Source organism: Schistocerca nitens, chromosome 5, assembly GCF_023898315.1.
Source record: "Schistocerca nitens isolate TAMUIC-IGC-003100 chromosome 5, iqSchNite1.1, whole genome shotgun sequence".
In the NCBI taxonomy this organism is placed as follows: Eukaryota; Metazoa; Arthropoda; class Insecta; order Orthoptera; family Acrididae; genus Schistocerca; species Schistocerca nitens.
This window is the reverse complement of record NC_064618.1, coordinates 190990356-191270657: the sequence shown is the minus strand read 5'-3', so window position 1 is coordinate 191270657 and position 280302 is coordinate 190990356. Positions and strand designations below refer to the sequence as shown.

General features: G+C 41.5%; 1 protein-coding gene across 1 annotated transcript; it reads right to left on the bottom strand.

Moving 5' to 3' along the window:
* Positions 1 to 46264: 46264 nt before the first annotated feature.
* Positions 46265 to 256075, bottom strand: LOC126259526 (basement membrane-specific heparan sulfate proteoglycan core protein-like). Its single transcript, XM_049956391.1, has 9 exons — positions 255957 to 256075; positions 255653 to 255774; positions 245763 to 245923; positions 234738 to 234873; positions 197347 to 197477; positions 160972 to 161131; positions 143465 to 143788; positions 115163 to 115440; positions 46265 to 46640 (listed from the first exon to the last, which is right to left on the bottom strand). Exons 2-9 carry the CDS (start codon positions 255756 to 255758, stop codon positions 46638 to 46640), a joined length of 1299 nt encoding a protein of 432 aa, XP_049812348.1. The 5' UTR covers positions 255759 to 255774; positions 255957 to 256075; the 3' UTR covers positions 46265 to 46637.
* Between the last annotated feature and the right edge of the window lie 24227 nt (positions 256076 to 280302).

The window sequence follows — 280302 nt, the reverse complement described above, 5'->3', positions numbered from 1 at the left end:
TTTCTAGGTCGGGCAACTATTTGAAAGAAAAGTGGATGGAGGAAAGAAACAAAGGTTTGTGCTCAAAATTACTGCTGTGCCTGTCAAAAGAAATTAATTACATTATAGCGTCAGTGGTCAGTTCATCAAAAATGATAATGGAAGTGAAAATTTGGACACAGATGCATATTCTATACACGTACTACAGAATCATTACCATCTAAAACAAATGCTTACTATAAACCAAATACAAGGACGAAGTGGTATCAAGAAATGCCTTAGGGTTCTACACAAATAAGGTAATGAATATTTGTGCTAAATGGTTAGAAAACTTCCATAAATCTGTTAAGCTGATCTAAAAAATTACTAATTATCATTAGCCTCTTAAACGAGAAAGAAAAGTTGTTAGGCTCGGATCACTATGTGACAACATCTGAAGCTGTCGCTGAGCTGTACTATGTTCGTTCCAGTGCAGGAAAGGTCGTCTTATACCTCCATCATAGTCAAATCCTCTTCCTTTATAATCCTCTTTCTTTCCTTTTTTATCTTTTAGACGTCCGTTGCCTAGTTTTCGTTGTTAGCAAGCAGGAGGTCGTTTTGTCTCATGACAATAGCCTATCACGTGACAATGGGATCCATTAAAGTGCTCACATGTGTCTATCTACCGCGCAGTGCCCAACCATAACTATTCCTGTCGAGATCATGTAGGGCGGCTTCCCGATGGAGTACAGAAACAAAGACACTTCAATATGCTTTTGGTGCTGAGTGCATCCGATAACCAAGCTGACGCTGATGTTTGTGCGTATGCTGGATGGTACCTCCAATGGCACCATCAGATAAGAATGTTTAGCGTCTGCTCGAGCAACGCCTACGCGGAAACCGTTAATTTTCGTCCATAAGCAATTAACAGAGGTTGTCCAGCGACCAGACGTACTCCATCATCAGAGGACGCAATTCTTGAAACAATTCATCAAAGATGGTAGTGAAACATCGGTGATATTGCAAGGCGTTTCTCGATATCTCAAAGGCTGTACGCTGAAGTTTTGCACGATGAAGAACTCCATCCATATCACTATACATTAATTCAGCATCAACGGCCAGAAGATCAAATTCGAGGAGTACATATTTGTAAATGGCTCTTGCACCAAGTGGACGATAACAAACATTTTGTAAATTACGTGATATGGACTGACAACTCTAGCACCCCCTACAACAGCCATACTGTAGGTCAGAATACAACCCACTTGTTACCTGTGAATGTGGCTTTATGTCACATTTTGACATAAACATAAGGGCTGGAATCGTGGGAGGAGTGCTTTTTGGCACTTACCTATTGCGAGCCAAGTTGAATTAACATATGTCTCTTTGCAGTACTTTCATTGATCCATTACCTATATGTTCCACTAGGTGTTTGGGGACAGATACGATTTTGGCATTGTGGTGCTACACAGTAGAGGAGTAATGTTCTTTCTTGTTCATTTTCTTTCTGCTTTATGCATTCAGAGGCAAGCATACCTTTAGGGGCAAATTATACTCCTTCCCTATCCCTAGGCCTATAGTTGCAGTAACTGATTTATGACTCTATGGAAATAATTCATCACTCTGATAAGCCCCTCACCTCTCTTCCTACCTCTCTTGAAAATCCCCAGTCCCCTTCCTTGGATATCTCCAACTCTTCCCACCTGAACTCCTCCCCTGTACACCGGTCCTTCCAACCGCTTCCTATCTGGAAATTGGCGGGAAATGCTGAGACTGTGTTGAGCTGTTGCTGTGGAAGAATTTCAGGACAAGAAATTCAAATCAATATCAACTACAGTGCAGATGATATGCAGTTTATACACTCCTGGAAATTGAAATAAGAACACCGTGAATTCATTGCCCCAGGAAGGGGAAACTTTATTGACACATTCCTGGGGTCAGATACATCACATGATCACACTGACAGAACCACAGGCACATAGACACAGGCAACAGAGCATGCACAATGTCGGCACTAGTACAGTGTATATCCACCTTTCGCAGCAATGCAGGCTGCTATTCTCCCATGGAGACGACCGTAGAGATGCTGGATGTAGTCCTGTGGAACGGCTTGCCATGCCATTTCCACCTGGCGCCTCAGTTGGACCAGCGTTCGTGCTGGACGTGCAGACCGCGTGAGAAGACGCTTCATCCAGTCCCAAACATGCTCAATGGGGGACAGATCCGGAGATCTTGCTGGCCAGGGTAGTTGACTTACACCTTATAGAGCACGTTGGGTGGCACGGGATACATGCGGACGTGCATTGTCCTGTTGGAACAGCAAGTTCCCTTGCCGGTCTAGGAATGGTAGAACGATGGGTTCGATGACGGTTTGGATGTACCGTGCACTATTCAGTGTCCCCTCGACGATCACCAGTGATGTACGGCCAGTGTAGGAGATCGCTCCCCACACCATGATGCCGGGTGTTGGCCCTGTGTGCCTCGGTCGTATGCAGTCCTGATTGTGGCGCTCACCTGCACGGCGCCAAACACGCATACGACCATCATTGGCACCAAGGCAGAAGCGACTCTCATCGCTGAAGACGACACGTCTCCATTCGTCCCTCCATTCACGCCTGTCGCGACACCACTGGAGGCGGGCTGCACGATGTTGGGGCGTGAGCGGAAGACGGCCTAACGGTGTGCGGGACCGTAGCCCAGCTTCATGGAGACGGTTGCGAATGGTCCTCGCCGATACCCCAGGAGCAACAGTGTCCCTAATTTGCTGGGAAATGGCGGTGAGGCCCCCTACGGCACTGCGTAGGATCCTACGGTCTTGGCGTGCATGCGTGCGTCGCTGCGGTCCGGTCCCAGGTCGACGGGCACGTGCACCTTCCGACGACCACTGGCGACAACATCGATGTACTGTGGAGACCTCACGCCCCACGTGTTGAGCAATTCGGCGGTACGTCCACCCGGCCTCCCGCATGCCCACTACACGCCCTCGCTCAAAGTCCGTCAACTGCACATACGGTTCACGTCCACGCTGTCGCGGCATGCTACCAGTGTTAAAGACTGCGATGGAGCTCCGTATGCCACGGCAAACTGGCTGACACTGACGGCGGCGGTGCACAAATGCTGCGCAGCTAGCGCCATTCGACGGCCAACACCGCGGTTCCTGCTGTGTCCGCTGTGCCGTGCGTGTGATCATTGCTTGTACAGCCCTCTCGCAGTGTCCGGAGCAAGTATGGTGGGTTTGACACACCGGTGTCAATGTGTTCTTTTTTCCATTTCCAGGAGTGTATATAAAATTCAGTATGCATATTCTTCATTTAATGAGTCTGTGAGAGGCAGTGCTCCTCCTCTCCACCAGTTGTGAGTTGGGAGGAAGAAGACTCGGCCTGTGCTCAGCTGCCGGAGTGGGAGAATGTATTGGATTGTCCTAAGACTGTCTACCCTCCTCTGCTTGTACGTTAGTGGGAGAAAGGCTAGAGACGAAGGTGCTACCTTTATTTTTTGCAGGAAATGTGCTCCATTGACGAGATGTTGGTAGTGGACAGAGAGGAGTTTAATATGTATAATTCTTGTAAGCAAACGTCTGAGGACTTCGTCTATAGCCTCTTACATAAGGAATGGAAGAGAGGGATAAAGACTGAGCATAGGGGCAATATTTCTCGGGAAATAATGGTGATGCAGAGGAATGGGTTGAGGATGCATTGCATGACTCATACAGACTACTGCATGTGATGGAGCTGTTTGTGTTTTTTGAAATGGCTGGTCAACCAAAGTGCAGGAGGCAACTACCATCTATATGCCGACGACATCCAACTGCACATAAGTGCAAGCCCCAAGAACATTGCTGACGCAGTAGCGAGTATGAACCTAGGTCTGAAACTAAACCCCAAGAAATCCCAGGTCATACTTATATCTCATCCAAAGTTAATCAGCCGGTACTTTCGCGTAACAGTCCCTCAAATACTCCTCAGTGGTACCCAATTACCATACCAAAAAACAGTAAAGGACCTTGGAATAATATTGGATGAACACCTAAACTGGGAAGAAGAAACAGTCACAGCTTACCGGAAATCGCTCTCCTCCCTACATGCAATTCAAAAATTTAGAAAAATATTTCCAACCCATGTTAAACAAAAATTAGTCCTAACACTCATCTTGCCTAATCTTTACTACTGTGATGTAGTTCAACACGGCACAAATAGTGAAAATTCGAGATGCCTCGAGCTAGTGATGAATGCTTGCGTTATATACGTATGCAATATTCTGTTGTATGATCATATCAGTCCTTCATGCTCCCAGCTAGCTTGGATACGCCCACATAAGGCACGCGATCTCCACACGATGTGCTTACTTCATCGATTTCTTAGCCACTGGTGCCCCCAATACTTATCTTCTCACATTAAACACCTATCATCATTCCACAACCGCAATACCAGACCGGATACGTCTAGCATCTTGGCTGTACCTTTTTCTCCGTGTCATTCTCCATCTCAGCCATACGACTATGGAACGCGCTCCCCTGTGATCTGCGTCTTATCCAGAACCACTCAACATTCAAGAGGGAATTCAAAACTTACATATTAGGGACGGTATAGCCACCATTGTTGTGCCCCTCTCATCTCTTTCTTTCTCCTCTCCATCATAGCTTCGAATTTTACCATTCTATTTCTCTTCCTCTAACCTATCTACCTCGTCTATATCTCTTTCACCCCATTCTATCGTCTTATGTCTCTGCTCGATGAGAATAACTCACAAGCTGCAAGAAGATAACGAGAAAATTCCCAACTAGCAAGAGGACTGACATTCATAAAAGAAAAATATGTTTACTTTCATATACATAGTCATTACTATTATTATTATTATTATTATTATTGATTGTTATAATTATTTCTTTGATTGTTATAATTATCACTGTACTACTGTTATAATCTCTATTTCTTTTTTCTTTAACATTAATACTGTATAACACGTTATATGTCCTTAACGTTCTGTAGAAACTGTAACTCGTTCAATTTGAGTATGCCTGGTTAGGTGTAAGAGAGGGCCTGAAGGCCCTAATCTTGCCAGGTAAAATAAATGCTTAAATAAATAAATAAACTTCGTCCTGTTCCACTATCTCAGACTAGCTGTCAGCTGTAGTGCCAGTGCTGCCAGTGTCGTCGTAACTGCCGTCTCCTTCACAGCTGCTGTGCAGCAAGCTACGTTAATTTAAATATTAGCTGTGTTTTTCTTACTTTTCACTTTTTTATCCGTGTGTTTTTGCATTTAGGAAGCTTTAATTTTCGAGGTACTAGTAACAGTGTTCCATAGATTTTGTGTTTGTGTTCAATTCATTCCAGAGACAGTTAGTGATTATTTTCATCGTTTCCAACAAGAAGTGTCTAGTAACCACAGTTTAGTCAGCTATCAGCCGCCTTTGCCGGCCGAAGTGGCCGTGCGGTTAAAGGCGCTGCAGTCTGGAACCGCAAGACCGCTACGGTCGCAGGTTCGAATCCTGCCTCGGGCATGGATGTTTGTGATGTCCTTAGGTTAGTTAGGTTTAACTAGCTCTAAGTTCTAGGGGACTAATGACCTCAGCAGTTGAGTCCCATAGTGCTCAGAGCCATTTGACCCATATCAGCCGCCTTTAGTGAATTCGCATTCTAGTTAAAAGTGAACGGACGCAGGAGGAGCTCGCCACTGTTCGCGAACAGCTGAACGTGCTGATGGCCACGGTCAGCCCTCTTCAGGCTGCTGCCTCGGAGTGTAGCGGCAGTGGGGAGTCTGGTGGGTCCCAAGGTGCATCCCAGGTGCTATATGCTTCACCCACGCTCCATGCTGTCTAGACTTCGCGGGTACTGGGCGCGGTTGGGCCACCCTCTCCCCAAGGGGAGTGGCGGGTTCAGCGGCGTTCGCGGCGCACAAGGCGGAGGGTCAATGTGGAGGCTGCCCGTGTGGCATCGACCACTCTGCCTGTGAGTGGACATGTGACTGCTCCTTCAGCAAGGTCCGAGCAGGCACACGGGGGGAGGGGTTTATTAGTTATTGGGAGCTCCAGTGTTAGGCGGGTGATGGAGCCTCTTAGGGAAATAGCGGAAAGGTCGGGGAAGAAGGCCAGTGTTCACTCTGTCTACTTGCCGGGAGGTCTCATCAGAGATGTGGAGGAGGCCCTGCCGGCAGCGATAGAGAGCACTGGGTGCACCCGACTGCAATTGTTGCTCATGTCGGCACCAATGAGTCCTGCCGTATGGGTTCAGAGGTCATCCTCAGTTCATACAGTCGGTTGGCGGAGTTGGTGAAGGCCGAATGCCTCGCTCGCGGGGTGAAATCTGAGCTAACTGTTTCTAGTGTCGTTCCCAGAACCGATCGCGGTCCTCTGTTTTGGAGCCGAGTGGAAGACTTAAACAAGAGGATCAGACGATTCTGTGGAGATCTGGGGTGCCAATTTTTCGACCTCAGGTATCGGGTGGAGAAATTTAGGGACTCTCTGAATAGGTCAGGCGTGCACTACACGCAGGAAGCGGCTACTAGGGTAGCGGAGTACGTGTGGAGTGCACATGTGGGTTTCTTAGGTTAGAGATTTCCATCCCTAGGCCCGACAAGACGCCTCCTGAGACGCGACAAGGTAGCAGTAGGCAAAACGCAACAGGGAATGACGATATTAATGTGGTAATAGTAAACTGCAAAAGCGTCTATAGAAAGGTCCCAGAACTGCTCTCATTAATAAATGGTCACAATGCCCAACTTGTACTAGGGACGGAAAGTTGGCTGAAACCAGATGTAAACAGTATTGAAATTCTAAACTCAGATTGGAATGTATACCGCAGACATTCAGGACAGTGAAGGGGGAGGCGTGTTTATAACGATAAAAAGTACAATAGCATCGAAGCAAATTGACGGAGATCCGAAATGTGAAATAATTTGGGTGAAGGTCACGGTTAAAGCAGGCTCAACAATGGTAACTGGATATCTCTGTAGGTACCCTGGCTGAGCAGCTGTTGTGGCAGAACACCGGAAGGAAAATCTGGAAAATATTTCGAGTAGATATCCCGACCATGTTATAGTTTTGGGCGGAGATTTTGATTTACCAGATATAGACTGGGATACTCAAACGTTTATAGCGAGTGGCAGGGAGAAAGAATACAGTGAAATTTTTTAAGTACATTACCTGAAAACTACCCTGAGCAGCTCACAGAGAGAACCCACTCGCAGCGATAACATATTGCCGTGCGGTTCTAGGCGATACAGTCTGGAGCCGAGCGACCCCTACGGTCGCAGGTTCGAATCCTGCCGCGGGCATGGATGTGTGTGGTGTCCTTAGGTTAGTTAGGTCTAATTAGTTCTAAGTTCTAGGCGACTGATGACCTCAGAAGTTAAGTCGCATAGTGCTCAGAACCATTTGAACCATTTGATAACATATTAGACCCTCTGGTGACAAACAGACCCGAACTATTTGAAACAGTTAACGCAGAACAGGGAATCAGCGATCATAAAGCGGCTACAGCATCGGTGATGTCAGCCGTAAATAGAAATATTAAAAAAGGTAGGAAGTTTTTTCTGTTTACAAAAGTGACAAAAAGCAGAGTTCTGAATACTTGACGGCTCAGCACAAAAGTTTTACCTCAAGTCCAGATAGTGTTGAGGATCAGCGGATAAAGTTCAAAACCATCGTACAATATGCGTTAGATGAATATGTGCCAAGTAAGGTCGTAAGAGATCGAAAAGAGCCACCGTGGTACAACAACCGAGTTATAAAACTGCTTCGGAAACAAAAGGAACTTCACAGCAAACTTAAACATAGCCAAAGCCTTGCAGACAAACAAAAATTACACGAAGAAAAATGTAGTGTGAGGAGGGCTATCCGAGACACAGTCAAGGAATTCGAATGTAAAGTTCGATGTACTGACGTGGCAGAAAATCCTAAGAAATTTTGGTCTTATGTCAAAGCCGTAGGTGGATCAAAACAAAATGTCCAGACACTCTGTGACCAAAATGGTACTGAACCAGAGGATGACAGACTAAAGGCCGAAATACTAAATGTCTTTTTCCAAAGCTGTTTCACAGAGGAATACTGCACTGTAGTTCCTTCTCTAGATTGCCACACAGATGACAAAATCGTAGATACCCAAATAGATGACAGAGGGATAGAAAAACAATTAAAATCGCTCAAAAGAGGAAAGGCCGCTGGACCTGAAGGAATACCAGTTCGATTTCACGCAGAGAACAAGAAGGAACCTGCCCCCCTACTTGCAGCGGTGTACCGTCGGTCTCTAGAAGAGCGTAGCGTTCCAAAGGATTGGAAAAGGACACAGGTCATCCCCGTTTTCAAGAAGAGACGTCGAATAGATGTGCAGAACTATATACCTATATCTCTAACGCCGATCAGTTGCAGAATTTTGGAACACCTATTGTGTTCAAGTATAATGACTTTTCTGGAGACTAGAAATCTACTCTGTAGGAATCAGCATGGGTTTCGAAAAAGACGGTCGTGTGAAACCCAGTTCGCGCTGTTCGTCCAAGAGACACAGAGCGCAACAGACATAGGTTTCCCGGTAGATGCCGTGTTTCTTGACTTCCACAAGGCGTATGATACAGTTCCCCACAGTCGTTTCATGAACAAAGTAAGAGTATATAGACTATCAGACCAACTGCGTGATAGGGTTGAAGAGTTCCTAGAACGTAGCATGTCATTCTCAATGGGGAGAAGTCTTCCGAAGTGAGAGTGATTTCAGGGGTGCTGCAGGGGAGTGTCGTAGCACGGTAGTAACAATATTTATAAATGACCTTGTGGATAACATCGGAAGTTCTCTGAGGCTTTTAGCGGATGATGTAGTATTTAGAGAGGTTGTAACAATGGAAAATTGTACTGAGATGCAGGAGGATCTACAACGAATTGATGCATGGTGCAGGGACTGGCAATTGAATCTCAGCTCAGAGAAGTGTAATGTTCTGCGAATACATAGGAAGAAAGATCGATTATCATTTAGCTACTACATAGCAAGCAGGTCAGCAGCAGGAAGCAGTTAATTCCATTAATTATCTGGCAGTAGGCATTAGGAGTGATTTAAAGTGGAATGACCATATAAAATTAATCTTCGGTAAAGCAGATGCCAGACTGAGATTCACTGGAAGAATCGTAAGGAAATGCAGTCCGAAAACAAAGGCTGTAGGTTACAGTATACTTGTTCGCCCACTGCTTGAATGCTGCTCACTGGTGTGGGATCCGTACCAGATCGGATTGATAGAAGAGATAGAGAAGATCCAACTGAGAGAAGAGCGCTTGGTTACAGGATCATTTAGTAATCGCGAAAGCGTTACGGAGATGATAGATAAACTCCAGTGGAAGACTCTACAAGAGAGATGCTCAGCAGGTCGGTACGAGCTTTTGTTGAAGTTTCGAGAACATACCTTCACTGAGGAGTCAAGCAGTATATTTCTCCCTCCTACGTATATCTCGCGAAGAGACCATGAGGATAAAATCAGAGAGATTAGAGCCCACACAGCGGCATACCGACAATCTTTCTTTCCACGAACGAGACTGGAACATAAGGGAGAACTGATAGAGGTACTCAAGGTATTCCCCGCCACACACCGTCAGGTGGCTTCCCGAGTATGGATGTAGATGTAGCTGCAGAGTTCCTCATCATGGTGTATGGGTCTCGAGTGAGGAAGCTTTAAATTGGTCTTTTTCAGTCAGAAACCAATAGGAAGCTGGCACTTTTCCCAGCAGAGCCTGAAAATTTGGTGGTAACCAATAGGAATGCAGAAATGCTATGCCTAGTTTTGTGATTGTGAAGTCAGGAATATCAGAAAGAGCCAATCTCGTTGCAACAGTCAGTGGAAAAACCAAGAAGCACCAACAGCAACCACGATCATCATCATTCTCGGCGTTGCTGAAGAAGTGTAAGAGCAAGTACACACCTTTCTTCAACGTCATGTCTTTGGGGATTCCTTTTGCTTCCCCTTCTTCGTTTTTCAGCGACCTCCCATGTGTTCAGTCCATCAGCAGTCACTGCTAGCTTGTGATGACCTGCATGACTCTGACCTGTTCGGGCTAGCAGTGGCAGCAGCAGCACTGGAGAATCCTATGGCCCACCTCAACAGCATGTTAGAGCCCTAGAACGAGTTGCTATTATTCATCCCACTGATCGATTTTTGTATTGAAGACAGCCAGCCAGTCCCCGGCTCCTAGAGGAATCGTGCTGGGAGTCCTACATGACAGGTTGCTGGTCAACTCTGGTCTCAAATATATGCACCATCCTAGAAATTTCTGGTGTTATCTCAAGGACAGGGTATTGATGTGTTGCAGGAGAAGCTACCGATACCTCTCAGTGCTCTAGTGACTTTCACTTTAACTTATACTTTAACAGATAGGTTTTCAAAGCACTTAAATACTGCTACAGAAGCATCAGTGGACAGTGATCACTGTGTTGTGTTAAAGATGCATCAAGAAGAGTTTAAGTGCAGATTATGAAGTTGGAATGGGATGAACTTTGTCGCACAGAACCCTATATAAATCAACAAACGACCTCTGAGTATTATCTATTTCCATCACCTACAGACATTTACTGTGCTGGCCTGTCACAATCTATAAAATCACTGTACAGTGGCGTGGGAGTCATGGTGAGATCTGGTGGGCGATCCATTTATCTGCAACACTCCATCGTTACAGACTTGTTCAGCCTATGGATGGTGCTATTCCTTCTGTTGGAAAGACTGAACAGATGATTGCATTGTGTTCAAACTATGTATAAAGACATTGTCAACTATCTCTGTATGTATAGTGTGCATGCAGACAATGTAGAACATTGTATCAATATAGTGCTGAAAGAAAAAATTAAAGGAACAATCATCAGTTTGCGAGAAATACACACAGAATTCCGTGCATACAGTTAAGCTTTAGTTACTAAATTCTGTGCTGGCGTGAAGATAAAGAAAGAATCAATAGTTTATTTTTTTTTAATTTAGTACACACCATGTATAGCTGTTGAATGATGGTATGTATATTACAGGTTCAAATTAGTTCAAATGGCTCTGAGCACTATGGGACTTAACATCTCAGGTCATCAGTCCCCTAGAACTTAGAACTACTTAAACCTAACTAATCTAAGGACATCACACACACCCATGCCCGAAGCAGGATTCGTAGCGGTCGCGCGGTTCCAGACTGAAGCGCCTAGAACAAATCGGCCACGACGGCCGGCTATATTACAGGAAATTGTTTTTTGTTTTGTTTATAACTCTCATAATAATGTTATTGTTACGAGAACTTTCACTCCAATGTCCAGAATACCAAAGCCACAATAAGCTGTCTGCTTCACCTCATTGCTATAGTCAACGTCTTGAGGCTGCATTAAACTGAATGATAGACCAAACATTCATGGACTTTACATCTCAGTTTCTGACATATATATTTGCTGTAGAAGACCACTGCACACCAAAACCTGATGCAGTCGGTATTATGGTGGAGCTGGTGAAGCATCCTCAACACAAAGACTTTGTTGTAAGTGACTGTTTCTCCAATGGTGCAGAAGATTCGAAGAAGAAAAAGAAGACTGGGCTACTTCTACCTGACAATCTGGGGTTTGATAGCTGTAGGTCCAGCCAGACAAATGTTAGCATGTCATAACTAACACACCCAGATGGAGTCCGCCTTCAACATGTTTGAGTGTTTTCAAAACCGGTGTTTCAGCTGCAAAAGATACTGCAAGGTGTTGATGGTGCAACATACATGACATCCAGTTGAAGCAGTGAAATTTCCCTGCAAGAAAAAGTAAGGTGAAACAACATGTTCATATTCGACGACGTCGCTGTGGAAAACCAAAATCAAATTCCACAGTATTTCTGTTTTGGCCATCACATGGGTCTTGATGTATTTTATTTGTGTCAGACATATTCCAGAATTTAAAAAAAGTAGGTGAGGGATAATACAAAACTCATTATAGTCTTCAAACAAGACAATTTGAATTTGAAACACCTTTACCAAGCTCATGTAGGAACTGTCATGTCATTCCACAGATATGTAAACATGTATGGAGATTGCTGGACTCAAACACAGAATGGGTTTCTTGTTTTTGGCAGAACAAGAAAACTAAATGACTTTACATATAGATGCAATTTTCATGAGTTTCTATATACATAGCAATGAAAGAGATGGGTATGTTAGTATACATTGAACCATGGACTCTCAACCTGAGACTATGGAGAATTCGTCTATACACAGATGGAAAATTTTATTCTCTCAGACATAAAGTTAAGGATCTAGAGACGTATATCCAGACCCTTCAGAGACTCGTCAACGATTAGATGTTAGGACTATTATGCTTGAACAGAATGTAAGTGACTTGACTGTAAAGGCTGGTAGAACTAGATTGAATGTATATCAGGTGCTCCTTGTGAAGGAGTCAGGATACAACAAGATGTCGACTACGCATAAGCCATCATGGCTTGCAGGGATGTTTGAGAGACGTTAGGACATTTGGAACAAGAACATACAGTGAGTCAAACTCTTAAACCATTTACTAAATCTCGTAATGAAATCTCAGCCAAAATTACACAACGATGACAGCATTGCTGATTTCATTAACCATCATGGTGGTGCTAGGATAGACAATTCATTAAATGTAAGGAGTGAAAAGCTTAAGAGAATTAACAGTACAGATAGACTATAGGAAATTTCAAAGAAAATCTGGTCTAATGAACCTCATTTTCGTAAATCTCACAAAAAGTGTAAATTTTTCACCCAAAGATCTGGAGATGTGGTCAAATACTGTAATTAGCCAGTATATATAAGAAAGTGGGGAACCAATGCAGGGTGAAACACAGAACCATTCTACATTCTAGATATAGCATTGTTGATGGTATTGACACATGGCATGAAAGAGTCAGCAATCGACAGTACTGTGATGATCGCAATCAGCTAAGAAATTGACAACTGCTCATGGCATTAGTTGCTGCTGCCAATAATGCTCATTCGAATGAGATTCTTACAATAATTTCTGAGCTTACAGAGAAAGATATAATCGAATAAGCATGGAGACAGTAGTTCGAGAACAGCACAAAGCAGCATGCAAAGCAACCCCTTTAGGCATATTATGATTAAGGGTTTGGATGACTTATGGCAGGTTGATCTTGTAAATATGTAGGAATATTCACTTGTGAATAATCGATTCAAATATATTTTAATGGTCACTGACGCATGATGTAAATTTGCCTGGAAATTACCTGTTAAAGAATACTGGAAGAGATATTGTAAAGATGCTTGAGCGTTTTTTGCAGACAGGGATGAATCGGTGTCCAGACAACATTCAAACAGATTCTGGTTGAGTGTTTCAGAATAGGTATTTCAGGGTTGTGAAGCACTGATATGGAAAACATCACTACTGAACATTCATTCACCTGAAAGCGAGTGTTGTGGAACTTCTGAAGAGAACAATAAAACCTCAAATGCAGGTAAGTTTTAATCTTCGAGATTCATGCAAAATTATACGATATAACTGAACCAAACAACGAACAATAAAAATAAGACCAATCGATGTTCATGATCATGGACTAATGAGATATGGTATACTATCATATTGAAATGCTGTATTCACATAAACAGAAATTTAATGTGGTTCATATCTCGATACGCAGGACAACAGTTAAGAAGTCATACTTCATAAACTGATCGAGAGTGATAATCACGGTTTCTAGAGTTTAGAGAACAAATACTGGAACTTACAGATTAAAGGACAACAGTGTCACTAAAAATTCGGGTTGTTTTTACACAGAGGAAATGAAGAAGAGCTCAGAACCACATACATCATAAGATGTCGAGGGAACAGAATACTAGTTAAATGGCTTGGTTTTTCTGCAGCTGAAAATGGACTGACGCTGACTATTTGCTACATAATGGGGTGTCCATAGTGCAGCCAGCATATTAACACAACATTTACAATTGGAGATATGTTATAGGAGGCAGTAGTACTCTAAAGAATCTTAAAATCTAACTGCATATTTTGGGGTATAATTACTGCAGACCTCATACAAAACTTCTAAAATGTTTGGCTTGTGGTGATAATGGAATTACTCTGCTTGACGAAACATGTTTGGAGGAAAACATAAAGATGTCTCAGGATGTCATGTTCAGATCGACTTTATGCTGATAAATCCAAGGCAACACGTGTGATAAAGGATACTGGCATAGGGCAGCTTATTGCAGTAGTTGTAGCTGATAAAACCATGCATAGTAAAATTTGGCTTGGGTGTGAATTTCAGGAAAGATATGAACGCCGCATGCCGTGCACTGAAGAAGGGAAAAGAATGGTGAAGAAGAAGAAATCGGGGTAGAGGTGTTAAAAAATTGTATCCCGCTAAAATCCCCTGAAGCACAAAGAACAGGTTAAAGCCCGTTGGGCTCTGTAAATACCCAATGCATCAGGCGAAACTATCCCTTTCCTCATTCCTGCTCTCGCAGGTTTCTCAGCGATGGATTCAGTGGCTGATGGCGCTACGGATATTACCAGAACAGTCAAGAGCGCACAGAACTCCCAGAACCAGCTAGAGGAGGCCAGGAGTCGTAAGCGAATGATGGAGGCAGCAGCCCCTGGAAAACGACTAGACCTGAAACCATACAAGAATGGACAAGGTCTCTTTATCAACAAAAAGAGGCCATTAGTTATCCTAATGAACAGACCGCTTAAAATTACAAATCTGATTAATTGTGTTAGAAAAAAAGTGAGCAGCATCCCAACATTCAGAAGTACGTTTACACGGGATGCATTACTGAACACAATGTGGAAATGCACAGAATGTGGAATTGTGAATTCAGATGATGCAGTTGTTAGAAAAAAAGTGATCAGCATCCCAACATTCAGAAGTACGTTTATACGGGATGCATTACTGAACACCATGTGGAAATGCACAGAATGTGGAATTGTGAATTCAGATGATGCAGGGGGACCAAGAACTTACTGGGTGACTTATGTTAATAAAAATGCAAATAAAGTCCACTGTTTTGACTCGTTTGTGAGCTTTGAAGCCACTGGTTGACTTTAACTAGAAAGGGTCAATAGGATGGCTACTGGGTTTCACAAATGCACAGGCTTTTATCGATCATAATAAAATTTACAGATCTGTCAAGTGAGTGGATATACTTCCTGTCAGTACAATGCATATCGAGTGTAACATTGCAACAACCTCTTATCTTAACAATAGATTCATTGATTCAATTTACGGATTCGTCCCATCAGCTTGCACAGGGTACAAGATCGTTGAGACCCCTACTGACGCTGTATAGCCCCAGACAAAATTCACACATTGGACTACCTTGAGCTGCGTATTGCGGACCAGGATAATAAATTTGTCGACTTTGTTGCTGTGTAAATCATTGTACAACTACATTTGAAGTGGAAGCAGCAGTGACCTCGAAGATGCAGAGATCTGGAAGTGGCGGTGACCTTCAACCAGCAGGGACCTGTTGAAGGCAGAAGCGACGACGTTGATCTTTAGCTCGCTGGATTGGAAATGGTGGTGATCTATAGCGAGCTGGACCTCCAGCAGCTTCACAGCGTCCATGTGTTGTCAAGGAAGACATGATTGGTGTAAGGTATACAACCATCGCATCAGCTCACAGCGTAAACAGTTCACAATAGAACAGGTGTAGTAAGTCTGAAACCTTGCAGTGACGTCGCTTGATATAACTAACCCAGTAGAATATGATTATCGTATTATACGTCAGCAATACATCTCACATAAGCCTTGTGCATCAACCACATTTAACGAGAATGATGATATAAGGCTTGCTACCCAACACCAAGGCGCCTTTACACTCCCATGCAAGAGTTTCCTATGTATCGATTAATCATTTACGAACAAGGATGGAACAGCTACAGTGGTATCGAACTTTATGCTTTAGCACTTCTGTTTCATGAACTTAATTGGGTCGAGATTAGCCTTGTTCGCAATGTAGCAAAACATTAAGTCTTAAAATGTATGTCTCTGCTCCTCGCTCGGATTTCAACGATTTAGAACATGCTGGATGGTTCATAGACGAGCAGTGGAAGAGTACAGGAGTTTTACTGCTTATGGGATGCTTTGAAGACATGCGAAGAATCATTATGAATGGCCAAAAAGTTATTCTAGTATGGAGTGTAACAGATAAAATTCACACATTTAAGGAGATCAAGAGGAGATCGAAAAAATAATATGAAAAATGCTGCATATAAATGTATTGGATAAGCAGCATTTGAATATTTTAAAAGTTCTGAATGCCAGTGTATTTCTAACGTTATTATTCCGTATGTGGGAGGTTTTAGAGAACCCAGACCTACCGCCTGCAAGGAGACAAATGTGCTCTATCAAATCCTCTGCTCGACTGGAGAAGCCCAGGTTCATCATATTTGCGTTTCAGATCAACAGGAGAGGTAATACAGCAAATGATTCCACCAAATTAGACAGTTGCAGGTTAACTAATTTCAGAGTCTATCTGAACTCTGAATTCTACGGACCTTCCCGTTGGTGCGGAGGCTTGTGTGCCTCATCGATACAGATAGCCGTACTGTATGTGAAACAACAACAGAGGGGTATCTGTTGAGAGGCCAGACAAAACTGTGATTCCTGAATAGGGGCAGCAGACCTATCAGTAGTTGCAGGGGCAACAGCTTGGATGACTGATTGATATGGCCTTGTAACATTAATCAAAACGGCCCTGCTGTGCTGGTACTGCAAACGTCTGAAAACAAGGGGAAACGACAGCCTAAATTTTTTCCGAGGGCATGCAGCTTTACTGTATGGTTAAATGATGATGGCGTCATCTTTGGGGAAAAAATCCGAAGGTAAAATAGTCCCCCATTTGGATCTCCGGAGGGGACTACTCAGGAGGACATCGTTATCAGGAGAAACAAAACTGGCCTTCAGCGGAATGGAGTGTGGAATATCAGGTCCTTTAATCGGGCAGGTAGGTTAGAAAATTATAAAAAAGGGGAAAAGATAGGTTAAGGTTAGATTTAGTGGGAATTAGTAAAGTTCGATGACAGAAGGAACAAGACTTCTGGTCAGGTGAATACATATTTATAAATACAAAATAAAATAGTGGTAATTTAGGAGTAGGTTCAATAACGAATAAAAATGAGGACGTACAGAACAGAACTGGTGAGAAGAGGATTTTGTGGGACAACTTGTGTAGAAGAAGGGATCGGTTGGTTGGACATGTTCTAAGGCACCAAGGGATCAGCAATTTAATATTGGAGGGCAATGTGGAGGGTAAAAACCGTAGAGGGAGACCAAGAAATGAATACACCAGACAGATTCAAAAGGATTTACGGTCCATTAGTTACATGGAAATGAAGAAGCTTGCACAGGATAGAGTAGCATGGAGAGCGGCATCAAACCAGTCTCTAGACTGAAGACCACAACAGGAACAACGATAATTTACAACTGTAGTAGAATGAAAATGTATACAGTCGAGAATTAGACATGTACGCAAGGTTTAATGCTTCTCACTATGAAGAGGAAGGATGTCTACAAAGCCCAAGTAAATTCAATACGTTGCCCCCAATCGTCTTAATAGACTGCTCAAAGAGATCAAGATAATTAAATCTGGATCTATAGATGTACGAACTGAATCAGGATCTCCGGAAAATTTGGTAGCAGACTGTACAAAATGCTCTAATTCTGCATGACCCTGTAATTAACTGTTGCCTGCTCACTGGTGTTGTGCGACGAGCTGTATAAATGAACAAGTGCAGCGCCATACCCAGAGAATTTCACAATGGTATCTCAGGGTGTGAAGATCAGTGCAGAAACTTGGGGTTTTATGATGTTGAGCATAGACAGTTCATATTTAAAGACGGTGCATTCATGGCAAACACAGAAGATGCTGGTACATTAGAGACAGTCCCAGAAGGCATCGATAAGTTCTTGCAAGGATATGAAGTGTACTAAAGATTAGGGGACTGTAAAGTGATTATCATATTCCTACCATGAAATTCACTGGGATGAACCTGTCATTCCCTATAAAAATACGGTAACGTTGCTTCGATTATGCGACCACACAGATACTGTCACGTAAGCCTAGGAGAAGATCACATGTGTGCATAGAATATTCAAGTTTTCTGCTACTCAAGGCCTGGAATTCTATTGGTGTCCAGCTCTCTATTGACTCAGGAAGAAAACGATGTGTGAAACTTATATTGTGTCTGCCTATGAAAATGTAAAATTACTTTGAAGCTGGATGAAAAATAAATCAATTTTTACCTTGCAATCTGCGTGTTTTCCTTTCACACTTCGTTAGTATGTAATTTAACCTAGATACCACATCTGTGGTTTTCCTCAAGCACGGGAAATATAATTTTAGACATATTTGCTATATGTCTCTGGTAGTGGACATGGTCACTTTCTACCTGCTCCCATAACAAAACATGTGCTGCATTTTAGGCATAATTCCATACAACAATTACATATGTTTTGTTATTACCATCTTAAACTTCACCCTCACCTTTGAAACTAATACCATATGTGTCTTGACATCCTTTACATATGCATCTCGGATAGGTTTTCTATAAATACCAACAACAAAGACATATGGTAACACATTATTCGTTTATTCAATTCTCACTTTTAAAATTGGGTTCTTGAGGAACGATTTGGTTCTTGAGGTACAACGTGGTTCATGAGATTAAATTTGGCTCTAATATTCAATACAAATACACTTTTCGTTACACAATAACGAAAAAATTCACTGGTTAATATATAAACAATTTTTAGATACATAAATCTACACTGAAAACTCACATGACAAGAGGGTCATGCTACTGTTCAATATATACACCCAGTCTCATTCTCTCCCTCTCATTAAGCCAAAGTCTCCCACATCCTCTCTCTCAAAAAGTGAACAATAGAAGTATGGGAGTGTTTCAGTGTCGTCTTCACAAATGACTCTGTTACCGTCACGAGGCGACAAGCTGACTTAGATTGTAACACAGTGTACACCTCGTGTCCTCTAGATCGAAAACTGGTTAGCCGCACCATATTCTGCGGCTGTTGCGGAGCACCGCGAACATCACTGAACCGGCACTGCAAACAGTCGTCGACCGACAGGGCTATCAATACTGCATGATGCAAAACCTCAGCCCGCCTCTGCGTAGCACCTCCCAACGTGCAATATGCAAAAGTTTTTGCGTGCGGACCTACAAACTCCATAATCGGTGATCCCTTTGCCTCGTCTTCCATGAGGCCGATAGCATTCTTGTTCTGTGGAACAATACCGTAAGGAGTATCGACTACATATCCAGATGAGTCGAATTCTTCAGTGTAGCATCTCATTGCTTCATATGGATTTCAGTTCTGCACCCAATACGTGAAGCTATCTGTATCCATACAAAGTAACTTCGGATCTGGGAAATGAGTTTTGCAAACTCGTCGGTAATCGGTATGTGTGGGGTTTGGATAGGTCTAGTAAGCACTTCCCCACATATATAGGTTTCGAAAATTGAATTACTTTGTTAACTTAAAATATCTATCTCAATGTAGCTTGTAGCGGAATCTCTCTGTTTCGTATTCAACTTAATATACTCCTTCAGCCAGGCGGATTACTTGAAGGAGATAGCTTGGGTGATTCTATCCAGCCTCAGCGCCAATCCGTGACACTGCTGGAGATCACGATGATAAATAATGTATCTCCGCTTATTCCCCAACGTTGTCTTTAGTTTTGGGATGGAGCATCTTCGCAGAACTAATCTCTCCAGACAGAGAAGCAAATTGGCGTGAGCCTCTTGCAAACTAATAGGTTACATGAGCTCTGCCTCCACCACATACACTACGTCAAAGTTAGCCGCCATACCCTCGATTTTTCCACATAGTCTCTTCCAGCCTTGTTTGGGTAACCACTGCAACTCGTCAATCGGCACTGACTGTTGCATAACATGCCAGTATATATATTGATTTCCAGGTACATAATGTTACTCGAATTAATGGATGCGTTGGACCTACTAATGCTAGGTGGGTTACTTCTCTTGGCGTGACTATGGACACATCGACAAGGTCCCCAACGGATTCATCACTCAAAGAAAAGACTCATGTCAGCATCGGTCAATAGTTTGATGTTGTGCCTCGTTTTCTTGAGCATAGCGTCCCAAAATAACCCAGGTACTGTGTAACAAAAGGTGGGATCCAGAGAATCTGTGGTCGTGCGTATACTCTGGCATTTTTCGAAAACATTGGCAAGCAAGTGCAATTCTGGGTCCACATAAAGCTGTGCTTACTCTCCTGAGGTTTAGATGTTTAATATCCATCAGATATTCGGAGCATGTTCATACTCTGCGTCCGTTGTGGCCTCGCCTGTAAGATTGGTAGCCAAGTTTCGTTGCGTTTTGCCATACTATTCAGATACTCGTACGAGAAAACCCCCTCCTAGTCTTCAGTCAAAACTTTTCTTTGTCGGGAAGTGCAGCTAAAGTGATGAGCATATCCTTCTGAAGTAGTTTCAGTAAGTTTCCGGAGTGGTGCCTGCTTAAAACGTAGCGGGTCAAGGAAACGGAGCGTAGCTCTTGGCCTCATACGTCTGACGAATGAGATATCTTTCTGATCACTCTCAAGCAGGACACTGGCCTAAACATTCTTCATATCGAAACTGGCCAAGTACTCAACAAGGAAGTGAATGTCATATCCACTTAAATTATAAAAGCAAAAGGGTATGTGCAGTGGTCATTGATACTTCATGTTGCATGTTTTGTGAGCTGAACCACGGAACTTCCCCATAAGATGACAGTGGTTCCTATGAGAAGTTTCCACTGTTTTGTCTAACGAATGCCGACAAATACGGCAATCAACCGCGTTACTGTAAAAATCTTCATTCTCCTTCGGTTTGGTCAGGGTAATGTAGTCGTTGTAAAGCTTAACAACCTCCCATGAAAGTTTTTCAAACTCAGTGAGACTCCAAACCGCATTATTACACCCCACAGGAGATTTTTGTCGGTTCACAGTCGGGTCATGTACATGTTTTTCTGTGAAAGTAGCATGTGAGGCTGTACTGTCAGCATCACAGCGGGTCACAAGAGTGAGGAGTCCTTATAAGTCGGCATACATCACAATCGGGGATCGCTTCTGACTGTGAGCATTCATAATCTTTATGTATTTACTTTTCTCAATAGGCACAATAACAGGTACTGGGTCCTTGGAAATGCAATTTACTTGATGCTTTAGGAGCAACTTTTCTGAGGAAAAGGTACTGACACATCTTAAGAAACTATGCATTACATTACGATTATTTTTTTAAGTTTTTTTTTTCAGTTGGGAGAAAATGAGTACATGTCCCTGATCCAGTAGTACTGATAACTGTCTTTATTTTTATTTTCCTCATCTGAGACTAAAAGCATTTTCACATGCATGTTACGATCACTGGAATATTTAGGAAATGAAAGGATCGACGACTAGATGTTTATCTCATCTGACTTGCGTGTCTCCAAACCATAGAGCTAAACATGACCCAATATGCCAATACTCTGCCCCTCAAATGTAGTTATGTCTTGGATCTTGATGGGGAGCACGATACCATTAAAGCTATAACACTTAAGAAAGTAAAGGTGCCTACCACATCGAGAGGTGGCACAGGATTCTGTTTAATATTTCTCTGGCATGCCAGAACTGGGCATGAAAAACAGGCCTTGTTGGTTGCCTTTTACATCCCTTCTTATCAGCTATATCCTTAGGAGACTTGACATAACTTGACCCTCCAAGTATCGGATCATAGACATATGTATGGAGGTCCAAGTATAGTGTTCGCCTGAGAGCTTAAGCTGACCCTCAAAATTCCATTTCGGAAACACAATCCAGTAAAGTACTCAAGGTTGACTCACGAAACCGCTCGATGATTGATGATCTTCAAGATTTGCTACCATTTTCCCCTCCAGAGATAGTGATAGATAGAGATAGTGATTAAGTGCCATTGCAATACAGTTCCCAGAAAAAAAAATAATGCTTCCATTACAATCAAACCATTCTAGTAGTATCAAAATATCCCAGAAAAAGATTTGGAAAAGATTTACGTGAATTTGGGGTAGGTAATAATCAAAATAGTCAACGATGGGAGCAATTTAGATCTGAACTGGATAAAGGGTCGGCTAAAAAGTGTCAAGTGTTTGAATTACACGCGAAAATCCATCCTGTAATCATATTTAGATTACTGCAGGGACATTAACAGCTGCATAATGTGAAAAAAGGTGTTTAAATATTATTGAGTGGGACATGCATAAGAGTGGTTACCAATAAACACTGAGAGCTTTAGGATCAAGCCCCAATATCAAGCCCCAATTCTATTAGGGAATGAGAACAACATGCTGTAATTAGGAGACCAGACGCATGAAATCAGAGGGAAAATAGGAATCTGAAGCGATATTTGGGCTACATTTGCATAAAGATTTCAGTAACGTTACAAGGCACATGTAGAGTGAGGGGCCATGATGACACTTGAAAACCGTGAGGAAATTGACAAAAAAGTTAAAAATGTGATGAAAAGGCTATAAAATATTTTAAAATGTTAATTGAAAGAGAAAAATTTTCAATCAAGAGATATAGCACAAATGTATGGTTTCGTTTTTCATAATCCCCTACCAGCAACGCCGGTTAACGCCGTAATAAATTTCACTATTATGATTCTGAATGGAATGTTGCCATTACTTTCCTTCATACATTTTTGATAAAATATCCAAGTATATTGTTAAGACGATATTGGTAATGCAAAATCTACATTACATTTCCACAACTAATAACATTCTAAATCTCTGTATTGGAAAAAGATCAGCGGAGTTTTTTTTTTAATAGTGGTTCTTAGAAATCTTAGCAATAAATGAAGCCATCAACCTAGATGCCCTTTTCACAGGAAATTTCTATACGGTTTCCACCTCGCTTTCTTTCACTCCTTCTTCTACATTCATGACTGTGCACCATTTCCTTCAATTTTGTTGCCTTTAAAAATTTTTTTTCGAGTGCTCTCCTCAGTGTAGCTTAAACTTGACAGAATTTCTTCTAATGCCTCCTTTGGTAGTTTGTGGGCTTTTCTTTTCTCTTTGACTCATCTTCATGTTCATCACCTTTTTACTATCTTCTTCAATAAGCCATTGGTTTCGCCCCTCTTTTTGCTTTCCTTCCTTACAAATAATATATTCTGCGTATGGTTCCTCTCCATACCTCATGAGCTACAGGTCAATTGGCACAGCTCAAAACATCGTTTAAACCTCTTTCTGACATCACTGCCTTATCATCGCCTCAAGTGTGCGTCGAAATGGAATATTTTGTCTGAAGTCCACATTTCTATGCGACAGTGTAAGAGAAGTCTTAAGAAGTTTTGAATTGGTTGGATAATTTTAATCCGTGGATGGTGAGTCTCTTTTTGAGGTGTGCTGACTGCAGTTTCTCCTCTTTATTCTCTCTTTGGGGTCTTTAAACATAAAACATGTCAGTGGTGCACTTAATAAGTAACTCTTCAAAAGGAGGCAGATTATTCAGTGTGATGAGTTCGTTGTGAAGAACTTCAGAAATGCACTCCATTATTCTCAAACCAGAAGCAATTTTGGTGTTCGGCTTTGAAAATGCTCTATGGAATAACTGAATAGTTCTGCAGAAGAAACCATGAAATAAAGTTCTGCTTTCACTGAATGCCTTCTGAAACATTCATGTTGAGTCGAGGAATCCTGCATACATGGTTCGCGGAACAAACAGTCAAACAACTCGTATTTATGAGTTTTATTATAACATGACAAGTATAAACACTTAACTTTTAATCAAATGTGTCGCAAGCAAGGGTGAAATACAAACTAATCTGTCTTCTTCAGAATAGACAAACATAAACTGTGCTACGTAGATATTTCTAATGATAGGGGCTACGATGCGTCGGCTAACAAAGTAGCTAATGTTGAAGCTATTATCTAAGTTGGCCGCCTCCAGTAGGGCGCGGCGCTTACGTCCTCTTCACGCAGAGGCCACTGCTGTTGCGTTGTCGTCCTGGAGGGATGCTGGTCAGCATGCCATTGGCTGACTTCTTCTCACAGCCGTCTCCTCTCTGTCGTTCCCGACGGACGTGCCTGCGCTGACTTCACGCCGTAACAATTCAAAATCGCATTGCCGGATTTGGAGCCAACCCTAGCGGAATTCTATTTCAGATGTGCATGCTTTAAAAAGTGATATTGAATACCATCCAACTATTCAAAATCCACTTGGCTGAAGTTCTTAAACAAGGACACCTTGTTCGTGTATACCCCAAAACCTGTGATATGGAATATTATAGTGCGACTTGATTCCTTCATATTCATCGTAGTAAGACATCAAAAAATTGTTAACACTGACCAGAAATTATACTCAAAAATACTTACAAAAGAAGATTGCACCGAAATGAAGTCACGAAGGAGGTATGCGACATTGTCAAAAAATATGTATAGTCAGCACAATGCTGAGTAAGTCGCTGACTAAAAGGTCATTGACTGCATGCCAACTGACTTCGTTATTCCAATATTATGCGTTCCGGACGGACCCATCATGAATTATCTACAGAAAACAAAATAAAAATACGTAGCTATATACAAAATAAAAATGCGCTACAAAACCAAGATAAACGAATACACACAAAAGTACATTATAAGTCATTAGAGGCCACATACATCGGAACATCATGTTACACATACATACAAAAGTTACATGTTGTAGTAGTAACGATCATCAACAGGATGATAAAAGCTTGTCAGAGTAATATCCAAGTGTTCCACAGCAGACAGCGTCGACGTGGCGAAAGTGTCGCTATATAGTTCTAAAGTATAAACTACATACAATTTACAAAAGAAATCTAATATATTAACAGATGATTAGTAGCAAAAATACATATGGTGCATCAATAAAAAAATAATACAGAGAACACGAAAAATACAATTCTTAACATACTCCGAATGGAAAGTACTATCAACACGTGTCAGTGCTGCTACATTAACCAACATGCAGAAAATAATGACACTACATAACGCAATAATTATGCAGTTATTACACACCAAAGTTATGAGCAGTACATCGTTTTAGGGCAATGCATAACGGTGATGACATGCATCTAAGCAAAATATACAAAATCGGAGAAAAAGAATTTAAATTAGAGCCTCATAACGGCAAAACAATTTGTTATTCATGAAAGTGAAACACATTAATGCCGACATATTGGAAAGTTATAATAAAACAAATATTTCTTATAAAAACCGTATACAAAGAAAAGCGTAAGCGCCGCAGCGCTACATGGCATTATAAAATGAGAACTAATCAGTGCATATACAACATACATAGCACACTGTCTAAATGACGGAGGTGGAAAACAGATCACTGAAAAAGAATAGTACATACGTTAGAAATATTCCAGTTAAGAAGAATACATCCGTCATCGAAGGAAACAGAACTTATGGAAGACACTATATTTTTCATTTTTTAAACATACAGTTAAAACATAAATTGAAAATATAAATGAAATAAGGTCATTAATTAATCACACTATAACACCCTGTTCGGTCATGGTAGAAACACACTAAAATTGTGAAGAAAGGGGTTGAGAGGTAGGTAGTTTCAGTCAACAGAATAACACCCTGAAGGATAAACTCTGATTCCTTATGTTCGTTGTAAATTTAATTCAATAGAAAACAAGAGGAGGGATGTAGTGGAGCAGATGGCGGGGGGGGGGGGGTAGGTGGAGGGGGAGAATAAGTAAAATGGAAATACACAGAGGTGACGAAACTCACAGGGCAGCTCCAAATATGGTATCGAACCTACTTTTGCCCAACCTGGTGCAGCAACCTGATGTGACATGGACGCCACAAGTCGTTGGAACATCTCTGGAGAAATTTTGAGCCATGCTGCTTTATAGCCGTCCACCATAGCGAAAGCGTTGCTGGTGCAGGATTTTGTGTACCAGCTGAACTCTCCATAAGAGTTCGATGGCATTCAGATCGGACGAACTCGGAGGCCAGACCATTCGCTCGAATTGTCCAGAATACACGTGAAACCATTTTCAACAACTGTCGGCTGTTGACAAGGCACTTTGTCATCCATAAAAATCCCATCGTTGTTTGGGATCTCGGAGTATTAAATCCCATAAAGATTTCGAAAAAGGAGTGTCTATGCGCCCAGCTCCACACACCATTCCGTGTTCAGTGTGTGTTGATCCCTGTGGTGCGGGGGTAATCACGCTGGGCACATTTTTACTGAATCAGCTAAGTACAAATTACATTTCCGCCAATGCATTGCCCTTTTATTCCTTATATACGCAATACTACCACCGTCTGTATATTGGCATACCGCTATGCCATGACATTAGACACCTCATACTATAGGGAAAAGAAGGTAGGTGCAATTTAAATACAAGGAAGAGAGAAAAACACTAAAATATACCTCCAATAATTCACTAAATCTGCCAAAGAACCCTTTGCGTTTCGAGATGATTTTCTCTTTCGAAACGCTGTGCTGATTGTCCATAGGATGCTCGTAAATTTCAAGCTCCTCGAGGACATGAAAGTCCAAGTCTTTCGATTCTAGATGTAGAACAGTCATTGCACTTTCTGTTGAATCTAGGGAATGCCTGCCGCTCGACAGATGACATCCCAGGGCAATCATACAATCGCAGCCAACCTCTTCTACAGATATGCCATCACATGATCTGCACGGAATTTTATAAATGCCTAATTTCAAGAATTTATCAGGATTTCGGTCTACCCAGATAAGTAAGGGAGGGTTAAACATCTTTTACGTTCGGTAGCCGACCTGTACTTTAACTTTTCTAAAAGTACTAGTGGTTTGTTCATAAAATTGAGCTGAGAACGAAATGGAAGCATATTACAAAATAGTTCATATGGCCCGGAGCACTATAGGACTTAACTTCAGAGGTCATCAGTCCCCTAGAACTTATAACTACTTAAACCTAACTAACCTAAAGACATCACACACATCCATGCCCGAGACAGGATTCGAACCTGCGACCGTATCTCCCTGTAGCTTTCCCCTGTTTTTCAAAGAATTTCGAACATCTTGGACCATTCTACATTGTCGAATGTTCTTTTCAGGTCGAGAAATGCTATGAACGTCTCTTGATTTTTCTTTAGCCTTGCTTCCGTCATCCATCGCAACGTCAGAATTCCCGCTCTGGTGCCCTTACCTTCGAAAAACCCAAACTAATTGTCATCTAAAAAATGCTCAATTTTCTTTCCCAATCTTCTGTATATTATTCTTGTAAGCAACTTGGATCCATGAACTGTTAAGGTGATTGTGCGATAATTCTCGCACTTGTCAGCTCTTGCCGTCTTCGGAATAGTGTGGATGATTTTTTTTCCAAAACTCAGACAGTATGTATAATTCTCACACTTGTCAGCTCTTGCAGTCTTCGCAATAGTGTGGATGATTTTTTTCCAAAAGTCAGGTAGTATGTCGCCAGACTCATACATCCTACACACCAGCGTTAACAGCCGTTTTGCTGACACTTCCCCCAATGATTTTAGGAATTCTAAAGGAGTGTTGTCGATTCCTTCTGCTTTATTTGATCTTAAGAACTCCAAAGCTGCCTTGAATTCTGATTATAACTCTGGATCCCCTATTTCCTCTAAGTCGGCTGTTGTTTCTTGTTCTATGGTTCAAATGGCTCTGAGCACTATGGGACTTAACATCTACGGTCATCAGTCCCCTAGAACTTAGAACTACTTAAATCTAACTAACCTAAGGACAGCACACAACACCCAGCCATCACGTCTTGTTCTATAATATCACATAAATCTTATCTACTTAGTGGCCTTCAAGGTATTCGCTCCACCTACCCACTCTCTCCTCTGCATTTGACAGTGGAACTCCCCTTGCTCTCTTAATGTTACCACCCTTGCTCTTAATTTCACCGAAGGTTATTTAGGCTTTCCTATATGCTGAGTAAGCATTTTCGACAAAAAATTATTTTTCGACTACTTCACGCTTCTCATGCGATAATTTCGGCTTGGCTTCTCTGGACTTCCTATTTATTTCATTTCTTAGGGATTTGCATTTCTGTATTCCTGAATTTCCCTGCACATTTTCGTACTTTCTTCTTTCATCAACCACCTAATGTATTTCTACTCTTATCCATGGTTTCTTCACAGTTACCTTCTTTGTACCTAAGTTTTCCTTTCAATTTTCAGTGATTGCCGTTTATAGAGATGTCCATTCCTCTTCAGTATCACTGCCTACTGAGCTACTCCTTACTGCTGTATCTACAGCCTTACAGAACTTCAAGCATATCCCGTCATCCCTTTGTACTTCCGTATCCCACTTCTTTACGTTAATATTCAGCCTACTCTCCATCACTACTATATTGTGATCTGAGTCTGTATCTGCTCCTGGGTACGCCTTACTATCCAATATCTGATTTCGGAATCTCTGTCCGACCATGATGTAACCTAACTGGAATCTTCCCACATCACCCGTCGTTTTCCAAGGATATATCCTCCTCTTGTGAATCTTGAACAGAATATTCGCTATTAATAGCTGAAACATATTACAGAACTCAATTAGTCTTCCTCCTCTCTCATTCTTTCTCCCAAGCCCATATTTTCCTGTAAGCATTTCTTCTACTCCCTCGCCTACAACTGCATCGCAGTGCCCCATGACTATTAGATTTTCATCTTTCATTATGTACTGTATTATCCTTTCAATAACCTTACATATTTTCTCTATCTCTTCGACGTCAGCTTGAGACGTCGGCATGTATAGCTGAACTGTTGTTGTCAGTGTCGTTTTGCTGTGGATTCTGATAAAAACAACTCTATCACTGAACTGTTCACAGTAACACACTCTCTGTCCTTCCTTCCTATTCATAAACAATCCTACGTCTGTTATACCATTTTCTGCTACTGTTGATGTTACCCTTTATTCATCTGAACAGAAAGCCTTGTCTTCTTTCCATTTCACTTCACTGACTCCTACTATATCTTCCCTTTTCAGTTTTTCTAGCTTCCCTACCACTTTCAATCTTCTGGCATTCCACACAAATCGTAGAACGATATCCTTTCGTTGGTCATTCAGTCTCTTACTCATTGTCACCTCCCCCTCGACAGTACCCTCCCAGACATACGAATCTTTTGCCGATGGAGAGATCATCATGACACTTCAAATTAAAGGCCACATATCCTATGGATACACTATGTGTGTCTTTAATGCAGTGGTTTCCATTAGCTTCTGCATGCTCATGCCGTTGATCATTGCTGATTTTCCTCCTTTAGGGACACTTTCCCACCCCAAGGACGAGAGAGTACCCTGAACCTTTATCCGCTCCTCTGCCCTCTTCGACAAGGACGTTGGCAGAATGATGGTGAGTTCACATGCCGAAGGTCTTGGGACGCCAATGCTGACTATTAATCAAAACTTAAGTGGTGGAAAATTTCGAACCTGGGACCAAGGACGATTACTGATCAATGACGCTATCTCTACAACACTGGCGCATCTTGAGAAACCATCGACATTATCATATATTAATACATTAAGGATCTGATATTTGTCGATCATTTTACAACTCTCTTGGTACCTCTAATTTCCATAATTCCTTTGATACGCGTTTTCTCTTCAATTCCAGATTGGTCGGAGTTGAAAACAATTTCCTTACTGAACGATGGCATAAGTTTGTTTATCTCATGTAAAAATTTTCTAGTCGATTCCCCAGTTTTGCTGTGCATCGTCAAGTTTACGCTTTGTCTGAAAATTCTTTATATTACCTCTCCTAATTCTGCAGCACTGTTTAAGGTTTTGCAACCATTGACAGCCTCCCTTGAAATCGCTGTGATCTATGTCGCACACAATTTGATATGCATGTCGTATCAGGTGATGTCATACACATCCTGTAAATTGTATCGAGCATTCTTAAAACGCGCAAACACCAGTTTTTGTAGTAAGCGAGCCTTGTCCTTCCTTGAATATCCGCTGTCTTACTTATGCATTACGCGGTTGTATTGCTCCGAACTTATTCTAAATCGTTCATAATTGTTGTTTTACTATGCTGCCGATGACCGTTAATGTACGTAATTATGTTTAGTACCCGCTCCTTGAATAGCGATTCTTTTTTACTACTTTTGCTGTAGACGAGATACGTATCTCAATGCCCGACAGAGATGAAGAACTCATGGATTGTTTCAGTATCGTTTTCAGTTGTTAAGCACATATCGTCATCATTACGTTCCTCATGTACATTGTCCGCACAGTCTACAGTTTCCGACACCATTCATTCCAATGAGTCACCTTGCAGATATGATAATATTTCGTCTGCCACTTCTTTCTCGCTGTACGACATTCCTTGGGTTCCTATCTGACGAAATGTCAACTACGGCAACTGTTGCAGATATAATGCAATTTTTGCTTTGTATAAGGTTGCCATTGCTCTGTCTTTTATCAACACCACTAGCATCGCAGCATCGTTGTGAGTTCCTCGTCAACTAAGCTGTTTAAATACGATCCGTAGTCACATGTTATTATGACTGATTTTGTAACTCATTTTTATTTTACATATAGCAATGTATTTTTATCTTGTTTCCTGCAGGCATCTGATGATGGCAATTACGAAACGCGTAACGTTCGATTAATAAAGTCAGCTTGCATACAGTTAATGACTATTTTCTGATCGACCTATTCAGCATTTTGTAGACTGTACATACTTTTCACTATTGTCTCATAACTCCTTCATGACTTCACATCGCACCTATTCAAATTTACGCCACACTGGGCCATTCATGTGGCCAAATGACTCTATATTTTCAAAATAAATGTAACAACCAATCAAAAGAACATCTTCTTCATCAGAAGTGTCTGAATAGTGGTATAATTCGTAAATTTTCTACGTTAAAGTTGAGTAATTCTTTACTGAGTGCACAACAAATCAAAGACAAGTGTGAACGTATGTACGTGAAAAGTGAAATAAAAATAGTATAAAGAACCAAGTACTTGGCGCGTAGTACAAATCCTGAAATTTCTAAACGAGTTTCTTTTACTTTTTCATAACTTTTTTTCCTTGTCTTGGGGAAGCTGTGTAACAGATGGAGTGCATCCCGTTAAAATGCATGCGCATGTCACACAGTGTGCACTAGTTAGCGTACGTAACGCCTGTTCTGCAGAGAGACGCTCCTTTGAGGCTACAATTGGTAATATGTCTGAATCAGCAAATTTTAGCTGGAGAAGAGAAACTTTTGAACAAAGGGTTAGATTTTAGTCTTTCTTTAAATATGCGTTCACAAATGTTTTGGAGGACATAGCTGAAGCGAAAGGCGTTGATGAAGTGTATATAGTTTCTAAGCTTTTGCAACCAAAAACTGCACTACTGACAATGCTCTTCACAAAACTTTAACATCAGGACACTTAACAAATTTTCATTTCATTTCAACAGTGAATTGGCTGGCCACCAAATTTCCAGAAAGCAATGTCGACGCCTCGATTGCTGATAAAGGAAATTTTGTAGTTCTTATTTCAGTTGCAAATTATGTTTCGAAAACTTTGGATTTTTTTTCAGACTAAGAACATCATTGAAGCTAATAAATGCAAACTTAGGTGGTATATTAACGACACGAAAAACTTCTTCAGATTTCTAATGTTCTTTTTGCCTGGGATTTCACAAAAAAGGCAGAGCCCAATGAATCCTAAAATACCCACCTCCCATTCGCAGATTAATTTAAATAAATAGAATTATCCTATTCGCTCGATTCTGAACGGTTGTCATGGATCTACTTATTTTTCGGTTGTTTATGCTACGCTAAACTGAATGCTGCATTTACTTTAACGAAACATTAGGCTATAAATAATTTCTATTAAATGGCAATGCTTCTCATGGAAAAGGTCAAGAGGCTACCATTACCTCTCCATGGCATCGCCAACCTTTATACAAATACCCGAAAGACAAGACGTTACAAATAATATGGACGGACCTCGCAGGACATATGAAACTGGATGACGGAGAAATTTTTGACTGCTTGGACTAAAACGCCTGCATTTGTCTTATAATTACATAACTTTTAATAACAAACCTTAAATTACAAGTCATGGTCTTGACTTGGGCTGCAGTTTATCAGGCATTTGAAGTAAAATCTTTATAAATGTCTCAGAGAAATTTTTTTTTATGAACAATAATTCTAATACTGATAATGGTTTTATTTATTGTAGATATGTTGATGATGTATATGCCTTAAATCGTGGTAACGAACATGGTGAAACGAATTTCGTAAGACATACAGTAAGAAGTACAGAAATATTCAGTTTACCATTGAGCTGGAACATAATGGATGTCTCAACTTTCTTGACATAACGATTAAAGGGTAAAGTGTAGATTTTGTTTTGGATATATTTTGTAAGCCAACCACAAGAGTTGTTGGTGCTGTACCTTGCCACCCCTATAAAACAAAAACGAGTATTTTTGTGTGCAATGTTTAATAGGCTAGGAAAGTTGAACCTTGATTGTGTACTATAGAGATAGTGAAACTGATCTTATTGTACAAATAGTCATTAACAATGGATATAAAGAAAAGTTTATTCGTAACGTAGCTCAGGCCGTTTTCAGTAAACAGACTGTCAGACTTATTTCAGTTAAAGATAACGTCATATATGTTTCCATTTCGTTCTCAGGTCAGTTTTGTGAACAAATCACTAGTGCTTTTAGAAAAGCCAAAGTAGAGAGCAGCTTCCGAACGACGAAGGCGCTTAACTGTTTCTTAGTTACTTAGGTAGATCGAAAGTTTGATAAATCCCTGGAATTAGGCGTTTACAAATTTACAAATTATGTGCAGATCATGTGACTATATATATATATATATATATATATATATATATATATATATAGGATACATCGGCCCCTTCTCATGGTTAGGTTTATGGAACACGGGTATCAGAACACTACTGCCTTAGGATGTCATCAGTCTAGCGTCAGGCGTTCCCTAGATTCAATTAAAAATGCAGTGACAGTCCTGTATCTGGAATAGAAAGGATTGGACTTTGATATCCTCGATGACCTTGAGGTTTACAAGCATCGCTGGACAATTCGCACAGTCTCCCGCATGAGCAAATCATCTCCAGTCGCAAACGATTCTCTCACATCCTTAGTGACTTATTGGACTCATTTATTTGGCCTTCCTTCCTTTCCCTTTATTTCTCTTTTACATCATCTCCCACTTAACCTGCCCATCCCCTCTCTCGTTTCCTATAGAACTATACGTATAATGACCGCAAGGCATTAATTGTTTGTTACCTTTCTGGGTGTTACCCTGTTAACTGACAGTCCCTCTCAAGACGCCTACCACCATTTCTTCACGTTAGCTACAGTATGAGCCCCCTAAGCCCACGTCTGTTTTCACGGCGCTGTCCTGTGATTTACATTTTCAACTTCTCGCGGCATAATGAATAGTCCACTAAATTTCGGGCTTGCAGCCGTGCAAATAAAATTTCCTCCACTGTTATTTCGGTCGCGTATCGTCCCGCCATCCTCTGGGTCAGTCACAAGACTGACGGCAAGATGCCAAGAGCGACCTTATATGCTCCACGGCAGCGGGACTGCGCTTGCGTGTCACAGATGCTTCAAGGAAGCTATAGAGATTAGATTAGTTAATAATTTAATAAATAGAGATAATGGTTTTAATTTGGACAAAGCATGGAATTCGGTTTTTGGGGTAATTAAACTGCAGAGAAGTCGTCATGGTGTCACCGCCGCCGATCATACATCGATAAGCGAATCGAATGTCTGTACGCCATCGCCACAGGCGTGTTTCTTTGCCGCCGACCAGCGTCTGTGACCCGGTTGCGCAGTACCGCCGCGGTGGAGCATTTAAGGCCGCCCTTGGCATCTTGTCATCGGCATTCTGACTCACACTGAGGATGGCCGGACGATACGCAGCCGAAATATCAGTGGAGGAAATTTTATTTTCGCTGCTGCACGCCCGAAAATTAATGGACTATCCTGTGATTGACCAATGTTATTTTGTCATTTGAATTTTGAATTTTATTTTCTCTGTATTTTTTCAAGGATTTAAAATAAAGTGTTTTGCATACGTTCTAGTTTGTCGATGGCAGACGTGTTTTTTATAACTGAAATATTGAGACTGCTGAAATTTTCCCGGCGTATTTCTAATTTCAGTTTTATTCGTTCAAAGATTTTTATATTTCATATATATGTACTGACAAATTCTTCTTTATAATTCTGAGTGCTTACACTTTACTGTGTACAACGTTTTCATAAAAATTATCTGTTTTATTATAATGCACTAATATGTCTCTACTACATGTGTATTACTTTCACGAAAACATAAATTACCATTAGGACCTTATTTTACATTCATGTTCTTACAGTGTTTTGTGTATTTTGCGTCTATACATGTCACGGTTTTACTCATGGTTAAGTAGCGCTGCAGAGCCCGTAATGTTCACGTATAATAAGTGCATAATTATTGCGTTACATACTGTCATTATTTTCTGCATGTTGATTGATGCAGCTGCACTGACATGTGTTGATAGTACTTTACATTCGGTATATGTTAAGAAATGTACTTTTCTTGTTACTACATACTATGGTTTTTCTTTGTACACTATATCAATTTTTTTCTGGCGATCATTGTTATTATATTCGATTCTTTTTATAAATTATATTTGGTTTACACTTTGGTACTAATAGCACCACTCTCACCGCATCAACTCCATCTCGTGTTAAAAGTTTGTATCTGACTACAGCAACCATCAACCTTTTGTTGATGATAGTTACCACCAGTAAATGTTAATTTGTATTTATGTGCAACATGATGTTTCAGAATATATATCTTCTAATTGTATGTAATATGTTTTTGTGTGTCCGATTACTTTGCTTTTGTAACTCATTTTTGTTATACATATAGCTATGTATTTTTTTCTTATTTCCTGCAGATATCTGATGATGGCAACATCCGAAACGTGCGGTACCGGAACAGTGAAAGCCGCCCTGCATCCATCGAATGACTTGTTCCTCAGTGACCTATACATCGTTTTTCGGACTACATATACCTTTATATGCCGTTCTGCATCCTATGAATGTTGCAAGTTCTGGTGTTTATAAGTTGTCTGCGTCGGGTCTCCTAGTCATCATTGTCTAAACGACTAAACACCGCAGTATGTCACCACATGTTACTCATAGCGTCCTAAGATAATCATTGTTGGCCGAAACCGGTTATGATTGTGTCAAAAAAATTAACGTGGAAAGAAGTAAGTAGAATTTCATGTATTATTGTGTTTGCTTCTCTTTTGGACATTTACTCGCAAAACCTTCACATGTCGCACACATGTTGTGTTATATTACTGTGACTGCATGCTTTTATATGTAAAATAGGATAGAACGTGCTCTTGCAAGTTTTGGTGAAGAGTTTGCAACATCCATCAATATCAGTGACAGTAAGAATCCTTTGGTCTCATAATGGGCTCCAAAGGTAAATTGTGTACTCGTACGGTGAATAATCCGAAGTCTGCATTAGAGATCGACTAATTATTTACGTCTCGGGAGGTTCTTTCAAAATTGACAAGACAGTTGAATTGGGACAAAACTTGAACGAATATATAGCGTGGTATTAAGTTCACATAAACTGTATCGGGAGCATAACATTAAATTGTAGCTTTAATTTCATATTCTCGGCTATCCATTGCACCTGTTTCTGCAGTCTTGGGGCAATCATGTCAATGGAGACCGAAGAGCAATGTACAGCATCCTACTGCTCCTTCCATGAATGAGTTTCACCATGACTAGAGTGGCTGAGGTTAAGCTGGCTGCCCCACGCACAAGCAGACGTAGCGCGACCTAGCGAGTGATAAGAATTGTGCACATCAGTCCACTGATGGAGCTCGAAGTGCTCTAGGATGTCTAGCCACAACTCACGACCTTTTGTCAAAGCTTCCAAGGACCAAAAGTTTCAAGTCAGCGTAAACTCCTCCGAAGATCAGCAAACATGCCATAGACTGTGACTGTTTGTCAGTAATGTCCGTGCCTGTACAAGCTCTAGTCCAGTGAACTAGGCTCGACTGCCTCTGGGTAGTTTGCAAAGTTGGAGAACGACAGAGTGTGTCATAACAAGCATATTTCACATAGCAACCCATGTCCGCATCTCTTAGTGTACGGCATAAGGCTTCGTTGAAAAGAATCGAAAGCTGCCAAGAGGGTGGGCACATAACATTTCGTCCGAGCTGTCATGGTAGTAGGCCTGCAGGGCAACGATTTCAATGTATTTGTAACATCAAGGTAAAAAAGACGTCGGGTTGAAGTTTTATGACCTTTTTTTGCAAACGCTGTAGTCGACACAGTTGTAGATGCTCCAGGCGGGACAATACTATGGATTCGCCGCCTCTTACTCGGAGGTGAACGCGTTGCTTTTGACTGTGCAATTCCCTGTTTGACAGGTGTTGCATAGAGGGCAGCACCTGTGCACACTGTGGAGCCTGGTTAGATCTGCATCAGTTTCTCATCGAACGGGGGTACTCCTGTGTTTGTTACTGTGTGGAGCTGACAGGAAATAGAGCACTATTCTTGGAAGGAGAGGGCAAACATGTACCTTGTTTAATGGGCCGTGGCTGTAAATGTTCATGCTACGTTCGGCGGCTTCCGAAACGTCGAGTTCCAGATCCAAGCACATTTACTGCCGTCTATAGGTCCCTACAAGAGACAGTTTCACCTAATTTTCGTTTTCCACTGGCCCTTTCTCGTAAATTCACATGTGCATTTAAGGCGTATTTCGAAACCCGGTGTATTTACTTTGTGTTCCAGGTGCGAAGGCGTGACGGACGCGGCCGTCAACGCACATGTCCGAAAGAACAGATACCATCGGTGACCACGCAGCTCGTTAGAGTGAAATTACAATAAAATGAACACCCTTAGCTGCTTAGAGGCGTTGACGTATGTCAACGGGGACAGATGAAAATGTGTGCGCCGACCGGGACTCGAACCCGGGATCTCCTCGTTACATGGCAGACGCTTTATCCATCTGAGCCACCGAGGACACAGAGGATAGCGCGACTACAGGGATTGATCTCTGGCACGCCTCCCGGGCATTGTAATTTCATGTACTCTGATCCTCGTCTATTCAAATAAAAACGATTTGTCTTTGCAGTTCTTCAGTCCATTTATACTTATTTGGAAAAAAGTCCATACTGTTCTCACTATTCTGATATCTTCGTTTCATCTCTTCTATTAAATCCTGCCTAGTCATCGAAAGGGGGTACCTAGGAAACCTGCTTTCTTGGATAGCTAGAACTAATCGTATTAATGAGTTTTATTACGAAAAGTAAATGACAGTACTTAACGTTGAGAACTACATACATGTGTCGCAAGCAAAGGGCCACATCCGAAATAAACAAGCTTATTCTGTATAACAATTCTAATGCAAGCGAAGTAATGAGCATTAACGCTTCTATTCAGGTCGCTAGTCTTGAAGCATCTCTTCGACTGGGCTGCGACGAGTAGGGCGCGGCGCCTATGTTCTCTTCGCATAGAGGCCTCTGCTATCGCGCTGTTGTCGTGAAAAGCAGTCAGTCAGCGTGCAATTGGCTGACGTCTTGTCACAGCTCTGTCTGCTGTATCGTTCCCGACTGGCGTGCCGCCGCTTCACTTTACGCCATAATAACTTCTTCCTTGATAAATCTTCTGCGTCCATAACCGTTACTTCAGTCTTCTTTCCTCAGTCTTCTTCTGATATTATGCTATCGTTTCACATCTTCAGGATATGATTAGTTTTTAACCTTAAATACTCATACTTAACTGAAAAAGTGACACCGTGATCAGTCACAGAAAAATTCTTCGTTACTATATCAAGATGATCTTCCAAGAACTGCTTCAATAGAATTGCTTATTTAAATCTTCCATCTTTGTGGTTCACTTCTCTGGCTAGTGTCCTAATTTAGCTCGAAAGAAACTTATTCTTCCAACAATTGACGAACTTGCCTCCATCATAACTTACCCCTCATTCCTCTTCCAAACCATCTGCTTGCCACACTTTACCTTCTACCCATTATCACTTGGTAAAATACAACTTATTTCTCCAGTAACAAATTTACATACCTCAGTCCATATTTCTGCTATTCTTTTTCAACTGTCAACTGTCTCCCTCCTTGATAAAATGTGAGAGATAATTTATAGCATTCCCTATTATCCTAACTGTACCACATTCGCCGTCGCACGTTGGGTGGAACATGTTCCAACAGCTCTTGGTGGGTTTCTTGCTAAAAGTTTAAGTTTCTGCTTGCACTCAGTCGCCGGGGGCAACATGTGTGAACCAACCAAATTAGCATCTATCAAGTCGGCCCAAATATCGACAGCGGGGTGACCTTGGTGACGACGAACAAAGCCGTCGTGCGGTTTTCTCGGTGCCCAAACGTGTTGATTGTGGCTGTTGAACATACCCTCTTGTGTAAGGGTTGTCTCATCCGTAAAAAAGTACACAGTTGGGAAAGTCCTGTTGAATGGCCTATCTTTGCAAAAACCACTATCAGATTTCAATTCGACGAGGGAAATCGTCTGGGTTAAGGTCGTGAACCTTCAGAAGGTGGCAGTGGGATCCGAAAGAACAGATACCATCTTAGTATATATCAGAGTAGATGTACTAGAGCGGATGAGACGGAGACAATTACTCCAACTTTTTTTGCTAGAGAAGATGAACCTGTAAACGTGCAGCTAGTGTCAAAAGTATTGTTGAGTGTGCCTAACAGAGAAAATGTTGAAATAAATAGGCCCCATGGACACTTAAATTGTTGTATGTGTGTGTTCATTATTGCAATTAATAAATGTGTGTATTTGTGAAATAATCGATTGAATCCCAACTAAACATTACACATAAAATTTTTGTAGCAGTTCTTACCGCTATACAGTTTTGGAAAGCCGCAGTGTGAGTCATTATAAATTTCAACTAGTTTTGTTTAGTTAATTACAGCATGACTCATTGACACACTGACGGACGACCATAACCATCGGCGGAGCTTGTGCCGAGAGAGCTTCTCACCGATCAGAGATAGCGGATGCATCGACGTCCCAAGGTACGAAACTCGGTTGTTTTAGCCAAAACAGACTGACTGCAGATTCACAATTATACTACTCTACGATTATAAATTTCAGCTCGGCAAAAACTGATCAAGGTTGTCAGGCTTAAACTCTCGAAATGTGTTTAACATTTCGAGAGGTTAAGCCTGACAACCTTGATCAGTTACAAGAAGAGAGTAGCGTTTTAGAGTTAGGGTAAAACATAACATAAATTCTTTATTATATTGCTGTATAAATACAAACAAGTAAGCTCTGTTTTCTTGAGGCGAAGTATTAAATCTATGAAAATTAAGTTCACTTCCGCGTAGTAACTTTGTTTTACAATAATTCAGTGGTCTCACTTCCCTTTTATACCGGTCACAGACAGCACTAGCACTAAGTGAGATAACTCGAAAATTCACATAGCAGTAGGGAAATTTTGAAACTTATATCACACACAGTTACCATTCAAATACAAATTCAAAACAGATCAAGCATTGATAACTTCGTGTTGGAAAATTTGCATTAGCAACACTGATATTTAGAGCGTCTGCTTGAACTGAAACGCAGTCCATTTCACTTCGTTTAGTACTTAATACTTCTTTTTTATAATTCTGTGTTTATATCCGTCTATATCGTATGAGCCTCTGAAAGTGTGAGAATATATTTTGGTTTTATTAATAAGCAAAGCGTGAGACATTGCGACGAATCAGCACGGAAATGGCACTTGTTTATTTCATAAAAATTACTTAGACCTTCAGAAATTGTGAAAACTGTAGTTCGACTTTCAGTTCAGGAGTTACAGTAATGCAGATAAGAAAACTGCTAGCAAACAGATCCAACATTTTAGTGTGATAAATTTCATCTCTGCTGACTGTGTATAGAACACTAAAAAATAAATGTCGTGTGACTAGGGCCTCCCGTCGGGTAGACCGCTCGCCGGGTGCAAGTCTTTCGATTTGACGCCACTTCGGCGACTTGCGCGTCGATGGGGATGAAATGACGATAATTAGGACAACACAACACCCAGTCCCTGAGCGGAGAAAAATCTCCGATCCAGCCGGGAATCGAACCCGGGCCCTTAGGATTGACAGTCTGTTGCACTCACCACTTTTTTTTCAACTTTTTTCCTTTTTTAATTTTTTTTGTGTTTTTTAAGAGTGTTCAGTTATGAGTAGGTGGAGACAAGGCGGGCAGGGGTCGGAACTCGAGGCCTGGCCGCGATGTCTCCCCCTCCCGTCCCTGAATCCCTCCCTCAAAGTAGCTTTTTGATTTATTTTTATTTTATTTTATTATTTTTATTATGTTTTTTTTTCACCAGGAACAGGGTAAATGAACAAAAGATCTTTATTGGTACAAACTTAAATACAACAGAAATGCCATCCTTCCGGCGAACATAACCCAAGACATTACTCGTACAAGGCGAGCAATTTTTTTTTATGAATAAGGTGTAAGAAAAAAAAGAATAATAATACTGATGTAAGCTAAGAGCTGTGAAGCAATACACAAGGGAGTGAGGGAAAAACCAGTGTTTTCTGGTATAGTGCATAAAAAAAGGAGGCGCGTGTCCATGCGCCTACTCCACTGTGGGTTACAATGTAGAAAGTAGCGCGGGGGTCTCAGATGTCAGCAGGGGGGGGGGGGGGGGATTGTTGTCGGCGTGTGGCACCATCCAACTGAGCGGGGGTGACGTAAAGATCGCATGTAGGTAATTGGCGAAGCAGGCGCGGTAGCGCGGTCGGTGTTCGACTTCACTGTGGGCGGTTTGTAAGTACTGCCAGAAATCAAGGCGTGATTTGTCGCCATCGTTATACATGTAGGTGATCGTCCATCCCTTGACCCATACAATCGCATGATTTTTGGTGGCGGGGAAATAAGTATTCTCGGGATGGATAAAAGTCCATGGGTCAATCGAGTCCGGCGGAACGCGGAGGTAACAGGCAACGAACTGTCGGGCAAGTTTCCAGACGTCACTGGTGGCAGCACAAGTCAGTTGATGGACATCGTCATCCACGAGGTGTCAAATGGAACAAAGTGGAGAGTCCTTTAGTCCGATGGCGTGAAGACGATGATTTGTGGCGAATTTTTCATTTGCGACTTGGTACCATGTGGCCCGGACGTTGGAGGGAAGAAAAGGCTGGTGGATGTGACGCCAAACCGTGGGCCACCGCGTGGACGGATGTCTCAGTTCGATATTGTTGCTGGGTATGGAACGAAGGAGTGGGGTGTAAAAATCTTTAGGTCGAGGAATACGCGTGGTCGGTAAGTGTGTGTGAGCATAACTGAAGTCGACGATGAAATCAGAAATGTGCGTCAGATGGTGCTTGATGTGTCCGACTGGTACTGGAGGTGTTATGGTCGCGGGCACAAGAATTTCCAGCAAACTGCGCGTAATGGAGGTGCCCCCGTGCCACTGCTTGTGCGTGGTGGACATGTACAAGGACGCCGCGCGGAGTCGCACATTGACAAGGCCGAGACCCCCCGCTCGCGGGGGAAGGGTGAGCGTGTCGTAGCGGACCTTAAAGAGCGTACCGGCCGTAAGAAAGTATCCGAAGGCAGCGTGGAGGCTGCGTCCAAAATAGTTGATGGCAGCGGGAGGACCTGTGCAATGTGGACCATTCTGGACGCCACATGTTGATTCAGGTATTGGACCCGTTGTAAGGAATCGAGTCGTCGTAGAAGATTTTGTCGCACCATCGTGCGGATAGTTTGGAGTGCACGCCGAAAATTGATGGCAGCGGAGCGGCGCACGGTGGAGGTGAAAATGATACCAAGGTATCGTAGTTTTGGTACACACCCGAGAGGTGCTAAGTCGTCGTGTGAGAAGTTGCGTCCAATGGGCATCGCCGCGGATTTAGCCACATTCATGTTACTGCCCGCTGCAGTGTCGTACGTTGATATCAAATCAAGTACCGTGTGTGTTTCACTCCGTGAGCGGATCAAGAGGAGGAGGTCGTCCGCATACGCACGACATCGAAAACTGTACTATCGCAGAGTGAGACCAGAAAGGTGGCTCGTCAGACTCCCGATGAGTGGCTCCAGGCTTATGGCATAGAGTAGGGTCGAAAGTGGGCAGCCTTGCCGTACGGAACGCCGGATCGCCACTGGTCCCGCCACACGGCCATTAACCTGAATCAGCGATTCGGCGGTGCCGTACAGGAGCCGGATCACGACGATAAAGGCTGGTGGAAAACCCATGCGGTTCTTCACTGAGAACAGAAAAAAATTGCCGCACTTTGTCGAATGCGCTGTCAAAATCAATGGCAACCACGGCGGCGCGGAATCTGCACGCCGCTGCCAGTGCAATTAAATCGCGACATTCTCCTGTGGCCGTTTGTATATTAACTGAGCCGCCTGGAGTTGTCTATTCCGGGGATAGAACGCTGGGCAGGACCTTGCGGCATCGCGTTGCCAGTAGGCGTGTAAAAATTTTACAGTCTGCGTTAAGCAGAGTCAGGGGACGGTAATGTGCAGTCGTCACACCTGGTGTCGGTTTGTGGATGGGTATAATAATTCCCGTGACGAAGGACGGCGGTACGGCGTTCCCCATCGTCAGCAGTTCATGAAACATCGTTGTCCACTGTGACGCCATTAGTGTGACGAAAGCGCGATAAAATTCTATCGGCAATCCGTCGACACCAGGTGACTTATTCAGAGCACCTTTTTTGATTGCATCGTGGAATTCGTCACGCGTAATGGGCTCCATCAGCTCGTCCGCTTCGCCGGGGGTGAGGGTGCGAGTTAAGTGTGGTAACACAGACTCCTCAGCGTGGTTGTTGGTAGTCTCCTCCTGGTACATTGTGCGGTAGTGGTCGACAAAGGCACTGACGATTTCGGCCTGGCAAGTGACGTGCTGGCCGCGACAGGTGGTGATCTCCGTGATGAGTTGTTGTCGTCGATGTTTCCTATCGGAGGCGATATGATGCATGGTCGGATGTTCTTGTTCCGCCGAATCTTGACGTCGAGTTCGCACCTTAGCCCCCTGCAGTCTACGGCGTGTCAAAGTTACAATTTGCGCCTTAACCCTGCTGCGTTCCCTCTGGGTGTCGGGGGTGGGCGGTTGGGCGTCCAGGTCGCGGAGAACGGCGTAGAAATAGTCGGTAGTGTGCCGGCGCCACATAGCAACTTCCTTTCCATACTGAATCAAAGTATGTCGAATGGCAGGTTTGGCACATTCCAGCCACCAGGTCAAGGTGGTGCAGTATTTTGGTAAGCGACGTTCACAGGTGGCCCATATCTCGGCAACACGTTGAAGACTTTCGGGAACATGAAGATGGGAGGTGTTTAACTTCCACGGTGCACGACTACGCCAGACCACTTGCTTGGGGAAGAGAATGTTGCAGATGTAGGCACAGTGGTCCGAAAAGGCCAGGGGGCAAATTTCTGCACCTTGGACTGCAGGTGTGAGTTCCCGAGAGACGTAAATTCTATCAAGGCGGCTCGCGGACTGACTTGTCTGGTAAGTATGTCCAGGCGCGTCGCCGTGCTGAACTTCCGAAGTGTCGCGGAGCAACAGATCACGGACGACAAGACGCAGTTCTTGACAGGTGTTGTAGTGGGGCACTTGATCTTTAGGGTGCAATACACAATTAAAATCACCTCCAAGCAAGTAATTGTCGCAGCGTCCAAGAAACAAAGGAGCGATTTCTTCTGAATAGAAGAGTGCCCTGTCGCGTCTGCGGGTGGATCCTGACGGAGCGTAAATGTTGACGATACGCGTCCCCATGACGGTGACGGCCATGCCTCTGGCAGATGGAAGGTATGTGATATCGGCCACTGGAATGCCTTCTCTGGCGTAGATGGCTACGCCGCGTCCCAGGTGGTCACTAGGAGAAGGATAAGTGTTATATCCCACGACGTCTGGAAGTGTGGCCAAGTGTACTTCTTGTAGTAGTGCGATATCGACGTCCGACACCCATATCATCTCTCGCAGCAGTTGAAGTTTCACTGGTGAGCTAATGGTGTTAGTGTTGATCGTCGCTATTCGGTAGGTTTGGAGCCGTACCCCGCCGTGGAGGGGAACTCCACCGGCGGAGGATGAAGAGGGGCGAGGCAACGGCGAGTCGTGCCGTACGCCACCTGACGGCGTTATCAGCGGCGTAACGTTGCTTCCGTCTGGGGTAACTCTGTCCCCAGCGTGTGGTCCGGGTCCTCATCGACGTCCTCACTCCACACCATTGAAGGCGCTGTCGTTGTGATGGTCGTACGTTCCACTTCGGTCGTAGGGGCGGAGGACGTCTCGGCGGCAGTCGCAAAGGTGGAGTCCATTGGTTCAGGAGCACCTGAGCGAGCCAGTAGAGTAAGCATAGACACAGCCACAGTCGGCGTCACGTTGTCGTCATTCGTATCGTCGTGTAGGTTCTCCGAAGCCTCGTCGGGTCGGACAGCCTCTGGAGCATCAGGGGGAGGTGATCCGTCTCGTTCCGAGACCGTACGGCGCCTCCTCTTGCGCCTCTTAGGTGAACGTTGTTTGCGGGTTCGTCGCTCCGTTTCGGAAGACGGAAGGGAGTCGCGTTGCTCTGAGAGGAAGGCCGTCGCGGGAACGTCAAATGAAGGGACGTCCATACGTTCAGGCGGGTGGGGGTCGGAAGTCGTCGCTGTTGGTAGTGGCGCCGGAGTAGCGTCAGGCTTTGAGCGCGACATGTCGGCCCCGGCGGTATCCGTAGCAGCTGAGCAGCTGGAAGGGTCACCGGGACGTGGTCAGATGGGCGGCGGCCGGTGGGAGGAGAAGAGAGCGCTGATGCGTAGGTGATCGGTAAAACCATCGTCGGAGCCGGAGGTGCCACGGTAGCGGCTGGCAATTGGGTGATTCGTCGCTGAAGACAGTCAGATCTGAGGTGACTTTCTTTGCCGCACCCGGAACAGGTCTTGGGTTGGCCGTCGTATATGACAACCGCGCGGCACCCGCTAATTTGCACGTGGCGATGGAGGTCGATGGTGATCTGCCGTACACCGTTAAGAACGGGGTACGTTTGGAATTGCGCCCAACGTTCGGCAGTGTGGCCAAGTACAATGCCATAGGGGCGGAAAGCCGCGATAACGTCTTCCGCCGGAAGCTCGAACGGGAGTTCGAAAACTCGTATGGTGCGCATTCCTAAGCCGGCATGGTCGACAGTGACCGATCCGACATTGCCGCCGGCGTGGCAAAAGCGTAATCCATGGTTGGTGACACGAAGTATTCTTTCACATACTGCGTCATTGACGACTTTGACGTACACAGTACTGCTTATTATGGACAAATGGATGCCCAAGATGTCGGAAGCGGGGATCATAGCAACGTCGCGTAGGAAGCGTTCCACTTCCAAGGCCTTTGGTCGTGCGTATTAGTTGCAGAAGTTGAATCGTAATGTTGATTTTCGAAAACGGTTGATCATGGTTCTAGTGCACGTAAGCGACACGCAAGTGACAGCCGCTGAAATGTAAACAACAGCGAGCGCGCGTGCTCCGCAGGCGGAAACAACAACACATCCGCACTGCACGGCGGCGAAAGCCGGACTGGCCACTCAGCTACCGGGGCGGACTATGGAACACTGACCTGGCTCATTTGCAACTCATTCTAATTGTTTGAAATTTGTTCTTAATTAACTACAATTTAGCATGGAACTCTGTTATTAGTCCAATAGACTAGAGCGTTTTTATTTGTGGAATCTTTTGGAGACGCAGCACCAAATGATCTAGACAAAGCTGAAATGGTTTAGCATCAGGCAGTCGCAAATCACGTATGACATTTCAAATCTTCTCTTCCTCTAGAGTGACAAAACTGACTTTACTGATATTATTTTTCGCTGTTTTGGGTTTTGTCTTATCTTCAGGTTTTTTTTATTCATTTAGTTTACATATTTGCTATCTGTATGAGTAAAGTAGTTGTCACATCATCCGAATGGACACTTACATGGTAAATGTATTGTGAACATGAGTGAAAAATCCTACAGTCGAGTCGTGTGATAAATTTATTTGTTGTTGGGTAAATAATTTTATTTACTCTGTATAGACTTATTTCTTACGCCTCAAAGTGTCTCTGTGTTAAACTTTGATTTGAAATTAACTGTTCTTGATGGCAATGTTCTAAATATGATCAACAATTTCGTCTGCCATAAGTTACGATTTACTTTTGTTAAACTACTGTGCATTACACATGTATTTTCATACGTTTTCTACACATTGATTACCTGTTTTGATTTCGCAACTGAACAATTTCACTTTGTTTACGCACCAATATTTGTAGAGTAACTATTAAAAATAGATATCAGCCATTATAAGGTATACTATAGCATTGCCCGTAAATATGCTGTATTCTGCCATGACTGTGTTCTTCGGTTCCATCAACTATTATCAACATTTACTTTTTCATACGTCTCTTTATTGAAGTTGTAATTATGTAATTAGCATCAAAATAATAGATATTTCCATTTCAAATTATTATGGTTTCAAATAGTATTTCTTTATGAAAAGCTGTGTGTATCTCTTACTCATTACATATATACTTATTATTATAATATAAGAACGCCTCAACCTGAATGAGGTCTTCGTATTATCCAGGAATCATGTATTGGATGCCACATTGATACTAGAACACCAGTAATGTTGTAAATTCACAATCGCGGCAACTAGGTAGGTGCAGGATACTACAGCAGTCGGATGTGTGCGCGACTCCGTGTCCTAAGACGTCCGCTTCCGCGCCTACATGATATTCTTACTTCCTCTTCTCTTGTCACTGGAAAAACAACAAAATGTAATGAGAAATTCCAGAAGGAGAGGTCAGTACTCATGTTATTTACCTGAATATATTTCCAGAGTTACAATAATTACATGTAGCCAGTTAGAAAATACATACACACACATAGACAGAGAGAGAGAAAGAGATATTTACACATAGCCATAGATGTTAACGTATTTAATTCCTGTTCAAAATGTTTACTCGTTGTTGACATATTTTGGGTATATACAATGTGGTGTGAAAAAATTTGAAAAGCTTGTAAAGGTAGTGCAGGGTCGGATATGCTGAGAAATTCTCGTTAAGATAAAAATTCAATGCGATGCACCGTTTTCGAGTTACTTAGCACTGAAGTTAGCTAATCAGTTCAAGCAGCGCACCAGAGACTGTATCGGCAAACATTTTCTTCTTTTGGTCTCCTAAAATCTAAGGAAACAGAGCCTCAAAGATTAGACATGGGTAGGCAGTAACTATCAAAGCGAGCCAAAGGTTGAGCAGCCTCGTGCGCTATCATCTACGCGATGAGACAAACTGACCCTAATTACATCTCGCCGAAGAACTGAATTTGCGCACGCAACGGCCCGAGTGTCAAACTTTGGTGCTGGATGTTTAAGTCTGAAACAGCTTGACGAATCGACGTTTATTCTGACCAGTATTTCACATCATAACCTACGCTGCAACACCCTAATAGGTTCTTTTAATATACACTCCTGGAAATGGAAAAAAGAACACATTGACACCGGTGTGTCAGACCCACCATACTTGCTCCGGACACTGCGAGAGGGCTGTACAAGCAATGATCACACGCACGGCACAGCGGATACACCAGGAACCGCGGTGTTGGCCGTCGAATGGCGCTAGCTGCGCAGCATTTGTGCACCGCCGCCGTCAGTGTCAGCCAGTTTGCCGTGGCATACGGAGCTCCATCGCAGTCTTTAACACTGGTAGCATGCCGCGACAGCGTGGACGTGAACCGCATGTGCAGTTGACGGACTTTGAGCGAGGGCGTATAGTGGGCATGCGGGAGGCCGGGTGGACGTACCGCCGAATTGCTCAACACGTGGGGCGTGAGGTCTCCACAGTACATCGATGTTGTCGCCAGTGGTCGGCGGAAGGTGCACGTGCCCGTCGACCTGGGACCGGACCGCAGCGACGCACGGATGGACGCCAAGACCGTAGGATCCTACGCAGTGCCGTAGGGGACCGCACCGCCACTTCCCAGCAAATTAGGGACACTGTTGCTCCTGGGGTATCGGCGAGGACCATTCGCAACCGTCTCCATGAAGCTGGGCTACGGTCCCGCACACCGTTAGGCCGTCTTCCGCTCACGCCCCAACATCGTGCAGCCCGCCTCCAGTGGTGTCGCGACAGGCGTGTATGGAGGGACGAATGGAGACGTGTCGTCTTCAGCGATGAGAGTCGCTTCTGCCTTGGTGCCAATGATGGTCGTATGCGTGTTTGGCGCCGTGCAGGTGAGCGCCACAATCAGGACTGCATACGACCGAGGCACACAGGGCCAACACCCGGCATCATGGTGTGGGGAGCGATCTCCTACACTGGCCGTACACCACTGGTGATCGTCGAGGGGACACTGAATAGTGCACGGTACATCCCAACCGTCATCGAACCCATCGTTCTACCATTCCTAGACCGGCAAGGGAACTTGCTGTTCCAACAGGACAATGCACGTCCGCATGTATCCCGTGCCACCCAACGTGCTCTAGAAAGTGTAAGTCAACTACCCTGGCCAGCAAGATCTCCGGATCTGTCGCCCATTGAGCATGTTTGGGACTGGATGAAGCGTCGTCTCACGCGGTCTGCACGTCCAGCACGAACGCTGGTCCAACTGAGGCGCCAGGTGGAAATGGCATGGCAAGCCGTTCCACACGACTACATCCAGCATCTCTACGATCGTCTCCATGGGAGAATAGCAGCCTGCATTGCTGCGAAAGGTGGATATACACTGTACTAGTGCCGACATTGTGCATGCTCTGTTGCCTGTGTCTATGTGCCTGTGGTTCTGTCAGTGTGATCATGTGATGTATATGACCCCAGGAATGTGTCAATAAAGTTTCCCCTTCCTGGGACAATGAATTCACGGTGTTCTTATTTCAATTTCCAGGAGTGTATATGGTCTTAAAAGAAGCCTTTACGTGTGTGTGTTGAAAGGTGGCTACACTGAGCCACAGCGCCAGAGATTGCGCCAAAGAGTATTATTCAGCCGCCTCCACTGGCAGTGCTTGTTGAGATGTGGTAGTGGAGAGTTCTTGTCGAGAAGTCGTGGTGGAGAGTGCTTATTGTGAAGTAGCAGTAGGCAGTGCTTGTTGAGATGTAGCAGTGGTGAGTCGTTGTTGAGAAGTTGCGGTAGTGAATGCTTGTTCAGAACTTGTAGTATTGTTTTGATGGGCTAGACACCAGATGTTGTTTGATTGGGGATGCTGTATTGATCAGAGTGTGCTTTTCGTCAATATATATGAAGGTAAAAAAATTCCTTTTTTTATTATTTCAATGTCTTAAACAATAATGCCTCTTGGACACAGGTTCAGTCAACAAAGCATCTGGCTCGTGTTCTTGTATTAGACTGTATTTCTGGTTTCTATGTGCAATTATAGTATTTCTGGTTTTTTAAATTACTTCATTATAAATGGTGTTTGAAATATCTGGTCTTATTGAGGAAGAACCGTGCAAGATGTGTACGTTGAATCACACTTCCACACACAGAGCAGCGACACTTGTGCCTTGTTGTTTCGTAGCTTTCATAGTTGCTGGGGACTTAATTAATTAATTGTGTTAACGGAAGTTTTCTTTTGTTCTTTTTTGTTACTCTATGCAGTCAGATTGCGTACTATACCTGACAGGGCCTACCGGTTACGAGACTGCGTAACCGAACAGACAGCTACTAAATCAGAAAATTTAAAAGTATTTGCATTCATTACATAATTAAGCCCCCATGCACGTGGCGACCGCTGCTTCGGATCGTCCCTTGGAATCTTCTGATAGTAAAAATAGCAGACAGTAGTAATGTTGTAGTAATTTGTAGTTTAGTAATTGTAGTCTATATTGCATGTGTAGATTTGGTAATGAACATTTGTGGTTGTCTTGTCTTTCTTCTGATGGTATTTTTGCAGAATTTAATTTTTGATGTCTTGTATACGGGTTTGACAATTTTGTGCAATTGTGAAGGTTTTAATAGTTCGTTAGGCGTGTTTGTCGGGAAACATTTCGTGTGAATGATATTGTTGGTGATGAAGTGTCATTGTGTGTAATTTTCATATAGTGACGAGTTTTGTATGTTTTGTAAATGATTACGCGATCGATGAAAACGGCAAAAATGATGGATAGTGAGAATGACGAAATTGTTAACATGGCGAACTCGCCAACACATGAGAACAGTATGATGAATAATGAAGTAGAAAATAATTTAATAAGCAGGGAAAATAGTCCAGAACCAGTTCAAAACTTTTCACAATCAAAAAATTTTCAGAATACGAGATTAACGACAGAAGATTCAGGAGTAGTATCGAACACAGATAGCTTTACTGCTATGACGAAGGAAGTTAGTTTTACGGGAAATGTTAGGGGCGAAAAGAATTGCGAACCAGTCAATATGGAGCAGTTGATGAGTGCAATATTAAATTTGGGATCTGAAATTAAAACAGAGGTAGGAACAATTAAAACTGATATGGGAACTGTTGTGTCTAGCTCATAAAGCATAGACACAATGAGGTAGCTAGGTGCACGCTAAACTAACGCAGACGGGCTTGAAGTTCTGGAACATGAGACTTATTAATGAAGAAGAAGAAAAGTACGTAGATGTTACTTAACTTTTATTCTCTTGTTGGAATACATCTCTCTTGAATTTTAGTAAGCTATAAGCACTGATACAATTGGCGCCTTGCTAGGTAGTAGCTATGGACTAAGCTGAAGGCTATTCTATCTGTCTCTCGGCAAATGAGAGGAAGACTTGGTACGTCTGGTCGCAAGCTATGTCGTCCGTACAACTGGGGCGAGGTCTAGTCCGTGTCTTGTGACCTGCCATGTGGTGGCGCTAGGATTGCGATTACACAGTGGCGACACGCGGGTCCGACATGTACTACAGGACCGCGGCCGATTTAAGTTACCACCTAGCAAGTGTGGTGTCTAGCGGTGACACCACAGGAACAATGGAAACACAGTTAAGATCTGAATTAAAAACAGTGGGATCACAAATAGGAACAATTAAAACAGAGATGGGAACTTTGTCAACACGTTTAGAAACTGATATGGGAACAATGGAAACACTGTTAGACTCACGAATAGGGACATGTTTCAAAAACATGAAAGATGAATTAAAGAAAGAAATTAGAGAAGAAGTACAACCGATTTTGAATGCTCACAATAATAGATTAATTTCAATAGAAATCAGGCAAAAGGAGCAGGATAGAGAACAGGCAGAAAGAGATCGCGTGATAGTACAAAAGTTTTCAAAGTTAAATTTACAACGTGCACATGATAAGGAAGAAATACTTGAAAGAATCGAGGAATCCGTACCAAATGACAGAATAAATAACCTAACACAACAGTATGAATAGTTAACTACCAAATGTGTCAATACTGAAACCCGAGTCGCGACACTTACAGAAGACGTAAATAAACAGAAAGAACTAATAGGTGACTTATCGGAAACAGTTGAGGAGATTGCAGATAAATTGACAAGTCTTAGTTTAAATGGGGACAGAGATTCAGATTATACAGCTCCATTGCCATTTGCAGAAACCGAAGAGTACCAGATCATAAATAAACATGTTGAAAATCAGGGAAAATTTAATGACCGCGTTAAAAGGGAATTCGAGGCATTACGAAAGCAAGTCAGACATATTGAAAGCGAAATCGTTGGAAAAGACAGTAGAAGAAATTTGGAATCACCGATAGCAGCGGGTTTTGCAGATGATCATGTATTTCATTTACGAGATGCAGCAAGAGAGCGCCAGGCGCGCGAACTTGACAATAATCAACATTAAGTCTGGGACAGACGCGGTAGGTATTTGTCGTCACGAGGAGAAAACTTTGACTATAAACACTTCTTAACTGTTCGGAAATTTAAGATCTTTCGCAATTCTAAGAACGACATACATCCATGTTCATGGTTAGGTCAATTTATGTACGCAAGTAGTAGGTGGGCACCTTGGGGACAGACAAATAATTATGGTCCTCACCATCAATAAAAAATATACTCTATAAATAGTGGTTCAAGTAACCATAAACATTCCAACAGCCATTAAGTAGCTACTTAATGGTGCTCACCAACCATAAAATATATACCATAAAACCAATGGTTAAATAATGGTTCGCAGTGACCATCATCAGCCTCATACTCGCATTAAGGTACCAATCAACCATAAATGACATCGAAAAATACAGGTACTAACTTAAGCTACTAAAGAACCATTAATTTCAAAATAAAAACAACTGAGAAATTCCTTTCTAAGGTACTAAAGAACCATAACTTGAGGAACAATTTAAAGGTTCTACCCCTCCACAAATTTTTTATTTAAACGTGAGACAAATTCCTTTTTAAGGTATTAAAGAACCATTAATTATGCGACCATTAAAAAGGTAAAAAAGAACCATAAATTTTTCCCAAAAATTTCAAGAAATTTCAAGAAATTTTATTTAATGGTCCTTTGAACCATTAAAATTTGAACCACTTTTGAAGTCACGTATAAGGTACTAAAGAACCATAACTTTCCACCCAATTCCTCTTTCCTTTAAAGCTTATCCCCAACCATAACTTTTCATCCAAAGTCTTTAATATTTAATGCACGCACCTACCATAAGTCAAAAATTTATAGAGTTTATAAAAATGAAAAATATAAATAAAATATAAGACAGTTAATAAATGGAATACAACAAACAAAATTGTATGCGCCGCAACGGCGCAACTGTTAAAGAACTAAGGGCTCTGGCTAAGGAGGTCAAAATCAGAGGCTACTCCAAGATGAAGAAGTCAAATCTTGTTGAAGCTGTGACCAACGCGGCGTCTAAGGCTATGAATAATGATTTATTTAATTACGCAAATGAAGAACTGTCAGCAATGACTGTTCGTCAACTGAAGCAGATTGCTAAGGAAAACGGTATTAAGGGTTACTCAATGGTTCATTCAAAGAACGGCTTGACGGGTTTGATACGAAGTGAGAAGGAACGACTGGATAAAATCAGACACTTCAACTTCGCTGATGAGCTGTTTGAAACTAAAGAACCCTCTCAACATCAACAACAACATCATCCACAACAACATCAACCACAAAAGTTAGGTCAAATTTATCCTTTTAAACAAAAGTTGTTCGATAAAATTGTAGAGAAAAAACCTGCTTTCAAGATCCGCGAAGGAGACCGTACCTATCTTAAGACGTTCAACATTTGGCAAACTAACTACACTATCTATATAAAAGATTTGAAAGGAACACCCCTTGAACAAATGAAAGCTGTTAGGGCAGCCGTCCATGCAACTATAAAGGCTATAAAAAAAATGAGTAATTACAGTCCTGGCGATCAGATGAAGATAGTTGCTGATAATGAAAATTTTCACCATACAATCTCGACTAAAAAACATCAGAAAGTCAACGCCTCATTTCTACTTAATCAAATCGAGAGAATTGTCACATCTAATGAAAATGTAGATATAAATTCAACCAGATTTGAATTTCAAGTTTATAAAATACCCAGAGGTGGGAAACCTGTTAAGGTTGTCAATCTCTCAAAAGACGTTAATACTAAAAGATGCATAAACAAAATAGATAACAAGGACAATATGTGTGGACCTAGAGCTATAATTACAGCATTGACATACGAAACAAACATCATTCTTAATAGGGAACTGACCAGTAACGAATTAATCTATATAAGGAAAGGTAGAAACTTGCAAGAAGAGCTGGCTAAAGAACTCTGTATCAGGCTGGGAAAGAATTGTGAAGATATGTTCACCTTAGAAGATATTCAAGATGCTGAAGAATTTCTGGACGTTCAGATTAAGGTTGTTTCTGCGGCACATTTCAACACGGTCATTCATTCCGGGAAGGAAAGGGACACTACGATATATCTGTACCACCACAACAATCACTATGACGCGATCAACAACATGAAAGCCTTTTTTGGAAGCTCGTACTACTGCCAGAAGTGTGACAAGCCTTATAATAACAAGGACCAGCACAAGTGCAAAAAGGACAAGAAAGAAGTGTGTAATTTGTGCAAAGGACCACAACACAAGAAAATTACAGGTAAAGAGCGTGTCAGAATATACTGTGATAAGTGTAACAGATACTGTTTTGGGCAACATTGTTTCAACAACCACAAAGAAGTTTGTAAGGTAGCCTACAAGTGCAAAACTTGCAACAAAATTTGTCAAAGGGAAAAGAAACACAACTGTGGTTATGTATGGTGTAAAAATTGCGATTGTCCGGTGAAGGTCACCGACCATAAGTGTTATATACATTCCAAGAACCAAAAGGGTGGTATCTGTGAAGAAGATTGCACTTGCAATGGAAAATCAGAGAAGAAACATGGTAACTGTAGTTACACTGAAAAATATTACTTTTTCGATTACGAAGCTGAGCAAGACACTGGCGTACACAACCCTAATTATATAGCTGTTCACAGCTTCGATGGAAATAGACGTGATTTCGACTCAAATGAAGAATTTTGTGAGTGGCTTATTAATGATGAACACAAAGGTTTCACATGTATTGCTCATAATTCTAAAGGTTACGACTCTTACTTTATTCTTCAATACTGTGTTAAAAATGGGATAAGACCAAAGACTATATACGCAGGATCTAAAATAATGCAGCTTACAATACCGAGTTTGAGACTCAGGATAATCGATAGCATTAATTTTGTTCAAGGCGCTCTAGCTTCATTCCCGAAAACGTTTGGCCTTAAAGAACTTAAAAAAGGATACTTTCCGCATTTTTTCAATTCAAAAGGGAATCAAAATTACGTTGGTGGTGTACCTCCCACCAAATTCTACGGCGTCAACACGATGAAAGAAAGCCAGCGTAAAGACTTTTTGAAATGGCACGCTGACAGGGTTAAAGAAAACTACACGTTTGACTTCAAGAAGGAACTAGCCGAGTATTGTCATTCAGATGTTGATATTCTAAGACGCGGATGCCTTGAATTTAGGAAAATATTCTTAGAAATCGCTAATATAGATCCTTTTCAATACATAACCATCGCTAGTGTTTGTATGGCTATCTACAGATCGAAATTCCTCCAACAAAATACTATTGCAGTTGTGAAAGAAGATAAGAAGGAAATGTTTAGTAAAGAATCTATAGCATGGTTGAACACATTCAAGAATGTACGACATGCATTAAACGGTGGTGAAGTGGTGGTATGCGGCGCTAAAGTTGACGGATACAACGCTGCAACTAAAACAGTTTACCAATACCACGGGTGTTTCTGGCACGGATGCCCCGAATGTTACAACTGTGACACTATAAACAGTGTAAACAATGAAACCATGGACGATTTGTTTACTAAAACTATGGACCGAACTAACACATTGAGAAATGCGGGTTACAATGTAGTTGAGGTGTGGTCTTGTGAGTGGAAGAAATCCAAAGCTTACAAACAAGCCTTAAATAAAACGATCAACGTCGTGGAACCCCTAAAGCCTAGAGATGCCTTTTTCGGTGGGCGAACAAATGCCGCAAAGCTGAAAGTGACTGCAAAGAAAATGCGGTATATAGACATATGCTCTTTGTATCCAACGGTCATGTTTTACGATATGTACCCTGTAGGTCACCCCACTAAAATATTCAAACCAGAAGAATACAACAAGGAATGGTTTGGTTTGGTCAAATGCAAGGTACTAGCTCCTAAAGGTCTTTACCATCCTGTACTTCCTATTAAGCAAGAAAAACTGGTATTCGCTTTGTGCGTGAGGTGTGCTGAGGAAAAGGTAGGGCACTGTAAACATACTGATGAAGAGAGAGCTTTCGCTGGCACGTGGACTACAGTGGAACTAAATAAGGCTATTGAAAAGGGCTACAAGATACTTGAAACTTACGAGGTATGGCACTTCCCTCAGACGAGCAACACCCTTTTCAGGGACTACATTAAAACTTTCATGAAAATAAAACTGGAAACAAGTCCTTGGGAGGATGATTACAAATCTAAAGAGGAATATGCCCAAGCCATTAAAGAGAAGCAAGGTATTGAGCTAGACATCGACAGAATTGAGCCCAATCCTGGAAAACGTGCTGTCGCCAAGATCTGCCTAAACTCTTTGTGGGGTAAATTCGGCCAAAGACAAAATTTGACGCAAAGTGAGTTCATCACTGATCCAGAAAGGTGGTATGAACTTTTACTAGATGATAAGATAGAGATATCTAATGTAATCTTCATCAATGAAGATATGCTTGAGGTTAGTTACTAGTATACTGATGAGTACGTAGAGGACTGTACTGCTACAAACATATTTATAGCAGCTTTCACTACATCCAATGCCAGGATAAGATTATACGAAATGCTTGATCGCCTTGGGGATAACGTTGTCTACTATGATACTGACAGTGTAGTCTACATAGATGATGGAACTAATACAGTTGCAACAGGGTGCATGCTAGGAGAGTGGACAGATGAACTTGGCAAAGATGATAACATTGTTGAATGGTTAAGTACAGGCCCAAAAAGCTATGCTTACTACTCTCAAAAAGGCAATCGGTGTACCAAGGTAAAAGGGTTCAGTCTCAACTACGAAAATAGTCTAAAAATTAACATGAAGACAATGGGTGAACTGATATATGGCACCAGTGATAAAATAACAACAAATAACAAAATGATAACCAGGGATAAGAAAACAAAAAACCTTGTAAATAAGGGTGTGGAAAAGGAGTTCAAAGTAACCTATGACAAACGAATGGTCTTGAAGGAGACAGATGGAACCATCGACACTCTACCCTGGGGATACTAAAGAATTTATAAAATTTATCAATAATAAATGAAATCAATCATCCTAACTTTAATATTTTGTGGATTTGTATCTGCTAATGAAAAAGTAATCAAATATTTACACGATTTTGGGTATCTTGAACCAGAATCAACAAATATTCCAGAACTCTCAGATATAAAGAATGCATTAATTCTATTACAAAAAAAGTTTAATTTGAAACCTACTGGTGAAATAAGTGATGAAACTTTACAACCGATAAACAAACCTAGATGTGGTGTTGAAGATCATGCACTATCTTTTACTTCCCATATTGATAAATGGAATAAGAAAAATATTAAATGGTATTACGCAGGTTCATCAAAAAGAATGAAAGAATTAACTGAAATAGCTTTTAATACTTGGAAAGAACATGCAGATTTAACTTTTGAAGAAGACCAATCGAACAGTGACATTATTATTTCAAATAAAAGACGATTACACAGGAAGGAAACTAGTGGTCAACACTTTTGCTCAAAACCGTTTGATGGCTCAGGAGGTGTGTTAGGTCATGCATTTTATCCAGACATTAATAACAATGCTGTAGAAATTCATATGGATCAAGATGAAGATTGGTATTTTGAGATTGATACAAACACTCCAAAAGAAAAGATAAACTTCTATGCAGTTTTAGTTCATGAAATTGGTCACACATTAGGCCTTGCACATTCAACTGCGAATACTTCAATTATGTATCCAATCTACAATAGTTCAAATATTGAATTAAGTAAAGATGATATTCTTGGAATACAAAGTTTGTACGGGAAAGATGGTGAAGGAAATGATGAAGATGAATCTAATGATGATGATGAAGTAGAAGAAGATTCAAATCCTCCAGAACTATGTAAACTGAATAAGAAAATAAAAAACTTTTTAATTGTTGATAAGGTTCTGTATATTTATTATGAAAAATGGGTTTGGGTAATGGATTTGGATAATTTAAATGTCCACACTAAACCACAACTCATAAGTGATTGGTTAACATTTCTTCCAAAAGGCTTTAAAAATATTACTGCAGCATATCAAAGACCATCTGGAGATGTTGTTTTATTCATTGATAACAAACTGTATGTAATGGAAATACCGTCCTTTAAGTTAAAATATGGTTATCCACAATCATTAACAAGCCTTTCATTAAGAAAGAATGTAGCGTTACACACAGCAATAAATTCCTATTCTGGTAAGAGTTTCATATTTTTTGACGATGTTTACTATATAGAAGTTGACGAATGTAAGGGAATAAGCAGAAGATATGGAAGAATAACAAGAGAATTTCCAGGAATACCTCCAAGCATTGATTCATCTTTTAGATATACAAATGGTTTGCTATATTTCTTCAAAGGGGACACATTCTACGAGTTCAGCGAATTTACTAATTCTGTAGTTAGAGCTGGGAAAATGGATCTTTCTGTGTTTGAAATAAATTGCCCTAAACAGTCATCTTCTATTGTGGAAATAATAAGTACTCTAAAAAATACAGTTACCCTGTTAGAACAAATGAATTCTTAATTTAAATTTTCCATATAATAAATGAACAGCCAACAACATCAACTTCTACTAAAACTCAATAGTTCCAATAAGCAAACATCGTTTTCTCGTTTGCGAGATCTCGAAATAGATTATGAATATCTTATTACAGATGTAGAGTTCAAGACAATGAAATATGGTAGCGGATACATTTTAGAACTCGATTCTCAATTTAAAGTTATTTTGCCTGAAAGGTACAACAAAATCCTAAGTTGGGAAGACTCTAGGTCTATTATAGGTTTGAAGTTGATTTATAGAGGTATGTCAGATGACCTAAAACCGAGACACATCATCGAATTTATATAATTTTTAATGCCCAAGGGGCATTAAAAATACTTCAATTAAAAGCTTTCATGTACTATTCCATGCTTTGCATCAAAGATCAAGTTCTTTTTGGTGTACATCACAATATAAGCTGTAGTGTTTTCAGGTATATTAGCATTAAAAGTTGCACAGAGCTTCATACTCGTTTTGTTTGTTGCTACAACATTTTTTCTTCTGCTCATATTAATAACATAAATTGGATACAAATTAATGAAACTATAAGGACTTATTTTCGAATCAGTTTTCAACTCTGTTATTCGCTTAAAATCTAAGAATGCATTGTATGCCTTTAAGTAAGTTGAAGGAGGAGTAATGTTCCACACCTCTTCAGGAAATATTTCGTTTCTACCATTTTTCAAACTAATGTTCTGAAGCTCTACGTGATCATACAATGATGAATCCAGTTTTTGGTTTCCTTTCCGGTTAGTCTGGAATACAACAAAAATGAAGTAAGGCATATCAAATTCTAGGGATGTGTAGTAATTAGTAATGTCAATCTCAAAGTTCCTCCTACCACTAATGCCTGCAATCTCCTGTGTTTGTAGTTCAAAGAATGATATGGGCATTTTAGGTTCTTTGAATATTTTATCTCTTAGTTCGAGCTCATAAGTTGGCTCATATTTTACTATTGGTACTCGAATCTCCACATTTCTTACTACTAGTTTACCCTCATTTGGTAGAGTATCTTTGATTTCGACTCCAGCAGTGTTGTGATCACTCCATCTATGAAGAAAATCTCCTGCAGTTGCACTCCAAGTAAAGGATACAGTAAGATCACCTTCCCACATAACCTCTTTGTAGTCTTTAAAGTAACCCCCAAACATTTTTAGTGGATACAAGACTTCATTTGATTTAGACCTTAGCTTACCATTGTTTATAAAATTTCCTTCATACATAACATCTTCCATAAGTGAAGAGGTCAGGTGATACAGAACCGTTGAAGAAATACCGGGATGTTCAATTCTAGAGATAATTGCTCCTTTCTTTTTGATGGTGATTGTAGAAAACAACTGTGATACAAAATTATCAATTAGCTTTTTGTTGGATTTTCCATCATATGTAGGATAATCTGTGCCATCTGCTTGAGTTACATCAAAAGTCATGTAAAGGAAAGCATTCTTACTATCAACCCAACCATCACCAACTTTGATATCTATTTCAACATCTTTGTTTGGTAAGTTTAGATTATATTTTGTCTTTTCGTTTACGGGAAAAGACTGGTACTGATAACTTTCTATTTTGTTCATTCCTTTATTTATTGCAAAATTTTCATTGCATTTCTAAAATTACTGTGACATCGGCTCCTCCAAAATCAATCAAGTTATTTTCTTCATCAGTTACAGTTATTACCAAGTGCTGAACTCTGTCACAAACAGGAACGAACGTGAGGTTCTTTGGTTCATGGATTATAGGTGCGCCAAACTCTACACCAATTTTAAAAGAAGCTATAATATTCGTTTCTCTGTGGTAGTGTTCCGAATCTTTTACAAACATTCCATCTGCCAAGTTGAAATGAACATTAATTGTTTCGAAAGGGATGATTTTAGGAATACCAGTAGCAATAGTCTTTGTATTTGGTTCAATGACTTGTTTATTAAACCCTAGCACACTTCCTATGCTATCTTCTCTGTCAAGATACAGCTTCACTTCACTTTCTATAACAACTCTGTTCAAAACCTTGTCTGCTTTAATACTTATGTGAGGGTTTTTGGTGTGAATATATTTCTCTAAATTATCTACACTATACTGCCCAGAAGGTATAACGATTGTTTCACCATCACTGTGCAACTTATTATTCTTTGTAGTAATATTTGGGGATAAAAATGTCGTGTAAAATCCTTTTAAAGCCACACCTTTAAAGTGGTCTCTAATCGGAACTGTTAGCCTCTTTTCTAGTTTGGAGGATCTACCACTCAACTTAAATAATCTGCTCATTTATTAACTCAGTTAATAAAGCTAAATAAAGAATAAAGAATGAAGAAAGAAGAAATGAAGACAGACTGGGAACCTAAAGTTAGAATACCAGAAAGGAAAAGAAACTTGAAGCATGGGAAACTTTTACCTAATTCGATACGTTGTGCAGTTATTGGGCCAAGCGGATGTGGTAAAACAACACTCATGATCGACAATTACCTTCTTGCACCAGGGTGGCTGAACTGGGATAAAGTTAACCATGTATACATATATTCTAAAAGTCTAGATCAGTCAAAGTATCAACAACTAATTAAAATGTGTGAGGCGCTAGAAGAAAAAACCGATGTAAAAATAGCATCTTTCGTTGAAGCTGCGCAAGATATCATACCTTTAGATGAATGTACAGAAAATTCAGTTGTGATATTTGATGACTTTATTTTGGAGAACCAAGATATAGTTAGAGAATATTTCACTAGAGGAAGACACAAAGGTATAGACTGCTTTTACTTAGCACAAACATACACCAAGATACCTAAGCAGCTGGTTCGCGATAACCTTAATTTTTTGAACGTATTTAGACAAGATAATACAAATCTAAATCATATATTTAACGAATTTGTTGGCGGTGATATGAGATACGAAGAATTTAAAAACATGTGTAGTAATTGCTGGAATGAAGACGATTTTGGTTTTGTAACGATAGACTTAACACGTAAATCTAGTGATGGCAAGTACAGAAATAAGATCAAAACATTCTTAAAGGTCTAACGCTTAACGTCCAACGCTTAACGTCCAACGCCTACCGTCTAACGCTTAACGTCCAACGCCTAACGTCCAACGCTTAACGTCCAACGCCTAACGTCCAACGCTTAACGTCCAACGCCTACCGTCTAACGCTTAACGTCCAACGCCTAACGTCCAACGTCTACTGTAAAATATCGCATATAATAAAGATGTTTGCAAAGTATAATCCCGATGCTATTAAGAGTGCACGGAAGAACAGAAAAAAGTTTGAAGAACTCAAGGAAGGTTTTAAGTCGTGGAAGAAGCAACCAATAACGGAGTATGAAAAGTATAAAAAAGAAGACCAACCTGTTATCGATGCAATTAAAGAAGTTAAAGGAGAATTGGAGGGTTTAGGCGATAATGTAATAAAAGCAATAGAATTAAATAGAGAAGTAGAAAAGCAGTTGGTTCCATATAAAAAAACAGATTTCGAAGACATGTTTCCAATTCCCTCAACGCCTGACGAAACATCATTTGAAAAGAGTATATTTAAAGACAGGTATTATGATACTGACAGTGATATCTCTCCAAATACGAAACAAAGATTAGAATCAACCTTAGCAGATATTGAAGCGAAAGAAAGAGAAAAGATGATCAGGAAGGGTGAATTAACTAGTACACCAAAGGCTGCTATAACCAATTATGCAACAACATATTTAGGCCCTGTAATATCCAAGTACTTAGGAGGTTTAGGTGACAAGGTATTTGGTTTAAGATTTGATAATGGTAAGCATTATATTGGTGATTCAGAAGTTAATTTTCAGAATGATGATATTATAATCAAGGATAAACGAATTAAAGCTACTGAAGGGTTAATGAATCTTCTAACACAGAAAGATGTAGGAGATACAATACCACTTGATGACCATGACAATTATGCAGATATATTAAAATTAACAAATGCTATATATCAGAACAACGATCCCACAAAGGGACCTAAATCAAGTGCGAGTGAAAAATATAATAGATTAATTAAGCCAATATATAATGCTATAAAGAAGTCAAGGGTAAGTCCCAAGAAGACGGGATATGGTTTTGTTAAGAAATACAGTGACAGACCGATTGAATACATCTGGATGGATGATGTCAGGGACTTAATTGATAGACTTATGGTTATTCACGGGGAAGAAAATGCTGGGAACACTAATTACCATAATGAAAAAGTTGCAATAACTAAAATGCTCAGTAATAAGTTTAATGACTTTATTATCGATAATCCAAAGGGGATACCTTACCTAATTAGATTTCTAAACAACCTCCCTCACACATTTTGGAAGTCTGAAAAACATGGGAAAGGTTTAGTGAATACTTTAATTAATAAGCTTCCGGTTGAATTGCACCTTCCTGGATACAACTACTGCGGCCCTGGCACCAAATTAGAAGAAAGATTAGCTAGAGGAGATGCAGGAATCAATCCTTTAGACGAAGCATGTAAACAACATGACATTGCTTACAGGGATCATAAGGATTTGGAGAATAGACACGTAGCTGATAAAGAACTGCAGAAAGCTGCAAAGGAAAGGATATTCAGCAAAGATGCTTCTCTAGGAGAGAGACTAGCTTCAACAGCGGTTGCAGGAATAATGTTTGGGAAAAGGAAACTGGGGATGGGTTTAGATGATAATGGATGGACATTGTGAAGATGTATAATTTTAATGCAATATTTGCATTAAAGTTTAATTTATTTGAGTTAATAAATGAAAGGATTTAGTATTGACTACAGTGTTCCCTCCAGCGGGAATCCGAGAGCAAAATCTATTAAAGTTAAGCTGTCGAACGATGATTTGAGAAGTCATGGGTTTCTTGATGCTTTCCTCACAGATACACAAGTGAAACAGAAAGAAAGTAAACTTAAGAAAGGAGGTAGCTTGTTGCTAACACTATCTATACCTGTCGTGAAAAAGATTCTTGAGTACCTTAACTCAAAGAGTTTAAAAAAGGGTTCTGGACTGAGTAAGCACGAAGGTGGATTCCTACCGCTGATACTAGCCGCATTGGGAGCGATTGGTTCTTTAGCTGGTGGTGCTGCAGCAATAACAAGTGCTGTTCACAAAAAGCAAAAAGAAGACGCTGAGTTGGCTGAACAGAAGAGGCATAACCTTGAAATGGAAAAGAAAGCTGGTTCTGGCATCTTTAAAAAAAAGTCGAAAAAATAGTGCAAAAATATAACCATCCATTGAGTAACTATGATATAGAGAGGTTAGCAAAAGAAATGAAACTAAAAACCTTTAGGGGTGTATTCATGGCTGACGAACTACCGTTAGAACCTAATAAAGTCGAATCAGGGGTAGTTAACTTGGATACATCTGATCACTTAGGCACTCACTGGATATGCTATTACAAAAATGGTGATGAAAAATTCGTTTTTGACTCGTTTGGTGGTAGTATTCCACAAACTTTAGTGCATTACCTGGGACCTGATAATTTGTTTTATAACACAGAAAGAATACAGTATTATGACGAGTACATTTGTGGTCACCTGTGTATACTGGTACTGAAGCTATTTACAGACGGGTGGAATTTTAGTAAAATTCTTGATAGAATAAATGGACGTTTTTGGGAACAAAACTACTGATGCAACGTTTCGCATGACGAAAGAAGAGTTAGATAAGCTCAAAAATATCGAAAAGAGCTTTACCAAATTTCAAAAATATTTCACAGATGTGTTGAAGAAATCGAAGCGTTATATTAATTTTCTAGGTAGAAGATTAGTTAATGTCGCTGATCCTGTTGATGATATGGATGTAGTTACCAAGAGGTATCTGCAAACAAAACTTGAAGAGAGTAGTGGATTGTACACTGGTCTTTTAACACAGTTCAGTAATTATTACAGCAAGAAGGAGATTGAAAAAGCCCTTTCAGATTACTTTACTAAAGCAGATTTGATGCCATATATTGAGAGTTCTCAGAGAAAAATGTGTGATAAACAAATAATTGAATTTACGTTTGTGACAGGTGATGAACAAAAAATGCACACCTTTGAGTACAAATTTCAGCTAAGAAGAGTCATTGCAATTGGCGAAAATGCCAATGAACGTCTGTCAACTAAGGACTTTGATATTGCAGTAAGTGTTTATGATAAAATGCATCTAATTAATGGCGGAAACCATTCAATAACAATAAATGAAGGAAATTTTCTCACTGTAAGACTCAAAGATACTGTTAAAACTGTACCTGTTAACGTGAAATTTCTAATTTATGGTGAACTGATACCAGTTGTCGAGGATATTGAGAATTAAGAGTTGGGGTCTTTAAAGAAAACATTTTTAATTATTTAAAATATGATTTTTAATTTTCAATTAAATAAATGAACGACTATCATATTTGGTGTTTAAAGTGTAAAAGGTTTACTAACACACTTCATCCTCAGAGAGTATCGACGAAAAACGGTCGTCACAGGATTGAAGGTATTTGTGGTGAATGTAACACTAAGAAAAGTAAGTTTGTAAAAAAAAAGACGTAGAAAATGTAGGGGGTAACGTTCCTAAGGAACAACCATCTGTTCGTGAAGGTATTGTAAACGAACTACACAAACCAGTAAGAAAGAATTTCCCTAGGAGAGCTGTCACAGCTTACGGTATTGATGATTTGTGGCAAGCCGACTTGGTTGAGATGGACTCTGGAAAGCTTAAAGGAGTGTCTAAGATTAATAGAGGATACAAGTATCTACTAACAGTTATCGATGTGTTTTCAAAATACGCTTGGGCTATTCCTGTTAAAGATAAATCTGGTAAGAATGTTGCGGAGGCCTTCAGATTAATATTAAAACTGAGGAAGCCACAAAACTTACAAACAGACAATGGCAAAGAATTTTACAATAAAGATTTTAAGGAGCTGATGAAAATGTGTGGTGTAAACCACTACTCTACCTTTACAGAAATGAAAGCCGCTGTAGTAGAGAGATTTAACAGAACCTTGAAAGAGAAGATGTGGAAACAATTCGACCTTCAAGGAAATTATAAGTGGGTTGAGTTAGTACCAAAGTTAATTAATGATTACAATAATACAACACACAGGACCATAAAAATGAAACCCAAGGACGTTAGTAAAACCTACGAAAAACAATTGCTTAAGGATGTGGAATACACTGTTTCAAAGCCGAAATATAAAGTGGGTGACAAAGTAAGAATCAGTAAACTGAAAGGTTTGTTTGAGAAAGGGTATACAGCTAACTGGTCGACAGAATTATTTGTAATTGACGACGTAATCTATTCAGATCCGATTACATACAAATTGAAGGCATTAGATGGTGAAGAAATTAAAGGAAGCTTTTACGAGTATGAGATCCAGAAAACCGATTATCCAGACGTATATCTCGTTGAAAAGATTTTGAAAAGGAAAGGAGATAAAGTTTATGTCAAATGGTTAGGATTTGATAGCTCGCATAATACTTGGTTAAATAAAGATAACGTTGTATTGTGAAAGAGTGTATAGATTTTTACTTTTAATGGTTTAATGTACCATTAAAAATACAATATTTGAATAGATACTAAGGTTTTTGAATGAGTCCAGCTATCAGCTTTTCAAATTCTTGTTCGAGTTGTGATATGCTTTCACCTACCCTCCAGAGATCACGATTGTCTTCCACTAATTCCATAACTGTCAGCTGTAGGTACTGAAGCCTTCTTAGATAGTCAAAAACGATACCTTTTACACCTTCAGGCACCTTATTTAAATCAAAAGGAAGTGTTGCTGGTTTGTCGTCACCTGTCATTATCCTCGTCATGCTACAAGGAGGTACTAGTTGATTACTCATTATTATTTATTAATACAAAAAAATTGTATTAAAAATGATTTATACTCGTTTTTTCTTCTTTTTCTGACCCAACTGCAGAAGTTTTCTCATTTTGAGTACTAAAAATTGTTTAAAACAGCAAAACCTCGGCGCCGAGGAACCCTGTGGGGTCTTTTTCATCTATTATCATCGTCGTTGTCGTCGTCCATCTTCTGCCCCACAGGGTTTTTTCTGCTTCCATTTCTTTTCCGCATCTTGTCCCATTTTTTGACTTACAGGGAAGAGCGGTGCGGACGTCTCATGACGTCACTCAAAATTCCATGACGAATAGTGTACTCAGTTTTTTCTTCAGAGAGGTGGCCGGGCTCCCTGACCGAACGCGCTGAGCTACCACGCCGGCGATATAACATTTCTCGGATAGAGTACTAGTTACACAACGACGACGAGATAACGCCATCTACTAGCGAATGAACGAGTTAATATTACGTGCTAGCTGCTACCGATTGCGCAACTGAGTGTATCAAAGGCTGACTGCACGTCACGCGCGCGAAACTGACCTTCACCACGCTGCTTGGCGGAAATCGCGTACCTTGACCGCCGTTGGGTGGCGTAACAAGAGCGCGTGTTAACTTAGCATTCAAGTTTTTCGTCGTCATCCACATTTTCGTCGTCATCATCCACATTTTCGTCGTCATAATTGTAACTAACCAACACGATATTGTCATTGATAAACAGGATATTACCTATTACTACATTGTTATTTAGTAATAAAGCATACCATCGTTGTGGATCTCTGATGATCTCTGAATATTTCACATTCAACAATTGACTAAGTTCACGCAATTTACATTTTAAACAACAATCGGCAACCGAACGTTTTGCAAAGTTGAATTCAATTTTGTTAATGTCAAGCTCAATGCCATACTTCTCTTTAATGATTCTGGCATATTCTTCTTTTGGTCCTGCCAACGGAACCCAACTCGTCTCTAGTTTTATTTTCAGGAAGTTCCTAATGCTATCCTTGTAGGCTGTTTCATCAAAAGGCTTCCTCATTGTGAAGGAAATGTTCCAGTTTTTTGATACGGATGATGATTTAACGTTTTGTTTGTTATTCATTTTGTATTGTAACACCTTTTATTTATTTATTACATTTTTATAAACCTGCCCTATTGTGTAAAGTTATGGTTGGGTTAAGCATTAAATGGTAAAGACGCTGGATGAAAAGTTATGGTTGGGGATAAGCTTTAAAGGAAAGAGGAATTGGGTGGAAAGTTATGGTTCTTTAGTACCTTATACGTGACTTCAAAAGTGGTTCAAATTTTAATGGTTCAAAGGACCATTAAATAAAATTTCTTGAAATTTCTTGAAATTTTTGGGAAAAATTTATGGTTCTTTTTTACCTTTTTAATGGTCGCATAATTAATGGTTCTTTAATACCTTAAAAAGGAATTTGTCTCACGTTTAAATAAAAAATTTGTGGAGGGGTAGAACCTTTAAATTGTTCCTCAAGTTATGGTTCTTTAGTACCTTAGAAAGGAATTTCTCAGTTGTTTTTATTTTGAAATTAATGGTTCTTTAGTAGCTTAAGTTAGTACCTGTATTTTTCGATGTCATTTATGGTTGATTGGTACCTTAATGCGAGTATGAGGCTGATGATGGTCACTGCGAACCATTATTTAACCATTGGTTTTATGGTATATATTTTATGGTTGGTGAGCACCATTAAGTAGCTACTTAATGGCTGTTGGAATGTTTATGGTTACTTGAACCACTATTTATAGAGTATATTTTTTATTGATGGTGAGGACCATAATTATTTGTCTGTCCCCAAGGTGCCCACCTACTACTTACGCACTTCCACCAAATTGGCTACTAAGTCACAAACTGGAAATTATGTGCGGCTATTAATGTCCTCAGGGGATTCGCTACACTAAGTGAATATGTGCCGTAGCGTGCACAGGGCCCCGAGCTGTAGTGGTGCTATTTCCCTTTTAGTTTTCTGCACCGCTGCCTACTCTTCTACTATTCTTTGTATCTATCAAAACAATTCTTCAACTATCAATCTATCTAGAGACTCGGTAAAGAATAACCGGATATGACTATTTTACCCAGAAGTGATTTCGGAAATTACCGTTTGGACTTACTATATTTTCTGCAGTATTCATTCGTAGTTTAAACGAAATTTTACCTGTTTATCTTCGTGACAATATTACTTCATATGTTAACGATATTCTTATTGCTAAACGTTGTTGGAGTGGGCATAACAAAATTTGGGATTCATTATTACGTATTTTTGCAAGAGTTGGCATTACAGTGAACTTGGAAAAATTTGAATTTGGTCGTTCTCAGGTGAAATTTCTTGGTCATATTATTTCTACAGAAGATATTTTTCCTGATCCAGAGAACCTAGATGCTATTCGTAATTATGCTGTTCCTACTACAAAACGTGATGTTCGTAGTTTCCTTGGTGTCTCTAATTTTCTTAGACGCTTTGTTAGATTGGACAATTTGGCCACACCTCGTTTTTGCGATCTTTCTGGGAAGTTCTTTTTAAACGAAAATCGGTTGACAACTCTTTTTGGTTAGTTTGCATTCCTGATGAGTGGGTTAATAAATTGATTTGGTACACACATATCAGTTATGCACACTTTGGTCCCAGAAAATGCATTCATAAATTACGAGAAAATTGCTACTTAAGTAATATGGAAAAACGTATTCGATCTGTTCTTGCCAAATGCAAATTATATCAAAAGGCTAAGCCGCCAACTATTTCTCACAGAGCACCGTTGTTTCCTATCATTCCAGCGAAATTAAAGGAGATGGCTGCAGTCGATTTGTTCAGTCCAGTGGTTCGTTCTACTAATGGTTTTGCGTACATTTTGGTAGCAGTGGAATTGACATCAAAATATGTGTGTTTTACACCTTTACGCAAAGCAACAGCTCGTTCAGTTTCTAATGCCTTCATCAAACATTTTCTTAAAGAAGTGGGTCATGTTGATAAGGTTATATCAGATTATGGATCACAGTTTCGCTCTAAAATTTGGCTTCGTACTCTACGGCGTCGTAAGATGAAACCAATTTTCATTTCACTTTTTCACCCTCAACCTAACGCTTCAGAGAGATGGATGAAGTAAATCAATAAATTGTGTCGTCTTTACTGTCATCAGAATCACAGAACATGGGATCAGTATCTTCATATTTTTCAAAACATTCGGAATGAACTCCCTAATGATTCAACTTCTTTACCGCCTATATTGATATTAAAAAATAAAGCACCGACAAATCGCATTTTCTGAAATCGTTCCTTTTCCGCCTTCTCGAAAACTGCGGCATTATGAAGTTGTCAACCTGGCTCTACGAAATATTGCATCTGCAGCTGCTAGAAGAGAGAAATCAGCTAAACGTCCTGGTCGTTTAAAAACCTTGTCAGTTGGTCAAAAGGTGTTAATTAAGTCTCACCGTTTGTCTCACAAATGAAAGGGTTTGTGTCGCAAATTTTTTCTGCTTTATAACGGTCCATATAGAGTTCGCAAAATTATTCATGGTAACACTGTCGAAGTAGAAACTCTTAAATCTCGACGCTCCAAAGGAATACATCATATATCGAACGTTAAAATTTTTGTGGAATGACATACTTTTGAGAGACTAACAGTTACATGTAAACACGCAGAGAATACAAGGATACCGCGCCGTGTTCCGGCGGCGGCACATACTCAAAGCAACAGTCAAGTCTGCGCGCCGCACAAGGCAGTCGTTGACCGCAAACAATTACTTCCTACGTCACGCGTACCTACAGCTGATCGAGCGCTCAGTGCAAATGCACTGACAGCCGTAAACAAATACACAGTCTAAATTCTCCGATTAAATTCAGTTTAAAGCTATAGTGACTTGATAAATTATGTTATTAACGTTCAGTTTTTTTCAGGACACAGTTGTATAAAATGTGTCCGACGTTAAGAGGACTTGCTATCGAGAAATTTTCAGGAAGAATGTAATTTCGAAGAAGAAACTAACAAACTAAAAAGGTAACTATTAATTGAGTTTATTTTTCAGGTAACATATTTCCACTTAGGTACGTACTTTAGACGTAATTTGCTGCTCGCGATTACGTGATTCATACTTTGTACTAAATTTCATGTTCTATGAATTTACTTGTGAAGCGACGTGCTTGCGTACATTAACTGATTTTGACAATGACTGATTAATGAACAGGGTTATGCATCGCTTGGCTGCACTGCTTTTTCTGTGATGTCATATTTTTTTATTATGTGCCTGCTGTGCTTATTTATTTAAATTATAATTGTCACATGATTAATTTTGCTAATATGGTTATGTATGTAGGCTATACTTTGTGATTTATCTGCTTGCGCCTTCATGTTTACTTATTAAGATTACATATGAACATTTATTTGCTTTTGGTATGTTGCTAATGACCTGTTTATTATATAAGATACATATTTGCTGCTTTTCGTATGGATTGCATATTTACACATTTCTGTTCTGTTGTCATAACTACTCATTAAGTTGGTATATAGAAGTGCTGGTATACTGGGTACGAACATGGAGTTTAGGTCACACTATGGTATTAATTACAGATTGTTTGCTTGGCAGAGCCTCGTTGTAGGGATTTTGCTGCATCCACTTGTTGACATTCTGTTCTCTACTGGTATATTTACTCGCTATTGCATGTTTTGCTTGCGCTCAGTGCCTTCTATTTTTAAGATAAGAAAATGAACTGCTATAATTCGACGAACGACATTAGTACAAGAAACTTCATAGAAGTCACATGAGCCTGAGGTTTTATGGAAGCTGTATAAATTTATGCTAATAGGAAGGAAGCTAACGACATGACATACTAACACAAGGTTTAGACCATTGACAGTTATTACCCTGCATTCTTCCTGAGCAATTGAAATAGCAAGTGACACTTGACACAAGAAATACTCCACATGTTTGCTTCTGTTTTGCCATGATTTTTAAAGTGGTGTACACACTGTGAATTATTACTATCATTCTCACTCCGTACTCGTACTTACTTACTGAGAGTTATTCAAACTAAAGGCTGTTAGAGGTCATGTATGCATTTCTTTTATTTAATGATGGACAAGGTAACCAAAATGTATTTTATAATTCATAATGAGTAGAAGATTTGGGTCAGGTGGACTACACAGAGGTTGTGTGTGGACATTGTGTCTTCGGATTGTATGGGATGATGAATTGAAGTTTGCACTAGGATTTTATCTGTACTTATTCGAGGAGACGGACTAGAGGAAAGAGTTGTTATGGAAGTGAAATGATATTGGTGATAAGGTTTATATGTATCGACGTATTGAAGAGGTATTATTGAGGTATTGAGATTGTGTGAAGTTGATGATTATTGGAGTTTTGGTGGACAAGAGGTAAGGTAAATGATATTGATGATAAGGTTTATATGTATCGACGTAAGAGGTATTAATGAAGTATTAAGATTATGTGATGCTGATGATTATTGGAGTTTTGGAGGATAAGAGCTAAAGTAAGTGAGGAGCTTATTTTTTTTTTTTTTTGTTGGTTTATATGGAACAGGGAGGATGAAGATGGCAGCCTAGAACACTCAAGTAGAAGGAAGATTGTATACACACACACTTTGTTAAATCAATAAGCAATATATACTTTTTTTAGAGAGAGGAAGTATTTGCATATCTTGGCACACTGACAGTTGTTCAGCATCAGTACATTTGATTTGGCTTGGCAAACATTGGTCTTGACATGATGACTATGACGTTGACTAACTATTATCGACTGCTATACATTTCTGCCACTATTACTTGATACACAAGTTGAACATCAAATTTTGACAGAATTGCATTTACACAGTTAACACTATTCAATTACACAGTAGTACTTAATGTGAATGAAAGATGAGTGAGTGTGTTTTGTGTGTTTTTCTTTCCTAATCCCGAATAATTGGTACTGACCTATCTCCTAAATATTATTTTACTTGTTTGTTGTGGCTTGCACTGACACCCATAAATATTATAGGTTTACTGCTATTTGTGTATTGTAATAGCTAATATGACAATTATCTGATATCATTTTTGTGTTTATTATAATTTGTATGTTTAGTGTAAGAGCATTGATAATAATTTTGTAAAAGCAATTGTGTGTGCATTCAAACTGTTGTTCGTGGGTGCCACTTGGAAATGTTTAATTTCTGCTGATAAACTTTGTTGAACTGTCTAATTAGTGATAGTCAATATTATGGACTGTTACTTGCCCCTGATCAACATTGCTGAGTGCCACTGTTGGAACTGCTTCTATTGAAATAATGTCACTTGTTGGTGTCTGCACCTGTCAACACTACTGGGTGTCACTGATGGACTGCTTCTACTGAAATGATGTCAGTTGTTGATGTCTGCACCTGCTCAACATTGCTGGTGCCACTGATGGAACTGCTTCTACTGAAATAATGTGACTTGTGGCTGTCTGCACCTGTTTAACATTGCTGGGTGCCACTGATGGAACTGCTTCTACTGAAATAATATCACTTATTGGTGTCTGCATCTGCTCAACATTGCTAGGTGCCACTGATGGACTGCTTCTACTGTAATGATGTCACTTGTTGGTGTCTACACCTGTTCAACATTACTGGGTGCCACTGATGGACTGCTTCTACTGAAATAATGTCACTTGTTGGTGTCTGCACCTGTTCAACATTACTGGGTGCCACTGATGGACTGCTTCTGCTGAAATGATGTCATTGTTGGTGTCTGCACCTGTTAAACAATGCTGGGTGCCACTGATGGAACTGCTTCTACTGAAATAATGTCACTTGTTGGTGTCTGCATCTGCTCAACATTACTAGGTGCCACTGATGGACTGCTTCTACTGACATAATGTCACTTTTAGTTGTCTGCGCCTGCTCGCCATTGCTGGGTGCCACTGTTGGAGCTGTTTAATTAATGCTGATGAAATGTTATGAGACTGCTATTTGCACCTGTTGACCATTGCTGGGTGCTACTGCTGGAACTGTCAACTACTTGTTTATTGATATATTGACCAGATTTTATGTGAATATTTGTATAAACTGATTTCTTTGTGTATTTACTGTTTGTGAAATGTTATGAGACTCTTGTTGTTGTTGTTGTGGTCTTCAGTCCTGAGACTGGTTTGATGCTGCTCTCCATGCTACTCTATCCTGTGCAAGCTTCTTCATCTCCCAGTACCTACTGCAACCTTCATTCTTCTGAATCTGCTTAGTGTATTCATCTCTTGGTCTCCCTCTACGATTTTTACCCTCCACGCTGCCCTCCAATGCTAAATTTGTGATCCCTTGATGCCTCAAAACATGTCCTACCAACCGGTCCCTTCTTTTTGTCAGTTTGTGCCACAAACTTCTCTTCTCCCCAATCCTATTCAATACCTCCTCATTAGTTATGTGATCTACCATCTAATCTTCAGCATTCTTCTGTAGCACCACATTTCGAAAGCTTCTTTCTCTTCTTGTCCAAACTAGTTATCATCCACGTTTCACTTCCATACATGGCTACACTCCATAAAAATACTTTCAGAAACGACTTCCTGACACTTAAATCTATACTCGACGTTAACAAATTTCTCTTCTTCAGAAACGCTTTCCTTCCCATTGCCAGTCTACATTTTATATCCTCTCTACTTCGACCATCATCAGCTATTTTACTCCCTAAATAGCAAAACTCCTTTACTACTTTAAGTGTCTCATTTCCTAATCTAATTCCCTCAGCATCACCCGACTTAATTCGACTACATAGCATGATCCTCGTTTTGCTTTTGTTGATGTTCATCTTATATTCTCCTTTCAAGACAATGTCCATTCCGTTCAACTGCTCTTCCAAGTCCTTTGCTGTCTCTGACAGAATCACAATGTCATCGGTGAACCTCAAAGTTTTTATTTCTTCTCCATGAATTTTAATACCTACTCCGAATTTTTCTTTTGTTTCCTTTACTGCTTGCTCAATATACAGATTGAATAACATCGGGGAGATGCTACAACCCTGTCTCACTCCCTTCCCAACCACTGCTTCCCTTTCATGCCCCTCCACTCTTATAACTGCCATCTGGTTTCTGTACAAATTGTAAATAGTCTTTCGCTCCCTGTATTTTACCCCTGCCACCTTCAGAATTTGAAAGAGTGTATTCCAGTTAACATTGTCAAAAGCTTTCTCTAAGTTTTCAAATGCTAGAAACGTAGGTTTGCCTTTTCTTAATCTTTCTTCTAAGATAAGTCGTAAGGTTAGTATTGCCTCACGTGTTCCAACATTTCTACGGAATGCAAACTGATCTTCCCTGAGGTCCGCTTCTACTAGTTTTTCCATTCGTCTGTAAATAATTCGCGTTAGTATTTTGCAGCTGTGACTTATTAAACTGATAGTTCGGTAATTTTCACATCTGTCAACACCTGCTTTCTTTGGGATTGGAATTATTATATTCTTCTTGATGTCTGAGGGTATTTCGCCTGTCTCATACATCTTGCTCACCAGATGGTAGAGTTTTGTCATTGGCTCTCCCAAGGCTGTCAGTAGTTCTAATGGAATGTTATCTACTCCCGGGGCCTTGTTTCGACTCAGGTCTTTCAGTGCTCTGTCAAACTCTTCACGCAGTATCTTATCTCCCATTTCGTCTTCATCTACATCCTCTTCCATTTCCATAATATTGTCCTCAAGTACATCGCCCTTGTATAAACCCTCTACATATTCCTTCCACCTTACTGCCTTCCCTTCTTTGCTTAGAATTTGGTTTCCATCTGAGCTCTTGATATTCATACAAGTGGTTCTCTTCTCTCCAAAGGGCTCTTTAATTTTCCTGTAGGCAGTATCTATCTTATCCCTCGTGAGCCTCTACATCCTTACATTTGTCATCTAGCCATCCCTGCTTAGCCATTTTGCACTTCCTGTCGATCTCATTTTTGAGACGTTTGTATTCCTTTCTGCCTGCTTCATTTACTGCATTTTTATATTTTCTCCTTTCATCAATTAAATTCAATATTTCTTCTGTTACTTGATCGTCTGCTGCCTTCACTACTTCATCCCTCAGAGCTACTCATTCTTCTTCTACTGTATTTCTTTCCCCCATTCCTGTCAATTGTTCCCTTATGCTCTCCCTGAAACTCTCTACAACCTCTGGTTTAGTCAGTTTATCCAGGTCCCATCTCCTTAAATTAGCACCTTTTTGTAGTTTCTTCAGTTTTAATCTGCAGTTCATAACCAATAGATTGTGATCAGAGTCCACATCTGCCCCTGGAAATGTCTTACAATTTAAAACCTGGTTCCTAAATCTCTGTCTTACAATTATATAATCTATCTGATACATTTTAGTATCTCCAGGATTCTTCCATGTATACAACCTTCTTTTATGATTCTTGAACCAAGTGTTAGCTATGATTAAGTTATGCTCTGTGCAAAATTCTACCAGACGGCTTCCTCTTTCATCTCTTCCCCCCAATCCATATTCACCTACTATGTTTCCTTCTCTCCCTTTTCCTACTGACGAATTCCAGTCACCCATGACTATTAAATTTTCGTCTCCCTTCACTACCTGAATAATTTCTTTTATCTCCTCATACATTTCATCTATTTCTTCATCATCTGCAGAGCTAGTTGGCATATAAACTTGTACCACTGTAGTAGGCGTGGGCTTTGTGTCTATCTTGGCCACAATAATGCGTTCACTCTTACCTACATCTATTTGACATTGCTGGTGCCATTGATTGAATGGTACTTGGGTAAACTATTATGTAAAATCACATGTCTGAAAGCATTTGTATTCCTTACTGTATTTCATATATTAGGTTATGGAATGGTCAGCGCAAAGCCAAAATTTATTTAGTGAAGTGATATTTACTTATTAATATTATCTTTTATTTTTGTCTGTATTTTTTTGGACGAATTTGGTGGTATTTTCACCACCAATGCTGTCAAAAATACCATCAAATTCTGGCCCGTGGAGGAGGGGCATATGAAAGGTGGCTACACTGAGCCACAGCGCCAGAGATTGCGCCAAAGAGTATTATTCAGCCGCCTCCACTGGCAATGCTTGTTGAGATGTGGTAGTGGAGAGTTCTTGTCGAGAAGTCGTGGTGGAGAGTGCTTATTGTGAAGTAGCAGTAGGCAATGCTTGTTGAGATGTAGCAGTGGTGAGTCGTTGTTGAGAAGTTGCGGTAGTGAGTGCTTGTTCAGAACTTGTAGTATTGTTTTGATGGGCTAGACACCAGATGTTGTTTGATTGGGGATGCTGTATTGATCAGAGTGTGCTTTTCGTCAATATATATGAAGGTAAAAAAATTCCTTTTTTTTATTGTTTCAATGTGTTAAACAATAATGCCTCTTGGACACAGGTTCAGTCAACAAAGCATCTGGCTCGTGTTCTTGTATTAGACTGTATTTCTGGTTTCTATGTGCAATTATAGTATTTCTGGTTTTTTAAATTACTTCAGTATAAATGGTGTTTGAAATATCTGGTCTTATTGAGGAAGAACCGTGCCAGATGTGTACGTTGAATCACACTTCCACACACAGAACAGCGACACTTGTGCCTTGTTGTTTCGTAGCTTTCATAGTTGCTGGGGACTTAATTAATTAATTGTGTTAACGGAAGTTTTCTTTCGTTCTTTGTTGTTATTCTATGCAGTCAGATTGCGTACTATACCAGACAGGGCCAACCGGTTACGAGACTGCGTAACCGAACAGACAGCTACTAAATCAGAAAATTTAAAAGTATTTGCATTCATTAGATAATTAAGCCCCATGCAGTGTGTGTGTGTGTGTGTGTGTGTGTGTGTGTGTGTGTGTGTGTGTGTGTGAGTGTGAGTGTGTCTTTGTGTGTTTATACGAGTTATTCTGGGTGGTCGAGGTAACTGGGCGACCCTGCTGCATGACCCAAAATGTAGGTTGTAACTGGTGTTAAGTTCAGGTATTTTTATTGTTAACTGAGGACGGGGTACTGAATAACATTACATCAGTGTTTACATCATTTTCAGACTGACAATTGTAGCCACTATAAGTCATACGTTATCAGTTTGGTTTGTATTTCCATGTACATGTAGCAAGAGCAAGCCACCAATGGGCAGCAGGTCAGGCGTTGAAATATGGACGCGTGGACACAAAGTGGTTCGCCTTTCTGATATGCATAGACCGGTTACTGGCGCAGTACGACCGTGCCAAAACCAGCAGGTCGTAAAGTTTTTGACGTGGGAAGACTGTTCGCCACAGAGAAAATAACAAGCAACTCACTGGTGTTTGTACATATTAAGGTGCCACATAAAAAAAACATCCGCATTTACACCCGTTGCAACCTGTTAATACTTCGAGGTGTTATTTTCAATAAGTTCTAGGGAACAGTATGACGAATACTTGAAGAATACAAGTTACTTTTAAAGTTTGTATCCACCTTAATATCACTAGGACGTCGTTTTCTTTTCAGCGACAATGTATACATATTTTGAGATACGGAAAACACGCTTCGAATAGGAACATGACCTGATAGAACAATGTAAGAGCGCCACAAAATACTGTCTCGGTCAGCAGAGCTAGGATCCTGATTGGTCTGTAACTTCTACAGTACCACATGTAAGGAACCACTTTCTGGTAGGTTTCGTATGTTTATTTATATGATTGCCATAACAGGAGCTCAGAATGTTGACCTTGTGCACTTTTGCACACAATATAGACATTTCGGACAGACAATATTGAGTGTTTCATTTTAGTATGGCTTAACACAGACTGGCTCGAATGAAGCGGTATTTGACGTCTTTGGTAGTTGCCAGTGTTCTCTTGAAGACTTCTTGCATCGCTACAAATAAAACTCCAGAGGTCCTTACTCTGTTTCGCGTGCATCCTACTTTGTGTTTGCAAAACGATGGATCGAACGATCTGTAAAATTTCTCTTTATAAAATACGTGCACAATGGGAATGACATCACTCATATTGGAACCACATAGCCTGTATTGTGTCCGGTACGATATCTTCCAGTAAAAGCAGCCACGTATGATTTACATTCATCAGATACTAGAGTGTATTTAGAACTTTGTCAGTAAGACTGAACCAGGGATCAATTCCTGAAAGACGGCCGTTACACTTAGACAGACCGAGGTCGTACTTTATTCCCCCTCTGAGCTAAAGTGGATGGTCAACGGACATGTAGTTCGTATTATGAAGATGGTTTTTCCGACTGTTTTTAAACGATACTTCATCCGTTAGTAAAACCTTCCACTGAAACGGAGCATTTTGTACTTCACACTTTCAGTTTCTTGTGACTAAAGGGAAAGTTAAGTATTTGTTTGTTGTATGACAAACACTCCCACATTAGCCGTCATCGAGTGTGAAATACATACAAATTCCACATGTGGAAAGAGAGAGAGAGAGAGAGAGATAGATAGAGAGAGAGAGAGAGAGAGAGATTGTGATGTATTTCTCAATATATTGTGGAATAGTGGATTACATACCCGTTACATATTACAACCTTAACGTGGTGAAAAGATTTGCACGTCTCAGTGATTCACAGAGATATACCAGATTTGTCAGTAGATGCGACACCAGAAAAACAACAGTGTTGCTAGAGGGCTCCCTTGGTGGGAGAATGTGTGCTGCAACCACACAGGCCCTCGGCTAAGTCTGAGGCTGCTTACACCCACTTGTGTCAGAGCTCTTGTGTCTTCCATCCTGCCGGCCTCTATTGGCCAACTCTTGCTTTTTGTCTTGCATTTTCATTCTCTAGTCTTATCTCGCTTAGGGATAAAGGCCTCTTCAGTTGTGGTAAAGGAAACTTTCCTAGGGATGCAAACCCATAGGAGAACATCTGGTCCTCCAGGTAGTGGGTTATGCGATGAGATCGATAACCTATCCAAATAAATCGGAAGCTCTGGAAAACTACCAGGCAAGTAGAATACTGAGAATTACGGGATAAAATACATACTCTACGTTGCCACATCGAACTTTCAGAGTCTGATGAAAAACAAGACCGAGCTTAATAAAATACTTAAAAATTTTAAAATAAGTTTAGCTGTGACTAAGAAACCAAAAAGAAGTCGAAAAATACTAAATATCTAGAAGATTACCTTATGTCTCATAGAGGGGTAGCACTGAGTGAAGAGCATGTAGAGGAGCGGCAGTATTAATAGATCATAGGAACAATACTACAGAAATATGCACTAGTAATATAAAGAATCATCACAGTGAGACTGAAACCTGATTGAGGACACTTAGTTATAGGAACTCACACACAAGAAGAAGAAAAGAAGAAAAAAACTGATACCTTTTATAACAACTGGGAAATCTGAGACAGTTTTTGCCTTTGATCAACTGAATTTAAGCAATACATTTATATAATGTAACCAATACCTTTTTAAAAAGAGGTGATAGATCTCTTATTGACTGCATAGTACTAAACAAAATGTATTGCCTATGATGTCACACCAGTACGTTGTGGAGGGGCGGGGAACATGAGTACGAATCATTATCTTGTTGTCCGCCTGATAAGCTGAGTGGTAACGTGCTTCCCTCCCATGCACTGGGACCGAGTTCGATTCCCGGCCGGGTCGGAGATTTTCTCCGCTCGTGGATTTGGTGTTGTGTTGTCTTCATCCTCATCTTTGGCCACAAGTCGCCCAGTGTGACGTCGAATGAAGTAAGATTTGTGCTTGGCGGCCGAGCCCGAAGAAGACATCCCGTCCAACAATGCCATAGGGTCATTTCATTACCTTGTTAAATCAGAGATACAATTCCGGAAGAGATGGGAAAAGAAAGAACAAGAGAAAAAATGAAAGAGACCCAAATAAAACCCTTTACGTGCATCTTCTCCAAGAAGAGAGTTTCACGAATCTACATGAATGTTAATTATCTAAGCTTCTCCCACAAAAGGCCGTCAAGTGAAGATCCAACCGAAGGTTAAACAAATACTAAAAACTGCAAACAGATGGCTAAAGAAATTCTAGGTGAGGAACACAAAACGATTCGAAAAAGGGGACTTAAAATTTGGAATGCAGGGATACAAGAAGGCGTAGAACAAAAAGCATGTAGGTGGTTCTTGCAGAAACAGAGTGATGAAGGTAAGGAAAAATATATTGAAATCAGAAAAGAAACAAAAACGAAATATTACGAGTACACATAGATACTGGTGGGTTACATTTATAAGCATAGTTAAATACGAAATTTGTGGCATATAAACTGGTCAGACAGCTACGAGAATCGGCAAAATCATCGAAAATATAAATATCATTGATTCAGAAGAGTGCGTAACTCTATAAGGAATCATGGTTTAATTCAGGTGTAAAAAAGCCAACGGATGGAAAAGCAGAGGAGGGGAGGCATCTAAGAGATTTGAGAGAGATAAAACAAGCATTCAAGAAAAGATAAAGATGGAAAAGCGCCAGGTTTTCAAGGAATTAACTTAAATCTGGTAATAATAATAATTTCGGTTGCTCAACGGCCTGAGCAAGTCTTTCCACTGGACGCCAATTCGGCGACTTGCTTGTCCCTAGCCTACCCCAGTTATCCAACCAGGAAAGGAGCCCCACAGTTTAACGTGGGAAACAAACCACCTGTCGTTTCTGGTGATTGCTCACATGGTTGGGAGGTGAAGGGTGGGTTAAAACGCAAACCGAAAAATCCAAGGTCCGTCTGGGATTCGTTCGCGCAACGTCTTGGCTGCAAGTCAAGCTCTTTACCACTTTTATTTTTATTAATTCTTCATTTTGTTCTTCATCTTTCTCTTCATTTAATCTGGACAAACGTCACAGGACACCCCTTCAAGTTCATCGTTGAATACTTCATACAGATTTTTCATTACAGAGGACAGTCAGGACCACTAGACCACCAGGCTCGAACTGATAACGTATTGTGAAATATTTCTAGAATTCAGACTTCTCTTTTTCTGCAACATGTGTCTGGGTACAGGTAAAGTAACAGTAGAACGGAGATGCGCTAATTATAATTTCACTGTTTAAAAAAGGACATAGAAGAAACACAAATAACGGCAGGGGAATCAGTCATCTGAGAGCTTCTTATAAGATCTGCAGCAAACTAATTAACGAAAGGCTTTGAAATATCTGTGATTCAATTTTATTAGGACAGCAAGCAAGCATCCGTAACGGAAGATCCCCCGCCGACGATGTTTTCACACCGATATGTAAGATATGAAAATCGTAGAACACCCCTAGCTTTTATCGATTATGAAAAAATATTTGAACGCATCCACAGAAAAATGCTCTAGTCAATAACGGAGAATAGAGGTTACACAAGGCCACTGATGAAAATATTCCTATGTTCGTATAAAAACATCAAAATAAGGCTAGATTCTAGCAAAGAGCTGACACCACAAGTAAACTCCAACACATGCGTGATATATATCATCTACACTGTACAACCGCAAGACCGCTACGGTCGCAGGTTCGAATCCTGCCTCGGGCATGGATGTTTGTGATGTCCTTAGGTTAGTTAGGTTTAACTAGTTCTAAGTTCTAGGGGACTAATGACCTCAGCAGTTGAGTCCGATAGTGCTCAGAGCCATACACTGTACAACATCTACATCGACGATCTGGTCAAGGGAATGGTTGAAGGACCGAACAGCTCAAGGCAAAACAACTGTGACAAATAAAGCTCCAACTACAGAGCTTTTTGCCACAGACCAGGTAATCATGTAGGACACTGAAAATAAATTACAAACAGCGGTACATGGGTTAAATAATATAGGTCTAAGTTACAACCTGAAGATCTCTACAGCTGAAATGAAAATACCGTATAAGAACCAAGACAATCATTGGAAACCAGTTAATAGAAATGGTATCTCATTTCCAATATCTAGGATGTGACAACTTTTGAAGAAGAGAGAGATATAAGTAAGATAAGTAACATCTGTAAACATACATGTAACCTGACAAGAATAAGCCCGAAGGGTGAAACAAGAACATAAATCAAATAGAAATTTTATACATTCGTGGCACTATCCACACTGGTATACGGAGCAGAGAGTTGCACATTAAGATCAAAAGACGTAAGATACCTTGAAACACCAGAAATAAAGTACCTTAGATAAGTGAAGAGATGCGGAAGAGAAGAAAAAATAACAAATGAAGGCATAAGGAAAGACCTGGGGGTGTAGTCGTTAACTGAAAAAGCAATCAAAGAAATCAGCATCAGAAGCAGCATGTATTGCGTATGTCGCCTCGGTGAATTCCTGGAAGAGCGATGGAATACAATACTATTGGAAGATGGGGTATGGATAGACTGAGGAAGATATGGTGAGGGCGGAAGAGGCTATGGGGCTTAAACCTTGATTGGCGGAAGAAGAAGCTAGTCGGTTAGAAGAGGTACTAAAAAACTAATGTGAAGAGATTCCGTGATGTGAATTAGAATTTTATTTGGTAAGACAAGATAGAAACATCAGGATACATCGGGTATCATAGCCAACAGAAGTGAGAGGGCATTAGAACGCGTCTCGGATAGGAAGAAGAGCGTCTGTGGTACTTAGGATCGATCTAAAAATCCTCCAGAAGGAGCAGCAAGAACAAAATATCTAAAACCGCCATCTTCACTTAAATGCATCTCTTCGTGGCAGGTGAAATAGACTAAGTAACAACTCACCAGAATGAATTAAACATGCGGCTCCTGAGCTAAACAAAGTGTTCACCTGAATCTAATTATAATATTCCTCCTACAGTTCATCAGTTTTCATCCTTTGTACTACATAAACTGTAGGCAGTAAGGAGAACAACCTACGTAAAAATATGTCTGTCAGTAATTCGAGGCCTGCACACTAGACGATTCCAAATGTAAGTTACTCATTATTACGGCAGGCCAAGTAACTTTTATTGACTGCTGTGCTAGGCAACAAAGTGACGTAGATACATGACCCTAATTTTAACATACCCACCAAGTCTCTGTAAACAACGTTCAGAACTAGGTACCAACTGTTCTTTTCCTTGACAACAGAAACGCGCTTCTTGGTCACGAAGCTATTCGAGAACGTCCTCGAAGTAGGAAAATTTCTTTCCCTCGTACGTTTTTTCATCTTGCCGAAAAGATGAAAATCACGTTTTCCTTGATCCAGATTTCACTTCATCAGTTGCGTGTATCATCTCACGGCAGATGCACGCCACTTTGAATTTGGTCCATTTAACGCCAGAATTGCCGGTGAACCAATGGACAATTTGTGTGCACTGTGGTTCGTCCGTTATTCGTACTGTGGCAGAACTGTGTCTGCAGGATAATGGGAGCATGCGCCCTCTTCTGACAATGCGCCACTTTTAGAGCACAATAGTTTTAGCTTGGGACGACATGGTAACTTTCTGTACGAAGTCCCACAGTACAAGTTGCAAGCAAGCAAGTGTAAGAGGGCAGCTTATAAAATATGTGGCATAATATTCGCAGGGTGTATGGTTGAGGGGAAATAAAGAGCTCACTACGAATCACTCTAGGCCCCGCTCCCTTTACGTTCGGATATAAGAAGGTATCAGGGGAGGCCTATTAATTCTGGAAGCAGTCTACAAGAGACGCAGGAGATAGAGAACCCTGTGAGGGAACCTCATTCTGGACACTACGAACGAGCTGATACAAAATTGTCATGTCAACCATTGTGATTCACCTCGTACCACTACAACTAAATAAAAGAAAGAGATTATTATATAAAAGGGAGGATGTATGATGCATAATAACGGGTAGCGCTCTAGGTATCAGTGGCACGTATCAAGGAGAACCCGATCAAGAAACTGTGCTTTGGCAAAACGAAGAGGCGCATGGTTCATGCACCCATGGTGCGTACTGCTCATTGGGGACAAAGATTGGAATTTGCATTCCAGTATGTGAATACCGCAACTGGGCGTCCACTGAATGGCGAAAGTTGGTCGCTTCAAACGAATCCCGTTTCATGTTCCATCGGACAGATTTCCGCTGGCATGTACGTTGTGAAACGTCTGAAATCAAACGCCCTGCAACGAGGAGGGAGAGTTATGGTAGGGGACTCTTTCCATGCGGTTCCGTGGGTACTCAGACTGGGAAGCACAATTGATCAACACAAGTATGCATCTATCCTTGGAAAACATGTCCACCTCCACGTGCAGTTGCTTTCTCCTCGGCACTATAGCGTCTGCCAGTAGGACAATGCAACATGTCGCACAGGACTTAGTGTACTATCATGGCTCGAAGAGCACCAGGATGAGTTTACCAAAATCCCTGGCCATCAAACCCACAGAATTAAAACAAAATCGAGAATCTATCGGACTGTTCGCGCCATGTATCCTCAAGCGGTAAACGTAGCACAGATGGCTGCGGCACTGGAGTCACCAAGGCTCCAAATCCCCTTCTGTACCTTCCACGACCTCACTGAATCTTTTCCTACACGTCTCGCAGTGGTCAGTGCTGCAAAAGTTGGTTATTCGGGCGTTTAACAGGTGGTCAGATTAATGTGACAGAACTGTGTATGAGCAATCACAGGAGGTGCTTGAGTTGTGGCGTTGAGATCCAGTAATCCACTGAGTGTACCCGTCCTGAAACCATATATCACATATTCCCATTTTTTGTTTGGTTAATTTGGGGGAGTGACCAACCAGCTAGGTCATCGGTACCAGCGGATTAGGGAAAGAAGTCGGCCGTGCCCTTTCAAAGGAACCGTCCCGATATTTGCGTGAAGCGATTTAGGGAAATCATGGGAAACCTAAATCAGGATGGTTGGACACGGATTTCAACCGTTGACCTCCGGTAGAAATCCATCGGAGAATGAAATCTGTGAATGACGAAGCATGTCTGTTGAAAACCACTGTTGTCGAATGGTGGCCCAACTGGTGTACCGGTTGCGATTCGATAATCACATCCTCATACTAAAAATGTAATGCAGAAGTTACGCCAACTCAAAACGAAGGTACTCAAGCACCCACTCTAGAGTCCTCATCTCTCTCCTAGTCTTCAGTCCCCTGAAAAGTATCTTGGAAGATCGACGATTCTTTACTGATGATGATGTGCAGCAGACACGGACTTCATCACATAACAGGGCACGGTGTTAAACCAAGTGGGCATCTTCAACCTGGTTTGTCTGTCACTCCTCACGGCGATTTTGTCTGATTGACATAACGAGTCTGGACCGTATGGCCTTCGAACCGAAACGTTTCGATTGTCCATTATAAAAAACTCACTCTACATTCGATGCTTAGGAATAGTATGAGAAGCTTGTAAAAGTGTAGTAAATTGGGGAATGAGTCTGACTGAACTATGTATTCGGTCGACGACTACGCTACTGTGCTGTTGCCAGTGTGAGCGTAGGTTTATCAGCAATTGACTTGCATTTTTTTTGTTGTTAAAAAAGTGTGTTATGTATACACCACAAAAACAGAAACCTCGTTAGGTACCGGCGTCAGAAAAACATCCGTTTCTATGTGCTCCACCTAGCGTGTGACTGCCACGTTTCTGTAGTTGTTATCTGCCTGGAGTATGTGAAGTTTTCACGGTTCCTCCAAACTTTTTTGTAAATCTATTCAGATACTTTGGTAATACTGCCTCGTGTTCGTGGGTAAATAATGTGCACAGAGATTGTCTGGCATTAAGATAAAAATACTTAAGTACAGTAGGTGCTAGTGACACTGAATAAATACTCAAGCTTTGCCAGACAACGGGTCATTATTCTAATTCCCCAGGAATTCTACTTACCCTTGGCCTGCCCATTTTACGCTTTGTTCTAATTCTCTAGGAATTCTATTTACTCTTGCTATCTGCCTACTTTGTGCTTCACTGCCCCGCAAACTTTTCGTGTTCTTTTTCACTCTTGAACACAAAATTTATCCATTAAAAAAAAAGAAAATATAAAAGTCCTTTGACACCTTCCTGAGAGGCAGTCTCCACTCCTTTCAATCTGACTATGAAAGCATAGACCGGGTGTGGTTTAAATTCAGAGAAATAATTTTGAGCCGGCCGCGGTGGTCTCGCGGTTCTAGGCGCGCAGTCCGGAACCGCGCGACTGCTACGGTCGCAGGTTCGAATCCTGCCTCGGACATGGATGTGTGTGATGTCCTTAGGTTAGTTAGGTTTAAGTAGTTCTAAGTTCTAGGGGACTGATGACCACGGCTCTTAAGTCCCATAGTGCTCAGAGCCATTTGACCCATTTGAAATAATTTTGACTGCAATTGAGAGGTATTTACCAGAAAAATTAATAATTAACAGGTCAGAACATGATTGCAGAGGCAACGAAACAAGCAAGCCAAATTTAAAAGGCAGATAAATCACCAATATTGGTGAAGTTTGACAGAAAGTTAATGTGACTTGCTTTTAATAATTACTACAATGAAACTCCGTCTCGAAATCTCGCATAAAATCCAAACAGCTTCTGGCTATATGTGCAGCACACTAACGGCAAGACGCAATCAATAGCATCATTGTGCGATAACTATGCTTATGATATTAATGACAGTGCCACTAAATCAGGGTTACTAAACACTGTTTCCCGAAACTCCTTCACAAAAGAAGACGATGTAAATATTCCAGAATTCTAATCAAGAACAACTCCCGAATACCTTTGAAGTACACTCCTGGAAATTGAAATAAGAACACCGTGAATTCATTGTCCCAGGAAGGGGAAACTTTATTGACACATTCCTGGGGTCAGATACATCACATGATCACACTGACAGAACCACAGGCACATAGACACAGGCAACAGAGCATACACAATGTCAGCACTAGAACAGTGTATATCCACCTTTCGCAGCAATGCAGGCTGCTATTCTCCCATGGAGACGATCGTAGAGATGCTGGATGTAGTCCTGTGGAACGGCTTGCCATGCCATTTCCACCTGGCGCCTCAGTTGGACCAGCGTTCGTGCTGGACGTGCAGACCGCGTGAGAAGACGCTTCATCCAGTCCCAAACATGCTCAATGGGGGACAGATCCGGAGATCTTGCTGGCCAGGGTAGTTGACTTACACCTTCTAGAGCACGTTGGGTGGCACGGGATACATGCGGACGTGCATTGTCCTGTTGGAACAGCAAGTTCCTTTGCCGGTCTAGGAATGGTAGAACGATGGGTTCGATGACGGTTTGGATGTACCGTGCACTATTCAGTGTCCCCTCGACGATCACCAGTGGTGTACGGCCAGTGTAGGCGATCGCTCCCCACACCATGATGCCGGGTGTTGGCCCTGTGTGCCTCGGTCGTATGCAGTCCTGATTGTGGCGCTCACCTGCACGGCGCCAAACACGCATACGACCATCATTGGCACCAAGGCAGAAGCGACTCTCATCGCTGAAGACGACACGTCTCCATTCGTCCCTCCATTCACGCCTGTCGCGACACCACTGGAGGCGGGCTGCACGATGTTGGGGCGTGAGTGGAAGACGGCCTAACGGTGTGCGGGACCGTAGCCCAGCTTCATGGAGACGGTTGCGAATGGTCCTCGCCGATACCCCAGGAGCAACAGTGTCCCTAATTTGCTGGGAAGTGGCGGTGCGGTCCCCTACGGCACTGCGTAGGATCCTACGGTCTTGGCGTGCATCCGTGCGTCGCTGCGGTCCGGTCCCAGGTCGACGGGCACGTGCACCTTCCGCCGACCACTGGCGACAACATCGATGTACTGTGGAGACCTCACGCCCCACGTGTTGAGCAATTCGGCAGTACGTCCACCCGGCCTCCCGCATGCCCACTATACGCCCTCTCTCAAAGTCCGTCAACTGCACATACTGTCGCGGCATGCTACCAGTGTTAAAGACTGCGATGAAGCTCCGTATGCCACGGCAAACTGGCTGACACTGACGGCGGCGGTGCACAAATGCTGCGCAGCTAGCGCCATTCGACGGCCAACACCGCGGTTCCTGGTGTGTCCGCTGTGCCGTTCGTGTGATCATTGCTTGTACAGCCCTCTCGCAGTGTCCGGAGCAAGTATGGTGGGTCTGACACACCGGTGTCAATGTGTTCTTTTTTCCATTTCCAGGAGTGTAGATATCCTTTTCTGTAGTGATGCAGCTTAAAACGCTTAATAATGGCAAGGTCTCCGGTCGAGGATGTATACCAGTCAGGTTCCTTTCTGAGTATGCAGCTACAGTAGCTTAGCTCCATTCTTAGTAATCATATACAACCGCAGGGAAGTCGACAGATGCGTATCTAAAGACAGGAAAGTTGTACAAGTCCGCCAATACTCAAGAAAGGAAATAAGAGTAACCCGCTGAATTACAGATCCACATCACTAACGTCGATTTGCTGGAGGATTTTGGAAAATACATTGCGCTCGAATTTTATGCAACACCTCGAAGGAAACGATTCATTGACCAATAGCCAATGCTGATTCAGAAAGTATCGTTCTTCTGAAACTCAACTCGCTCTTTATTCTCATGAAGTAATGACTGCTAGCGACAGGTGACATCAGATTGAGTCTACGTTCTTAGATTTCCAGAAGGCTTTTGACACAGTTCCCCACAAGCGACGTCTAATTAAACTGCGTGCCGATGGAGTGTCGCCTCAGTTGTGTGACTGGAGCCGTGATTTTCTGTCAGAAAGGTCACAATTCGTAGTGTAAGTAGGCTGTTTAGGTTTTCTTATTGGTAACGCCACGTAGCGCTCTATATGAAAATCACTGGCTGTGCTGTGTGCAGTCTGTGGCTAGTTTGCATTGTTGTCTGCCATTGTAGTGTTGGGCTGCTGGATGTTAACAGCGCGTAGCGTTGCGCAGTTGGAGTTGAGCCGCCAGCAGTGGTGGATGTGGGGAGAGAAATGGCGGAGTTTTGAAATTTGTAAGACTGGATGTCATGAACTGCTATGTATATTATGATTTTTCAACACTATTAAGGTAAATACATTGTTTGTTCTCTATTAAAATCTTTCATTTGCTAACTATGCCTATCAGTAGTTAGTGCCTTCCGTAGTTTGAATCTTTTATTTAGCTGACAGTAGTGGCGCTCGCTGTATTGCAGTAGTTCGAGTAACGAAGATTTTTGTGAGGTAAGTGATTTGTGAAAGATGTAGGTTAATGTTCGTCAGGGCCATTCTTTTGTAGGGATTATTGAAAGTCAGATTGCGTTGCGCTAAAAAATATTGTGTGTCAGTTTAAGCACAGTCATGTATAATTTTTCTAAGGGGACGTTTCGTATGTCGACCCTTAGCCGAGGATACCTCACTGGAATCTTCCGATTTTTTTTGTAGTTTGTGTAATTAGTGTAGCTTTTGTTTATTGCTAGCGCGTAATTGTATAGAGAATCTCCTTTGTATTTGCAGTCTTTCACTGTTGTACAGTAAAACAGTTGTGGCATGCATGTAGACTTGCACCAAGTATTTCGCAGCTGCGCTTGCAATTAACTAGATATTATTTTCAGCGCTATGTTAATGTGTTCTCTTATTTTTGCTCTTCAAATTGTGCTTTTCTGTTGTTATCATGTGAAATATTTTGACAATAATGGCGTGTGAAAAACGTAATACTAGGCTCCAAAGTATACTGAGAAATAATAGTGACGACGAGCGTAGCTTACCAGCACCGCTGTGTAATGAATTAACAGACATTCAAAGTAGTAATTTGGTAACTGTGCATAGGGAAATGGAGTGGGCGTCAAATAATGGTGAACAGGGAAGCACTGTCGATCGATCGGTCGGCAACAGTTCGCCTCAGGAATCGGGGGGAATGAGAGAACACAATATTGCAAATACTGTAGACTCAGGTTTTGGGTCCTCACCGTTTTCTCAAATGAGTCAAGACACATTTTCTGCTTGTCAAAACGTGAATGTTCCCGGTGAAAATGCACTGCCAAAAAGCATAGAGAAACACATTCCAGACACTAATACATTATTCTTGCAATTAATGCAACAAATGGAACAAAATCAGAGACAAACACAGCAAAAGTTTCAAAAGTGAGACACAATGGAACAACAGCAGAGACAAACACAGCAACAGTTACACAATGGAACAAAATCTTCGGAAGTTAGACACCACATTTGAACAAACACGTGAAGATTTAACTACTGAGTTACATAATATTGAATCGAAATGTCAACAAGTCTGTAATGACGTAAATACACAAATTTGTGAGCATTTCCAACCGATTTTTTCGCGTCATGAAAATGCATTACAGAATCACGAAGCAGCCATAAAAGAACTGCAAACTATTGTTCATGAAGATCACGACACCTTGCAACCTAAAATTGACTCAGTTGCATCTACCGATTCGGTTACGCAACTTGCAAAAACTCAGGAAAACTTAAAGGACACAGTAGATACGATTTCAACACAAATGGACACTCTGAAACTTGGTTCAGAAAAACACACAGAGGCAATAATTTCACTAACGGATAAAGTAGCCGAACTTTCAGATCAGTTCACTAACTTATCTACAAAGGTAGATGATGATCTGAATGACACAAGACCTGTAGCCTTCACGGACACTGAAGAGTATGAACAAATTAGAAAATTCAAACCAAAATCAAAATCAAATCAATACACAGTACAAAAGAGAAATCCGGGAAGTACAAGATCAGTTGGCACAAGTAATACAAGCATTACATATTTCAGAGGACACTCACGCTCCAGTACGGGAAGAGGGACATAAAAATATGGTGCAACCACAAAATTATAACACAGGGCACTTCGGAAATTATGAAAGAAATTGGCAAGGCGCATTGAATTTTGAGATGGAACCGCCGAAACGAAATTACAATGAGCGATGTGCGACTCGCCGACACGATGATATTGACTATAAGCTATTCATTACTACACGTAAATTCAAAACATTTAAGAATTCTGGCAACGGCATTCATCCACAAGCATGGCTTCATCAATTCTCTCATTGTTTTCCTCCCAACTGGTCATTGCAGCACAGATTAGAATTTATGTGTGGCTACTTACAGAATGAACCAGCTGTAAGAATGCGATCGGTCATTCACGATTGTCACAGTGAAGGAGAATTTTATCATGCCTTCCTCTCAGCATATTGGTCTCAAGCTACACAAGACCGAGTAAAACATAGCATCATAATGATGAAACATTTCGAACAATCTGAATTCTCCAGTCTTGTGAAATATTTTGAAGACATGTTGCACAAGAATCAGTACTTGTCAAACCCATACAGCCCCTCAGAACTCATCTGCATTTGCTTAATCAAATTACCTGAACATTTACGACATATTATTTTGGCAGGACGTTGCAAAGACGACATTGAAGCTTTTCAGGGACTCTTACAAGAATTAGAAATTGACACTGATAATCGCGGAACGCGAAAACAGGAACACAACAATTACATGTCACATCCGTCGCAATTCCGCAATGAAAGAAATAATAACTGGACACGACAAGACTATTCCCACAACACAAATCGTGACCAAAACAGACACCACACGTATGACAACCGTTGGCAGAGTAGTAATAACTACTGGGAAAGATCACCTCTCCGCGGTAATGACTATCACAGAGACAATCAGAGAAACAGACAATACAGGAACCAAAATAAATATTATCAAGGGAGACAGAATAACTTTAGACGCAACGGAGCAGCGCGCAGTTACGATTCAGGGAGAAATTCTCCACCACTTAACCGACAGGAAAGAAACTACAGGAACTACCGACATGACGACAGACGATATAATCATAACGACAGACCTGAATTTCATCAGAACTGGCGGGATTTAAACAGGGCTGGGCCCTCTCGGCAATGTGAATTTGTAGAAGTTAGGTCTCCTAATCCCAATAACGACGCGCGCCAACAAAGAGATAACAGACAATGACTCGCACCGCAAGCAGCCACGTGCGCCAGCTGGCTCAGTGAAAAATAACATAGACGCTAACCTTGAGAAAAATTCCAGTATTCTTTACCGACGTATACCGCATGATAATTGCGTTTAAGTTGAAACTCTGAGTACTAGGAAGAGTAAAGGTTTACACCACATTTCACATGTAAAACCGTTTAGTGAAAGATAATCTGCTTTTTAACTTTGTCTTCGCCATATAACTTTCACTTTACATTACTAGTATGCTTTGTCAGACTTAGAATCTGTTAACAGGTAACAATGTTTGAAGTTAAATATCCAGTCAAGAGCCAAGAGAACTTATTTCAACAGAAATTACGAATGCATTGTTATAGTGATTAGACGACACAGTGTTGTTGTTTGTACATTCTTACCTGTTAGTTGCACGATTACGTAACGACTATAAGGCTCACATACTTAGAACATTTGCCAGTACTGCTAGTAAGATTTTAATGCAACATTTTGGTTTACTTGGAAATACATTCTGGATTTAAAGTACTTTCTGTGAGATACCAGACGACACAGTGGTTAGTTTACGTGACAACTACACGGTTTTATTACGACGCTACTAATTTGTGACAATTTACAATGTTGCTTTTGCGGTGTTTCTGTTTTATATCTGCACAGTTTTTCTGTATTATTGTGGAAAGTAAAATATGTTTTAGTAGTAACTTTTCTGGTATAGCTACAATGAGACTGCCTTTTCCGTAGCACAACAATACGTTGCAGCACAGTACTTTCTTCATCACGGCAATAAGGGTATTAACTAAGATATCTATACGCAAAGCATTTCACTTTTGTTTATCATGAGGTAAGTACATTAACTTCAGCAGAATTTAGATTTCGGAGGACGATAATTACGACACTTCCACAGAGATTATCTTACAACAAGACGCACAGTTTAGCGCTACGGTACACGTATTTCAGTGATTAATTTTGTACTTGAAACATTTATTTTTAAAGATATTTGAAGTACAATGATACAAAGGTTTTCCGTGATACATTTCATTCCATTGCTGTAATCTGTGACACCTGAGGGTATAATTACATTAATCCTCAGGGGGGTACACACCTACTTTGTGTACCATGTGTTTGGAAAGCACAAGGAGCCCTAGCTAATATAGTATTTGCTTATACAACTTTACACATCAGTACCATATTTCTCTAACACACAAATTCACAGCTATCTCATCATTTAACTGAGAGAGACAAACATTTTTTTTACTACGTCAGTGACAGATGTTTACGCAATTACACAGCTGGATAACTTCACACTTATGAAATTGTATTTTGTCTGTATTTTGTGAACCCTTCATATTTTCCAGGACCATTGTGATACTATGAGAGCTTTGAATGATATATTTGGTATGGGATCACTATTTTTAAAGTACGATTGAGGTAGATGACACTATTAAAATGAGCAGAGATTTTTCTTAAGTTTTGAAATTATTGCAGAAAGCTACGACGTTTTTGAGATTTGGCTGAGTTTTTAAGATGTTATTATTACGATGGCGATGTGTATTATGCTGTTGAGGTATGCTTATGATCAATAAGCTGATGCTACACTCCTGGAAATTGAAATAAGAACACCGTGAATTCATTGTCCCAGGAAGGGGAAACTTTATTGACACATTCCTGGGGTCAGATACATCACATGATCACACTGACAGAACCACAGGCACATAGACACAGGCAACAGAGCATACACAATGTCGGCACTAGTACAGTGTATATCCACCTTTCGCAGCAATGCAGGCTGCTATTCTCCCATGGAGACGGTCGTAGAGATGCTGGATGTAGTCCTGTGGAACGGCTTGCCATGCCATTTCCACCTGGCGCCTCAGTTGGACCAGCGTTCGTGCTGGACGTGCAGACCGCGTGAGACGACGCTTCATCCAGTCCAAAACATGCTCAATGGGGGACAGATCCAGAGATCTTGCTGGCCAGGGTAGTTGACTTACACCTTCTAGAGCACGTTGGGTGGCACGGGATACATGCGGACGTGCATTGTCCTGTTGGAACAGCAAGTTCATTTGCCGGTCTAGGAATGGCAGAACGATGGGTTCGATGACGGTTTGGATGTACCGTGCACTATTCAGTGTCCCCTCGACGATCACCAGTGGTGTACGGCCAGTGTAGGAGATCGCTCCCCACACAATGATGCCGGGTGTTGGCCCTGTGTGCCTCGGTCGTATGCAGTCCTGATTGTGGCGCTCACCTGCACGGCGCCAAACACGCATACGACCATCATTGGCACCAAGGCAGAAGCGACTCTCATCGCTGAAGACGACACGTCTCCATTCGTCCCTCCATTCACGCCTGTCGCGACACCACTGGAGGCGGGCTGCACGATGTTGGGGCGTGAGCGGAAGACGGCCTAACGGTGTGCGGGACCGTAGCCCAGCTTCATGGAGACGGTTGCGAATGGTCCTCGCCGATACCCCAGGAGCAACAGTGTCCCTAATTTGCTGGGAGGTGGCGGTGCGGTCCCCTACGGCACTGCGTAGGATCCTACGGTCTTGGCGTGCATCCGTGCGTCGCTGCGGTCCGGTCCCAGGTCGACGGGCACGTGCACCTTCCGCCGACCACTGGCAACAACATCGATGTACTGTGGAGACCTCACGCCCCACGTGTTGAGCAATTCGGTGGTAAGTCCACCCGGCCTCCCGCATGCCCACTATACGCCCCCGCTCAAAGTCCGTCAACTGCACATACGGTTCACGTCCACGCTGTCGCGGCATGCTACCAGTGTTAAAGACTGCGATGGAGCTCCATATGCCACGGCAAACTGGCTGACACTGACGGCGGCGGTGCACAAATGCTGCGCAGCTAGCGCCATTCGACGGCCAACACCGCGGTTCCTGGTGTGTCCGCTGTGCCGTGCGTGTGATCATTGCTTGTACAGTCCTCTCGCAGTGTCCGGAGCAAGTATGGTGGGTCTGACACACCGGTGTCAATGTGTTCTTTTTTCCATTTCCAGGAGTGTATATGAGGAATTTGATTATGCTATGTATTTATTATGATGAAATATTGAATAAGTGTCGACGAATATGTATATGTGTAAAAAGGTAAGGAATAATGAGTTGTGGTTAGGGACTCTGACTTCTGAAAAAGTTTGGTGGAAACCAAGAATCGTACTTTAAGAGTTATGAAATGTGTGTAAATGTGTGAATGTATCACAGTGCCACTGAAAATTTTTTGGATGCTGTTATATTCATAGAATTTAGTTTCTACACATTTGCAACGCAAATTCTCGACCTCGAATTTTTTTATGTGAGACTGTCATTGTTGTGCAAACTGGTGTCGTAAATATTTCGATAAGAAAGGTAAGTGACCTTCACGTAATGCGTTGTGGGCACCTAAATGGGCGACAGTCGCCTGGAAAGAAGTCATTAGTGAGTGCCTTTCAGAGGCACAGGTGGAGAAAAAAAAAGGGAGGCCATTATCCTCACTATTGACATTCCTTTGTAGAAAGCATCGCAAATATGACACGCTCAAACTTGAAAACATATGATTATACTGTGGAGCTCTTAATTTATGATATTTCCTAAAATGCCTAATGAAACAATGAGAAACATTTCACGGCTATTGTCTTGCTAGTTGAGAGAAATGCCATATGGCTTGCTTTATGTATTTATTTACTCAATTTGTTTAATATCTAGTTTGTAGCTGCACTGCAGCATTCGTTAAAATAAAATTTTATAGATGTACTTATATAAATATTTTCTGTCTACAGATCGAGTAAATAATAATTTTTTCCAAAAAAATGAGGGAGCACAAAAAACATTTACCTTTACAGGAACTGCATTCATAATTTTCTTTCAAAGTACTTGGTAATTTCTTTCGTAGAATAAATTGTGATGCATCACTCTAGTGTTAAGATGTGACATAGGTATTAAACATGGCCATTTTTACTGTAATATTTTTTCTGCTTGAGCTATGTCATGTTTAGATATAAGTTATTTCATTTGCTACTGATGTTTTCCAGGCATATTGCTACTAAATTTCACTTTGAATTACTCTGTTAAGCTAGTTTTACTACTGATTTATTTTTCTTGTTTGCTGCACATTGCCTTATATTAGTTGTAATATTGCAATTGCTTTGATAATTTCTATAATGCTGCTTCCTTTGCAAATCTGCATTTTTTGTCATTGCGGTTTGTGTTAATTGTTTTGTGCTGCTGCATTGCCTCGTCCCTTAGTTTAGCATCTGAGCTCAGTAGATTTAAGTTAGCTTAAGAGGGGGTAGACTATATAAGAGAATGAGTTGCGATGAATTGGAAGAAATGCATTGAGAAGTTATACGAAAGAAGCACAGAAAGCAGGTATAGATAGGACTTCTTGGGAATAATGGTGAACGAAGGGACATCTCCAAGAAAAAAAAAGATTTTGTTTGCAAAATACTGCAGTACCAAATGTTACACTGAAAACAAACCCTGTCCTTTCCTCTTGTGTTATTCTGCTATGTGTTTGTGTACTCTTGTATATTTGTGTTTTTCCTGTCTTTATGTGTTTAGCTGATATGAGATATGTTGTGGAATTCTTCTAATAAAATGTTAATTTCTTTGTAAAGAGGTTTAGACATTATTTATTCTGTTTTGTTTTAATGCTCATATGTGTAGTTGAAGTTTCAAAAGTTATTCTGATCTTTTATGTATGAACTTATGTCATAATTCCTGTAACACTGATGTATAAGTTATTTTGATTCTTTTGTAAAGCCTGTACTACAAATGTTATCTGTATCGTTATGTTCTTTAATGATGTATTTTGTACCTTTGTAATTGTATTCTTATGTTATAAAATTGCAATTGACACCGGTTCATCAAATTAAGTAACTTGTAAGTTCCATTTCAATGCACACGTTTCTGTTGGTCATAGTATATGGACAATATGTGAGAAGTAGGGACTGTTAGTGTTTGCATGTGTGTTAAAAATTCAGCAAGGGACTGGATAACAACATTGCTGGTTCTAAGGACAATTCCAAAAACTTAGTGAGTGCACAAGTGGTGGTTATGGACTTGCTATATGGTCTGCAAGACACTTCGATGGTGATTGTGCACCTGCACAGTCGCAGCAGATGGCTGCTGGCCATCTCTACAAGGACTACAGTGGGTCTACACCTTTAATGATCCATCAATACCATTATTTCTACAAGGACTGCAGTGGGTCTGCACCTCTGGTGGCCCACCAATACCGTAATCTCTACCAGGACTACAGTGGGTCTACTCTGTAATGACCTACCTACCAATATTCTTCAAAACTTCTACTGACTCTACGATGGGTTTGCTCTGTTATGGCGTATTACCTGTCTGCATGTCAAGAGTCAGCACTGTCTTTTCGTTGGAAGGACAACACTACTTCTTCAAGACTGCGTGGAAATCCACTACTTCCATGTGCATTTTCTTCTACTGCTCAGACTTTGAGAAAAACACTGCTATTTTACTGTGATGAACGATCAGGACTGTCTTTAGGGACTGTGAGAAAATTTTAGCTTTTGACCAACATTGTATCAATAAGTGTGTGCATTTGATTTCTTTGTTATTGTAATTATGAAAAATTTTATCAAATCATTATTGGCCACTACCCAAAACAATTTGTAAAATTTTTTGTCGGGAGCATTGGGGCTTTGTAAGTAGGCTGTTTAGGTTTTCTTATTGGTAACGCCACGTAGCGCTCTGTATGAAAATCACTGGCTGTGCTGTGTGCAGTCTGTGGCTAGTTTGCATTGTTGTCTGCCATTGTAATGTTGGGCAGCTGGATGTTAACAGCGCGTAGCGTTGCGCAGTTGGAGTTGAGTCGCCAGCAGTGGTGTATGTGGGGAGAGAAATAGCGGAGTTTTGAAATTTGTAAGACTCGATGTCATGAATTGCTATGTATATTATGATTTTTCAACACTATTAAGGTAAATACATTGTTTGTTCTCTATTAAAATCTTTCATTTGCTAACTATGCCTATCAGTAGTTAGTGTCTTCCGTAGTTTGAATCTTTTATTTAGCTGACAGTAGTGGCGCTCGCTGTATTGCAGTAGTTCGAGTGACGAAGATTTTTGTGAGGTAAGTGATTTGTGAAAGGTATGGGTTAATGTTAGTCAGGGCCATTCTTTTGTAGGGATTGTTGAAAGTCAGATTGCGTTGCGCTAAAAAATATTGTGTGTCAGTTTAAGCACAGTCATGTATAATTGTTCTAAGGGGATGTTTCAGTAGTAACTGACGCTAAGACATCGAGTACTACAAAAGTAATATCTGGTGTTTCTCAGACAAGTGGAATAGGCCCTGTGTTGTTCCTGATCCACATGAACGATTTAGGAGACGATTTGAGCACTTCTCTTAAGCTGTTCGTAGATGTATGTCATTTACCGTAATTTACGTCATCAGATGATCAAAACAAATTGCAGACTGATTTAGACAAGATACCTGTATGGTGCAAAAAAGTGGGAATTGACTCTAAATCATGAAAGGTATGACGTCATCCACATTAGCACTAAAATGAATCAGCTAAATTTAAGTTAGACCTGTGGCCTTTGTAGTTTGATCCCTTCAACACCCACAAACCATATTTAAGTTACACGATGAATCACACAAAACACAACTAAACACTTGCTAATTGCAATTACGAATAACTTTAATTGGTAAGATCGTACAGATAATCTGGTGTGGAAAGCAAATCAAAGCTTGGGATTTATTGGCAGGACACCTAGAAAACCAAACAAGTCTACTAAAGAGGCTACTTACACTACGCTGGTCCGCCCTCTTCTGGAGTACTGCAGTGCGAGGTAGGATCCGCGTCAGATAGGATTGACAGAGTACAGCGAAAATGTTCAAAGAATGGCAGCTCATTCTATTTTATCCCGAAGTAGGGCAGAGAGTGGCACGTTGTGAAAGAAGGCGGACAAGCGGACGGAGGTTCACGACATTCTCTTACACTTGGGATGGGAAACTGACCCTAAAAGCTGGAACCCAGCGCTGTCAGAGGCGTGTTGACTGGAAACTACTGAAATAATGATACCTAATGTTTATCCGTAGGATATGTGTCTTAACTTAAACGGTGTCATGAAGATCTCACCACTGGCAAAAATTCCAGCTTAGTGTGTGTGTGTGTGTGTGTGTGTGTGTGTGTGTGTGTGTGTGTGTGTGAATTCCTAAGGCACCAAACTGATGAAGTCTTCGGTCCCTAGACTTACACAATAATTAAACTAACTTATGCTACGAACAACACACACACACACATGCCCGAGGGAGGAATCGAAACTCGGGCGGGAGGGGTCGCGCAATCTCTGACATGGCGCCTCAAACCTCGCGGCCATTCAGCGCTGGTTAACTTCAGTTTTCCATTCGGGCCTCCAGGACGGGATCGCCAAGTGGAGGCTTACAAAGAGGAATAATATGGAGCAAGCAACGAAATAGTAAGACTTCACGAGACGAAGGATGAAGTGTCAGAAGTATGAACATAGTAGAAAAGCTAGAAAATCTGAAAATGGAAATGCTCTCGCATAAAGGGTGTCAGTGAAGTGAAATGGAAAGACGACGAGGATTTCTGATCATACGGATAAGAGTAATACCTACAGCAGGCGAAAATGCAATAACAGGTGCAGGATTCGTTACGATGAGAAAAGTACTGCTGAGAGCAGGTTACTCCGAACACTTCAGTGATAGGTTTGTTCTCACCAGATTCGACAGCAAACCGACCACACATGCCTACGTCGCAAGGGACGATGAAGAGATACAGAATTTACTTAAAGGTACATGAAAATCAAGTAACCACTGGAGATTGGAATCCGGTTGTAGCGGAACCTGGAGGACAAACGATTGCGGGAAAATATAGTCTTGGCAGTAGGAATGAGAGAGATGAAACACTATTGGAGTTGTGCAGTTTATTTCAGCTATTAATGGTGAAAATATAGTTCAAGAATCACAAGAAGAGGTAACTGTGAGGAAGCATGGGTAACAGGAGTAATATTTCAACCGTTGTTATTGTTGTGGTCTTCAGTCCAGAGAATGGTTTGATGCAGCTCTCCATGCTACTCTATCCTGTGCAAGCTTCTTCATCTCCCAGTACCTACTGCAACCTACATTCTTCTGAATCTGTTTACTGTATTCATCTCTTGGTCTTCCTCTACGAGTTTTACCCTCCACGCTGCCCTCCAATAATAAATTGGTGATCCCTTGATGCCTCAGAATATGCTCTCTCAACCGATACCTTCTTGTAGTCAAGTTGTTCAACAAATTTCTTTTCTCTCAAATTCTATTCAGTACCTTCTCATTAGTAATATGATCTACCCATCTAATCTTCAGCGTTCTTCTGTAGCACCACATTTCGAAAGCTTCTATTCTCTTCTTGTCTAAACTACTTATCGTCCACGTTTCACTTCCATACATGGCTACACTCCATACACATACTTTCAGTAAAGACTTCCTGACACTTAAATCTATACTCGATGTTAACAAATTTCTCTTCTTCAGAAACGCTTTTCTTTCCATTGCCAGTATACATTTAATATCATCTCTACTTCGACCATCAGTTATTTTGCTCCCAAAATAGCAAAACCCATTTATTACTATAAGCGTCTCATTTCCTAATCTAATTCCCGCAGCATCACCCGATTCAGTTCGACTGCATTCCATTATCCTCGTTTTGCTTTTGTTGATGTTAATCTTATATCCTCCTTTCAAGACACTGTCCATTCCGTTCAGCTGCTCTTCCAGGTTCTCTGACAGAATCACAATGTCATCGGCAAACCTCAAAGTTTTTATTTCTTCTCCATCAATTTTAATTTCTACTCCGAAATTTTCTTTTGTTTCCTTTACTGCTTGCTCAATATACAGATTGAAAAACATCGGGGATAGGCTACAATACTGTTTCACTCCCTTCCCAACCACTGCTTCCCTTTCATGCCCCTCGACTCTTATAACTGCCATCTGGTTTCTGTACAAATTGTAAATAGCCTTTCGCTCCTTATATTTTACCCCTGCCACCTTCAGAATTTGAAAGAGAGTATTCCAATCAGCATTGTCAAAAGCTTTCTCTAAGTCTACAAATGATGCAAACGTAGGTGTTAGCTATGATTAAGTTATGCTCTGTGTAAAATTCTACCAGGCGGATTCCTCTTCCATTCGTTACTCCCATTCCATATTCATGTACTACATTTCCATCTCTTCCCTTCCTACTATCGAGTTCCAGTCACCCATGACTATTAAATTTTCGTCTCCCTTCACTATCTGAATAATTTCTTTTATCTCATCATGCATTTCATCAAACTCTTCGTCATCTGCGGAGCTAGTTGGCATATAAATTTGTACTACTGTGGAAGCCGTGGGCTTCGTATCTATCTTGGCCACAATAATGCCTTCCCTATGGTGCTTGTAGTAGCTTACCCGCCTTCCTGTTTTCCTATTCATTATTAAACCTACTCCTGCATTACCCCTATTTGATTTTGTATTTATATACCTGTGTTCACCTGACCAAAAGTCTTGTTCCTCCTGCCACCGAACTTCACTAATTCCCACTAATCTAACTTTAACGTATCCCCATTTTCCTTTTAAATTTTCTAACTTACCTGCCCGATTAAGGGATCTGAATTTCCACGCTCCGATCCGTAGAACGCCAGTTTTCTTTCTCCTGATAACAACGTCCTCCTGAGTAGTCTTCGCCCGGAGATCCGAATGAGGGACTATTTAACTTCCGGAATATTTTACCCAAGAGGACGCCATCAGCATTTAACCATACACTAAAGCGTATTGCTCTGTTGTTCAGGTTCAGGAAACGAAACGAACAACACGTTTGGAGACGCCGTCTCTCGATTGCCATTTGAAATTGCGGGCAACGGTTCTCATTGCCTAACTTCGGTAGCAGTTATCTCGGAAACGGCGGAACATATCGAATAAGTTTCCTAACAATTATTCTGCAGTACAACCCACACTACAATATTCTAACAAGCATTTCAGACGGTTTGTGGTAGGAAACGAAAAGTGAAGAACTGCAGTGAAGCCAGATGGAAATGGCTACAGGAAAAATATGAGGTAATTGAAAATTAATGTTCATCGCAAGGACTGGCTCAGTACGCAGGAAATTCAAAACAACCTTCGGTGAGATTAAAAAGTAAGACTGCACGGGAAATTCCACTGTCGGACGCAGATCACATCATGGATAGGTGGAACCGGTATGGTGAAGGGCCATTTGAGGGGAAGAATTGTCTGATGTCATAGAAAAAGAAATCGGAGTCGGTATTGAAGATCCAGTATCAGAGTCATAGTATAGAGGAAATGTAGAGCACTTGAGATTAAATAAGACATTCAGAGGTAATGTTGCTAGTCCCTACTAAAAACATTACTTCTGAATGTCTTAAATCATTTTGGAGTTGTGGCAAACAAACAACTATTCATGTTGGGTTGGTAATTATAAGCTATGAGACTGGCGATATACTGTAACAACAACAACGCTGTACTATTGTACATATAATTTTTTTTCTTCTGATTTTCGATAAATTAGTGTAATCGATATTCTGATTTCATTTCTTTTTTTGTTTCATGCCATTATGTTAAGGAAACTGTAAACAAATTTCGATGTGAAGATTAATGTTTATGTCAAATGTCAAACAATATTGTAACAGAATTGAAATGTAAGAAACGTTGAATCTGTTGTAAGATGTTAAAGTTGTAATTTTGCGTCTGGTCCATACGTAGGCAATGTATTGGGATATGTAGAATGCAAAACCTCTGGTGAATACCCTGTCTGTAGGGGAGCGGTAAAAGGTGGATGGCAGGCGAGCGCGGAAAAATGCACACGGGCGCTGCACGGCATAACGGGCTCAACAGTAGGAGTCGGAGTCGGGCATTGGTCTGAGCAACACGTTCTGGATCGAGGAGGCTCTCCTGGAAGACGTGGTTTCATTGAGCCTCGGATGTGCCGTCCCGACGACTATGCAGCATGGAAAAATTCCATAAGCACTAAATGGAAAAGTATTGCGACGATATGAAAAGGTAAAGTGCCGGTACATCAAGAGCCATTGCTGTGATCGTATGTGTGCTCTGTGCCTCGTCACCTCACCGCCCGCCCACCGCCACATCGATACGAACAGGTTGAAACTTTTAGTATTGTATTCGTGTGGACCAGTGTTACTTTGTTCCATACTGTTCAATAACAACCTAAATTTTACCAGAACTGTCCTATCATTTAATTATCCTCACAACTAACCTAGACAGGGTCCTTTCCACATGTTGTGCAAACCGAGTGTCCCGAGATGAAGATTCAAAGTTTATGTTAATAATAATTACTTACAGAACTAGCTATGTTAGAATGATGTTTAAAGAACTGTTTTGTTAATGAATCTATAGGTAAATAACCAAGGTCTGACAAAGTGGGAAGATAATTTTGAAATTGGTTTAGTAGTTAAGTTTAATTATTTTGAGGCAGATATAATGGTAATTAAATGAGCAGGAAATAAGCTAAAAAGAGTAGTAACTCATATAGTGGAAATTTTGAGAGCTTAATGCTTTCAATAGTTAATAGTTTCAATACAGTGATCATAACAGTTTCAGGCCCCCCCCTTTTTTTATTCATTTGAATTCTGAAGTGTTCTAAACTGATTAGACCAGTAAAGTTAAAGCCAATATAAAACTCAAAATTTATCAGTGTTTTACATTTATCAAAATTGACATTGTGTGTGTGTTTCGAAAGTGCTATTTCTAGGGTAACCTATGCCCGATTTTAATCAGATCAATGGACAGTACGAAGTTTTGTAGTAAACATTATAGTGTAATGTTATGTATTTATGGTTTATCCATATTGGTACAGAAAGTGAAATTATCAGTTCAGTAGATTTTCTGGTTCTAAAATTTACCATATTATGCAGTGTTACTACGTGTTGTTATGCTCGAACGTACATCAACTTGTACAGGGAAGAAACTCAGTTAATGCCTAATTAGGCTGGCGACCGTATTATTAAAAAAATTGGTAACATCTTCTGTGTTGTTTCTTGTCCGTCCTGACGTGTAGTTGCATTTCGGACTTTCTTGACGTACCATTGTTATTACTGAGTGGGTGTAAGTCTGATTTGCCTCCATTCAGGTACACGCGGTCAATGTCTATACAAAAATCCTTTCTCTTAAGGTGAAGCCCGTCAACTTACTATAGTACAGGATTTAAGGAGTATCGTGTGCACTAGCGCAGCATTACAAGTGGCGACCGTGACAGGACATCCAGTTGTTATCGGTCACAAATTAAAATGAATACTGAACAGTGGATGTTCAGTGGTCAGAATTGCAATAATATTTAGTAAAGTAAATAGCAGTGAACGTCAAGTACGGCAGTGTGGTGTAATTTGCGTTCAGCATGGACAGGAACGTAGAAACAGTAGATGTCCCGAGCGTAATGGAAAATGCGGCTGGCAATGGCAGGAGTGTACGCGCCAGATAACAGATGGCGTTAGCGGAAGACAAATGGCGTACATACAATATCACGAACATGTTAACGAACAGATTGAAATGTCGAGATTGCCTAGAACACAGCAAGGAATAAAACAGGAAGTAGAGGATGACTTTGTAGATGATAGTGGGTACGTGAACGAATCCACTGATATGTTTGATTCACCACAGATAAAGAAAGAATCGAAAGAAAATTTTGAGGCAGGATCGGAACACACCGATTCCATAGAACAAAACAGTGTGAAGATTTTAAGCATGAACGATTTATTTGAACATTTAACCAAACAAATTTCAGGACAGAGTGAGCAGATCGGAACACAGAATGATCAACTTCAGAAACAAGTCAGTAATCAGGTTAGCTTAAAACACACGTTGATCAGCAGCTCAAAACACAAGCTGGTCAGCTTAAAGCACAGGTCGAAGAACAAGGAATTAAAATTAGTAAACAAATAGAACAGGTAGAACAAAAAGTGGGTTGTTTAAGCTCTGTAGTAAATACTATGAAATTTGAAATTGACACAATTAACAAAAATATGGATACTATGCAGGGGGAAATTGACAACATTAACAGTAGGTTTGATGTTGAAATTCTCAGCATCCAAGAGAAAGTAGAGCCTCTGGTTGAAACAAAAGTAGACGAAAAAGTTTTCGGTCGTAAAACTGAGATCGTAAACGAATGTCAACATAGAATATCACAGTTGAAAAAGGCAGTTTCAGACACTGAAAGAGAATTAGACGAAAAAGTAACCGGATGTGTACAAAAGTGTGAAGAAAATACATCGAAAATTCAAGGCAAAATTTTCGATCTCGAGAATAAAATTAAAGATAGGCCTGGTGTTGTCTATAATGGCACACCACTTACGAAGCTATTGGAAGGTGAGGAACGCTTTGATCCCGCCAAGAAACATAACGGATGGCATCCGTTAGATTTCATCAAAAATTGCGAGAGGATGTTTCCTGAACACTTGTCTGGTCAGGAAAAGATAAACGTAGTAATTAGCGCCTTAGCAGGTGAGGCAAAGCGCTGGGGAATTAATTTGAATACCGAACAAATGACGTTCGAAGAATTTAAGCAATAGTTTACGGAAGAAATATGGTCCGAACAAAAACAGGATCATTTGTGGCGCGAGTTTATCATGGCCAAACTTCATGATAACAGGGGCAGGAATTCTTTGAAAGATTTCTGCGAATATTGGTACCGGAAGTTGACGCATTTAAGAGGAAGAAGATCCGATTCACAAATCATATGGGAGCTATATAAAAAGCTTCCAGAAGATTCAAAGAGATACGTGGGAACCAATCATCGCAGTTTCCAAGCATTTGTCGAAAGGGTCGAAGACGAAGACCATTGGCGCGAAAGTCGTGCCAATTATCAAAATTTTAGTAACAGGAATAATCGTAATAATGACGAGAGAAATGACGGCGATGGGTTTCGCGTCAACGTAATACAGAGAGGAAGAGGAAGAGGCAGAGGAAGAGGGAGTTATCTAGGTCGCGGTAGAGGGTACACCGCTCAAAATAATAACGACGCGGGAAACTGATTTCCGCGAACGTTGCGGGCCAAACGGAAGCGGACAGTACATACCGGCCCCGATTTAAGAAAAGTTACCGGACTGACAGTAAAATTATGAGACAGGTTAGAGACAGGCGTGGAACAATGCAACGTGTCGTTGCGGAACAAGCGTCAGGTGTGCACACAGATGACTCATCTTCGCTGCGCAGAGTGCTACATGTTAACAGGCGAGTGGAGCATCAGAGGTCAATGGCCCAACCTAGCAGAACAGCTGTTCAGAGAGAAGCCGCTAGCAATGCGGCAGCATTAGGTACGAACATTGCCGTAAGAGCTGGTGAATACATTACGAGTGGTAATTCCGTGTCGAAGGAAATAAGAGATGAAACAGTGGATACACAGAGAGGTGCGGTTAGCAGTGTTAGCAATAAAGTAAAAGGCGAGAATGAATTAGCGGAAGTAAGTAATTGGCGTGTGCAGATCGACGATCTGCACAAGGGCCTCAAGCAATGTGAGTGGGAGGATTTTAAGAAGGAGTATGAGGCAAGGAAGTAAATTAGTGGAAAAGGAAATAGTAGGGACGTCGATAAGGAGACGTGGCCCAAATTTGAAGAGTGTAAATAGCGTCGCGCAAAGTACGCGTGCTGCTGATAGGACAATGATTAAAGATAGGAAGGAATTGGAGGATGAAATCCTAAGCATTGACGAGGAAGTAACTTCTGTTAACGATCCGCCAACAGTACACGCTGCTACCGAAAGGCACCGTGGGGAAGGGGCAGGTAATTACCTGAAAGTAATTGAAGTCCACGAGGATTACACTAAATACGAAGTAACAGTAGATGTGAGTAAAGCTGATAATGAGGCCGTTTTGTCAAAAAAAGATATTGAGTTAAAATCAAAGCCTGACGAAAATGCAGAGGAAGAACTTAGTGCCTGTCTCAGAAAAGCTTTTATGTTAGAACCTGAAAGCGATCCAGAATGGTCGGATTCTGACGATAGTTCAGATGACGAATATTTCGGTACTAGTGAAAATAATAGGAATACAGCTAATAGCGATATTGTACCTACCGATGACGAAGTTTCAAAACAACACCCAGATGTTGAGACTGAATGCAGAAAGAAAGAGCCACCTGATGACTCAGTGTTTATTTTGCAAAGAGTTCAAGTAAGCAAAGATTTTGAACTCCAGAAACCTAGGAAACCACCAGATATAAATGATTCACAGGACAGGAACGTATCTTGGGACGATGTCACAATCGACCAAGGTGCAGGTGCGTTGTGGAAAAAAACAGGAAGGGACATGATTTAGAGTTTGGGGTAGATTTATATCAGACTTTGAGAATGTCATGAACACCTTACATCATGAATCTACTGGATTCCCACCGGAAGAAATTTTGTTAGGCAGCAGAAGTAAAAGTTTAATTGAGGAAAAACTAGAGTTTCCGCCTTGTACAAGCTTGGGGTTGAATCAAAAGAAAGAATTAGACAGAAAAAGGGCAAAGCAAAAAGCTGAATCTAGATCTAAAAGACATGATAATAACATGAAAGTTTCAAAATTTAAAATTGGGGATTATGTTCTTTTAAAAACCCACGAAAAATCTAGTGAACTGAACCATGAAATTTCCAAATTTAAATATATTTATAATGGATCGTATATAATACAGAACATTCCACACGAAAATGCTTACTACCTGATCAACCCAAATTCCAAAAGACCTTTAGGTGTAAGAAATGTTGTGGACCTGAAACTGTATGTTCCTAGGAGTGAGTGACCTAAGTACACTCAGAAAGCAATTTGGAGTAAATGTATTGTATCTTATGCTGAAACTATTTTATCCCAAATGTAACAAATCTTTGTAAATATATGTATACCAATATCAGTGTGCTAATGTACTTATGTGAGTTTCAGATTACCAAATGTATTGTAAATGTAAAGATGTATGGAGAAAAGGGCTGAAAAGAAATAGCAAATGCTGTAAGCCAGATAAAAAATGGGACTGCCGAAAACCAAAGAAGGCAGTATATGAGTCATAATATAAAGGACTGCCAAAAATCAAAGAGGGAAGATAAATAGTTAAAAGAGAATTGTAAGTGTGATGCAGGAGATGTGATAAAAGGGTGCGAAATGGACTGCCCAAATCTGAATAATAGGCAGCAAATATGTGTAGTAAATTTTCTGAATATTATTGTGTGTTTATTAGTAAGTAAGGAAATGGACTGCCATTCAATGCAAGCAGCAACAAATTGTCTTATAGTGTATATAGGTATTTGTATTTGCTTTTGTAGCTAAGTGTTTGTGTTCCAGGTTTTGATTTTTTTTTTTTATTTCTCTGAGAAATTTAATAATGATAAGTAAATTGCTATTTAAATAATGTTGTGATAGGAGGTTGGACTGTGCCAAAGGCACTTAAGCAAACGATAAGTAAATGTTCTTGATATGTTAAAAAGTATAGACCTAAATAATGTGAGTGAAATTAAGTTTGTGGTATAAAAATTTTGATGGGACATTCACACAAAGAGTCAGAACCGTTGTATAAATATAAAATTTAGTGTTCCCATCAAATTTGCACTTAGTGAAATTTACTGGAAACAGGGGCATGTGTAACAACAACAACGCTGTACTATTGTACATATAATTTTTTTTCTTCTGATTTTCGATAAATTAGTGTAATCGATATTCTGATTTCATTTCTTTTTTTGTTTCATGCCATTATGTTAAGGAAACTGTAAACAAATTTCGATGTGAATATTAATGTTTATGTCAAATGTCAAACAATATTGTAACAGAATTGAAATGTAAGAAACGTTGAATCTGTTGTAAGATGTTACAGTTGTAATTGTGCGTCTGGTCCATACGTAGGCAATGTATTGGGATATGTAGAATGCAAAACCTCTGGTGAATACACTCTCTGTAGGGGAGCGGTAAAAGGTGGATGGCAGGCGAGCGCGGAAAAATGCACACGGGCGCTGCACGGCATAACGGGCTCAGCAGTAGGAGTCGGAGTCGGGCATTGGTCTGAGCAACACGTTCTGGATCGAGGAGGCTCTCCTGGAAGACGTGGTTTCATTGAGCCTCGGATGTGCCGTTCCGACGACTATGCAGCATGGCCAAATTCCATAAGCACTAAATGGAAAAGTATTGCGACGCTATGAAGAAGTAATGTGCCGGTACATCAAGAGCCATTGCTGTGATCGTATGTGTGCTCTGTGCCTCGTCATCTCGCCGCCCGCCGACCGCCGCATCGATACGAACAGGTTGAAACTTTTAGTACTGTATTCGTGTGGACCAGTGTTACTTTGTTCCATACTGTTCAATAACAACCTAAATTTTACCAGAACTGTCCTATCATTTAATTATCCTCACTACTAACCTAGACAGGGTCCTTTCCACAGGTTGTGCAAACCGAGTGTCCCGAGATGAAGATTCGGAGTTTATGTTAATAATAATTACTTACAGACCTAGCTATGTTAGAATGATGTTTAAAGAACTGTTTTGTTAATGAATCTATAGGTAAATAACAAAGGTCTGACAAAGTGGGAAGATAATTTTGAAATTGGTTTAGTAATTAAGTTTAATTATTTTGAGGCAGATATAATGGTAATTAAATGAGCAGGAAATAAGCTAAAAAGAGTAGTAACTCATATAGTGGAAATTTTGAGAGCTTAATGCTTTCAATAGTTAATAGTTTCAATACAGTGATCATAACAGTTTCAGCCCCCCCCCCTCCCTTTTTTTTATTCATTTGAATTCTGAAGTGTTCTAAACTGATTAGACTAGTAAAGTTAAAGCCAATATAAAACCCAAAATTTATCAGTGTTTTACATTTATCAAAACTGACATTGTGTGTGTGTTTCGAAAGTGCTATTTCTAGGGTAACCTATGCCCGATTTTAATCAGATCAATGGACAGTACGAAGTTTTGTAGTAAACATGTTATGTATTTATGGTTTATCCATATTGGTACAGAAAGTGAAATTATCAGTTCAGTAGATTTTCTGGTTCTATAATTTACCATATTATGCAGTGTTACTACGTGTTGTTATGCTCGAACGTACATCAACTTGTACAGGGAAGAAACTCAGTTAATGCCTAATTAGGCTGGCGACCGTATTATTAACAAATTGGTAACATCTTCTGTGTTATTTCTTGTCCGTCCTTTCTTGACGTATCATTGTTATTACTGAGTGGGTGTAAGTCTGATTTGCCTCCTTAAGGTGAAGCCCGTCAACTTACTATAGTACAGGCTTTAAGGAGTATCGTGCGCCCGAGCGTAGCGTTACAATATCACCAGACTTTCGGAAAAATAAGACCCACACAATTCTGAAGACAGCAAGGGCATAAAATTGTGACAACTATCACATAGTAAGCTTAACTACTCGTGAATACAGTTACTGACAAGAAAAATTTACAAAACAACGGAAAAGAAAACTGAGGATCTGTTTGACGACGATCAGTTTGGTTTTAGGCAAGATAAAGGCACCAGAGAGGCACTCCTGGTTTTGCACCCGTAATGGAAGCAAGCCTGAACTAAAACCAAGGCTCGTTCATTGGATTTTACAAACCGGAGAAAGCTTTCGACAATGTAAGATGGTGCAAGCCTTTCGAATATAAAATTTATACAAGAAAAAGAGGGAAAAATAAGATTATAAGACAAAGAACGAAGTGCTAAATTCAAAAGGGATGTAAGGCAGATATCGAGCCTTTCGTCTGTACTCTTCAGTATGTACAGCGAAGAACCGATGAAGGTAATAAAAGAGAGAATCAAAAGTAAGATTAAAATTTAATCTGAAAGAATATCAGTGACTATTTTTACTGAGTAATTAATGTCCTCAGCGAAAGAGAAGAAGAATTACAGGGTCTGCTGAGAGGAATGAACTGGGTTAAATACCGTGGACCGAGTGTAAATCGAAGGAAGACGGAAATAATGAAAAGTAGTGGAGACGCAAACTGCGATAAATATAACGAAGAGACAAAATTAAAGAATTCTGCTACCTTAGTATCGAAGTAACCCTTTTAGGACGAAGCAAGGCGGATATAACAACGATATTCGCTGAGGTAAAGAGGACCTTACTGGCCAAAAAGATTTTACTAGGACCAAAAGTAGGCCTTACACTAAGGAAGAGATTTTTGAGAATGCACACTTGGATCTCAGCAATGCATGAAAATGAATCACGGACAGTGGGGAAACCAGTAAGTAATAGAATTGGTGTGTCTGAGTGTGTCGATATAAATTGAAGTTGAAAATTAGGTGTATGCACAAGATAGGAAATTTGCATGTCTTCAGAAGAGTCAGCAAGGGGAGGAATACCTGTAGAACAGTGACAAGAGGAAGGATCACGATGACACGACATGTGTTACGACGTCAAGAATTTAATATCATAGTACTAAAGGAGGCCGATAGGGTAAAAGCTGTAGGGGAAGACAGATACTGGAATATATCTACCAAATAATTGTGTACTTCAGTGGGATATCGTGGCGGATTGTATCAGATCAGACAGATGACTAAGTGCCCCCGGTCTCCGATAAAATAAGAAGCTGGACGACGACTAAGTATCGAGTAGATCGTGAAGCTCTATACGGCCGCCCACCATTTCCGTCTGTAGGTGAAAAGCATACCAGCTAGCAGTGACGCGGGGAACAGGATAACAGTCAGCACCATCGAAACCTTTCACAAAGGAGATGCTCAATCACTGAAATTTTTACAACTTTTTTATAGTAAGGCACACGTGTGTGGCACCTGTTTTTTTGAAAATGAGTTGCGAAGCTGTTAACTTGCAACTAATTGATCAATTTCCTCTGATGTCTATGAAGTCTTTTTCGAAGGCTCTTTCCGATGCTGTTCATAAACTGTACAGTTGTCTGTCTGTCTGTCCCACAGAACATTCGCGTGTCCCTCCAACAACACGTAGATACATTGACCCATAGTATATACAGGGTGGTCCATTCACCGTGACCAGGCCAAATATCTCACGAAATAAGCGTCAAACGAAAAAACTACAAAGAGCGAAACTCGTCTAGCTATGGTTGGCCCGCTAAATGGCACTGCCATAGGTACAAAGGATATCAACTGCCTTTTTTACATGGGAACCCCCATTTTGTATTACATATTCGTGCAGTACGCGAAGAAATATGAACGTTTTAGTTGGACCACTTTTTTCGCTTTGTGATACATGGCGCTGCAATAGTCAGAAACTTATGGCTCACAATTATAGACGAACAGTTGGTAACAGGTAGGTTTTTTAAATTAAAATACAGAACGTAGGTACGTTTGAACATTCGGTTGTTCCAATGTGATACATGTACCTTTATGAACTTATCAGGCATGATGTTACAGCGTGATTATCTGTAAATTCCACATTAATGCAATAAATGTTCAAAATGATGTTCGTCAACCTCAATGCATTTGGCAATACGTGTGACGACATTCCTCTTAACAGCGAGTAGTTCGCCTTCCGTCATGTTCGCAGATGCATTGACAATGCTCTGACGCATGTTGTAAGGCGTTGTCGGTGGATCACGAAAGCAAATATACTTCAACTTTCTCCACAGAAAGAAATCCGCGGACGTCAGATCCGGTGGACGTGCGGGCCACGGTATGGTGCTTCGACGACCAATCCACCTGTCATGAAATATGCTATTCAAAACCGCTTCAGCCGCACGCGAGCTATGTGCCGGACATCCATCATGTTGGAAGTACATCATGCAGTGTAACATCTTTTAGTAACATCGGTAGAACATTACGTACGAAATCAGCATGCATTGCATTATTTAGGTTGCCATCGATAAAATGGGGGCCAATTATCCTTCCTCCCATAATAGCGCACCATACATTAACCCGCCAAGGTCGCTGATGTTCCACTTGTCCCAGCCATCGTGCATTTTCCGTTGCCCAGTAGTGCATATTATGCCGGTTTATGTTACCGCTGTTGGTGAATGACGCTTCGTCGCTAAATACAACGCGTGCAAAAAATCTGTCATCGTCGCGTAATTTCTCTTGTGCCCAGTGACTGAACTGTTCACGACGTCTAAACTCGTCGCCATGCAATTCCTGGTGCATAGAAATGGGGTACGGTTGCATTCGATGTTGATGTAGCATTCTCGACACCGACGTTTTTGAGATTCCCGATTCTCGAGCAATTTGTCTGCTACTTATGTAAGGATTAGTGGCGACAGCAGCTAAAACACCTACTTGGGCATCATCATTTTTTGCAGGTCGTGGTTGACGTTTCACATGTGGCTGAACACTTCCTGTTTCCTTAAATAACGTAACTATCCGGCGAACGGTCCGGACACTTGGAGGATGTCGTCCAGGATACCGAACAGCATACGTAGCACACGCCCGTTGGGCATTTTGATCACAATAGCTATACATGAACACGATATCGACATTTTCCGCTATTGGTAAACGGTTCATTTTAACACGGGCAATGTATCACGAAGCGAATACCGTCCGCACTGGCGGAGTGTTACGTGATACCACGTACTTATACGTTTGTGACTATTACAGCGCCATCTATCACAAGGTGAAAAAGTGGTCCAACTAAAACATTCATATTTCTTTACGTACTACACGATTATGTATCAAAAAATGGGGGTTCCTATTTAAAAAGAAACGCAGTTGATATCCGTTTGTCCTATTGCAGCGCCATCTAGATGCCAACTGTAGCGCCATCTGGTTTTCCCCTTCCAGCTAGACGAGTTCCGTGCTTTGTAGTTTTTTCGTTTGATGCTTATTTCGTGAGATATTTGGCCTGGTCACTATCAATGGACCACCCTGTATACACTATCCAGTCACATTATATATCTGCCAAAAGCCTTATTAAAGACCTTTCACACCGTGGACTTCTGCGTGACGTGCAGGAAGACAGTCAGTAAGGTCCTGGGAGAAGCCGAGATATGCCATGACGTCACTTGTAGCATGGCCAGCTAAGTTATTCTTCTCAGTTGAATACAGATGGAGATGGTCCCATGGATTCTCCATTGGGTTTTATTACAGGGAATTTATTGGCCAGACAATTACGGTAAACTCATACTGTTGCTATTCGAACAACACATGTACTTGCGACCTATGTCACACTTCGCACTATCTTGCTGGTAGATGCCATCGTGTCGAGCTAACAACAGGCTGCTTGTAGGTGTGCACATGCTCCCCAAAGATAGATGCATACTATTGTTTATCCACTGTGCCTCCAGAATGGCGACATCAAGCAGGGAATGCCACGAAAACATTCTCCAGAGCACAACATTCCCTCCTCCGACCTGCATCATTGCAAAGACTATTGCATGGCCGTAAACGCCAAAGACCATCTGTGCGATATAGCAAACAACGTGACTCATCTGAAAACATTCCAAAAGGCCATCTGTCACCATTCAGTGGTCGTCCAATGGAGGTTTTGGTGTGCAAAGTCCAGCCTGATTAGTGATCAGCATTGATGCGTTACGGGGGGTAGGACGTCAAACGGGCCGACTTGGAGCAGGAGAGGCACAACAGGACAATTTAATTTCCACTGCCCGTACTTTTACAAATAAATTCATAAAACTTTGAAAGCATGATCAGGAAGGATTCAGGATTCATACTCATAGTAGTGGAAACTCAAAAACGTAACAAACGCTACAAACATGCCAACCTGCACGCCTGATACGTCACTCAGTTTTCCCATTACGGCAACGACTTAACTGTTTCCTGAATCCCGCCCACATCCTAGTGCTGCCATCTGCTATCTGTGGTTGGTCAAACGCAGCTGGTGGTCACATTAGCCCTTTCGGACCCGGATTTTTTTTATAAGGAAGGATAAATTTTTTAATGTTCTTGGATGATTTTTTAATGATTTTAGATGCACGATTTATACAAATGTATGCCCCCGTTTTCAGTACGTACTTTGTACATTTGACATATATTTATGGACTAAGATAAATAATTTTGAAACGTTCACTGTTGTAATAAATAAACTAATAATTCAATGATTACAGTGCAACATAACATGTTTAGTTACACAGTGGAATATAACTAACCAATAGTTACCGTGAATTCTGGTGGCCACGAACCGCTGTGCACTGCTACATTCACTTATTAGTATTACAGTGATGAATAACAAGTGGGAGCAATTGTGGACGAACATTCACAGATTTTACATGACGTTTCCACAGAGGAAAAATATTTCTGATGCAACTAATACACTCTGAGTATTATTGTGCACAGTTGTAGACAGTGAGTCTGAAAGGGTTAATGTAAGTGGAGCGTGCATTTTTGTGGCCTGTCTTATCTGCCTCGTCATGTATTGACCTGACGACATCGTACTCTGGAGTATGTACTTACTGAAAGATTTGTTTGCAAACTAGTAAAAGAACATGATATTAGTTCATCTTGATATAAAAACCAACGTATTTAGTTAAGACGTTTTCGACGTGGTGTAATAAGTAAGAATTACAATGGTGCTACATCATCATCGGCGGAGGAACAAGAAATTCATGTGTTTTTACGGCCTGATTTACTTCAGGCAATGAAATGACATTACTACAGTGAAACATCAATGTGTAAACTGTCGGACGGCCGATACTACCTCCAAAACAATCGTACGAGTGGGCCTTACCACGTAGAGCATGACTCTAAAAGCTTCGGCCACTTACCGAGCGTCCGACGATGTTTATCCTGGTCCATTCACTGTGACCCCTGGGGCTGACAGCTGCAATGCGGATGGTGACTTGTCGATTCTGTTCGATGCCGCCCAGCAGGAAGACTGGCGACAGCTGCGTCTTGTTGACCAGCAAGTAGCCTGTGTAGAGGTCGTAGATCTCGATCTGGTAGCTCTGGCGGAATCCACGGTCAGTTTCGGTTGGGCACCGCACTGAGAAAACGTCCCTCTTCTCGTTCACAACGGAGCAGTTGGACGGAGCTTTCGGCACTCCTGTGAGAACAAAAGTGACTTATCCTAACGGCATTGTTTACGCCAGATCGCGTCAGTTCATGAAAATAACTTATAGTCTACAGGTTATACCTTACTACATTACTCGCCATTAAAATTGCTACACCACGAAGAAGACATGCGACAGATGCAAAATTTAATCGACACGAATAAGATGCTGTGATATGCAAATGATTAGCTTTTCAGAGCATTCACACAAGGTTGGCACCGATGGCGACACCTACAACGTGCTGACATGAGCAAAGTTTCCAACCGATTTCTCATACACAAACAGCAGTTGACCAGCGTTGCCTGGTGAAACGTTGTTGTGATGCCTCGTGTAAGGAGAAGAAATGCGTACCATAACGTTTCCGACTTTGATAAAGGCCGAATTGTAGCCTATCGCGATTGCGGTTTATCGTATCGCGACATTGCTGCTCGCGTTGGTTGAGATCCAATGACTGTTAGCAGAATATGGAATGGGTGGGTTCAGGAGGGTAATACGAAACGCCGTGCTGGATCCCAACGGTCTCGTATCACTAGCAGTCGGATTGACAGGTATCTTAACCGCATGGCTGTAACGGATCGTGCAGCCACGTCTCGATCCCTGAGTCAACAGATAGCGACGTTTGCAACACAACTACCATCTGCCCGAACAGTTCGACGACGTTTGCAGCAACATGGACTATCAACTCGGAGACCATGGCTGCGGTTACCCTTGACGCTGCATCACAGACAGGAGCGCCTGCGAAGGTGTACTCAACGACGAACCTGGGCGCACGAATGGCAAAACGTCATTTTTTTCGGATGAATCCAGGTTCTGTTTGCAGCATCATGATGGCCGCATCCGTGTTTGGTGACATCGCGGTGAACGCACATTGAAAGCGTATATTCGTCGTCGCCATACTGGCGTATCATCCGGCTTGATGGTATGGGGTGGCACTGGTTACACGTCTCGGTCACCTCTTGTTCGCATTGACGGCAATTTGAACAGGGGACGTTACTTTTCAGATATGTTACGAACCGTGGCTCTACCCTTCACTCGATCCCTACGAAACCCTACTTTTGAGAAGGATATTGCACAACCGCATGTTGCAGGTCCTGTACAGGCCTTTCTGGATACAGAAAATGTTCGACTGCTGCCCTGGCCAGCACATTCTCCAGATCTCTCACCAACTGAAAACGTCTGGTCAATGGTGGCAGAGCAGCAGGCTCGTCACAATACGCCAGTCAGTACTCTTGATTAACTGTGGTATCGTGTTGAAGCTGCATGGGCAGCTGTGCCTGTACACGCCATCCAAGCTCTGTTTGAGTCAATGCCCAGACTTATCAAGGCCATTATTACGGCCAGAGATGGTTGTTCTGGGTACTGATTTCTCAGTATCTATGCACCCAAATTGCGTGAAAATGTAAACACATGTCAGTTCTAATATAATGTATTTGTCCAATGAATACCCATGCATTATCTGCATATCTTCTTGGTGTAGCAATTTTAATGGCCAGTAGTGTACTGCATCCTGTCGCTTCCTTGTGATGTAAGAATGGGAATGTCACTCGATAACTTATCAAAGTAGATAATATTCTTACAATTTTTCTGTCTTATCCACCTTTTTTCCAAACACCTATGCTAACTTACGTCAGACTAACATACAACCCCTTTCAGAGCTCTGTTACGGCATGTGCTTTCTAATACAAAGTAAACTGCTTGTAATGAACCAACAATTATCAGGATGTAAAGTACTATCGAGCATTATTGGAAACATACGTTTACAAAAGAAGCTTCTATTACGTCTATAGCTACACGCGTTTTTTGCTCATCTGATACACAGTGAGGCATGGAAAACTTCTCGCACAAGACACAACTGTACAGTAAAACAGGAAAGTAATTTATCAGAGAGGCTCATCAAAAATACCTCAAAGTTAAACTATTATATATTAAACAGATGTCACTCTCTCCGGATTTCACAAAGGCAGCACTAAGGGAAGAAGATCAAGCTTCTAGCCAGGTAGGTGGTAAGTCAATTAGAACGACCTGAGTTCGGTCCCGTCGAGTATATTAAATTGGTCCTACAGAAGTGGGACAACGGGAGAGAGTGTGGGAGGCGGAGGGGGAGGGGGACAATTTTCAAAGTCGAGCCTACTGAAGTTGAGCAGAAGCGACAGTAGAATGTGTGCTATAAAATTTTGATAATTAGTGAAACTAAACCTCAAAGTTCGGCCGAAGTTTGTGTCAGTCTCTTGGATCAACACATTTATACCGAATTTGTAGGAAGTTACACGTCCACTATTTAGTAAGTACAGCAGTAATGTGAGGCAGAAACTATGTGGAATTGCTATAACGGAATGTGTGAAGAATGCCATGCGGAAAGTACATTATCTTACTAAAGATGAATGGAAAATGAATAGATTTACCTATCGACAGTTGTTATTACAAAAGTTGAATTAGTCTGAAATTAATGATTACGCCAAGTTATTTGCTGTGAAGACCACAGTGTTTACGTAGACCAGGTCCTGTTGAGTGCGGTATGCCTCCTCTCTGCCTCTGAACGGCAAATTAAGTTTTCTAGTTGGATGTAGAGAAACCTGTATTTCTTTAATTGCCAATTAAATAAATCTTTCAATGTTACTGGGAGAGTCAACCGACCAAATAATTATTAAGATGTACTCGACACTGAATCATGAACCACTTTATTTGTACCATTATATTTATAGGACTGTAGCCGTCCTACACTAAACAACGCAAGTACACATCAGGGACTTTAATGAATACATTCCCTAAGTGGATAATCATTCCCAGAGTGATGACGTGGAGGGTGAGTTTGCTAACAACGTACATACTGCTATCCAGTTATACTGTCTAAGTATGACAGAGCACTGAACTGTACCAAGTGAGCAGGAGTCGGCGTGTGGCTTTGGAAAGTGTATGAACTGAAACGTTGTTTATGTTAGTGTCAGAAGTCTATCTAAAGCGTGACTTGTCTTAAGTTTTCCTGAGTAGCATTATCATCGTGCAGCCAAAGATGACACGTGCAGATAAATGTTCGAACTAGCGGCCGAATCGTCTGTATAGGTCACGATTCTGAATTGTTTCATGCTGAACAACGATCAACTTGCTTCAGGGTATTTTGGGGGGGGGGGTGAGGGAGTGGGAGGGGTAGGTACCAGAGAACAATAGTAACAAAAGTTGTAGACCTATAGGAAGGCTCCGACAATGTAAGATGTTCACAATCTCTAGAATATTTTGAATAAAGTCCAAACAGACATATAATCTGTAAAATCTACAAGACAGATGTATTAGTTATGAAAATTCAGGTCAGTCTATTATTGTGCCATCACTATTGAATACATACAATCATTTCTGTAGAATGTTAATACAGTTGAAATATTAATGAATCTACCGAAATTAAACCCAAATACATTTTATGTCGGTTTTGGTTACTATCTTAATTATCCAGCCTTACAGGTTCTGTAATACCGCCTTTATGTTACTGTGTGCGCGACCAAATCGTTTACTGTATAATTAGATATTCAGTTTACTTTTTTTTTAGGTGGTACCTTAATTATTTATGTTGGATACACTGAGGAGACAAAAGTCATCGGATACCTCTTAATATCGAGTCTTGCGTCCTTTTGCAAGGCGTAGTGCAGCAACACCTCAAGGCACGGTCTCGAGTCGTTGGAACTCCCATGCAGAAATACTGAGCCATGCCTCTATGGAAGTCCATAACAGCGAAAGTGATGCCGATACAGAATTTCATGCACGAACTGACCTTTAGATTATGTCCCATAAATGTTCGCCTGGATTAATGTCAGGCATTCTGGGTGACCAAATCATTCGCTCGAATTGTCCAGAGTGCTCTTCAAACCAATTGCAAAGAATTGTGGCCCGTCACATGCCGCATTGTCGTCCATAAAAATTCCAGCATAGACTGGGAACACGATGTCCATGAAATGACGCAATTGGTCTCCAAGTAACATAAAATAATCATTTCCACTCACTGGTGGGTCAAGATGGACCAGAGGTCCCAGTCAGTTCCCTGTAAACACAGCCCACAACACTATGGAGCACCAACAACTTGCACACAGACTTGTTGACAACTGATGTCCATGGCTTCGTGTTGTCTGCGCCATACTCGAACCCTACCATTAGCTCTTACCAACTGAAATGGGGACTCATCTAACCAAACCACGGTTTTCGACTCGCCCAAGGTCCAATCGATATCGTCGGGAGCCTAGGAGAGGCGCTGAAGGGGATGTCGGAGCTGTTAACGAAGGCACTAGCGTCGGTCGTCTGCTGCCATACCCCTTTTGAGCAAAATTTCTCCGCACTGCCGAAACGGATGCGTTCGTCGTACTTCCCACATTGATGTTAGCGGTTATTTCATTAAGCGTTTCTTGCCTGTTAGCATTGACAGCTCTGCGCAAGCGTCACTGTTCTCGATCGTTAATAGAGGCAATCGTCCACTGCATTGACAGTAGTGGAAGGTAATGCCTAAAATTTGGTATTCTCGGCACTCTCTTGACGCTGTGGATGTCTTAATACTAAATTCGATAATGATTTCCGGATTGGAATGACTTATGTATCTAGTTCTAACTACCATTCCGAATTTAAAGGCTGTTAATTCCTGTCGAGCGGTGGCAATCACGTGGGAACCTTTTCACATGAATCACGTGAGTACAAATGATAGCTCCGCCAATGCAGTGCCCTTTTATACCTTGTTTGTGCAATACTACCGCCAATTGTATCGGTGTTTATCGCTATCCTATAACTTTTGCAAACTCAGTGTATAATGTGGTATTTTATGGAGGTAAGATTTTACTGAAGATTTGGAATGACTGATACGTTCGTCGTGTTTGTAGGTTTCATATACATTGTATCGCTCTCTCTCGATCGGTAGACTAAGGGGTGGAACGTTAATAGTGTGTACATTTGGTGCCGGTGGATCGCACCTACAATGTAGGCTATATATGTCGTTTGATGTATACGTGACGCATCAATGTGATTGTAGCTATATCAATGAATTTTTATAATTCAGTATGTTCCTACTATTCCTAGCAGATATCATCTTTATTATTTCCATGAATGTATACTGTAATAACGACGCTACACATTTACAGTTTGTTAATCCGAAGGATTTTTCTTGCGATGACCATAAACGTCGGATTCGTATCAAACAAATAAACACAAGTTTATACTTACTATCCCTCTACACAAAATCTACAGTGAAGCGCGAAAGAAACTGGCATGGGCGTGTGTATTCAAATACAGATTGTAAACAGGCAGAATACGGTGTTGCGGTCGGCAACGCCTATATGAGACAGCAAGTGACTGGCGCAGTTGTTAGATGGGTTACTGCTGCTACAACGACAGGTTAACAAGATTTAAGCGAATTTGATCGTGGTGTCATAGTCGCCGCACGAGCAATGGGACAAGCCATCACCGAGGTAACGATGAAGTGGGGATCTTCCCCCTACGATCATTCCACGACTTTACCATGAATATCGGAATCCGGTAAATCATCAAATCTCCATCATCGCTGCGGCCGGAAAAAGATACTACAAGAACGGAGGCATGGAAAATTGAAGAGAATCGTTCAACGTGACAAAAGCGCAACTCTTCCGCAAATTGCTGCAGATTTCAATGCTGGGCCATCAACAAGTGTCAGCGTGCGAACTATTCAAAACTTTTCTGAGCCGAAGGCCCACTCGTGTACCCTTGATGACGGCACGATTCAAAACTTTAAGCCTCGCCTGTGCCTTCAACACTCACATTGCACTGTTGATAACTGGAAACACGTTACCTTATCGGACGAGTCTCGTTTCAAATTGTTTCGAGCTGGTGGATGTGTATGGGTATGTAAACAGTGTCATGAATCTATGGACACTCCATGTCACCAGCGGACTCTTCAAGTTGGTGGGGCGTGTGCTGTTGGACCCCTGATACGTCTAGACACGATTATGACAGTAACACTACGTAAGCATCCTGTGTGATCACCTGCATACATTCATGTCCGTTGTGCGTTCCGAGCAATTCCAGCAGGACCATGTGACACCCCATACGCCCAGAATTGCTACAGAGTGGCTCCAGGAACACTCTTTTGAGTTTAAACACTTCCGCTGTCCACCAGTCTCCCGAGACATGAACATTATTGGGCATATATAGGATGCCTTGCAACGTGCTGTTCAGACGAGATCTCCACCCCCTAGTACGGATTTATGGACAGCCTTGCAGGAGTCATGGTGTCAGTTCCCTCCAGTAGTACTTCAGATATTAGTCGAGTCCAAGCCACTTCGTGTTGCATCACTTCTCCCTGCTCGTGGGGACCATACATGGTATTAGGCAGGTGTACCAGTTTCTTTGACTCTTCAGTGTATCACTTCCTTTTGAATAACACCTTCCTCCAACAGTGCAACACTATCCGAATCTTTTTCTATCCTACACCAGCCTTCTGAGACTCCCACTAAACAACTTGACGTTACCCTGTTCTTCACAGTCCGCCCCTGTAGCTGAGTGGTCAACGTGACGGATTGCCGACCTACAGGCCCAGGTTCGATTCTCGGCTGAGTCGGGGATTTCCTACGCTCAGGGACTGGGTTAGTGTTGCCTTCATCATCATTTCATTCCCATCCGGCGTGCAGGGCGCCCAGTGTGGCGACGAATGTAATAAGACCTGCACCAAGGCGGCCGGACCTGCTCCGTAAGGGGCCTCATGGTCAATGACGCCAAACTCTCATTTCCATTATTTCTTCTTCAAAACGTAAACCGGTACCAAGGCCGCGATCTGGCTGCTGCATCGTCACTCAATCTCCACTATTCTCATCCACATCGTCCATACCTTTTCCATCGACGTTATTGGCGCTGACATTAACATGCACACCTTTCCATATTTCACCTTAGTTTCTCCCAACCTCCTTGAACGCCTCACCACGGCAGTTCTCGATCCATTTGCACCTCCGCCCCCCCCCCCCTCCCTGGACGCTACCTGTTCCTCATGCAGCTCATCCAAACTTTTGATAGGTCAGCCAAGCCTACTCCCGCAGCGGTTGGATTGTCTACTGGGAATCCATAGATATTCAGACTGGAAGCTACCCACAAACATCCCAGCAATTTGATTTTATTCCTCGTGTCACGTCCTTCCTTTAGCAGACCTTTCCAGATATTATAATCGCCCACATTTCTACCGAGATCATATGCCACGTCAACCCACACTTCTCCTTCGTGCATTCCGTCCGTTACACCGATCCTGCCCATTGACGCATGGCCAGGATCCGTTCATACTCCACTGGCAAATACAGAGCCAGATCAAGAAATTATTAAATACAAAAAAACCGCCTCCAGTACTGCCACTGCCGCCCAATATGCTCCCGAGTCAGTGCTACACTCCCCATTACCTCTTCCAAATTTCTGAATGCACTGCGTCGCCCCTCTGTCTGTAACCTCTTGCCTGAGTACCCACACCGCCATAACAACCATCCCTCACGTGACAACCTGAACAAGGATAACTAGTTTGGATCGTATCTGTCTGACATCTTCTTCATTCGTGATGACCTTCATTTTAAGTACTCCCTATTCCCCAAAACTCATGAATGCATAAATATCAGTCTCCTAGCACGAATTCCAAGGTTGCACTACTTTGACAACATACCATAAACAGAAGTACTTCACGAAAAATGCAACACTTTTCCTGTTCACCCCCTAGCAGATACTTCCATTCCTTTCTAGCCACACTTACATCCCTACATTCTTAAAGCTCAGTTGTTCCCAACCCCGTAAGCTGCTGGGCCGTTTACAAATATATCCCACCGTCCTTAGCCCTACACACGCTTCTTGATGACAATGAAAGTCCAGCTCACATCCAAAACTACTGCACACATCCGGTGTTCCCACTTTTGTTTGTTTTTTTTTTAGTGACGGGCTTCTTACTGGTATGATGTGGCCCGCCATGTTTTCCTCTCCCGGGCGAACCTTTTCATCTGAAAGAAGAAATTTTCAACATACGTCCTCAACTATAGCGGGAGGTATTCCGTCTTCGCCTGCCATAGTGGCCGAGCGGTTCTAGGCGCCACAGTCTGGAACCGCGCGACTACTACGGTCACAGGTTCGAATCCTGCATCGGGCATGGATGTGTGTGCTGTCCTTAGGTTAGATAGGTTTAAGTAGTTCTAAGGTCTAGAGGACTGATGACCTCAGAAGTTAAATCCCATAGTGCTCAGACTCATTTGAACCATTTTTTATTCCGTCTTTCTCTACAGTTCCCACCATCCACAGAAGCATTACCTTCACCTACGTAGTTGCTACCTACAACCCCCCTATGCTTTTCTACCTGCACCCTTCATCCTTTTAGAACGCGCTTTCCCCTCCTCAAATCCTTTTCTCCCATTGCAAGTCCTTCAGCTTTTAAGTGAAACTGCATTGCTGTCTTTCAGAACAACGTCACGACTGCTGTAATGTGTTTCGGATGGATGTAATTTCACTCTTTATCTTTTCGTCTTTCGATATTAATTCGTATTACAGATAAAATCAGCAGTCTCAATGGTTTATGTAAATGCCAAAATATTATTCCTTTATACATTTTTTAAAACCATCTGTATACTTTTAACCTTTCAATAAGTTTCCTTTCGTCTTATATGTTTTTAATTCTCTTGGCTGAAGAAGGGAATGTTCTACCACTGCCAGCCAACCCTACCCATGTGGGGCAATGGGGACAAAGTAACAATAAAGAAAGAAACAAGAGACAAATGTCGAGGACCCTCTTCGTTATACCTGTTACCACTGAGCCAGTTTTCGCCACTAATCACGTTGCAACCGAGGGGCATCTGACTTACAGAAAGAGTGCCATCACATAGCTGAAACTTCAGATTCCCTCCACCAGTCCCAAATTTCCTCTCTATAGTGGCGATCTCATTACTGACTGCAGAAATTCACCGTTTTGTGTCTCCTGCAAAACCTCATATTTTCTGAAATAGTGTCGCAAATTCGCTTTCCTTTCAACCCGCCACGATTCCCATTTTGTCGGCATTTTCCGCTGTTTTGCTGTAAATTACTGCTCATTTATTTCACACAATTTCGACTTCAATGCCACTCTCAAGAGCAATTTGATCTTAAAATTAATGAAACGTACTGAGCATACAGTGGCAGGCATAATACGAGGAATCAAAACTCAACACAAATTTAACAACGTTGCTACCTCATGTTGTACCCTGCATTGTAAGATTTGTACGATTTATTAATTTGGCAATCCAACTTGCACTTGAGACTGGCTATAAAGCCGAAATCACAGTTTTGTAAAATAAATGAGAAATAATTTACAAACAGTTGACGGAAATTTCGTTACAAGCATACTGCGTGACCGTGCGACACCACAAAGGAAATATCATTTATTTCCACCCTGCCTTTTCCACCAAACTAAAGGCCAAATCCTCACTTATCGATCCTGTATTAACTGTGACAGTTCGTACCACTGACAATCCATTTCATCCGAATAAATCTCTCCACCTGCCGCACACTGCTGGAGATACCCTCAGATTCCCAACTATCGTCCTCCAAAATATTAACCCCTTCCAACGACCAAACAGCCTATAGCCAAATTTCCTTCCAATCTGATGCCTACTCCACTTCAGCCCGATCGAACACTGTTGAGTCTCTTGCCATTTTCTCGGTGTGTGTGCACTACTGGACCCAGGGCTGTTAAATTCGGGCTCAACTGAGGCTTCAAGATGTGTATCATTTGTGTGAGCAATGTTGTTCTGTCGATTAGTGTAGCACTTATGGCGTTTTCTTTTATGCTTCTTATGCCACGTCAATCTCCATTCTTGTTCATTCCCGATTGTTAAAATTACTGGAAAGTGCGGGTTGTCGAATGCTTGCTATGTGTTTTAAGTGCTGCAGACGAGTGTCATGTTTTTGGTTTGGTGTATGATGTTGATCTCAGGATGCCACCATTTTATTCTGTAAAGTGTAGTGGGCCAGTTGCCTCAACGGCGTCTAAAGATTTCGATGTGTCAAGTTAATTTAAGTACATCTCACGTATGTCCTCTTGTGTAGAGGTCGGGTCAGAATACTTATCTCTGGTTGTTTTCTAAGGTGTTTCATGATTCACAATGAAAAGTTACCATTCGTTGTAAGGTTGCTGTTATTGTAAACTGAAATATTTGTCATAATACATTTAACATTGGTCATTTGCACTCATTTTGTTGTCTCCTTCTGTGAGTCACTGTGCCTTAAACATATACTTATGCCTCAGTTTGCTATTTTAATATAATGTGCAGGAGAGATTACAGTCATACATTTTGCAACCAGTTGTCAGCTCAAAGATTTGTTGTGCTATAGCCATATGCGATCAGATGTATTTCAAAATCAAAGCCGGCTGCTAAGCCGAGCGGTTCTAGGAGCTTCAGACCGGAACCGTGCTGCTGCTACGGTCGCAGGTTCGAATCCTGCCTCGGGCATGGATGTGTGTGATGTCCTTAGGTTAGTTAGGTTTAAGTAGTTCTAAGCCTATGGGACTGATGACCTCAGATGTTAAGTCCTATAGTGCTTAGAGCCACTTGAACCATTTCAAAATCAAACTGTTGTAATCAGCCAACTGTTGTAATCATACATCCTACAAAGCACATATAATCCCCTTTCCAGGCCTTAAATGCAACTGCTGTTAGTGACCAGAAAAATATCACTGATTGGCCACAACCCCTGTACAACACCTCCACCATACACCTCATTTGAGCCGCTTCTTCAAAACGCTAACAATATCCTGCTTGACAAAATGTATCCGACCCCAAAATGTCCATCCCCTACGATTTTCTTCTGCTCACATGTATTTTTGTACACGCTTATTTCCGCTGGTATTAAAACGCAGCACATCTTCTGCAGAACTGAGGTGGAGCATTAGTTTACCACTTATTCCTCCAATGTGCACGGTTCTAGTCTCGCAGCACGCCCATCCTGAAGTAACACAACTGCACGTGTCAGCATCTCCCATAATCCTTCGACGCATCACAGCAGCAGTCATCGATCTAATAGGAAGTGGCACCTATTGGTTCTACTCATCACCTATTACACACAACACCGTTCCCAGCCGCCCCAACCCCACTCAGAATCAAAATATTCGTCCAAAAATTACGCAAAACTACTCCCACACTAACTGAAATGTCTATCAGGAGAAAATGATAGGTACCCAGATTGGTAGCCACCTACTAACCTTCTATAAACATGCTATCATCCCATCATTTTTCATTCAAGAGACCCCGTCAGATGCTACAATTGTTCATATTGTTGCCAAGACCAAATACCCAAGTCGCTCAGTGAACGTGCTTCCCCATATCCTCCTCCCCCCCTCCACACACACACACACACACACACACACACACACACACACACACACACACAAGCCCTCCTCCTCCTCCTCCAAGAGCCTAGCAACTTATACTGATCCTCTCCACGGACCGTGTAAGGGATGCACTCACACGCGACCAGTAAACGCAGTGACAAATAGCAAATGAAGTTATCAAATGTATCGGTATAGTGACAGGGGCTAGTGATGTCATATCGACCACGATTACTTAAGTTGATAGAGGCATCAATAAGACTAGAAGAGATTTTATACTAGAAACAGAAGAGGAGCAATTGTTACTGTCCTTCTTAGACAATGACCAGACATCACTTACACTCCTGGAAATGGAAAACAGAACACATTGACACCGGTGTGTCAGACCCACCATACTTGCTCCGGACACTGCGAGAGGGCTGTACAAGCAATGATCACACGCACGGCACAGCGGACACACCAGGAACCGCGGTGTTGGCCGTCGAATGGCGCTAGCTGCGCAGCATTTGTGCACCGCCGCCGTCAGTGTCAGCCAGTTTGCCGTGGTATACGGAGCTCCATCGCAGTCTTTAACACTGGTAGCATGCCGCGACAGCGTGGACGTGAACCGTATGTGCAGTTGACGGACTTTGAGCGAGGGCGTATAGTGGGCATGCGGGAGGCCGGGTGGACGTACCGCCGAATTGCTCAACACGTGGGGCGTGAGGTCTCCACAGTACATCGATGTTGTCGCCAGTGGTCGGCGGAAGGTGCACGTGCCCGTCGACCTGGGACCGGACCGCAGCGACGCACGGATGCACGCCAAGACCGTAGGATCCTACGCAGTGCCGTAGGGGACCGCACCGCCACTTCCCAGCAAATTAGGGACACTGTTGCTCCTGGGGTATCGGCGACGACCATTCGCAGCCGTCTCCATGAAGCTGGGCTACGGTCCCGCACACCGTTAGGCCGTCTTCCGCTCACGCCCCAACATCGTGCAGCCCGCCTCCAGTGGTGTCGCAACAGGCGTGAATGGAGGGACGAATGGAGACGTGTCGTCTTCAGCGATGAGAGTCGCTTCTGCCTTGGTGCCAATGACGGTCGTATGCGTGTTTGGCGCCGTGCAGGTGAGCGCCACAATCAGGACTGCATACGACCGAGGCACACAGGGCCAACACCCGGCATCATGGTGTGGGGAGCGATCTCCTACACTGGCCGTACACCAATGGTGATCGTCGAGGGGACACTGAATAGTGCACGGTACATCCAAACCGTCATCGAACCCATCGTTCTACCATTCCTAGACCGGCAAGGGAACTTGCTGTTCCAACAGGACAATGCACGTCCGCATGTATCCCGTGCCACCCAACGTGCTCTAGAAGGTGTAAGTCAACTACCCTGGCCAGCAAGATCTCCGGATCTGTCCCCCATTGAGCATGTTTGGGACTGGATGAAGCGTCGTCTCACGCGGTCTGCACGTCCAGCACGAACGCTGGTCCAACTGAGGCGCCAGGTGGAAATGGCATGGCAAGCCGTTCCACAGGACTACATCCAGCATCTCTACGATCGTCTCCATGGGAGAATAGCAGCCTGCATTGCTGCGAAAGGTGGATATACACTGTACTAGTGCCGACATTGTACATGCTCTGTTGCCTGTGTCTATGTGCCTGTGGTTCTGTCAGTGTGATCATGTGATGTATCTGACCCCAGGAATGTGTCAATAAAGTTTCCCCTTCCTGGGACAATGAATTCACGGTGTTCTTATTTCAATTTCCTGGAGTGTAGTTCAAATATGACGGACTGAAAAGAATTATGTGCAAATACTAAACATTTTAAATCGCGATCTGGAGACATGGATGCCGAGTAAATACCCATCGAAGTTTAATAACAGGACTCGAAGAATGATGAGGTAACAACCGTGCGTGCCTCGTGTTCGCGCTATGTCTCATTTGACAACCTGTTTTTAAATTACAACCACCTCGATATGTTAATTTCAATTACTGACGTCACTGAGTTGCCGCCTCGACTACCCGTAAATGGCAGCAGCAGCGCTTATCGATATAAGCCCTGGTGTATTATCTTTGCTGACTATGACAGAAACACATGTTCCCCAACATGACAGAAACACACGTTCCCATCATAATAAAAACCTCTCCGTTCCACTGCATCGCTCAGTCACCTTCTCCAAGTCCTTTACAGTAGCGGGAACCCGACTCTGGAATAACCTCCCTCGTTATGTTAGAGAACTTAAAAACATGACCGGCTTCAAAAAACAGTTAATGACGTATCTACTTAAGCAACAGTAATGCCTTCCTCTGTACATGAGTGCACTTCACCTCATTAGTTCCCTCTTTCCCCCTCCTTATACCTCCCGTACCCAAAACTCGCTGTACTAGTAAACATCTACTTCACACACCAAGATATTAATGTACATCTGCACAAACCTTCATTACTATTGCCAATCTTTCTCTTGTTTGTCATTATTATTTGATTTTTTTTACTGTTATTATTATTGCTTTCACCATAATCTGTATGTATAGCACCTGATGTAAAAATACTGCCAGCATTTACTTTATTAGGTCTTAGTCATGTTTATCATTATTATGTGATTTTTTGTTTTACTGTTATTATTATTGCTTTTATCATAATCTGTATGTATAGCAACTGTTGTAAAAATACTTCCGCATTTACTTTATTAGGTCTTAGTCACCACTCTTTATTCATATTGTCACTAGAGTAAGCTAATTTTCTCATTTAAACTATGTTCATGATGTAACTCTGATGTGTGAAATGCTGCATGTGTGGAACACTGGTCCGATGTATGAGAGGGCCTGATGGCCCTAATCTGATCAGGTTAAATAAATAAATAAATAAATTACTTCTCGGCTGTCGTGTGTTCGGAGTTAGTTCGGAATTGCCAGTGTGTTGGGAGGCTCTAGCAGTGCAGTTCGGAGCTGGCAGCGTTTGACTTAGGACGCGGCAGAAGTTCAGTCGGGGTGCGGCTGCAGTGAGGTCCGGGCAGCCATGACTCGCCCGACGGTTGCCACTTGAGTGCGGACCACCTTCGTTGGTCGACGGTCGTTCGTCTTGTTGGACGACGTGTATGTTGGCCGGCGATTGCTTATGTGTTGCCTACGTGTGCCGACTCGTTATTCGTCCTTGTTATTGCACTGTCACTATCTGTTGTCTCCGTGCTGATGTGTGGCAGTCGGTCGGTTAGCGTGGAGCAGTGAGGAAATCTCCACGGGGCGTAGTTTGGCCGGGCCTGCAGGTGGTCTCTACGCAGTTTCAGAGTGAGTGGGGCTGTTCCCATTGTTACGAGATCTATGACTCACCAAACCTGGACGAGAAAGTGAAGTTTGGATTTAATTTATCAGAAAATGAAGACTGTTCACATGTGCCGTCTGGTTCTCGTTGGGACATTCCCTTCGAACAACAACATGTGTGTTCGAGTTCGCGAAGGTTTAGTCACCGTCCGGTGGAGTCTAACTGTATTTGGTTATTTGCAACTGAAGTGCACTAGCGGAATTTCCTGCCTTGTGGCCCTTAACGTTCCGGTTAACTGCCCTGGCCATTGACGTAAATTCAGGTAGTGTCCTTTCCTAACTGTGTTGTCACTGTCCAGCACAGTGTGTACTTTGACAGCTTAATTATGCTTGGTTGTGGGTGTCCACGCCTTTACATTTGCACTGAACTCCCGGTTGTGCGCTAATCAAGTGGAGCGCCGTCCGTTGACTGTCTATTGGTTGGGTTGTCGTCGTATCGAGAATGGCTCGGCTGACTGCCTGTCTCACCTAAGAGAGCGTTAGTATTTCAAGTGCTGGCCAACACCCCGAAGCTTCTGAGCGCCATTTCTGTTGTGTGTATTTGTATGGCTCATAGCCGATGGTTTTGAATTATGTTGAAATGTTTTTGGTGGCGTTTTAAGTCACAGGCCTTCAGCCACTTAAATATTAAAGTTCCTTGCTTATCATGTGTTAGATTGTTTGGGCCTTCAGCCTGATTAATATATTGTTTTAAGATAAAGCTTTGGGCCTTCGGCCTACTAAAAATTGTTTTATTTGTGTTTTGAGTCATGGGCCTTCAGCCGTTTTAAAACTAAAAGTTTCGTTCTTGTCAGGTGTTACATTGTTTGGGCCTTTAGCCTGATTAATATATTGCTTAAAGATAAAGCCTTGGGCCTTCTGCCTACTAAAATTTACTTTAGTGGTGTTTTAAGTCATGGGCCTTCAGCTGCTTTAAAAATTAAAGTTACTTGCTTGTCAAGTGTTAGATTGTTTGGGGCCTTCAGCCTAATTTAAGATAAGACCTTGCTGTTTAGATTTATTTTACCTTGAGTTTTAAGCCTCGGGGCCTTCATCCATATTTAAATTAAGGATCTTTGTCTTTCGAGCATCAAAATGTTTGAGGCCTTCAGCCTAATCCAAGATAAGGCCTTCTGCCTTGTGTTTTATTTATTTAATTTTCCCTAGGGTCTTAAATAATGGGCGTTCAGCCGTCATTAAATTAAGGTTGTTGCTTTACAAGTGTTGGATGTTTGTGCCTCCAGCCAAATTATAGAACATACTTAACGTGAGGCCTTCTGCCTTGTAAATATTCTCTTTGGCGTCCGAATTTTGAGTTTTTCTTTGTTTTTTTTTTTTTTTTTTATTGAGGCATAAGATAGTTTGGCGTATTCAGCAAATAACTAAGTTCAAGAATTTGTACTGTGATATTTGGTCCAATAAATAAAGCTATATGTGGTCGAATGTAACTGAAAGCCGTTCATTTTGGCCCCTTTCCACAGTTCCAACTACCTGTCCTGTCCTGCGTTTTTAGCAGGGCGTTTCAGACATGGCTTTAGCAGTACAGAAAAAAAACGCGGAAATGTCGCCAGACAAAAGTAAACCGATAAATGTGAATCTATTAAAAGGCAGCTAAGAGCAGCGTACTGCTGATTCCACCATCATATCTTAGAGAAAGCTGTTGCCGAAATCCTGTGAAAATTCTGGTCCCTTGTAATGGGTCGACGACTTCTGTCCGGTCACTCGTTGACCAGTCTGGTGTGGCTAAACGAAAGCTGAAGTTTTAAATTTAACGTTTAAAAAATCAGTCACGTAGGGGGATCGGTTCACCGTCACACAGATCCCTGTATAGAGGAGATAGAAAATTGCATGGTAGCATCGAGAAGTAACTCAAAGACTTGAAGACAAATAAGAAGCCAACTCCGGACGGAATCCCAATCCGGTTTTACAGAATCTTCGGCACTGACGCCATAACTTAGGTAGCACTTATCGTGACTACCTCGTCCAACGCAAAGTCTCAAGTGTCTCGAAAAAGGCGTAAGCGGCTTCTATATATGGGAAGGGTAAAAGAACTAACCCACAGAATTACATAACAATATCGTTTACCATTGGTTTACTGCAGAATTCTAGAACATATTCTAAGTTCGAATACAATAAACTTCCTTGAGATGTAAATGCTTGTCTATAAATCAGCAAGGATTTAGAAAGCTTCGCTTGTGCGGATCTCATCTTGTCCTGTCCTCTTAAGATATCCTCCGACACACAGGTGAAGCGCAACAGACAGATGTCATATTCTTAGATTTCCAAAAGTCTTGGACACAGTGTCACTCTGCAGACCGTCAACGAAGGTTCGAGCATGTGGAATATGTGCCCAAATATGTTAGTAGGTCGAAGAATTCGAAAGTAATAGTGCCCAATAATATGTACTGCTACATGAGTGCTCATCACGACTGCAGTACGTAACAACATGAATGTCCGTCTCCTTTTCAGTTACTCTTAAAAATGTATGCTACTATACTGAACTGCTGACAATCTACAAATTAATACTATCAATCAGACTGCAGCGGTCTACTGATAACTCCCCGTAGCACCCCATCAGCCTCACCTCTATGCTTAGCAATATATTTTCATCCATCCTTTCCTGACGCGTCGACCATCACGTGCCTGTTAACCAGCGTGGATTATGTCGCATCCTCCGCTATGATGATCAACTCCTCTACGTCATCCAGCCTCTATCCCATCACTTACACAACCAAACCCAGCAATTTTTGTACCTGTTACATTTGAGCCTTTGACTGTATATGGCACACAATCTCCTCTTCGGACTCCATACATATACACCTCCAGTTAACTATGTCCGCCTAATTGTTTAATTTTTATCCAAGTGCCCATCCTTTATCAATTCCCCTACATTTCAGCCCACTGCACACATGATCCAAGGCTCCGTATTGTCTCCTCTACATCCTATATGCCTAAACGACCACCACCAGTTCGCCTCCTCAAGTACGCTGTTGACCCTGTTTTCCTATCCCGAAAGTAACGATCCGTCGAATTCGCCCTTAGTTTAGCTCAAGGACAACCCTTTCTAAATCCGGGAAATAATTACATGAATAACTACCCACAGCTCCTGCCACTATGATTTGTACCTCAACTTTTACAATCGTCCTATCCAGTGAACTAACAAACTTCAATATGTAGGACTGACCTTCTACCGACAACCACTAACCATCCAGCACAAGCACACAAACGACTATATTGAATATTACGAGGGCAGTTCAATAAGTAATGCAACACATTTTTTTTTCTCGGCCAATTTTGGTTGAAAAAAACCGGAAATTTCTTCTGGAATATTTTCAAACATTCCCGCTTCGTCTCGTATAGTTTCATTGACTTCCGACAGGTGGCAGCCCTGTACGGAGCTGTTAAAATGGCGTCTGTAACGGATGTGCGTTGCAAATAACGGGCAGTGATCGAGTTTCTTTTGGCGGAAAACCAGGGCATCTCAGATATTCATAGGCGCTTGCAGAATGTCTACGGTGATCTGGCAGTGGACAAAAGCACGGTGAGTCGTTGGGCAAAGCGTGTGTCATCATCGCCGCAAGGTCAAGCAAGACTGTCTGATCTCCCGCGTGCGGGCCGGCCGTGCACAGCTGTGACTCCTGCAATGGCAGAGCGTGCGAACACACTCGTTCGAGATGATCGACGGATCACCATCAAACAACTCAGTGCTCAACTTGACATCTCTGTTGGTAGTGCTGTCACAATTGTTCACCAGTTGGGATATTCAAAGGTTTGTTCCCGCTGGGTCCCTCGTTGTCTAACCGAACACCATAAAGAGCAAAGGAGAACCATCTGTGCGGAATTGCTTGCTCGTCATGTGGCTGAGGGTGACAATTTCTTGTCAAAGATTGTTACAGGCGATGAAACATGGGTTCATCACTTCGAACCTGAAACAAAACGGCAATCAATGGAGTGGCGCCACACCCACTCCCCTACCAAGAAAAAGTTTAAAGCCATACCCTCAGCCGGTAAAGTCATGGTTACAGTCTTCTGGGACGCTGAAGGGGTTATTCTGTTCGATGTCCTTCCCCATGGTCAAACGATCAACTCTGAAGTGTATTGTGCTACTCTTCAGAAATTGAAGAAACGACTTCAGCGTGTTCGTAGGCACAAAAATCAGAACGAACTTCTCCTTCTTCATGATAACGCAAGACCTCAAACAAGTCTTCGCACCCGAGAGGAGCTCACAAAACTTCACTGGACTGTTCTTCCTCATGCACCCTACAGCCCCGATCTCGCACCGTCGGATTTCCATTTTTTGGCCCAATGAAGGACGCAATCCGTGGGACGCACTACGGGGATAATAAAGAAGTTATTGATGCAGTACGACGTTGGCTCCGACATCGACCAGTGGAATGGTACCGTGCAGGCATACAGGCCCTCATTTCAAGGTGGCGTAAGGCCGTAGCATTGAATGGAGATTACGTTGAAAAATAGTGTTGTGTAGCTAAGAGATTGGGGAATAACCTGGTGTATTTCAATGCTGAATAAAACAACCCCTGTTTCAGAAAAAAAATGTGTTGCATTACTTATTGAACTGCCCTCGTACATCCCTTTATTATTTTCCACACCTACCAGACTTGATCTGACCCATCCTCTCCTATGAAAATGGTGCTTAGATATCGTCTCCACACTAGCTCTATCATTCCCTCCAAACCACTGAAATTTGTGCATTCTGCCTTGCTTTCTGCATCTGTTTACCTTCTTCGACCAGGGTCATCTAACATATTATCACATTCCCTCTCCATCTCTGCATATCCTATGCCATCTGTAAATCAGATTCCAATAAACCTAATGTTTCCCTTTTGATCATCAATCCTGCTATGCTGCCCTTCCGTTACAAACATGACCAGGCGACACCTTTACATTTTCCGCACTCTCTCCCAACGAAATTTCAACAATCTGCTTTCCTCACAAAATGAAATCCACTCCAACATTTACCCACCCTACTGATTGTAATTCCATCCCCTCAATTCCCATATGGCCAGGTTTCGCATATTACTTTTTCCCTTCCACCTCTCCCTACACATTTTCCCCATCTTAACATTTCCTTGTCTCTTTCCGTTTCCTTTTATTCCTCTTCTCAATCCATAAACTATTTCTCACTTCCTGTCTTCCCAACGATTATGCCTGCTTCATCAATACTGCCCATCACTCCAACCTTCCTATTCTCTGAAACACCTTCAACTTTATCTCTTTCAGCAACAGACCCTTTCTTCTTAAGGCTGGTGCTCAGCCCAGGGAATGAAATGCTTTATTTTTAATTTCACCGACTTTAGAATACATGTTACAAATATAATATAGGGTCTGTTGTTTACTTTTGGTATTCGAAAATGAATATTTAACAAACAGAGGTTTCCGATGGTAGATATGTTAAATCACAGAGGTTATGTGTATAAGCACTGTGGTCTTTGATTGTTAATAGTATTGTCACGACAGTAAGTATCCTAAGAGAACCTTCTGGGGGTTTAAGGTTTTTTCCATGCCACTGACGGGATGGAAATGGCTTACAGAGCAAAGAGATAAAGCTGTAGAGGAGGATGAACTATGAATAATGATTTTGTAATGATTAATTGGAGAAGTGAAGATTTTCGAGTGAACTGTAGCTGCACTGCTTGCATACGGGTAATTTTGATCTCCCTACAAAATGGAAAGCTTTTCCGATTTCTTTTTTATTGGTTTGGTTTAGTAAGTTCATTGTTCAGACGAAACTAAGTAATGTTATCAGTTTACATGGTTGCACTCACAGGTTATGGATTTAACTATTCCTTTACCATTGTTAGCAATTAACTTTATGAGAGAGAAATATTTCTTACAATAGATAATTTTGGTGATAATGATTGTAATAGATAGTCAGTTTCAGGTTCGGAATACATTTTAAGGGGAAATATGCCACAGGCCAGTTACATTATACCCAGAATACAGTGAGATCTTCCAGTGTTAATCATTTCGTCTCCAAGTTATTATAAGGTTCAATTTAGGTAAGGTTCATTTCAGATTACATTTCTTTTGCAGACACTTTTATTTTTATACTGCAGTGTTACACCTGCATATGTATCATTAGATTGTAGGAAGCTAGTCAGACTGCGTATATAGAATCACAGGGCAGTTTTATAGAAACATATTGGTTGTTTATTCTTTCAAAATTTTCTTACTTATTAATGCAGAATTTTATCCTGTGAACTTTGTGTGTAGGAATTGTGACGTCACGTACTGTAGCACTGCTCACTGTATCCCACAATACAGTACAGCGTACGTAGTTTACACTTTTTTTATGTGAAATGCCATTTGTATTTCATAATTAGTGTAATTTTTGAGCATTTGTAGTGTTTTTGTGTGTTTACGGTTTTGGTGAAAGGCAGTTGTATAGTCTGAAGTTATTTTTTCTGCTCTTACGTAATTCAGTGTGAGTTATCGTTTTGTGGATAGTGTGTGATTGTAAGCTTTTCGGTTATATTTAATTTTTGGTACCAATTGACATCATGACTACCAGAATTGTACCTGTGTACTGTCTGTCGGCACTTGTGTAGAATCTGATAATGGCATTGTTTTAGAAATTGTGCTGTAGTTAAACAGTAATCTGCATGAATGTAATAAGAGAGAGGAGTATGTCATGAGAGAAGTAACAGGAAAGATAGAAGGAGGAAATAAAATCATCACAGAATTCGCCAGTTCAAACTAGGAAAGGGATTCATCATGACTTTCAGCCAATAAAGAACAGTACAGTGAACAGATGCAATAATAACTAAACAGAACAGTACCAGCAACATGAAACACAGCCGAAAACAGATAAAACGGTAGATTAGACGATATCAAATATTGACAGAAATAACTTCAGAAAAAGAGCAGTTTTTAGTTAAAACAGAGAGCTTAGTGCCGAATGCAGTGATAGTAAGTGAACAGAGCATGCAACCCGGTGATACTATTTTCTTAACACATGAGCAAAATAAAGCACAGAAATTTCAGTAGGAAACAGAAGAAGAACAGTTGTGTACCGTTCCATAGAAAGATGACTAACGTACTACGAAAATGATAAATTTGTCGACTAGTACAGATAAATATTCACAATATAGTCTAGAGACGGTAAGAAGAAACTTAACCAATAACAGAAACGAAAAATAAAGAAGATATCTGACAGAAATCGAAAGAAAATGTAATCGAAGTATCGGTACAAATAATTTGTTCTTCCTATGCATACAATTTAAATGAAAAAAGAAACATAAGGAGTCTAAGCGGACACTCTCAGAAACAAAATTTCTCTCACAGGAAAATTAGTGGACGGGCAATACGGCAGAACAAAGAGAATACGAATACACAGAAGAATGGAAGAATGACAACTTCAGTTTCAAGCGTTTTCCGATAGTGAGAAGGTTGAAAGTTTCGGAATCTTTACAAAAAAAATAGATTTTTGTCCCCCCCGCGGCTTCACTACTCTTTCGTGAATGTGTGCAGTGGCGTGCAAAGGGTCCCAAACTGTTGCAGTGCTGTTACTGTCTTTAGTTTTCTGTAATGCTTCCTATTCTTCTACAAACCTTTGTATCTGTCATAAACTATTTTTCAACCATCGAACCACCCAGGGAGAAGAGAGCAGTTACAAACCAATCTGACTATATTACCCAAACGTGACATGATTTCTCACGATGATGAAATTTTTTGTGAACAACTTTATATGGGAAATGTGAGAGTGATGATAAGAAGCAAAAATAGTATGGTAGTGCGGCAATGTATTATCATTATTTTTGAACTGTGTGACTTGTATAGTAAAATGAGAAATTTGTTGCTGCGTAGATATACTGATTGAATATAGGAAAGAATTCGCAGTGCATAATATGTATGTGGGGAAGACTAACTTGGAAGGGAGAATCGTTTGCAGTTGTATGTATTCGACAGTAAGAAGTGATAGCCGGAAAATTTATGAATTACGAAGAGCAATGGTAAGGAACATTATTAGGTAATTAGTGATATGAGGAAGCAATAGGTTAGAGCAATAGCTGATGATGAAATATGTGATGTAAGGTCAGGAATGATAATGTGAGGATTATGAGACAAAGATAAATATAGAGAAAGGAAATAAGATGTGAGAAAAAAAAGTGAATATTGCAATCAGATGTTACTAGAGACCTTGTCATTATGTAATCCAGAGGACTGCTTGGAATTCAGTAAGTAAGAAGTAAGTAATCTGACATTATGTTTTTGGAATCAGAAATTAATGCAGGAAGTTATGAGTACTATAATGGTGTACATCGAAAGTTTTAAGAAGCATATATGAAATAAACCATGGATAAAATAAAGAGGAATAATAAGTTTCAATAGCATAACATTTGGTTAATGCAAACAAGAGAGTATTTTTGCAAATTTTTCCTTAAGGAGATGTATTTGCCCTTTTCAAACTTCATGCACACACAAGAATAGTGTGGACTGTAACACACCACATATGTGAAACCATTTGCTAAGTAGAACTTAATATGAACTGCTGAGTATTTGGTAAACGTTTCTCATTTTTGTATATTTGTACATAAACACATATTTGCTATCATTTGTACATATTTTCTATATAGAATGTGCAGTGCTATAACTTTTACTCCTGTATTTTGAGATATATAAATTGCGTTTCATTGCAGGAGACATAGCATTCTGTAAATTGGACATGCTATCTATTGAAATGCCTTTTGTGTGTTTAAGGAACTAATAACCACAAGGAAAGTTCCAGCGAAAATTTAATTTAAAGAAGGTTACCCAAAAGGAGATTGCCAGTATTTAGCTGCTGTTGAAATGAAAGTAACTCGAGAAAAATTTTAGGAGACACGCAGAAATGAGGAAAACTGAAATCAAAATAAAGAAAATCCTTTCCTTTTTTCCTTGTAACATAAACAATACATTCTTCTTCTCTCTTTTAAATTTAGTTTTTCTGCCATAAAATAGATTAACTTTTAATGTGATAAGCTGTACTTACAAATTCAGAAGAACGCAAAATCCCCAAGACTGGCTAAGTATCACGGAAGCTCGAAATTTAGTGCGGACGTCAATGCGAGATGCTTTTAATAGTTTCCACAATGGAATTTTGTCTCAAAATATGGTAGAAAACCGAAAGAGATTCTGGTCGTATGTAAAGTAGACCAGTGGCAAAAAACATTCAATACAGTCACTGCGCTGTAGCGATGAAAATGTTAGCGATAATGGTGCCACTAAAGAGGGTTAATAATACGGTTTTCCGTAATTCCTATACGAAAGAAGACGAAGTAAATACTCTAGAATTAGAAACTAGAACTGTTGTTAGCATGAGTGACATACAGGTACATATCTTAGGTGTTGCGAAACAACTCAAATCACTTAAGAAAGGCAAGTCTTCCGGTACAGATGGTATAAGAATGAGGTTCCGTTCAGAGTATGCAGACACAATAGCGCCGTTCTTAGCAATCATATACAACCGCTCACTTGACGAAAAGTCTGTTCCTAAAGTCTGGAAAGTAGCATAGGTGTCACTAATATTCAAGAAGGGAAATATGAGTAACCCATTGAATTACAGACCCATATCACTGACCTCAATTTGCAGTAGGATTTTGGAGTACAAACTGTACTCGAACATTTTCAATCACCTTCAAGAAATGACTTATTGATACATAATCAACATGGATTCAGAAAATATTGTTCTTGTGTAACACAGCTGGCTCTTTATTCCCATGAAGAAATGACTGCTGTCGACAAGGGATCTCTGATCTATTCCTGGACTTCCAGAATGCTTTTGATACCGTTCCTCACAAGCGAATATTAATCAAATTGCGTGCATATGGAGTATCGTCTCAGTTGTGTGACTAGATTCGGTTTCCTCTCACAGAGATCACAGTTCGTAGTGATAGACGGTAAATCATCGAGTAGAAATGATATCTGGCGTTCTGCAAGGTAGTGTCATAGGCCCTCTGCTGTTCCTGATTTACGTAAATAATCTAAGTGACAATCTGAGCGGCCCCTTGGATTGTTTGAAGATGACGCTGTAATTTACCGTCTAGTAAAATCATCAGACGATGAATTACAATTACAAAATGATCTAGAGAGAGTTTCTGTATGATGCGAAAAGTGGCAATTGGCATTAAACAAAGAAAAGTGCGAGGTCATCCACATGGGTACTAAAAGAAATTCGATAAATTTTGGGTATACGATGAATCACACAAATCTAAGGGCTGTTAATTCCACTAAATAGCTAGGAATTACAATTACGAGCAACTTAAATTGCATAGACCACATAGGTAATATAGTGGAGAAGGCGAAACAAAGATTGCGCTTTGTTGGCAGAACACATGCGACAAACCCGCTAAAGAGACAGCCTACATTACACTTGTCCGTCCTCTGCTGGAATATAGCTCCGTGGTGTGGGTTCCTTACCAGGTAGAATTGACGGCGGACACGAAAAAGTGCTAAGAAGGGCTGCTCGTTTCGTGTTATCGCGTAATAGGGGTGAGAGTGTCAGTGATGTGATACACGAGTTGGGGAGGCAGTCACTGAAACAAAGGCGGTGTTCTTTGCGGCGAAATTTCAGTCACGAACTTTCTCTTCCGAATGCGAAAGGAGAAATGATCATCATGATAAAATACGAAAAATAAGAGCTCGAACGGCAAGATTTAGGTTTTCCTTTTTCCCACTCGCCATTCGAGAGTGGAATGGTAGAGAAGTACTATGAAAATGATTCGATGAACCCTCTGCCAGGCAATTCAGTTTGAATAGCGGATTAACCATAAAGATGTAGATGTAGATGAAGATGTAGATGTAGTGACACTTGCTTGTAATAATTTTCTTTTCAGCTTATAGTATCAACAATACTGAATAAAAGTGAGTTTTAAGGACCTAATGGATTTAGGTAAGTTACAGTATACGACAACAGGAAACAGTATGAAGAGAAAGAGCAGAGGTTTTTTTACTGTGTTGGGGAAAACTAGTATTTGTGAATAGTATATTTTTAGGTTTTTGCTGTGCTGTGATGTTAGTGGTTATGAAGAAGTAAGAGGAGATGTAGAGAGACTGACAATATATATTCATATTTTCTAGCTGTATGAGTTGGTGGTGGTTTTGAGAAAGGAATGTTGTGGTATTTTGGAATACTGGCTGAGGAAGCAGGATAATGAAGTAAAGATGTTATTGGAAGACCCAAGGTATGTTGACAGAGGGAACAAGAGAAACAAGTAAAAATGTTAGTTTGTAATGGTCAAATGTGTAGAGACCTAAAGGAACAAGGTGGCATTTATAGAACTGCATGAAGAAAACCGAAAATTAGTTGCAAACTACGGCGTTCAAACACTTTATTCAATATGTAAACCTCAGTACTGATATTCGGATTTAGATTACAACCAGTTCGATATGCGTGCCATGATTGGCTATGAAGTGGCTCAAACAAATAGCGAAATTCTGCATCACCCGATGAAGTGTTGGAGCATCGATGGTGTCGATGAGCTCCTTAATGGCTGTTTACAGCTGAGCAATGGTTTCGCAGTTATTTCTGTACGCCTTGTCTACAATACAGCCACTCAAAAAGGAGTTCCATGTCTTAAGATCCGGAGAAAATGGCCGCCATTCCAGGCCCATGCCAGTGGCCCCTGGGTACCCAGAGTCAGACTGCGGTCCCGAAATTGCTCGTCCATGGCAACAAACACTCTCCTCCTCCGATGAGATAGAGATCTGTCTTGCATGAACCACATTTTGTCGAAGTCAGGGTAACTTTGGATAATGGGGATGGAATCATCTTCCAAACCCTTCACGTACCATTCGGTAGTCACCGTGCCATCATGATATATTGCACCAGTTATTCCGTGACTGGACATTACACACCACACAGTACCTGTTGAGGGTGAAGAGGCCGGCCATGGTGGCCGAGCGGTTCTAGGCGCTACAGTCTGGCACCGCGCGACTGCTACGGTCGCAGGTTCGAATCCTGCCTCGGTCATGGATGTGTATGATGTCCTTAGGTTTAAGTAGTTCTAAGTTCAAGGGGACTGATGACCTGAGATGTTAAGTCCCATAGTCAAATGGTTCAAATGGCTCTGAGCACTTTGGGACTTAACATCTGAGGTTATCAGTCCCCTAGAACTTAGAACTACTTAAACCTAACCAACGTATGGACATCACACACATCCATGCCCGAGGCAGGATTCGAACCTGCGACCGTAGCGGTCGCGCGGTTCCAGACTGTAGCGACTAGAACCGCTCGGCCACACCGCCCGGCATTCGATAGTCACCGAGCCTTTAAGCAATATCGCACCGACTATTCCATGACTGGACATTACACACCACACTGTCACCCGCTGAGGGTGAAGACACTCCTCGATCGAGAAATGCGGATTCTTAGTCCCCCAAATCGGCCAATTTTGCTTATTGAAGAACCTATCAAAATGAATGTGGGCTTCTTCGCTATACCAAGCCATACTAATTCCCGATCGTGCCCTGCGACCAATCGTGCAGTTTGAATGTCCTAACGCAAACTGTTCAGAATTCATGACGATTTTATATCGTATAGTTCAATGGCTGTCACCCTGTAGTGAGGCTATGATAATAAGAGAAATGAGGAGATGGACGGTGAGAGGTAGTGATTATGAAAATGTGAAACGTAATGGCAGCTAGTGAGAGAGTTATGTATTGGCTATTGTCACTGAGTGGATGGATGGACATGGCATATGGATCACATAAACGAAGATACAGAGAATGATGAATGGTGAATTACGATATTTGTAAAGTGTAATTGGACAAGTGAAGATTTTTCAAATGGCTCTGAGCACTATGGGACTCAACTGCTGAGGTCATAAGTCCCCTAGAACTTAGAACTACTTAAACCTAACTAACCTAAGGACAACACACACACATCCATGCCCGTGGCAGGATTCGAACCTGCGACCGTAGCGGTCGCGCGGTTCCAGACTGTAGCGCCAGAACCGCTCGGCCACCAGCGGCCGGCCGGAAGATTTTTGAGTTAAGTGTTGCTGCACTGCTTCTTTGCGCATAATTGTGATGCTTTCGAAACAAGGAAAGTTGTAGTGATTTTTTTGTTGGTTTGGGTTAATTAGTTAATTTTCGAGGGAGGGGAAATGTAAAAATCTCAGTTCACAAAGCTTGCACTCAGACATTACTGATTTTATCACTAGTTAACCTTTTTAGTAATTAGTTTTATGGCAGAGATATATTTCTAATAACAGATTTTTTTTGATGATGATTGTTATAGACAACGAGTTTCAGTTATTGCAGTACAGTTAAAACGTCAGTCTCTTTCACTCATTTAACAAATGCAAAATCCAATACCGTCACCTCACGAACATTTTTATTTGCTGTTTATGTGTGTTGCCCAGTTACATGTAAGTCAAGAAAGACTTACGAACTACATGCTTTCAGAGCAACACTCACCTGGTGGAACAACATGGAATACGCACGGCCGCTGCTGCTGTCCCAAGGCGTTTATAGCCGAGCAATAGAAGGTGCCGTAGTCCGCGTCCTCCTTGAGCTGGTAGTTTCGCCATGTGGGACCACCCTTCCACTTTATAGACGGTATGTTGTCCACACTGAGGTCCCCCGTAGGGGTCAGGAACGGCGCCGTCTCCATCGATCGGCTGAAGATCCATCGGTAGCTGTCTGGTGGTGGGACGGCGGCACCGTCACAATTCAAGTCCAATTGTTTACCAAGGGGTACGGTGAACATCACAGAATGCTGCCATCGGCAGACTGGTTCGTCTGTACAACAAGAAAGCTGCCTTATTAGTCGCAACACTCCAAAATGTACACCTGTGGGTTTCTGAGCATCCTATCTATGCTGTTCAATATACTGAAAATTGTGTATTGGGTAACAAACGCAAATTAATGCTAACAAGAAATTTAGTAGTGAGCATTATACATTTTTAGAGGTGATACCAAGAAATGATATTGAGACGAACTTATACAATTACTGTAAGGGAGGGTGAATGGAAGACATAGATAACAGCGAATGTGTAAGGGAAATCGCATTACAAGATGCCGATGTGACCAATTATAGGTAACTCTGCTTCGAGATCTTATGAAATAAATAAGTCAATGGACATTGAACGAATTCAGTGACGTGTGGCTAGCGTTGTAACAGGTCGATGTAGTCCGTTACAAAATGCAACAGAAAATCTCAGGAACTTAAATGGTAAATTATGGATGAAAGGCAACATGGTCCACCTGAAACTATGATGGGTGACTAAACGTAAAAGAGTTCCCAGTATTGTACAGAATCATTTTGTAAATAACTAACACTAATGTTGCAGCCTCGTTTACAATGCAGTTCTTCAGGGAATAAGAAGCCCATTGCAACCATGGCCGATACAGTGATTTCTTCAGTAATAATAATAATGGCGTGTGACGAGAGCCTCCCGTCGGGTAGACCGCTCGCCTGGTGCAAGTTTTTCGATTTTACGCCACTTCGGCGACTTGCGCGTCGATGGAGATGAAATGATGATGATTAGGACAACACAACATCCAGTCCCTGAGCGGAGAAAATCTCCGACCCAGCCGGGAATCGAACCCGGGCCCTTAGGATTGACCGTTTGTCGCGCTGATCACTCAGCTACTGGGGGCGGACAGTGACTTCTTCAGTAATGATTATTTACAGTACCACACGGTAGCATACTCAGAAAACTTTCAAGTCAATTGACTCTACCTGCTGAGTTATATGACACTTAGTCATTTCAGAAATGTATGATAACAATGTCAACCAAAATGAAACACACTTGTCACAATAGAAGGTGTCCATACAGTCGAGTCAACACAGAGTGTACCCCTATCTGCCAGCACCGCAGGCATGTGTTTCCACAAGCAAACTACTATAAAGCTACTGAATGGGGTTCTGAGATAGATTTTGCCTACTTCAAAATGGTTCAAATGGCTCTGAGCACTATGGGGCTTAACATCTGAGGTCATTAGTACCCTAGAACTTCGAACTACTGAAAACTAACTAACCTAAGGACATCGCACACATCCATGCCCGAGGCAGGATTCGAACCTGCGACCGCAGCAGTAGCGCGCTTCCGGACTGAAGCGCCTAGGACCACTCGGCCACCGCGGCCGGCCCTTTTACCAAGTATTAGTCACCTTTTGTTGCGATTCAGCAGTGGTTTTTGCTGGCCCTAGAGAAAGAGTAAGTTCCCGGTTCAACATACGACTTCATTTGGCGACAGATCTGTTGATTTTGCTGGAAAGGGCAATCGTTCTACACGACGAAGAGCACGTTGGGTCTCATCAGCCGCTTATGAACGTGAATTTGCTCCATGAAAAAGCACACTTCCGTCCTGTCAATGAAATTCCAGTGTCATGGGGAAAACGACCCAAGTAACGTAGTCGACATTGGTCACTGTACCCAACTGCAGTACCACATGTCCCCGCGAATTGTAGCTATTGACCCACCACAACATGAAGCCTGATGAGAGATTTAAAACTTTCCCGGGGTACACAATGCTCCACAAAATTTCGGGAGAACTGCAGGATGTCTGTAACATCCTGCCACAGTAATTCGGCGCAGAATCTTCTTGCCATCTTCAGGTGATACTGGCGGAAACGCACTGAGCTCTGGTATTTAAGGCCCCGCCAGCACATGCGTGGTGGATCCACTTGGCGTTGCACATGCGCTACTTGAGAGCATTCTAGTCTACAGCGGCGTGGTGATAATTAAGAGAGTGAAACCAAATAGTTCTGTTCCACGTTGGCTATGTGTATTGCCTAAGATCCACAAGAATAACGTGCCATTACTTTCAATTCTGAGTAAAACCGGAACAGCCAGCTACGACTTAACACAGTACTTGGCGTTTTTGCCCAAACCAATGGTAGGAAAATGTCCACATCACATACAGAAGTCTAGTCATTTCATCAGCCGACTTAGGTTATTGCAACTGCAAATTAATGACTTTTTGATCAGTTGTGATGTGATTTCACTCTTTACAAATCTACCTCTTGTGGACTCACAATATCTCATTGGCAATAGCTTTGGAGCTGGCATTACAGCGCTGTTTGAGCACACCGTCTCCTCTACATATTCTTTATTTAACAACGCGTTTTGTGAGCAGTGTCGCTAATTTTGAGGAGCGATCACTAGCCTCAGCCATTTTAAACCAACAGTACTTCGCCGATATTCTGACGATACTTTTATCGTCAGGCCTCATAGTTTGTATAGTCTGGGAGAGTTCCTACAACGTCTGAACTCCTTACAAGAAAACGAAAAATTTGCTATGGAGTTGGAGGGTTGGTTGCGGTTTTTAGACGGTGCGACGTAAGGGTAATGACGCACTTTGTCATTCAGTATACAGAAGCCCACTCACACGGACCTGTACTTGCAAGCCGCCGGTTGCCACCATCCGGCACAAACGATTGGTGTTTTGAAGACCTAGATTCACCGAGCGCAAGTCATCTCTGACGCCGATAGTTTGCAAACGGAACCGGATCAACTGCAGATTGTATTCCGGAAGAATGGGTATTCGTCCCAGCAAGTGGAGAGAGAACTGCAGACCTATAAGCGACAGAGCATAGAAGAGGAAGAGGCCGTTAAAACGACTGCCTGTTTGCCATATATTGGTAACATATCACCGCAGATAGGCAGAATATTAAGAAAATATGAACTAAATCTTTCTCGCTCCTGCAAAAATTTCGTCGCCGTTGGGGTCTGGTAAAGACCACCTACACCTGCGCAAGGCAGGTTTTTACAGGATTCCGTGCCTGTGTGGCAAATATTGTATAAGGCAAACAACGCGTACTGTGCTGGACAGCATTGTAGAGCAACAGCGTCATACTCGCCTCCTTTACTGTATTTCCACTGGTAATGTAATGAATTACAAAGAGACAAAAATTGTGAGCCATACGTCCAACTTTTTGAGTTCTATTATTAACGAATCCGTGAAAATACGACTGTCTGACAGTAAGGCTCTTATCAATCGAGACGGTGGTTTTCAGTTCAATTCGGCGAGGAATCCAGTCGTTGAAAAACTTCGTGTCCTCCGTAGCCTTAACATCTGACGCCATCAGTCCCCTAGACTTAGAACTACATATACCTAACTAACCTAAGAACAGTACACACATCCATGCCCGAGGCAGAATTCGAACCTGTGACCGGAGCAGCAGCGCGGTTCCGGACTGAAGCGCCTAGAACCACTCGGTCACAACGGTCGGTTTGTTTCGGGTTCCTTCGTCTCATTGTTGCATTGTTTACGTTTCATTTGTAATCCCTACTCTACTGTATAACTCTGAAATGAAGCAGTTTCAAGAAAAACTTTATTTACGCTTTTTTGGACACACACATTACACCCACAAAGTCTGTACAGTTACTTTTGAATCACTGTATATATGTATGATTGGGAAAAACAAGGAGCTCTGCGACGTAAACGAAAGTTGGAATTCTTTTTCTACACCTGAATGGTCGTTGATGTTCCAGTTTCGTGCGTGTCGAATAAGAGAAGCGCTGATAGCGTCACTATGAGGATGAAAATCAGATTTGCTTTAAATACAGGTTCTAATGGTCAAAGGCGTTGTTCACCTTTGTGACTCGACGCGGTGAGTTGATGTTAGTGAAGACTGCCCATAAGGCGACAAAGACGCCTTATCAACACCACACTGAGTTGGAACGAGGACGTGTACTAGGGCTATGAGATGCTCTACGTTCCTTAAGCGATATGGCAGAAAGACTTGGCAATAATGTAGCCGGTGTACATGAACGCTGGCAGCGGTAGTCACGAGAGTGTACGGCCACAAGAAGACAGGGCTCCGAACAGCCACATAGCACTGCGGAGAGAGAGAAGGTGGTCGCGTTCGACGTATGCCTCTGGCGCATCTTAGTGCTTCTGCAGCAGCAATTCGAGCAGCAATTGGCATCAGAGTGAAGCAACAGCTGTTACAAATCGGTTATTTCAATAACAGCTCCGAGCCAGAAGTCCTGTAGCGTGCATTCCGCTGATCCCAAATCAGGGCCATTTGCGACTTTAGTGGTGTCAAGTGAGAGTTTATTTGAGAGCAGGGTGAACGCCTGTTGTATTTTCCGATGAAAGGTGGTTCTGTCTAGGTGTCAATGTGGACAGTGTGTTGGTTAGGAGCCCTGTGGAGGGCCGCAACCAACCTGTCTGCGTGCTAGACGCGCTGGATCTACACCTCGACTTGAGGTGCGATTATGTGTGACAGAAGGAGCAATCTCGTGTTAACCGTCTAACGCGATTGCAAATTTGTATGCCAATCCAGTGATGCGACCTGTTGTGCTGCCATTCCTGAACAGCATCCCATGGGGTGTTTTCCAACAGGACAACGCTCGCCCACATACCACTGTTGTAACCCAACATGCTCTGCAGAGTGTCGACATGTTGCCTTGGCCTGCTCGATCACCAGATGCAGAGCACATATGTAACATCATCGGATGATGACTCAAGCGTCATCCACAAACAGCGTTAAGCGTCACAGTATTGATCAAGTGCAACAGGCATGGACCTCCATCCAACAGCCAGACATGTGGCTCCGTACAACACAATGCATGCACGTTTTCATGCTTCTATGCAACATTCTGGCAGTTAGACCAGTTATTAATGTACTAGTATTTCAAATCTGCAATGGCTTATCTCGCGCTTACATTATTCTTTGATCTTGCAATGTTATTCCTTAAACATGTTACCTAGACATATATATTGCTTAAATTTCATTTCTCTACATTAAGCATTTTATGGTGTTGCAATTTGAAACTGTGGTCTGCAGGATTTCAATTGTTACTAGTGTTAGTGTCAAGACTTAATGGGCACCGGTGATGGTATGGCGACGTTGAGTGAAACACAAGCTCCAGTGTGCATTATAGTCGTGGACATTTAACGATGATCTGCAGAAGGTGAGCAGGGCTTTACTCCTGAAGCTGTTTTCTCAAAAAAACATCAGTGGTGCTGCCGCTCTTTGCAGTATGGAGAGGTTCTCTTCCCATGCCGAAGTTGAAGAGCACGATCCGGATATTTGAATTAACTGACGATTTGGGCACTGGTCCTGAGAGAGGCCGACGGACAACTTTGCCAAAAGCTGTTAAAGGCGTTACTGTTCGCTGGAAATGCTGTACGTAATCTTACAGCAGAGCATCAGCTGCGTAAGGACAGGTGAACATACAATCGTCCACAGTTCCAAAATGGCAGCGAACAATATTGAAATGTTATCTCTAGTACTGTTCCATGCTGTCGTGGATGCAGGTGTTTGTCACGTTGAACAAAGTTTGTAACCTGGAAGGTAAAAATAGTGCGCCATCAACAATATGTTATCCTCTCTTGTGATGTCAGACCGCCTTTCATTTGGCGATTAAGTCGTTATTTCTATTCCTAGTGTTCTTACAAATGTTTGCACAAAGTTTCATGGTCTTACAATCACCCGTTTTCCACGAACGCCCTTTCAAGTAACGAAGGTTTGAAAGGCCAAATGCGCTGTTCGGGCTAGGAACTTCTGGCATGTGCTTCCCACGCCAGTCCACCTGGGGTCCCAAAGCACGCTCTATTCGCCCACAGCATCGTGGCTCCTTACTCTGCTCTGACCAAGAGAACCGCCCACCACTAAGCTGCTGCTACTCCGGCCAGAAACAGCTCCTCTCACCACAGCCAACGCACCGCTGTTCACTCCTCAAGGAACAGCCAACGCCCACTTCCCAACTCGGAAGCCCCTCTACCTCATGAGAGGAGCAGAATAGCATGCAGTTAAAAGTGGGTGGACAACGACCGATGTTGAGTGTTCCAAAAGCGACTCATCTTTTAATGTTACAGTACATTACTGCACCTCCTTAACTAGCACATTCCGAAACGAAATATGGTATCCATGCCTTAAGACGTTAAAAGGCATTTAACACAACACTGGTGACAGAAGAACATAGCGTACGAAACAAAAGCATTAAGGTACGCAGTGGGTGGTAAACACCAGGCTACAAATCCTAAAGTACGTAGATCGTACCTCAGTCCCTTCTAAGGTTTAAACCGGCGCTTACCACTTCCTTCATTTCTTCAAATGATGGCTGAACTGAAAATTAGCGAGTTGATTTGTGATGCCGTGTTGACGTTAAACTGTGAGCCCCTGTACAACGGGCTGGGTAATACAATTTAAAGTTCGGAGGAAGGCAACGGCTTACCACCTCCGACAGGAGCATAGCTTAGTAAGTGACCATGTTGTGGAAACCAGCCTTCGGGTAGCGACAATTTTGCTCTTGGAAACGGAAATAACATGTGTCTAGGGCCTGCCGTCGGGTAGACCGTTAGCCTGGTGCAAATCTTTCGAGCTGACGCCACTTCGGCGACTTGCGTGTCGATGGGGAGGAAATGATGATGATAAGGACAACACCCAGTACCTGAGCGGAGAAAATCTCCGACCCAGCCGGGAATCGAACCCAGGCCGTTAGGTACGACATTCCGTCGCGCCGACCACGGGCGGACAGCTTTGCTATTAAGGGGACATTGTACGTGAAATCCGTTGAAATCTGACATTTTCTGTTTTCTACTCCTTAATGTACTTTGGACCTTGCTGAACATTTTGGTAAATTAAAATCAGACAACTGTGAGACCTTCAAATAATATTTTGAACGTTGACGTGTAACTGTCAAATTTCGCGGCTACACATATAATGCCGCAGTTGAGCAGTCATATCTTGGGAACTACACAGTCTAGAAGGCTGTGAATTGCTTTTTTGTGCCAACTGCTACGTCAGAGAAGTTGGCATTACGAATAAACAAATCAGTCCATTGTTTCAGACTCTTGTTTTCGCCGAAAATAGTGTGAATAACGGCTGGAAGACTAACGGACAAAGTAATTGATGAATTACAGGAATATTATGGGAAGGCCATTAGAGATAAATGTGACAATTTAGAAAAGATGAAAAGAGCTGTGTGGAGCACATTGTTTTATGGAATATCTACCAATGAAAAGCCATATCATGGTTTGTGTCCACCTACGCCAAACACTTGGTGTAAATATAGGCAAGCTGAATTGTCTAGTCCGCAGCTCGTGGTCGTGCGGTAGCGTTCTCGCTTCCCGCGCCCGGGTTCCCGGGTTCGATTCCCGGCGGGGTCAGGGATTTCTCTCTGCCTCGTGATGACTGGGTGTTGTGTGATGTCCTTAGGTTGTTAGGTTTACGTAGTTCTAAGATCTAGGGGGCTGATGACCGTAGATGTTAAGTTCCATAATGCTCAGAGCCATTTGAACCATTTTTTTTTTAATTGTCTAGCACTCTGAATGAATTTACACATAAACATTCTCATCCTTTGGCAGTAATGGAGGCTTTCAAACCTCTTTACAGAGATCAGGCAAATCATGAGCTACTAAAGAAGTGAAACTTCCTGGAAGATTAGAACTGTGTGCCGGACCGAGACTCGAACTCGAGACCTTTGACTTTTGCGGGCAAGTGCTCTACCATCTATTTTTTTCTCTTTTTTTGACCACTTTTTTCCCTTAAAAAGCCCCTTAGGAAAATGGAACTAAAAAAAGCCTGAGTGCCACCGCCACTTTTCATCCTATAACAAAAAATCTGATCCACTTCAGGCGTTGGCTCCTGAGTAAACCCACCCCAGAGAGCTGCATATATACCAGGGGAAATATGGGAAATCAAGGTTAGGGCTATCCTTTGCCACTTTCTTTTACATGATTACATTTAGGGAACGTGTACAAATGAGAATTCTAGTAACTGTTACAAGTAAGTGTTACAACAAGAAAGGTGGCATAAAAGAGTAATCAAAATATAAAAATATAAATCACTGATGTAATTCCAACTAAAAGGTTCTTCAATAATGTAACTGGTCCACTTGGAGCCTCGCCATCGTTCTCTGATATCTCCAATAGCGCCTTTGAAGGGCATCTGCAACGGAGGCATTCTGCTTCGCTAGTGCCTCAAGGAAAACAGCATCCTTGCAGCAGCTTGTCTCTTCCTTCGTTCATGGCTGACAAGGCAGAACGTTCAGCCGTTAGTGTGATGCGGCACAGAACATTAACCGCAGCTTGGCACTCCCCAGCTGAGTGGGGGGTTAACGAAAACGCTGCGTAAATAATTTGGGAAGAGCGTACGGTATTTCGGTGTGCGTTCGAGGGCATTGTGAGCATTTTGTAGGAACCACCAGTAATCAAGCTGCTCTTTCTCTCCGTCGCTAAAGATGTAGGCGACGGTAAGTCCTTTGAACCATGTAAGCGCATGATATTTTGCAGCCGGAAAGTAAGTTTCATCGGGACAGAGTAGGGTCTGAGGGTCAATCATATCAGGTGTGACCCGGAGGTAACAAGCCAATATCTTCTGTGTTCGTCGCCAAACTCCGGACGATGATGCGCAAGTAAAACGATGTTCATCGGTATCCAAAAGGTCACAATCTGGGCAATAAGGGGAGTCTGCCAGTCCAATAGTGTGAAGTCGCTGTCGTGTGGGATATTTTTTGTTGGCGATCTGACACCACTTCGAACGCACCGTGGATGACAGAAGTTGTGGTGTATCGTTTTCCACACTCTTGGCCAGTGAACCGCAGGGTACTTGTTTTCCACCACGTTATGGGGAACAGCCCGCAGAAGGTTGGTATAAAAATCGTTCGCCTTTGGTGGACGTGTGGAGGAGAGGTTCGAGCTGACATAGCTGTAATCAAGAATGAAGGTCGACACATGGGAGAGCTGTGGTGCGACGTGCGCAACCGACACCGGCGGGACGTTAGAAACTGGCATCAGAAACTGTATTAAACGACCAGTGAGAGGGGTATGTTGACTTTTTCATCGTTTCCTTATGTTGCTCATGTAAAGGGCAGCTGCTCTCGCCCTGACGTTGACCAATCCCAGCCCTCCTTTGTGCACTGGGAGGGTAAGAGTGTCGTATCGTACTTTAAAGATATGACCTGCGGAAACGTAGTAACTGAAGGCCGCCTGAAGCCGGCGACCTATCTGCAGCGTTAGTGGGAGGACCTGTGCCACGTGGTTGAGTTTTGATGCTACGTAGAGGTTGAGGTATTCAACACGTTGTAGCTGATTCATGTCCCGGATCAGGTTCTGTCGTATGATCTGTAATAACCGTCGGTTGTTTGCTGCAGCTGTTTTACGTACATCTTTCTTGTACGTGATTCCCAAATATCGCAGATCAGAAACTGGTGGGAGGGGAGCGAGGGCTACCGGTCCGAGACCACGCCAAATATCCAACGCCGCTGACTTGTTGATGTTCATAAGACTGCCTGCGGCCTGTCCGTATCGCTCAATCCAGGTTACTACGCTTTGAACTTCGTCATTGGAACGAACCAACAGCAGCAGGTCGTCAGCGTATGTTCTACAGCGAAAGGCGACGTCCCGCAGCGTGATGCCAGATAGGCGGTGGTTAAGGCCCCCTAGGAGTGGCTCGAGTGCGATTGCATAAATGTAGGTAGAAAGGGGACAACCCTGTCGTAGAGACCTCTTAATGGGTACTGGTCCTACCGTCCTTCCATTGACCTGGACGTGTGAGCTGCCTGCGGTCCAAAGACGCCGTAGGGTGTCGATGAGGCTCGGGGGGAATCCCATACAGTCCATCACGCGTAGGAGGAAGTTGTGGTGCACTCTATCAAAGGCGCCGTTGAAATCGATGGAGACGATCGCCGCTCTCAGACGGCACGCAGAAGCGGTCGCTATTAAGTCCCTGCAGTCACCGGTGGCCATGTGTATGTTGGCTTCTCCCACCCCCCCCCCCCCCCCTGCGACGTCTGTTCTGGAGCGAGGATCATCGGCAAAGTCGTCTTAATACGGCTCGCCATAATCCTGGTGAAAATCTTGTAATCGGCGTTCAGCATTGTAAGCGGCCGATAGTCGTTAATCGATAGCCCTCCACCTGGCTTGTGTACCGGTATGAGAAGATCTTCTACAAACGCTGGCGGCACAACACAGTCTGGGGACATAAGTTCTCGGAACATTATAGCCCAGCGAGGCATTATGATGTCACGGAAAGTCCGGTAGAATTCGATGGGCAATCCATCAGGTCCAGGAGACTTATTGGCCGCACCTATGTCTACGGCGTCTTCGACGTCTTCGAGTGAGATTTCCTCTGTTAGTGCATTCACGGTAGCCTCGTCGATAGTACGTGTTACTTGCTGTAACACTTCAGTAGTAGCCTCGTCATCGACGGTTCTTTCCTTGTAAAGATAACGAAAATGATCCTCCACCGCCTTTACTATGGTTGCTTGGGTCGTACATAAGCGACCGTCGTGTGTCCTGAGTTGTGTGATTAAATGTTGGCGTTGTCGGCGCTTATCCGCCACAACGTGGTGCATAGTGGGTTCCTCTGCAACCGTTCGGTCGTGCCGTGGCGAGCGGACTACTGCACCTTCTAGTCGGCGCTTCGTCAATGGTAGAATGGGAGCCTTGATTCTGCTTTGGTCATGTTGTCTCTCCGGGGAAGGGGGTAAGGCGTCGAGGTCACTGAGTGCCGCGTAGTAAAAATCAAGAGTCTGTCGATGCCACGCAGTCACGTCCTTGCCATATTGCATAAGTGTCCTACGGATTGCTGGTTTGGCACAGAGGAGCCACCACTCCAGGATCGAGGTGTACCGTGGGTGGCGGCGTTCACAGTCAGTCCACGTTGCTGCAACTTGCCGACGGCAATCCAGGTCCTGGATATGAGTTATGTTGAGCTTCCAAAAGCCATTGCTGCGCCAGACTTGTAGGTGTATAGTGCAGATATAGGCACTGTGATCGGAATAGGCTTGAGGCCATAGTTCGGCGTCCACCACACCTTGTGTGAGATCTTGTGACACAAATATGCGGTCAAGTCGGCTGGCCGAATGACTGTAAGATGAGTGTGGCCAGAGCGGTTACCGTGGACTTTTTCCCACGTGTCTCACAAGTGAAGTTCTTGGATCATCGCACCCAGTTCCGGACAAGACGCTGTGGTCGTATCGTCCAAGGAAAAGGGGAGCGACATCTGTGGAGTAGAATCTGGCGCGGTCGTGTCGTCTTGTGGTACCCGACGGCGCGTAAACATTAATGAATCGGGTGTTGAGTGCCGTAAATGCTATTCCTCGCGCGGAGGGAAGAAACGTGACGTCGGTAACTTCAATACCTTCACGCACTAATATTGCCACTCCGGTGTCTGCAGGGCTACCGGACGTCACATGTGTGGCGTAACCGTAAAAGTGCGGGAGTGCAGTCGTTTTCACTACTTGTAGGAAAGCAAAGTCAGCTCCCATGGCTCGTATGGTTTCTTTCAAAAGTTGGATCTTGAGAGGAGAACTGATCATGTTGATATTCATTGGCGAGGTTATCCATGCTGAAGTTGGAGAGAAGCGAACATCGGAAGTGATGTCACCTCCCGCCGAACGCGGTCCTCCTTGTGCTGCTTATGCTGCATGATCCGGCGGCGCCTCAGCTGGCCGCGGATCGGGATGTTGTGTCTCGACGTCCTCGGCCCACGAAGCGGGCGCGGATGTCTGTTCATGTTCCATAGCCTCGGAATGTTTGATGGTAAGGGGCCGGGCGACTTCGCTGCCTGCACTGGTACCTTTCCGCTGCTCACTGTTTCTGTCAATGGGCTGATGGTCGAAAGCTGCATGTTTTTCTGTCTGTTCTGCAAGGTTGGAGTCAGTGGAAACAGCCTCAGCTTCGCGGCTGGCTTCTTGCGTGGTCAGTTGTTCTTCCCCGGCCGAATGCGAACCGCTGTGTTCCGACACGGTCCGACGACGGCGTTTTCGGCGTTTCGGTGATCGCTGTTTCCGTACATGGCCTTCATTGTCAGAAGACGGCACTGACTCACGCTCCGCCGGAACAAACGCTTCGGTCGGTACAATAAGGGAATCAATTGCCATCTTGCTGGCGTCAATGTCTGTCGCGTTTGCTACCTCCACAGTCGTAGTACTATTTTCCTCCACTGGCCAGGTCGGCGGATCATCCAGGTTTTTGTCCGTGGAAAGTGATTCTTGTACCGCTGAAGCGGTCGGCCGTGTCTGTTCTGTGGAGAACGTCGTGAGCGCCGCCGCGTAAGTCACGGGTAGAATAGTCTTCGCCGCTGGTGGTTCAACGTCCTTCGGTGGGAGTTGTGTGATCCGACGCTGGAGGCACTCGGAACGAAGGTGACCTTCCGTGCCGCATCCGGAACACGTCTTCGGCTGGCCGTCATAAATAACTATGGCCCGGCATCCTCCTATCTGTAGATAGGATGGCACGTGTCGTTGGAGATCTATGCGCACTTGGCGTACTCCATTGTGTACTGGATACGTCTTAAACTGGGTCCATTTTTCAGCCACGTGTTCGTGTACCGTGCCGTAGGGGCGGAGCGCCGCTGCAACTTCTGCCGCCGGGAGTTCAAATGGAAGTTCGAATATGCGTATAGTCTGCAGTCCCATTGCGGCATGGCCGACCTCGACGTTGCCAACATTGCCATCTGCGTGGCAGAAGCGGAGTTCTTGTTTCATCTCACGATGCACGTTGTCGCATGTAGTTTCGTTTATGAGCTTTACATAGACCGTGCTACTGACGATCGAAAAGCGAATGCCGACAATGTCGGCAGCCGGGATCTTGGCTTCCTCTTTTAAAAAGCGTTCGACTTCGAGCGCCTTTGGTCGTGTAAAGTCGTTCCGAAATGTGAATTTCAAGGTTGATCTTCTGTATTGGTATGCCATGGTCTTGTAGCGCTACAGCGTCATGTTAGTGTCGGCCGAAGAAAGTAAACAAGGCGCGCGGGCCCTCTCTGACAGCGGAGAGCACACACCGCACGTCTGCTTCGCTCGGCTGCGAGAGCCGCACTGCACCATCTGAGCTACCCAAGCACGACGCACGTCCCGTCCTCACAGCTGTACTTCTGCCAGTACCTCGTCTCCTACCTTCCAAATTTCACAGAAGCTCTCCTGCGAACCTTGCAGAACTAGCACTCCTGAAAGAAAGGATATTGCGGAGACGTGGCTTAGCCACAGCCTGGGGGATGTTTCCAGAATTAGATTTTCACTCTGCAGCGGAGTGTGCGCTGACATGAAAATTTCTTTCAGGAGTGCTAGTTCTGCAAGGTTCGCAGAAGAGCTTCTGTAAAGTTTGGAAGGTAGGAGACGAGGTACTGGCAGAAGTAAAGCTGTGAGGACGGGGCGTGAGTCGTGCTTGGGTACCTCAGTGGTAGAGCACTTGCCCCCGAAAGGCAAAGGTCCCGAGTTCGAGTCTCGGTGCGGCACACAGTTTTAATCTGCCAGGAAGTTCCATGTCAGCGCACACTCCGCTGCAGAGTGAAAATCTCATTCTGGATACTAAAGAAGTGCTTACATGAGGAGACCTAGAACGTGAATCAGTCCTTCAGTAATGTTGTGTGGTGCTGTGTGCCTAAAAATGTATTTGTTGGCCTTATGACTCTAACGTTAGCAGTGTCTGACGCTGTAATAACTTTTAATGGTGAGAAGTATAAAAGACTGAAGGTTCTGGATATGTTAGGGGTAAGATTTCGACAGAACACAACTAAAGGACTGCGAGAACTGGATGAGCTACGCGTACATGAAGCAGAGTTAGCTGCTCAGCAAATGACAGAGGAAGCAAGAAAGGAAAACAGGAGGCAAGCAATGGGCTGTTGTGACACTGAAGACGACACAGACTATTGGCCAGGGCAATTATAGTGCATAAAAGACGCAGGAATATAAGTCTGTATGAGAATTCCTAATAAAAAAAGTTTTAAACCTCTTTGTCTATGAACTACATTTTTTGCAATAAATGACCAGTTTTTTAAAATACTGATGGTAGAGACATGAAATTTTCACAGCATGCCAAGTGTGTGAATCAACAGAATAATTAAAATATTCTGAGTTGTTTTGTTCATTTATTTACAAAATTCTGTCAAAAAAATTGAGAGTTTGTAAAAAAAGATAACATGCCCCACAATATAATTTTAGTAATAATTCTAGTTCAATGTATCTAGAAAGGTACATTAAATAACTATGGAAAATTGTAAGTTGGTGTCTTAAAAATTTCCCAAGATAATGGGCCACAAATTTCGATAATTTCACATTGGCGGCATAGGACATACAATGTACCCTTAAGATAATAAAACATTAATAATCACAAGTATTTTCATTTTAGTCCTAACATTCTCTTTTCCCAGCTACAGATATATCGTCATTACTTCCATATGACACTGCCAAAATCTGACCCAACAGAAGACGACAGACACCTTCCTGAACATCTGTATGTGATAGTAAGTAAGGTGTTTTATTAAAATAAAGGACATTCTAAATATTATATTGTAAGTATGAGCCCACAGCCGTTGCAGTGACTGCCCTCAATATAATCCCATATATAAAATCATATGTAACTGTATTTACCTGACATTCAACAGAAAAAAGAAACTGTTTCACGATAGTGGAAGTTCACCGAGAGATGTGTCAGTCGATAACAAGGAAGTTGTGTTATCTCAGAGCAGAACCATTTTTCATAACCCAGTTTTCTTCAGCAAAAAGTAAAAGGAATTCGGTGAAAATAATACACACTGTAATCAAAACTCCGGTCTCGTGAACTGAAAAACGGCCGGGAGAGCAGTGTGCTGACCACACGCGCCTCCATATCTGTCTCCAGTGACGCCTGTGGTCCGAGGATGACGCGGCAGCCGGTCGGTACCGTTGGGCCTTTGTGGCCTGTTCGGGCGGAGTTTAGTTTAGTTTTAGAATGAAAACTGCGAGTATGTAAATGAAAAGTTTAACGAGGGGACACATGGTGTTAATGTGAATAGATTATGGTTCCCTCAAATGGGCAGCGCTCTTATAAGCGCAAAACACATCTCTTAAGGCGCTGAAAAATTAGTTTCAAAAGGTGAGAGACTGTGACCGAGACACATGAATGACACCATGTATAGAGTCCCAGAATGCTAGCGAAGCATTACGTTGTAGTACAATAGTGTCACAATGGATTCGCGTACACATTCCCGGTCCAACACGAAAAGTTAAGTTTTCCAAGGTTTCTGTAAAGGGCATCTGTCGGTTCTACCATTCCTGTAAAACGATTCAAAGGCACACAAGGTGTAATGCGGTCGTGATCTGCGATAATAGCCGCCAGTGTTAATGCGGAAGAAAGCGAGAGGTGAAGCAGATCTGCAAACTTATGTGGACAACAGCAGAAACGAATAAGCTTTTTCTGTAGGTCCCACAATACATTGTTTCTTTCATCTCAGCATAGGCCTGGCTTGGTCGCCCAGCCAAAGCTGTTGAGGACAGTAACCTTTCTTGTATTTCCGAACAGCAATTGAGAAACCGCAGTTCTTTTACGGCCTGAGTGACTTAACAATTAGTTACTTGAAAGTATATTATTAAACGTTAATCAATGTATAACAGAAATGTCTGTTTTCTGTTTCTGACATGACAAGCGCACCAGTTCATGTGTGCGCTCCGTGGATATCAACGAATCAGTCGATGGCCGGGAGAAGTTTGTAGTCACTTTGTCGAGAAAATCACTGCATATTATTATATTGAAATGAATTTTAATTTTGTAACTCAATTAGCAGTTCTCATCGACTTCTGTATGATTTTCTGTCAAATGCTAATCGTGTCTACATTGAGGCAATATTGAATCTAAACACTAGTGTTATTAAGCTCTTGCACGTTAAATTGATTGTACAGAGTTTAAATCAATTAAGAACATTTTGGACTTAAAGTGGTGGTTTACATACTAAGCATTCGCAAAATTAGTCAAGATTGAAAATCATATTAATCTGCAACAAGAAAAGAAAGGTTTGAAATACATTAATTATTCAAAAAAATAAAGCAAATAATATGTGGACTAATAATATCTCTGCTCAAAGAAATTGTCTGACAAGCAAATGTTTGAAATGTATTAATATGAAGTCAGAAAATATCACAAGTAGTTCTACCTCTGGCATAGGATTGTGCTGACTTTGACAATTTCTTTTGATTAGTAATAACCTCTGTGGTTATAAGACTTAAACTTACACAAAATCTTGATTTATTTATTTATTTTTTTATGAGCAATGCAATTAATCTGCTTCACGATAAGCGTTACTAGAAATATAACCATTCAAATATACGTATTAGAAAGAGAAAACGACATAATTACGAAGTTTGTGGCGCTGGTTTCTGGTGACACGATACTAGACTCAGAACGCATGCGGCCTTACCCATCACAACGTAAGGGATGCTGCTATCGAATTTAGAAACGACATTACCACGTGGCGACTGTGGCAGGTCTTGAACGTGCAAAATTATTGTCAAATTGCACTGTTGCTGCTAAATTCTGGTAAAAGTCGTCGTATGTGTTACTTAAGCTTTCCGTAGGTTGGTGATGATACAGATCAAGAATAATGAAATTCATTTCTGGAATCTGATTTGCGCTCTTCATTTCTGGTTGACGAGCTACCGGTCACAATCTTCCATTTTGATAGTTGCATTGACGAATGATTTGTCTTAAGCATCGTGTTCTGTTGCAGCAACTACCCAACTGCGGCAACTGCACCCGTTATCCCACATAACTAGAGCTACACTTGAACCCAACCAAAATTAACTTTCCCAGGAGTACGTCGTTATCCAGAGACAGCGCCATTTATCTCAATAAGGGCTGGACAATTGTTATCAGTATGGTAAGTACTGATAACAAATGTCTAGCCATTATAGAGATAAATGGTGCGGTGTCTTGTTGTCAACGTACTCCTGACAAGTAGAAGGGACAGGACGATAGGACATATGTTAAGACATCAGGGAATATCTTCCATGGTACTACAAGGAGCTGTAGAGGAAGACAGAGATTGGAATACATCCAGTAAATAATTGAGGACGCAGGCTGAAAGTGGTACTGTGAGATGAAGAGGTTGGCATAGGAGAGGAATTCGTGTCGGACCGCATCAAACCTGTCAAAAGACTGATGACTCAAAAAGAAACAAAATATGAGGACATACTTGCAGTTATCGATCTGAATTTAGTGACAATACTCTAAACAAAAACTTCAATGCTCAGTTGTCAGGTAACTTACGCAAAATGGTCAGCGGCATTGGAGGACTCTCAGTGTCTCCAACTGCATTGAATGAGATGCAGGAGTAATTGCCTGCCATTGTGCGGTTGATGGCGTTCAGACGCAGAGTGAACGACTGGATGAGCGGTCCCCTGGAATGAATTTCCTCCAGCAGACGACCCTGCAAAAGAGAACGAGCAGCACACCGATACGTTAGCTTCAGCTTAATGTACTTCTGGGCGTTCGGACAAACAATACGTTTTAGAGTCCTTCTCAGCTGCCGTTATCGATTGAAAGTGTCAGCTGTGTTACTGAATAGCGCCGTTCTCTCCACCTCCTTGACTTCAGTTTTAACTCTTACAGGTTAGCAGCATCCAACACACTCAAGAGAGCTTAGATTTTCGAAAAGTATCACTACGTTACGTGAACATTACAGCAGGGGGTATTAATATTAACGAACGATGTGGGGTCAGACAATATTTGAAACTTTGTATAGATTTCCGTATACCGTTACCACGGAGTTTGTAGTTCATGACTGCTCACCGTGAGCGAGACAGTGCCTGGACAAATTACTTACTCGCTAACTTGGAGCACCCTCATTCTTCGGTATCGTGTGCCGTTAAATCAGCTGCTCCCTGCAGCTACCTGGATGTCTTCATTCTATTTAGGTCTCTATTTTCATGGTAAAAAAAAAGCTTAGGCTCGTGGATCACATCTTAAATATTTCTGTATTGAATGTACCCAAATAAAACACAACCAACATCTGATTATTCACATAATGGAAAAGACGTAGTGTCTATCAGGATGTCTTCATTCTATTTGTGTCTGTAGTTCCGTACTAAAACAATGATCGGAGATGCACATGGAACTTACTTTAAATATTACTATACTGAATGTACGCAAGTAAAACACGGCCAACATCTGATGATACCCACAATGGAAATCAGGCACTGTGTACATTTGCGCTGCATCGACCGAGAGAAAACGCTTACAGATACTATCAAGCACGTGGTCTGCACAGACAAATTAACCACGGAAGTCTATACAGCACGACAGAATCTAATAGGCATACAGAACCACCACGAATTCACTAACGTTCCAGAGTAGTACTTTCATTCAGTACCATCTGAAGTTTATTTGGGTCTCCGTGAAACAGAAATAAAGTTTTCGCCAACAACTGCTATTAATGGCAAAGTTTAAACTCCGTGCATCTTTGGAGTCTTTTTTACTACTTTAGAGATAAATAGTTTGTATCCTAAGAAGTGTCTTTATTTTTATATTAGAGCTAAAGTAAGTGAACATTGGTATGAGCACAATATGTGAGATAACAGTTACAACATTCACGATTTATTTGTCACTTTTCAATATAGTCCATCTTTGTTCGTAGGTTTCCTATACCTTGACACAAGGTAATTCATACACCTACAGTCATGCTCCATCACCCACTGACGCAAAGAACACTTCAAAGACTGCAGTTGTTCAAAACGATGTCCTCGATGACTTTCTTTGAGTGGGCCGAACTGATGGTTCTGATGGATGATATGATGGACACGTTGGATGCTGTCTGAGGTGAATGCAGTCAGTGGCTGATAGCTGCGTGTTTCATCAGCCAACGGTGTTTCCGCTTCAGTTTCGCTACTGCAACGAATCAATTGTCTAACGGTGCTGACGGCCACTGTAGCATATCTGTATACTTTCTTCAGCTAACCTTGAGAGCAATTGGGTGTTTCACCTTCTGCAGTACGGACTGAAATCACAGAAAGCAGTTTTACTCGTCCGTCAGTGAGGGAAATTTCGTAAACTTACACAGTGCTGAAAACGTTTTCCTGCAGAACGCTATTAATGTAACAAGCTGTAGAAGAAGGTTTTCGGAACCCCGTCAACTACATTTCCAACTTGATGATGAGGGAAAAGGGTAGCAGAGTTTCGTATCTACTTTCCTGGTACACAGTGTGAAATGCTTGTAAGGGCATCGCACGCTAGGTTGTCTTCAGAAATAACTGTTCACAAAAACTTCGATACGTAGCCGCCTTATTTAGTTAACTAGCATTGTTGTTGTTGTTGTTCTGGTCTTCAGTCCTGAGACTGGTTTGATGCAGCTCTCCATGTTACTCTATCCTGTGCAAGCTTCTTCATCTCCCAGTTCTTACTGCAACCTACATCCTTCTGAATCTGCATAGTGTATTCATTTTGTGGTCTCCCTCGACGATATTTACCCTCCACGTTGCCCTCAATTGCTAAATTTGTGATCCCTTGGTGCCTCAGAACATGTCCTACCAACCAGTCCCTTCTTTTTGCCAAGTTGTGCAACAAACTACGCTTCTCCCCAATACTATTCGATACCTCCTCATTAGTTACGTGATCTACCCGCCTAATCTTCAGCATTCTTCTGTAGCACCACATTTCGAAAGCATCTATTCTCTTCTTGTCCAAACTATTTATCGTCCATGTTTCACTTCCATACATGGCTAGACTCCATACAAATACTTTCTGACACTTAAATTATACTCGATGTTAACAAATTTCTCTTCTTCAGAAACGCATTCCTTTCCATTGCCAGTCTACATTTTATATCCTCTCTACTTCGACCATCATCAGTAATTTTGCTCCCCAAATAGCCAAACTCTTTACTACTTTAAGTGTCTCATTTCCTAATCTAATTCCCGCAGCATCACACGAATTAATACGACTACATTCCATTATCCTCGTCTTCCTTTTGTTGATGCTCATCTTTATCCTCCTTTCAAGACACTGTCCATTCCGTCTACTGCTCTTCCACGTTCTTTGCTGTCCCTGACACAATTACAATGTCATCGGCGAACCTCAAAGTTTTATTTCTTCTCCATGGATTTTAATACCTACTCCGAATTTTTCACCGGCCGAGGTGGCCGAGCGGTTCTAGGAGCTACAGTCTGGAACCTCGCGACCGCTAAGGTCGCAGGTTCGAATCCTGTCTCGGGCATCGATGTTTGTGATGTCCTTAGGTTAGTTAGGTTGAAGTAGTTCCAAGTTCTAGGGGACTGATGACCTCAGGAGTTAAGTCTCATAGTGTTCAGAGCCATTTGAACCGAATTTTTCTTTTGCTTCCTTTACTGCTTGCTCAATATACAGATTTAAAAACATCGGGGAGAGGTTACAAGCCTGTCTCACTCCCTTCCCAACCACTGCTTCCCTTTCATGCCCCTCGACTATTACAACTGACATCTCTTTTCTGTACAAATTGTAAATAACCTTTCGCTCCCTGTATTTTACCCCTGCCTCCTTTCGAATTTGAAAGAGAGCATTCCAGTCAACATTGTCAAAAGATTTTTCTAAGTCTACAAATACTAGAAATGTAGGTTTGCCTTTCCTTAATCTTTCTTCTAAGATAAGTCGTAAGGTCAGTATTGCCTCATGTGCTCCAACATTTCTATGGAATCCAAACTGATCTTCCCCGAAATCAGCTTCTACCAGTTTTGCCATTCGTCTGTAAAGAATTCGCGTTAGTATTTTGCTGCTGTGACTTATTTAACTGATAGTTTGGTAATTTTCACATCTGTCAACTCATTCTTTCTTTGGGATTGGAATTATTATATTATTCTTGAAGTCTGAGGGTATTTCGCCTGTCTCATTTATCTTGCTCACCAGGTGGTAGAGTTTAGTCAGGACTGGCTCTCCCAAGGCCGTCAGTAGTTCTAAAGGAATGTGGTCTACTCCCGGGGCCTTATTTTGACTCAGGTCTTTCAGTGGTCTGTCAAACTCTTCACGCAGTATCATATCTCCTATTTCATCTTCATCTACATCCTCTTTCATTTTCACAATATTGTCCTCAAGTACGTCGCTATAAGATAGACCCTCTATATACTCCGTCCACCTTTCTGCTTTCCCATCTCTCCTTAGAACTGGGTTTCCATCTGAGCTCTTGATATTCATACAAGTGGTTCTCCTTTCTCCAAAGGTGTCTTTAATTTTCCTGTAGGCAGTATCTATCTTAGCCCTAGTGAGACAAGCCTCTACATCCTTACATTTGTCCTCTAGCCATCCCTGCTTAGCCATTTTGCACTTCCTGTCTATCGCATTTTTGAGACGTTTGTATTCCTTCTTGCCTGCTTCATTTACCGCATTTTTATGTTTTCTCCTTTCATCAATTAAATTCAATATGTCTTCTGTTACCCATGGATTTTTACTAGCCCTCGCCTTTTTACTTACTTGATCTTCTGCTGCCTTCACTACTTCATCACTCAGAGCTACACATTCTTCTTCTACTGTATTTCTTTCCCCCATTCCTATCAATTGTTCCCTTATGCTCTCCCTGAAACTCTGTACAACCTGTGGTTCTGTCAGTTTATCCAGGACCTATCTCCTGAAATTCCCACCTTTTTGCAGTTTTTTCAGTTTTAATCTACAGTTTATAACCAATAGATTGTGGTCAGAGTCCACATCTGCCCCTGGAAATTTCTTACAAATTAAAACCTGGTTCCTAAATCTCTGTCTTACCATTATATAATCTATCTGATACCACCTAGTATCTCCAGGATTCTTCCATGTTACAACCTTCTTTTATGACTCTTGAACCAAGTGTTACCTAAGTTATGCTCTGTGCAAAATTCTACCAGACGGCTTCCTCTATCTTTTGTCACCCTCAATCCATATTCACCTACTATGTTTCCTTCTCTCCCTTTTCCTCCTCTCGAATTCCAGTCACCCACGACTATTAAATTTTCATCTCCTTTCACTACCTGAATAATTTCTTTTATCTCATCATATATTTCATCAATTTCTTCATCATCTGCAGAGCTAGTTGGCATATAAACTTGTACTACTGTAGTAGCCGTGTGCTTCCTGTCTATCTTGGCCACAATAATGCGTTCACTATGCCGTTTGTAGTAGCTTACCCACACCCCTATTTTTTATTCATTATTAAACCTACTCCTGCATTTTGTGTTTATAATCCTGTATTCACCTGACCAAAAGTCTTGTTCCTCCTGCCACCGAACTTCACTATTTCCCACTATATCTAACTTTAACCTATCCATTTCCCTTTTTAAATTTTCTAACCTACCTGCCCGATTAAGGGATCTGACATATCAGGCTCCGATCCGTAGAACGCCAGTATTCATTCTCCTGACAACGACATCCTCCTGAGTAGTCCCCGCCCGGAGATGCGAATGGGGGACTATTTTACCTTCGGAATATTTCAACCAAGAGGAAATACAGTAAAGCTTCATGCCCTCGGGAAAAATTACATATGTGGTTTCCCCTTGCTTTCAGCCGTTCGCAGTACCAGTACAGCAAGGCCGTTTTGGTTAGTGTTACAAGGCCAGATCAGTCATCATCCAGACTGTTGCCCCTGCAACTACTGAAAAGGCTGCTGCCCCTCTTCAGGAACCACACGTTTGTCTGGCCTCTCAACAGATAGCCCTCCGTTGTGGTTGCACCTAAGGTACGGCTATCTGTATTGATAAGGCAAGCAAGCCTCCCCACCAACGGCATGGTTCATGGGAAAGTTAGCCAATCAGGGCGCGACCAAATACACTCGGCCAGCCAGAAACGGTGATGCCAAACGTGTTCTTCGTTTTGTTTCCTAAAACCGAACAAGAGAGCGGTATAAAAACTGAACAACGGACTGTAGTAAGGATCGAACCCAAGCCCAGTGCTGAGCGGTCATGTGCGCCATCATGTACGCTATGAGAACAGCTGACACTGTTTCTGGCGGGTCGCTTTAATTTGCGCGTGCAGCGGCCTGATTGGATAGTTTAAGTACTAATTAACTCGGAAACGGCGCTACGTATTGAATTTTTTTCTTAAACTTTTCACCACAACCTACGCTGAAAGACCTTTACTAGCTTCTCCGACGGTTTCGGGCCGCCCTGTACAAACGTATACCCTGTACACTCGTCAGTCGCCTGCATACAGGTGCGGGAGGTGTCAGGGAGAGCAGCAGCAGTAAACTCTTGTCAGCATTTGCGAGGAGCCACCCAGCTTCATCGGCACACACAAACACACATGCAGGCACACACAAACACACACACACACACACACACACACACACACACACACACACACATACACACTTTGCTCTCGGAATCACATTTTGCAACTTCCTCTTAAGCCACAACTTATTCTTGGAACTAGGTCAATCAAAGAGGACACCCTCCCTCTCTCTCTCTCTCTCTCTCTCTCTCTCTCTCTCTCACTCACACACACACACACACACACACACACACACACACACACGCACACACACACACACGCACACAACACACATAATCACACAACTATATTCATATATTTAGCTCTGCCAGTCACTGCCTAATAAATCCAGCTTTTAAAAGCAAAACATCGAAATAGTACTCTCTTCCTAGAGCCGGCCATCTTTTTCCCTGTACCGCCAACGTGGTGCCAGGAACGACTGTTGTAGGTACTATTTGATACTGGCACAGACTTTGTGTGGACCCTCAAGCTGAGTGCCACAACGTTATTTCTACGTCTAAATTTTTTGTGTTATACACACATGAAAAATAGTTTTGCATCACTCCGGTTCCCAGAACTCCTGAAGACAGACGTTGACTATGGATATTGTTTCACAGACGTAGTCCCTTTGACTGTTCAGAGATGTCACTAAACCCGCCCAAAGATGTAAGCAACTATGGATGAGCAACGCATATTAGACGGAGGGGGTGCGACAGCCGATCAGTTCCAGTCATTCCACCAGGAAGGAGGTACACGGCTCCTCTTGTCTGTAGCTCAACTATGCCTAGACGGTGAATACTGCGGTTCGATTACGTCCACATTGTTACTTGGTGCCAGGAAGGGCTCTCAACAAGGGAAGTGTCGAAGCGTTTCGGAGTGAACCAAAGCGATGTTATTCGGACATGGAGGAGATACAGAGAAACTGGAACTTTCAGGCATAACTCGCTCAGGCCGCCCAAGGGCTACTACTGTGGTGGATGACCGCTAAATACGGATTAAGGCTCCGAGAGGCCATGACAGCTACGCCACCGTGTTGAATAATGCATTCGCACAGCCACAAGACGTCGTGTTACGTCTCAAACTGTGCGCAATAGGCTTCATGATGCGCAGCTTCACTCCAGAAGTCCATGGTGAGGTCAATCTTTGTAGCCACAACAACATGTAGCGCGGTACAGAAGGTCCAAACAACAGGCCGAATGGACTTCTCAGGATTGGCACCACGTTCTCTTCACCGATGGGAATCGCATATGCCTTCAACGAGATAATCGTCGGAGACGTGTTTGGAGGCAGCCCAATCAGGCTGAACGCCGTAGACACACTGTCCGGCGAGTGCAGCAAGATGGAGCTTCATTGATGTTTTAGAGTGGCATTGTGTGGGGCCGGTGTACGCCGCTGGTGGTCACGTAAGGCGCCGTAACGGCTGTACGATACGTGAATGCCATCCTCTGACCGATAGTGCAACCATATCGGCAGCAAATTGGCGAGCCATTCGTTTTCATGGACAACGATTCGCGCCCCCGCCGTGCACATCTTGTGAATGACTTCCTTCAAGGTAACGCCATCGCTCGACTAGAGTGGCCAGAATCGTCTCCAGATATGAACCCTATCGAATGCCTGGGATAGACTGAAGAGGGCTGTTTATGGAAGACGTGACCCACCAACCACTCTGAGGAATCAACGACAATTCGCGCTTGAGGAGTGGGACTCAGTGAACTTGTGGATAGTATGCCACGAATAATATAGGCATGTATCAGTGCAAGAGAACGTGCTGCTGGGTATTAGTAGCACGTTCTCTTGCACTGTGTACAGCAATCTGAAGGTCTCGCTGTATGATGGTACAACATGCAATGTGTGGTTTTCACGACCAATAAAAAGGGCAGAAATGATGTTCATGTTGATCTCTATACCAATTTTCTGTACAGGTTCCGAAACTCTCGGAACCGATATGATGCAAAACATTTTTGATTTGTGTACTCCTCTTATAGTACCAGAACACATTATTGGTCCGCAGCTCGTGGTCGTGCGGTAGCGTTCTCGCTTCCCGCGCGCGGGATCCCGGGTTCGATTCTCGGCGGGGTCAGGGATTTTCTCTGCCTCGTGATGACTGGGTGTTGCGTGATGTCCTTAGTTAGGTTTTAAGTAGTTTTAAGTTCTAGGGGACTGATGACCATAGTTGTTAAGTCCCATAGTGCTCAGCGCCATTTGAACCAACACATTATTGGCACTTCTAGTGTAATCTACAATATAAGTACACTTGGTGACGACTGTCGTTCCATCACTGTACGCCGAGGGGCGGGGTAGTCGCGTGGTCTTAAGCGCCTTGCCACGGTTCGCGCAGCTATCACAGTCGGATGTTCGAGTCCACTCACGAACATGGGTGTGTGTGTTGTCCTTAGCGTAAGCTAGTTTATGTTAGATTAAGTAGTGTATAAGCCTAGAGACCGATGACCTCATCAGTTTGGTCTATTAGGAACTTACCACAACTTCCCAAATTTTCCATTAGTGTACCACATACACGCCATCAGAGGGCCTTTAAGCCAATACACACTTATCAGATCACCTACTCACAGGCAGCATTTTAGTGCCCGTTAAAAACAAAACAACCAGTGACTGTTGTTAGGTTTCAGTATCCGCACATGCCGAGTTACGCTAGTTACGATACTATGTTCTTTAACATATCTTTCCGATTATTTGCTTATCTAGTGAGTGGCACGCTTATCCGTTGTCCAACAGTCGTTCACTGTGGGCCGGCACCGTTACACCAATTAGCGAGAGAGTTGTAACGTCAAGCAGTACATTTCAGTACGTGTCTGTTACACTGACAAGATAGAGTTATGTGTAGAGTGAAATGACGAAATTGATTACATATGAAGTGAAATTTATAAATATGTGCTGAGTTTCTACATTTATATGTTGAATAAAATCAGAGGGCACCATTTCTGAAGGTGACGTTATATTCAGAGAAAAGAAATTGCCTTTCTTTTTTGATCCTGAGGTAGAAATGTCACAATAATAAATAGTAAATAGGGTCACGTGTTTTAGCTGTGAAAGAGAAGGCATTACTATAGTGCCACTCACCTTGTAATTTATAGGCTGGTATTATTGTATTGGGCTGAATCAAGACGTGGAGTACGAGGCGTGTAAAAACATCTTCGCAGAGATGCATACCGATCACAACCAGCAGTTTTATTCTACAGCGGCGATTCGAAATTCAGTAGGAACTACGTTAAACAATTGTGGAACTTCACTATTGAAAACTGATTTCCACACTGAAGTGAGTACATAGAGTTGAAAATACTATCTAATTCCGGAAAAGTTGAACATTTTAATTTCGCGTCCATCTCTTCAGTGCAGAATGCTTTTTATGAACTTCTGATGATCCATTAACATCTTTATTTGAAAATATAAGTCAGCAAACACAGGACGACAATTAACAAGTAAAGAGCAACACTCATCCAAATAAAACCTACTCATAAGAGATGCAGTGCAGAGACTGACGAAATCAAAATCTGTTTCAGCGAACTTATGCTGTTGTAACAGAAGTGAAAACTCATTTTCAGTATACCAAAAGAAGATGTACACAAGCTCACGATTGAAAGGAATCCTGCTAATACTTAGTCTACATATATGGAAACCAAGTGTTCCATCGCTAAGCTACTATCTGGCATTGAAAAATACAATGCTATACCTGTTACCAAGGTCAATGAAGTAGACATAGTTGCTAAGGTGAAGGGTATTCTTAATTCAGCGATAGACAAAAAAAAAATATTGAAATCAGGAACGACACTGTGGTCCTCTACCTAACGGCAAGGCGTAACATTTGGGGGTGGAAGCTGGTCGAAATATGATGCTGCCCTTGCGCTAAAAATCGATTCTTAAGGATTGTTCACAGCCGAGAAATGCAGCGTAAGTCTGCCTCTAGTTAATTCAGAGATACGAGTTTTAGTCGAAATTTGGTGAAACGTTGTCGATTGTGAGTTTCGTTCCTGTTGCGTTGTTATTGTTGCATGGGAATAAGCTTGAGTATGGTTTGGGCTGAGGTTCGTATGAACTTAGGGCACGATTTAACGATCATTTTACTAGGCATACAAACTTCAATTAACAAAGCAGTAAACCGCTTACTATGAAACAAATGTAGGGGCCGAAAGGACTCTAAACAAAGCCTAAATAATCAATCACACAATTATCCTTTTAACAGTAACAGAACAAATTCAACCTTTCCCTATACTAATCAACTGAGCAACGACATTGATTCCGAAGATGAAGGAACCACTTCGTGGCATTCGCTTCAGAACTGTTCCAGAGATTCGACAGGCAGCAGACCGCTCCATTCACACCATCAACAGAACAGGATCTGCAAAAGGTATACTACGCCTTCCACATCGCTGGTAACGGGTTCTACACAACGCTGGTGACTACTTTGAAGGTCAGTAACAGGTGCAAACGTGTAACTCTTTTGAATCGATTGTGAATAAATAGTTGCCTCTCTTTAAGTTACAAACCTCGTATTTTCCACAGCAACATTTAGAGGAATTAATATAATTAGTGCATGAAAGTTATGGACAGTATGGAGCAAGGTTATGCACTGCGAAGTTACAAGAAGTGGTGATATTTGAGTACATGTTAGGGCAGGTGCAGATACTGTTCCAAGCTTGTCACCAATGCCAAAAGATGTGGGCTTCCTATGTTCCTATTTAAGAATTATGACAGAGTGTTCAGGTAGATGCAGATAGAGAAATGTGATAGATTTGTTTGGGGCAGTCCCAGTATCCAAGGGAAACTGTATTTAAATCTTTGTAGTGCTATAGTTATTTTCAATGCACGTAATGTTGTACCCAGTTACGTGAGTAAATGTACGAGTTGATATAGAAGTTGTAGGAGGACTATTTTGTGCAAGCGAGGAAATCTGGCACATTACTGTCAGACAATGAGTTTATACCCCACAAGTTTGAGGAAATGTGGGAACGCCGTGGAATGAGACATATTAAGATCTGGCCATAATTTCCACAGGGCAAGAGCAGTGAGACACTGACGAAAGAGCTGAACCGCCTGTGTATGACATACTGTCACAGAGGAAACATTGTTTGCGCCAACTTCATTGTAAGTTTGGAGGAAATAACTATCAATTTTTTGGCATTAACCAGCGGGCTTTGCATCAAGCGAAATAGTGTTTCCAAGTAAACCAATGAACGTCAATGAGAGAAGAGTAGCCTTTATGGCGAGTTAAGTTCTCGTGAAGGGTGAAATAGAGAGGTTGGCCAGAGATAGGACGTTGCGACCGGCAGCTGAAAGGAATAAAAGACATGGTTAAGAACCGGAACGAAATGTTTATACCTGGGGATATGGTATTAGTGAAAACGAAAGAGAGGTTGAGAAAAGTGACTAACGAAATCGGGAAGTTTTTAGTAGTGTATCATGAACCATTTTTGGTAGAGAGTACTCCAAATATCAGTTCCTATCGACCCATCTATCCCGGCTCAAAGACAGCGTTTGAACTAAGGAATATGCTAGATTTGAAGAGGTACATGTGTGGAAGAGTAAATAGCAAAGCCTAGGGAGTCATTCTTTTTTTTCTTATATGTCACAGATTTGCAACTATGTGCACCTCGGATGTCTGAATATGTTCTTCTTTTCTTTACGTCAATCTCTTCGTGGTACTTTGGACTATCGGACGTTCTTTCAGCAATTAGAGGGGTCCACGAGGTGAAGCGTAAAGAGGCAAATGATGGCGAATGAAAGGAAACGCATGGTGAATAAACTGATTCTTAAGGTTAAGTTTCTCTCTATTAGTGTATAAGACAGAAATATTTTATAGCGAAAGTGTTGCGCTTAAGCTCTAGACTAGGAAATATGAAAACATCAGCTAATGTTGCTGTTGTGTCATGGACTGAGCCGCCACGAGCGGCAGTGATACGTTAAAATAGGCATATGACTATGGCAAGTAAATTAAGTTTAGTAAAATTAAGTGAAACAGATGTCCAGAAGGGAGTAAGAGTGTGATAAGCAGATAAAAGAAGTATATAAGTACATAGCACGCCAGCACAAGCGTGTAATATATAAAGTGAGTCAGAGGATAAAGAAACATTTAGAGAAGCTTACGATGAGCCTGCAGATGACAGCCAGACCTGAAATGGGAAAGAATGTAAGCTCACAGGTGGGTTAAAAAAATCTCGCAATAACAAAGGTGAAAATTGCAGTGGCAGGACACGGTCTGTAAAACATGTAATATCAACATGATATGTCCCTAATAACTAAAAATTAAGGATGAAGACAGTCATAAGGGGGAATGATAAGGTGACGGACGAAAACATTGCACAAACGCAGGACATTTTTTCTCCGTACTGGAATGTAGTAGGCGAATGAGGTTTCCTGCTATGAACAAAGCACATAGAAATATTTATTAGTATATTTTATTGAATAATTTTAATGTCTTCACTGTGTAATTGCGATTTTCCCGAGGCAGCTCTGAAAGGAGGTAAATCGACGGTTGTCCCTGTAGCTCCTGTTGTGATTATCTGAAACATAAAAGTAACATATCGCCCCGATCCTTACAGCTGTAATTTTAGTTCAACGTAGGGGTTTTCAGGAAGAGATAGACCGAATGTAGGCATTGGGTGTGATTGAAGGAACAGGTAGTAAATACATCAATGTGTTACTTGTAGTCCCAAACAATGATGATAGTGTAATACTTTCAGCCATCCAGGAGGAGTAGCGTGTTGTACCTGAGAGAGCAGGCCGTGAAAAATGTTACATGACCTCATTCGTGCTCTCCGCCATTTCGTCTGGTAACCATCCTACACATCAATGTGTTGAGGTCCTTTTACTTGGATCTGCCCAGAACGGTCTTTTTGTATCACTCCAGCGTCCGTCATTGCCTAGCACCCATCAGCTGTCCGCTCAATCTTCCTTCTGGCATCACAAGTGCAACAGAACACTGTGAGTAAAACGTGAGGTCAAGGGCTCCAGAACAATTGCTGGAAGGGAGGCGGGGAGGCTGGGCGGGCTAGACGTCGGGTATGGAATGTTTTTTAGAAGATGAATGATGACTTCCATGAAGCCATAAAAAAGTTCCATTTACGACCCCGTTAAAAACCTATATAACACTGGCATTTTAATAATTTCCTTGAAATAAAAACTCAAGATTAAAGTATATGTTTTGTTTTCTGTAGAGCTGGTGGGGTGAGAGGCGGTGCGACCTCCGCCATGTGCGGCCGCCATGTATGGATGCCCTAGTACCATGTTACTTTTTGCTCTAAAGGAACAATATGTGTAACACGATATGAAGCAGAGAGTGTTCAGTGTTGTATAAATTGAGTTTATAAGGTCCAATGGTAATAAAATAGCTCCATCTTATTAATCCAAATGCGAATTTAATAATTTTCATTCTCCCCTCGCATATTTTATATAATCTAGCAATTGTATCCGTTGTGAGGTATATATAATCTGAAGTCACCACCACCTTCACGTCTGAGCAGCTTGATGTCATCTGCGGGCCGGCAGCAGTGACCGAGCGGTTCTTGGCACTTCAGTCTGGAACCGTGCGACCGCTACGGTCGAAGGTTCGAATCCTGCCTCGGGCATGGATGTTAGTTAGGTTTAAATAGTTCTAAGTTCTAGGGGATTGATGACCTCAGATGTTAAGTCCCATAGTGCTCACAGCCATTTGAACCATTTGTCATCTGCTTGATTATGCGGGTCGCGGAACCTGCACGTACAACAATCAGTAATATGCTATCACTTTTCATGTCCGATTGAGGCAGTGCTATGACTGTCAACACCACCTTCAGAGTGACATTTTCCCGATCGATGTATCTGAGCCATGCCACGGAACCGATAGGCCGCGTCACGCCCTTTCCTTCTGCAGGCGCTACTCGAGGGAAAGTCCGCCACCATGGGTCACGTGTGAACTGAACCGATCTCTCATGGCGAATGGACACGGGCGGTGGGGCAGTTGGGAGCAGGACCTTCGTCCTTGGGGGGAAGAGTCTACTACCAACAGAGGGCGCTCTGTCGTGCTGGGTTCATCGTCGGCGAATACTCTGTACGGCTGCAACGAGGGGGCTTAGCTGAGCCAAGTAGCATGTGGCCAACTGCCTTCCTACTTGAGCAGCAGTTCCACTAAAATTTTCGCCCTGACAACGGAGACGCAACCTGAGTGCGACTTGTGGCTAGGCCAGAACACGCACACCCCGAAGACAGTAGTTCAACTGCTGCCTACCTGCAGTTGCGTGGACGGGAGATCATATTATGAGCAGCCCACAGAGGAGGGAACCGTTGGCCTCAGTCACTTGCTCCAGATACTGATCAATGTATTTCTTTATTGCTTTTGTGTTTAATGATGAACTTTGGACGATTATTTTAAATGTGTCATTGTTGCAAATTTTCTTCCACGAGAAGATTACCTTGTAACGTGTTAATAATGCCTTTTGATAACAGTACTCCACTTGTTAGCGAGTTAAATTCCCTACACCAAAGATTATCTCTGTATTTTCCTTCTGGTTTCATAAATTTTTAAGTGGATAGTTAACCACAAATCATTGTGCTGCATTATCTTAAAGAAAGAGTTTGTAAGTCTTATTATTCTGAAAGAAATTTACCTTGCCTTAAACCGTTTTTTAATTGAGTGGGTTGACCATGGTTCTCACATTTCTTGATTTTTTTAAAGATAGCTTGGATATGTGATACAGAAGAGCCTAGTGTTTTTTGCGTAATCCTATGACTATCTACTCTGGCGCATCCAGACTAGTGGATGACGTTGTGGTTTGGGCCCTGCCATCAGAGGTGCCATCGGTGATTGGCTTGATAGATGACATCATATTAATAAAATTGTCATCTTGCTGGAATGTTGCCCTACACTGGGAGGTAAGGTAATTTGTGTTCCTGTTACCATTGATGTTCAATATCTGTTGCCCAGTCCTTCTACTCACTAGGCAACCACCTAATGCTGGCTGCATATCGGTGTTGTTTCTATTGTCCCTGAGTGTAATGAGAGTATTTTCTATACTGAGACGATGTGCTTTGGTCGGTGGAAGTTCTTTTCATAAGCTGAAATGTGCTACCTATGGACATGAGTAGATGTGGCAACTACCCATTCTGTAGAGGTCTATGTGTGAACCTTGTTTATCTACATTTTTACTGAGAGTTTTGCTGTTACTTGGCGAGAATTTTTTTCCAGGAGGGAGAAATATTGAGAACTGCCATTTTTAAAATAACTAATACAGTGTCGTGCCCTGAGAACTGTTACGAGAAACACATAAACATCCAAGAAAACATAGTTATCTGCTAAAAATTTTTACAGTACAATAGATTACTTTGGTATCTGGATGGTAAGCATATGTCAATAACACATCCAAAGTATGTCTTTCTACGTTATTAAAATGATTATGGATGTTACGTTTTTAACTCAGTGATATCCAATTACATTCTCCTCTGATTAAATTCCGGGCATCGAAAAAGTTGTGAAATAAAAACAGGAAATGTCCACAAAAATAATTCATTCATACTATCATAACATTACGTTGAACTATGAATCAGGAAAGAACTAATGACTGAGTCCATCCTGCTGGACATCAACAAAAATGTCACATTAATATCCCTCGAACTGGAGAATCAAGTAATTAACTTTGATAAAAGCTTATTAAACTCTGATATCATCTGTACACTTTGCTTGCTTATAACACTTCACACCGAGTCTTGTTGATGGATTTATTGCATTACTTTCACGATTTATGTTTTTTTTTGTCAACTGAAACATGTTGAACAAAATGCATTTTGAATACTTTTTTGGACTGTTTAGTTAAAGTGTAGACGTGGGCCAAAATACGACTCCATCAAACCGTGAAATTTTCACAATTCTTTACCTCTCTTCTAGCACAGAAAACGGTAATTGCTTTATTGATTGACTTGTTGAGCCTGCAGATTAAGTGTACTGCCCACTGACAAATTGTTAACTAGCATCGTGAATCTGTTGTGCAGCAAGGGCATGAGACTCAGGGACAGGGGACTGTTTACAGTGTCTTCGGAACTGGCGACACAGCCGGTTCATCATTGTGTTGCAGTTACGCTTTTATACAGCACGGTAACGACAAAACAAGGAAACGACACAGAAGACGTTATTTCGGCCCTGTTCTATGAAGGTGGCATCCACATTAACTGTAAAAAGGCGGCGAAACCGCAGCGCCACGTAGGACTCAACATAATTTTCAGTGGACAAAATGTCAAGTAAGATATTTCGAGATAGATAAAGTTACAGTATTTCCCGTCGCAGTCGGCTACGTTAAATTTCCGATGTAGTGGAATCGGAGACAATGCTTGCAAGAGATTCTAGAAATTCTGCAATAAATAATGTACTCAGATTCCAGAAGAGGGCATGTGCCCCCTCTTGCTCCACCTCTCGCACGCCTGTGATGAGCCCTACATTATATTATTAGTTATTGTTATGTGCAATATGCACCATAACAGTGAAGAGCTTTGCGCCTATCTGAATCCAGTTGTGATACACTTGGCAAATTTCATGAGGCAGCCATTACACCTGTGTGACGTCGAACAATAAATTAATTAAAACTATGCACAGAGCCTCAAATGCAAAGATAAGAAAATGTGTCTATTGTTACATATAGGTCACAAAAAGTACTGTGGCTGCACTCCTTCAAAAAAAAAAAAAGTTTGGATGAAGGACCCGACTGAGGTCAGTCACCTTGGATTTCGTCAAGCTCGTATTTGGTGTGTTTTATACTATACAACATCATAACATATATGCTATAAACAAACGCTGTTCCAAAACACTAGAACAAGAAGGATCTCTCAAAAACGTACAGTTGATTGATATTAAATGTCAGTTACAGCATTTAAAGGTTTCAGCAGTCTTATGACACGGGACAAGGGTACAAGCTGAACATCAGCATTGTGGTGTAGTGAGTGACGCACTAGTGGATGAAGAGTCGCAATTACGAATTCGACAGTTCTGGTGTGCATCCTCGACAAAAATTTCATTATTCACATTCATCTTTCTGGGAGCTTCTTGGACCGGGCATTGTCAATTATTTCCAAATTATGCATGAAGAACGGAAATGCGAAGAAAGATTCAAAACATGTTGATTATCTGGTAAAATCTGACAACCACTCATTGTCAAAACAAAAAACATTAAATAGACTGACACGTGTGAAAAAGAAGAAAGGTGACTTAGCCTCACTGTCAGCGGCCTATAAAGTATAAAGGAAAATGTAGAAACTACATACTGTAGAAGATTTCTTTCCCAAGCAAGAACGTCATCAAGTAAAGCACACATGCACACGAAATGCATTATGACAAACGCATATTGCACCTGGAATTTTTTTTTGTTTTAGTATCTTTCTAGAACAAGGAAGAAATTTACTTTCCTGGAAGGTAACTATAATTTTTCGCACACGTTATAAGAGAACTCACACAACCAGCAAATCTGCTTGGCACTGGAGGAGCTTCTCTTTAAGTACTTTTTGTAATATGTACCACTATGTAAATAACGAGTATGTAGTTGACAGGTTCTCACTTAGATATCCAAAACATAACTATTTTCGGTGATTTTATGCGAAATGACGCAATACTCTGGGCCACACAGGCTGCAGACACATGTCAGACCTATGAACCATTTGAACGTTCCTTTGTCTGATACTAGCCAAGGGGTGTTCAAGAAAGGTTGCAGGGGAATTATTCAACCAAGGAACTTACAGTTAACAACTCCACTTGCAGTGAAGATTAATTCTGTGGGTGGTGGTCGCGTTCCCATTGGGAAATATTAATCTAGGTTTCTTGATCAAAGGGTTGTTCTTTGTCCTATAACCAATTGGTTATTTTTGTTTTATCGTTTGCTGGTGGCCACTGAACTGCTCTGTCATGAGTTTCTTCTACTGGATAGAGAGGTTTTCTAATTTTTTTCAGCTGTTCGGTTTGCGCTTTTTCATTTTCACTTTTGATCTGATCTCGGGCATTTGATATTTCTTTCCGAGCAAGAGAACTTTCACTGACTTGTACAATCAAATTGGCTTTGCGAATTTTAAAAGCCAAGTTGCCTTTCGTGCCAGAAGAAGAACTATTAAATGCAACTGGAGAGGATATAGACGCCTTCTTATCTAAAGATGAAAAAAATTGATTTTCATTGTCATCGTTCTCTTATACAACGTATAGTTGATCGTTTTCACAACTGCGAATGTATTTCATAATGGCTGTAGTCGCTACGGTACCTGTTCTCCTTAACATCACAAGCATTGCAATATCGTATTTATCCGCCATTACCAGGCTACGACTTTGAATTAAGAATATCCTCCCCTGTACGGGAATTGTGCGAGGACAGGAGATTGTGTTGCAGGAACGACGACATACAGAATTTGCGAATGACCGCGAGTAGAGCACGGATAACTAAAGTCGTTAAAGCAACCTCGTGCTTAAAGCGTGAAATCCAGATTCGAGTCACAGTCCGGTACTAATTTTTTTGTCGTTCCCTTATACATCTGATGGTTGTTAGTTTCTGAAACTGTCAATACATTCCATGTAACTTCTTGGCAGGTTAAAGCTGTGCGCCGGACGAAGACTCGAGCTCGGGAACTTTTCCTTTCGTGGGCAAGTGCTCTAACAACTCAGCTACCCAAACGCGACTACGACCCGTCCTCACAGCTTTACTTCCGTTAGTAACTCGTCTCCTACCTTTCAAATATCACAAAAGCTCTCCCGCGTACCTTGCCGAACTAACACTCCTGGATGAAAGGATATTGCGGAGACATAGCCACAGTCTGGGGGATGTTTCCAGAAAGAAATTTTCTCTCTGCAGCGGAGTGTGCGCTGATCTCAAAGAAAAGATGTCAGGCCGGATTGTGAGTTGTGCTTAGGTAGCTCAGCTGATAGAGCTTTTTCCCGCGAAAGGCGAAGGTGGCGAGCACGAGTCTCGGTCCGGCACACAGTTTTAATCTGCCAGGAAGGTTCTGATCAGCACACACTCCGCTGTAGAGTAAGAATTTCAGTCTGGAAACATTTCATGTAGGTCGTAATGGCTAAAGTCGCTGCAGTGCCTGTTGCTTCGGGCATGAATGCGTGTCTAGAAGAACGTTGCATCGTTCTTCTTAATAAAAAAGGCACTGCAATATCGTAACTGTTTCCTATACATACATATTGCACTTAGGTTTTTCATGTAAGTGAAGCAACTCAGTTACGAAAGGTAATTATACCACTTGATACAATGCTGCAAACATGTGTAACACCTACTTTTATCCTCTTGTACAGTTTTGTGAAACAAGACACAAGGGTATTAAAGACATTAGCTGCCAGTGGGCACTGATTTAAATAAATGGGGAACAGTGAAAATTTTAGCCGGACCGTAACTCAACCAGGGTCTGCTACTTACTAGATAGGTGCGCTAATCACTATTCCATCTGGACACAGTGATCATCACTTATGCACGGACTACCATAGAACGCCTCCTGTCAGACCCAAATTCTCAGCTTATCCACGAACTATTGAAGTAGTACCCCTTAAACCTTACCTTCATAACTCGCGCCATTTCGCCAATTCCCGAAAGAGTTCGAGCTCGATATGCATATACACTGAAGGATCGGTAACTGACCTCACTTCAATTGTGCTTGTGGTTTCTGTTCTTTCGGACATGTTTCGCCTTAATGATATATGTGGTTTCTGTTCTTTCGGACATATAATCATGGCGAGGGCAGCCAATGATCCGTTCAGTCCATATGCTTACCAAGCTCGACCTCTTGCAGGAATCGACGAAATGCCACGAGAAATGAGTCTGTGCAGTTGTACTGCGAACTGTCTCCAGATGGCGTAGTAGTGAACGCATCGTCCCAGTAAGCAGGACACCCAGGTTCGATCCCGACCTGGCTCAAATTTTCAAGTTTCCCCTTCGATTTGAATTAATGCCCACTGGCAGCGAATGCCTTTAATACCTTTCAGTCATGATTCATAGTGGCTGCAGTATCAAAAATGGTGTCCGTTCTTTCTGACATGTCAGAAGAAACAAACAACAAGAATATAATTTTTGTGAAAGTCAGTCCTTGTTCTTCCAATTATTATTGTAATTATTATTACTACAATTACTATGGTTTGAACGTATATGATCATCTACCTGCTTAGATGCTCAGATACGTTTGCTACGGAGTATACTACTTCAAAAACGGCTAATTACGATGTCTAATTACATTGGTTTGAGTGCTGGAAAAACAAATGTATAAGAATACTAAATTCTGATATGAATTTGATTAGTCATAAATGATGTTTCAGAACTGTATTCTAGCAAACTAGTAGATGTTAACATTACCAATAAATCTTTGCTGTTGACTTTAGATGAAGTTCTACATTCATAATAGATGTTATTCATGTAGAACCTACACGCTTTATAAAGTTAAACCCTAAGTGAAATAAAACATTCTTCTGTGTTCAGATATTCACGAGCGAAGATAAGAACACTCCAGGAATTACACTCCTCAGCTATTTAATGTAGTGTTTACTTATTCCGAGCAGCTTGTAAGCCGCCATCGTTCCACATTCTTATTAAGTGTTAACTGTTATACTGACAGACCAGGAACTAAGGCAATGATATGCCAGTGTTTATGTTACGTTGTAACGTAGGTGTAAAAAGATAATCTGAAATATAAGGCACTCCGTCTTCAGACCACGAGTGGCCTATCGGAACCATCCGACCGCCAGGTCATCCTCAAGGAGGATGCGGATAGGAGGGGCGTAGGGTCAGCACACTGCTCTCCCTGTCGTTACGATGGTATTCTTGACCGAAGCCGCTAATATTCGGTCGAGTAGCTCCTCAATTGGCATCACGAGGCTGAGTGCACCCCGAAAAATGGCAACAGCGCAAGGCGGCTGGATGGTCACCCATCCAAGTACCGGCCACGCCCAACAGCGCTTAACTTCGGTGATCTCACGGGAACCGGTGAAATATAAGGCTAAGAATTATATTTGCTATGTACTTAACCGTCTTAAGCATGTACTCAGAATTTTATGTAGGTGACTCTGTTTAAGAAAAAAATGTACATATTTTGTAAGTATCCTCTATAGCGCTGTAGGCGTAGACCTCAACGAAGGTGTACTACTACACACTGTCCATAAATTTCCTTTTTTTTGTCATCAGACTACCGGTTTCAGTCTATAATGACCATCGCCAGATCTGTTATGTAAAACATTTCTTGACGATGCCACTATGGCTCCAATATACCAGGACGTGTTTTTATAAAACTGATCTTAGGATGGTCATTATAGATCGAAACCGGTAAACTGATGACCAAAAAAATTGTGACCATAGACGTGAATTAAAGGAAATTTATTCTATATTGGGGTCACTGTTCGACTCGCGACTATGTCACAGCTTGTGACACAATAGACAGTTACTTTAATGTGACCAACTGTCAGAAGCGAGAATATCCATATTTTTCGGGGCAAACCGTTGCAATACGTGCAGAAAGAGATTAAATGAGGTTCTGCAATGTGTCACCGGGATGTGAAGCCACGCCGATTCCGGTGCCGCGGCCAGCTGTGGCAGGTTTCGTAGTTGAGGATCCACGACGCGAACAAACAGATCGAGATTCTCGCACTAGTTCTTGATTGGATTTAATCCGGGATGTTCAGTGGCCAGGTGAGAATGGTAAACTCATCCTCGTGTTCTTCAAACCACGCACGAACACGAGCTGCGTAATATTTGGCATTGTGCCACTGATAGATGTCATCGTGTCGGGGAAAAACGAACTGCATGTAAGGGTGGGCTTGGTCCACAAAGATAGATGCATATATGTGTCGATCGAGTTCCAGAATGACGAGATCACCCAGTGTATGCTACTAAAATATTCCACATGCCATAACGCTCCTTCCTTCAGATTGGACTCATCGAACAATAGGACAAGGGTGTTTACTTTTAGACGTTTAACGCTGTATACGCCAACAGCTCTCTGTCTGGTGGACAATAACACTTGATTCAATTGAAAAAGTTACCTGTCGCCGCTCAGTGGGCTAAAAGTTGCGTTCGTCGCCGATGATCAACAGTCAGCAAGGCTGCATGATCCAGACACCTGAAGCGCAGATCAGTTGCTCGACAGCTGCGCGTCTGTTCGCCTGCACACATCTCCGCAGCCGCCGTTCATCCCTTTCATCTAAGACCCGTGGTGCACCGCAGTTGCCTTAGTCCCAGATTTGGACAGCGCCATTTTGCCGTGCGTCGTATACTTCTACCATGGCGGCACTCGAACAGTTAACAAATTTAACTGTCTTGGAAATGCTTCGTTGGCTCTAAGGAGAACGATCATGTACATTTGGACGTCAGATAAATCGCTCCTCTCCACACTACGACAATGACTGCACTGTTTTTCAGCTCATCCGGCACACTTTATATGTTGTCCACCAACACCTGCCGTCTGTGATCCGTTATTGCACACTGGTGGTCACATACATGTGTATTGTGAAATATGTACCTCTAATGCTGCATTGTCGATTTCCAATACCTCGCGAGAGATGGATAGCGATTTTCAGCGAAGTAACCATTTAACTCTTAAGTGCTTGAATCAGATTAACATGTGCAGTGGATATTACTAGCAGAGAAGCATCTCGTACAGTTTTTATGTACACTGGTGAGCCAAAACATGATGACCACCTGCTTAACTTGTTTGTCCGTCTTAGGAAGAAAATACATCACTAATTCTGCGCATCAGGGATCCGACAGTTTGTTGGTAGATTTGTGTGAGGTATGTGGCATTAGACGACTACGCACAGGACATGTAATTCGCCGAAGTGACGGGCCCCTCATTTGCCTACGAAGTGATGGCGCCAGATAGAGACCCAGATGGGTTCAATATATTTACGTCAGGCGAATTTGGTTACCGCGTCATCAACTATAACGCTCCTCAAACAACTGTAGCATGGTTCTGGCTTCGAGACACGAACAACTATTCTGCTGAAAGATGAGATCGCCATCGCGGAAGACACTAAACGTGAAGGAATGCAAGTGGTTCTCAGCTTGTCTTCTACAACCACCACAGGTCACGTGCAAACATAGCCCAGTATCGGTTCCGCCAGCCTGCGTCCGTGGCGCGCTGCACATTTCGAGCCTCCGCTCACCTCGGTGACGGCGTTTGTGGGACAATCGACCTACTGTAGCAAAAATGTGATTGACCAAACGAGCCGACACTTTTACACCGATGGACGGTCGAATTCCGACGGTCCCGCGCCAATTGCAGTTGTAATTAACGATGTCGTCAGGTTAACATGCGAACACGTAGGGGTGGTCTGCTGCGAAGCTCCACGTTCAACAATTTACGATGAACCGTGTGCTTCGGAACACTTATGCGTGCACCAGCGCTGTGTTCTTTCGGCAGAGATGCCACAGATCACCAGCTATCCTACTTTACGGAGTAGAGAAGCCTCCAAACATCACGTTCTGCGAAAAGTCGTATACGTCGAATCATTTACCACCTAGTAGTAGTTTTACTGTCCTATCTCTTTCAGTAGACGCTCAAGTGAAAATTGGACCAGCTTCGCAGTTTTCGAGATAAATCTTTCACGGCCTCTGTGTAACTATGATGTGCCCTTAGTCAAAGTTGTTTGTCTCGATGGATTTCCCCATTTGCACCCCATATTTCCGCTGGAGCGTCTGCTCCACTTACATACTTTTGTTACCGTGTCACGTGCCCGCAATCCCATCAGGCGGCATCCAGCATCGTGGTGGTCAGTGGCCATAATATTTCAGCTTATCGAACAGAAAGTGTATGAAATTGCGTAACTGCAGAATGCTGGGTGCAGATCATTTTTAGAATGTAATGCAATAAGAGACAGCCAGAGTTGCAACTACAATGGATGCTTAACTAGTCGGTGACCGTTTTCGGGTCACGCCCGTTTCAAACCTACCAACCATTTTAGTTGCAGCTCTGGCTGTCTCTTTTTGCATCACAATGCTTGTGAACTTTATTTCTATTATCCACAGTCATATATATCTTCTTTAATATGTGGACACAACCGTGAGATCAGTTCGAAAATTATTTTGTACTAGCTGAGAAATCAGGCGTTGCCTAGGGTTTTATTCATAGCTGCGCCCAAGGTTTCATGTTAGTTGATTATCTATGAGCTACAAAGCTTGCTTTTGTTCAGTGTTAGAAGTGGCAAGGTTGGGGACATCAACGGAAACGCTGTTTCCCTCACGTAAAGCTGGCCACGCGGAAAGTAACTGACGCTAACGTCCGCACCCGCAACAAGCAGTGTGTGTACTTGTGCTTGATTGATTTGAGGGAGGGGTCGAAATGGCGAGGTCATCGGCCCACCGGATTAGAGGATGGGGAAGGAACTCGGTCGTGTCCTTTCAGAGGAGCCATCTCGACATTTTCCTGAAGCGATTTAGGGAAATGACGGGAAACGTAAATCTATGTGGCCGGATGCGGGCTTGAACCGTCGTCCTCCCGAACTCGAGTCCAGTGTGTTAACCACTGCGCCACCTCGCTCGGTCCTTCCTTTCATAACATACCGTAAGCTCACTGGGAATAGCACACGTTTAAAGCCAAATGAAAAGCTTTTAGGAACAAGCAGCATTCTGAGTATAAAAACTCACTTGCCCGCGCCACATCCCCCAAACTTTCAGCTTCTATGATGTTACTTTGGAGATAAGGAACTTTATGCCGCTGTCTGTGATGAGTTTATAGGAAGAAGATAATGCGTGACTCTCTCAACCAGAGTTACGTCATGTCTCGCTTTTGGAAACAGTTTCGGAAGAGTGAGCTGAGCGCAGCAAGTCCCGCCTCAGTATTTCCGTTAGATTATTCAGAAAAACTAGACTGTTTCCTTGACACTTTTATATGTAATCAATGAATGTAATGGGTAGACACTCGAATCTCAAAAATGAAATAATAAATTCGTTTTTCCCAGCAAAGAAAAAAATGAAACCTATCGAGAGGATCAAAGTAATGTCGTCAGTGTTTTAATATAAAAAACAAAATCAAGAAGTTCAAAGACCCTAGCCAAGTTAATCCGCTTTTTATTTCTATTTGTAAACATAAGATAGTGATGCTTAATTGTGTTACTGAGGCAAACTTCCGAAAATACATCTGTTGCTGAATTCAAAAAACTAATAGTGACATCTATTAGATCTTTGGTATACTGTGAAACTAACAGCGCAATCTATTGGTTATTTAGTGTACTGTGCCACTGTAATTAAATATCTATACAACTAAGGTCTGCAACGACTTTAGATATAACTCTTTTGATGAAGATATGACGAGACTGGTTTGTCACAAGTCCCTATGCGACAATATACACATAATCATTTTATCTTGTACTCTCGTAAACGGTCTGAATCGAAGAGCAGGGCCTGTGATTTCTGACATTTCAGGTTGTGTTTCTCCCAACTGTCAGACATTGATGAGATGTGCCACCTATAGGTTTTACGGAATGGGGAAACAATTGCAGATTTCCAACTAGGAACACCCACACACACTGGCCGCACAAGTGAGCCGCTTTGGGTATATCTTCAGACAGATTGCTTTTCCAACCAGCCTTCCCAAGCCTTTCCTAGCAGTGCGAGCCCTGTTACCTCCCAAGAGATTTCAACAAAAACCTATGGCTTATCCTAAAGGCTGAAGCAAAGAACAAAGTAACCACTTTGTTTCTGTAAGCTGTGTGGGAAGCAAACTGCATTTGCACTACCAGATATCGTTCCTGTACACTGCCAACCTCTAGTTTGGTAACATAGAGTAAAAGAGCCGGACGAGAAAATTCTGCGACCTTTCCCTGTACGGAGGAAGAGGGCGGCAGGTATTGAGTTGGCACTGTGCAAAACCTTGCTATTTCCTCCCCTCCTACGGTAATTTTGAAGAGTGTCAGAGAAGGGAGCTGCTGGTCGATTTTGGTGTGGGCACACGGTGGCGGTTCATACCTTTCGCATTGGAGAGTCGCCGTTCGGTGTTCTGCTTCACCTTGGCAGTAGTTCAGCTGTTTAGAATTAAGTTGGGTTGGGTTGGGGTTGGGTTGTTTGGGGAAGACCAGACAGCGATGTCATCGGTCTCATCGGATTAGGGAAGGACGGGGAAGGAAGTCGGCCGTGCCCTTTCAAAGGAACCATCCCCGCATTTGCCTGGAGCGATTTAGGGAAATCACGGAAAACCTAAATCAGGATGGCCGGACGCGGGATTCAACCGTCGTCCTCCCGAATGCGAGTCCAGTGTGCTAGCCACTACGCCACCTCGCTCGGTCTTGAATTAAGTATCATGTTTAATAGTTGTAATTCATAAATCACTCACAATTTGCAAGTCTCTTTCGCCACTTGTAATTGCTTCTTAGCGTTCTGGATCATTAGTCGATGCCATCCAGATCACGTCCCTTTTGTGAGTTTCCGAGGTTAGGAAAGTGATTTGCATCTCAATTTACAGTCTTGCAGAGAGCATTTGAATGCCTTCTCCACGGATACAACGTTTATAATGCAGGATATTATTTCGTTGGTAATTCATTGAACGCATATTGCTTTTTAGGTTTCTTGATAAAAGTAAATCAGTCCAGCTCGAACATAAACAATACTAGCTGAGAGCAAACAAATTAGAATTTTTAAGATAAGTTTTTCTCACTCCATCATTTCCTCACACAACGCTCTGATGATGAGACCCTTTCAAACTAAACATAAAAGTGTACTGGGCGAACAAGTGTACTGTAACCTACTTCCTTTGTTTTCGGATTGCATTTCCTTAGGATTATTCCAATGGATCTCAGTCTGGCATCTGCTTTATCGACGATTAATTTTATATGGTCATTCCATTTTAAATCACTCCTAATGCCTACTCCCAGATAATTTATGGAATTAACTGCTTCCAGTTGCTGACCTGCTATATTGTAGATAAATGATAAAGGATCTTTCTTTCTATCTATTCGCAGCACATTACACTTGTCTACATTGAGATTCAATTGCATTCCCTGCACCATGCGTCAATTTGTTGCAGATCCTCTTGTATTTCAGTGCAATTTTCCATTGTTACAACCTCTCGATATACCACAGCCTCATTCGCAAAAAGCCTCAGTGAACTTTCGATGTGATCCACAAGTTCATTTATGCATATTGTGAATAGCAACGGTCCTACGACACTCCCCTGCGGCACACCTGAAATCACTCTTCTTCGGAAGACTTCTCTCCATTGAGAATGACATGCAGCGTTCTGTTATCTAGGAACTCTTCAATCCAATCATACAATTGGTCTGATAGTCCATATGCTCTTACTTTGTTCATTAAACGACTGTGAGGAGCTGTACCTAACGCCTTGCGGAAGTCAAGAAACACGGCATCTACCTGGGAACCCGTGTCTATGGCCCTCTGAGTCTCGTGGACGAATAGCGCGAGCTGGATTTCACACGATCGTCTTTTTCGAAACCCATGCTGATTCCTACAATTTCTAGTCTCCAGAAAAGTAGCCGGCCGAAGTGGCCGCGCGGTTCTGGCGCTGCAGTCTGGAACCGCGAGTCCGCTACGGTCGCAGGTTCGAATCCTGCCTCGGGCATGGATGTGTGTGATGTCCTTAGGTTAGTTAGGTTTAAGTAGTTCTAAGTTCTAGGGGACTAATGACCTCAGCAGTTGAGTCCCATAGTGCTCAGAGCCATTTGAACCATTTGAACCAGAAAAGTCATTATAATCGAACATAATACATGTTCCAAAATTTTACAACTGATCGACGTTAGAGATATAGGTCTATAGTTCTGCACATCTGTTCGACGTCCCTTCTTAAAAACGGGGATGACCTGAGCCATTTTCCAGTCCTTTGGAACGCTACGCTCTTTTGGAGAACTACGGTACACCGCTGCAAGAAGGGGGGCAAGTTCCTTCGCGTACTCTGTGTAAAATCGAACTGGTATCCCATCAGGTCCAGCGGCCTTTCCTCTTTTGAACGATTTTAATTGTTTCTCTATCCTTCTGTCGTCTATTTCGATATCTACCATTTTGTCATCTGTGCGACAATCTAGAGAGGGAACTAATGTGTAATCTTCCTCTGTGAAACAGCTTTGGAAAAAGACATTTAGTATTTCGGCCTTTAGTCTTTCATCCTCTGTTTCAGTACCATTTTGATCACAGATTGTCTGGACATTTTGTTTTGATCCACCTACTGCTTTGACATAAGACGCTACGGTCGCAGGTTCGAATCCTGCCTCGGGCATGGATGTGTGTGATGTCCTTAGGTTAGTTAGGTTTAATTAGTTCTAAGTTCTAGGGGACTAATGACCTCAGAAGTTGAGTCCCATAGTGCTCAGAGCCATTTGAACCATTTGACATAAGACCAAAATTTCTTAGTATTTTCTGCCAATTCAGTACATAGAACTTTACTTTCGAATTCATTGAACGCCTCTCGCATGGCTCTCCTCACATTACATTTCGCTTCGCGTAATTTTTGTTTGTCTGCAAGGCTTTGGCTATGTTTATGTTTGCTGTGAAGTTCCCTTTGCTTCCGCAGCAGTTTTCTAACTCGGTTGTTGTACCACGGTGGCTCTTTTCCATCTCTTACGATCTTGATTGGCACATACTCATCTAATGGTTCTGAACATTGTCCACTGATCCTCAACACTATCTGTACTTGAGACAAAACTTTTGTGTTGAGCCGTCAAGTACTCTGAAATCTGCTTTTTGTCACTTTTGCTAAACTGAAAAATCTTCCTACCTTTTTTAATACATGTGCCATTATGAGTATTCTTTTCTTTTATTCTGGAAAGTTATCTGGAAAGTTCTTTTTAGTTACAAATATTGAATTAAATTTTATATTGTGGATAATGAAACTTTAGCTGCATTAGCACTTAGCGTCTTGAATAATTGTCAGTTTAATAGTTCCTTGTACGAGTGTGTTGGGTTGTATCTGAGCACAGAATCGCTTGCTGGGTCGTTTGCGTGTTTTCATGCATGTGGTAGGCAGCTTGTAGAAATGACTGCTGAACCTCGACAGGCTGGCACATATATTCAACTTGCACAACAAGTGAGTAAATATTTCTTTGCCCTCCTGCCAGGATACTTTCCTTTGATTGATCGTTTTAAGATTCAGAACAGCACAGTGAGACGCAGGAAAGAGTGCAGAACCAAGTATCAGGGACTACTTTGCGCTTACTGCTTTGCTTATTTATGATTTCTTTTGAGTAGCAGAAGCTTTTTATAATTATAGATGTTTTATATATTTTCAGGGGTATTTTTAAAATGAAATTCTTACATGTGATGAATCAGTATTGAGCATGCGGAAATAATTTCAGTTTTGAGTAGGCCTTTAGTTTATGACCCACAGTGTTCACCCGTTAATGCTTGAAGAGTGGTCAAACATTTTGTTCTTTGTTATTATTAATCATGCATCGCACGGATAGCGCTCGATCTCATGAAGCGAAACAAATCACGTAGTAATTTACTTTGGCAGAATCCTATATTTTTGGATCTCCAGTGAAGGAATTAGCAGAAAAAGAAATCATAACAGAATGCGAAAAAACGTAAAGGGCAATGAAGGTAATAGATACGAGCACATAAATGAAAGTGAAAATAGTGATGTGGCCATTAACAAGGGACTCCTTGAGTGCGAGAGTTGCATGTTCAACATGTGGTAGGGCTCATTTGAAAGTGGTATGTTAACAATTGTGACAGGAAAAATAGTAGGTGGTAATTGCTCACCAAGTGCATCAGGATGGTGACAGAAAATGAGTAACCGGGACGCGCAGAGATCAACCTTCTGTGGGATACACGTATTACGCATCATAAAATGAACATCTTCGACATGCAAGATACGTTCAAAACAAATCATTCAGTTGCACCATAAACACCAAACGAATATTGGCGCTCCACAATGATCACAAGATCGATGGCTAACTCCTTGGGAGCCACAAACCGTTCAGGACCTTCATCTGGGTATCCACACTTATAGAATGCATGTAGAATCGTATTTGTGTAATGGCGTGATGAGAACTGATGGTATTCGATGGCATGCAATCGAATGCGAGCCACTTTGTCGTAGATCTTATCGTCAAACTAGCTATCCTGTTAGGGGTAGCTGCAGCTAGAGCTATAATATATTTTACAGTCACAAAAAACCATCCAGAGACTGAATTTATCCAATGGTTCCAGGTGGTATGAATCACAATGTCATAGACATTTCGAGAGCAATAGTTCGCTTTAAAGGAGTACAATTTTTATGAGAAGACGAGGAATCAACAAAAAATGAATTTATTTTGATCAGCTATACCAAAAAAAGTGTTCATACTATAGTTGTTCTCTTAAGCCCATTTTCCGACTCTTTTTCGCTGTGATGTAGATATTCGCTGATGGCCTTTTATGATCACGCACACGAGAACGAATCGTAGGGGGTAGAGCCCCTCGAACTTCTTGCAGCACAGTAAATATTATAACTTTCCAGCCGATTTACCATTCAGATTAATAGGTGTCATAATTTTATACTGATGGTTAATCCATTGACGTTAGCTGACCTCAATATAACTCTCATGGTACCTCTAATTTCCAAGGTTCCTTTCATAAGCGTTTCCTCTTCTAATCGCGAATGGTCAGCGTTGAAAACAAATTCCTTACCGAATGGCGGGATAAGTTTCTTTACTTCATCTACAAATTTTAGGGCCCATTCCGGAGTTTGCTGTGCATCGTCAACTTGACGCCTTGTTTAAAATATTGTTATTTTACGTCTTCCATTCTGTAGCACTGTCTACAGTTATGTAACCATCTAATGATTAAGTCTAACCTACGTCGAGCGTAGTTTGATGTGCATAACATAGTAGATCACTATCATGCACAACCTGTAAATTGCATCAAGCATCTTGAAAAGCGTAAACACTAGTTTTTGTTACAAGCGTACCTTGTCCTCCGTTGAATATGTATGGTCTTTTTTTATGCTCTACACAATCATATTACTGCGTACTTACCCTAAATCTGTTCATAAATGTTTTTCTACCATGCTGCGGATCATCTTCCCTGTACGAAATTATGTATAGTACTCGCTCCTTTGACAACGATTGTCTTTCACTACGTTTCACTGGAGACGGGATTTGTGGCTTCCTGTCTGACAAGGATGATGAACTACATGTCTCGCCACCTGTTTCAATGTCATTTTCACTTGTTAAGCACGTATCATCAACAATGTATTCCTCATGTATATTCCCTGCACAGTCGAGCCTACACTACACCACGCACTCCACTGACTCATCTTGCAGAAACGATAATATTTTATCTGTGACCTTTTTTCCTCACTCTATGAAATTTCTTAGGTTCCTTTCTGACGAAAAGTCAACTTCGGCCACTGTAGTTGTAGATATGGTGCAGGGTTTGCTTGGTTTATCGTTGTCACTGCCCTGCTTTTCATCAACACCACTAGCACTTAGCACTGTCGAACCACATTTTAAACTTCTGTGGCCCGATGGTAGACAGTCACGGTGTTTCGAAAACGTGATCCTTTAATTGTGTAGCGTTGGGTAGTTATTTACAATGCTCATGTGTGTGGTTTTCACTATGACAATTGGTACTGATATAAGAAATTCAACAATAAATTTAGTTTTTAATGACAATAACGGATTCATGCCTTTAAAATCATTTCAAATTGCAAGCTGACAGCAAGCCCGGAATATGTAACACAAGCAATTATAACGTGACCATTGGAAATCAACGACTGGTTTCCTCTGTCTCACATACTGATTGTTCATATTTTCACGCCTCTCGTCTACAATGGCACACTTTATTTTGGCCACGAATTTACGCTAGTAAACACGGCTTAGTTTGCATTATGTGCGAATTGCCATCCGCACTTATCTCTTCTTTAATATTTCTTTCTCTATGAAAATTTAACATCATCAACATCATCTCTTCCCAAGGATTAAGTGTTGTAATCACCTGTTCGGATCCCTATCATCCATCCATACATCTCTTGCGAGGTCTACCTAGTTCTCTCTTCCCAGGTGACCGACAATTCGCTGCCTTGTTTGGCAGTTTGTTTTCTATCATTCCATCAACATGATCCATCTATCTCCTTCTGTTCACTTCTGTCTTTTCATTAACTGGAAAGATATTTAAATCTGATCTTATTGTTTCATTCATTATTTTACAGCCTCTTACATATCTCATAAATTATGGACTTAACCTCTGTTGTTTGTATTCGCAATTTTTTTTTACTTCCGTGAATCGGAACCATATAGAAAAGTAGGTACAGCCACAGATTTATAGAATTTCACTGTGTTTATTTCTTGTTTTTCTTCCAAAAGTTTTTCCAATTATTCCGCAGATAGTTTCATATTTAGTAAACTTTTTCTCAATGTCTTTGTCATAGTTAAAACTAATATCACATCCTAGGTAAATGAAGTGAGATACTTATTCTAAAGTTTTCTCATTTATTATTACTATTGATCTGACTGGAATTTTTTCCTTTGAAGGCCATTAGCTTTCTCTTATTTGCTGATACATTTAAACGGTAAAATATTGTCTTATTTGCAGATACAGTTAAACGGTTATATATTGTGGTTTGCTCAATCTGTATAATGCTATTTGTAAATTAATTTTATTTTCTGTATCATTATCTGCTCATCAACACATAACAGATTTTTTAATTACTTCATAGCAAGGTCGTCAATGTACCGCTGATGCAATAATCTCATGAAAAAAAATCATGTTTAGAAACGGACCTTCGTGTAATGATGATAGATTTATTAGACAAATTATTGAAAAACATCGGGGATCTGGCTTAGAAACGAATTTAGCATTTATTGCTCTTGAGAAAACCTTTGATAAGGTAAATAAACCTCTTTTTTTGAAAATATCGGAAATACCCCCCACGAACCATGGACCTTGCCGTTGGTGGGGAGGTTTGCGTGCCTCAGCGATACAGATGGCCGTACCGTAGGTGCAACCACAACGGAAGGGTATCTGTTGAGAGGCCAGACAAACGTGTGGTTCCCGAAGAAGGGCTGCAGCCTTTTCAGTAGTTACAGGGCAACAGTCTGGATGATTGACTGATCTGGCCTTGTAACACTAACCAAAACGTCCTTGCTGTGCTGGTACTGCGAGCGACTGAAAGCATGGGGAAACCACAGTCGTAACTTTTCCCGAGGGCATTCAGCTTTACTGTATGGTTAAATCACGATGGCGTCCTCTTGGGTAAAACATTCCGGAGGTAAAATAGTCCCCCATTCGGATCTCCACGCGGGGACTACTCAGGAAAACGTTGTTATCAGGGGAAGGAAAACTGGCGTTCTACGGATCAGGGCGTGGAATGTCAGATCCCTTAATCGGGCAGGTAGGTTAGAAAATTTAAAAAGGGAAAAGGATAGGTTAAATTTAGATATAGTGGAAATTAGTGAAGTTCGGTGGCAGGAGGAACAAGACTTCTGGTCAGGTGAATACAGGTTTATAAATACGAAATGAAATAGGAGTTAAGCAGTAATAGGTTTAATACTGAATAGGAAAATAGGAATGCGGGGAAGCTACTACAAACAGAATAGTTAATGCATTATTGTGGCCAAGATAGTTACGAAGCCCACGCGTATCACGGTAGTACAAGTTTATATGCCAACTAGCTCTGCAGGTGTCGAAGAAATTGATGAAATGTATGATGAGATTAATGAAATTATTCAGGTAGTGAAGGGAGATGAAAATTTAATAGTCATGGGTGACTGGAATTCGATAGTAGAAAAAGGAAGAGAAGGAAACGTAGTAGGTGAATATGGAATGGGAGTAAGGAATGAAAGAGGAAGCCGCCTGGTAGAATTTTGCACAGAGCATAACTTAATCACAGCTAACACTTGGTTCATAAATCATAAAAGAAGATTGTATACATGGAAGAAGCCTGATGATACTGGAGGCTCTCAGATAAATTATATAATGGTAAGAAAGAGAATCAGGAATCAGGTTTTAAGTTGTAAGACATTTCCAGGGGCAGATGTGGAATCTGACCACAATCTATTGATTATCAACTGTAGATTGAAACTGAAGAAACTGCAAAAAGGTGGGAATGTCAGGAGATGGGACCTCGACAAACTGAAAGAACCAGAGGTTGTAAAGAGCTTCAGGGAGAGCATTATGGAACGACTGGCAAGGATGGGGAAAAGAAATACAGTAGAAGATGAATAGATAGCTTTGAGAGATGAAATAGTAAAGGTAGCAGACGATCAAGTAGGTAAAAAGACGAGGGCTAATAGAAATCCTTGGGTAACACAGGAGATATTGAATTTAATCTATGAAAGGAGAAAATATAAAAATGCAGTAAATGAAGCAGGCAAAAAGGAATACAAACGTCTCAAGAATGAGATCAACAGGAAGTGCAAAATGGCTAAGCAGGGATGGCTAGAGGACAAATGTAAGGATGCATATCACTGGGGATAAGATAGATACTGCATACAGGAAAATTAAACAGACCTTTGGAGAAAAGAGAAGTGCTTGCATGAATATCAAGAGCTCAGAGGAAACCCAGTTCTAAGCAAAGAAGGGAAAGCAGAAAGGTGGAAGGAGTATATAGTGGGTCAATACAAGGGCGATGTTCTTGAGGACAATATTGTAGAAATGGAAGAGAATGTAGATGAAGATGAAATAGGAGATATGATACTGCGTGAAGAGTTTGACGGCGCACTGAAAGACCTAAGTCGAAACAAGACCCCTGGAGTAAACAACATTCCATTAGAACTATTGACGGCCTTGGGAGAGGCAGGCCTAACAAAACTCTACCATATGGTGAGCAAGATGTATGAGATGGGCGAAATACCCTCAGACTTCAAGAAGAATATAGTAATCTCAATCCTACAGAATGCAGGTGTTGACAGATGTGAAAATTACCGAACTAACAGTTTAATAAGCCACGGCTTATTAAGCCACTAATTCTTTACAGACGAATGGAAAAGCTGGTGGATGCCGACCTCGGGAAAGATCAGTTTGGATTCCGTGGAAATCTTGGAACAAGTGAGGCAATACTGATCCTACGACTTACAATAGGAAATAGATTAAGGAAAGGCAAACCTAAGTTTCTAGCGTTTTTAGACTTAGAGAAAGCTTTTGACAATGTTGATTGGAATTCTCTCTTTCAAATTCTGAAGGTGGCAGGGGTAAAATACAGGGAGCGAAATTCTATTTACAATTTGTACAGAAATCAGATGGCAGTTATAAGAGTCGATGGGCATGAAAGAGATACAGTGGTTGGGAGGGGAATGAGACAGGTTTGTAGCCTATCCCCAATCTTTTACAATCTGTATATTGAGCAAGCAGTAAAGGAAACAAATGAAAAATTCGGTGTAGGAAGTAAAAATGACCATCAACAAAAGAAAGACGAGGATAATGGAATGTAGTCGAATTAAATCGGGTGATGATGCGGGAATTAAATTAGGAAATGAGACGCTTAAAGTAGTAAATGAGTTTTGTTATTTGGGGAGCAAAATAACTGATGATGGTCGAAGTAGAGAGGATATAAAATGTAGATTGACAATGGCAAGGAAAGCGTTTCTGTAGAAGAGAAATTTGTTAACATCGAGTATAGATTTAAGTATCAGGAAGTCGTTTCTGAAAGTATTTGTATGGAGTGTAGCCATGTATGGAAGTGAAACGTGGACGACAAATAGTTTAGACAAGAAGAGAATAGAAGCTTTCGAAATATGGTGCTACAGAAGAATGCTGAAGATTAGATGGGTAGATCATATAACTAATGAGGTGGTATTGAATTGAATTGGAGAGAAGAGAAATTTATGGCGCAACTCGACTAGTAGAAGGGATCGGTTGGTATAGTATATTCTGAGGCATCTAGGGATCACCAATTTAGTATTGGAGGGCAGCGTGGAGGATAAAAATCGTAGCGGGAGGCCAAGAGAAGAATACACTAAACAGATTCAGAAGGATATAGGTTGCAGTAGGTACTGGGAGATGAAGAAGCTTGCACAGGATAGAGTAGCATCGAGAGTTGCATCAATCCAGTCTCTGTACTAAACACCACAACAATAAAAACATGCGAAATAAAATGTTTTCCAAAACTTCTCAATAATGCAATAAAGAGTCTATATGTAAATACAAAAAGTGCTATAATTTCAGCTTCGAAAATGTAAGATGAAATTTTAATAAATTAACGTGCTTGATAAGGGTGCAGTCCTTCACACATAACATTGAACCGTAAAACGATATCTTTCTGTCATAAATACGTTCCACATGACCACTGTAGAGGGCGGTGAGAGGACACTGCAGTAGTAATAGTCACTACCTAAGAGTGACCTAGACGTATATAAAAACAAAGTTTTTGAGTCTTTTGGCTACTTGAAATCACTTTTTTCTGTGACATGCGCGAGCATCAAAATCATGCGTACATCTGAAGTCAAGTTTCTGTTTGTTCGCGATATATATATGGAAGACTTTCTTTCTTGTGTTCGTCGACATTTATACATGAACGGATTCCTGGTTAGAATAAACCAGAACTACTTAATGTCACAAATAAATCTAAGTGTTTCAGTTGTATACTGACCTGCAACATCCATTTCACTCTCCACGAGGGCGGATTTGACCGTAATTTACACGTCAAGGCGACGTTATCACCCTCTCGTATGTCGTCGGCTCGCACGGGAGGTTCCAACTGTATAGACACTATGGGAGCATCTGAAAACAGACAGTACATGCCATATTTCAGTATGTAGGGGATTTTTGCCTCACGCCCACATAGATATTGAGATTCAAGCCTTCAGACTTACAAGAAAATCGCAACACTATGAAAGGTGGCTACACTGAGCCACAGCGCCAGAGATCGCTAGAGAGCATTGTTCTGCCGCCTCCACTGGCAGTGATTATTGAGAACTCGTAGTGGGCAGTGCTTTGGGAGAACTCGTGGTAGTCAGTGCTGAGATGTCGTAGTGAGGAGTGTTCGTGTTCAGATGTGCTAGTAGGGAGTGCTTGCTGAGATGTGATACTGATAAGTTCTTGTTGAGATGTGGTAATAGCGAGTCGGTGTGGAGATATATTGTAATGATTAGAGTGATTTTGGTCAATATATGAAGGTAACGAAAGTTGATTTATTTTTCATTATTTCCATGTTTTAAATAATGCGTCATTACAGGTTCAGTCAACAAAGCATCTGGCTTGTGTTCTTGTATTAGAGTGTAATTCTGGTTTTCTTGAGTAATTATGGTATTTTTATTTTCTTTAATTAATTCAGTATAAATGATATTTAAAATTTCTTGTGTTATTGAAGAAGAACCGTGCCAGATGCGTACGTTGAGTCATACTTCCACACACAGAACAGTTACACTTGTGCTTTGGTTTCGTAGGTTTTTATAGTTGCTGGGGACTTAATTAATTAATTGTGTTAATGAAAATTTCCATTTCATTCTTTGTTATTGTTCTAAGCAGTCAGATTGCGTAATAATACTAGTCAGGGCCAACCGTCTACGAGACTTCGTAATCGGACAAACAGCTACTAAAGCAGAATTTAAAATTATTTCCATTTCATTTAATTAAGCCCCCATGCACGTGGCGACCGCTGCTTCGGATCGTCCCTTGGAATCTTCTGTTTGTAGAAATAGTAGACAGTAGGATTGTTGTAGTAATTTGTAGTTTAGTAATTGTAGTCTATATTGCATGTGTAGATTTGGTAATTGTCATTCTTCTAATGGTATTTTTTTTTTTTTTTGCAAAATTTCATTTCTGTTGTCTTGTCTACGGGTTTGACAATTAGTGCAATTATTTCAATTGTTCGATGATCGTGTTTGAGGGAAACATCTCGTGTGAATGATATTGTTGATGATAAAGTGTCATTGTGTGTAATTTTTTTTATAGTGACGAGTTTTGTATATTTTGTAAATGATCACGCGATCAATGAAAAAGGCAAAAATGATGGATAGTGAGAATGACGAAATTGTTAACATGGCGAACTCGCCAACAGAGGAAAACAGTATGATGGATAATGAAGTGGAAAACAATGTAATAAGTCGGGAAAAAAGTCCAGAACCATTTCAAAATTTTTCTCAATCAGAAAATTCACAGAATAAGAGATTAACGACAGAAGATTCTGTAATAGTATCGAACACAGATAGCTTTACAGCTATGACGAAGGAAACTGGTTTTGCGAGAAATGTTAGGGGCGAAAAGAATTTCGAACCAGATCATACGGAACAGTTGATGAGTGCAATATTAAATTTGGGATCACAGTTACGATCTGAATTAAAAACAGAGATGGGAACTTTGGCAACACGGTTAGACTCACAAATGGAAACACGGATGGGAACAGTGGAAACTCGGTTAGGATCTGAATTAAAAACAGTGGCAACACGTTTGGAAACAGAGTTGGAAACAATGGAAACACGGTTAGACTCACGAATAGGGACATGTTTCAAAAATATGAAAGATGAGTTAAAGAAAGAAATCAGAGAAGAAGTACAACCGATTTTGAATTCTCACAATAATAGATTAATTGCAGTAGAGATTAAACAAAGGGAACAGGATAGAGAACAGGAAGAAAGAGATCGCGTGATAGTACAAAATTTTTCAGAGTTAAATTTACAACGTGCACACGATAAGAAAGAAATATTTGAGAGAATCGAGGAATCCGTACCAAATGACAGAATAAATAATCTAACACAACAATATGAACAGTTAACTACCAAATGTGTCAACACTGAAACCCGAGTCGCGACACTTACGGAAGACGTAAATAAACAGAAAGAAAAAATAGGTGACTTATCGGAAAGAGTTGAGGAGATTTCAGATAAATTGACAAATCTTAGTTTACATGGGGACAGAGATTCAGATGATACAGCACCATTGCCATTTGCAGAAACCGAAGAGTATCAGAACATAAATAAGCATGTTGAAAATCAGGGAAAATTTAATGAACGCGTGAAAAGGGAATTTGAGGCATTAAAAAAGCAAGTCAAACAAATTGAAGGCGAAATCGTAGGAAAAGACAGCAGAAGAAATTTAGAATCACAGATAGCAGAGGGCTTTGAAGAAGATAATTTGTTTCATTTACGGGACGCAACAAGAGAGCGCCAGGCGCGCGAACTTGACAATAATCGACATTCAAACTGGGACAGACGCGGTAGGTCTTTGTCGCCACGAGGCGAAAACTTTGACTATAAACACTTTTTGACTGTTCGGAAATTTAAGATCTTCCGCAATTCTAAGAATGACATACATCCATGTGCATGGTTAGATCAATTTATGTACGCACTCCCACCAAATTGGCCACTAAGTCACAAACTGGAATTTATGTGTGAATATTTAGAAAATGAACCGGCGACGCGGATGCGCACACTCATTAGAGATTGTAATAATGTGAATGATTTTTATCATGCATTTCTATCGGCATATTGGTCCGAACACACGCAAGACAGAGTCAAACACAGTCTTATTATGCAGCGTAATTTCAAACAGTCTGAGTTCCGCACGCCAGCGGAATATTTTGAAGACATGATTCGAAAGAATCAGTTCCTGTCCAACCACTATAGCCCGACTGAATTAATTCGCATTTGTTTAACTAAGCTGCCACAGTCCATAAGACAAATTGCTTTAGCTGGAAGATGTAAAGACGACATTGAGACTTTTAAGACTTTATTGCAAGAACTTGAGTATGACAACGACGACGGGACTTCTTGTAACTTTTTCAGTAACAGTAATTACAATAGACTTTCAGAGAAAAGAGATAGTGATCGGAACGGGCGTTATATGGGTAATTTTGAGAATGACAGACGTAACAGACAGGACAATAGATACCAGCCTTATGACAATAACAGACGTTCTAACAGAAATTACACAGACAATTATAATAACGGTAATTCGTACCGGAATGATCAATCATACGGAAACAGTAATCGGTATCATCAAGACAGAAATTATTCATACAATAATAGAAACTCTTACTACAGAAATAACCAGGGTAGTAGGTCTAACAATAATTTCAGAAGTGACAGTCGAAATTATACAAGAAGTAGTTATGCAGACAGACAGGAAAACAGAAATTTTAATAACAGACACAACCAAGAATTTGCATCTAACAGACAGGAAGGACCTAATTGGCATCCTCCGCGTGACAGAAATTCAGAGAGACAAGTGGAAATAGTAGAATAGATAGATAGTAGAATAGATAGATAGTAGAAATTGATCCGCGAAATGTCGGGAATAATCAAAGACGTGACGCAAACAATCGACAATGACTAGCAGCTTCGGCTTCTGGCAGCAATATAGACGGTTCAGAAAGTAATGACACTACGACTTTACACTACGTACGCCTGGAAGACATGAGAGACATTTTGTTAGACGAAAAGGAAAATAATGTAGACGCATTTTTACATCCTGTTATTGAAGTATGTGTGGGTAAGAATAAGGTGCAATAATAAGTAACAGGTTTAGTAAGTATCATGAAAAGCTTCTGCTGGAAAATACAAAATGGATTATTAAGCTGAAAGAAGAAACGTAGACTATGCTGAAAAGTAGTGAACTTCGAATTAACAAGTAGTGAAATGTGTATAAAAAATGTGTTCCATAGCTGTCCTTTCCAAAATCTTCAGTCATCCTACTATGCAATATAACACCTGCTGTCAAAGCAAACTGCAACAAATACTTAAATAACTACATAGCATAAATACATAACTTCAACATTATCCTCATCTGTAAAGAAAAACTTCATTATTCATATCATCATAACTCCATCATTATCATAATCACCTGTAAAGAAAAAACTTCATTATTCATAGTAGCATATTCTTCATCATTATTCTTCATCAGCATTCATTATCATCTGCAAAAAGTCACTTCATTACTCATTACATAACTATTCCTTATTTCTATCATATTTCATCACTTAAAACTAAGATGTGTAGTTCTGTCTGACAGCTTGCATCAATCGCCTTGTATTCTGAAAGAAAAAATTAGTTAAGACTACTATTCTGCGATGTGTATAGTATATTCTTGTTAATGCTTGCTAATCCTAATCCATTTACTCTTCCTCATAAAGTTATTGCATCTTCTTTCGTTTATTCCGTAGGTGAAATTCCCATTTCTGTTTAAATTTATTTCCTTTACGCATCATGTCTTTCTGAAATTGATGAACAAAGATTAATGTTTTGCATTTAAATCATATACCCACTAAATAATGACTGGTTAATGGTGACACAATTAAGCATACAGCATAACATGACAGAAAACGTAATATGTCAAAAGCATAGACAGTGTTCAAAGGCAAAAAACGTACAGAAAATATCACAATGCAGCAGCAAAAAAAAAGAAAAATGTAAAACAGTCACGATGTTGAGATATCATAGGGCAAAAATGTCAAAGTCAACTGGTGTGTGTTATACCTTAACTAGTTCACAGTGCATACAAACAAAACTTGAAAACAATCGTACATACATAAGAAAGACAAAATGTGACATTCGTTGTGTTCAGCTTGTATGTAGTGTAGTTAATAGAGGCGATAATTAAAGACTTCAATGGAGAGAGAATTTGATAAAATTAATGCGTCACTACAGAGAATTGCATAATTATTCATAAAATGCGTAAGTTCATCTGGAAAAATATGCACGGTCTAGTGTGTAACGACAAGAAGAGCGACCTGCTAACCTTACCTTGCCGGGCACTTGCCAAGAAAAAATACGATAATCATCAATAAGTAGTCACATAAATATAAGTGCATAAGTGGTCATAAAAATGTGTAAGTTCATCTGGAAAATATGCACGGTCTGATGTGTAACGACAAGAAGAGCGACCTGCTAACCTTACCTTGCCGGGCACTTGCCAAGAAAAAATACGATAATCATCAATAATTGTTCACATAAATATCTGGAAAATGTATTACAGTGTGATAAATCATAAAGTATGTTCATTCAATAAACGGTTTAACATTGGAGATATGGTGATTGCCTTTCGATTTTCTGGTTCTCAAAGTTTCGACGTGTACAACATTGGGGTGAGGAATGCTGCGAATCCGATATGGACCTGCGTATAGAAGTTCAAATTTACTGCACTTACCTTTTAATTTGCTGGATAAATAGTGTGTACGTACTAATATCTTCTGTCCAACGTGAAAGTCTCGGCGTCTACAAACCTGTTTTTGCTGTCTTCTCCGGCGCTCTGCGGCACGTTTGATGTTGTTCAGCGCAATGTCAATTATTTCGTGGTGTCTTAGTCGACGTGATCTAGGAAAATTTACTAACTCTTTGATTTTGTTTGGTGGTTCAACGTTTTTCAGTATAACAGACGGAGATAGCATAGTAGATTCATTTGGAATGGAATTAATCACATCTTGGAATGAGTGTATGTGTGTGTCCCAATTAACATGTCTTTTGTGGCAGTATATTCTACACAGTTTGCCAATTTCTTTCATTAATCGTTCACAAGGGTTCGAAGAAGCGTGGTACTTGGATATATAGATCGGAGAAATGTTTCTAGCTCGTAACATGCGTGTCCATATAGCAGAACGAAATTGTGATCCATTGTCAGAAATTAGTTTCTTCACATGCCCTACATGAAATAGAAAATGTTTTACAAATGCTTTCGAAACAGTTTTAGCAGTAGCTTTGCGTAACGGAGTGAAAGTAACAAATTTTGAAGTGAGTTCAACAGCGACAAAGATGTAGCAAAAACCCCTATTAGTTCTCGGAATTGGACCAAAAATGTCTACTGCGGCCATATGTCTTAATTTAACAGGTATAATGGGATATAATGGAGGAATGTGTGAAGTGGTGTCTGATTTAGCTTTCTGGCAAATTTTACATGACGCTAAAACTCGTCGTATACGTTTTTCCATGTTCGAAAAATAACAGTTCTGTCTCAGTATAAGAAAACATTTTCTAGCTCCGTAATGTGCGTAGCTTAAATGAGTGTACCAGATTAATTTGTTAACCAGTTCGTCAGGAATGCATAATAACCAGTTGTTGCTGTCTGGATGAGAGCGGCGAAACAGAATGTCATTGCGTACAGTGTAGTGGTTTCTAACCGTAACATTATTCTTATCTTGCCAAAGGTGTTTAATTTCTTTCCACACATTGTCTTTATTTTGCTCTCGTGCTATGTTCTGTAATGACAATGAAATAAAATTTTCAAATGCAACTTGTTGAATGTACATGACGCTGAAATTTGCTTTGCAGAAGTTGGTTGCTACGTCTTGCTGATTGTTGCTGAGAGAACGGGATAATGCGTCTGCTATTACATTTTGTGTGCCGGGAATGTAAACAATCGTAAAATTAAATTCCTGTAAATACAGTTTCCATCTGCTTAATCTATCATGAGTAAATTTAGCCGAAAGTAAGAATTGTATAGCTCTGTGATCCGTGTAAACGGTCGTATGTCTGCCATAAAGAAAGTGCCGAAATCTCGTAAAAGCCCATACAACACATAACGTTTCCAATTCTGTGACAGAATAATTTCGTTCAGCAGGTGACAAAATGCGGCTTGCAAATGCGATGTTTTTAATTACTTTAGAACCATCTTCTTCAATTTCCTGAAAAATATGTACGCCTAAAGCTGTGTTAGAACTGTCTGTGGCAATGGAAAAATTTCTGGTAAGATCTGGGTGCGATAAAAGTGGAGCATTCAACAAAGCATGTTTCAAGTTCACGAATTCAGAATGTGCTTGCTTATCCCATGACCAAATAGTGTTTTTACCTGTTAATTGGCATAATCTAGGCGTGTCTAAAGCATAGTGATGAATAAATTTACGAAAAAAGTTAATTAAGCCCAAAAAACTGCGTAATTGTTTCTTCGTTGTAGGAACAGTAATGTCACGTAGAGCTTGAAGTTTTTCTGGATCAGGCGCAATGCCTTCTGCTGAAATTACATGTCCAAGAAATTTTATAGAAGTTTTCCCAAAGTGCGATTTACTGAGGTTAATTGTGAGTCCTTGTGTACGAAAAGTTTGCAACAGTTGTTCAAGAATCAGATTGTGTTCAGACCAGTTAGCTTCTGCAATAAGAATGTCATCTACGTACGTCGTAATTCTGTCTTTAAGTTCTGTCGGAAGTATTGTGTTCAAACCGCGAATAAAAGCTGCAGAGGAAATAGTTAAGCCGAACGGTAATTTGCAAAATTGATAACAGTCACCAAAACAGAGAAAAGCTGTGTACTTTCTGCAATTCGGATGAAGTTGAATTTGCCAAAATCCCGATTTCAAATCTAATGTGGAATAAATACCTGTACCGTGAAAGTTCTGTAGAAGTTCCTCTAATGTCTGTGGTCGATCTGTTTCATTAATAATAATGTCATTAATGTGACGTGAATCAAGTACGAGGCGAAGTGAGCCATCTTTTTTCTTAACAATATGCAGCGGGTTTATGTACGGACTAACTGCTGGTTCAATAATTCCTTGGTCAAGCATATCCTGCAATTCTTTTTTAACCTGCTCTCTGTGAATATATGGAATGGGATAATGCTTTGCTTTAAATGTGTCGTGCTGTTTGACTTGAAATTCGTACATAAAGCCGGACATAGTACCAGGAACGTTGTCAAAAACTGGAGCTTGCTGTAATAGAATTTTGTGTAATTGCGTTCGTTCATCGTCTGTATTTGCACTGCTTTGTTTAACCTTATCGGAAATCATCTGCATTACGTCGTAGTCAGCTTCGTCTGGAGTGTTATAGTTATGTACGTACGTGTCTGTGAACAATGTGGGATTACAGTCTATGTTACGTGCTGCGGAAATGACCTCTGTGCGATTAATTGTTTCCTCTTCTGCCGATAATGAGTGCTGAAATTCTAAAGCCAATTGCACATTTTCATCCTTCAACATTAAATAAGAATTTTGAAAATCGACCACTGCGTCGTGTTGTACGAGAAAATTAGTACCTAAAATTACGTCTGTTGTCAATAAAGGAACAACCCAAAAATTTGAGTGAAATGTATGACCTCCAATACAAAATGATAAATGCGTCTGTAATTTTACGTCTACTCCTTTACTCGATACTGCTCCTTTCACTTTCGTTTTGCCTAAAGGTAATGTAGGATAGGTATTCTCTTTGTTGCACTCGTTGAAAGTTTCCTCATTAATGACTGACATAGGTGATCCGGAATCAATTACTGCTGAAAATTTCGATGAACCTATTTTAACTTCGATGACAGGATGTGAAATGGTTTTCTGAACAACTGGTTTTTCCTGCAAAAGAGTATCTCGTATGTCGTCGAAAGTAATAGCATTTTCGTGAACAACATTATGCGTGTCTAAGGTAGTGCTTGTGTTATTGGAAGATGCGTCCTGTACAGTATCTAGTCAGATTCTATCTGACGTGTTATTATTATCATCACGAGGATGTTGTGGCATTTCTACAATTTGAACAGTTCTATTACTTCTTCCAGACGTATTACGCTCTGGATGATACCTACTGTCGGGTTCATTCATGAGAATATGCTGTTGCTGATCATTTTGTTGCTGGTAGGACCGACTGTTATTAAACGTACGCTGATAATTGTGCTCATTATTTTTACGTCTGTCGTGATACTCATTCCTATACGGTGCATTGCGATAGGAATTGAAATACTGTCTTCTCTGTACGTAGTCATTTCCTTGCTGCCGTGCGTTACTATTTGTTGTACCAGGGACTATACATGCACGCGGCGAAACATTAAAGTTAGGTTGACCTTGTGGATTCCATTGTTGGTTAGGTATGTTAACCGGTTGACTTTCATGCTGTTGTGGTGGAAAACGTCTATTGTTACTAAAAGGTGGTTCCTGTTGCTGGAAATTTTGATTATATTGATAATGAGAATTTTGCCCGTTATTAAAGTTCGGTCGGTTGTCATTCCTAAAACGTCTATTACTTCTACTATTGAAATTACGTGACTGATCGTAATTGCTGTACGTTTGTTGGCCTTGGTTATTATATGAAAAATTTTTGTTTACAAAAGAATAATCAGATTGCTGCACTTCTAAAAGCTGCAGCAGATCCCTGAATGCCGAAATGTTTTCTTTTTGCTGACCGGTTAGAAGTGAAACTCTTAATGATCGTGGCAGTTTAGAAATGCATAATTGTATAAGTGCAGATTCACTATAAGGTTCATTTAAATACTGATTTTGTTGCACCATGTGTTCAAAAAATTGCGTAACACTGGGAAAATTAGAGTTCTCATAATTTGGTAAACTAATTAGCTGATCTTTAATTCCGCGCTGTGTCGTCTTCGACCAGTACGCTGACAGAAAAGCATTCTGAAACTCTTCTACTGAATAGCATTGTCTCGCGATCGGTCTCATACGAGTTGCCGGCTCGCCTTCCAAAAAACTGCAAATAAATTCAAGTTTGTGCGTTACGGGCCAAGTCGGTGGAAAGGCAAAGCTAAATTGTTGTATCCAATCTAGCGGATGAATCTGTGTTCTGTCGTTTTTAAACACTTTAAACTTTCTCACTGACAGGAAATGTTTGTAATCGAAATTATCGTCTCTATGTGATGGAACAGGTTCGGGATTGTAAGAGAATCTGTTGAACTGTGGTTGTTCGGAATCTAAGTCCCGTACTCTCTGTAGATTACTCAAATTACACGCGCTGCGTGAGTCTGGCAAATATTCGAAAAGTGGCGTCTGCTGTGATGTGTTATTAACTGAAATGTTTTTCATCTCTGTTACCTCCTGCTGTAAACTTGACAATTTTCTACGCAAGGTGTTATTAGACGAATCGATCTCATTAATTGTCTGCTGTAGGTTTTGAAATTCAGGTGTTTGGTTAAATGAAACCGGTGAAGTATCGTCTGATTTATTGTCATTAGTGCTTTCGATGACATCAATACGACTGGCCAATTCATCACATTTTTCAGTCAGTATTTTTACCTGATCATCGGTTTTAGTGTCAGTGGCATTAATCTGGTTTTGCAATTTACGTGTAGTTTCGTTCAGTTTTCTAACGTCAGCCTTGACAACATCGGAATCCTGTGTTATTTCTAATTCTTCAAATCTGTCTGTCACTGTCTGAATATCTGCTGTATGTGTATCTGTTTTTGATTTAAGATCAGAAATTTCATCGCGTAATTCCGCGTTCAACTGTTTGATGGTATTAATTTTGTCGGACATTGTAGCAATATTGTTGTCTACGTATGTTTTTGCTTTCGCAAACATCTTACGTTTGTCTTCTTGTCTCTGTGCAGTGATTGTTTCCATGACTTGTCGTTTGACTTTATTTTGATCCTGAATAAATTTGCGGAAACGCGTATCACTGTTTTCTATGTGAAGACTAAGACGTTCGTTAATTTGAGTGTTCTGTTGTTCGAATTTTGCGTCAATCTTTTCATCCACTGTGCGCGAAAGTTCTGCTGTCATTGCTTTAAACTCGTAGCGTAATTGTGTAGCCTTTTCAGAGCATTGTTTAGCGACTCCGCTAATTTCGTCTCTGAGTGTTTCTGTTGCAGCTGTTTGCAATTCCCTTAATTCCTGAGCAACAGACTTAATTTCTTCGCTACTTTTTCGTGAACAAGCCTCAATTTCCTCGCGTAACTGTTCCTTAGTGTCATGGCACTGCGCGGCAACGGCTCTAATTTGTTCACTAAGCTGCCTAGAATTGTTGTCTAATTTTTCATTTAACTGTTCGTTCTGTTCACTAAGTTGTTGTTTGAGATCTTCTTTAAGACTGTCTTGTTTTTCGTTCTGTTGTTTGACCTGTTTACTAAGTTGTTTGTTATCTTCTTTAAGGTTGTCTTGTTTTTCAAGAACTTGTAGCAATATTGCCATTAATTGATTCGAGGTAACATTACCTACTCTATTCTCTGTACTATTTAATGGTGGATCTGGAATTGTCTCACTTTCTGCAACCATCTGGTTATTCTGAGATTTACAAAAAGGTTTGCCACTCGAATGTACATTGTCAGTCACTATTTCGGAATTAAATAAATCCGTCGTACTTTCCGTACACTGTCCATTCTCATTAAAAAAATTTGTCTGTACGCTACTTGAATTTTCCAAACCGGTTGTGTTAAGCTGGGCAGCGCTCATTACAATAGAGCGCCCCGCGTCATCGATTGTCGTCAAATCAACAGAAGACGCAATCGAGTTCGTTTGTTCATCATTAAGGTCTACATCATTATTAATGGTTGGAACGCACTGATTATCAGTGAACGCAGGATTCTCATCATTATACTGCGTGTCACAAGTACTATCGGTGAAGTTGTTCAAGTCCGTTGTTTCATTCATAATACCTCGCGATATACTATTCACAGTCTTTCGCGGCATTTTTACAATAGTCACAATTAATCACAAAACAAATAAGCGCAATGCAAAATCAACACACAAATACAACAGAGCAACGAACTGCCGATGATCTGAGGAAAGAAAGTCACAAATTAGTAAACGCGTTGCGCCAAATCCTAATTATATCTAAGAAATAAGAGCAGATATCTGACTGTTTTTCAAAAGATTCTCAACGAAATACGATCCTGGACCGGGTGTCGCCAAGTGTAACCTCCCCACAAAAATATTCGAATGACTATATTTATTAGAAATGGGAGCCAAGTGTAACCTTCCCGCAAAAACATTAATGACAAAGACAATTAAATAAAAATTAGCTATCTGACCCAAGTATAAGTTTCTCACAAAATGAAAGTCAATTCAGTTATAATAAAATCTCAGTGACAATGAAAATGCAAATAGACCGAAATGTCAGTCTTTGGCCCTGTGCGAAATCAGAATTAATTTCTTACCTCAATATAACTGCATGTCAAAGTTCTGCTCTTATTGTTGGCCGCGGGTTGGAGGAAATGCATTGCAATTATTATTATTATTTTTTTTTTAAAGTTATCTGAAAATTTTCTTTAAGGAAATGGAAGGGAATCAAATGATTTTTTTTGTTAAAAAATTGTTTTGAAATCAAAATTATTATTGGGGCGATTCTTTAAAGTCAATTACAATGAATGTACATTAGATTATCTGATGAAGGCAAAGCTGCATGAATACTTATTTAATAAAATTATACCTCATCCTGAATCTCGAATAAGTTCACTGCAGTTTTAGATTCTGGGGGCCCATTGAACGTCATTAGTGAATCAGTTTTTCGAATATGCGAAAGAACTATTGCCTGTCCTGTGTTACCTATTTCTAAAACTACAATTCTAGGAGCGATTTCTGGAAAAGGTGTGGAAGTTAAACAACAGACCAACCTAAATTTCATTTGTCAAGGATACGAATTGTCTGCTAATTTTATTATTGTTCCATTACTCAGTACACAGATTATATTAGGTATGGAGTTTCTTAACACACATAAGGCAATTTTGAACTTTAAAGAAGGAAGTGTGAATTCGACTGTTGCCGGAATGCCGAAATGTTTGAAATTTTTCGAGTGTTTAGCAAGATCTGAATCAGATACAAAATGTTTAAGGTTTCTTACTTCTGATGTTTTTGTTGAGCATTATGACGACAGTATGTTTATTCATGACAATGACAATAGATACAGAGACGCGATGGAGGATATAATTAGTAGCGAAGAATTAATTAATGAAAAGGTTAAAAAAGCTGAAGTGCCAGATGACGTTGCAAGAGAAGAGCTGTGAAATTTCTCGGTCACATTATTTCTACAGAAGGTATTCTTCCTGATCCAGAAAAACTAGACGCTATTCGTAATTATGCTGTTCCTACCACAAAACGTGATGTTCGTAGTTTCCTTGGTGTCTGTAATTTTCTTAGACGCTTTGTTAGATTGGACAATTTGGCCACACCTCGTTTATGTGAACTATCTGGAAAGAATTCTAATTGGTGTTGGGATGAGGAAGCTCAATCAGAATTTGAACAACTTCGTGACGCTTTAGTTGCTGCTCCACTTCTTTCACATCCACTGCTACGAAAATGTACGCAAAACCATTAGTAGAACGAACCACTGGACCGAACAAATCGACTGCAGCCATGTCCTTTAATTTCGCTGGAATGATAGGAAACAACGGTGCTCTGTGAGAAACAGTTGGCGGCTTAGCCTTTTGACATAATTTGCATTTGGCAAGAACAAATCGAATACGTTTTTCCATATTACTGAAGTAGCAATTTTCTCGCAATTTATGAAAGCATTTTCTGGGACCAAAGTGCGCATAACTGAAATGTGTGTACCAAATCAATTTATTGACCCACTCATCAGGAATACAAACTAACCAAACAGAGTTGTCGACCGATTTCCGTTTAAAAAGAATGTCATTGCGAACTAAATAATGCTGTCTAATCGCTACGCTTTCCTTTCTCCTCCACTTGTCCTTAATGTCCTTCCAGATTGGATCCTTATTTTGCTCCTTAGCGATGTCCTGGAGCGAAGACGAAATAAAGTTCTCAAACGCAACACCTTGAATGTACATCAGACAATAATTGTTTCCCTTGCAGTCCTCTTCAGCACTTTGTTTCAAACCCATAGGTGCACGTGATAAAGCATCAGCAACAATATTTGGAGATCCCTGTATGTAAACAATACTAAAATCAAATTCCTGTAGGTACAACGCCCATCGTGACAATCTGCCATGAGTTAATTTTGTCGACATAAGAAATTCCAGAGCTCGATGATCGGTGTAAACCTTAGTATGTCTGCCAAACAAAAATGTGCGAAATTTTGTGAAAGCCCATACAACAGCCAAAGCTTCAAGTTCCGTTATCGAATAATTCTTTTCTGATTTAGAGAGAACACGACTTCCAAATGCAATAGTTTTCTGTACTACAACGCCGTTTTCTTCTATCTCTTGAAATAAATGTGCACCTAGGCCTTTGTACGATGAGTCCGTCGCCAAACAAAAATCTTTAGATAAATTATGCGTCCCACCGATCGATGTCTGATCCACTGGTAGAACACGAGGGCGTTGTACCCGGAGTTCGAGCTGGCAGTAGATGTGAGAAGATTTTCATATCACATTTCAACAAAATTAATAGGCGGTGTAATACATTATTCTTTGCAAGGTTTACGGATTGGGATCATGGCACCTTCCACAAAGGCAGCAGGAAGTTGCACCTCTGGCGTGATGAGCTCTTGACATATGGTAGTCCAATAAGGTTCCAATAGGCTCTGGAACGTCCTATAATACTGTTCAAACGTGTGTGAATTCCTAAGGGACCAAACTGCATAGGTCATTGCTCCCTAGACTTACACACTACTTAAACTAAGTTAAACTAACTTACGCTAAGAACAACACACACACCCATGCCCGAGGGAGGACTCGAACCTCCGGCGGGAGGGGCCACGCAGCCCGTGACAGGACGCCTCAAACCGCGCGACCACTCCGCGTGGCCTTATAATACTCCAGGGGTAACCCACCCAGTCGTGGTGACTTATTGGGGGCCCCTTTTCCTATGGCATCGAACACTCCTTCAGTTACCTGCTCTAGCAGGCCCTGGTGGAGTTCCAGAGTAACCACGGCGTGCGTCTAACCAGCGATGGTCTCTGCATCAGATCTCTTCTCCGCGTACAGGTGAGCATAATGGGTAACGTGACGGATGCCATCTTCTGTCATCATCTCATGGCTCAATGTCCTATCTCTACGCTTTCTTTCTGTGGCTACATGGTACACGGAGGACCGTTTGTTGGCGATTCCGACTGTTTGACATGTACGGATGATGGTTCCTTACAAGTGTTGACGTGTCAACGTCAGTCTTTGCTTTTGCTCTGTTGTCAGTCATCTGGTGGTCCGGTGATCGGAGTATAACGGAACACTCCCTGAGGACGGCGTAGTAGAACTCTGTAGTGCTGCACCTCCATGCCGCAGCTTCCCTACTAAACGTCCCCAAGTTGCGTCGAACGTTCGGCTTGGCACAGTCCAGCCACCACTGTAAAGCAGAAGTATACGCCCCTCGTAATCGTAGGCTCAGCTCCACCTGTCTCCCGCCACCGCTTGACATTCCGGTGAGGTCAGGTGAGCGGTGTTAAATTTACACGGGTTGCGGCTCCGCCACACCTGTTGGTGTCGAAGTGTGATGGTACAGACGTAAGCAGTTTGGTCAGTAAATACTGCTGGCTAGAACTTGGCTGCCGTGACCGCATCCCTGAGAGAGCAGGAGGTATATGTGATGTCAATTCTGCTAGACTAATGTCCCGTGAAGTGCGCGAAACCGGGTCCATGAGCATAAATGATTTCCCAAGTGTCTACCAAGCTCGCGAATGACAGTCCCGGGTGCTGGGCATGGTGAAAGGTGAGGAATTGGTGCTTAGAAGGTTATATACAATTAAAATCGCCCCCGATCAACATATAATCTATCCTGCCTTGGCATAATTGCGTTAATTCCTCAGGGAAGAATAGCAAACGTTCACGCCATTGCTGGTGCTGGACGTTACGCAAACATTGACGAGGTGTATCCCTTGGACTGTACGCGCCATGGTACTGGCGTGCAGTAAGTAACGTACATCTGTGGCTATTAAATCTTCTTTAAGAAGTATTGCGTCGCAACTGCCCGTACCTGTCGCGTGTGATATGCATGTAGTGTATCCAGAGATGTCCAGGAAGGCAAGAACGTGTACCTCTTGCAATAAGCCCACGTCTATGTCGACTGCATAATGTGTGCCGCGTAAAAATGACAGCTTCGCTCGCGGCCGGATGGTGTTGATGTTGATAGTCGCGAATCAATATGACTGTCGTTCGCCCTCGAATGCAGCGGCAGTCATCACTGTACGGTCATCCCGACGCCACCCTGTTGTCTCTATTACTATGCTATCCACAGGGAGATAGCAAATGATGTGCCCACCAAAGAATCGTCTTCCACGTCGTCTGCCCACGAGTCACTGGAGAGGGCTCTCGTTGTGTTACATCGGCTACCAAAGAGGCCCTCGTCGTGATTCTTCGCGTTTGCGACAGTGTTCCCTCGCCCCCCTTAATCTCCGAGCGGGTGTCCAGTAGAAGAATAATCCATCGTCTCAGTTCCAAAAGAGGAAACAGTGTTAGCCGACGCCTCTGTAGCAGGAGCGTCGTGTCCACAAGAGACAGTCGTCAGACGGCGTCCGCCGGCGTTTCTTGTGTTTGCGGGGCGAACGCTGCTTCAGAATGAGCGTCTCCATGTCAGAATGTCAGTGTAGATGTGCCTCCTCTGCGCCTTCCGAGAGGAAATCTTGGGCAAGTATGACTCGTGAATTAGCATCCATCCGCTTGTTGTGCGGTGCCAGTTGGTCTTTGTGTTTCTTGACTCCCTCTCCAGCGAGCGGGCAGTATGTGCCTCGTCAATAACGTGTCCGTCTGTCTGCGGTGGTAACCTATCCCGATCCCCATCGCCAGACGTCGTAGATGCCGACACTTGCGCATAAGCAATTAGTAGAATCGAGGGAGGAACATGTTGTATCGCTTCTCCTGATGGGATCTGGATGATCCGCCGCTGCAAACAATCTTCTCCACATCCTGAGCATCTGCACGGTTGTCCATCGCACATGATACTTGCGCGACAACTGGCAATGTTTAAGTATGAAGGAATGTGCTTCGTGAGTTCGATTTTGATCTGTCTTACGCCATTGAGTACAGGATACGTTGTAAAAGTCTGCCACTTCTCAGCCACGTGGCTAATGACAGTCCCGTACGGCTTAAGAGCGGAAACACCGGACTCGGCGGGTAACTCAAAAGTTAGTTCGAATACTGGAGGGTGATCATGTCTAATCCTACATGTTCAATTGTAGTTTGCCGGCAGCACCGGTAACCACCTTCGTGCATGCTTCTTCGTCAATAATTTTAACATTGACTGCACTGGTAGCGACTGAAAAGTGAATACCAGTGATGTTCTCTGGGTCTAGACGTAGTTCATCACACAAGAAGATTCTACTTCATATGATCACGGTCATGGATATTCTGCTTGAAATGTAATCTTGATAGTGTTCATCCTATAAGAGTTCACCATGTTACTTCAATGAACTTCATCTAAGCTACTCGCGCTCGCGTGACGTAAGCAAACTCGCGCACGCCATTAGACCGCCGGGCCGCTCTGTCGTTGATCGCCTATTGTTTAAACAAATGCTTTGCCAGCGGAAGCGCCACTAAAAAGTGCTCCCCAGTGGCTCCTTATGAAGGCGATTGCAGGTAAAACAAACACGAGACAGACAGGGCTGTACTGAGGCCGTGGCGAGATAGGCCCCTATCAAGACGAAAAAATCCAAGAAAGAAATAAGATACATGAGTTCTCTTACCCCTTGTGTTTCTACATTCTGCCTACGAAAAAAAGCATTACCCTCGGTGCGCGACTGTAAACGTACGCTGTTGTCACAGTGCGTCATTTTGTTCAAGTTCCGTAGCAACAGTAAGCACGGTTCACACAACAGCAGCGTACATAGCTCACTAATATTCAGCGATGGAGTTTGTGGAGTCATCGACGCCACTGTAGAGCCTTTGAAAGGTGGCTACACTAAGCCACAGCGCCAGAGATCGCGCTAGAGAGTATTGTTCCGCCGCCTCCACTGGCAGTGATTATTGAGAACTCGTAGTGGGCAGTGCTTTGGGAGAACTCGTGGTAGTCAGTGCTGAGATGTCGTAGTGAGGTGTGTTTGTTGAGATGAGCTAGTAGGCAGTGCTTGCTGAGATGTGATACTGAAAAGTTCTTGTTGAGATGTGATAGTAGCGAGTCGGTGTGGAGAGATTGTAATGTCTAGAGTGCTTTTCATCAATATAAATTAAGGTAACAAACTACTTTTCTTTTCTTTCTCATTATTTCAATGTCCTGAATAATGCGTCATTACAGGTTCAGTCAACAAAGCATCTGGCTTGTGTTCTTGTATTAGAGTGTAATTCTGGTTTTCTTGAGTAATTATGGTATTTCTATTTTCTTTAATTAATTCAGTATAAATGATATTTAAAATTTCTTGTGTTGTTGAAGAAGAACCGTGCCAGATGCGTACGTTGAGTCATACTTCCACACACAGAACAGTTACACTTGTGCTTTGGTTTCGTAGGTTTTATAGTTGCTGGGGACTTAATTAATTAATTGTGTTAATGAAAATTTCCATTTCATTCTTTGTTGTTGTTCTATGCAGTCAGATTGCGTAATAATACTAGTCAGGGCCAACCGTTACGAGACTTCGTAACCGAACAGACAGCTACTAAATCAAAAAATTAAAATTATTTGCATTTTATTTTAATTAAGCCCCCATGCACATGGCGACCGCTGCTTCGGATCGTCCCTTGGAATTCTTCTGATTGTAAAAATAGTAGACAGTAGTATTGTTGTAGTACTTTGTAGTACTTTGTAGTTTAGTAATTGTAGTCTATTTTGCATGTGTAGATTTGGTAATTGTCACTCTTCTAATGGTATTTTTTTTTTTTTTGCAGAATTTAATTTTGTTATCTTGTATACGGGTTTGACAATTTTGTGCAGTTAGGAAGATTTCAATTGTTCGTTAATCGTGGTTGAGGGAAGCATTTCGTGTGAATGGTATTGTTGGAAATAAAGAGGCATTGTGTGTAATTTTCGTACAGTAACGAGTTTTGTATGTTTTGTAAATGATTACGCGATCAATGAAAAAGGCGAAAATGATGAATAGTGAGAATGACGAAATTGTCGACATGGCGAACTCGCCAACACAGGACAACAGTATGATGAATAATGGAGTTGAAAACAATTTAATAAGTCGGGAAGACAGTCCGGAACCATTTCAAAATTTTTCTCAATCAGAAAATTCACAGAATACGAGATTAACGATAGAAAATTCTGGAATAGCATCGAACACAGATAGCTTTACAGCTATGACGAATGAAATTGGTTTTGCGGGAAATGTTAAGGGCGAAAGGAATTTCGAACCGGCTATTATGGAGCAGTTGATGGGTGCAATATTAAATTTGGGATCACAAATAGGAACAAATAAAACAGAGATAGGAACTTTGGCAACACGGTTAGACTCACAAGGATCTGAATTAAAAACAGAAATAGGAACAATTAAAACCGAGATGGGAACTTTGGGATCTGAATTAAAAACTGATATGGGAACACTGGAAACACGGTTAGATTTACGAATAGGGACATGTTTCAAAAATATGAAAGATGAATTAAAGAAAGAAATTAGGGAAGAAGTACAACCGATTTTGAATTCTCACAATAATAGATTAATTGCAGTGGAGATTAGACAAAGGGAACAAGATAGAGAACAGGAAGAAAGAGATCGCGTGATAGTACAAAAATTTTCAGAGTTAAATTTACAACGTGTACACGATAAGGAAGAAATATTTGAGAGAATCGAGGAATCCGTACCAAATGACAGAATAAATAATCTAACACAACAATATGAACAGTTAACTACTAAATGTGACAATACCGAAACCCGAGTTGCAATACTTACGAAAGACGTAAACTTATTGGAAAGAGATGAGGAGATTCCAGATAAATTGACAAGTCTTAGTTTAAATGGGGATAGAGATTCGGATGATACAGCTCCATTACCATTTGCAGAAACCGAAGAGTACCAGAACATAAGTAAGCATGTTGAAAATCAGGGAAAATTTAATGAACGCGTGAAAAGGGAATTTGAGGCATTACAAAAGCAAGACAAATATATTAAAAGCGAAATCGTAGGAAAAGACAGCAGACGAATTTTAGTATCACAGATAGCAGAGGGTTTTGAAGAAAGTAATTTGTTTCATTTACGGGATGCAACAAGAGAGCGCCAGGCGCGCTAACTTGACAATAATCGACATTGGGACTGGGACAGACGCGGTAGGTCTTTGTCGCCACGAGGCGGAAGCTTTGACTGTAAACACTTCTTGACTGTTCGGAAATTTAAGATCTTTCGTAATTCTAAGAATGAGATACATCCATGTGCATGGTTAGATCAATTTACGTACGCACATCCGCCAGATGTGCCACTAAGTCACAAACTGAAATTTATGTGCAGCTATTAATGTCCTCAGGGGATTCACTACACTAAGTGAATATGTGCCGTAGCGCTCACAGGGCCCCGAGCTGTAGTGGTGCTATTTCCCTTTTAGTTTTCTGAACCGCTGCCTACTCTTTCACTATTCTTTGCATCTATAAAAAACAACTCTTCTACTATCCATCTATCTAGACAGTAGGTAAAGACTAACCGGATTTGACTGTTTTACCCAAAAGTGACTTTGGAAATTACCGTTTCGACTTACTATATTTTCTGCAGCATTCATTCGTAGCTTAAACGAAATTTTACCTGTTTATCTTCGTGACAATATTACTTCTTATGTTGACGATATTCTTATTGCTAAACGTTCTTGGAGTGAGCATAACAAAATTTTGGATTCATTATTACGTATTTTTGCACGAGTTGGCATGACAGTGAACTTGGAAAAATCTGAATTTGGTCGTTCTCAGGTGAAATTTCTCGGTCACATTATTTCTACAGAAGGTATTCTTCCTGATCCAGAAAAACTAGACGCTATTCGTAATTATGCTGTTCCTACCACAAAACGTGATGTTCGTAGTTTCCTTGGTGTCTGTAATTTTCTTAGACGCTTTGTTAGATTGGACAATTTGGCCACACCTCGTTTATGTGAACTATCTGGAAAGAATTCTAATTGGTGTTGGGATGAGGAAGCTCAGTCAGATATTGAACAACTTCGTGATGCTTTAGTTGCTGCTCCACTTCTTTCACATCCGGATTTATCTAAAGATTTTTGTTTGGCGACGGACTCATCGTACAAAGGCCTAGGTGCACATTTATTTCAAGAGATAGAAGAAAACGGCGTTGTAGTACAGAAAACTATTGCATTTGGAAGTCGTGTTCTCTCTAAATCAGAAAAGAATTATTCGATAACGGAACTTGAAGCTTTGGCTGTTGTATGGGCTTTCACAAAATTTCGCACATTTTTGTTTGGCAGACATACTAAGGTTTACACCGATCATCGAGCTCTGGAATTTCTTATGTCGACAAAATTAACTCATGGCAGATTGTCACGATGGGCGTTGTACCTACAGGAATTTGATTTTAGTATTGTTTACATACAGGGATCTCCAAATATTGTTGCTGATGCTTTATCACGTGCACCTATGGGTTTGAAACAAAGTGCTGAAGAGGACTGCAAGGGAAACAATTATTGTCTGATGTACATTCAAGGTGTTGCGTTTGAGAACTTTATTTCGTCTTCGCTCCAGGACATCGCTAAGGAGCAAAATAAGGATCCAATCTGGAAGGACATTAAGGACAAGTGGAGGAGAAAGGAAAGCGTAGCGATTAGACAGCATTATTTAGTTCGCAATGACATTCTTTTTAAACGGAAATCGGTCGACAACTCTGTTTGGTTAGTTTGTATTCCTGATGAGTGGGTCAATAAATTGATTTGGTACACACATTTCAGTTATGCGCACTTTGGTCCCAGAAAATGCTTTCATAAATTGCGAGAAAATTGCTACTTCAGTAATATGGAAAAACGTATTCGATTTGTTCTTGCCAAATGCAAATTATGTCAAAAGGCTAAGCCGCCAACTGTTTCTCACAGAGCACCGTTGTTTCCTATCATTCCAGCGAAATTAAAGGACATGGCTGCAGTCGATTTGTTCGGTCCAGTGGTTCGTTCTACTAATGGTTTTGCGTACATTTTCGTAGCAGTGGAATTGACATCAAAATATGTGTGTTTTACACCTTTACGCAAAGCAACAGCTCGTTCAGTATCTAACGCTTTCATCAAACATTTTCTTAAAGAAGTGGGTCATGTTGATAAGGTTATATCAGATAATGGATCACAGTTTCGCTCTAAAATTTGGCTTCGTACTCTACAGCGTCGGAAGATTAATCCAATTTTCATTTCACTTTTTCACCCTCAGTCTAACGCTTCAGAGAGATGGATGAAGGAAATCAACAAATTGTGCCGTCTTTATTGTCATCAGAATCACAGAACTTGGGATCAGTATCTTCATATTTTTCAAAACATTCTGAATGAACTTCCTAATGACTCAACTTCTTTACCGCCTCTATTGATATTAAAAAATAAAGTACCAACAAATCGCATTTCTGAAATCGTTCCTTTTCCGCCTTCACGGAAACTGCGGCATTCTGAAGTTGTCAACCTGGCTCTACGAAATATTGCATCTGCGGCTGCTAGAAGAGAGAAATCAGCTAAACGTCCTGGTCGTTTAAAAATTTTGTCAGTTGGTCAAAAGGTGTTAATTAAGTCTCATCGTTTGTCTCATAAAGGAAAAGGCTTGTGTCGCAAATTTTTTCTGCTTTATAACGGTCCATATAGGATTCGCAAAATTATACATGATAATACTGTGGAAGTAGAAACTCTTAAATCTCGGCGCTCTAAGGGAATACATCATATATCGAACGTAAAAATTTTTGTGGAATGACATACTTTTGAGAAACCAACAGTTATACGTAAACAGGTGGAGAATGCAAGGATACCGCGCCGTGTTCCGGCGGCGGCAGATACTCAAAGCAACAGTCAAGTCTGCGCGCCGCAAAAGGCAGTCGCTGACCGCAAACAATTACTTCATACGTCACGCGCCTACAGCTGATCAAGCGCACAGTGTGAATGCACTGACAGCCGTAAATAAATACACAGTCTAATTTTTCCGACTAAATTCTGTATAATGCTATGGTGACTTTATAAATTATGTTATTAAAGTTCAGTATTTTTCAGGATACGGTTGTGTAAAATATTTGAGACCTTTAGGTAAATTCTGTGCGTTTCCGACGTTAAGACGACTTGCTATGGAGAAAATTTCAGGAAGAATGTAATTTCGAAGAAGAAACTAATAAACTAAAAAGGGTAACTATTAATTGAGTTTATTTTTCAGGTAACATATTTCCACTTAGGTACGTACTTTAGACGTAATTTGCTGCTCCCGATTACGTGATTCATACTTTGTGCTAAATTTCATGTTCTATGAATTTACTTGTGAAGCGACGTGCTTGCGCACATTAACTGATTTTGACAATGTTTTATTAATGAGGAGGGTTGTTACTTGTGTATATTATGCATCGCTTGGCTGCAATGCTTTTTCACTGATGTCATATTTCTTTTTATTATGTGCCTGCTGTGCTTATTTATTTAAATTGTAATTGTCAACTGATTAATTGTGCTGACTGTAGTTAGGTATGTAGGTTACACTTTGTGATTTATCTGCTTGCGCCTTCATGTTTACTTATTAAGATTACATATGAACATTTATTTGCTTATGCTGAATGATGCTAATGACTTGTTTATTACGTAAGATATATGTTTGCTGCTTTTTGTATGGATTGCATATTTACACATTTCTGTTTTGTTGTCATAACTACTCTTCAATTTTGAATATAGCAATGCTGATGTACAGTGTACGAACATAGAGTTTAGGTTACACTGTGGTATTAATTATAGATTGTTCGCTTGGCAGAGCCTCGTTGTAGGAATTGTGCTGCATCCACTTGTTGACATTCAGTTCTCTACTGGTATATTTACTCGCTATTGCATGTTTTGCTTATGCTCAGTGCCTTATATTTTTAAGATAAGAAAATGAACTGCAGTAATTCGACATAAACGACATTAGTACAAGAAACTTCATAGAAGTCACATGAGCTGGAGGTTTTATGAAAGCTGCATAAATGTATGCTAATAGGAAGGAAGCTAACGACATGACATACCAAAACTAGGTTTAGACCATTGACAGTTATTACACTGCGTTTTTCGTGAGCAATTGAAATAGGAAGTGACATTTAACACAACAAATACTCCACATGTTTGCTTCTGTTTGCCATAAGTCTTGAAGTGGTGTACACACTGTGAAATATTATGATCATTCACACTCCGTAATCGTACTTAATTACTGAGAGTTATTCGAACTAAGTCTGTTAGAGGTCATGTATGCATTTCTTTTATTTAATGATGGACAAGGAACCAAAATGTATCTTATAATTTATAATGAGTAGAAAATTTGGGTCAGATGGATTACACAGAGGTTGTGTGTAGACACTGTGTCTTCGGATTGTATGGGATGATGAATTGAAGTTGCACTAGGATTTTGACTGTACTTGTTCGAGGAGACTGACTAGAGGAAAGAGTTGTTATGGAAGTGAAATGATATTGGTGCTGAGGTTTATATATATCGACGTAGTGAAGAGGTATTATTGAAGTATTAAGATTAAGTGATGATTATTGGAGTTTTCGTGGACAAGAGGTAAGGTAAATGATATTGATGATAAGGTTTGTATGTATCGACGTATTGAAGAGGTATTAGTGAAGTATTGAGATTATGCTGATGATTATTGGAGTTTTGGTGGATAAGAGGTAAAGTAAGTGAGGAGCATATTTTTTTTGTTGGTCCATATGGAACAAGGAGGATGAAGATGGCAGACTAGAACACTCAAGTAGAAGGAAGATTGTCTACACACACACTTTGTCAAATCACAAAGCAGTATATACTTTTTTTTTGAGAGAGGAAACATGTGCATATCTTGGCTCACTGACAGTTGTTCAGCAACCGTACATTTTGATCTGGCTTGGCAAACATTGGTCTTGACATGATGACTATCACGTTGACTTAACTATTATTGACTGTTATACATTGCTGCCACTACTACTTGGTACACATGATGAACATCAAATCTTGGACAGAGTTACATTTACACAGTTAACACTATTCAATTACACAGTAGTACTTAATGTGGATGAAAGATGAGTGAGTGTGTTTTGTGTGTTTTCCTTTCCTAATCCTACCCACCTATCTCCTAAATATTATCTTATTTGTTGGTAGTGGCTTGCACTGACACCCATAAATGTTATAGGTTTACTGGTATTTGTATATTGTAATAGTTAATAGGACAATTATCTGATATCATTTGTGTGTTTGTTATGATTTGTATGTTTAGTGTAAAAGCATTGTATGTGTATTCAAACTATTGTTCATGCCTGAACTGTCTGATTAGTGATGGTGCTGCACTTTTCAACATGATGTGTGACATTTAGTCATGTTTAATTTCTGCTGATGAACTGTGTGATCAGTGATAGTTAAAATTATGGACTGTTACTTGTACCTTTTCTACATGATTGGTGCCACTAGGACATGTTTAATTTCTGCTTATAAACTCTGATGAACAGTGTGATCAGTGATAGTGAATTTTATGGAACTGCTTCTGCTGAGAAATGTGACTTGTTGCTGTGTGTACCTGCTCAACATTGCTGGGTACCACTGATGGACTGCTTCTACTGAAATGATGTTGCTTCTTGCTGTCTGCACCTGGTCAACATTATTGGGTGCCACTGATGGACTGCTTCTACTGAAATGGTGTTACTTGTTGGTGTCTGCACCTGCTCAACATTGCTGGGTGCCACTGATGGACAACTTCTACTGAAATGGTGTTACTTGTTGGTGTCTGCACCTGCTCAACATTGCTGGGTGCCACTGATGGACTGCTTCTACTGAAAAGATGTCACCTGTTGCTGTGTGCATCTGCTCAACATTGCTGGTGCCACTAATGGAACTGCTTATACTGAAATGGTGTTACTTGTTGGTGTCTGCACCTGCTCAACATTGCTGGGTGCCACTGATGGACTGCTTCTACTGAAAAGATGTCACCTGTTGCTGTGTGCATCTGCTCAACATTGCTGGTGCCACTAATGGAACTGCTTATACTGAAATGGTGTTACTTGTTGGTGTCTGCACCTGCTCAACATTGCTGGGTGCACTGATGGACTGCTTCTACTAAAAAGATGTCACCTGTTGCTGTGTGCATCTGCTCAACATTGCTGGTGCCACTAATGGAACTGCTTATACTGAAATGGTGTTACTTGTTGGTGTCTGCACCTATTCAACATTACTGGGTGCCACTGATGGACTGTTTCTATTGAAAAAAATTTTACTTGTTGGTTTTTGCACCTGTTGACCATTGCTGGGTGCTACTGCTGGAACTGTCAACTGCTTATTCTTGAGCTATGGAAGGCGTTTATGTGGATATTTGTATAAACTGATTTTTTTGTGTATTACTGGTTGTGAAAAGTTATGAGACTCTTACCTGCACATATTCGTCATTGCTGACGCTATTGATTGAATTGTTTAACCACATAATACTTGTGTAAACTATTATGTAAAGTCACATGTATGAAAGAATTTGTATTGCTTACTGTATACTATATAATAGGTTATTGAAAGGTCAGTGCAAAGCCAAAATTTTATCTAGTTATATGATATTTACGTATTAATATTATCTTTTATTTTTGTCTGTATTTTTTTGACGAATTTGGTGGTATTTTCACCACCAATGCTGGCAAAAAATACCATCAAATTCTAGCCGTGGAGGAAGGGCATATGAAAGGTGGCTACACTGAGCCACAGCGCCAGAGATCGCTAGAGAGCATTGTTCTGCCGCCTCCACTGGCAGTGATTATTGAGAACTCGTAGTGGGCAGTGCTTTGGGAGAACTCGTGGTAGTCAGTGCTGAGATGTCGTAGTGAGGAGTGTTCGTGTTCAGATGTGCTAGTAGGGAGTGCTTGCTGAGATGTGATACTGATAAGTTCTTGTTGAGATGTGGTAATAGCGAGTCGGTGTGGAGATATATTGTAATGATTAGAGTGATTTTGGTCAATATATGAAGGTAACGAAAGTTGATTTATTTTTCATTATTTCCATGTTTTAAATAATGCGTCATTACAGGTTCAGTCAACAAAGCATCTGGCTTGTGTTCTTGTATTAGAGTGTAATTCTGGTTTTCTTGAGTAATTATGGTATTTTTATTTTCTTTAATTAATTCAGTATAAATGATATTTAAAATTTCTTGTGTTATTGAAGAAGAACCGTGCCAGATGCGTACGTTGAGTCATACTTCCACACACAGAACAGTTACACTTGTGCTTTGGTTTCGTAGGTTTTTATAGTTGCTGGGGACTTAATTAATTAATTGTGTTAATGAAAATTTCCATTTCATTCTTTGTTATTGTTCTAAGCAGTCAGATTGCGTAATAATACTAGTCAGGGCCAACCGTCTACGAGACTTCGTAACCGAACAGACAGCTACTAAATCAAAAAATTAAAATTATTTCCATTTCATTTAATTAAGCCCCCATGCAACTAGTATGAAGCTATGCGACATAAACAAAAGTTGACAGGCGTTTTTCTGCATCTGAAAGATGATGCATTTTCAAATTTCACGCCAGTCGCATGAGTGGCGCTAGTAATGCCACTATGAAGATATAAATAAGGTTTGCTTTAAACAGACGCAGTAATTGTCGTGAGCGTTATTTGCTTTGACGTTGGACGTGATGAGTTGATGTTAGTGGAGAATGCTTGTTGAACGAGGTCGTGTAATAGGACTACGATAAGCTAGATGTTCCTTCAGTGATATCGCGGAAAGGATTGGCAGAGATGTAGCCACTGTTCATAGTTGCTGGTAATGGTGGCCACGACAATGTACGGTCACAAGGAGACCCGATCCGGACGAACACGTGGCACTGCCGAGAGAGAGGACCATCGTGTTCGGCGTGAGGCTGTGGCGTATGGTGCCGCATCTGCTGCGGCAATCTGAGCACCAGTTGGCACCACATTGACTCTACAAATTGTTGAAAATCGGCTACTTCGATGAAAGTCGGTTCTGCCTCAGTGTCAGTGTTGGCAGTGTGTTGGTTAGAAGGAGGACAGTTAAGGGCCTGTCAACGTGTCTACAGGCGAGGCACACTGGATCCACGCCTGGAATCCTGGTATGGTGTACGATTTCGTTTGACAGTGGAAGCATTCTCCTAGCTGCCTCACTCACCGTGACTACAAATCTGTACGTCAGTGTAGTGATTACACCTGCTGTGCTGCCATTCGTGAACAGCATTTCAAGGAGTGTTTTCCAGCAGGATAACTGTCACCAACATACCTGCGGACGATAACTCCAGTGTCATCCACAACCAGCATTAAGGATCCCTGTATTGGCCAGCCAGATGAGTCAGTATGAATGATTAGAACGACCTGAGCTCGGTCCCGCCGAGTATAGTAAATTGGTCATACAGAACTTGGTCAACGGGATGGGGCGGGGGGGGGGGGGGGCGGCTGCATAGTATAGCTCAGTGGCGGTCGACACCACAGTGGTGTCGTGAGCATAGTATGACCCAGTGGCCGGCGACAGCACTTTAGAATCTGTTGGTGTTTATTTAGGTAACAAGAAGTTACACACGTCAACCAATTTCTTGTTTTTATAAGTACTTGTGCCCTTTCATTATGGCGGACAAAAGAGACAATAGGATTAGTTACAGAGAATGCGAGGACGACTTGGCCGATTGGGAAGAAGACACTGGATACAAAAAAAAAAAAAAAAAAAAAAGCAGACTCTTAGGAAGATCGTGAAACACTTCCAAGAAGAATTCGGCGAACGCTGCGGTTCCAACTGATTTGTTTTTTACCTTTTGTTGGTTGGCTTTTGTAGGTTGCGGACACATATCAAACTGACGTCTGTTAAGAAATTGTAGTTATTCGTAAATTTTTACTTGAGAATAGAGTTCATTATTATTATAAATATGAGTCAATAATTATTTGTAACTTTAATTCCTCTCTCAGTAAGCATTATCTGTGTTAATTATTTCTTTCCGCTGCAAGGAGCGCAGCCATTGATGATAGCGATTTGTATTGCGTTTTTCCTTAGAAAAAAAATCAAATGTTTGCTTGATGAAGTCTAAATAGTGCACAATACGAAAGTAAAGTTTAATAAGCGTTTCAAATACTTATCTTATTTGCTCTAACAATAGAAACTCTCTATCAATTGTCTGCCGCCATCTTAACAATTATCTCAGCGGCAAATTCAAATTACGCAACTCTGCAAACATAAACGCCGAAGGTATTTAAAATCAGACTGGTTCTTTAAAAACATTGCTCATAGCACGATCGTTATAACAAACTTCTAGCTGATGTATGGAGCCGAAATTAATTAAGCACGAGTTACGAAGAATATTCGGTGGTTTTAATGATCATTTTGCTGAAGTTGTATGAACGGTGATTTAGTGACACTTGCACAACTTACAGACAACACTTTAACAGACGTTAACTTGGAGTTCTTTAGCAACTTGACCAAATCTTTAGCCGAGAGATACATTATTTAGTAATTACTCAATGTAATAAAATAAGATTATCATTTTCATTTACAAATTAGTTAAATACCAAACCACTGAATAACACAGCGAACGCCACAAGCAAACTCTTAGGAAGATCGTGAAATACTTCCAAGAAGAATTCGGCGAACGCTACGGTTCCAACTGATTCGGCTGAATCAGAGGAAGAAGACAGTGCAGAATGGTCAGAATTTGATTTACGGAAGACCAATAATAAAATTGAAGGATCCCTGGGTCCGAATATTTCCCAAAGATACACAAAGTGTCGAGGATATCGTAGAATTATATACTTGGAACGATCTATTTGAATATATTAGCAACGAAACCAACAAGTGCTGCAGTCAAAATTGCAATAGAAGGAAACTGGATTTAAAAACGCCAAATCTGTCGACGTTACGGCACCCGAAATTAGCAAATGGTTTGGGCTTGCTGTCCTTATAGGAAATGTAATAAAAGGAAAGGATCGATGGTTATTGGCCAACGAATCCGTTGATAGACACACCGATATTTAGCAAAACGATTTCCCGCAACCGATTCAGACAAATATTATTTTTACATTTTTCCGACAGCAACAATAAAGCGGATAATGCCGACCGGCTTGTCAAAGTGAAATTCGTAATTGATTATTTTTCCAAAATGTTTAAACAAAGGTTTAATCTAAGTCAAAACAACTCAGTTGATGAAGGAACTGGCGTGGATGAAAATCCGTCGAAAATTACGAAATACGGCCTGCTCATTCGGATGTTGTGTGATTCGAGTACGGGATACGTTTCCTTATTCAAGATATATTCCGGCGCTGGACAGCCTTTAGCAAGTGGCATCACATCTGCATGGATAATTACACTCCTGGAAATGGAAAAAAGAACACATTGACACCGGTGTGTCAGACCCACCATACTTGCTCCGGACACTGCGAGAGGGCTGTACAAGCAATGATCACACGCACGGCAAAGCGGACACATCAGGAACCGCGGTGTTGGCCGTCGAATGGAGCTAGTTGCGCAGCATTTGTGCACCGCCGCCGTCAGTGTCAGCCAGTTTGCCGTGGCATACGGAGCTCCATCGCAGTCTTTAACACTGGTAGCATGCCGCGACAGCGTGGACGTGAACCGTATGTGCAGTTGACGGACTTTGAGCGAGGGCGTATAGTGGGCATGCGGGAGGCCGGGTGGACGTACCGCCGAATTGCTCAACACGTGGGGCGTGAGGTCTCCACAGTACATCGATGTTGTCTCCATGAAGCTGGGCTACGGTCCCGCACACCGTTAGGCCGTCTTCCGCTCACGCCCCAACATCGTGCAGCCCGCCTCCAGTGGTGTCGCGACAGGTGTGAATGGAGGGACGAATGGAGACGTGTCGTCTTCAGCGATGAGAATCGCTTCTGCCTTGGTGCCAATGATGGTCGTATGCGTGTTTGGCGCCGTGCAGGTGAGCGCCACAATCAGGACTGCATACGACCGAGGCACACAGGGCCAACACCCGGCATCATGGTGTGGGGAGCGATCTCCTACACTGGCCGTACACCACTGGTGATCGTCGAGGGGACACTGAATAGTGCACGGTACATCCAAACCGTCATCGAACCCATCGTTCTACCATTCCTAGACCGGCAAGGGAACGTGCTGTTCCAACAGGACAATGCACGTCCGCATGTATCCCGTGCCACCCAACGTGCTCTAGAAGGTGTAAGTCAACTACCCTGGCCAGCAAAATCTCCGGATCTGTCCCCCATTGAGCATGTTTGGGACTGGATGAAGCGTCGTCTCATGCGGTCTGCACGTCCAGCACGAACGCTGGTCCAACTGAGGCGCCAGGTGGAAATGGCATGGCAAGCCGTTCCACAGGACTACATCCAGCATCTCTACGATCGTCTCCATGGGAGAATAGCAGCCTGCATTGCTGCGAAAGGTGGATATACACTGTACTAGTGCCGACATTGTGCATGCTCTGTTGCCTGTGTCTATGTGCCTGTGGTTCTGTCAGTGTGATCATGTGATGTATCTGACCCCAGGAATGTGTCAATAAAGTTTCCCCTTCCTGGGACAATGAATTCACGGTGTTCTTATTTCAATTTCCAGGAGTGTATTATCAATGGCTCTGAGCACTATGGGACTCAACTGCTGTGGTCATCAGTCCCCTAGAACTTAGAACTACTTAAACCTAACTAACCTAAGGACATCACACACATCCATGCCCGAGGCAGGATTCGAACCTACGACCGTATCAGTCGCACGGTTCCGGACTGCGCGCCTAGAACCGCGAGACCACCGCGGCCGGCTAATTATTATCACAGTGTAGAATTTGCAGAGAAGTTACTTGAAAAGAAAATTCGAGTTTGTGGAATGATACGGCAAAATAGAGGATTTCCGGAAAATTAATGCGCGCAAAACTCAATGTGTTTGACGTTTGTCGTCAGCGGAAAGGTGACAAGCGGCCGGCGACAAGCCAAGTAATACTAATTAGCGCTGCCGGCGCCAGGCGAATAAATATGTAACAGACATGCTTGGGCAAAGTGTTACTGTACCAACATTTCACATTTTCAATAGCTTATCTCGCGTTTACATTAACCAGTGATCGTGCAAAGTTGATCGTTTAAATATCGTATACCGACAAGTACACTCCTGAAATTTCGTTACTCTGGGTTAAGTATGTTTTAGTGTTGCGATTTCTTTTTCCCTCAGTGTATATAAGATTATTGTATGTGTTCACTAGTTTCTGATTTATTGACTATTGTTGTACGTTTAGTTACGTGAATATATTTTTACTTGAATATATTTCGGTACGAAAGATTCATCAGCGTTCATAACAGAGTTAAAGGTGCACTTTAGATGTTTCCTTAAGGACATGTTTTCCTATTGTGCACAGGCAGCAGCAGACGCCGAGCCGAAAGGCATACCCGTCCAGAGGCAGCAGCTGTAGCAGTTAGCTGATACACAGTAATTTATATTAGTTTCTGTTTTTTCACGTTCTTATGCGAAGAAGTGAACTATACTTGTGCATTTTACTGTACAGACTAGTGTTTACCATATTTACTTCTAAGTTTTTGCTTTTGCGTAAATCTTAGTGCATATCGTGATAGATCGCTTCTTCGTGCTACTTTTCCGTCGCCAATCGTTTTAGACTTCTGTCTATCAGCGCTTAAAAAGTTACATATTTATTTCCTGCAGTAGCTTTTATCTAACGAAAGTTTATAGCAAAAAGTAATTGTTGATACATCCATTTCCAGTAGCGAAATTTCTTAAGAGCAGTTTAATAGCGTGCGGACCTTATTGTGTAAGGCTACAGTCAGAACTCCGCACAGCAGATTTTAGAGTTTGTTCACCCTTCTTGTGTATTTCACGCACATTATAACTTCATTAGCATGGTAGTGACTAAATTTCTCATTAGTGGTGGCTATTAGTACTTTTTAAGTAACATCTGAATGCTTTGTTTCTAGTTTTTTCAGATCTTATTCATTACTTTTACACACTTCGGTGTGGCTAGGAACTGTGCTTGTAGCGGCGGACATAAGGAGAATTTCTACAGATCCATCTTTTATAAATGGAATGGAACTGCAGCTGGTGAAAGACTTGAATAAAATGAATATCGACCGTCTTATCTTTATTAACTATTTTATTGCGATATAATTTTCGGAGCCTCATTGGGGTCACCTTGAGGACCCTATACGAGTAGCTAGGTACATCATTTAAACGTTCATGCTATTATAGGGCTCACTAATTTCAACCCGCTTCCGTAGATTCCTGAAATTTCTCTTTAGACGTGGAGAGTTCACGTTCAAAAGAAGTTTCAGTGACATACGGAAGCCATTTGATATTACGGATCCCGATAATAGCGTTTGAGAACACGTTGTAGACCGCCTCTGTAGCGTAGCGGTAGCGTTCCCGCCTATCACACAGGATATCCGGGTTCGATTCCCGGCAGGGGACGGGGTATTGTGAGTCCTTCATCATCATTTACCCGAAAGTCACCGAAATGGCGTCAACTAAAAAGGACTTGCAATACGGCGGCCGAACTCCCCCGCATGGGGCCTCCCAGCCAACAATGCCATACGCTCATTTTATTTTTTTTTTAGCTACGCGTATAGGGGCCTGAAGGTGATGCCAAAGAGGCACCGAAAATGATAACCCAATAAAATAGTTCATAAAATTACAACTGCCGATACTTATTTTCTTCAAGGCAAGGATAATTGGTTGCTACCCGTAAACGGATGGAGGTTGCGTTGGATACTGTCCAAAGCTGCGCCGAAAGCGGGCCGCCAGTGACGAGACCTGCTACACCTCTGGTGCGTTGGTATACCTTTCGAGAGCGAGTTGTGGACAGAGGTGGGTTTACGAGTCACTCGGTGGAAGGCGAAAGGGTGAATGGACTGCACGACTGGCTCCTCACGGCTTGGGTATAACAGTTACGAAAACTGCTACCATTTCTGAGCTACAACGGAATGCCTCTCCCGTTACGCCTGTTGCTGATTTTCCTACGCAGTCCGGATAAGTGATGAGGCCGGGTATGCTAGCCATTAGGATCACTGTATCGTTGGCTGGTAATTGAGCCCTAAGGGAAATATCGGCAGGGTCGGAAAGAATGCCAGTCTGCAGTCGATTGGTTCCTTTTGGACGGATGATTGTGGTAAATGGAACTAGTATCGCATGCGGACTGCGCGCTGATTATTTGTGCCATCGTACCCAGAGTCGATCGCAGTCCTCTGGTCTGGAGGAGAGGAAGGTCTTTCCTCTACAGTTTTTAACTCCTACGGCTCCATCTAGTATCATTGAAGCTAAAGCCTGATGTCTTTGCACATTCTCTATCATCCTGCCCCTTTTTCTTGTCAGTATTCTTCACGGATTCCTTTAACCTCGATTCTGCGGAAAACCTTATAATTTCTTTATTCTTTGCTTTATCAGTTCACCTGATTTTCAACATTCATCCCTAGCACCACATCACAGTTTCTTTGCTTCTCTTCTGATCTGGCTTTCCCACCGTCCATGTTTCACTACCATATAATGGTGGTCTCCGAACGTGCGTTCGCAGAAACAGCTTTCTCAAATGATGGCCTATGTTTGATACTAGTACACTTAACTTCTTCAGGAATGCCCTTTTTGCCAGTGCTAGTCTACCTTTTATGTCCTCCTCACTCCACGGTTGTGCGTTTTTTGTTACCTGTGAGGAGAATTCCTTAATTTCACCTACTTCGTGGATCCCAAATATGAGGTTATGTTTCTCGCTGCTCTTATTTACGCTAATTCTCATTGTTATCGTCTTTCTCCGATTTGCTACCACTCCATATTCTGTTCTCATTAGGCCATTTAGTCCGCTGCCCGTGGTCTTGCAGTAGCGTTCTCGCTTCCAACACACGGGGTGCCGGTTTCGATTCCCGGCGGGGTCAGCGATTTTCCCTGCCTCGAGATGACTGGGTGTTGTTGTGTCGTTATCATTATTCATCCCCATTACGGTCGGATGAAGGCGATGGCAAACCTCCTCCGCTGGGACCTTGCCTAGTCGGTTGTGCGGGTCCCCCACATCGTTCCCTACGCTCCTCGGAGTATGGGACCATCTCAAGTTAGACCATTTAATCAAACAGAGGTCAGCATTGGCTTCAGCCGATCTCATCACTGACATCCTTTCACCTAGAATTTTAACTCCACTCTTAAATCTTTCTTCTATTTTCGTCATTGCTTCTTCGATGTATAGATTGCACAGGAAGTGCAAAAGACTAACCATGACTTACGCTCTTTTAAATCCGTGCACATTGTTCTTAGTGTTCCATTCTTAGTGTTCCCTCTCGGTTCTTGTACATACTGCAAACTACCCGCTATTATCTGCACCGTATCCCTATTTTTCTCATAATTTCGAACATGTTGCGCCACTTGTCGTTACTGAACGTTATTATCCAAGTCGACAGAACCTATGAAGGTTTATTGATTTTTCTCCAGTCTTGCTTCCACTATCACCTGCAAAATGTCAGAACTGCCCCTGTGCTGCCTTTACCTTCCTTACTATTCCATTCTTCTGTATATTTCACTTGTCAACAACTGGGATGCATGAGCTATTAAGCTAATTCTCGCACCTGTCGTCTCTTGCAATCTTCGGGAATGTGTCGATGATGTTTTTCCGAAAGTCTTCTCATATGTCGCCAGTCTCATACGTTCTACAGAAAAACGGGAGTAGTTTGTTGCTACTATCCGTTCTATCTCATCTGATCGTAAGTCTTCCAAAACTCTTTTTAATTCTGATTATAATATTAGATCCCCTACCTCTTCCCTGTCGACTCCTGTCTCTTTAGCTAACACATCATGAGACAGTCATCCCCCTCATAGAGGCTTCAAAGTACCCTTGCCACCTATCCGCTGTCTCCTCTGTATTCAACAGTGCAACTGCCATTGAACTCTTAATGTTACCGCCCTTTATTCTATTTTTCACCAAGGATTGTTTTGATTTCTCTCTTTACTGAGTCTGTTCTTCAGCAATTGTTTCTTTTTCATTTCCTTCCATGTTTCACCTTCGATTCCATGCATTCCTAAGTGACTTGTATTTTTGTACTCCTGATATCCTTGAACAATTCTGCACTTCCTTCTTTAGTCGATCAACGGATTTCATCTATTTCTCGTGGTTTCTTCACATTTGAGCTCCTTGTACCGAAGTTTCTCTTTCCATCTTTTGTGATTGCCCTTTGTAGAGGTGTGCATTGGTCTGCAACTGAACTGCCTGCTGAGCTATTCACTACGGCAGTATCTATAGCATAAGAGAACTTGAAGACTGTCTCCTTCTTAATGCCTCTGTATCCCATTTCTTTACGCATTGATTCATCCTGACTAGCCTCTTAAACTTCAGTCTACTCTTCATCATTACTAAATTATGATCTGGGTCTGTTTCTGCTCCTGGATAAGCCTTACAATGCAATATATGATTTCGGAATATCTGCCCTGAAGAGAACCACTGTAAATTCGGTCGAAATATTGACGTTTTAGTTGCTTCATTGCTTCAGAACAACGCGCCCCAACACCCAAACAGAATTTATTCCGATTGACACTCACCATGGAAGCCAACGAATTTACATGAACGAATTTTATTCTTTTTTCTTTTGGTTTTTCATGCACATCCCCGTATAATATTTTGCTGCGGTTGTGACTGCAGGATTCACACATTACCACTGTCGTGTCCGTCAGCATTTCTATCAACATCCATTTATCAGCAGGTTTACGTTTTATTTTGTTCCTATTGCACTGCGAGCAGTGTCACTTAAAAATTCTTCCTGGTGTAGTCCGTATCCCAAAGTGTACCCTTTTAACTGTAGGCCTGAATGCTACGTAAACTACCACGTAAGAGAAGCCATGAAATTAAGAAATCAGCAACACATTACTTGAAACACGCCACACCAAAAGTGAAGACTAGAGTACTCCATTACTGAAACTGTCCTCCGTTAAGAGGAAGTGCTCCTTATGGCCGTCCCTATAAACAACTGTTTCACAGTTGACTGGATTGGTGAATGATAAGTTCGAGGCCCGAGAATTCGGCTGACGCAAAGCTGTTGCGTGTATAAGCCTTGCAAGTGGACCCTATATCAATGCTGCACACGGCTTCTAAAGTAGGAAGTCAGGGATCTCCACATCTAGAACACAAAATTAACTTTTTAAGCTAACATACTACAGGATCTGTTACAACAAGGAATTTAGTTTTATATATTAATATATGGGAATGACGTTTACGCTTCAGCTATGCTATGTTTGCGGGACCGACGTGTGTAGTGGAAAGAGCACTCAAACGAATGGTGAACCTTCGCTGTAACTGCCTAGTGGGTGGGGCGGTGGCTCGATGCACGCGACCGTCAACTGTCGACGGCTTCTCAATGCTCGTAAAGAGAAATTAAGGCAAATATGTGTATAGGAAAGCATCTGAACTCCCTTGCCTTTGATTTTTTAATATAAAAAGAACGAAACTACATACACACCAACAAATGTAATTTTACTTTTAAAGTAAAGTCAGTAAAAAGAAAAAAAGAAGGAAAACGATGAAGGCGTAACTTACAGTAGACGAGAAGTTTCACTGATTTCTCCCGTATGCCGTCTGTGCCCTCAGCTTGGCACTTGAGGGTTTCCCCATTGTCAGCCGGAAGTGGAGTCATCAACAGGATTGACACGGTCTCGTTACCATCTTCGGACACCTTGGGCAGAAAAAGGCGTGTTGGATCAGAAACACCCAAATCTAACCCACTAGGATATATTTAAGGTGATAAATCATGGTGATATTAAAAATCACTATTTTTTGTACCTAAATTTGAACCAATTCACTTTAGGGTTAGACTATGTGACAGTACGCCACATAAATGGACATTTGGAGAAAGGGAAAGGAAGTTTTTGTTATGAGACGTGTGAATTATAAATTATTTCAAGACTATGTACGTGTGCGCGATGTATAACAAATATTAAAGAACGTAAGTTATTATTATCAAGACCGAGCGAGGTGGCGCAGTGGTAGCACACTGGACTCGCATTCGGGAGGTCGACGGTTCAATCCCGTCTCCAGCCATCCAGATTTAGGTTTTCCGTGATTTCCCTAAATCGTTTCAGGCAAATGCCGGGATGGTTCCTTTGAAAGGGCACGGCCGATTTCCTTCCCAATCCTTCCCTAACCCGAGCTTGCGCTCCGTCTCTAATGACCTCGTTGTCGACGGGACGTTAAACACTAACCTAACCTAACCTATTATCAAGACACAAATATCGATGTAATTAACAAAACAAAGTTTTTTTGTACAGTCTCTGTGTAACATAGGCCATGAAGATCAGAGACAATGCTTTGATTGAACGAGCTCTCCTGTTTTGTTTCGTCTAGCGAGCGGTAGGCTGCCATTGCATTGCTGTCTGATAATTAACGTACGTTTTATCTGTATTTTGAAAAATATAATAGAATTGTTATTAGAAAGTGTGTATTATTGACTTAGTTGTCACCTCTCATGATCGCAACCATTAATTATAATTAACAAAGTTTTTACAGAACTTCGCAGTACAGGGAGCTCATCTCCCCTAGCAGGATTTAGTCGGCCATTACGCTGACTGTATTATTTAATCAAAATATCATGTCAGTTTTGATCTTTCATTAATTTCAAAGTTAAAAAGTCAAAATAGATTTCGTTTATTAATATTTAGAATACTGAGTGAGTTCAGTATGTTTCATTTTGGCCGCCTAACGGCAGATGAGATTGTCTCCAGTTTTGCCTTGCTAATAATGAAAAAGAAATATTGAAAATCATTACATTACGCAATATCTCAGTTAATCTTTATGTAATTTGGTACTTAAATAACCAGTAGCCCCTGAGACCCATATTAATAATTACGGTTTGCGTAAGAATATGCATATTTTCTTTTCTAAATAGCAGCGCTCACGCACACTATTTATTAGAAGGCGGTGAGTCGCGCGCTGTGTTTAAAAAATATTATATCGTACGTACTTCGGGGCAGCCGATGTCCGTACGAGTGTTATGGCGGTATAAGTTAATTAAAAGTCTCATGCTAGCACTCAATATTTAAAGCCACCCCCACCAAAATCATAAATTATATAATTATAAAAATAAAAAAATAAACTTATACCGTGATAATTAGCAGATTCTGCTTAAGTTCTGAAAGTAAGAAACAATCAGAAGTCTCTGGACAGTTAACAATACAAAGAATGAATAATTTTTTTTATCTGGTTACTGCAGACGTATTGTAGGACGCATTGCAATAACGAAATATAGCCAGGTAATAGTCTCACTTGAAATGCAACACACTTCCACTTTACAACTTAAAATAAATGTGTTATATTTCATCGCCTGCTATGCACAAACATAAAGTAATCGCACTAGTTCTATCTCTCTGACAATTTTCTGAAATAGATTAAAATGTTATACTGTTCTTAACCTAATAAGTTGTAATGAAAAGTGAAAAGCACTAGGGATTTACGCAGTAGCAGTTAAAATGAAAACATTTTCAAATACTGTAGTTACTGCTGTAAATTTAAACTCATGAGCATGTGGGGAGTAAACTGTTTCCCACGGATTGTACTTCATACAGCGGATACAGATGTACGTTCGGATGCAACATAATCTCCATCCGCGAAAAAAGCCTAACCGTCATGTGTCTGCAATTGCTCATCGTTTACGTGCGTATACGGGGAATTCAGGCACCAATAGTGACTAACGGAAAAAGTAAATATGGAAATAATTCGTAAATGGAGTGTAATTGCAAACCATAATAATGATTTTCTGAATCCATTTATGAAACAATGACCGGTCTAAAATGCTTAAGTTTTTATTGATTAGCGATTTTGTCTTTATTAGTCACCTTCAGATCAGTTTGTTCCAGAGCTTTGTACTATATTATATACGTATGGATACTCAGTATGTTACGCATATCATAGAGCAGATGAGGCTTTCTATTTGGACAGCAAAAGAACTGACTATCAAAAACAAGTAAAACATACCTAAAAAAATAACTCATATTTAATAAGAGAACTTACATTTAATTTAACTATTGTTGCCAGAAATTGTTGTGTGAAGGTAACTTGAGTACTACGCAGCAAGGAACTGGTCGATGAGAAATACTAGAAAAAATGAAACTAGAATGGTGGCTTGAAAAAAGTAATTTGTTGCCTCGGAGTCAATACGGCTTCAGAAAAGGCAAAGGGACCATGGATAACCTGTTTTTGCTTAATATGAATATCACGTCAGCCTTTCAAACGAAAGAGACAGTAGTGGCAGCTATTCTTGACATTAAGGGTGCATATGATCACGTACAAATACCGATACTCTTGGATAAGCTGGCAGGATTTGGAATTCCTTCACGGATGATCTACGGTATCAGTACCCTGATTACTCAAAAAACGATCTACGTCCGTTTCAAAGGTACCATGATCGGACCTTTTTATGTCTCCCAGGGCTTGCCGCAAGGTGCAATTTTAAGTCCTCTCCTGTATACTCTATATATGCACGACCTAGAACGCATACTTACTCCCCCCACAAAAATCCTACAGTATGCTGATGATATATGTGTTTATTCTACTGCTGCTTCATATCTTCAGGCCAAAACGGCATTAACCACAACCATCGCGCACATCGATGAGTGGCTCTCTATCAATGGGCTGGAGATCTCGGCTGAGAAATCAGCAGTCGTTCCCTTCTCCAAGTCGACGGCAGCTCGCACTGAAGATCACATTACCTGTGGCAAGTACACCTTCCAAACAAAATCTCACGTTCGATTTCTGGGGATGATTTTTGACTCTCGGTTAAGCTGGGCGCCCCACATCCGATCTACCGTTACCAAGTGTGAAGATGGTTTAAATGTAATCAGATCACTCTGGGGAGCACACCAGAGTGTTTTACTCACCATGAACCGAGGGATAATTCGATCTCAATTAGACTATGGCTGTCAATTCTACCACACTGCGTCAAAGATTCATCTCTCCAAATTAGATACTCTTCAATATAGAGCCATTCGTACCTGTCTTGGAGCCATGCGATCGACGCCCACCAACGCCCTTTTAATAGAAGCAGGGGAGATGCCCTTGAGCATTAGGCGCCAAATGTTATCGGACAAATTCTACATTCAAGGCATGGCCATTACGGACAGTTCCGTCTATCAAAGTAGAGACTGCATTTATCGACTGTGGATTGCAGCCCACAGAAGGAATAAAGTGCCAGCCGTTTGTGCCAGCTTTGACACTTGGTCACCTATCGTACATTCTATACGGCGTTCAGCGCATCTACCTGTTTTTGAATATGATCTTCAAACGCTCTGCTCTCAGATCGCAGTCCATTATTTAAGTACGACCTGGCTGGACAGTACTAATGTCAACGTTGGCTTCAATCGTCCCGTTCAAGCACAATGGCGGGGTTTTATCTGTGTATATACCAATGGCTCCAAAATTCCGCAAGAAGAGTGTACAGGATGCGCTTTCTTCTGCCCTCAGATCCAGAACCGCAAAACCTTCAAACTGCCTAAGAGCAGTTTTATTTTTACGGCGGAGACAGTGGTAGTTTTGGAAGCACTTAAGTTTGTCTCTAGCACTTCCTTCCCCAAGATATTGATAGTATCTGACTCGCAAAGCGTTCTTAAAAACATTCAGTACAGTCGATGGAACAAAACGACCAACAGTTATATCTTGGATGTGATACCTGAATATATTCGCAGCACACGCACGGGCCGGACGATCCATTTGTTTTGGGTACCTTCCCACTCTGGTATCCTCTATACTGATGAAGTTGATGCATTAGCCAAACAAGTGGCAACGTTAGGCACCATCCTGGATCTGCAGCTTCCTTATACAGACTACTTACGTGCAGTCAAGGATCACGCAACACAACAATGCAGGAAATGTGGAACGTTTCTCAACAGATAAAAGGCTGTTATTACGCAGTGCTACAACCTCGGATTCCTTCACAACCGTGGTTCATGAGGACACATCTGGACCGATCCACGATTTCTACCATCATAAGACTCCGCTTCAATCATGCCTATTTCCCACGACATCTACATTGGATCAACGTTTACAGTTCACCAGCATGTGAGTGTGATCCTGGGTCGGAAGCTGATGTCAACCACATCTTATTTATGTGCCCCAAATTTGACCGTGAACGGTTGGTCGTTTTGAAGATATTGCTGAGTATGGCCTACCATCTTCCTCAATCAGCTTCTTCTCTTTTGTGCACTAAAGACGTTCGTCTATATAAAGTGATCGTTAACTTCATCAAGAGTACTGGTCACAATCTGTCGGTTTTAATGGTGTACGTCAATTATAAATATGTCTTGCTGATGACGATATTTCAGAATTGGTGTGAATTGTAAGCCAAGACACTTTTAATTATTCTCCAATTCAATTCAATTTTTAAAACAGTATGTACAAAACAGTAACAGTTAAGCTTTTTATTCTTGTAAATATGCATTTCTGTATTTGTTTATTCAATTATGTGTACATTGTCACTATGTGTTGCCGATGGCTAAATTGAGTACACACTCAAAGGCCAAATAAACAAATAAAAAAAAAGAAATGCTAGAAGATAATATTAGCTTTTCAAATCTGATTCTACAGAAAAATGCTAACGGTTAATGGGTAGATCGAACAGTTAATATAGAGGTACTGCATATAACTGGCGATAAAATGGATTTATAGGACAATTTTACTAAAAGAAGGCATAGAGTAATAGGAAACACCCAGAGGCGCCAAGGAATAATTAACCATGTAGTGCGTGGAAATGTGGGAGGTGAAACTTGAAGAGAGAAACCGATGATTAATAATAGCAATCAGAATCACATCGATGCACGTAGCACTAGTTTCACAGATATCAACCGACGGAGGAAAAATCGGAGCGCCAAAAAATAATTAATGTACAGTAATGATGTTTCGCTTACAGATATGTTTAGGTAATATACATTATAGTTCAATTCTTTTATCTTGGCGGTTCGCGCATGCCCGCCCAGACGCGGAAGATTGCTGCGTTGCCAGTTGTACGGGCCAAGAGAAGCAGCGCCATAGTATAGTATAGTTCGCAAACTTACGTTTAGGGGGGAGCGCGCAGTTTATGAAGTAAAGCCACCACGGCCGTATTAATCCTTTCGCTGCTATAGAGACGTGCTCCCCGCATTCCGCGCTGTGCGCTATGTTGTCCTCACTGTACTGTTCGCCTGTCCAGACACATAGTGTTTCGACTGCTTTGACACATTTTATCATTCGATTTCACAAAAACTGTTTGGCCCAAAAATTTGATTTTTATATATCTTCTTGACTAATACCTTCCTCCCATAAATGACTTAATTTTTTTTTCGGTGTGCAACACAGTTATTGTGCAGCATTAGATGTAAACAACTGCACGAAAGTTTGAAGAGTTTGCAGAGGTAAAAGTCCATAGCGTTTACTTTCCGTATGGTCGATTTTAGATGCCACTAGAAATTTAAAAATATTACATTCAAACGAACAAAAGTCATGATCTAAGACACTTTGGTACTGTTTTTAAATAAAGAAAATATTAAGCACCGAACAAGGTTTGAGCTCAGAACCTTTCGCTTAGCAGCCATGCACTTTAACCATTACGCTAAACAGCTCAGCGTTCAGTACATCTTCCGAAGGACTTTAAAATATCACGCAAAATACTGACAAACAATGTTGGTATGCCTATAAATTACTCACCTTTCGTCGAAGTACAATAGGAAATAAACAATTACCGCTGTTCTTTATTGCGAAAAAGCGGTTAGTGACAATGATACAAGCACCTTTCCTTGCTATCGCCTCAATTAGGAGGCTTATTGCTTGTTTGGTTTAATTAATTAATAGAATATGAAGCAATTCGTATAAAGAATGCTTTTTCCAAACTTTTTATAAAAGAAAGTCTGCTATCAAGACATTGCTTTTGTTCAATTTCTTTATTTATGACTGAAAGTTTCTAAAACTGAAGATACTCGTCCGTGCTCTGCACTGCAGTCGAGCTCTGGCAACATCGTTCTCTGTTCATTGGCTGACTATGTTTAGTGACGTCAGATGCGCAGAATGAACCTAAACTCGGCCGCCATCGTAAATGATGCGCACTTTAGTATCTAAGTAATTCACATTGCAAGATCACAGGTTAATGTAAGTGCGAGATGAGCGGATGCAAATGTAAAATCCTCGTACATTAGTAACCGGCGTAACCACCAGTGTGCATTCTGTTGTGCAGGTGCCAGACTATAGCTCCAGTGCGTCTAGCACGAAGACAGGTTACTTGCAGGCCCTCAGTTGGTCTCTTTGTAACCAACACACGACCATCAGTGGCACCGAGGCAGAACCACATTCATCAGGAAACACAACAGATGTCCACCCTGCCCTAGAATGAGCTCTCGCTAGACATCACGGAAGGCGCAAATGTCGGTCGTTTAGGGTCATTCGAATGCTCGCAACAGAGCGTCTGGCTCGAAGCTGTCGTTGAAGTAACCGATTTGTAACAGTTCTTTACGGCACTATGGTGCCAATTTCTGCACAAATTGCTACTACAGATGCAGTCCGATGCGCCAGAGCCAAACACCGACCACGATGGTCTTTCCGTTTGGTGGTGCCACGTGACCATCCGGAATCGGTCTTCTTGTTGCCGTGCGTTGCCGTGACAACCTTTACCAGCAGTCATGAACGGCGGCTACGCTCTTGTCCAGTCTTTCTACAATATCGCAAAAGGAGCATCCGGCATCTCGTAGCCTCGTTAAGACTCACTGAGATGTTAATAATGTCGTCTTTGTCACCTTAAAGGCATTCGTCACTAATATAAACTCACTACGTTCTATCTGAACGTCAACTATCGCTCACTACCGTTACAACGTGTCCTGAAAACAAACCTGATTTGAATCCTCACAGTGGCGTTTCTGTCGCCACTCTTATGTGACTGGCGCGAAATTGGAATGGACATCATATTTCATAGAAACACAACTGCCAACTTTCTTTCATGTCGCACAACTCCCTCTTCGTGTTGTGTCTTTCTTCCGTCGGTGTATTATCTCCCTCATCTTCATTTGTGACCAAGCTTTACCATTATAAATATTCGTATAAAAAGAACATTCATAGTAATTACGTACTAATGTTAAGTTAGTTGCTCAGCAGATATGTAATGAAGTTGGTATACACGCTCGGTGAGATATTTAATTTTTGCTAATATTCTGACATTAACTCTCCACATATGAATACCGGATTGATATTGTTTCTAATGGATGTAAGTTTGAATTCAGTTCTGTATGAATGTAAATGTCTTGTGACTAGTGCCTCCCATCGGGTAGACCGTTCGCCGGGCGCGAGTCTTACGATTTGACGCCACTTCCACGACTTGCGCGTCGATGGCAATGAAATGATGATGATTAGGACAACACAACACCCAGTCCCCGAGCGGAGAAAATCTCCGACCCTGCCAGGAACAGAACCCGTGCCCTTTCAGTTCTGTATGAAAAAATATTGATTTATGTACTTAGTCGTACCTATAAGTGTGGGAAAATCTGTTAGAAGAAAGCGAATGAAGAATTACAGCAATGTTGATTAATGAGATATTTGTGTTCAAGAACTGAAAGACCAATAAATTACCCATTGCTGGTGAGTAATACCTTAAATTCTACGCATATTCATCCTTAACTCATAATATAGGTTTCACGTTGAGGGCACGGACGTGATACGTAGACGGCAATGCCACTGACAGTCTTACAGCGCATGGGCTATTATATTTTTCCATGGCGCTGCCAGAACCATAACTCCCATATTGGGACACATTGCACTGCGCTTAGCCCACCGGCCGAATTACTCTTTTTCTGCTCCAGGGACATCGATAAAAGGAACATTCATTTTGTTCAGATTTTGGAAACTGGCTTATTTACTACATAACTTGTGTAGGTAATATATTTTACAGAGATTGATAGACTTTTACGGGATATAACAGCATGGAAAGTTACATCCAAAACGTCTTCCAATTGAAAACCCTAGCAAGAAGAAAATACGGAACAAAAAAATCTGGAATGAACTGCTTTTTCAAGTGTTCTCTTGAATAGAAGATGATTCCAGGAGACAGCAAAAGGCTAATCGAAAATAACTGTGTGCATAGTCAGTTCGTTTACATGGGCTAAAGTATGAACACCTGGAGAAAGACATATATATGGTAATGGCCACGTTAAGTACATTTTTATTCCCAGATAAATCACTAATTAAAAACTATTAATCCTAAACTATTGCTGAGTGGTAGGGAGATGTTGCGAAGTTGTGAAAAAGTCTTTTATCCTATTTTTGGACGAAAGTTGGAGATCAGTTCTGATTCGTAAAATCATATCACTTCAAAATTGTGGTAAAAATAGAAAAAAACAATGTGGAACCTTTGAGACTTTTATAAGTCTTCAAATAGTACTTCAACAAATGAAGATGGAATCAGCTTTACGATACCCTGAGAACATGGAGAATGTTGTATCGAGACACATCATTTACCAACAGTAACTCCATGAACCAAGTGGGATTAGTTAATCCGACAAACCAAAATGCCCTTATTATTGCAAAACCGTGAAAGATCGATCTGTAGCTGCCAGCTATTATGTACCGCTATGTCGAAGACGAAATGCGCGATGTGGAAGGAATTAAAAAATAGATAAACTATCGATGGCAGAGATCGCAGATTGTAAATGGCTCACGACGAAACGTAAAGAAACCTCTGAACTGTTCAGCAAAAAGGGATGCTCAGTTAGTAAACTGTTCAGCTTCAGGTTAATGTGGTTGTGCTTACGAGCTGTAGATGTTGGAAAAGGGACATTGAAATTTTTGGTGGGAAACCGTTCTAGCGGTAATAATAAAATTATATGACGAAGAAAAAAAAATATAAAAGACAAGAAAAACATGTGTAAGTGTCATTTATTTATAGTGTTGAAACATTCGTTCTCGAAGGCACTCTAACATCTTTGAGATGACACCAATGGCTGCAGTAAGGCTCCTTAGATCAGTTTTGCAAATATAAATTAAAAACACTGTGGTAACGAAATCACCCAACACTATTATTAAACCACAGTAATCAGATATCCAGCCAGTAGTGATATAAACTGCGATATTTCTGAATGTTTACGCACATTTACAGTGAGTTTCGTACCAATCACGGCTCATGTAACATAGATGAATGTCGTTGCTAGGCCTCAGGAAATGTGGTCAGATTACAAATCTCTTATAACCATTCATGTAATGTGTTGATTACTTAAACTGATAAAAGCAATTTCCAAAACGTTGTAAATTGGTATTCAAGATTAAGTTGGTTTTAAGCCTGTTTTAAATTGCAGAACCTGTTTGTTGTCGTATACCCATGTCTTCCATCGACTTTTAAACTGAATATCCTGGCTCGTCGTTAAGTGGTCCTGCGGCTTAACATGGACTCTGAACCATTATACAACAATGGACACTCAGGCAACATTGAATAAGGCAGTCATGAAGTTTAAAGAAACCTTATGTGTCTCGGATAAATCCTTCGGCCGGTTGAGGATTCATACCTGAAGTTTTGAATTTGGTGCATGGCACCCAGCATACTCGTATGACGGTGTACCTTGTAATGATTCCGTAGAATGTGTTCACCGTTAAGGGGGGTAGGACGCCAAACGGGCCGACTTGGAGCAGGAGAGGCACCACAGGACACTTTAATTTCCACTGTCTATACTTTTACAATTAAATTCATAAAACTTTGTCAGCATGACCAGGAAAGATTCAGGATTCACACTCGTAGCAGTGGAAGTTCAAAAACATAACAAAATAATTTATTTACATGTGAAATTTCATCATATTTTCACTTAATATTGGCTGCATTTGTTGCTATAGGTACACTTTTCTTCATAAGTAAGACAGACTATCCGATGAATTTTGCACAGCATACCAACCATACTTACATGTATCTGAAACTCAAGAATCTATTTAATTTATGAAAAAATGAATGAGCTGTTACGTTTTAAACTTTAAGTTTAGAAAAAAATCTAATTTTGTAGTTAATTATGTTAATTTTTACCACAGTTTTTAATAGATTTAGAAAATTATAAAGTACCACACACCTGTAAGAATGGTTTGCATGCTGTGCAAAATTCATCGAAGAATCTCTCTTACTTGTGAAGAAAAATGTACCTATAGCAACAAATGCAGCCAATATTAAGCAAAAAAAAAGATGAAATTTCACATGTAAAAAGATTAATTTTGTTATGTTTTTGAACTTCCACTGCTATGAGTGTGAATACCGAATCCTTCTTGGTCATGCTGATAAAGTTTTATGATTTTATTTGTAAAAGTGTAGACAGTGGAAATTAAAACGTCCTGTGGTGCCTCTCTTGCTCCAAGTCGGCCCGTTTGACGTCCTACCCCCCTTAAGGTATCAGCGGAACAAATCTATGTGTAATGAAAAATTCTTATTATCTCTAGCAGTAAGAAGTTACTTGCGTTACATGTTACCTTTCGTATATTTAGTGACAATATTGCAGTAACACTTATGTTTACATCTTTCTGAACATACTACTTGACAAAATATGGTATAGCAAGCACGGGATGCGTTCATACGTAGAAAGGTGTAGCTCGTACCAGTTTCTCCTCCATAGTGTCCATCAACCGCTGATCGCCCAACCACCACGAGACGTCTGGCGACGTCTCCCACCCCACAATGCGGCACGTGATCTCGCAGTTGCGGCCCGCAGTCAGTGGCAGCTCGACGTTAATCAGGATGCTGGATGGCGGCGACCTTTCTGCGACACCACATAAGATTGACCCTGACAGGCAATATTCGTCGAGGAATATCCTGCTCTCTATTATCTTATTATCGACGGTACCGTTCTCGAATTGACTCACAAAATGGAGCGGTAACATCTCTGTATCATAAAAGGTGCCCTGAGATCCAAAATGATACCGCGTTCCGTTCTTAACTAGGAGTAAATTACTTTACGTTTATCACAAACATTCATTCGTAAGTTTCGTATTTGCGTATATTAGAATCCTGAACATCAATTTTGCAGAAGAACTCAAAATAAATCTCAAAAGAAAAACACGTTTGTGTAACCCTGGGTAAAAGTGAAATTTAATGTATTACAAATAACATGAAACAGTACTACATTGATGTAGGGTGGACACGGTATGTGATAAATTAGCTGTATACACTGCGATACGAAAGCCATGGAATGGCGATAAGCACATATACTGATGGCGGTAAAATAATGTACATGAGGTTTACAGGGTGAAAAGTATTTAAAGCGACAAACTCTGGGAGATTGTAGGGGACATCAAAACAAATATTTTTCTCTAATGTCATTTTTTCCTATGAGGATTATTTAAACCGGTGGAGGCTGTATAACGCTCTTCAGTTGTTAGAGGCCGTATTACGATCTTCAGTTGTAGGCAACTGCTGTCCACCAGTGTAGTAGTGCATTGTCTCTGTTTGCTAATGGGGAGATACACCTGGAGTGAGTACACTGATATGGTTGGTGCATACTACGTAGCGCACCACAATGGACGAGCTGCACAGCGGGTTTATCAACAACAATATCCTAATCGCCGTATCCCGCATCGTACGACCCTTGCTGCTGTGTACCAACGTCTGCGTGAGACCGTGTCATTTAGTAGAATACCTAGACAGGGATGCCGTCGCCCGGTAAGAACGCTGAAATTTGAGGAATATGTCTTGTAGGATGTGGAGCGGGATCCTTCAATCAGCACTCGTGCAATTGCACGTAACATGGGAACGAAACAGACGATTGTAAGAACAGTTCTTCGAGAGCAATTGTTACGTCCATTTCACTTACAGCGTGTCCACAACCTGGAACCAGTTAATTATCCACCCAGAGCACAGTTTTCGTAGTGGTACCTGGAACAGTGTGAAACGCATCCTACATTTCCATCCTCTGTGTTCTTTACCGATGAAGCAACATTCGGGCATGATGGAGTCTTCTACATGCACAATTCGCATGTTTGGAGTGAGGATAACCCTCATCAAGTGCGGTTCTTCGTTAGTGTGTCGGTCGGTGGTTGTTGGGGGCTGTTTAATTTGTCCGTATCTGCTACCTAGGCTATTAAATGGCAGGCACTATTGCAATTCTCTCGCCAGAGCATTGCCAGAATTGCTGGAAGACGTCCCGCTCCCTACGAGACAACGCATGTGGTTCCAACAAGACGGGGTGCCAGCACATTTCATTCGTCGTGTGCGTCGATTTCTGAACCGACGGTTCCCCGAAACGTGGATTGGCTGAAGTGGTCCTGTACCATGGCCTGCTTGATCCACTGATATGTCCTCTCTGGACTTCGTTGTGTGGGGAGAGATGCGCAACCTGATGTTGCATCAGAAGAGGATCTGATTGCCTGGATAGTAGTAGCAGCAGCACGAACAATTCAGGATACTTTTGAGGTTTTTGCCCATGACAGACAAAACGTGATCCGACGGTGTAACCTTTGTTTACGTATCAGTGGAGCCGTTTTCGAGAATCTACTGGAATTGAAATTGGGTTGTGTTAATGTGTTGTCTCTTAGTCATAAAAAAATGGTAAAGTGTTTCTTGGTTTAATTAATTTGCAGCCAGAGAAATCTTCCTCTACCGGTTTAAATACTCCTCATAGGAAAAAATGACATTAGGGAAAAATATTTGTTTTGATGTCCCCTACAACCTCCCAGACTTTGTCGGTTTAAATACTTTTCACCCTGTGGAAGGTCAATGCATTGATGGAGCTGTCGTTTGTACTCAGGTAATTCATGTGCAAAGGCGTCCGACGTGATTATGGCCGCAAACGGGAATTAACATGCATGGGACATTCCATTGAGGATATTACTGAGGAATTCCATACTCCGAGATCCACATCGTCAAGAGTGCACGGAGAATACAAAATTTCAGGCATTACCTCTCAGCACGGTCAACGCAATGGCCGTGACCCTAGCCTACTGGAAAGGCGTAGCGTGGTCGTCTGAGTACCGATTTCTGTTGGTTAGAGTTGATGGTAGGGTTAGAATGTGGCGCATATCACACGAATCAACGGAGCCAACTGTGCAAGCTGGTGGCGTCTACATAATGGTGTGGCCTACGTTTACACGGAATGGAATGGATCCCCTGGTCCAAATGAACTGATCATCGATTAGAAATGATTGTTTCGGCTACTTGGAGACCATTTGCCGCTACCTGAACTTCACGTAGTGAATGAGAATGCGTCATATCACCGGGCACAGTTATTCGCGACTGGTGTGAAGAACATTCTGGACAATTCGAGCGGATGATTTGGCCACCCAAAGCGCCAGACATGAATCCCATGGTACATTTAGGGACGTAACCGCGGGGTCAGTTGGTGCACAAAATCCTGCGCCGGCTAACTTCCGGAATTATCGACGTCAATAGAGGCAGCACGGCTGATTGTTTCTGCAGGGGACTTCCAACGTCTTTTTGAGTCCATGCCACGTCGAAATGCTTCACTTTGTCGGGCAAATGGAGGTCCTACATGATAACACGGGATATCCCATGACTTTTTCCCACGTCAGTGAATAACGAACTTCGCAAATGTACTGGTACACAGTATTTTCAAATGTTCGATATTCACCCAAGTCCTTCACCCCACATCAGTGAACGTCAGGTTGGGCAAAGTGGACGACTACAGGAGGTACAATGCTAGTTGGACCTTTTCTCGCTGTCATGGCAACACGAGGCAGTTTCATGTTCACTACCGTAAGAGGGCTTCACTTTCAGCTTAGAGATCATTTTCATCGGTACCTTCAACGTCTTCTAACATTTTCCTCAGAAAGGCCGAAAAAATGTGGATCAGCACTGATACGCGTGAATGACAACTCGATGCCATAGCAAAAATGACAATAATTGAGAACAATAATGAAACCTTAATATGAAATTATTTTTAACTGATAAGTCAATTTTGACAGCAGAATAAACAGAAACACTTACGATGTCGTAAAGTCACTAATGCAATCACCCAAACATGACAGTTTTCCAATACGAAAGTAGATGACAGTGCTTGTATTATGTCTGAAGGTCGGTTATTAGCTGCCAACAAGCTACGTTGAGCCGCCAACAACAGAATGACCAAGAGAGGAAGTGGCAGAGATGTGCAGTTTCACTGGTATATAAAACACCTCCACGGTTCCATATGAGGGTAAAATTCAAACGTCAAGGTATCGCGAGAACAATTTCACCTTTCTTCAGATGCCTACCATTTACTGCCCGTGAGAATCTGTTACACTTCGATGAATAGTTGCAGTCCTTAAAGCGAATTCCTAAATAGTTTCGACGTGTTCCGCCAAATCTACTTCACAAGGACTTCAAGCCTGAGGGAAACAGTGTAGAATTCATCGCAGTAACGTGTTGTGTGATACTTCTCTGATTTTATTCACTATGCTTTCCAAAAAGGCCTCGTAAAAATCTAAATACCTCATGTCGTCATGTCTATTACCAACTTTATACATATACATTCTACGCCTTTAATACCTCTTCTTTGTGTCTACCCCTAAATCTCTGGACGAAGTTACAAGCTAAACGTGTAATAGGACACTATTGGTCTTTCTTTGTCGTTGATGAGAACATTATTCAGTTAAGGAGAACTGCCATTGATTATACTAAGCATGAATTTTGCCATGGCCTTCTCATATTTCCTAATGATCATCAATAACAATTATTTGTTGTAGACAAAGGCATATATCAGCATACAGTCTAAGAGGTCATTTGACTATATGTGAAACCATTTGTTTATTATTAAAACTTTACTCTCTATCCTAGCAAAGTTTGGCCGTCTTTTAAAATGTGATGGCTTCTATTGACTGGTCAAGACAGTCGGTTATATGTGAAGATACCTCGTATGTTTATATAGCGCTTCTTAAACGATAGTGCTGTGCAATTTCGAACAGCTTTCCAAAATTTAGGACAGCGGTATTTGTCCTTTCTACGTGCGTCAAATTATATATAGAGTTTCGAGTGTGCATATGGCATGTCTTTTCCCATCCGAGTGATTTCCTCTGGAGCATGCTGATGCTTTGATCGAATCTTCCTTCTCCCTATGAACGTTACTAATATTCGAATGTAGAATACGCTCTAGGTTCCTGCAAACCACGGATTTCATTGATAAACCGTCTGTAACTATGTATTTACCCTAATTATTAGCAGGACAGAATTGTGTTCGCTTGTAGTAGCTTGGAACAATTCCCTGCACAAAGCGTTCTCGATAAATATGAAATACAAAATACAAAAGTTCCACACCGGAAGACATATAATATTAAATACTCGTTGGAATACCATCTGGTCTCAGCAGTTGACTAAGAGTCAAAGCTGTAGAAAAACCTACTTTACAAAGTAATTATACGTTATTGACGACTATAATACACACCATCACAAAAAAGTCTTCCAACTGAACCGCAATGAGCAGCGAAAACATTTCTCGAGGCGCCCCATATAGCGTCGGGTTACCAACCTGAATGTCGCGAGCCATATGGCCCGCCAGCCATGAGTGGTGGTCTAGGGTGTCTTTTCTTTTCACAGCTGAACCTCTTCGATTTCCCTCCGCGGCAGCATTGCGGTACAGCGGTAGGTCGACGATATTCTATGCACCGTTTCATGGCAAGCAATCCTGGGCTAACATTTCAGCAATATAATGCCCGCCCGCGCATGGACATAGTTTCTCCTGGTTCCCTTCGTGCTTCCAAGCCCTACCTAGGCCATCAATGTCGCCGGATCTCTCTAATTGAGAACGTTTGGTGCATTATGAGCAGAGCCCTCTAACCAGGTCGGGATTTTTGACGATCTAAAGCTAAATAAGCTGAATAAGTGCTTGCATACGAGCCACAGATGGACCAGAGCGTTACTGGCTTGCTCTTTCTCTCACATTTATTGATTTTCGTCCCATTCAGATAATTCCTTCGTAGTGTGTCTGTTTTTATTTCTATTTTTTATAGTGTGTATTCAGTAGGTATTTACATAGCGCATTTTGATACCTTGTAAATCACTCTTGAATATTTAATACCTTTTATGCGGTACAGGCTATATACTGTTGGCGAACCTTAAGGTTATTGGTGCTCGTTCATTTTCTAGTTCACAATAGAGAGTTTTCATGTAAACGAGATCTTACTAAACTGATTCACGGGAGAACAGTACGAAAATTTGGTTTAACTACTGCCTCTTTAAAGTAAATATTTCATGTATACCTAATTTTCGGCTTAAAGATTGTGGATTCATACAAAGAAAGAAACGTAACATGTAAATATATCTACTTATCTCTTTATTTAGTACTACTACTCTATGTCTTTATAGGTTTACCATAGCGCTAAGTGGCAATTTAGGTTGAAAGAATTAGCAAAAAGAAGACAATTTAGCCTTCAGATCAGCCGAGAGCACTAATTCGCTGCTTCCTGGACTCGGGTGTGCACGCCGGCCCGGGATCGAATCCGCCCGCCGGATTAACGACGAGGGGCCGGTATGCCGGCCTGCCTGGATGTGGTTATTGGGCAGTTTTCCACATCCCGCCAGGCGAATACTGAGCTGGTCCCCAGCCTGCGCCTCAGCAACACGACTCACAGACAGCTGGAAACCTTCACAATCATCCATGGCTTACACTAGACATAGACAGCTGGGGTACACTAGTTCCGTCCTGGGGGGGCACAGTGTGGAAACAGGAAGGGCATCCGGCCACCCTTTGACTCCAACACTGCCAAATCTATAATAACAAGGCCGACCCAACATTGAAGCAGGACAAAGGCCCAAACGAAATGGAAATGAATTTTCAAAAGGAAACTTCTCTCTATTACCGACCGATATTTCATCAAAACCCTTAGAAAACTGCGTCAACAAAAATTAATTAATTTCGCTGTCTTTTCAATATTAAACAACGGTCATTGTTAGGACAACCATTATTGGAACGTGTTCTATTTCGAGAGAACCCGTGTAGTTCTGTAGATATCTCAAAATAACTTGAGTTTTAAAGCTTTCTGAACGTTATCACGGACAGTATCGTTTCCCGAGAAAGCTCTTTTTCTGGACTCTGCTATCTCGGTGCAGCAACGCGTCTTTAAAAAGTAGAGTTACAATCACACATTGGACATGTGTCTGGTATTTAAATGCATCGTTACTGTGTGAATCCTACGTAGATACAGAACATGTCACGAATATAAGACAGGCAATACTAATAAATTAGTAAATAACAAACGTGGATTTCGTAAATTGAGTTTTACGAAACTCGTCTCGCTGTTTTCCTCCATGAACTTCAGAGCTCAGTAGACAATGGTGCCTAACTTGATGTATTCCCCGACTTCCGAAAAGCATTCGATTCAGCTCTTCACTGTCTTTTAAAGGACTTCAACACGAACTTATCTAGTATCAGATAAATCTGTGACTGCAGTTTTAAGACTTCTTTGCTGATAAATGTCAAGACGCCCTTCTTAGAGGAATAAGATCGACAGGTGCGCAGGCAATTTCAGGAATAGCCCAAAAGAGTGTGGTTGGGGCTTTACTTGTAAGCGTAGGCTTCCGCAGCCGTTGTCACTGTCAATAAAACTCTTCTGGGCTCTTGACCGCATTGTCAATATATAAAATTGTCCGAGGTTTCGGAAACTATTGCAAACGGCTTTCCACAGAGCTTTCTGCTGAGCTAGTATATATTGAAAATTCGATCAACAGCCAAGAAGAATTTTATTGACAGGGTCATTACTGTTTACGATACATTTCGATTATTTAGTGGATGACGCTGGAGGTTCTGTGAGGATATTCACAGAAACATTGTCGACTATGGGAAGAATGCGCCGCCAGAAGGCTCTCGCGAAGTGTAGGAAGTCCTGCAGAGGGTTTAGACGTGATGTAAGGACTGGAAGTTACACTCAGTGTAATTGTAAAGCAAGGCACATAACGAGGTAAAGAGATGCGCTTTTGTGCAGTACAATATCTGCAGCACATCACTGGATGAAATAACTACTGTGAAATACCTGCAGGTATCTCAGCGGACCAAAAATGGAATAATGAAATAATACATGTAGCTTATAGATTTATCGAGAGAATTTTAAGGAAATGTTCATCCACGAAGCAAGTAGCTTGGAAAACATTCGGTCGTCCGTTTCTTGAAATTGCCCATCAGTCTAGCATACCTACAGGGTTGGATTAACACAAGCGACGGGGAAAATCCAATGAACAGTATCGAATTTCGTCACGTGATCGTTCAGTAGGTGCGAGAGCGTTACGGATGACCTCAATGATCGCCAGTGGTAATTGTTTTCCGCGCTATCGTGTAATGGAATCAGTTAAATTCACGAGAGCACCTTGCTTACAGAACTCATCATATCGTTTCTGTGGCTTTGTATATTACGTAGAGATTTGTGATTGAAATTCAGGAAGCGATCATGGCAACGTACTAGTTTCATATATGTCTCACGAAATGACCTCGACGGGAAAGTAAAAGATACTGTATCTCGTGCAGTCGTTCATCTCTCCCACCAATCGTGATTTAAAAGTAGAAGGTAGCAGAGCGTATTCATACAAGACATACCCTCCGCCAAGCACCGTAAGGTGGTTTGTAGATGTATTATAAGCTACGAGTTTAAACAGAGGACTAGATAGCATCACGCGTGTAATGGCTGTTTTGATGAATGATGACACGATACGTATACATTAAAGTAGTTATCGTACCACTAGAACCTATACCATACGCATGAAACTATGATTTCCACTGGTTCAGCTATTGAATAATACAAGACAGACGTGTCATAAATGCCCATTTTGATAACTCTCTCTCCAATAGTTTACTATATGTAAAAAAAGATAAAACACTAAACTTCAGATGGTCATATTATCTGCTACGAAGTCATCGTGCAACTGTCTCCTGAATCGGTACTGAGAGTGTTACAACATCAGTTATTAAATATGTGATTTTGTTTTTAGCAGAACATGTTACGCGATTACGTTAGTCCGTTATTAAGTGCTGTATAGATTTTCATAGCACTTGATAACAGAACGGCGCAGTCCCGAAAAAATTGTGGTAAAAATAAAATAATGTTATACATTTCACAACTGGTGGCGTTTCATGTTTAATATATCTTGCTGAGAAAATTTAAAACTGAGAAACGGAAACCACACTGTACCCAAATCTTTCACTTCATTTCGTCGGGTTGCAGTTCAAAATTACACGCATAAAAGTAATGAAAGTATCACGAACACTTCCCCAAGGATATAACAGGTGTCAGGATAAAAGCGTGCTTACTCCACTATAGTGAAGGTTGTTACTCTAAGTCAGAATTACTTGTGATCATCTCCTTATTCCATTTGTGGAATGAGAAAAGCATTCTGGTCCCCAGCGAAAAGTACACCTATACACTCAACACTTGCATAAAAAATAATGGGCCACAATATTATCTGTCTTGTAGCCAATAAATGTCCTTACTGGTCTCATAAGGAAGCATCATAAAATATTGCGTACGACGTCATGCTTCTATTGGATTAATATCACCAATGATTTCCTATCAAACAAATTAACTGTTGGCTAATATTAACAATGTTTGAGGAAGACAGTAATTCATCACAGATTCGTGGAGTCATATTCGCGTTTTTCCTAGTTCCGTAAAAAAAAAAAAAAAAAAAAAAAAACAGATTATAAAAAGTTCAAACCTAGTTCAAACGGCTAATCAACACATTTTTACAGCAACTTCAATGACTAAGCTATTAACTGATTCTTCGCAGTTTCTATTTTCCTTTTTATTGGAAGATCAGAACGCGTATCTTCTAGTCATTAAAGGTTTCCAGTGTTTTCAACTTTTTTTTCCCAGATGTACTTCTTGTGAATCTCCTATTGATTATAAATATGTAACGGATCTCAGTCTTTCAGTCGTCAGATGGTAGGTTCTGCCTATTATATCTTCCGTTTGTATATCTCTACCGACCAAGTTTTCATGTACGCCTTGGCTGATTGCATTAAGCACGAATTGTAGGTCTCTCGTAGGCTAAATAAGGATGGAGGGCCGTAACTAAAGGATTGTGATACTTCATTTGCAATTCAACGTAGTGGTATGTCCACCAGTACCATTTCACAAACTTAAACGACACTTCAGAAAACTTTTCATACTTCCTGCTTTAGTCAACTCATTAGTTGCAACAGGAACACCTCTCACTTTCAAGGTACTGGTCCTACTTCTGCGTTCTTGAAATTCGCTGCAAAGACACGCACTTGTATGTAAGAAGTCTCGCGAATTTATGAACATAATTAATAAAAATATAAAATACGGTCACTGTTCTCTATTGTAGGAGCTCTTTGCCTTGAAAGCTCCTACCGGATGTAGCTGAAGTACTTGAAAATTAAGCATGTTCAAACAATCAAATTTTCCTGTATAATAGATATTACGCACATGAAATGTCAGTTTCCTCGGGAACACTTTGTATCTAACCTTACATCAGTAATCACTGCTGCTAGGCTCAGTATTTGACAGTATACTGATATACCCTAGTTGTGTGAAAACTTTAATCATGAGCTCACCCTGTGCTGCTGCATTTTGTAGAGATATCATTACCATCAGGATGACTGCAATGGGCCGAGTGTTTGCTGCTGCACGTAGTATCACTGTGTTATGGTTCACTACCATTATTTCAGGCTGCAACCTGCAAAGAACGAAAAATGTTTGTTGGTTATTATTTACTTTATAACATACAAATATAAAAATAGATACATGTGTCAGCAGTCTCGAGAGTGAAGCAGTACGTAATTCTGGAGAAAATTTGGCGGTCACGTCATATTCAACTGTGTAGTTAGGGGAGAAATGTGTGAATTATGTAGTTCTTACGACGGGTGAAACAGCTAATCGCAGAATTTCTCAGTATTAGACGGAGCTCATTCCCAGCGACCTGTCGCCGTGCCCTTCCTGAGTGAGACTGGTCCACTCGGCGGCAGAGCTCGGCAGCCTAGCCGATTAGAGCAATTGACAGCAATCATGCCATCTGCGCATGCGTTAAGCTACCACTTACGTGAAGAATGGCGCATCATTGCTGTTTTGACAAGGGTAGTTGTGTAGATGACGTATTTCTTCCTGCATACCGAAGTACCATGTATGCTTTTAATAAGAGAAATGCAACGGATATTATACGTGGAACTTCTGTGGCAAACGACGAAGCATTAGTAAGAATAACATAGACATATACACCTATTCACTCCTTTATGATCAAGTGAGATCGTTACATGGTAAAAATTTTATTCTTTGATTAAGTAAACCAATTTGTTGACTGACGCCACCTTTGGGAAGAGACATGAAATACCTTTATTCGGGCTCACTGCTAATGCCTCCAAACATTTCACAACATGTCGTGTGATATGAATAAAATAGCAAATTATGTCTGATCTGGAGCACGACTGTTTCTCTAAGTAGTGACTGAGTAATTTGACAAATAGCGTCAACATATCCGAAGTGAAAGGTACAAACAATGTTGTGCAGTGACGATTCGGAAACGATGCATTAGTTAACTATCAATGAAACAGCACAGTACCTTACGTTTACAATTATTATCATCTTCCAGCTTGATGATAGACATCCCTGTGCTTGTGAATCAGCTGAATGGGTTGAGAATAAATAAATCGCCAGGACCTGATGGGATTCTAATTCGGTTTTACAGAGAGTACTCTACTGCATTGGCTCCTTACTTAACTTGCATTTATCGCGTATCTCTTCCCCAACTTTAAGTCCCGAGCGACTGGAAAAAAGCGCAGGTGACGCCTGTATATAAGAAGGGTAGAAGGACGGATCCTCAAAATTACAGACCATTATCCTTTACATCGGTTTGTTGCAGGATTCTCGAACATATTCTCAATTCCAGTATAATGAATTTCCATGAGACAGAGAAGTTGCTGTCCATGCATCAGCACGGCTTTAGAAAGCATCGCTCCTGCGAAACGCAACTCGCCCTTTTTTCACATGATATCTTACGAACCATGGATGAAGGGTATCAGACGGATGCCATATTCCTTGACTTCCGGAAAGCGTTTGACTCGGTGTCCAACTGCAGACTCCTAACTAAGGTACGAGGATATGGGATTGGTTCCCAAATATGTGAGTGGCTCGAAGACTTCTTGTAATAGAACCCAGTACGTTGTCCTCGATGGTCAGTTTTCATCGTAGGTGAGGCTATCATCTGGAGTGCCCCAGGTAAGTGTGGTAGGTCCACTGTTGCTTTCTATCTACATAAATGACCTTTTGGATAGTGTGGAGAACAATGTGCTGCTGTTTGCTGATGATGCTGTGGTGTACGGGAGGGTGTCGTCGTTGAGTGACTGTAGGAGGATACAAGATGACTTGGGCAGGATTTGTGATTGGTGTAAAGAATGGCAGCTAACTCTAAATATAGATATATGTAAATTAATGCAGGTGAATATGAAAAGAAACCCGTAATGTTTGAATACTCCATTAGTAGTGCAGCGTTTGACACAGTCACGTCGATTAAATATTTGGGCGTAACATTGCAGAGCGATATGAAGTGGGAAAAGCATGTAATGACAGTTGTGGGGAAGGCGAATAGTCGTCTTCGGTTGATTGGCAGAATTTTGGGAAGATGTGGTTCATCTGTAAAGGAGACCGCTTATAAAACTCTAATACGACCTATTCTTGAGTAGTTCTCGAGCGTTTGGGATCCCTATCAGGTCGGATTGAGGGAGGACATAGAAGCAATTCAGAGGCGGTGTGCTAGATTTGTTACTGGTAGGTTCCATCATCACGCGAGTGTTACGGAAATGCTTCAGGAACTCGGGTGGGAGTCTCTGGAGGAAAGGAGGCGTTCTTTTCGTGAATCGCTACTTAGGAAATGTGGAGAACCAGCATTTGAGGCTGACTGCAGTACAATTTTACTGCAGCCAACTTATATTTCGCGGAAAGGCAACAAAAATAAGATAAGAGAGATTAGGGCTCTTACAGAGGCATATAGGCAGTCATTTTTCCCTCGTTCTGTTTGGGAGTGGAAGAGGGAGAGAAAATGATAGTTGTGGTACGAGGTACCCTCCGCCACGCACCGTATGGTGGATAGCGGGATATGTATGTAGATGTAGATGTCTGCGTACGTGTCTTCCAGTATATAGTTATTGTGGTGCTCAGTTCGAGGATATGATTGATGCCGTGTCCATGCTAATCTATCCTGTACAACCGTCTTCATCTGTGTATGACAGGAGGAATATACGAGGTTATCTTACTACAGTCCAACCTTGCGTTCCCTCCAGATCGTTTACTAAATGCATTTTTCTAAATTGGCAAACTGAAGGGTCCCCGATACATCAGCATGTGCACAATGAATCCCATGTTTTACCCATGAGGCATACAGGCAGTCATTTTTCCCTCGTTCTGTTTGGGAGTGGAACAGGGAGAGAAGATGCTAGTTGTGGTACGAGGTACCCTCCGCCACGCACCGTATGGTGGATTGCGGAGTATGTATGTAGATGTAGATGTAGATGTGTATGTAGATGTAGATGTCTGCGTACGTGTCTTCCAATATATAGTTATTGTGATGCTCAGTTCGAGGATATGATTGATGCAGTGTCCACGCTAGTCTATCCTGTACAACCGTCTTCATCTGTGTATAACAGCAGGAATATACGTGGGTATCCTACTACATTCCAACCTTGCGTTCCCTCCACATCGTTTACTAAACGCATTTTTCTAAATTGGAAAACTGAAGGGTCCTCGATACATCAGGAAGTGCACAATGAATCCCATGTTTTACCCAATCTGTGCTATAAATTATTATTCAACTCAGTTCTATTCAGTATCTCCTCATTAACCATTCGATCTACCCATCTAATCATTAGCATCATTCTCTGGAATTGTATTTCCGTAGCTTATATTCTCTTCCTGTCTGAATGATTATAGTCAACGTTTCACCTTGTACAACGCTTTGCAGGAGACATATACCTTCAAAAATACACTTCTTGACTTTTATTCGTCTTCTTCTTTAATCCTCTTTCACGATTGCTACTTCCTTTTCTGGTCTTTTAATTTACAGTGGGGATACGATTCACGATAAACTATAGATCTGTCTCAGTCCCTTCTCAAAAATACTTTCCCATTGAAGTTCTTTGACTGTTTTCTCTACATGTTGTACATAACCTTTCCTCTCTGTTCTGTATCCATTCTATGTTCATAATTTCAGGTAATGTTTTCCAGTCACACTGTCGAAAGCTTTAAAACTACAAACGCTATAGTCGAAATTATGACGTTCTCCTGTCTATTTCCGAATACCAGTCACAGGGTTAGATTTCCCTTTAGTACTTTAAAACCCAAACTGACCTTTCCTGATGTCGTCTTCTCTTATCTCATCTTTATCTACTTCCTCTTCTGCTTCCATAATACAGTCTTCAAGTTTATATCTTTTGTGTCACACTTCTATACAATTCTTCCCCCTCATTACCTGGTTTACTATAATGTTATGATCTGAGCTCTTGATATGCATACAGCTGATTTCCTTTTCTCCAGATGTTTATTCGAAATTACAGTATGTGGTAGTTGCTTTCTCCACACTCATATATGCATACATGTCTTCAATAAAATCTAAGAGGTCATGTGTATTATTTTTAATAAAAGCAGGTTCGTAGACTAACTAAGTTCGTAAACTATTTTCAAAAGTTATTTCCACAGATGTCGTTGGAGGCATCAACACTCCACCAACAAGGATATTTGCATCACTGGATATAGCCTATGTTTTATTATATGTCTGTTGAAGAGACCAGTAACACTAAAAGAAAGAGTTCGCTTAATTGTAAGGAAGCTGTGAACTCAAAGCACTCACACTTGTTCTGGAGCGTAATTAACTTAGTTTCACCAGCAAGCTCTACCAACAACACAACGGCTTGGCACTAGGAAGTAGATTGGCACTGGGATGCAGCCTGTCTAAGATACTGACTGCTGTTTACATACACCATCTAGAACAAAAATATTTATCAGCTACTCAATAAATCACATACAGAATATCTTATTTGTGATTGTACAAATATGTATTTCCAGGACGTAAACTGTGAAATTAATGTATTGGCAGCAAACTACATAATAGTATTAAATTCAACTTTGAAACGAAAAGAATAAGAGCATCAATGGTCTTAGAGTTAAAATTTATAATAGTAGCCACAAACGTGAATGCAGTGTCTTCATAAAGCTTACCCCACAGATGTCAGCACTGACAGCTCATCATGTCATTCCAGCCAACACAAAAAGCGATATTTCTGAAACATGTTAGACAGAATGCCAACAGTTCCCATGAGTACCACAGATTAAGGATATCAAATGAATGTAATTAAAGACGGGTACGTATAATATTGGGTATGGACCTGTAGTAATAGACAAACTCGACAACAAAATTAAAACAAAGGCCACTAATTCACAGAACAGCAATTCATGTAGTATTAACTCCAGTACAATTCCCTCTCCTACAGAAGACAAGACCGAATGTATTCTTTGACAGTTGGTTTTTAACTACTAAAGTGATCCCAAATAGTGTCTATGAATGTGATAATAGTCGCCACAATCACCGTTACTGTATTCAGTAAACCATCTATATTCAATTTGACACTTGCACGTGTAAGTGTTCGCTTTCAGAGTTGCCACATCCGCTGCTAAATAATCGTAGTTACTACAACGTGTTGGCACCTACAATACTTGAGAATGGTCTTTAATGTGGATGTAGGCGAATCGTGCGAAATTAAACAAAGTTAGTGCATGTGAATCACAGCTGAGGTGGAACAAATACAATGTCCCCCAAAAATGGCAGGGCAGTGGTACCCCACATGAAGAAAGTGACGTAGTCAGCAAGGTTCACAGCAACAGATATTAAGAAATTTTAGTACACTATCTTTAGTACACTTCAAATACTGCAAGAGAATAATTCAACATACTGTCTTGTTTATTTTTATTTCAGTGTCGCGTAGTAAAACAAGTTTGTAACGCTGTAATTCACTAAATCCAGTTTATTTCTCTGCATTTAACATCCTATATTCAATGTATAAATGTTTTCAACTAAAGATAACAATAGTATATGCCTCCTTTAAATGACTTACCCTTCTAACTTGTCACTATATTACAGAATTTTTTGACACTCATGTGCTTCGTAACCACTCTACATTTGTTTTCAAAGGTATGTAGTAAATGAAAGTAAGTCAAAACAAGTGGAGCCGGTTGGCAATTTGTTTTGTGATGCAACGAAGTGTCTGATGAAGAAAACCAACGTGAATTGGCGCGTGTGTGTGAGCGTGTGTGTGTGTGTGTGTGTGTGTGTGTGAAAATGCGAATATCAACTTCAAAAAGACTCATACGAGCAAAACCGTAAAACCAAATGTTCCACCCGAACATTTTACCTAAGATTCATTCCAACCCAAGTCCGTAGAGCTGCCATCGTTATTACATTTTTGTAGCTGTGAATTATACTTTATGATAGGGCAACTCACACGTACACAAAAGTAACATATCTTTTGACGAAAGCATGCAAGTAACCTAATGAATTTAGTCAGTTCCAAAGTGGTAATAGTAATTTTTCAGTAAAGTTACCTAAAAACAGTTTGTGGCTGATTGTTACTCCATAGGAGCTAGGGTCTCCAATGACATCTTACTCGACTAAGTTGCAATTACAGTTTTTCTTTGATCGTTAGCCATATTCTATACCTTGTATGTTATCCTTTGTTTTCTATCCGGCCACTTGATACTCTGCTGCCATCACTATTTCATCTCTAAAAGCTAACTCTTCTTCTTCTACGGGATTCCTTTCTATTCTTTCAATCACTCGTTGCATTGTGATTCCTTAAAACTCTCAACAACTTCTGGACATTTCACTTTCTCCAGGTATCATTTCTTTAATTTACATTGGGGCTTAGTTAGGAAAAATGTATTCCAGCTTTCTCACTTTGTCGACGAAAACAGAACAACAGGTAACACTGAAAGTTAAGACCAATGTTTCACAAAGTGCTGTTCTCACTACACACACGGCCACAAATACACATAAACATTTTAAGGATGTGTATATTAAAGCTTAAGGATGTCCCAGACGTTTCTTTTCAATAACCTTTGTGGCAGCTAACAGTGTCTGCTCCTGCATAGGACATCTACCTTGCAAGACCTTAGCTTCCGTTGGCGTAATATGTTCATAATATTTCCTGCCCTTCATTTAATTGACGTACTAATAACTGGGAGTCGTCTTCCGTATAATGTGCTACTTCTTCATCATATGAATACAGGGTTATTACAAATGATTGAAGCGATTTCACAGCTCTACAATAACTTTATTATTTGAGATATTTTCACAATGCTTTGCACACACATACAAAAACTCAAAAAGTTTTTTTAGGCATTCACAAATGTTCGATATGTACCCCTTTAGTGATTCGGCAGACTTCAAGCCGATAATCAAGTTCCTTCCACACTCGGCGCAGCATGTCCCCATCAATGAGTTCGAAAGCATCGTTGATGCGAGCTCGCAGTTCTGGCACGGTTCTTGGTAGAGGAGGTTTAAACACTGAATCTTTCACATAACCCCACAGAAAGAAATCGCATGGGGTTAAGTTGGGAGAGCGTGGAGGCCATGACATGAATTGCTGATCATGATCTCCACCACGACCGATCCATCGGTTTTCCAATCTCCTGTTTAAGAAATGCCGAACATCATGATGGAAGTGCGGTGGAGCACCATCCTGTTGAAAGATGAAGTCGGCGCTGTCGGTCTCCAGTTGTGGCATGAGCCAATTTTCCAGCATGTCCAGATACACGTGTCCTGTAACGTTTTTTTCGCAGAAGAACTTCAAACCGTGAGATTGCACAAAACACGTTAACTTTTGGTGAATTGCGAATTTGCTGCACGAATGCGTGAGGATTCTCTACCGCCCAGATTCGCACATTGTGTCTGTTCACTTCACCATTAAGAAAAAATGTTGCTTCATCACTGAAAACAAGTTTCGCACTGAAAGCATCCTCTTCCATGAGCTGTTGCAACCGCGCCGAAAATTCAAAGCGTTTGACTTTGTCATCGGGTGTCAGGGCTTGTAGCAATTGTAAACGGTAAGGCTTCTGCTTTAGCTTTTTCCGTAAGATTTTCCAAACCGTCGGCTGTGGTACGTTTAGCTCCCTGCTTGCTTTATTCGTCGACTTCCGCGGGCTACGCGTGAAACTTGCCCGCACGTGTTCAACCGTTTCTTCGCTCACTGCAGGCCGACCCGTTGATTTCCCCTTTCAGAGGCATCCAGAAGCTTTAAACTGCTCTTACCATCGCCGAATGGAGTTAGCAGTTGGTGGATCTTTGTTGAACTTCGTCCTGAAGTGTCGTTGCACTGTTATGACTGACTGATGTGAGTGCATTTCAAGCACGACATACGCTTTCTCGGCTCCTGTCGCCATTTTGTCTCACTGCGCTCTCGAGCGCTCTGGTGGCAGAAACCTGAAGTGCGGCTTCAGCCGAACAAAACTTTATGAGTTTTTCTACGTATCTGTAGTATGTCATGACCATATGTCAATGAATGGAGCTACAGTAAATTTATGAAATCGCTTCAATCATTTGTAATAGCCCTGTATATTACCGCATTTAGTTTAGAGCATTCACCTAAGTTAATAGCAAGATATTGTTATTTTTGTGGCAGTTCAAAAATGGTTCAAATGGCTCTGAGCACTATGGGACTTAACATCTATGGTCATCAGTCCCCTATAACTTACAAGTACTTAAACCTAACTAACGTAAGGACATCACAAACATCCATGCTCGAGGCAGGATTCGAACCTGCGACCATAGCAGTCGCAGCGGCTCCGGACTGAGTGCCTAGAACCGCTAGACCACCGCGGCCGGCTGTGGCAGTTCAGTCCGAATATTGGTTTGATGCAGTACTCCACGGTCCTCTATTTTCTGTAAGCTTCTTTGTCTCTGCAAAGTACTACAAACATACATCCGTTATTGTATTCAATACTTGGGTTCCCTCTATAAATTTTACCATCGGATATCTTCCTTCCTACCCCCATAAACCATGGACCTTGAGTTGGTGGGGAGGCTTGCGTGCCTCAGCGATACAGATGGCCGTACCGTAGGTGCAACCACAACGGAGGGGTAACTGTTGAGAGGCCAGACAAACGTGTAGTTCCTGAAGAGGGGCAGCAGCCTTTTCAGTAGTTGCAGAGGCAACAGTCTGGATGATTGACTGATCTGGTCTTGCAACACTAACCAAAACGGCTTTGCTGTGCTGGTACTGCAAACGGCTGAAAGCAAGGGGAAACTACAGTCGTAAATTTTCCCGAGAGCATGCAGCTTTACTGTACGGTTAAATGACGATGGCGTCCTCTTGGGCAAAACATTCCGGAGGTAAAATAGTCCCTCATTCGGAACTCCGGGCGGGGACTACTCCAGAGGACGTCGTTATCAGGAGAAAGAAAACTGGCGTTCTACGGACCGGAGGGTGGAATGTCAGATCCGTTAATCGGGCAGGTAGGTTAGAAAATTTAAAAAGGGAAATGGATAGGTTGAAGTTAGATATTGTTGGAATTAGTGAAGTTCGATGGCAGGAGGAACAAGACTTTTGGTCAGGTGAATACAGGGATATAAATACAAAATCAAATAGGGGTAATGCAGGAGTAGGTTTAATAATAAATAGGAAAATAGGAATTCGGGTAAGCTACTACCAGCAGCATAGAGAATGCATTATTGTGGCCAAGATAGACACGAAGCCCATGCCTACTACAGTAGTACAAGTTTATATGCCAACTAGCTCTGCAGATGATGAAGAAATTGATGAGATGTATGATGAGGTAAAATAAATTATTCAGGTAGTGAAGGGAGACGAAAATTTAATAGTCATGGGTGACTGGAATTCGGGAGTAGGAAAAGGGAGAGAAGGAAACATAGTGGGTGAATATGGATTGGGGGAGAGAAATGAAAGAGGAAACCGTCTGGTAGAATTTTGCACAGAGCATAACTTAATCATAGCTAACACTTGGTTCAAGAATCATAACAGAAGGTTGTATACATGGAAGAATCCTGGAGATACTAGAAGGTATCAGATAGATTATATAATGGTAAGACAGAGATTTAGGATCCACGTTTTAAATTGTAAGACATTTCCAGGGGCAGATGTGGACTCTGACCACAATCTATTGGTTATGAACTGTAGATTAAAACTAAAGAAACTGCAAAAAGGTGGGAATTTAAGGAGATAGGACCTGGATAAACTGCAGAACCACAGGTTGTACAGAGTTTCAGGGAGAGCATAAGGCAACAATTGATAGGAATGGGGGAAAGAAATACAGTAGAAGAGGAATGGGTAGCTCTGAGGGATGAAGTAGTGAAGGCAGCAGAAGATCAAGTAATTAAAAAGGCGACGGCTAATAAAAATCCTTGGGTAACAGAAGACATATTGAATTTAATTGTTGAAAGGAGAAAATATAAAAATGCGGTAAATGAAGCAGGGAAAAAGGAATACAAAGGTCTCAAAAATGACGTCGACAGGAACTACAAAATGGCTAAGCAGGCATGGCTAGAGGACAAATGTAAGAATGTAGAGGCTTATCTCACTAGGTGTATGGTAGATAATGCCTACAGGAAAATTAAAGAGCCCTTTGGAGGAAAGACAACCACTTGTATGAATATCAATAGCTCAGATGGAAGCCCAGTTCTAAGCAAAGAAGGGAAAGCAGAAAGGTGGAAGGAGTATATAGAGGGTATATACAAGGGCGATGTACTTGAGGACAATATTATGGAAATGGAAGAGGATGTAGATGAAGATGAAATGGGAGATAAGATACTGCGTGAAGTGTTTGACAGAGCACTGAAAGACCTGAGTCGAAACAAGGATCCGGGAGTAGACAAAATTCCATTGGAACTACTGACGGCCTTGGGAGAGCCAGTCCTGACAAAACTCTACCATCTAGTGAGCAAGATGTATGAGACAGGCGTAATACCCTCAGACTTCAAAAAGAATATTATAATTCCAATCCCAAAGAAAGCAAGTGTTGACAGATGTGAAAATTACCGAACTATCAGTTTAATAAATCACAGCTGCAAAATACTGAGGCGAATTCTTTACAGACGAATGGAAAAACTGGTAGAAGACGACCTCGAGGAAGTTTGGATTCACTAGAAATGTTGGAACACGTGAGGAAATACTAACCTTAAGACTTATCTTACAAGAAATTTTAAGGAAAGGCAAACCTACGTTTCTAGCATTTGTAGATTTAGAGAAAGCCTTTGACAGTGTTGAATGGAATACTATCTTTCAAATTTTAAAGGTGGCAGGGGTAAAATACAGGGAGCGAAACGCTATTTACAATTTGTACAGAAACTAGATGGCAGTTATAAGAGTGAGGGGCATGAAAGGGAAGCAGTGATTGGGAAGGAGTAAGACAGGGTTGTTGCGTTTCCCCGATGTTATTCAATCTGTGGGCAAGTAGTAAAGGAAACAAAAGAAAAATTCGGAGTAGGTATTAAAATCCAGGGAGAAGAAATAATAACTCTGAGGTTCGCCGATGACATTGTAATTCTGTCAGAGGCAGCAAAGGACATGGAAGAACAGTTGAACGAAATGGACAGTTTCTTGAAGGGAGGATATAAGATGAACATCGACAAAAGCAAAACGAGGGTAATGGAATGTAGTCGAATTAACTCGGGTAATGCTGAGAGAATTAGATCAGGAAATGAGACACTTAAAGTAGTAAATGAGGTTTGCTATTTGGGGAGCAAAATAACTGATGATGGTCGAAGTAGAGAGGATATAAAATGTAGACTGGCAATGGCAAGGAAAGGGTTTCTGAAGAAGAGAAATTTGTTAACATCGAGTATAGACTTAAGTGTCACGAAGTCGTTTATGAAAGTATTTGTATGGAGTGTAGCCATGTATGGAAGTGAAACATGGACGATAAATAGTTTGGACAAGAAGAGAATAGAAGCTTTCGAAATGTGGTGCTACAGAAGAATGCTGAAGATTAGATGGGTCGATCACATAACTAATGAGGTGGTATTGAATAGAATTGGGGAGAAGAGGAGTTTGTGGCACTACTTGACAAGAAGAAGGGACCGGTTGGTAGGACATTTTCTGAGGCATCAATGGATCACAAATTTCACATTGGAGGGCAGCGTGGAGGGTAAAAATCGTAGAGGGAGACTAAGAGATGAATACACTAAGCAGATTCAGAAGGATGGAGGTTGCAGTAAGTACTGGGAGAAGAAGAAGCTTGCACAGGATAGAGTAGCATGGAGAGCTGCATCAGACCAGTCTCAGGACTGAAGACAACAACAACAACAGATCTTCCTTCCAGTACCAGATTCACAATTGATTCACGTTCCACAACAAGTATCATTATGTGACCGCTACTTTTAGGGAAGTTGTGTCATTAACTTTCTTTTCCACATCTCGATACAATATTTCAAATGGTTCAAATGGCTCTGAACACTATGGGACTTAACATCTGAGGTCATCCTGCCTCTAGAACTTAGAACTACTTAAACGTATCTAAGGACATAACAAACATCCATGCGCGAGGCTGGATTCGAGCCTGCGACCGTAGCGGTCGCGCGGTTCTAGACTGAAGCGCCTAGAACCGCTCGGCCACACTGGCCGGCCTTCAATATTTCCTCATTACTTTTTCGCTCAACTCAATTTTCAGCCTTCTTCAGTAGAATCACAGTTTAGAAGCGACTCTTCTCTGAACTGGGTATGTTCCCTTTTTCACTTCTGCACAAGGCTACACTCTAGACATCATAATAAAAGATTTCTAACTCTTAAATTTATATTTGGTGTTTCACATTACCTATTTGTGAGATATGATTTCATTTATTGCTCTATTTTGTTGTCCTCTTCACTTCGGCCATCATCAGTTAGTTCGCTGCCGAAGTAGCAAAACTCATCTATTACTTGTAGTGTCTCATTTCCTGATCTGATTTCCTCAGGGTTTAATTCGCAAAAAATTCCAATAAAATTGTCGTACTTTTCAGATATTCATCTTGAAACCTCCGTGTCGCGTAGGGTAGCCGCGCGGTCTGTGACGTCTTGTCACGGTCCGCGCGGCTCCTCCCGTCGGACGTTCGATTCCTCCCTCTGGCATGGGTGTGTGTGTTGTCCATAGCGTAAGTTAGTTTAAGATGGATTAAATAATGTTTAAGCTTAGGGACCGATGACCTTAGCAGTTTTGTACCATAAGCCTTACCACAAATTTCCTATTTTTTCGAAATCTCCTTTAGACTCTGTCAGTTCGTTCAAGAGATCTTCCAAGTCCTTCGTCGTCTCTGGAAGAAATGCAGAGTTATCTACAAACTTCAATTTTTTCTTTCTGCTCCCTGAACTTTAATTTTCTATAGAAATGTCTCCAAGATTTACTTTCCTGGATGCGTAAAGTGTAGAGTGAATACCACCAGAGACAGGCTGCAACCTCGTGTTACTCTGTTCACAGTTACTGTTCCCTTTCAAGTATTTCAGCTCCTAGAACTGCATGCTGTAATTTGTAAGATCTGTAGATAACAATCTGTATTTTATGTCTGCTACAATTTTATACATGAATTCCGGACAACATTGCAAAAGTTTTTTCCGCAGTTACAAATGCTGTGAATGCAGGGTTGTGTTTCTTCAACCTATGTCCTAACATCACTCATAGGGTCATTATTGCATCGCATCTTCCTCCATTTCTATAGGACCTGTAACCCATCGTCCCCAATGTCGGCTTCTACCACTCTTTCTGTATAGGTACCCTGCAGTTCTGCTCTTCAAATTGCTATTACAATATCGAATAAATTTGACTAGTTACTTATAGTAGATGGGGAAGAGCCTCATCCAGCTGCAAGTCACAGAAGGGTGCAGCAGACTTCCAGCAGAGAAACATAATTTATAATGTTTTCTTAGGTGAAGCTCAAATCAAGAAAATAAGTATTTACCCAGTAACAAATGCTCTCTCTCATCATGATGTACAGTTAGTCATCAAGGTCTTCAAGAGGCGTGCGGGAAGTCGGCATTGCCGTACAGAACAGTGGCACGTTGGGTAAAAGCCTTCAACGAAGTCGGAAAACTGTGGCAGAAATGCATCGGGCAGGTCGTCTAGCGTCTCTGGAGAAGTGCATTGCCGTTGCCGCGTTAGTGGACAGTTGTCGACGCCATACGATTCGTAAGCTCGCCCACGAAACTGGATTATCGCATACGACTGTGCTTCGCATCCTGATCGAGCAAGCTAGAAATTGCATCACGATGGGTTCCGCATGACTTGACGGAAATGCAGAAATGGATGCGTTACGACGCTGCTCAGACGCAGTTGGTGCGCTATGAGCTCGAAGGAGAAGCTTTCTTACGCCCTATCTGAACACATCGTACGAGCCAAAACTGAAACGCCAATTCAACAAATGGCGTCATTATGGGTCGCCGCGAAAGTCGGAAGTGCGCCAGAGCCCCATTATGGTGAAAGTTATGGTGATTCTCGAGTAGACTGTGATAGTGTTACCCTAACGCATTACATTCCTCCACGGTAGACCGTAAATGCTCAGTATTACTGTTCGTTTTTGGAGCATCACCTGCGACTAGCTTTGCGAAAGAAGCGGCGGCACTTTCTGCGCAACCCACCCATCATTTTGCACGAGAATGCGCGGGCACATACAGCGCAAGCTGTGGCTGCTCTATTCCGTCGATCGGAGTGGGAAGTAGTGTACCATCCAGCATATTCCCCGGATTTAAGTCCTTGTGACTTTGATTTGATTCCGAAGATGAAGGAACCACTTCGTGGCATTCGCTTCATAACTGTTCCAGAGATTCGACAGGCAGTAGACCGGACCATTCGCACCATCAACAGAAAAGGGCTGACGGTATACTACGCCTTCCACATCGCTGGCAATGGGTTCTACGCGACACTGGTGACTACTCTGAAGGACAGTAACAGGTGCAGACATGTAACTCTTTTGAATCTGCTGTTAATAAATAGTTGCCCCTATTTAAGTTCCAACCCTCGTATAATGCGTATCCACAAGAATGCGATCAACCCTGGGTACGATCTTACAAAGTGTCGGCTTAGCCTTCACTCCGCTTACAATGATAGTTGCCTTCTTCGGATCAGCCATCATCCGAAGGGATTCAAAGATAGCCTGAGAACCGTAGTAGTAGGCATCATTCCTGCCGACATTTGCCTCTATTTGCAGCCATCTGCACCAAATGATCTCTCCGGTAGCATAATATACCGCACCTGCCCTCCATTCGGATCTCCAGGAGAGGACTGCGAAGGGAGACATAACCATGAGAAAGGACTGAATAAACAACGAAAGGATAACGTTCTACGAGGCGCGTTGTGGAATTTGGGAAGTTTGAAAGTGGTACGCAAGCTAGAAAACCTGAAAACAGACATTATGAGGCTCAATGTGGATATAGTCGTAGTCAGTGAAGTATAAAGGAAAGAAGACAAGGATTTCTGGTCAGATGCGTATACAGTAGTACTAACAGCAGCAGAAAGCGTTGTTTAGGTTTCGTTGTGAATAGGAACGTAGGGCGGAGAGTGAGGTACTGTAAAGAGCTCAGTAATAGGGTTGTTCTCATCAGAATCGATAGCAAACCAACACCGACAACGATTGTGTAGGTATACATGCCGACGTCGCAAGCAAGAGATGAAGAAACAGAGAAAGCACATGAAGATATTGCGCAGATAATTAAGTACGTAAAGGAAAATGAAAATCTAATGGTCATGGAGGATTGTAGACGAAGGAGGAGATGAAAAGGTTAAGGGGAAAGTATGGGACTGCTCCACGAATGAGAGAGGAGAAACATTAATTGAATTGTGCAATACATTTCATCTAATAATAACCAACACTCTATTAAACAATTTTAAAAGGAGGAGGTATACTTGGGAAAGAACGGGAGTAGGATGATTTCAGTTAAATTACTTCATGGTCAGGCTGAGATTCCGAAACCAGTTACTGGACTATAAGACGCACGTAGATGGAGATATAGCCTCAGATCGGGATGAAGTAGTGATGAAGATTAAGCTGAAGCTTAAGTGAATAGTGAGGGAGACTCAATAAACAAGTGGGATAAGGAAGTACCAAGGAATGAAGAGATACGCTTGATTTCTCTAAGCCTATACATACTGCGATAATGAATAGCTAGGTAAGCAGTTCAGTTGAAGAGGAATGGACATCTCTAAAAAGGGCAACCATAGAAGCTGGAAAGGGAAACATAGCTACAAGGGAGGTATCCACGAAGAAACCACCGGTAAGAGAAGGAGAACTTCAATTGCTCGATGAAAGAAGACAGCACAGAAATGTTCAGGAAACTTCAGGAATACAGAAATAAAAGTCACTTTGGAATTAAACAAATAGGAAATGCAGGTAAGTTAAAGCTAAATGGCTACCTGAAAAATATGAACTCGAAAAAGAAAAGATTGTCAGAAGGACTGACACAGCGTATAGGAAACTCAAAACAACTTTCTGTGAAAGTAAATGTAAAGGTGGAAGAATTAACGCTGAAATGGGAATTAAAGAGTCAAATGCAGAGAAAAGAGCTGATAAAGGCACTAGAGAGGCAATTCTGAAATTGCAGTTGATGATCGAAGCAAGATTAAAGAAAAATCAAGACCCGTTCACTGGATTTCTCGACTTCGAGAAAGCGTTTGACTATGTCAAATGTTGTCAGATGTATGGAATTCTGATAAAAACAGGGATAAGGTTCGGGGGAAACGATTAATATACAATATTTATAAGAATTACAATGGGGTAATAAGACTGGAAGACCAAGAAGGAAGTACATCTGTTAAGAAGGGTGTAAGACAGGGAGGTATCCTTCCACCCTTACCTTTAAATCTAGACATCGAAGAAGCCACGTCATAAATAAAAGGTTCAAATGTAGAAATAAAATTCAACGTGAAAGGATGTCAGCGATTCGCTGTTGACAGCTATCCTCAGTGAAAGTGAAGGATAATTAAAGGATCTGCTGGACGGATTGAACAGTCTAATGAGTACTGAGTATGGATTGAGAGTACACTAATGCTGAATGCGTTTCTACATACGTCTCCATACACGCGGGCAATGAAACTCGGAGCTATCGTTTGTCCTGGATGGCACAAGTGGCAGCTTGACCTCTTCAATTCGTTGGCGTTTATTGCGAAACTGTTTTGTTGTTGTAAGGAGTTATTCCACTATGAATGTAAATTTCCCTGGCGTATGCTATATATGAAAAGCTCTCGGGTTTGCTGCCTGGTGACAGCGTTAAAATACCGCGACGTTTCGGTAAGTGAAGAGACACGCGTCAGCTTAAATAACAGAAGAGAATGGCGCAAGGAGCAGCACACGTGGCTGTGGAGTGGAGGGCTGAGCGACGTAAGAATACAAGGGCAGCAGCATTCACTGTCTCACACACTGTCCTCTATTGTCCAAATTATATATCATTTACATCACAATACAAATTCCAACAAATGACTAAGTTGTGATACAAAGTCACATTATCATATAAGTTAGTCCCGTTCACCCAGAATGACAAGAATAATCACAGCCAGCGAATTACACGTCAATCTAAATGACTGACACCTTGAAATCCACTTCATTTCCAAAGACTGAGTCTGATACTAATAGGGTCTATGTGCCCAAATGGGGTTTATAGGATTATAAGAAAACCTCATTTAAAGCAGTAAATAATAAAATATAGAAGGAATAAACTTAGATAATCAACTGTTAAAAAACAAATTTCCATTCCAAAATGATTAACATCTTGCGCCCAAAGTGCTGTTAATAGTAATGATAATTTCCTATGATAGTAAGAATTTAAATGACTGAATATCTGAAACCAACAATCGACCAAGGGAAGAAAACCTCATTTAAGGTAATAAATCATACAAGTTAAACGCCTTAAACTTTGAAAGCAACTCCAGTGAAATATCATTTGAAGCAGCAAATAATGAAACATACAAATACTGTCAAAATGACTAACATCGTGCCCGAAGTGGCGTTTATAGTAATGATACAAATTGTCAATCAGACTAAGAATTTAAATCAGTTGAAATTGTCAATCAACTTCAGTTACGAAAATAGACTAAGACAAGAAACTCTCATGTAAATCATTAAATAATAAAGCACAGAAACACCAAAATCAAATAACTTCAGTATTAAAAATCAGATTTCAATTCCAAAATAATCAACGTTGAGAGCTATAAAATATTAAGCCCAAATGGTAATAATAGTAAGACCAAAAAATCATCCCTTAAACAGTAATAGTTAATCATAGAAATTTTTTGGCATTCAGCAAACAAGAATTAAAAAAAAAAAAAAGTAACCAGGCGACTGGACAGACATCCACCCCGAAGATGCAGCGAAACGTCGACAGCATGACGATCTGATGTTGCTGTCCCACGGTCAGAAAGGCCAAACAGATGCGGACTACATCTATAACATGCCAATGTTTTCCATTAACGACCAGTAATGGCCAGGATACCATAGCTAATTACACCGATACAATTGCGTGCAAGAACAAGTTATCACATGAGCTGTTTTAAGATACAGAACAGGAAACAAGAAGCCCGGCAAGTGTCAGTAATGGTGGCGGCGTGACACGGAACCATAACACAGCTAGTGCGACCCTCAGACAGACCGATCCTCGTTTGATGCAAACCGAGAGGCCTACCTAAACGGTACAGCGGCTAGCAATTTAACGTATTGTGAAACCCGTCCTGTCCAAAATAAAAGAGGGTCAAGTACGAATAACCTATTCAAACGGTATTAAATAACAGGAAAATACTATGACAACTAATGTAAAGATATTAGATAATCATTTTAATTTACCCTTGCTTGCCGGCCCCTGTGGCCGAGCGGTTCTAGTCACTTCAGTCCGGAACCGCGCAGCTGCTACGGTCTCAGGTTTGAATCCTGCCTCTGGCATGGATGTGTGTGGTGTCCACAGGTTAGTTAGGTTTAAGTAGTTCTAAGTCTAGGGGAATGATGACCTCAGATGTTGAGTCCCATTGTGCTTAGAGCCATTTGAACCGTTTTCACCCTTGCTTGACGCGACTGAATTGATCACAGGTAAACGCTCCAAACCACCACAGGCCAGCTAGATAATTACTGCTATTTACTGTTACCAAGGTATTTTAAGGAATCAATGGACTTTTAAATATAGTTCTTAAGGCACCACGTAATCGTAATTTATGTACCAGGCACTGTCAGAGAAACACGTAATCAGTTTAGGCTCAAAAGGAACAGCCTGCAAGACACCAAATATTCCTACTAACGTCTCTCAATTCTATGGATGGAATAGATCCGCCACCGCAGAAAATTCAGTTTGCTGCACTGAACAAACCTCGATCGGTTACAACCCTCAGTATAACTTCCTTATCCGCACTCATTTGGCTGATCCAGCATCCAGCAATACCGGGGGAACCGGAAATACCTCCATCCAGCAGATCACTCTAAGCGATCCGCTGAAAACTCTGAGACGCGACACGCCTGCTCCTTAAGCAGCTCGGCCCACTGAAGAAACACCGAAGAGCTGCTCGCGCTGCAGCCCCTCCGTCGCAGAACAGCAAGGAAGACATACAACAAGTTGCACCTTCAAGAAAGCGAGGTCTGCTCTTCACAGGTGTCCGTTTCCAAATCAACTCGCCGACTCCCCACCACATCTTGGCCTTTTGGCTGGCAGACGGCGCTGCAGGTCCACCAACGGACAGACACTACGGAGCCGATTCGATACACTGAGGGGCCAGCCACCTGGCTGAACTCTTAGTCACTGCCTTCTGAGGAAGTCAGACTCTCTTCGAAACGTCACGCTGCCTCCCCCCCCCCCCCCCCCCGCCCCGGTTGATACCCGACAACTTTTCATGAAAAATTCCATTAATCTCTCCGCAGATCCGTGTAAGTTTCTGGACCTTATGACAAAAGTGAGCGTATAGAACACAACCGATGGGTTAAGCTAATAAATTACGGATGTTTAAGAACCCGTGACTGTTTATTCAATATAGGTAGGGCCTACATAAAACTCCAATAAGTCACTTTTTTGAAATATTTGTATATTCATTCCATCTACATCTGCATCTACATGGATACTCTGCAAATAAAAGTGCCTGGCAGAGGGTTCATCTAACCACCTTCACAATTCTCTATTATTCCAATCTCGCGTGGAAAGAACGAACACCTATATCTTTCACTTATTTTATCGTGGTGATGTTTTCACTCTAGGTAGGTCGATGTCAACTAAATATTTCCGCATTCGGAGGAGAAAGTTGGCGATTGGAATTTCGCCAGAAGCTTCCGTCGCAACGAAAAACGCTTTCTTTTTAATGATGTCCAGCCAAAATTCTGTATCATTTCCGTGACACTCTCTCCCATACAAAACGTGTTGCCTTTCTTTGAACTTTTTCGATTTACTCCGTAAGTCCTATCTGGTAAGTATCGCACACCGCGCAGCAGTACTCTAAAACAGGACGGACAGGCGTAGTGCAGGTAGTCTCCTCAGTCGATTTGTTATATTTTCTTCTAAGTGTCTTGTAATGAGACACATTGTTTGGTTAGTCTTCCCCACAACATTTTCTATGTGTTCCTTCCAATTTAAGTTGTTCGTAATTGTAATTTCTAGGTATTTAGTTGAATTTACGGTTTTTACATTAGACTGATTTATCGTGTAACCGACGTTTAACGAATTACTTGTAGCACTCATGCGGATGATCTCACCCTTTTCGTTATTTAGAGACAACTGCCAATTTTCGCACCATTCAGATATCTTTTGTAAATCGTTTTGCAATTTGTTTTGACCTTCTGATGACTTTATTAGACGATAAACGACAGCGTCATCTGCAAACAACCTAAGACGGCTGTTCAGATTGGCTCCTAAATCGTTTATATAGATAAGGACCAGTAAACGGCCTATATCACTACCTTGGGGAACGAAAGTAATCACTTCTGTTTTACTCGATAACCTTCCGTCAATTTCTACGAACTGTGACCTATCTGACAGGAAAATCACAAATCCAGTCACATAACTGAGACGATATTCCATAAGCACGCAATTTCACTACAAGCCGCTTGTGTGGTACAGTGTCCATGAACCGGTTTTCGAAATTTTTCAGGCTCATCTTCAGATGGCTTGCAGGAAGTTACATAGCTATTTCAAGCACAATGCTGGGTGCTGGCTTGCGTCAGTACGGCCCGTTTTTCTTATTTCTGTTTTCATTGTGGTGACCGGTTTGTACCACATCAGTCATTTTTACGGGATGTGTATGCATATGCACTGTGATAACGAAACTCTCGTTATCACAGAGTATATGCAGACATTTTCTATAAAACTGACCGATGCGGTACCAACTGATACATCTGCCCCTATCCCAACCATTCCATACGCAGCTGAATTAATTCATGTGCCAAAGGAACTGGAGTTATGTCGTACAGTTCCTAATAAGTAACTATGTTCTTTAATGCTGTCCTTTAAACTGCTAATGAGTCCATTATTCTTAAATTGAGTGAACACATGTGTTGTTAGTTATAGGGATATTAACTCATTGACGACGGGATCGTAAGAGACGGGATATTAGTTGACAGGGATCCACACGTAGGACGGCGATCAACAAATAAAATACAACATCCTTCGCACTTCTGTTGCAGTCATATCCCGTTAAAAGCTGCATTTAAGGAACAGGATGCAAACACTTCACCATAGAGGCAGCTGAGGGAAAAGAAAGGAACTTAGGTTACTACAGAGACTTCTAGGCAGTCGGACCACGCGACTTAGTTTTACTTAGTTACACGTGCGTTATGCGTCAGCTATATCAAGAAAATGTAAACACTGTAGATGGAAAGGGGACGAAAGGAAAGGAAAAGGTATTACTGATGTCAGTTCCATCGTAACATTTTGCGGAAAGAGCGGCGATGAGTGGAAATGTCTACTGGCACGGCATTTGAAACTGGGATCTCCTGCTGACTAGGAAGATGCGTTAATCACTATGATTATCACAACTGTGCAGAACACCTCTGCAAGCCTAACGGCGGACCCACACTCCTACTGAGAGCCACCTGTCTTCAGTCCCTGTCCATTCCCTCGGTGTCCGATGCCCGGAGATTCCCGCAGAAGGTCGGACGTACTTGTGCATCCACTCTGAAGAGGGTGGATCCATTTCCCATCTAGGCAAATCAGTCATATGAGTGTATGGTATCTGTTCTTTCGGACACCTCCGAAAGAGCAGACACTACTCATTCATATAAATGTTTTCAATTCGTTTGACCCTTATGAGTCAGAGTGGAGAAACCACGAAAAGGTAAACTCTTGTGTTAGATGCTCGCTGATTTGCAAGGATGATAGCAATTTCCTCACAGTGGTTCGCCAGCCACTTCAGGCTGTGTGCGCGTACCTACAGGGTGTTTCAAAAATGACCGGTATATTTGAAACGGCAATAAAAACTAAATGAGCAGCGATAGAAATACACCGTTGCCATCTGTTGTTGAAAATTGTAACTACTGTAATTTCGAAAGTTTGTCTGCCTGAAAATGTACTGTTTCCCAAGCATATTGCAACAAACGGTGTATTTCTATCGCTGCACGTTTAGTTTTATTGCCGTTTCAAATATACCGGTCATTTTTGAAACACCCTGTATATTGAACGGTGTGTTGGGTTACAGAACCAGAAGCGCATTGGCTGCCTGGCGTATAAGAGTGTTGCAGGCGTGTGGGGCCCGCGAAACGAGTTCCGGCTGCACTGTTAGACCGTAACGAGGTTACCGGCAGCCACCTGACTACGCGGCTACCGCTATGCTCAGTACTTGTAGCTGCTGCCGTTGCCGGGGCGGGGGAGGGGGGGGGGGAGTGAGGGGGTGCTAGCACTTAATCAGCCATCCTGCTGGTCAGGCTCAATTGGCTTCGGACGTCATGTTTACATTTCTGTGTTCGGAAGGCGCACCTTACAATATTCCGTGACACGACAAATAACCGAGTAATCAATGCAGTACCAGGGGCAGAAGTTGCTATCCAGTCAGGTACATTATATTTTGAAACTTTAAAAAATATTTTTTGTTGTTAGTTAAGTCTCCTCCAGATTCGATAAATGTTTCAAATGTTTCTGTTGAAGTTAACCCCAGAAACTGATGTTTCGGTAGCAGACGTGACTTTTCGCATTGAATGTCATATCCAGTGATTTCATGTTCACATACCCTCAGTAATACACATGACTGAAAACATCCTTATTGCGAAGTTTAGCACTAATAATGATTCCGCACGATTCAATGACCTGGTAGAAATCTTTCAATTGGATGCAACTTCGGAAACTTGCGTGTCCCTACACCACCGAATTCATTCACAAGGCATAATGAAACCTGCAGTTTCCGAATTACGTACCGTTTCTGCCAAATTTTGGAGATGTGATACTAGATTAAAAGGCAAACAGAAAAACAGGTTGTCCCACAGAAACTCGATCCCGCTACCTCTCTGTTTCGAAACTCGATGTTTGCCGCTAGACCACAATACCCAACAGTTGTTCAAGTGGTACACCATCTTCATTTTCATGATCAGTTATCTATTTTAACGATGGAAAACGTAATGTTAGTGAATGATGTGAGCTGAATAACGAATGCCGGCCGCGGTGGTCTCGCGGTTCTAGGCGCGCAGTCCGGAACCGTGCGACTGCTACGGTCGCAGGTTCGAATCCTGCTTCGGGCATGGGTGTGTGTGATGTCCTTAGGTTAGTTAGGTTTAAGTAGTTCTAAGTTCTAGGGGACTAATGACCACAGCAGTTGAGTCCCATAGTGCTCAGAGCCATTTGAACCATTTTTTTGAATAACGAATAAATTCTCCAGTGACACTAGATTTCTTCTTATCATTTAATTTGAGACTGAAACTTAACACTTCTCTTTTCTGTATAATGACAAATTTATAAATATTATTATTTCGCAACATGAACTAACTCATTCTTTCGTACAACTTATGAGAGAAATGTGATGAAAAAAATTTCTTACATTTCTAAGTGCTGATTTTATCGTCAACACTCTAGTAGTAAAAATTGTGAGAGTAGTACGTAGATTTTCTGAGAATTCTTGTTCTACTGCAGGCAAAAAAACCCGCTGGATATTTTTTGTAAATATAAACATAATTAACTAATTTTTAACAAGTCTATTGTCTGAATCACTGGAGACGGCAAAACATATGTGCACAAACACACTGACACCCTGGCCATATTTCTCACAGAGTCACTGCCGTTCGTCCCAATAAGGGTGACCCCAACTTAGGTCTTCACAAATTATGGTTTATGGAACACACGTGCCATTTGTATGATACCTCTTTCTTACAAAGGCAAATGATTTCTGTTCGATATCGAATTTTATACCTATTTACTCCAGTTCTATTCCTCCACCTTGCAGTGTACCAAAGTGAGGCACATTCCAATAGAGTGGGAACAGCTGTGCAGCAATCTGACATACATCGAAGGTCAGATGAAATCCAGGTACAGCTGGTTCCGTTTCAACACACATATGTATGGCAACAGCAGTGTCATTGTATCAACAGTGATGTGTTTGTGGGTACTGCTTTGAAATAAACAGCACAAAAGTCACTGCAGAGAGTATTTATACATTCTAAAGTGTTGTGAACATATGTGGTTTACATGAGTCAGGCTTGACTTGAAGTCAAGCAGAATGACCGTATTTGAAACTGTTATATGCTATGTCAGGTATTCCGTGTGTGTGTGTGTGTGTGTGTGTGTGTGTGTGTGTGAGTGTGTGAGTGTGTGTGTTTTTGTGTGCGTGTCTATTAGTGTCTGTGTGTGTAACACATGAGATGAAAGTAAAAAATATAATGAATCGATATTGTTCTTAATTTGCAATATGTGTTCAGAGCTTAATACTGTACTCTTTACTCAGTAGCATACGTCTCAGGATATGTTTCTGTTTTATGAGATGACTATCTAACCTCCAAATCTCTCCAAAGTCTAAAGTATGATATAAGCTAGTGTATACTACCATCTGTCACAGTACCACCCAAACAGAATAAACTATAGGAAATCTGTTGAAGATTAAGTGCAAGCACTGAACTTGTCATAGTTTGCATACTGTCACTCTCTACCCCTGTCGTGCAAATATGTACTCTTTGTGTACTCCTTTACTAAAGTAGTGCTACATATGAATTTGCTACATATGTTTTCATGCTAGAAATCGTTAATAGGGAGTTCTATCATACACAATGGTTGTAGACATCTTTAATAGGGAGCGGTATAACTGTATCATACACACT

Coding starts and splice junctions, on each gene's coding strand:
- LOC126259526 (XM_049956391.1), bottom strand. CDS start 255,758: ATGGTAGTGAACCATAACACAGTGATACTACGTGCAGCAGCAAACACT. Junction 197,478..234,737: donor AGTGAAACTTCTCGTCTACT/GTAAGTTACGCC, acceptor GTCTGTTTTCAG/ATGCTCCCATAGTGTCTATA. Junction 161,132..197,346: donor GAGTGAAATGGATGTTGCAG/GTCAGTATACAA, acceptor TCTCTTTTGCAG/GGTCGTCTGCTGGAGGAAAT.